Source organism: Poecilia mexicana, unplaced genomic scaffold, assembly GCF_051168715.1.
Source record: "Poecilia mexicana isolate PSO_F unplaced genomic scaffold, ASM5116871v1 scaffold_4, whole genome shotgun sequence".
NCBI lineage: Eukaryota > Metazoa > Chordata > Actinopteri > Cyprinodontiformes > Poeciliidae > Poecilia > Poecilia mexicana.
Window position 1 is genome coordinate 8262789 of NW_028263373.1, and position 288358 is coordinate 8551146.

The 288358-nt window shown below is 39.9% G+C and overlaps 9 protein-coding genes and 1 long non-coding RNA gene across 12 annotated transcripts; 7 read left to right on the forward strand and 3 right to left on the reverse strand.

Annotated features, from left to right (window-relative positions):
- Positions 1–45364: 45364 nt before the first annotated feature.
- Positions 45365–51413, reverse strand: LOC106903785 (mitochondrial coenzyme A transporter SLC25A42-like). The gene is made up of 8 exons (XM_014967773.2): positions 51052–51413; positions 50466–50626; positions 49121–49232; positions 48866–48891; positions 48064–48230; positions 47731–47847; positions 46744–46895; positions 45365–46642 (listed from the first exon to the last, which is right to left on the reverse strand). Exons 2-8 carry the CDS (start codon positions 50553–50555, stop codon positions 46317–46319), a joined length of 990 nt encoding a protein of 329 aa, XP_014823259.1. The 5' UTR covers positions 50556–50626; positions 51052–51413; the 3' UTR covers positions 45365–46316.
- A 1531-nt stretch (positions 51414–52944) lies between these two features.
- On the forward strand, positions 52945–64638 carry mau2 (MAU2 sister chromatid cohesion factor). Its single transcript, XM_014967772.2, has 18 exons — positions 52945–53207; positions 53505–53588; positions 53735–53830; positions 54910–55004; positions 55607–55634; positions 55794–55949; positions 56073–56219; positions 56411–56501; positions 56626–56729; positions 57941–58018; positions 59707–59772; positions 59881–59964; positions 60416–60465; positions 60564–60641; positions 60735–60846; positions 62848–62938; positions 63070–63197; positions 63350–64638. Exons 1-18 carry the CDS (start codon positions 52974–52976, stop codon positions 63422–63424), a joined length of 1797 nt encoding a protein of 598 aa, XP_014823258.1. The 5' UTR covers positions 52945–52973; the 3' UTR covers positions 63425–64638.
- Positions 64639–67403: 2765 nt separating this feature from the next.
- Positions 67404–94157, forward strand: gatad2ab (GATA zinc finger domain containing 2Ab). Of its 2 annotated transcripts, none has more exons than XM_014967770.2 (11): positions 67404–67588; positions 81497–81805; positions 86615–86738; positions 86955–87086; positions 88563–88634; positions 88742–88858; positions 89006–89188; positions 89282–89522; positions 89613–90001; positions 90107–90320; positions 91159–94157. In XM_014967770.2, exons 2-11 carry the CDS (start codon positions 81510–81512, stop codon positions 91290–91292), a joined length of 1902 nt encoding a protein of 633 aa, XP_014823256.1. In that variant the 5' UTR covers positions 67404–67588; positions 81497–81509; the 3' UTR covers positions 91293–94157. The 2 variants fall into 2 exon arrangements, with proteins under 2 accessions (XP_014823256.1, XP_014823257.1); XM_014967771.2 differs by having other exon boundaries at positions 67405–67588; positions 89009–89188.
- A 1401-nt stretch (positions 94158–95558) lies between these two features.
- Positions 95559–159189, forward strand: yjefn3 (YjeF N-terminal domain containing 3). The gene is made up of 6 exons (XM_088004884.1): positions 95559–96270; positions 135151–135259; positions 152708–152818; positions 156479–156592; positions 158029–158179; positions 158402–159189. Exons 1-6 carry the CDS (start codon positions 96203–96205, stop codon positions 158596–158598), a joined length of 750 nt encoding a protein of 249 aa, XP_087861010.1. The 5' UTR covers positions 95559–96202; the 3' UTR covers positions 158599–159189.
- On the forward strand, positions 139758–140679 carry LOC148159919 (uncharacterized). The gene is made up of 2 exons (XR_015762755.1): positions 139758–140340; positions 140447–140679. It is a non-coding gene; the product is annotated as an uncharacterized LOC148159919 (long non-coding RNA).
- A 3413-nt stretch (positions 159190–162602) lies between the features above and the next one.
- On the forward strand, positions 162603–189377 carry cilp2 (cartilage intermediate layer protein 2). Its single transcript, XM_088004885.1, has 9 exons — positions 162603–163415; positions 171047–171124; positions 172803–173072; positions 173218–173400; positions 173845–174000; positions 175541–175858; positions 176199–176307; positions 177434–177591; positions 181548–189377. The coding sequence occupies exons 1-9, from the start codon at positions 163352–163354 to the stop codon at positions 183962–183964; spliced, it is 3753 nt and encodes a 1250-aa protein (XP_087861011.1). The 5' UTR covers positions 162603–163351; the 3' UTR covers positions 183965–189377.
- Positions 189378–193279: 3902 nt separating this feature from the next.
- Positions 193280–195655, reverse strand: LOC106925476 (Rieske domain-containing protein). Its single transcript, XM_014999852.2, has 3 exons — positions 195267–195655; positions 194344–194459; positions 193280–193822 (listed from the first exon to the last, which is right to left on the reverse strand). The coding sequence occupies exons 1-3, from the start codon at positions 195454–195456 to the stop codon at positions 193724–193726; spliced, it is 405 nt and encodes a 134-aa protein (XP_014855338.1). The 5' UTR covers positions 195457–195655; the 3' UTR covers positions 193280–193723.
- A 22363-nt stretch (positions 195656–218018) lies between these two features.
- LOC106925480 (granzyme B) lies at positions 218019–222426 on the forward strand. 2 transcript variants are annotated; one of them, XM_088004886.1, is made up of 7 exons: positions 218019–218117; positions 219116–219270; positions 219378–220416; positions 220652–220811; positions 220952–221090; positions 221274–221498; positions 221614–222426. In XM_088004886.1, exons 3-7 carry the CDS (start codon positions 220359–220361, stop codon positions 221776–221778), a joined length of 747 nt encoding a protein of 248 aa, XP_087861012.1. In that variant the 5' UTR covers positions 218019–218117; positions 219116–219270; positions 219378–220358; the 3' UTR covers positions 221779–222426. The 2 variants fall into 2 exon arrangements, with proteins under 2 accessions (XP_087861012.1, XP_014855341.2); XM_014999855.2 differs by having other exon boundaries at positions 219116–220416.
- An 11796-nt stretch (positions 222427–234222) lies between these two features.
- On the forward strand, positions 234223–236032 carry LOC106925477 (granzyme E-like). Its single transcript, XM_014999853.2, has 5 exons — positions 234223–234347; positions 234749–234908; positions 235022–235151; positions 235368–235595; positions 235701–236032. Exons 1-5 carry the CDS (start codon positions 234290–234292, stop codon positions 235842–235844), a joined length of 720 nt encoding a protein of 239 aa, XP_014855339.2. The 5' UTR covers positions 234223–234289; the 3' UTR covers positions 235845–236032.
- A 6375-nt stretch (positions 236033–242407) lies between these two features.
- Positions 242408–244100, reverse strand: LOC106925481 (granzyme-like protein 1). Its single transcript, XM_014999856.2, has 5 exons — positions 244008–244100; positions 243659–243818; positions 243431–243566; positions 243033–243254; positions 242408–242920 (listed from the first exon to the last, which is right to left on the reverse strand). The coding sequence occupies exons 1-5, from the start codon at positions 244063–244065 to the stop codon at positions 242774–242776; spliced, it is 723 nt and encodes a 240-aa protein (XP_014855342.2). The 5' UTR covers positions 244066–244100; the 3' UTR covers positions 242408–242773.
- Positions 244101–288358: the final 44258 nt, after the last annotated feature.

Sequence of the window (288358 nt, forward strand, 5' to 3'; positions counted from 1 at the left end):
TATTACTACACCCAGAGTGCCTCATTTTTTGTCACTAAGGGCTATAATAAACATGACAGAATACACTGGGCTGCAGAGCAGGCCTTTTTGCACACTCAGAGATTTGCTTTGATCCCATCACAACATGACTTATATGTTTTTGCAAGAGAAGCCTCTGCAGAGACTGTCTTAATGTCGTCATTGGAAACTACTAACTAGTTCTTCTGCTTCTACTTCGTCCTTCTCCTCCACGGCTTTGACAGCCACAATTGACAGTGTTTGAGTCTCACAGTAATCTAAATCCATATTTTGTCATCAGCTTCCTGTTATCGTTTTTACCTTGGATTGCAGTGCCCTATATAAACCTTTTTCTCTGAACTTATGTATTCTGGGTTTGGTAGCCTAGCAACAGCCTCTGACCCATGCAAGAGAAAGAAGGGGGTGGGGGGGAATTGAAAGGGCTGACATGCAGGCTTTAAACCCACCGAGGACGTCAGATTTCAGTGGATGTAATCTTTGAGCATTTTGTGTAATCGCTTGTGAGGTGTGTTTCTCTGTGTGCGGATGTGTGCATGTCTTTGTGTGTATTATCTGGTTTTACCAGACGTAAGAGAAAATGGGGAGAAACTCCTTGCCGGTATCTGAAAAAAAAAAGGAAATTAGCAAATTTTTCAAAAGACCTATCAATGCATCATTTTTAATACTCTTTCTTAAGATTTACTAAAAAAAAAAGGCAATACTTCCAACTTTTTACTTTTATTCAATGAAGCTTTTGTGAACAATGCCATGCATTTTGCTTTAACGCAATTTATTAAATAGCGTTTTGTTGGAGTTCTTTGCTGACATTTCGACTTCAAGACTAAACATTTTGTGTAATATTTACTCACAAAAATCCAACATAAGGTGAAGAAGAAAATCTTCTTCTGTGAGATATAAAACATTTTTGTTTGGGGAATTATTAGAGCACTTTTGTAAGAATAGTGTTTTCATGTTTTGCAGGAGTAAGTGAAGTCCTACAGAAATACTCTCACCTCCATCCGCAGGCCTGCAAGCGACAGACAGCCTGACCTTCTGGCCTGAGGGGCGGAGGTCAGCGACGGGGTCAGGCCATCGCTGTGACGTCAGAGGTGAGACAAAGTCCTGCTCCGCTGCACCTGATCTGCTGTTGTCCTCTCACTTGAACTTGAACTTAGCGTCCACAAATCTCTCAAACAACATGACCAGAGGAAAAGTTTTTAAATTTGGCACACTTATTTCATGCCTCACACATAGGTCTGTATGGAATTACCAAATGATAAACCTTGAGTATAAATATCATGCTTAAAAAAAAAAAGCATACCTAACTGGTTTTACTTAAAATGCAAAGGCCATATTTAGACCTCCTGCTAAAATACAGAACATGTAAAAACATATAAATAGGCATTTAGCAGTAATCTTCAAATAAATGTGCCTATTACGAAGAGTATTATTTTGTTTTTCTGCTCTTTACACAGTCGACAACTGGAAAAAACTGGTTTATAATTTGGGCTCGCTGCTCAGATAGAGGATGATAAACAGATATTTATTTGTCTCGGTTGTAAGTGGGAGAAATTCTGAAAATCTTTTGTCAGCTTACTGACAGGCAGTGTGTCAAAAATTAGGAGAAAAAGCTGCTTTGCGATATTCTGGATTCTCATAAGAATAAAAAAATGTAAACATTTGTACGGAAAAAGTATTTATTTTTTTATCCTGTAACTTTTCAATAACTTGACACACTTTCATGTGGTTAACCGTCATGTTTAGGATGGATATTTACTAGGTTGCTCTCCTCACCTTCCTAGTCAGTCACTTCTGACCACATTCTTTCTTTATATTGTTTCAATTTGTCTGATTCTCCACTGTCGGCAGATAAATGGAGGGAAGCCATTTTTATACATTTGTCGAAGATTTTTATTTTTTTTAGCCTTAAAACGTATATAGTGGCAGTGTGGTTTAGTCTGATATGTGTGTGAGGTGTGCTCATGTGGAAAGACTCACAGGGCGGCTAAGTTACTTAATAATTCCCTCTATCCGTAACTTTTTATTCTTACTTTCCTGTATTGAGTCATATGGAGAAAATAACCTATTTTTTTACTCTTTTGTTTTGTCAAGACTTAATGGTTTAAAAAAAATCTTTGCACTTTGACAAAACCATCTTTCAACGCCCCTACATATATAAAGAAATATCTTTATTTCACAGACTTTATTCTTTTTTTCTTTTTCTTTTTTTTTTTTTTTTACATCTATTAACGCTCAACGTCTGTCATGAACTTGTACCAAAACTCGGTTTTCTACCCGGCAAAACGGTTCTCACTGTGTGTTTTCGTAAAGTACGTATTATGTTGAAGGTGATGGACGGCTGAAGTATGCGCCTCGCTCGCTTTCTTCTCAGTTTCCCTCTCGGCGTTGAGTGACAGGACTAAAGATTACCTTCACTTTCCTGACTGCTGCAGCAGGCAGCGAACGCTGCTCAGCTCGTGCATGCTCAGCCTCCTGTGGAGAACAAAGTGGAGGGAGAGAAGGAGGCCGAACGACTCGTCGAGATATAGCCGCCATAGAAGAGAAAAAAAAGAAGAGATTTTTTTTTTAGTTATTTATTTTATTTTATTTCCCTTTAGGGTTAGAAGATGAGCGTTCGTGACTTTAGCCTAGTTCTATATCAGCTTTTTTCCCCACCTCATGAGAGAAGAGGTTGCGTTTGAGAATCAGACAAGAGAAGATCAGAGGATATTTCACAGCCTGTGGCTATCCTGCTCCATCGCGTTCGACCACCTCTTAAAGCTCCTTTCGCTTTGCCTCGACTCAATGAGGGCTGCCGGTCTACTTAGTCAATATCATATCCACAAACTAGTCAAATCGATGCAAACAGGCTTTGGCTGGACACGAGCTTTAGAAGTGAAGGCATAGCTACCGGCTACGTTTGATACAGAGATATAATAATCCAGAAGTGACACTCGCTGCGTCTTCTTTGTATTCGTAAGAGCATATTAAGAACTTGCATGCAGACGTCTGCGTTCCTGCCGTGTTTTCCTCCTTACGGACCTTGCGGGCAGTTTATGGATTTGTTTCGTTAGGAAGCGCAGACAGCAGGATGTGCGATTTCACACGTCAACACTGCTGCTTCCACAGTTGAGCAGACGTCTCATGTATATGGAGAGAGTCAAAGATGAGGGAAGCTTTAATCCGCTCATTTACAGTACCTCAGATCCAGTTGACATCTCTCACTCAGGCACATACCGCTGTGTGTACCGTATCTCCCCCCCCACCTCACCTCCTTTGCCATTCCCTCTATTTGGGCTCATCTCGCCATCACCGCCACCCCAGAGAAACCAATTCGGACTGCTGCTCCACACCGTCATGGCATGTTGGCCCGGGGAGATGGAGTTCTTTCAGGTCCTTGGCTACGACCTCCCCACGCCGTCGCTGCCCCCTCATGCTGCCTCTCAACATTTCCTCAACACGGCTGGTGTCCCAGCCGGGCAGCCAGACAGAGCTCGGCACCATTTCTGAGGATCCGTCGGAGCTACTCTGCACATTCTGTGACAATTAATTCAATACCAATTTTATGAGATTTAGATTTCTCTTTAGTTACTACAAATAACATATGACGTCACGTGGTAATGATAACACAAGATCCATGTCGCTGCAAGAGATTCCTGCTGTTTTCTGACGTCTCCAGCCTTTTTTTAGGAGGCAGCTTAAAACAACGACTGAAAACGGCTTCCAGAAACTTTGTACATCTCTTTGCTTTCTCTGAGTTAACTATTCAACACCACTCTGATGATGACGATAACTAAGAGTGTTCTTCCCTCAGTCCCAACTTCCACCACGAAGAGTGTTGTTGTCAGTGCTCCCAGTTACTGCGCTAGACCTTGACGTACCCTTACACATCCATGCACATGAGCATTATTCACTCATATTTAAGCGATGTTTTGGCTGAATTGAATCAGAGGTTTTCACTCAGAGGTGACGGTTTTCATGACTGCCTCACAGAGGGTGATATTGCGTCGGTATGAAGATGATGAAGAAGAAGATAATAGAAAAGAAAGAATCAATTATACGGCTGGTGTTATGAAAAATTGACTTTTTGGAGCTTCATGTCATGTTCTAAGGCTATTCAATCATCAAACACATACCTGGAGTGATGCTTTGACTCATTAATAGGTGTTTGAAGAATCCTTGGATCTATTTTGGCAGCCGTTTGGGGGCGCTTAAACGCTTGCTCATACAATGTGTCACTTATTTCCATAAAGCTGCTCCTTAGGCAACCTCCTCCACGCTTTCCCCACAGCACCTCTAGACTAGCGGCAGCAGCGATTAGCAAACACCTGGTGGAACTGGAGTCACACTTGTCATAAATGCTTCTCAGTTCATAAGTTATATTGACCAGTCAGAATTATTATACTTTCATCAGAGGGCCTAACTTGCCCAGAAAAAAACATACCATCCCCAATCAATGGAATGGAAGTATGGCATTTTTATGTCCATATTTTATGAAAATATGTTACCAACAAAACTTAAATACAATAAACTGAAAGACAAAGTCAAGTTCATGGGAATAAAATACAAGTAGGATGGATGGCGTTGAATGGATAAGATGCTTCTCTTCCACTCGAAGTTTGTCGCATAATTATAAAACAACAATAAAAGAAAAAAGTCAGAAACAAATAAAGCCTACATAATGTTCAAACCCTCAAACCAAACACATAGCCAACAAGCTACTGTTCTGTAAAGTGACAAACCGATTTAAGCAGCTTGTTGTTTGGTGGTTTCTGTTTATTTTTTTTAATTTTGTTTGGGGGGGGTGCTCTTGATATCTTACTGTTTGCATGAACATCCCTGCTTGATTTGAAATGATAACCAGCTTGATAAGGGATTAATGCCTCTGACTGAAAACGTTGGGCGAAAAGAGGAGGCCTTAGATGGCTGTGTGTGGGAAGCCAATCAAGTGTAGAGCGGTGGTGTATGTTAACATAAATTAAACTTCAAATTCAGAAAAGAACAAAGGAAAGGGAAACGTCAAGAGGACAGAGGGGAAAAAAACGTTTGAAGAGTTTAACGAACACAAGATTTAAAACTGGAATATTGAGGAATTAGGAAGTTTGCTTTTATTCAAGTATGTAGAATAAAAGTTGCTTTTATGTACTCTTTTTTTTTTGCATTGTTATTTGTTTCTTTAGTTCGACCTTGAAGCACTGTGGCCTCTGGCATCTCAATGCTGAATGGTGGCTGTATTAAAGATTGGTGGTGGCTGTGATCGTGGGGTGCAGAAGGGTGACGGACAGAGGAGGGAGGGATGGGGGTGGGAGGGGGTCCTCTGAAAGGCAGCGGGGCTACGGAGTGAATGGGAAGCAAAGGGGTGGGGGGTGGACACAGGGTAGAGGGTGGTGTGTGGTGGGGTATAAGCGGCGGAGGCAGGTTGGGGGTGGTGGAGCTTCATTGGTTCAATGCAACGGCAGAGGCAGCTGTGAAAAGAGGTCTCCCCTTTTTCCCACGCCCGGTCCGATGCGGAGACCCCGCTTCAGCCGGCCGGGGTCAAGTCACATTTCTAATACATGCACCGGGCCTGCGGATTCTCACAATGCATACACGCCGCTCATTTACTTTATGTGTGCACACAGACAGAAGCACACACTCGTATATACACGGGACGAGGAGGCGGAGGGGGACAAACAGTCTCTGTGACAGACGAAGGCGAGTGGGGCGGGGGGTGGGGGGGGTCGTCTTCGTGGCAGGCAGAGATTTCTTGACCGTTGGTAGCGTTGCTTCGTCTTCATCCTGCAACCCTACGAATTAACAAGCTGTAGCTGCGCTCGCAAACACACACATGCAGATACAACTTCAGTTTGTATAACAGCTTGTTAAACGTTAAAGATTTCAGACTTGATGATGTCAAGTCTCTTTGGCATAAGAATATATTTATTGGCACTTTCTCTGGTTCGTAGTAGTAAATATCCTTCTTCTTCTTCTTCTTCTTCTTCTTCTTCTTCTTCTTCTTCTTCTTCTTCTTCTTCTTCTTTATTTTTACAAGTTCATGTCTTAGCTGCTGTTTACAAATTATAATCATATTCCAGGGAGGGGGGTGTAAATGCTTTGTTCTGAACTCCCCTAGCCCCCCAGCACTACCACTCCAGTGCCAGATGCCCTGCTGCATTGTGCTGGTGCCGGGGTGGGGTGAGGTGGAAGGGGGTAGACGGGGAAGCAAGCCCCCTTCCTCTGTCTGTCTCTCTGCACCAGGTTGTCACCCTAGTTGTCTGTCTGTCAGGAATAATGTGGGAAGGAAAAACATTCAGGATGGGAAGGGGGTGATGATGGTGGAAGTTCAAGGAGAGGTTCAGGGTTCTTTTTTTTCTTCCTTTTTTAGGGATGGGGGGGAGAAAATTTGGGGATTTATGCATGTCTAACCTCGGAAAGGTCACAGAGCAGCATTGAGTAGGAGGAAAGTGTGTGATAAGTGTGTGTGCGTGTGTGTTAGGTTGTTCTGGCCCTCTTTAGCAACTTTTCAACAAACTGAAATTTAGATGAGTTTGCTGGTCTTTGCCTTCTAGTAGCTCAGCTTGGACAACACAAAGGCTCTCAACAGCAATAATGTCAAGAAAATATGAGCACATTTGTTTGTTATAAGTTCTGTACAATAAGTGTCAAGTTGTGCATCAGTATAGAGCTACAAAATGCACCATTTCAGGTAGAGATGCACACATTTACCAAACTGTATATTCGAAAGAATCTCACAATCATATTGCAATTGAATTTTCCTAATATTGTGCAGAATTGCTTTTAGGTGCCAATATAATGCACTTAAAGGGTCGATTTTAGTGATTTTAATTGTGTCAGTGCTCCCAGTTGCTGCTTTAGACCTTGACGTACTTTAAGAGCTCACAGAAATGGCCTTTTTTCAGTGAAGTCATCCTGTGTGTGTGTTTTTTTTCTTTTTGAGGAATCTTACATGTATTTTTATCTTTATTTATAGAATTCAGGGTTTGACTTTGTAAGTAAGAATGTAGTTTCTGATATGAAAAACTGTACAGTTGGATTCCAGTTTGTGAGTGTTTGGATTTGCTTTAAGACTCTATAAGTCTATAAAATCCTGCTTTTACTTGAATTGAACTTAAGTTTAGAGAAACTTTCACAAACAAATTACAATGCCTTAATGAAGTGTCTAAATATGTATTTCTGCATTAAAATTCTAATAAGGTTCATAGGATAAAGTTAATGGATTTAATTTAATATACATAAGTGAAAAGTTTGCATTGTCACTGTAAAAATCCAAACTAATGTTCTGACACAACGTGCACACTGAACAGATTTGTAAAATAAATATGGTTACGGTGCTTTAAGACACAAGCCACTCTGCAGTAGACGTGAGTTTGTATGAGATTTTCATTGTACAAATTTAAGAAACAAAATCCTTGCAACTTCACAGGACTTATCCCCCAAAAAATGGAAATAGAAATGAAATACATAATAGAATAGCTATTATTCATACCAAAAATCAATAATTATTGCTACTGCTGGAACAGTTATCTAGCATATTGATTATTACATTTATTATAATAAAATAAAAAATATATATGTATATAAAATGTAGACCTTTGAAATGTAACAGGGAATTGATTTGTACATAATATTATTATATCTTTTTTCCAAAATTTCAAAGCAGCGCTTTGAGGCCCGGGTGGATCGTCTTTAATTTTCATTCACAAACCGACTGCAGTTTTTAGAAATGAAAAGATTTCCGTACACCAATGGGTGGGGGATAGGCAGTGTTGTGTTTTGTTTTGTTTGTTTTGGTTTTTTTGCTCCACACCACTGGTCTCCAGCTGTCCTGCAAATTCTATATGCAGCCCTGATCTTATTGCAACTGATTCAAATGGATGAATTACCTGCATGTCCTCTGTTTCTGCAGACATCTAGTAAGCTTCTCATTTGATTCAGGCGTGTTGCAGCAGGGATGCATCTAAAAGTTGCAGGACAGCAGCTTGAGTGAATTGGAGCTGGAGACTCTGAGTGCACACAGGCAGGGAAAGCCTGTGTCCAACATTTAGCTCTCATTGAACTGACTTTGAACCTAAGGAACTGTATTAAGGTTAATTTGAGCAGTTTCAAAATCATTCCTTTTTTTGCCCTTGTATACACTGACATTGTTAACAAGCACATGTTCTGCTCTACGTATGGAAACCCCATGCAAAATAACAGTTACCACATTTAAAGTGGTTAACGCTCCAGGTTTTTAGTGTTTAAAGGCATAATTTGTCAAATGTTGCGGGCTGTGTAAAATATAATCAATTTCTCAGCTCACAGATTGATTTAATGGAGTATAATTTCCATCTGACAGCTGCAAAGTTCAACCCACCAGCAGACACAGACAGTAGGCACCTTTTCCAACTGGTAAACATTTATTAGCATGCAGACACAAATCTCTGCCTTTCCTCCCTTCTTTGTTTCGTCTTCATTCTCACCGTGTCTTCTGACTACTGCCTACTTACTCCTCCTGTTTCTTTCTTTTATGAATCCTCTCTTTTCCCTCCCCGTACCCCGGCTGTGTGAAGAGGTGATAGCGGTGGGAGACAATGGGGAAGACTCACTTAATTAGCTGGACGAGAAGATGCATTGTGGCAATTACTGAGCACAAAGGGACAGGAAAGTATGGCTCTGTAATGCGCTACTGCGTGCATTTGCCTGCCTGTTGTGGCCCCCGAAGGCAGGTAGGCCTTTTATAGAGAGAGTGAAGGCAATAACAATGGAAGACATTGTTATTGTCTTCCATAACAATAACAACATTGCAATACAATTTATATTGTATTGCATGTAAATATTGTATAAAATCCTTAAAAATACAGTTTCGGTAACTACTTAAGTACTGAAGTCATCACAGCCAAAAGTGCAGAGGTCCATAAATAAAACTGGGAGGAAGGAGGGTTTCCCATCGTGACTCCCCCCTGAATGAGTGCCTGGTCAGGGCACTCATGTACCACTGGAAATGGTACATGTAGTACCATTTCCAGTGCTTTTACAAAAAGGGGCAATGGATGCGGGGGTCTCTTAAAGACTGGAGATTTTCAAACTCTATGATCTCCACAGATGGATTATGGGTGAGAAATGCACATGTCTGGGTGCATTTTATGTGCTTAAATTATAGAGCTGTAGGTGCAAACCTTCAAAATGTACCTCTTTGTAGTGTGTGCTATGCTGAATTACATTCTCTTCAGGTAAGAGCTTTGCAAAAAAAATCTATCTATCTATCTATCTATCTATCTATCTATCTATCTATCTATCTATCTATCTATCTATCTATCTATCTATCTATCTATCTATCTATCTATCTATCTATGCACAATCAGACTTACTTAATCTTAAAATGAAGGTAGAAAAGAAAAGCTATTTGGTGAATTGTGAAGTGCAGGTTGGTACGGTATGTACGTATAGGACAGATTGGAATCAGTAAGAGTTAGTCTCAGCCTTGGGAGGGACAGAACCCTCTCCATTTTCTGGTTTTGAAAAATAATTGCAGCGCCAAGGACTGCACTTGCTATCTTAGCACATCAGGGTAACAAACTCTCACTCCTCTAGACTGAGACTCAAGCATATGACGTGTTTCTCACTCTCTCTCTCTCTGTTCAGATGGAGCTCACTCCAATTTATGAAAGTGTCTGGAATGAAAGTAAAAACACATTTTTTTTCTCCTGCACATTGCTGTGTGCAATTGGTCATTTGTGTACAGCATAGTCCAAGGGCTGCAAAAACACTGTAGATCTTGGGTACAGCGCTCTTTCTGGTTTGGATCAATCTGCAGATTGTTGCAGCGTTTGGTGGCGTCGTACAGGATGCTCTTGACGGTGAAGAGGTGGAATTAATAAATAGTACTAAACAGTAATAAACACTAGTCGTCCTTTAAAGTATAACAATAAAACCGTGGAGTTGGTACGTCTGATTACATAACATGCTTATTTGACAAAAACTAATTTTTGGAAACGGCGTACCCCATAAGAGCAAACATAAAACGCACACAGTCTAACACATGGTGATGTGGCGAGAGGACCTACTGTACTCGGGGGAACCATGAAGTCAGCTCTCCAGCAAAAAAAAAAAGAAATATCCTAAAAACGAATGTCTGGCCATCAGCTTGTGACCGTAGGCTCAAAAGCGGCTGGTTTGTGCAGCAGGACATTGTGAAATAAAAGTTTTAGAGTAGCCTATTTGAAGTCCGGGCTTAAATCTGACTGAAATGCTGAACAGGCCATTAGAGATCGAAACCCACCCAGTGTCGCTTAAAACAAGAAGAAAACAAAGCTATTTTATTTTTCCCTTAAATGAAATTATCCTTTGAAACCTGATTTTTGTGTTTATGCAAGTAAATATTATTAATAAAAATTAGAAAAAACGTATGACCCTGTGTGACCTAATTGTAAACATTCAACAAGCCTGATCAGTAAAAATCAAGTCTCTTCACCTTCAACAGTTTTCAACTGTTTAAGAAGGGAACCCAAGCACTACTTTGACATATAGGATATGTATATAACTTTTTCGACATTCATAATCATTTTAAACTTGACGAAAATCTGTGTTTTGAAAACTTCTATGCTTACCTTTAAGGGATATGGTTAAGTTAAGATATTTCCTGTTTCTGGTCACCCTGTTGTTTTGTGCCAAACTGGAAATGCTGTTCACTGTTTTACTGTTTGGGTGTGAGTGGCCCCCGTTGCCTGGTGTGGCTTCATGTTTTCTGCATCTGTGCGTGTATTTGTGTAGAGTTGGGCCTGGCAGACAGCGTTCTCCTCTTGTGGAGTGGCCCGAGGGGATTTCTTTCATGAAGTCAGATAACATCCAGGCGACCCCCTCTTCCCTTTTTTATAAGAGTTCCTTAACCTTGATAAATGAAGTAGAGGCGGGAGGGGAGCGAGGGAGTCAGGCTAGGTGGGAGAGAAAAAGTTGTGGACTGTGTTGGGAGATGAAGCTCTGATGGAGGGAGGCAAGATAGGGAGAGAACGAGAGAGAGAGAGAGAGAGAGAGAGAGAGAGCGGGAGAGACACCAACTCCCTGTCCGACTTGCTCTCAGGATCAATAACGTTCGGAGAGCTGCTGAGCACTCCTGTCTGGCAGCTCTACCGTAGGGGATGGAAAAAACAGAGGGAGAAAGTGGGAAGGGGAGGGAGAGAAAGCAAGAAAAAGGGGTGCTGAAAAAGCCTCTCTATCTCCATCTTGTCATTCTTCTCTGATGGGGGAGGAAGGAGGACATGAAGCTGGAACGAAGGAAACATGGATGAAGGCTGGAAAGGAGCTGGGATTGTGGCGTCAGATTGTGCCATTTCCAAAACACACACACACACACACACACATACACACACACCCCATCACGCCGAGGTCTCCTTTTTTTTACGGAGCCACAAGGTTACAGAGTGTCGATACAAAAGCGCACAGCCCTCCGACAAATGGGATTTGGCATGTTCAATCAACGGTGCTGCCAAATCCCCGTTGTTAAGTGTTGCAGAGTCATATCTGTCTGCGGCGAGCCTGAGCTATGCTACCTGGGTCCGCTAACCGTCCCCTAAACATCCTCCAAAGTCCTCAGTAATAGAATTATCTGCCACATTTGTCATTGGATTTCAATAGGCGTGTCTTCTGTGGCGCGAATGGCAAACAGAGAGGGAGTTGTCACGCTGTGCACCTGTTGTAAGAAATTAAAAAAGAAAAAGCCTTTTAGTGACTCCTCCGCCAGAGCCTCGAGGTCACGGACACCTGAGCTCTCCTCCCGTTTCCTTTCACACTCTTCTACTTGATTTGCCTGCTTGGAGTTAAAGTCTTTCTGGTCTCTCTCCTCCGGCCATCTCCGCTGTCCTGTGTCAGGCCTGATCCTTTCATCTCCTCTTTCCTAATCCTGCGTCAAGAGAAACCTTCTCCACAGCCCTCCTCTGCTTCACGTTGCTCTTTTTTTTTTTTTTTTACTTTGTGCCTCTTCTCATTTCAGCGTGTCCTTCTTCTTGTCTTTTTCCGCCCTCTTTATCCCCCTTTATCACCCCTGCCTTTTTGTTTCCTCAGCTTTTTTCAACGTCTGCATCTTCCTTCCTCCCTGCTCTTACTTCTGCTGCTCCTGAATTAAGTTAGTGATCAGTTGACTGCCCCTATCATTGGTAGAGAGCAGGTTGGTCCTCCCCTCCCTAGAGGGGGGTGCATTGTCTGTACTAGTTGACTGGTGTAATCCTCCTACTAGGGACAAAGGGCACCACCTTCACTACTCCAGCCACCTTTGAAGTGGCATTAGCCCCCTGATGAGAACCATAAGCCATCCTGCTCCTGCCTCCCTGGAAACCCAGCATCACACCTTCAGCTCTTTGCTACTAACTTTGGGCTGCTGGGATTTTCTTTCTGTCCAGGAATAACACTCCTAATTTAACACACACACACACGGTTCTTTCCACAAGTATTAAAGTTAGGTCTGGGATATTGTAGCCACACCAGATGTTTAACTGTTTTTATCACTTTAAGCTTTGATGCTTTTGAAACGAAACAAATAGATTTCTCTAGTTGGATGCAAATGTTGTAACCAGTGCTGCTATCTTGCCAGGTCCCTCTTGAAAAAGAGACTGTATGTTAATTAAAGGTTATTATTATTATTATTATTATTATTATTATTATTATTATTATTAGACCACGGGTTTCGATGGACATTCAGCTGCATTTTTAGTGTGTGTGGTCGTCTTTCTGGAAAGTGAATCTCTACACAAAGTTTTTTGTAGCTTCTCACAGTTTTATTCCTGTATGGTACTCAGCTCTGTCCTTGCTAAAGAAAAGCATGACCTCATCGAGATGTTAAGATTTATTTACAAACTATTAATAGTGTGCCTTAAAGGTGACCCCAGTCAAGGCAACCAACAATTGAAATAAACTACAGAAACAGTAAAAGAAAAATGAGTAGAAAAACAATGACTCTCCTAAGAAAGCCATAAAAACTGTGCTTTTTATGTAATACACTTGACAATTTGTTTAAATCTTCAATGTGTTTTTATGTTATTAATTGAAATTAAGTAAGTCGTAAATTTGGAATCCTTAGTAAAGCTGCTATTTCAAACAACAAGGGAGTGAATTTAAAAGTTGACTTATTGTTTATACACTTTACTACGAAAAGAATATGTGTGAGAAATTAAAATATGTTTGGGCTCCCCCTGCAGGTCTGGAGGCCCTAAACAGCTGCTTTGTTCTCTTATGCCTCAGGCCAGCTCTGTCTTTCAGCACAGCAAAAACGCATGCTGTCATTTGTACTTGTTTTTCAAATAAAAAACTTTATGTTGGAGCCTTTTAATCCAGTCTTTGGTTTTATAGACACTTTTAAATAATATCATATAGTCTTAAATTAAGTACGGAGTTTAGAAACCTTTAAGTTGTGGCTGTGTTAGGATTCAGCAGCCTGTATACCACAATAATTATGACATATATAATCAGGCCATTCATTGCATGTTTGAGTGGTCTGTAATGCAAATAAATCATAATTATTTAAGTGTCTAAGTCAGGGGTCCCCAAACTTTTTCCTGCGAGGGCCACATAGCTGTTACTTTCTGTGGTCGGGGGCCGGTCTTAGTTTTTGGAGAAAGAAACCTTAGAAAATTCTTGTCGATTCTTTGTCATTTTTTTAAAATGACAAATAATCTTTAAAATAAAAGTAAAAAAATTTGATTGTGTGTTTTGGTTTCACATATAAAAAATATACTGCATATTACAACATAAACATCAATCATAGGTTGGAGGGTGCCATAAATAAATATAAGTAGTTATTTATCTACACTGAAATGTATTGAACAACATTTAAATACAATATTCTTGTAGGATTCACTGTAACCACCTTTATCACAATTAGATTGTGAGTTGTTGAAACTTGCACTGACTTTTCAGCTGTAGCAAAAATCTTGACATTTAAAAAAAATTATTTTCCTTCTATTATTTTGCAATAATAATTTAAAAAAAAAGATCTGAAGTGCATGACTGTGCCCTGGTCTCTCCTACATCCTGTGCATTAAGACCATCGAGTACGAAGCCTCCACTAACCTACATACTGTACCTCATTCACTCTCTCTGCCTCCCTCTTCTTCTTTTTTTTTTTTTTTTCTCAACCACACAAACACACATTCGCACTGGGAACGAGGAAGTAAGGTTGCTATAGGAACAGCTGGTCAGAGTTTACCAGAGGGGAAACAAACAAAGTACTGTTCATGAGAGCAGGTTGTTCTGGACAGAAGGAGCACTGACACTCTCGGTCCGAGTGTGTCAGCGTGGGTTGTGTGTCGTGTGTTGTGTGTAGTAATTGACTTGATTACTTTGTTAATCTGGGCTTTCTGGATCCATTCAGTTCTGTCTTTACTGCTCCTGTAGATCTGCTCATCTGTCGAGAACCTTTGTCGCATTTTTTTATAGGCGTTGTGGTGATAGTGCATTTATTCTTTAAAGGAATTCAGTAAAATGCTTGTGATCCCAAAATGTTCTGCAAGTTTGTTTTAATAAAAAAAAAGAAAATGGATTTGTTTGACAAGAGAAAAAGGCCAGCATTCTCACATACTTATGCAACTCAAGTATAACAAAAAAATTCTGCAGTTTATTCTTATTCTGTGTACAAGTCCCAACTAGATTCTCTTCCAGTATTTTCTCTGCTCACAGTGACTCTGCAGTTTGGATATAGATTTTATTCAATATAAATTCCTGTCAACCTGTGTGACTCTGAAGCTGCAGCTAACTTCCACGTCCTCGTAATGCACGTGAACAAAATGTATCGAAACTCTTGAGACGATTGCAGACCCATAAAAATGCCACCGTGCCTTCCTGCCCTCCATCTGTGTCCTCACACTGTTTAATGGCCGTTTACCGCCGCGTTCAGCCGTTTGAGCGAGTCTTTCAGACCGTTTTCTTTTACCTTCAGTTCCCCACTTTTATTTATTCCCCCTTGCAACAAACAAGTCCATTGGCAAGGGGCAAAAACACCCCCAATCCCACCTCCTCACCAAGTCTACCCCACTTTTACGCCCTTCCACCCCCCCACCCCCATCCTCCTTCTGCCCTCTCCCTCTGCCAAGACTGAAAGATAGACAGACATACTGTTCTCTCTTTCTTCGCCTTTCACCCTCTCAAACCTCCTTCCATCCATCCTGCCTGGACGGCCACAATGCAGGCGCTCTATCCTGCGGCAGGGAGAATGCAGCCCTGAACTAACAATATCACCAAGGCTGCCTGAATGCCGCCGAGTCCCATTGTACTCTGTCAGAGGGGAGTTAACACCCATGTCTGAGCCCAATGAATAGTATTATTGTGTCTGAGACATACGCCGCACCCCGGGTCCCCGTCTATGTCCCCCTAACTCAACCGGCCTCCGCCCCTCCCAAACTTGCTTCCCTTGTCCCAACAGTGTAACTCCCCCTCTACACCTCCCCCCCACCAGCCGCCACACCGTCAACCTACACCCCCGCCCCGTCCTTAACAGAAAGCTGCAACTTCCAAAGCCTCCCCGGCCCACCAAATCCAAGCGTCCGCACTTTACTTCTCTATTCCCCTGGCAGTTGGCCCACGGGGTTTAAGTCCGTTTTGTAAAGCGTACAGAAGGGTGGAGAGATGTGGATCGCAGCCCCGTCCCCTGTTCTCGGTTCTGCAGCGACATTGGCGAGGGCATATCGTCGATTGTGCAAGTTGGCGCGGCGTGGAGGGGATGGGGGCGGGGGGGGGTTGAATTTGGCTGTGGCCCTTTCTCTCTTGAGAAGCACAATGGGGCCATGAATCCTCAAAGAAATGTCTCCCCCTCCATCCCCCCCATCTCATCTGCTATTATCATAAGAAGAGAGTTGCTGGACCCATTTGAATAACTCTAGATGATACAAAAGATGAGATGTTTTCCTTTTTTTGCAAAGTTTCTATAGCGCACCCCTGGCCTGGCCAAAACATTTCCATTCCATCACACTCACTCTGCCACAAACAAGAAAGAAATTTCCGGTCAACTTTCAGTACTGCCTTTTATTCTTCCTTATGAATACAGGGCCTTTTAAAAACATTCATGCAAGGACAAGCGGGTATAGATAATAGATGGACGAAAGTGGCAAGCATTTGTATTTAGCAAGTACCTTCTTGGACTAACTTTTGCTGGAATTACAGCTGTAAGTCTTTTTGGGGGTTTGTCTCCCACACATCTAACAACTGAAAGTTTTGGCCATTCAGTTGTTGCAAAGTATCCCAAATTCAGTTAAACTGTAGAGAGCGACTATGAAAAAACAAAAAAAAAAAAAAAAAAAAAACTAAGGCTTACCATAGATTCTGAGCTTCGAGCTGATAGATTAAAAAACGTTTAGTTTTGGTCTCATCTGACCAGAGCACCTTCTTCCTCTTGCTTGTTGTGTCCTTTGCGTGACCCGAGGCAATCATGACTTTTCGCGTCTTTAGCAACAGCTTAGAAAGAGAGGACACATTTGTGGAGCTCGTGGTTTTTCCAACTGAGCTGTCAAACTCTGAAATTCCTCCACAGCTACCAGGGGCCTCGCAGATGCATCTTTAATGCTCTCCGTGTCTGGCCTGTCAGTTTACGCAAAAGGCCGCGTGCTGACCCTGCTTTAGACTTCTTCACAGCCTCGTCTGCTGTGTCCCTTGGTCTCCTTGATTCTGATGGTGCATCAATATTCGTAACTGTACTGAGATTAAATCACAGTAAGCTGAACTCTATTTTTTAAAGTGATCTCGGAATTATGTGGACAATTATGCAACAAAATCTCCCTAAAATATGCTGAAGTTTTTGTTTGCAATGTAAGCAAATTCCTCACTTTTGCAGGGCAGTATTTAACCTTTTAGCCTGTGGTCCAGCAAGAGAGCAAAAGACTGTGGCTGTTGAAGAAACGCTTTTCCTGTAAATACCACACTTTTAATGTGTTCGATTGATGCAGTAGTGATTTTTATAATGGGCCCACTCTCGCTGTATTCTGCTATCTGCAGCACATCGACTCTAATGGCTGAGAGTACGTTGGCAGGCAATATGTTACTGCCTGACACACTTAACTCTCTGCAGTTTCCACCCTCTAAGGTTAGCAGGTTCATATTACCAGCTGGGAGAAGATGCCAAAATCCTCACCCTTGACTTGTTGCTGATCAAAGACCAGAACTGACACTTAGAGCGGGGAAAAGAAATATCCTGAAAGTTGAGATTAACTTGTTTCCTTTTCCATCACTGTCTGTGCTTGTTTGTGTGCAGCTTGAGAAGAAGAAGAAGAAGAAGAAGAGGAGGAGGCGGTGGAGGAGGGAAAAGAGAAGCCAGAGTGGGTGGAATCATGGAAGAAGAGGAGGATGGAAGCAGTTTGAGGAGGTTGTTCGAAGCGGGTGAACCCAGAGCAGGTGAACGCAGCTGCGGATCGCCATGGGCTTTCTGTCTACTTCCTCTTGTGGGCCAAGTTGCTCTGTACTGGGGTTCCGAAGACCCAACAGGGGGCCAGCCAAAAGCTGCAGCGAAGTGGGCAGGCTAGGCCAGGAAAGAGGCAGGTGAGCCGGGTGAGCCGAGCTCTCGTTCCCGCCGGCTAGGAGTCTCCTCGGCAGAGCAGAGCAGCGCGGAGCAGCAGAAATCAATACCGAGGAGAGAGGCGAGCAGAGGTTGCCCAACACCGCCTGCAGGCCTCAGAGCCCAGGGACCAACCACCACCACCACCACCACCACTCCCAGCTCCTATCTACCAACTCTCCTTCTGTCTCTCTCCTGGAGTTCCAGCACCGGGCAGGGCCAAGGCCCTCACCTTGCAGCTGCCCTAATCACAGTGTGTTTGCCAGAACATGCACACTTGTGCGCAGGAAAGTAAAATGAAAAGAGACAGAAACTATCCTTGTGTGTGGTTCAGCTGGAGGTTTTCCAACTCCGCTTGATAAAACTTTGCCAAAGACACGCACACACAAGGAAGCGGCTGAAGAGCGAGCCGTGACGTCGGGGTCCCTTTCCTTCCGGCTCCCACGCTCCAATTAGTCATTCCACCTTTACCTTTTCTGAATGAGGATGCTACGGAGGATGTCGCGGCTCAGCGCTGTTTCCAAGCACGTATAGCGCGCGGTATTCCTAAGATCTCATGAGGCCGGATGAAAGGACAATTTGAACTTTTTCCTCTCATCTACTGTATCAGGCAGAAGCTGTCTTTTCGCCTTAGATTTTCTTACCCGCACAACAGCAGCTCCCTTCAGAGGATATGGCAGTGCAGTATTGATCCGTGAGGTGGAAGAGAGAAAGGCGGGTTCAGGCTTTCATACCTTACCTCTTTCTCTCACTGTGTGTGTGTGTGTGTGTGTGCGTGTGTGTGTGTCTTGGGGTGAACGGGGGGTGGATTGTACCTGAAGTCCACTTACTGCTGTGCAGAACGGATCCAGTGACAGCACAGGTGAATGACTGCTAATTGAATGAGGGCTCAAGTGAAAAGGACCCTAGTTTGACAGACTGGTTCCTCCTCCGCATATGCAAAGCCAAGTTCTTACTCAGCGTAGGAAAGCAAAAGCAGAGAAACGCCTTCACCTGGCACCTGGAAGACGCATCTTCACTAAACTTCCACTTCTAGAGTTTGTGCTGTACATGCTTGAGGATCGGATTGAGGTTTTTCCCCCAAAAAACCTGGAGATATTCTCTTCAGATTGACATTTGCGGTGAGTATAAGTTTGATGTACCCTTTTATGGCATAATTGTACACAGGGTTTCTACACTGTATCGAAACGTCTGGCAAAAATAATTTTCCTGGACTCTACAGTCAATAAAAAGTATATAAAATTGAGATTGGAGACATAATTCTTATTTATAAAAGAGGTAAAATGTACATTTTTCAAAATTATGAAGAGAGTTTTATTTTTGATTTACGCATTTGTTGTTGAAACGCAGCGACATGACGTCTGTCTCACCACTTTTTAGGCCTCTCAGATCCGGGTTTTGAAATGGTTCTCGACGATTTAAAACCTGACGCGTAAAATAATGTTTAGAAAACTCTAATTTCGACTGTAGATTTTATAAAAAAATTTCAGCAGTGCATGTATATAATTTAGTGATATTGCTACTTTCCCATGTTGCCAATTTGCAGTAGTCATAAACATAATCTTATTTATTCAAATTAAGCTCTAACTTTATTATTGGTGTTATCTTTGTAGTTGAAGAACAATTTAATCCTGGAAATTCACTAAACACGATACACTTACCACTGCAACTAAGATATAAGTCTTAAGGATTTAAAGATATCTGAGTTACTATTCAAGGTATGACTATTACTAGATAATTAAAAAATAACAATTATTTATATTTTTTATCCTATGTCCACTCCAGAAAAAGTCCAGTAAAAGTATTAAATGTTATTTAGGTTATTATTTTTTTTGCATGACTCTATTAAATATTTCTTTTCTTTAAAAAAAAATGTTTTTACCATTGTACTTCCTGTAACATATTCACAAAAAAAAGGCTTTGTACTGTAATAAAAGGTACATAGTAGCCATCTTGGATTTTTAGGCAAAGTTGGCAATCACCACAACGCGTACAACAAGCAAACAATCTAATACATGTTTTTAAGGAAAGGTCCAGAGGTGTCAGTAAAACGTATTTAATAAAACTGTAAGTAACGTTTTCTAGGGTTAAATTGGCTCCTTTTATATTTAAGACAAGCTTTACGCTGCTCTCTTTTTACATTACCACACAGAATAAAAGCATTACCTAAACTCAGAGTAGGATAATCAAGTCCAGCCAAGTTATAGCTTTTTAAAATCAGTTCACTTTCCCACTCTGCTGAACTGAGAGCCAACATGATTCCTTGTGTTTTTTTGTTTTTTTTTCACTACTTGTGGAAAATACAATTAACAAAACCCAACTAAGTCAACGTTTTGCACTTGAATGTCCAGCACACTGAAATGCAAGCCAGGAAAAGTATGGAACTGTGAACCGCGTAGGAACGCTGTGAACAGAAATGAATGTTTAGCTCCTTTCCGGGTGTGTTATTAGGGAATATTATTCCTGCCTAAAGGGGAATGTGTCTATTTAAAGTTAAAGCAGACACCTCGTGTTGTAGCTGATCTCCTCAGTGAGCCCTGGGCTATGATCGCGCTGTCACACAGCCTGTCGGAGGAGCTTGTTCTGGTTGCGTGTACCAGGGAGGATATGAAAGCTCGGTTTCCCCCTCTCCTGCCAATCTCCTGGCACACAGATAGAGCCTGGCGCCTCGCTACGCCTCAGCCTGGCAGCGGCCCATGCTTACAAAATGGCCGATTTCTTGTCTGCCAGCTGCTGTCTCCCCGAGCCAAGATGGCGCTCGCTCGCCTTTTCTAATGCCCGCTGTTTGCCATCTGCCCCGTGATTGTTAACGGCTATGCAAATATCTTGTAATTGCTTTTTGCATGTGCGAGATACTTAACCCCTCCTCCTCGGCTGTAAATAATGGCGGGAGCGCAGAAAGGAATGAAAGAAAACGCAACCCTGGCCGATTGCTGATTGAATACACAGCGGGAACAATTAGCAAATGAATGTTGTTACTCTGCTTTTGATTTTATTTTATTTTTTTCCCCTTTAAGCTCACCTTATTGTGCATGCAAATCACCGATGCTGCTCCAGCGCTTTGGATGCTAGCTTGAAAAACGCAGCAGCACCTCGTCTCCGTCTGAGACTACGCTCCTGTGTCTCCTCATTGTGCCATATGTGACATCTGTGGTTGGCTGCATCACAAGGGTGCCCTGCCTCCTGTGACAGGCAAAAAGCCCACACTGTAAAGGAGAAGCAGAAGCAGAGGGTGAGGCATAACATAATGACCTCATTAGCATGCTCGGCACTCCTTGCTATAGGCCCCGGTGCTATGCAGCGCCGTGGGACCCACCGGTGTACGCCCTTCTCACAGCACTCAGCATGCAACATTGTGTTCTCCCCACACAATGCGGCACTTCATACAGGCTTTATTACGCCTTGTCAAAGCACGGAGTGGGGTGGGGGGATCAGCGGTATCAGTGCAGGGGAAGCAGGATCCGGGCTGCGTACGTGGAGCAGGGGATGTCTTGGTGCTTAATGGGTTTTAACGTGGCGTTAGCCGCTCTCGTAGATCCTCCGCAGCAGCCGCTGCGCCTTGACATATGTGTGTTTATGTTTGTATGGGTGTCTCTGTGGCTTATGGTTGAGTGTGTTTATGCATTTGTCTGCTCCATTGTGGAATCTCTGGCTGCTTTCACCTGTCACTGCTAATTAGTGCAAAGGGCTGATTTGGGGAATTGTCTAGGTCCTGAATCCCGGCTACTCATCCACACTGAAGGCCTGCTGTTTGGCATCTGCTCTTAGCCTGAAGTAGGCTAGCTTCAAATTCACACAAAGAAGAAGCATACTTTTTCGATCACTTAAAACGTAATCCTTTTTTTTTCTTTCATTATTTCTTGAGCTTGCATTTCTTTGTATGCTATAGCTAGGCGTTAGCGATTACAATTAGCGCATGCGATTTTGAGAGAATCATTCAAACAGTCCTTACGAGATCTACGACTGTTGAAGAGCATGTATTTTCTTTCCAACTCCAATCCAAATATGCTTTGTGGTCATGCTTTTTTTTTAAGCATGACCACAATAAAAAACATTTTCTTGTAAACTAGGCTGTAGATTTCCCTTATCAATTGTCGGGTACCTGCGCTCAAGTAGACTGCTCGTTCCTCTTATCGCCTCCTCTATCAGAACCGGAGCCGCTTCAATCAAGCTTCTACGTCTAATCAGCCCACACTGACACAAATTAAGCTGAGCTTCATCCAAGCTGGTTGGAGAATAAGAGCCAACACTAAACTAATGTGTGTCAGCCTGGAGAGGCTTCAAGTCCTCTGTGTTGCTTTGTCGGGGTGAGGAAGAAGGGGATGTGTAGAATCAACACGTTATAATTAACCGTGGGTAAGGATGAAACAGAAGGAATAAGGAAGTTTGGCACATTAAAAGTTTACTAAATGTGATCGATCACTAATTGCCGGCGGGTTGGCAGAATTTCTGAGACGGCATGGACAAACGGTAAATATGTTGGTCTCGATGTTAAAGGGCTTCATTCAACCTTTTGTATGTGCTCAAAGCTGCACTTTCCACGTCAAACTGTTTGCTCAAATGCTTCTTCATGCCGTTTCTACGTTTAAAGCCCATTGATGAGACTCCAAAGAAAGTTACCAGAGTTCTGACTGGCTCCGTGGTCCGTTCCCCCACACCCCACACTGTTGCTGCACACTGTCTGTCAGATGGCTGGACAAACGCCACTACACTCACTTGAGCTTGCGTCTCTTAGGAAACATTTCTGGTTACGATAAACGCAGGCAGTGACGGTGTGAAAATGAGAAGAAGTGGCGCTCATCCCTCTTTTTCATTTCACACAGTTTGAACACTTCAGCTGATAAGCTGCACGTGGCTGTGGGTTAAGCAGCCAAACACAGGCGGGCGGCCCAAATAATTAATCAGCTAGTATCCTCTTGTTCTGCTTCTGTCGTCCTGGAAAGAGAAAAATAACAAAACATTGTCAGTATTCTGGGCACTTTAGATTTATTCAAAATTTGTCTTCTTCTTAAATGTGTTAAATAAAAGTAAGATTGTTTTTTCATACAAGTGTGGTGACTAAATAGTTATTTTGCTTGAGGACCAATAAAAACAATTGTTTTTTTAAAATTATTATTTTATTAAAAGCAGTTACATCACACATTTTTGATTGAAATCACGTAAACACCACAAAACATCACTATTTATAGTTTAGCCTAGCTTGTCATGAAAATCTCATACATGTCAGGAATCACCACATACATGCAAGCTGCATGAACACATGCTCTCACTCATCCACCTGCCTGTTCACACTTACACGCAGGGAGGAGGGCCTCCCAAACACCGAGCCCTGCTGAAAGCTTTTACGCTAATGACAGTGGCCATGTGTGTGTGTGTGTGTGTGTGTGTGTGTGTGTGTGTGACTGCGCTACTGCAGTTATTCATAATTCAATACACGGATCATGTGCAGGACAAACACACCTTGGATTACGTGGACAACGTCTCAGGACCTTGAATGTACGGTGGATATTTGGCGGTCGGAGTTTGGAACTTGCAGATTGAAATCCTTGCTAGAAGCGTCCCACCCTGTTAATTTTGGGTCTCGTCACCTTTTTTAAGTTGCTATCATTGCTAACGTTTATCTTCTGCTAAATCTCTTCACCGCGACATGATTTATGTGTTTCTGTTTTAAAACGTAAACCCTCACGCTCAAGAGGAAAGCGCCTGAATGCTACCGAGCCACAAACAGTCGGGAGGTTTTCTTGGGTTGTATAAAACCAAGAATATTGAAGCATATTTTTCACAGATCGACTTGAGTGTTGGGTGTTCATTTGTGCGCGTTATTGTCATCCAGTCCACTGCAGCTTTTCTCATTCTGTCTGCCCCTTTGCTTTTTATTTGCTTAGGTATTGATTGAGTGCGGTGCACCCTCTGAAGTAATAGTTGCTGAAAGCATTTACAGCCATCACTCAATTCATCCTGGGCTGTTTCGCACATCTCTCTTCCTACTGGTGAGACCAAAGGGATCTAGTTTTTTTTTTTTTTTTTTTTTTTTTCACTCAAATCCCACAGAGTCAGATTCGCGTGTTAAAAAAAGTACATTTTTGCATCAATTCTGCTCATATTACAGCACATCCCTGGGAGATTTAGATTAGCATTATTGTTTTATATTATAGTTTGTTTCTAATAGGAGATGGGATAGGCATCTCCCACAAGGTAATAAAAGAATAAAATAGAGTAGAAGCTTAGAAAAATAATTGATCTGTTTTAAGTTGACATTTTGTTGAAAGTGGCATGTCTGGAATGATTTATAATTGGTGGAAAATCTCTTTAAGGGCATTGAAGTCTTGTGTTTTAGCAGTTTATCTTTATTTATGAGTCTTTATGGTTGAAACACTTCTTTCTCGTCCTCCTAGTTTTTAGCCTCTCTCCTCAGACTCTCAATGAGATTAAAGTCGTGACTCTGCTAGGGCCTGTCCTTCTTTGCAATATCACTCACAGAAACAAGTTGGCATATTAAACAGACAAAATAATTACAAAAGAAAATAATTAGCATCTTATTTCAGCGGCCTCTTTGTGTAACATCTTTAAAATACAGACTCTCACCTTTAGACCTCCTGCCACTGTTGTGAGTTTTTAGAAAAGGATGATCGAATTGTTGAAATGGCAACCAATGATTCAGCTCCTCAGCCAATCAGTGACCAACAGTCTTCTGACATCACGTTTTCAGTCCGACATGGCATGCTTGGAATCCCTGCTAAATAGGCACTGGGAAAGGGATTGGTACCAGTACCTACTGGTACCACGTAGCTGTATAATCCGTTTCAAGCTGACCTGAGTGGGCACTAGTGAAAAAGGGCAATTAGTGAATTGATTTAATTAAATGCATTACCTTTTCTACAGTATTCAAATTTACTGATATGATTGTACATCCGTGCCACGTTTTATGCTCTCAGGTATTTCTTTATAAAGTAGACAGCAGCCCTGTTATTCTCTAACAACGTTTTTTATTGCCTTTAAGGGCTGTGACAATATTATTCCCCTCATCATTATGCACACATCTACTGCATATTGTGGTTTTGTGTAGGGGTGATGTGGATGAGGGCTGCTTTCTATGAATCTGTAAAACGCATTCCTTTAACCAACATGGCCGTCTATGACTGCTCTTTTAACTGTAGCAACTTTTACAGTGAAGAGGGTAAAAGTTAAAATTCAGATAAAATTCTTTTTTTTTTTTTTACTCAGTAAGAAATGATCCGATATCATTCAATATCATTTACATTTGTGTCTCTGTGCGATGATGTTAAGCTTTATTTTTGGATAATATCACTTTATAAATATATATATATATATATATATATATATATATATATATATATATATATATATATATATATATATATATAATAGGGGTTAGCACCACCAACATGATGCATAGTAGACCAAACCCATTTCATTTCACTGGTGCTTGAGCACATTCTTTAGGTGAAACTACCCATCTTAGGAAGTAATTCCCGAATCAAGTGTTGGCTGCCGCGCTTTCCTCGCAGCTCCAACGCCGAGCCCCCAAGTCTGATTATAGACTCAGGGAAAAACAGTCAGGCATTTATCCAAGTCACTGATTATGTCATTCCAACAGGCTGCAAACACTCAGATGGGCTAGACAGCTCCGAGGGGGGAGAATTATGAAGCTGGAGTGGAATGGAGGCTGTATGAAAAGGAAATGAAAATGGAGTAGTGCCGTATGTGTGATTAAACCGCCTGCTCGCCAAGCAAAAGGCCATGCTGCTGTGCGACACGGACCCGGGACTCGGTCGTAATGAAAATGTGAAGGTGGTGGCGGGGTTTGAACCCCCCGCCGGATGACGTGCATGAGCCTTCACGCTCACATTGTTGCGTGTACATTATACGGCGCGCTTGTGTGCTCAGGCTGAATAGATTATTGGGGGCCATGGAGAGAGACTGGCAGATGGAAGCTGAGGCATACACCAGAAAGGAACGTTGCAGTGTTAGAATAAGCAAAGAAAAAAAAAAAAAGCCTCCAAATTTTAATCGAAAAGAAAAATTATTTTTATTTTAAACCGCTCACTATGGTGTTTTTTTTTTTTTTTTCTCAGAGACAGGCGGCCACATAAATATTAAAGCCCGGCAATTCAAATGAAGAGACAGCGCTTCGGTCAGAGGAGGCGTGGGAACAAGCTCCACGGCGAGGGAGGGGGTTGTGATTAGTTCACAGCTAGACACCCAGCTGCACCAGCTTCCATTCAGAAATAGGTTAAGAAGGACCTCAAGGGTCAAGGTTAGAGGGGGAGGGGGCAAAGGGGGTCGTCGTCGCGGCGTAGAGCGGCGTGCGGTGTCAGTCTGCCGCTCACTGTTTGGCTTGTCTGAAAGCTGCCTCTGTGTTTGCTTATTTTATAAGCTGCTTCTTATTGCCTCGCTCCGGGGATGAGCAGAGTGGGGAGGTAAAGAGGGGAATCCGAGCCCCCTTCAGTCAGCCCTTTGGCCAGTCTCCAGTCGGCCAAAGGGCCAAATCGTCCCAGAAATCAGTCCCCTCAGCCTGAGCCCGGTCGAGCACACGGTCAAACACACCCCACCTCCCCCAAACCGAACCGAACACGGTCAAACCAAGTCAGACGCTTTGACAGCCCCTCCTGTCTGTCTCAGTCTGCTGCCTTCTGTAATTTAACATGTCGGCTCAGGGTCCATCGGCTGTGCACGCCTCCGTCAGACATGTAGCTCTTTCATTACATGCATCACTTTTCAATGCTTTGACTGGATCTTTGATTGGAAAAAAAAAATAAATGATTTTTTAAAATCGATTTATTGGCATTTCATCGCATGCTAATTTGCAGACAACAAAATAAGACAGGGATTCTCTGGGATTTAAAACATAGTAGCGGGAAAAAATAATTAAACAGTTAGAAAACAGAAACCAGAGATAAATAAAATGGGTCCAAGTTAAGATTGGAAATGTGAAGTTGAACATTTAGAGGGCGAGGCTGTTTTTTTTTTTTTTGCACTTTGATAATTCTGCTTCTCATTTTGGTGCGTTGCTGCTCGCCTGAAGGGCGGCACTTCAAAACTCCTTCTGCGCCTCTAAGACATGTCATGGAAAGAGGGCAGAGATACTCCAGTGACCTTCTCATCGCCCCACATTATCCTCTTGTCTGCCATGTCACACAAGGAACACCACATTTAAATGCGTTGCATCAACATACCGTCAACCACGGCCCTGCAGAAGGTCGTGAGGCTGGTTTCAAGTGATTGTTTCAGTTTCCTCAGGAGGTTCAGCTCCTCCAGGGTGAATTTCACAATCTGGTGACCACTGGAAACTACAAAAACTGTTTGTTTTTACCTAGTCTGTAAATCCACTATGCATAAGCGCGAGTTACCAAGTCACATTGGCAATAACTCTCTTCAGTGCGGAAGAGAGTTATTGTCACTAAGTGATTTTGTAACAATGAGGTGTTTCAAAATAAACCTAGAGGAAGCAGAGAAATGCAAGTCATTGAAAGGAAATTATTTTCTACCACACGTTGAGACGTATCTATGGTTTAGGCTGTGTGATACCAGGAAGGCTGCTTTGTCTTATCCTTTCAATCTCAGCTTTTCAAATGTCATCAATCTTTTGAAATTCTCCGATTTAACGTTATTTTATCAGATCGTTATCACTAATAAATATTAGTATCACTAACTATGCTAACCAGTAACTCAGGTAATCATTTTGTCTTTGGAAATAATCGCAAACCCTCTTCTAGAGTGACTTTTCTTCCTTACACACTTTGTGTGATATTGCAACCCTGCTCCTACTACAAATATTGACTTCCCCCCTATAGCATGGGGTAGTAAAAGGTGTTTCAAACTGTTTTTATATGCTCCTGTATTAGCGTTGTTGAAGAGAGTTCCAGGTAAAAGCCTTATAAAAACCCTCAGATTGGAAATCTGTCGCAAAATTCTGATCAGGGCGATTCAAATATCTATTTTCTCTGCTTCATAGTTGTTGGTGTTGAGGGTTTTTGTGCTCAGGTTGTTGTTTCTCACATAGTCTTAATAAAATCACTCGGTGGCTCCTTTTAGGTGAAATCTGGTTGGTTCTTCCATCAAATCGTTCAGCAGCTGAGTCTGAGAGTTGACGCTCACTACGCACGTTGCGTTTGAGAATCAACAGCCCTTTAAGAGGAGGGACGCCCCGCTCCGCTCGAGGGGAGGAGAGGAGAACGACGGGGTTGTGGAAAAGCGAGGAAGGGAAACAGAGGAGAGAAACGTAGAGGAGCTCAGGCACCAAGCTAACACGCGCAGCAGTTGCCCGCTTTCATTCGCCGCCATGGACTTATGCTTCATTAGAGCGTCTGAATGAAGGACCCTCTTTCCCTCATCACCTCAATAGACCAGTCCCCCTTCTCCTGGACAGCCTGGTGGGGTTTCCCCTCCACACAAACCCAACTACCTCGTCCCCGTTTGCCCGCATGTTTCTGCCCCCGTCTTCTAATCGTCTCAGCTCGCTCTGAAATCAAGCTTAGAAACAGCAGTTTTGTGAGCCCCTCTGGTCCAAATAAAAAAAATAAAAAAACGAAGAAAAAATCCCTAACACTCCTGCTTCCTCCACCGCCGCCCCCTCCTCCTATCATCCTCCGATCCCCACAGGCTCCCCTTCTCTGCTCATTCACTCACCTTGGTCAGATACACCACCCACCCACTGCTTAAATCCCTATCAGCATGTCAAGTAAATGTCTGCCCAGCTGGGGTTGACACACATGCACACCCACACACTCACACACACACGCATGCTAAAATATAAATGCACTACACACACAATCTTTTGCTTGCTTCTGGGGTTTAGCCTTCCTCCCTGCTGACCCTTTTCACCCCTGTTTTGCTCTCTTCCCCTTCTTGCCGTCTCTCCTTCCCCCTCCTGCTCTCCTCAGGCAATGATCTGACAGGATGGTTTCGTTAGCTGACTATATCTGCAAGAGGTTTATCGCGGCGCTCCTTCTGCTGCCTTCCTGTTTTGCTTTTCAAAATTAAAGTGACTTTCTCCACGAGAAAAAACCTCCTCCTCACCCAGGGCTGTGCTCAGGTTTACATTTGATTAAAATCTTTTTAAATGTTTTTTTTTTAAATGTGAGTACAGAATGTAAATTATTATTTTTTTTTTTAATGTGACATTCTTTTGTATTGAGACTGTTTTATCTGGCATTTATGGAAGGGTAGCAAAAGGACAAAAGTATTTCTTACTGCTGAAAGAAAAACATTAAAATGAGCATTTGTAGTTTTCCACAAATAATTCAGGAGACGGATAATGTGTGAAAGGAGCTGTTCTGGTGAGATTAGATTAAAATTGAACTTTTGAGCCTGCATCCAACATGTTATGTGCCGTGAAAAACTAAAACTACACATCGCCCTGAACATGGGCTTTTTTTTTTTTGGCAGCATCAGGTTGTGAGGATGTTTTTCTTCGGCGTTCAAGACGCAGCAGTTCTGCACCGGAAACAGTTAAATATGAGGCAGTCCTGTAAGAAAACCTTTGAAATGCTTTCCATCAGGACAGGAGGAACACCTTCCCTAAACTTGCAGCCGGAGCTACAATGAAATCAGAGACCGGAGCTTATTGATGAGTAAGCGACGCCCAGATTGAAATCTGAAGGCTTTACTGTTTCTGCACATATAAATATACATACTATAAGAATCTGTGCATGAAGACATTTCTTCATGCACATTCAGTTTTGCTGTTTTTGCTTTTACCATCATGCCACAACATTTTGCTTCAGGACTCATAGTTCTTTTTTTTTTTTTTTTACTATGAATGTGTTTGCAGTTCATACACTTTATTTCTATTTTTACCATAAGGAAGGCCCATTGTGACTGAGCCTCCTACGGAGCAGATAAGGCACGCCGTCTCTCCTGACTCTTCTGAAGTAAAAGTGACGGTTTCTGCACTCTTAGCAGCCGTCCCTCCAGCGCAGCCTCCTTACAGCCGTTCCTTTACTTTTTTGAGGACAGTGATGAGCTCAAAGCGTTCTCAGCAGCACTTCTGTCAACATGCCACCATCGCTATGCAAATGTATTCAGATGCATTCTCTGCCCTCTGCAAACCATCATGCCTGTGTGGATGTGGCAGCTGTAGGCACATCACCCCCCCCCCCTTTAGATCTCCTTCCTCCACCCCTTTTGGTTACAGATAGTGAAAGTAGCAGCACGTCCGGTGACGCATACAGCGAGGTGAACCCCTACTAATGTGTCTGAGAAACCCCTATTAAGTCCTTTGTTTAACAAATGTGCGTTTTCTCGCCTTTAGCCATGTGGACCCCTTTTGTCGCTTTTGCTTTTTCATCAGGCACTCAGCGGACAGCATTGGAACAGCGAGAGTGGGGTCCTTGCTGCGTACGCATGGCGAGAGGGGGAAAGGGAGGGCAGGCTAGGGGAGACGTGCATGCACATTTTCATCTCAGTGGGTGCTCCTCGCTGCAGCTCGACACGCCGCACATATTGCGATGTTCTCCGAGTTGCATCCTCATTACGCTCACACACACCTTCTGCACACAAGGAAGGTGTGCTGCCCTGCTCTGCCTCCTCTCTGACGTTGTGAACTTGTCTCAAGTTCATTGCCATTCGTTACGCTGTCATCTCAGAAAGCCCTGGGAGACTGACTAAGTCTCCAGCACAGGTTTCCCAAGCAGGGCCGTGTTTGTCGCACACACAAAAACACATGCTTATTCTCGCAACAAAGCTATTGTTTCACCTGCAGGATGACTGTGGTCCTGTGGGTAAACATGTGTGCTGACTGTGTCAGAGGACACAGGGACAAGGAGCAGTTTGTCAGTGACCGGGTTGTGCTGCACTCAGCAGCAGCCAAGTTCACTCTCCTCTGCCTGAGATCCGCATTTGGCGAGTTATTTGGGTCAAACAATAGCAATATTCACACTTGGCTTTACTACGACTTGCACGGCAAACTATTTATGCCCCTTGAAGATTCGTTAGGGCTTAATTTCATTCCCTAAAGTTTAATATGCTTTATTTTTATTTTATGTAAAATACCAAAACAGAGCGGAGCATGACAGTGAAGCAGAAGGAAAAGGTCAGATGAGGTCAAAATGGACTACCAGCAAAACATCACGGTGGTGCTGGCAATGCAACACTGCACATCACCCTATAAGTCATCTCCCCCACTGGTGTTGGCAGCATCATGCCGAGGGGATGCTTAACTTCAGGAGAGCCGTGGAAGCAAGTCGTCGTTGATGGGAAGACGGGTAGAGCGAAATCCTAGAAGAAAACTTCGAGGACATGCTGTAATCAACCGTTATATTTAAAAACTTAACCTTTATATGTCATGATGTGAGGTGGTGAGGGAGACGCCGACAGGCCCAGGATGTTAAAAAGATGTTTAATGAAGAACTCAAAATCCAAAAATCACTGGCAGCACAGGGGACAGAACAAACGACGTTAGATGAGGACCCGACAAGAGACACACCATGGGAAGCAATCAACAGGGAAGACGCAGAGACTCACAGGGGAACACAGGACACAAAACCTCAAAAAATAGCTACACAGAAAACACAGATCATCACATTATATCAAATTTCAAAGCTTTGCGATAAGAGAAAATGGAAAGCAAGGGGGTGAAAGTGCATACTTTGTTACCCAACAGTAATGAAAATGACCAAAAAACCCCAAACTAAGTATTCCTTGTATAATTAGTGACATTTTGTCCTCAAAGCTATATGCGAATATTACAAGACGACAACTAAAAGGAAATACAAGAATGACCTTTTGAAATAAGAATATTTTTATGTTTAGATGTGCTACTCAGTTCAATATTTTTTTTAATACTGAAAGCCCCTAAAGAGACACATGTGGCACCAAAATGTGGCTGATTCATTCAATATCCAGATCTAAATCCATCTAGATGAGACTAAATTAACAAAACATTGTGGGGAAAAGTAGTTCTACAAAGTATAATGACTTAGGGGAGCTTAGCATAAATGCCTGCTTCACTTTTCAGATTTTACTTGTAAAAAAAAAATCTTAAAATCAGCTTAAAGTGAAGTGTTATGACAAAATATGATAAATGATGAAGACTGTTCCAAGGCTCTGCATTTCATAATAAACCGTTTCTTCTCCCTGATTCGTTCTCCTGTTTGTTTGTTTTTTTCTTCCACATTCTCCTTCTGTCCCAAGAAAACCAGGCCCTGCAGTTTGCTTAGCCGAGTCCATAAAGAGGTGTTTTAAAAAGCCGTGTTAACACACCAACAAAGCTTTAAATGCAACCCCCCTCTGTGAAGGGGAGGTTCCCATAGGGATGTGGCGTGGTGCTCCACCGCCGGGCCTCTACCCGGCCTCTCATTCAACCCCTCTGCACAGTCACGGTCGCTTATGGTAGGTGGAAGAAAGGGGTGGGGGGAATTAAAAAAAATCTCACAATTGAGCCTAGGTCTGATCCAATGACATGTTTTTTTAATGAGGTGGCTCTATGTCTTTGTTTGGGCACCAAATTCAAGTCCAGACCTGAGCAAGTGCTCCTGAATAAGATGCAAGTCCACACAGCCAGGCACAACTCTGCACACACACAAAAAAAAAAAGCACAAAGGGCCCAGTGTCTGCCGGCCCAGTGAAAGGCTCTTTACTTCACGCCGCTCTTTAAAGAAACATGACCAACATCCGTGGTGCTTCTAACACTTGTTTTAATTAGCGCTAGCAAAGGACAGCTTTTAACGCAGCGTTTGTCGTCTTTCGTGTCAAAGGCAAAGCCTGAAACTCTTTTTTTTTTTTTGCTCAGGGTCGTAAGCAAAAAGATATTTTTCTCTTTCATTTTCACCAGCTCTGCTCGTCTTTTGCAGAAAACGCCACACCGTACACATCACACATATAGCTTCACGTGTCATATGGTGTGTGTGTGTGCGTGTGCCTGCGTGTGTGTGCGTGTGTGTGTGTGTGTGTGTGCGTGTGTGTGTGTGTGTACATCCGAGAGCGGGCCCAGGTGCTCACCGGTTTGTATGTTTCAGGGCGATGACTGTCATTAAACTGTCCGCCTGCATCACCGGACCCAAACATCACCCTGTTTGCTGTGCTTCTCGCTCGGCCCACACACACACACACACACACACACACACACACGCATACACACACACACACACACACACACACACACACGCATACAAGCACACGGTTTTACCTGGCAATTGGCCAGGATTCAAATGCACGAAGCATACAGTCTGTCTCCTCACATTCAAATCAAAACTGCTCCATGATTTTAAAGGTTGATGTCAGCCTCTGCTGATGTTCGTACATGTCAAGACCGCTGTCTGTGGCTAACCTTTTCATTGTGTTATCTGATAGAGTCCCGAAGTCACACTCTTGAAATTTTGTTTCCGTTCTGTCCGTCTGCTGATACATTTGTGTCGGAAATCTTTTACGTGAAAAGGGAATCTTAGGAAAAGATTTTTCAGTACAGTGCCGCTCAAAGGCATCCTTTCTCCTTGTACTTTGTCACAAATACAAACTTGAATTGAGTTTTATGGGGATTTTAGTTGATAGACCAACACAAAACGGTACATAGCTGGGAAGTGTAAAAGAAACGAGACATGGTTTTGCTAAACCAAATGACAGTCATTAGCCTTGCTGTTGCGTTCTCATCTCCCTTCATTTGCGCTTTCTCCCATTGAATTGGATTTCTCCCACTTCCCTCTTTGCAGTGGGAGACGGCTGTTTGTAGTGCAGACTTCGTAGCATCGAATTGGGACATAATATCATGGCTGAACTTTAGCGATTGGGTAAAATTTAAAATCCAACAGAGTCAAGTAATCGATTCTCAGTAGACAAGGGTCCAGACCGTTTGTATGAAGCAAAGCATAGAACAAGGGACTGGTCAGTGATGGTGGAGGGTGTCTGGAATCGAATCCACAGCTTTTTTCTTGCAAAATGACTGCTCCTATGGAGGAGTTTCAGGAAGAGAGTCAGTGATGGAAAACAAAAAGTCAAAAGAAGATTGTCGTAGGCCGTGTAGGATACATGTCCTGCTGTGAAGCTCAGTGTTGGCGGTATCGTTTTGTGGAAACGGGTCTGAGTTGATGGAAAAGCGGAAGTCTAAAGGGCAAAAGGTTCCCTTTCCAGCAAAACAGTGACCATAAATCTAGTGTGGAGTGCTGTAGGTCAGACCATGTTAAAGTTTGGCAATGGTCCAGTCAAAGTTCAAACTTAATCAAATTGAGGAAGAAATGCTAACAGATGCTTTTTTTATCCAGCCAGCGAAGAATGGTCAAACCTGTTCCAAACACTCTTCTGAAGATTTGCTGCTCTAATCAGAAGTTTTAATAAGTATTGACTCAGTTGGGGACTAGAAATGAAACCACACCCAACTTTTTCATTTTTATTTGTAAAACAATTTTGAAAAATAAAAATTTTTTTTTTTTTTTGCTTATTGCAGAATTATGAACTACTTTGTGTTGGCCTGTCATATGATATTTTTTTGGCTCTTTGATCAAAGAGGGCAAATCCTTCAACAATGTCAAGACATTTGCATAAAAAGTACATTTTAAGGTTTATACAGACAGAATTGGGCTCCCACAACATAAAACAGTAATGTGATGAGTTGATCTACCAGCCAGGCGGTTGAAGCGCTCTTATGACCTCTCGTTCAGCCGGACTTCAGCTGAGTAGCTTGTGTCTGTCCCCGGCCCTCTATGAGGCTCTTGTTTGTGATGAGAGGAAATTAGCATGCAGATTAGCAGACATACAGCTCTGTGGATCTAATACGTATAGCCAAAATGAAGAAGTAGACTGGAGTGGGTGGTAAGAGCCTCTCATTCACCTCTGTTCGTGTCCCCCCCCCCCCCCCCCACCTCCCAACACCACCACCACCGCCCCCGTTCCCGCTCCTCTTCAATGCCTAGTTCCACATGCCCTGTCCCAAACCTTAATGGGACGTCAGACGGACAGCTTCGGCTGAATCGAGCAGAAAGAGCAGCCTCTGAGCCCCCTCGTTTAAAAAAAGCACCTCCCCAACCCCCATCTCTTCCTTCCTTCACACTGCTAGCACCCACAAGCAGCCCCCCCCTCCCCCCTTTCGGTTCTCTGGACTATTCGCGGGGTGCCAGACTCTCTCTGCATAAATTATCCTCGTCTCCCTGGCGTCTCGTCAGCCTGGCCCGCAGGTGTGCCATCTTTCCGGGGTGCTGTCACCTCCAATTTTTTATTTTTTTTTTTCCCCGCCACCTTCAAGCTGTATCCCAACAACTCAAAAAGAAAAAAAAAAAAAAAAACCTGATCTCGCTACCTCTTCTGCATCAAGCTTTTGTCACTCGTTCACTTCCATCGCTTCTTTCCCACTCCCCCGTCTCTCCCGGTTTACCTGCTTTACATTCGCCGCGTCACTTCAGCCTTCTTTTCGCATACCGTCGACGGTTTTCGATACCTAAACAAACCCTCTTCGTTTTCAGGGAGGATATTGTTTACATCTGTCTCGGCGTACGCCGACAGAGCCTCTCTAGGCCTCACAGATGTTGCAATAATACGGGGGATTAGCGGGTTTAACACTCCGGCTTATTTAGCGAGTTTTCCCGATGGCTTGGCAGCCTCTGATTTTGACCTTTTGTTCCTTGTTTCATTTAGCTGAGATCTCTTTGATTTGGGATTTTTTTTCTCTCCTCTCTCTCTCTCTGCCTCTCTCTCTCTCTTACAAGCATTCTGATGTTGTTTTACACCGAAGTCGGGCTTCAGGCTATTTTACGCTGCAAAATCTAAATTTGGGTTACCACAAAGATATAAACCTATCATATGTTACTTTTTTCCCCTTCTTAATCATGTAGTGATCCCAATTTTTAAATAACCGCCTTACAGAATTTTATTTTTTTATTTTTTTGTCTCCATCCTGGCTAAAACGACCTCTTACGCCGTTGGCTTGCATGTTATTGGCTCCGTTGAACCTCCTTGGTCTCCTCCACTACTCCCTCTAACTCAGCTCTAAAAGATAATTAGATGTTCCTCTCAGACTCAGCACTTATGCTGTGTCTGTCTGCGTCATGCCGCACGGTCGAGTCCTGTTTTATGACCAGGCAAATCTGGCATCTGTGTGTGTGTGTGTGTGTGTGTGTGTGTGTGTGTGTGTGCGTGTGTGTGTGTGGGAAGAGAGGGGTTTGGGGTCAATTTATTTTTGTCTGGATCCTAATCCCAAAGGTGATATTAGTCTGGTAGACGGTTGAACGGGCCCTCCCTCCCCGAAAGCAACCGGTTTTCTGCATGTGAGTGAACGCCAGCGCTCGCAGCCATTGGGGTCAGCCAGGAAGCCCAGACAGGCTCCGCTTTGACCTTTAACCCCTGGCTGTCTGCTAGCTCCGGGGTCGCACACGGCATTGATGCAGACAGCTGACAGACGCACAAACAAACGTGCAAGCTCACCCCTCCTCCTGCCGTTGACGTTAACAGTGTCTGGGGCGATGACACGCTCCCGGCTGTCAGACGCATGTGCAGAGATGTTAATGATATGAACTCAGAAATTGTGCGGTCTCATGTTTAAAAAAAATAAAAAAATACATCAATCTGCTCATGCATTTGTGTAAGAAATCCTCTCAGTATCTGGAAAGAACGTCGAGATGCTCTGCGAAGTTTCTGGAATTATTCAACTGATCAATTTTTTTCTCTCTCTCCATATTTTATGCCTTTGCAGAAGCAGTCGGGTGAAAAGCCACCATGAGGATTAACAATGGACCCGTTCTCAACGTTGGGCCTTAAAAAAATAAGACAGGACACATGCCTCCTTTAGCTAGCTACACGGTTAGCCTGCTCCAGTTTCCCACCTACACGATCAGTTAGCTCCCCCGTTTGGGGGCAGATAATCTGCGACTTTTCCTTAAGACATCAGGTAAAAAGGAGCCGCTCCCAAAGGTGAGTTTAAACGTTGAATTTTTCCAATGTTGCGTTGTTGTTGGGGTTTTTTTTAATCAGCTTTTATTCTGCAGATTTGTCCTAAATTGCAGTCCGCCATGTTTAAAATTTTGCAGTAAGACTTTGCTAAAAATAAAACTTGCATTTCTATTTTTCTTTTCCCTAAAAAACAGCATTTATAGATACAGCAACCTGCACTTTTAAAGGCTGATAGAGATAAGTAAAAAGCCTGAAAACAATTTCTTTTTTTTCTTTTTTTTTTGCACACACACAAAAATATGCTGCTATTTTCATCAAGGTTTAGTTATTTTATTTCACCTCTTTTACCAGCTTCTTCACGGTTACAAGATCAACTTTGGTCCTCTTTCAGCCTTGTTTGTCACTGTTTCAGTTCTTTTTAACATTTTCCATTATTCCCCAGACTCCAGACGTGGCTTGTTAACCCAGCTGGTTATTTTAATGTAGTTAATTCCTGCCTTACCTGACACATTCTCTTCTCTGTCCCACTTTCAAGATTGGCATAAAAATACTGAGATATATATAAATAATCCAATGCTTAAGTTAAGTCTATTTAGCGAGAATTCTGTGAATGTCAGTGCTTTAGATTTTGTAAAAGAAAAACAATTTGTTCATTCCTTTTTCTTAGTAAAAATATTTCCTCTTAAATTGAAGTTTGACTTTTTCTTTCTTTTTTTTCGTGTGAGATTATGCTACTGCAAAAAAAGCAATATTTCTTCCACATCGTTACCAATAGTTATAAAAGGGTGCTGTATAACACTTGTGATTGTGAGATGAACAATTTTTTCTTGAACCACAGATTACTGTTATAATATTCTGAAATCTTAAATAAAACTGATACAAATGTGAAATAAAAAGCTGCTGCCTCCTTTGTTTTTTTTTTTTGTTTTTTTTCTTTATTTTTCTGATGTTTCTTTGTAATCCAAGAAATATATTTCCTGGAATGCACGTTCAAAATGTATCTTCATGTTCAGCTCCAATGTTCTTCTTTCTGTTTGACAGAAAGCGATGTGCTAAAGTTAAAATAACAAGTTTTCCCCCTTTTTAATATAAAGCCTCGTTCTTCTGCTTTGGTTTATTGTGCTTTGGAGAAATATGACCTGGAAAACAATTTGTTTCTGATGTCTTAACGTGATTAATTACCAGCATAATGTCTCATTTCAGAGAAAATCACCCAGTTTTAGTACATGAAGGTGTTGGAAATTATATTTCCTGATATTCCAGTAGAGTGGGACGTTTTGGGAAAACAGTCAAACCACAGAGGCCTTAATCTGTGGGTGTCAATTATGTGTCTTTGTGCGTGAGCAGCGGGGGCGTTAAAACGAGTTGCTGGAGCTGAAGGAAAGTTTGAACAAAGATGCACATTCATTACCACACGCACACACAGATTCTAGTTTTTTGTGGGAATCACACCCCCCTTTTGTTTTCCCCTCCCAACAGCCAGCGGAGGCGATGCCCCAGTGCGCCCAGTGTGCTCCACTGCTTTGGCTGAAATGGACTCGTCCAGCCCTCCCCTTCACTGTCCCCAACAACACTGTCCCCTCTCTCAGTCCAGGCTTCGCTCCCCCCACCACTGATCCTGACCTGAAATCACAGCACCGGGCAAGCTCTAGCCTCCATGGTCAAGCTGGCATAAAAAGCAGACCTGTGTGAGTGCACTGTGGCCCCCGAAAGAAAGCAAGATTATCCCATTCTGTGTGTCCAGTCACCAGTGCAGTATTGACCACGGCGGGCCACCCAGGGAGCGTCCAGCCAGCCGTGAGATGGCCTGATATACATGCTTACTGGCCGTGCCAGATTCCCCCACTCTCACTGGAGAGAAGCCCCGTTTGCAGGACGCTCCCTAACGTCGCAGAGTGACCAGCCACACACACACACACACACACTCACACACACACAGATCTCAGCTCCCCCTCTGTACAGTAAAAGACATTGCTATCAGGTCGTTTTCTGTGTCCTGTGAGGCGAGGCGGGGGTCACAGGGAAGGTGGAAAACCTCTTTAATGGTGGGAATGATACCATAACACCTATAGATAGAGTTACGGATCATGTCACATAAACTCCGTATACTGTGTACCAGTCTGACAGCAGGGTTCGCTCCGTCCAGATGAGACAAGCTGGAAAACGGTAGCCTTTGTTGAAACATTTGTCTTCACATCACTGGCACCACTTTAAAGTCCATGTTAAGATAATTAGAAGGAATAAAACTACTCTTCTTTTTTTTAACTAATCCGATTCCGATTGATTTAATCTAAAAGATTTTTCCACACAACCCCGGCATTATTTATTACCAGCCAGTCACGGTGTATTTATGGCGAATCCTGCGGTTGCAAGAGCGGCCCATTATTGACCTGAATAAACTCTCAGGGGCCTGTTAATTGTCTTGTAATTGCTCAACTGCTTGTTTGTAAATGGAGGGCCTCTAATTACATCCTGGTCCGTTAACAACATAAAGGCCTCCAACAGCAGGACGAACAAAGCCGGCTAGTTGTATAACAAACAGGGGCAGTTTAATGACACGTGTGTTTCTGTCCTGTACGTAAAAAAAAAAAAGTGCCAAAATCTGATAATGAAGCGAATCGCTACAAAATTACTGATTTAAATTTTCATGCCAAAATGTAACAAATTTATAATTAAAGGGAAATGAAATGAGAAACTTCTCATTTTATAAAGTCAGCTAATAATATGTGGAAGGAAATGATAATAAATCAGTCATATTTGGTGATGCAGTAGTGAGTCTAATATGTTATTGGTCAATCTGCACAACGTGTCTTGGAGTTGATCCGCCTGCAGTTCTGCTGAGGAATCAAAGGAAATCAGCTTGCTCCTCCTGGAAAAAAAAAACAACAAAAAAAAACACATTCATCTCTATAAAGGTTTTCCACAAAGCAAATGGAAGTGTTAAATGCCAACTTTTGACTTAATCACCGACTATGGAAACTTGGACCTCAAGCAACCTGAATTATATTCTGCTGAGTTCTTCCAGAAACTTGGTTTCCACACGATATGCAAAACTAATTTCTTCCTAAGAGCAGTTTTTGGGCCATGGAGCTGAAGTCCATCTCAGGTTCTCACAAAAAATTAGAGATGTGTCTCATGTTCTACATCTGTTTGCAGCTGGTATTTTTTCTTTAAGCTCTGATTCCAGCCAGAGTCCAAGTAAAATTTCTGAATAGTTCTGTTCACAGTCCTCCTAAGGCTGTGGTTTGTATTTTGTGCACCATATTTTTTCCTTCCACTTAACTTTCCAGCTAATGCTTGAATACTTCTTTAGCAGTGACCGTGTTTGGATTACACTCCTCGTGGACAGTGTCAGTGGAAGTCTGCTGTACAAACTGCCAAGACAGCAATATTTCCCATTATTTTATAATTCATAACATTGCCATACCACAACGCATCTATATTACAAAACAGCTTTATGTAATATTTATGTAAATATAAAAAATGAAAAAATAAAATAATCCGATAGCTATAAGCTACAATCATTAAAATTACCTGAAACAAACACTGAATATTTTACTATCTTATTTTTATTTTTAGAATATACAGTCACATCCAATGAATTAGAATATTATTGAATCGTTCATTTATTTTCAGTTCACTGAGTGAAACACATTGCATAAATTAATTACACACTTACTGGTGTTTTCAAGCTTTCAGTTCTGTAGACTGTGATAATTCTCCACCTACAGCTGATGAAATCGCAACATTTAAGATTAGAATAATACTTCGGACCAATAAAAAAAAACATTTTAATACAGAAATGTGGGCTTAATAAAAAGTAGGTATAATATCTGCTTAAAAGTTATTTTCAAAAGGTGCTTTTAATCTGACAAACGATCCTCATCAAGACGCATATTCTCACTTTTTGAAAATATCTGTGTGGATTTTACTGACTTGCTTTTTCATGACATTCAGACTTAATGTATGTTTTTGAACTAAAGCTGATGTAGTTTGTTATCAAACTAAAAAAAAAGAGTGCTACTTTTAATTAACCTGTTTTCACTAAAGAGACAGAAATGAAATATAAAGGATGCTGTAACTGTGAATGTTCTGTGTGCATGCTCAGGATTTGTTATGTGGGAGGGTGGGGGGAGGGGTTGGTCGGGTTCAGAGGGGTGGGATGTGTGGAGGGAGGGGGGGGGGAGCTGCATTAAAAAGTCCGAGAACTTGGAGTCTAGTTTGTCATGCTAACTGCAGTAATGCCATTGAATGTGGACACAGGGAGCAGAAGGTTCACAGGACCTCGGCTATTCTCATGCAAACTGCTCTTCTTCGGCTGTCCACCCACCGCACTCCCACCCACCGTCCATGGATGTGTTTACTTACAGAAACACGCTCAGTGAGACGGCAGAACAGGATGTCCCAGTACTGTAAAAATACATAGAAAAAAATATATATATATATAAATATATAATGCAGAACACTACTAAGTTGTCTTTTACAATGCAGTAAAAAAAATAGAGAAATACAAAGAAACATAAAAGAAAGCAGTCTGCATTAATTTTTTTTTCCCACACTCACAGGCAAAAAGAGCCAATGATTTGACCTTATCCACTGCCAGGTTGAGATGAATAATTTCGCCACTGCACGTTTCGACAAATAAAACAAACCGTCCAGCCACAGATTTCTATTCCGACACGTGTTCTCAAATCAGCACTTCGCCCTGCTTCTCCCTTTTTTTTTCTTTTTTTTTTTTGCTGCTGGCTGTGGCCCTGCACCTCTCATCTGATTCACCTGATCGAGAGACTGGAGGACGCCGCGGCTCATTGGGTGTTAAAATCTGTTTAAAATGCCAAGTGGTGAAAATGTCAGGTGCGGCACAAACACACAGGCAACCTATGCATGTACCCTCTTTAAATGCAAAAAGACCACATGCAAATGAAGACGTTAACCGCCTCCAAGGCTTGAAAAAGTGAGAAAACCTAGCAAGAGCACACATACGGTTTTATGCGTGTGTGTGTGTGTGTGTGTGTGTGTGTGTAGGTGCGAAGATTAATGTGCAGAGATTTATGCACACTATAGTTTCCAAAGCAAGAATAGAAGGAGTCTCCGTTTGTATGCGTGTGTGTGTGTGTGGGTGTGTGTGTGTGTGTGTGTGTGTGTGTGTGTGTGTGTGTGTGTGTGTGCGTGTGTGTGTGTGTGTGTGTGTGTGTGGTGTGTGTGCCCTCCCTTGTGCACTTGGAGCTAGCGTTTGATTGAGCGAAGGCCAGTGCAGTCTGAACACTCCCTCTAATGGAAGAGAGGAGCCCAGCAGCTCAGTAATGCACTGACCTCAGAGCTTTTACAACGCTGCCAACCGATAAGTGGCAATATGCTGGATCTTATAAAATTAACAAGACCGAGAAGGTGGAGGAGGAGAGAAGAGAGAGAGGGTCGCCGCACGAGAGGGGTGGGGGGGTCCTACGGCACTTGTAAATATCATCATGTATGCAGAGAAAGACTGTAGCTTATGGGTTTAGGGTCACAGAAGCACAATTAGGAATTTACTCATCTGTTTTGTGGGGATTTTTTTTTTTTAGAGGTATTTTATAGGGAAATGTTTACAGGCTCCCTCTTGTGTTTGATAAAACGCCCTCGGAGGCATTTTAATACCTCTGAATTTATGATAAGCTTCCTCTGAGGCTGCTGCTTGGGAGGCTGATGCAGAGCAGACCTTCAAAGTGCATGGCAACCAGCCAGCCCGGCTTCTGCAGGGCTCCACGAGAAGTCGGAGCATCTTCGCATCCGAGCAGGTTTTACCGCAGATCAAATAACAGATGTGTCTTATTTCCTGCAAAAAAATGATCTTGTAAATGTGGCTGTAACTTCCTTGAAAGCCGCGTGCCAGTAAGCTACCGGACATGGGGTTTACGGCACAGTTACAGTGGAAAAAATATGTACAGCAGCTGTGCTGTCAGTGGCAGCTCTTGCATGTAATGTGTCCCGGTGTGAGCACTTGTCTTTCCGAACCAGTGCACAGCTAAATACATTTCAAAGCAAAAAATCATTTTAGGGGGGAAAAAAAAAAAAATATATATATATATATATATATATATATATATATATATATATATATATATATATATATATTATTATGGAATTTATCAAAAACATTAGGAACTAACGGTCTGACATAAAGTTACCTTGAATCTAGATAAATATTAATAGATTCTCATAGACTGGAGTCACTATCTAAATTCCCCCGTTTTTACATCAATAGTAATGAAGCTCCGTTTTAAAGCTCCTCTAGTCACTGTCGAAAAATTAGGTCAGCATTTATACAGTCCATGTTGTGAATTTTGCACTGATAGAAAGCAGCAAATGAACCATCGATATAAATACTACATTAGTGACAGCTACGTCATAATTAATAACTATTTAATCAAACCACGGAGATTTTCCTCTGTACTGGCATATTTGCCAGGTATTCAGTCTTTTATAGAGTAAAATGTGACATTTTGTCGACCTACTGAGTTAATTACATTTCTCTTTTAAAAGTGACAACAAATTTGGAGCTTTGGAGAGTTATATGTTGCGTCAGAGGTCAAGTGCTCTTGAACCCCCAACCTCTGCCAGACTGGGGGCCCCGAGAAGCAGCTTAGTTCACTTACGCCTCAGCTTCTCTCTCTGGGTGGTCCCAATGCCAAGAGAGCAGGAAAAAATGTATTTCTACTATGTTTATAAATGGAATAATAACTTCCTTTTTTTTTTGAGTAGAATAATGCATTTCAGCTCTGAAAGCACAAGGCCTAAGTAACTAAGGATTTGAAGTAGTCAGTCGAATGTATCCCAGTTTTTTTTGTTTTTTCTTTCTTTCTTTTTTGCTCATTTACCATGGTTGTTCCCTCTCTCCAAATCATCCTGGGCAAAAAAAAAAACAAAAAAACATACCACCCATAATCAAAACCTGCCTCAGCGAAGTGTAGATAATAATATTAATAAATAAATAATTTATTAACGACAGCATTAGTGAGATTTTTTTGATTTACGCCATATTGTTATTTAAAGTGTCACTACAGTAAATGATTCACAGAGCTGCATTTTATGCTGTAACCTATATAAGGTCTGTTCACTTTACTAGTAGAATATTTTATTGTTTATTTAATATGTAATTTATTATGAATAGCAACCATTTATTGCAAAAATGATTATTAGAATTAGTGTTAGGTGGAGCGGAAATTACAGCAAGATACTAAGTCTCTACACACTCCAGTGTTTGGTGTGAGAAAGATCTCATCTTATGTGCTTTGAATTGCCAGTAATTACATGCAGGAAAACGTTGCTGCAACAGTTACTATCTCAACGTTTAAGGATCAAACACACCTCCAAGAGAGGCTTTATTCATCCGTACCTCCCACAATAACCTCCTCACCTTTCTCACACCCTTCAAGCCTGAGTCTGGGTGATGTGTGTGTGTGTGTTTATTTAAAAGATATTTCTTTTTCTGGTGAGTATTTTGTTCTGTGCATCTGTGTGTGTCAGCGCGAGCGGCTATTGTCTGCTCACACTCCAGCGGGGGCTTCAAAGTGAATTATTCATGCAAGATTTGACTACATGCAAATGGTCCGCTCGCCTCCGTTGGCACAGATCCAGGTTACCTATGGCAACCGCGCCTTCAAGAAACACCGTTTCAGGGCCCCCCCCATCCTTCTCCTGTGCCTCCTCCTCGCTCTCGCAGGCACCCGCCATTCGACCACATCATCCAGCCAGTCGCATTGTTTCGACTGTTGCAAAGCCAGGGTGGGTAGGTTGGCAGGGGTATCCCATGATTCTCAGTCAAGGTCAAGAAGGCGGGGAAGATGGCGAGACTGAGGGGTAAGACAGTATTTCCTCTCCATCCTGAGCTCTGGAGTTCAGGAGACATGATATTCAACCACCAGAGAAGGTGTTTCGGTTGATAAAAATCAACAAAGCAGCAGACTGGGCACGCACACACACAAACACACGCACACCCACACACAAACACACGCACCCACACACACACACACACACACAGAGTTCAATGCTCTTACAGCTCAAGCACATTGAGTGGTGAATAAGAAAGAACAAAAAGGAAGAAAAAACTGAAGGTTTATATCTGCTAATTGAGTGATGAAACCAGAATTTAACAGCTGAGTTAATGGATAACACCTGATAAAAAAAATTGGATGGCAGTGGATATATACATATATATATATATACACTTTATAACACATTTTTATAAATGCTTTATAAAAATAAAACAAATAGCTTTATCTGAACGAGTGAAAATAACATCGCATTTTGCTGATGAAATTATTTGTGGTGCAGATTTTGAATACCAAAATATATAGATTTGCAAAAAAAAAAAAAAAGAAAGAAAGAAACAACGTTGCTTTGTTTAAATATGTTAACAGGTGTGGTGCTACAACATGATTACGCTGAACATATTTCTTTATGATTCAAAGATAAGGTTAAAGCTGCTTTAGTAACACAGACATAGTTTAAGTAATGCAGGAAACGTTAAATAAAACGCGATCAATGATGGGAGGGAAATAACTGTAAAGCTGTTTTCAATGGGCAGACATAAGGTCAAGTTCAGGCCATGTAAATGAGCTCGTTAATGGTACCGGGTTGCACGAGCGGGTGGAGCTGCTCTCTGCCGCCATCTAGTGACAAAGGGGAACTCATGGAGATAGAAAACATTTCCAAGTGCGTTTTAAATCTGTACGGTTATCAAAAATATATATATTCTCTTAAACAAGCTGTAGCCATATATTAAGTGTCATAAAATTATAATAATTAGTAAAAGAGAACACTGGGACAAAAGTAAATAAGTACTCTCTCTAAAAAAAAAAAAGAAAAAAAGAGGGTTCTGTTTTTTGAAGAAAATTAAATCCTCCAACCGACTGAAAATTCTGATGTTTTAAAAATATTTAAAATGTAAATTTCTTCCCCTTTTGTTTGTCTCCTTGCTGTTTATGGCAACATTATCTTCTTTTATCAAGCATCTCCATCTAGTGGACAAAACACAACATTGCTCAAAGGTTGTGAATACACAGTTTATTGCGCGGTCATCATACTGTAAACGTCTTTGGGCTAATAAATCCCTCTGAAATGTGGCAAAAAGCATGATTTTCTTCTGCAGAAACATAAAAATTATAACTGAAAAAAAGACATGACATACAATCAAGTGACGGCTTCGAGAAAATCTATACAACAATGTGAGCAAAACAAAAGTAAAAAAATTTTTAAATGCATAAATCGCAATAATTTTGCATACCGACTGAAGCCTTTCATATTCATATGTTTTTGTTTGTAATAAGTTTGATTAGCAACACTTACGATCATCTAAGTCACAGATGGAGTTACACGGTGTTGGATGGATGGGCAAGTGAAAATTTAATAGTCACAATCAATTGTTTTCCTTTCAATGGGAAATAAAATCCACACTGGCACCATCATAAAATTTAAACCTGCTAAATTTGTCTTTAGTTGCACATAACCATGCATCATCACATGCTGTGCCATAGGGAAAAAAAATATTTAAAAAAATGTCTCTTGTACAAAAAAGATAAAAGGAAGCCCATGAAAAACAATCTGATTTGTTTTTGATTAAGTAGGATCAACAGAAGGGGAAATTCTGATAAAGTGCAATTTAGCTCCTTTGCCATCTATCATTCTAGTGGTACCATGTTTCTCCGACATGTTTTAACCATTTCATGATAGTAAAAACTAATTTTTTGTGCCTTTCTGCAAAGCTAGAGATCCCTTTGCATTAGGCCAAGCTTGTGATAATGCGTATCCTTGCAGAACAGATCTCCTGTCGGCTTCTTCGTGTCTCTGACATCCTCTGTAGGAAACAGGAGTGAGCTGTGGGGATGGTCCTGCACAGAGCAGAGACTCATCACAGCCACGAAACGGGCTCCGCTCCCTTTCCTCATGCAGGTCGCATCTGTACTTTCCCTCCGTTACCGTTCTTCAGTCCCACCCAGCTGGCTCAGTGGATGGAGTAGCCCATCTGGTGCAGCTTCAGCAGCAAGTTGTGCGTAACGTCAAACGTGGTGAAGCTAATTCCCACTGCGATGGGCCCTTTCACCCAGTTCATGCTCAGGCCTTTGTACAGTCCACGCCTGATGCCTTCCTGCTTCACAATCTCGCGCATGGTCCCCAGGATGGTAGTGTAGGAGGAGCCGATCACGCCGGCTGTCTGCATGCGCCGGCGCACAACATCCAGAGGGTACGAAGCCGACTGTCCAATCAGGCCCGCACAGGCTCCAAACGCCAAGCGCTCGTAAGGGTAAGGCTGAGATCGCTTCGTCTTATCTAAGGTAAAACAGATGGTAGGGTTGGAACTGACTGTTATCTACCAATCTTACTTTAATTAATTAAAACCAAACATGCAAAGACAGAGAAATGGCGAGTACCTGCGTGGAGCTTTTTGAGGGTCTCGTAGGTAAAAAACGTGATCCCTGCGTATGGGATAACACCCAAGATGGTGGGAGTGAAACCTTTATACAGTGTCTTTACACCTTCTTCTTGGGAGATGCGTACAAAGACATGCATGATGTTACTGTACCTGGAAAAGACAAACAGAAATAAATTTGAGAAATAAGTTTTCTATTAAATGCAAAGTCACAACAACTGCAAAGACTAGCATGTTTTTGTTCTTTATTTATGTAAGGGTGACATAAGCATTAATCAAAAGTAAGAAAAGTCTTTCCTGGTGCCAGTATAGGATTCTACGCTCAAAGTGATAGACAGTATGATGAGGACAGACCACCCACATCATATTTAACAGAGACAATCCCAACATATTCCAGTTAGCAAAGAGAGATTTAGAGGGAACTCCTCTTTTCACCAAACTGAAAGTCAAAGAGTGAAATTAAAACTCAAATTCTGAATTTGACTTTGTAGCAAAATTTAAACGGCGCTTTTAAACCGTAGTTTCACAAGATTTATGTGGATCTTTCAACATTTTCCTAAAGATATACAGCACTGAATGCATGAGTTACTTTATGTTTAATTAAACTATTAATTATCTGATCACGTCTTGAACTCTGGAAGTCTACAAATGGTGATCACTTCAAAGCTACAGGAAAAATCTAACTCCTTTAAAAGGAAGAGACGTAAATGAAATGAAGGGTGCCTAGATGGAAGAAATCTGCAGAACATACCATTTTATATCCAAAGTCAATAAATGTTGAGTGTGGATCTAAACCATATGATCCTAAACGTCCAGCATTCAGATCAATAATGTAATCATTTGGATCCCTAACATACCCAACCCTGTCAGAAATGGCCCATATACTGCACGGTGTCGACCGTTTTTCCAGGAATGACTAACTGATCATTATAAACATCGGACAAATTCGTCCTCTGCTAGAGACGAGCTTAACTCTGGAGGTCCTTACATTTCTTTAGCGGTGACAGCCATCCTGGCTCGGACCATGTCCAAGGGGTAAGTTAGCATGGCGGCGGTCGTACCGGCCAGAGAACCCGCCAGTAGCCGTGGGAAAGGAGGCAGCGCTCTGAAATAAAAAGCAGTTGACTTTAAGCACACTTAAAAGAACATAAAGTAAATCCCACACAGCTACAAGGATGCTAGTATAAGCTAAATGCTAACATCCCGGTCGCTACAGTCACGCTGACTCAGCTAAAGCTGTACGTTTTCACAAGGTTTGTGCCATAGTGTGACTTAAAACATGAAAACATCACAATAAAAAATATTTCAAGTCTTTACTCACTTGCCCTGGAAGCCATAGTAGCCCCCCAGGAGTTTCTTGTATTGCTCGTGTGAGCAAAACTGGATGGCAGCGTAGGGCATGACCCGCACCATGGTGGCAGAGTTCCCCCTCCACAGACTGAGGAATCCATCCTTCATGTACGTGCAGTAGATCACCCTGAAGGCCTCCTGCAGCACAACGTAACATTCGACGCGTTATCCGCTTAGCACGTCTGATATTTTGCCGTTACATAATAAGGTTTGTAAAGAACCTTTGTCAACATGTGGTCACAAACAATTCTGCCCCAAAACAACGTCAGGACAAAGTGATTAAGTTGAGCGTCTTGATGCGCAAAGTTGTTAAAAAAACTGGAAACCAAATTGCAGTGTTTTTATTTGTAAATACTTCTTAAATTTATGCATCCTTTTTTTTTTCTTACACTTCAGAATTATCCAACACCTTTGTGTTGGATAACACAAAAGTTGTGTTTGAATATGTTCAAACACAACTTTGTATGAAAGGTACAAATGTTAAAACTTTTGTAAGGCTAGATAAGTAAAGAAGTGGGGAAAAATAGAAGCATTCACTGTTTCATTATGAATCTATAAACTGTTACTTATTGCTTCAAACTGAACTTCCTTTAACATTTTAGCAAATATTCTTGAAAAATAAACTTCCGGTGTGCATAAAGTTCATAACTTTCACTATGTTTTGTACTTGAGCAGTCAATTGCCCTGCTTATCACTGCAGGTACACATAACGTGATGAAAATCTGTGTCTTATCAGTTTCTGTTCTGCAGATAAGAGAGATAAATAAACTCACCTTTGCTGAGAATCTCTTTGAAGACACTGAAAAACAACAAGAGGCACAGTGAACCACATGGTTGAGACACACCGTCTCATGTAGGCTAAACATCTACTAAGAGGATTAGTCCACAATAGTTGAGGTGTAAACTCTGGTACGGACACAAAACATTAGTTCAGTCTACAAAACGTCCAAGTGTGGCCTGCTTTGCAGGCAAGCACATTTCCTCATCTATATCGGGAAGGAAACCTTAGATCTGAGAGTTTGTCTTGCCTTGAAAAATGATCTTGGTGCGGTCCAGAGGTGCAATGACGGTTTTGGCCACAGCTCCAGCGAATGCGCCACACAGCAGAGAGTCCAGAGGGGTCAATCTGGGTCTCAGGTCCTGTTTGGAGACATTGTCACACATTTGTGAGCTAGTGAGACAATGTTTTACAACATAAACATAAAAAAACTACAATATAAATATGAAATAATAACACAAAAGCTATGGTATGTCTTATCTATCCTTGTGCTTTATGTGGATTGCTGATCAACGGAAACGCTCCCACATAAATTTGTCGGCTCAGGGTTGGGGCAAAGAAAAGAAAAAAAGCCACAACACGCACGTGGACGACAGGGGCACGGAAACTGAGAATCACATGAGATAAGACTGGCCCATGTATCTTAGAACATGAGCTCTGCCCTGTGTGATCATGGAAGCAGTCCTAAAGTAGGCCAGCTGAACTCAATAAACACTCCCACTGACTGATAGCGGAAGGATTTGGCTTGATAAACAAAGACTTTTCATCACCAGCAACAGAAAAACAAAGCACTTTTAAAAACTTGCATTTGTAATTCATATTGTTGGAACTATTCCATCATATCACTTATTTTTGACTCAAAGAACAAACAGTACCGTGAATTTAGAGCTGGTATTCCTCCTGCTTCATAATCTATTTTATAATTGTTCATTTTACTGCCTGGACCAGTTATGGTGTACGCATCTCTAATGAAATAAAAACACAAAGGTGACAAAGCAGGAAAAAAAAAAGAAGGGTGTGGAGAACCAGGAACATGTCAACAGAGACAAATGAAATGTAGAAATGCATTTGTTAAAGATTCACCTGTTAGGCTTTTCCTGTCCAAAAAAGGATTTACTGTTTTCTTTTAAGTGCAACTCGTGAATGTGTATTTTTATGGACAGAGGCCTGCTGCGGAGGATTCGTTGGCATCACCCTTCTATTTACAGCAGCAGGACTGTTCTGATGTTGGATGTTTACAGCCAGCGAGGAGACACTGAATGTCACAATAACACCACCATAAAGAAGAGTATGATACGAGAGGCAACACATAGTGGCTTTTTCCATTCTTAACCGCTTTTAATATACTTTTTTTTTTCTTAAACGAATCTTTTTTGGTCATGCTTACACTTTATTTGAATATATTGTTGTGACACAGTCAACCTTCCTGTTTAACACTTCAGAAGAGAATTAATTCACATTTGTGATTGTAAAAACAGAACATTTTAAATGCCTTTCCACACCCATCTGCAGCAACCTGTCTGGTCACGTTTTAATATTGTTTTCCCTTTCCTTATTCTCACTGGCTAAGAGAGAAACACACCCAGCACGCTCACCTTTGCTTGGCTGGACGGTGGGAGGGTCAGCACGGTGGTTTGGGCCACAGGCATGCGGCCCTGGCGGTGCTCGTGCACACGGTGGGCCATTGGTGCCCCCTTCTTAGATTACCAAGGCTTGTCAAACACCCGCGGTGCTCTTTCTGGACAAAACCCCACAGCTGCAGGGGAAAATGTCATACATTGGGTTAAAAATACTCCAAGCTGCTGTTTTGAGGCAACATCCTCCTCGCTGTTCGGAGTTCCTCCGTACCAGAACACGAGTACGTGCATTCTCTCACGCCCATGTCCCCACACGAATGGTCTGCCTTGTAAACAAACGGGGTGTCACGGTACAGAGAATACAAACCAATGTTGGTTTGTCTACGTAAAGCCAAATTCATAACGATCTTGCATGAGTGATTACATGTGCCCTGGTTGTCATTTAAATACAAGACCTTAGTAGGCGCGTGTAAAATAAATGAACTGCGATTCACAACTGTCCAATAATAATAATAATAATAATAATAATAATAATAATAAACAGACACTCTTCCTTTCTGCAGTGAAATCTGTTTTGGTTATTAAAACCCGCATGAACGCTTACCTTGACTGTCCCACAGCAGTCCGTGTTTACAAATAGTCGACGCGTGAAATCCTACAATGCTCTGCCGTGCTGCACATCTCCTGTTTGTCGACAGAAGGCTCGTCACTCGAGCTTTTAAGTTGCACAGCACACGCGCCGCGATGTGTCCCCACGTCTCCTTGCGTTGTTGACGTCTTTTATCAAGTTGAGTCGAAGAAAAGTGTCAATAAAGCTTGCAGTTTGTTTGTAAGGGTACGTGAGTCAGACAACGTTCAACTCGGAGGTGTTCCCTCTCCCCCTCCTCTCTCCTACTCTGTGCACAGAAAGATTATTCTGGACTCTCGAGCCCCGAGCGAACGGGAACACGGCGTATTCCACTGTTTTGGACTACAATACCCAAGAGCAAACAGCATCGCATAAGCAAAGTCTCGCGAGATTATGCTCAACATTGGGTTGCCAGGTATATATTACGCAATCATATCAATCTTTTAATTAACCGTTTGTTTTAGTTTTCCATATTATCTCAGTTTGTTCTGAAATTTTGAAAATATTCATAAAATATTTTTGCAATATTTTTCTCTTCCTTTTTTCTTTCTTAGTACTTCTTACTTGCAATCTTATCACCATTTTTTGCTCCCATCTAGTTACCCACCTGTGTGTGTCTGTAGGTGTGTGGGTGTGTGTGTGTTTCTCTTTCTGGGGTTAAAATTTAGAAAGAGCTAAATTAGAACCTCCATCCATTATCCAAACCCTATTATCCTTGCAGGGTCAAGGGCAGGCTGGTGCCTAACTATAACAATAATTGGGTGAGAGGCAGGGTACACCCTGGAGAGGTCACCAGTCAGCACAGGGCAACACAAAGATAAACTGGACAAACAGCTATGCACACACACAGCACACTTGAAAGACAATTTTCAGAGACCAATTAACCTAGCACTCATATTTTTTGGAACAGAGTAGCTTCAGTACTTGCAGAGTTAATCACCACAAAAAACAACTGTCTTTTACAAAGTAAACCTATGGATAATTTGGCAAACTCTTTGAATTTTTTGCAAGAATTTTTTACTTGCCTTTAGGATCTACAGAACACAATCGCATTAAGAACATCAAACAGAACTACAGTTTATGCTTAATCCCAATCACTATTGCATGTTCATGCATTCAATAATTAAATCATAAATGACTGCAGGACTGTATAATGTAATATTTTAGGTGCCATGCATTAATACTTTCTTTGTCAAAAATATATTAGAGCAATTGTATAGATTCTCACTTTCTGGCACTAAACCTTAATAATATAATGCTGAAAAAAAATTGCAAAGCATAGATTAATTGCATTTGATGTCATTAACATCAGAATAACCTTATGTGGCAAGTAAGGTAAGTAAGGACAACAGGAGTAAGAAAGGACAAGAGCAGTATTTACAAGATACAGCCATCTTGTGAGCCATTTTGTTTTTGTACACACATATAAAGAAATACAGTATTAATATTTACATGCATGCACAAGAGGAAGGGATTCTTGTTCAAATTTATCTTTGCAATACGGAAAAACATCTGAATATCACGTTTTATTAATTTAGTACAATCCCCAATTCAGAAAAGATAAATTAACACAATTTGTTTCTTACAACAACAAAAAAACTCCACTGGAAAACGGACTTAGAGCATCGTTTCTCTATTGGAACATAAACATGTGGAGAATATTGTTAAAATAGTAGTTGGGCGTATTAAATAAAATAAATATTTTCATAATAAAATTGGATTTGACCATTTCCTAAGCTATTTTTTAATTGAAATGACTGAAAAGGACACAACTAAAGTTTTTCTTCACAATTTGGAGCTGGAAAAAGCCACTTCGATCGTAATCTGCTCTGTTTAGCCCAACCTGGCAACCCGCGGCTCTGGCCGTAGCGCTGAAAAACTTGTTGTTGTCTGGGAAAATGGCGTCAAACGTAGAGGCCCCGGAGCGTTGGTACCTCGCCCTCCTCGGCTTTGCGGAACATTTCCGAACCTCCAGTCCACCGAAAATACGGCTGTGCGTACACTGTCTACAGGCCGTGTTTCAGTTCAAGCCTCCGCAGAGGATCGAAGCTCGGACGCATCTCCAGCTGGGCTCGGTTCTCTACCATCACACCAAGAACAGCGAGCTGGCCCGCAACCACCTAGAGAAAGCGGTGAGGGGCGTTTGATCTGGGAAAGAGCGGGGATGCTGCAGAGAAGCGGAGGGAGTGTAGGCCGCGGGCAGTGAAAACACCGAACGGCGGAAGTGTTTAAATAGCTATTCATTCAAGAAGGTTACATTAGAAAAGAGGTTCTGATACGTGTTCAAATAATTTTGGTACAAAGTGTGTCGTTGTTTAAACCCTGTTCAACCACTTTACGCTCACGCGCTGGTTTTTACCAAATAAACTGCTGGTCAAATATTTACGCCCAGAATGTTGGCTGACAATATTTTGTCTCCTTTTTTGCAGTGGTTTATATCTCAACAACTTCCTCAGTTCGAAGATGTCAAATTTGAAGCTGCGAGTATTCTGTCGGAACTATTTTGCCAACAGGTAAAACATATAAAGACTTACTATATGGTAAACAGAAATAAGAGTCGAGCCATACTTGTGCTTTTCAAAGACATTCACAAATGATTGTGATATTTGAGGGGGTGTTATTATGAACTGCTAACTGCCCGCATGTAATACATTTTCAGAATTTGGTGGACTCTGCAAAGCCCCTGCTGCGTAAAGCCATCCAGATTTCCCAGCAAACACCATACTGGCACTGCAGACTGCTGTTCCAGTTAGCGGTATGTATTACTTAAGTGGTATTAAAGTTTTCCTACTGAAAATGCACTGATCGCAGTTTTTGTGGCCGATTTCTTATCACCATTTTTTTTATTTCACATGCTAATGCAGCTGGTAGTCTGATTCTACTTTTGCTGGTTCATATAAATAGCAAATTGATCCGTCTTAACATGAAAATGTTTATATTACTTACATATGCTCTTAATAAAGCAAGCACTCAAAACAAATCACATTGTACCTTTCTCAGTTGCCGCATTTCTGGCACTGTTGGTACTCATGTACACCCTCCAACCCAGTAGGTGGCAGTAATGTACCTAACGCTTGCTAAGCTATAAAGAAGTTTCACAAGATGTTGATGTGTCGCATTTTGGTTAAAAAAAAATTACATAGACTAATTTTAATTTGATTTTTAAGTGTGCAAGAACACACAAGTTTACATAAGTTAGTTTACTAAAACAATGGTTTTCTCAAGAATGGTTTGAAAATACCAAACTCTCTGTACGTCACAAAAAATACAACATTAATTCATGGTAAATCAAAAAAAAAGCCATCAGTAATGTTTTTTTGGTGGGGGGTGGGTTTGGCATTAATTATTCCCATTATCAAATGAGACAGTGTCACACTGTGTGTGGGGTGGGTTACATACTTCTGAAGTTAAATAGGACTTTACAGAGATATAAAACTAACTTATATGAACTTAAATATAAACTATGATTTGCTGTGTGGATGTGTCTTACCAACATGTGATTCCGCTAGCATTAGCTTTAGGAACGTCAAAGACTCAAAAAATAGCTCACTCTTTTTCTCTCATCAACAACTGTGTTGTTGTCAATGTGACCTGTTAGCACCTGTGTTTTGGTGCATTCACTAACTGTGTCTGACCTGCCTGTCGCCGATCAGGGCCACGGAATATTAAAATGATCAGATTTATTCTTGCTTTGTCTCTTTTTTTATATTATTATTATTTCTTTTGTTTTAGTTGGAGAACAGAGTTAGACCTGCTGCATTTGGATTCTAGTTGCTTGAAAGTTAATAGTTGCCTGTATTGAGATGTTAAGGTTGTTTTCTTATCTCTTTTCAGCAACTTCATACTCTGGAGAAAGACCTGGTGTCAGCATGTGACCTTCTGGGAGTTGGTGCTGAGTATGCCCGAGTCGTGGGTTCAGAATATACCAGGTAAAAATCTCCGTCATTTGCAGTTTGCATGTTTAAAGCGTTACCTGGATGACATGGGGGGGGGGGGATGTGACCATCATAGGATACCTAAACCAAAATGATCATTTTGTCCCGTTGACGAAAAGTAACTCTTTGCTGTAACTCCGACTGCTCTACTTGTGTGATTCGCTTCACCTGAATGTGTTATGTATTGGCTATTGCACACAAAATAATTAAGGGGGAAACCTCTTCAAGCTGGTTTTAGGTTTTATTTTTAATGTATGTGAAGGTGATGCGAATAGACTTTTAAATGTGGCTATGTAAAACTTAAATAAATATAACATACTATATATAATTTTACAACATGGCGCAACCAAAATGTGTGGAAAATGAAGCTACTATATTGCCGAACAAGTTTCCACTTCAAACAAATCAGTAAATCGATTTTAATTTTAAATGTACTAAGATTACAGATATCCTGTTTTCTCATGAAATAAGCCTTTGATTTGTGCTTGGAACTCTTATTAATTGAGATTTGTATCTAATAATTAAGATTACATGGTATTTATCTGTAATAATTTGATGTGACCGTTGACTTAATTTTACTTTTTGCACTTTTTTAGGGCTTTGTTTCTTCTTAGTAAAGGCATGGTAAGTTTTCTCTTTCTATTTTTCTCTTCTCTGTAGCTAAGTTTTATCTTCATGTCTTCATATCTTTTTTTTTTTTTTTTCTGCATCTGCCACGAGGAAACCCGGCGTTAACTGTTTTAGTAATTCGTTTTGACCTGGGGATGTTTTCTAACCTTCCAGTTGCTGCTAATGGAGAGGAAGCTTGGCGAGGTGCATCCTCTTCTCACACTGTGTGGAACTATAGTAGAAAACTGGCAGGGAAACCCCATCCAGAAGGAATCACTGAGAGTCTTCTTCCTGGTACTACAAGTCACACACTACCTGGATGCTGGACAGGTAGGATGGGTGATGACAAAGTTATTATTTTTTTTTTTTAGATTTCTGAAGCGGGATGAGGATGGATGTGTAAAAGTTGACAGGAGTGACTACATTGTTTTGTTTTTTTCTTTTCTTTTTCAGGTAAAAAGCGTGAAGCCGTGTCTGAAGCAGCTGCAGCAGTGCATTCAGACCATCTCTACACTCCAAGATGATGAGATTTTACCCACCAACCCAGCTGACCTCTTCCACTGGCTGCCCAAGGAGCACATGTGTGTCCTCGTATATCTGGTAACGCAGATTTTCTTTCTTTCTTCCTTTCTTTTTTTCTGTTACTCAAAAGCTGTGTGCTTAGTTTCAGCAGAAGTCTCAAGCAATAGTCAAACCTGAACAAACATTCATTTAAAACTATTTAGTTGTGCAAAAACATTGAATCAGAAACACTCTATTTTTTTGTGGGTTTTTTTATTTTCATTTTCCAGGTGACAGTCATGCACTCCATGCAGGCGGGCTATTTGGAGAAAGCCCAGAAGTACACAGACAAGGCTCTTATGCAACTGGAGAAACTCAAAAGTGAGTTTTTGAGTATCACTCTGTGGCTAACTTAATCAGCTTTGCTCTGTAAACTGTCCAGAAATCACTAAACGGTGCTGTTTGTTTTTTTGTTTTTTTTTTACCACTAATCAATTGATGTCAGTGTTGGACTGCAGCCCCATCCTGTCTACCTTCCAAGTCATTCTGCTGGAGCACATCATCATGTGCCGACTCGTCACGGGCCACAAGGCCACGGCATTGCAGGAGGTACGTTGTTTCTATTCCTGTCACCATCCCTGCAGTTTATATTTAAATACGTGCCATCTTAAAAAAAAAAAAAGTCTTATATGGAACATTTGAAGCTCAGTTAGTTCTTTGTGACTTGAAGAAGTTTTAAGTTTTTCCAGCTTCTAACCAGAAAAACTCACCTTTATAAACAAACTGAAACATTTTAAAAGGAAATTAAAAACAGGGGGAAATAATAATGATGTGTTTGCACACCTTAATGAAGACTGTGCTGAGAATTAACCACTGCATCTGAACTCAAAATACATAGGAGCCATTTCAGCTGGCTATGATTACCTCCAAATGATTATTTTATATATAATAATTATTTTAATTTCCAAGGGATTGGCTGTAATGTGAAGACTGGGGGCGGGGGACACATTTGAGGGATAGTCAAATGAAACCAAGTTTGTTTTTTTCTTTTTCTTTTTTTTTGTTCATAATTCCAAAAAGGTATGTTTGGTGCAGAATTACTCTTTACAGGAGTAATAATGGATGCCGCTGTCTACGGATTGATTTTTAAGTTATTGAAAAATGGGAGCAAGATCACAACAAGACGGAGGAAGGAAAGCACATCTAATCCAGATTTGCTGCATCTGGCTTTTTCTGGTGCAAAACTATGATACAATATGGCCGTTCATAAAAACCATCTGATGCATATCCAATTTAGTTCCACATATTGAAACGGGACCATTTTCTAAAAAAAAAAAAAAAAATGTTATTTTGGTAAAAGGATCGGAACTGGGCTGTTCAGATCATGAAAACAATCAAGCACGGGTCGCGTATGGGCAAAGTAAATCGGATTTGGGTTGCATTTACCTGCTGTGTGAACGTCGTCGTGAATTTCCCCAGCCACTGATCTGCTGAGGACTGGAGAAGCACAGGAGATGCCCTCACTGTCCGACAGATGCGAAGTGCGAAGATGTTCCACTTTGATCGAGTCCTTCCCAAAAAAAACCCAACTAAATCCAACCACATCATTTCAGTTTATTTGTCCCTTTTGAAAGATTTCAGTTTGTTTTTCCAAGTACGTAGCAACGGTTAAAGTTGACTTTGGAGATAGAAAATGGTCTGAAATTATTTATCTTAGTCCCTTTTTTTTTTTTTTTTTTTTTGAAACATCACTAAAAGTTTGTGTTAACTCTGTCAAAACAGAATTTGCATACTTGATGAACATTTGTGTGTCTGTTTAGATTTCACAGGTTTGTCAACTGTGCCAACAGTCCCCCAGGTTATTCAACAACCATGCTGCTCAACTACACACACTATTAGTGAGTATTTTAAACCAAAACTTTCTTTAATATTGCTGGTTGTTCTTTTCTAAAAGTGAAGAGACTACAAATTCTCTTTCTAATATTCCAGTAATGATCCTAATTTGGTGACCAATTTGGCATTATGGACTCATAAGAGGGTTACCAGCAATTCAGTATGCAATTCAGGTGCAAGACTGGTCAGAAAGGGGTTAATGGTAGACGAGCCTGAGCCAATCAGAAAAGTTGTTTATCGCACAGAGGACAGAGAAAACCGGAGATGTCCTGCAGAGGGCTGGGCATTGTACCTGCTTTCTGAAGCTCTGAACAGTAGATTATTGTAGGAAAATAGTGCATCAGTATGCTTTAAGCGTAGCTAGTAAGTTCCTGAAGTAGATAAAAGATTGCAAAATCAGCCGAGCATTAAACAGGCGCAGCATCGGCCACTGCTGCAAAGTTGCTCCGAAAGTGCGAGAACTGCAGAGCAGATGGCAAATGTAAACTATCAAAATGGTCACGGCTTGATCGTTACTAACGTAGCAACAAACCAGATTCGCAAACTCCACTCTGACTCAGCAATACCTCATAGTTCTGCACTGTTTCCTAAAATACGAGTTGATAGGAATCAAATAGATGCACTGTCATTACCAAAGACGCGGCTCGTCAGAGACCGGCCTGCTGCCAGCGTTGGTAAATAATTTCTGTTTAGCTTGTCCGTCTTGGTGGCCACCGCACTTCATCTCTGTAAAGTTTGCAACCACCAACCCACAAGGTCAGACCCAGTAATGAACATGCATTTCTTTTTAACGCAGTTCAAGTCTCGGTAGTGGAGGAGCAGAGTGTCTCAACTTGTCAAATGATCTCCGTTCCAGAGAAATCACCTTACTTAACACAGCTGTACATACTTACCTGGACCGTTTTTTTTTTTTGTTTGTTTTGTTTTCTGTGTGGCACCAAATTACTTTCTGAGTCATCACTTGAGTTGTGTAGCGTTTTGAGACAGTCTGCAGCTTCTTTTGTTAAACTTTTGTTTAGGTCGGTACTGACTGTTCTTGCAGTGGTTGCCATTAAACTTTGCAAAAGAAACCCGTAGCTTATTATTAGCTGAAAATAGCTCTATGTTTATTTTAAGTTATGTTATATGTGAAAACAGTTGAAGGAATAGTTTTGGGACTCCAGATGAAATTAAAGTGGAAGACTTGTAGATATTACGGAACACACTCGCCTGCAAAAAAAAAGAAAAGGAGTTGTTGTTTTTCGTCTGGAGAATCTGAAATTGTAGAATTTAATTTTTTTTTAAGAATTAAAATTTTACATTTTCTAGAATTTCTACTAAGGGAGGAAAATGTCATAATACACAAAGTGTTGGGTTATTTACCAAGGTTATAGACAAAAGAAGGACTATTGGCACTAGAGGCTTTCATGTTTTTAATCCAGTGGCAAGGTTCCCAAACAGTCTTGAAAATAAGTAATTATGGTTAAAAAAAAAAAAGCTTGGTCTGCCTTTGAAGCAGAAACCCTGCCGAACAGGTGTTGTGTTGTTTCGTGAATCTGTAATTTACACCCAGCCAGGTGAACGTTTTATCCTCAAATTTCCAGAATATTAAAGAGATTTTGCAAGCCTGGAAAACTGCTCAAACTGGAATTTTGAAATGGTAAAATTATTCAAAATCCCGCCAAATAACTTTCCTCCGACTTCCACCTCCCAGGGTCTGTACTGCATCTCAGTGAACTGTATGGACAACGCAGAAGCACAGTTTACCACAGCGTTGCGGGTGAGTGCGCTGCGATTGCACATCGACGCCGCCATCGTTTTGGTCTCGCCCTTCTCTGCGCTGTAGTTGCTCTGTGTTCTTGTCACCAAGTCGCTGTTCGTGTTGCAGCTCACCACACACCAGGAGCTGTGGACGTACATTGTAACCAACCTGGCCAGTGTGTACATCAGGGAAGGAAACAGACACCAGGAGGTGAGAAAAGGATTTATTTTACGCTTTTTAAGTTGGAGTATTTCAATGTATTTATCATTATTAGCTGAATCTACTTTTTTATAGCAAACATTTATAAAAAAAAAAAAAAAGTAGATTGCATTTGTCTTATGGTCTACTTCAAATCAACTGATGCTCAATATTTTAATGCTTGTCTTTATCGGTCAAGGAGTTAAACCATGAATGTGTGAAGTTCAGTTGAAAAGCAGTTGCTTTTAATTTTTTTTTTTTTTTTTTGGCCACCAGGGGGCACCCCTGTTTTCCCACTCGGTAGAAAACAATGCTCACCAGACTGGCGAAGCGTGTTCAAACTAACAACGTTCTTCTTCTAAGGACAAAGTTTAAAATGCATGAAAACCAAAGGCGTTTTCAGAATCGAACACATTAATATTTGAAGCGTATTAACATGCTCGTGTTTTTATCTCTTTTCCAGCTGTACGGCCTCTTGGAGAGAATAAACCCGGATCATAATTTCCCAGTCAGGTAGAAGTTGGTTAATGTATTATTTTACGTTAAAGCGCCACTTTATAAAATAGTTTTGTTGTCGACACTTAAACTATTTCCTCTTTGTTTCGATTCAGCTCCCACTGCCTCCGCGCTGCAGCCTTTTACATAAGGGGACTCCTGTCCTTTTTTCAGGGACGCTACAACGAGGCAAAGTACGGGAACTTCAAAGTTCGCCGCTCCAAAAATTGAAACCCCCAAATGCAAAGTTCTGCCTTATGCTCACGCTGGTTCTTTATTCGTTCTAGGCGCTTCCTAAGAGAAACTCTGAAAATGTCTAACGCTGAGGATCTGAACAGACTCACAGCCTGCTCTCTGGTTCTGCTGGGCCACATTTTCTATGTACTGGGCAACCACAGAGTAAGACAAACGCCTAGCAAACATTGCTGACACTTGCACTAAAACGGCTCTCTTTTATATGAAACAACTGGACTGCGATTAAGGTTGAAGCACAAGGTCACCAGGACAGAACATTGTGGTTTCTTTGTTTTGTTTTTCTTCTTAAAGTCAGACTGTCCTTTTTATCCAATTATGTTTAACCTCTGGAACAGAAAACTGCAAGTTTTTTTTTCTGACCAGCCAAACCTAAAATAAATCAACTAGATCAGACTTGTAACAGCCTTTACTTTTGGACTATGATGATATTGGAGTGGGTAGTGAATAAAAAAAGTGCAGCTTATCGATTTGAGTGGTGTAAACGATTAAACCAAAGCAGCTCGGCCAAATTTATTGGTCAAGATTGTTTTAATCAATATTAGTAGTAGTTTTATGCTAGTTTTTGATTGACAAATTCAATTCAAGTATATATCTCCTCATGTTTATGCACTGCAGTAGTAGAGATACACCAATGAGAATTTTTTTCTAGATGTTTTTTGACCAGCCAATACCAAATTCAGCTGATTTTGATTTCTCTTCAAGAACTATAGCAGAGATGATTGAGAACAACATTCAGATTTTATTTTCTTATTCATATTCTTGCAGTAATTGCTTTTTTTTATTGGGGAAGAGCCTGTATGAGAGAGGAGTCACTGTAAAACTGAATTTTAATGTTGCGAACAAAGAAAGATGAAGTAAAGATGACATTTTAAAGTCTTTTCAACCTCTCATTACTAAAAGTCAGTTTGCTTCCAACTTTTCTTTCCACAATATTGTTAATATTTTATTACTTTATTACTTTAACACACCTCACTGATACTGAAAATGGCTTCCTTTGAGATCTGTTTGCTCGCTAGCAACGGCCACGCAGAAAAGGGCAGCTAACACAAACCTTAGGTATGTTGCGTTCACTGGTCGTAAAAAGAGTCGTATTTTCGAGTTCCCAAACTGCCGCGAAAGCTGAAAATGGTCCAATTCCTTTCTCTGTGCACGTCTGTCCATTAACCAATCAAATGCGAGGTTGCAAGAGTGTGTGCGTCTCTCTTCTGGCAGAAATGCCCTAAAGGCGTCGGTGCACGAGCCTGATAAACGTTTTCTTCATGTTTTCTTTCAGATCTCTGGTTAAGTCTGCTGTGAGCAAAACCTGATGCAGAAACCTGCTGTTTCGAACTACTGAATTGGCTTTTTTTTTTTTTTGTTTTCTGAGATTAAACTTTGACACAACAGACTCCAAAATGTAATCTTCAAGCTTGAAACGAAAATAAATGAAATGATTAACCAATCATTTGCCCAGAGTAGGAAAATATGCCTCTGAAATAACCAAAGCAGCTTCATTTATAGACACCTTATAAACACCCACAAGACCAAAGCGCTGTATGCAAGATGAGCAATCAGACAATACAAAAAAAAAAAAAAAATCTAAATAACCTGAAAAGAAAAAAAATCTCTATATTAAAATAAAACATTTATGTTTGTATAACTTATTTTTCCTCATTAACATTTGTAAAGCTGGATACTGTGATCTGAAGTTCAGTCTGTTTTGGTTGTAAAAAAAAAAAAAAAAAAAAAACTAATTTGGCCGTAGGGATGCAATCAATTGGGATTAAGTTCCAGCTGACCCAAATTACTAAAACTGATAGAAAAAAAAAAAAAACTGGTAGTTGCGGTCAGTTATCTAATGATCCTTAGAAAGAGGCCCCAGCCCCTTTTAAACATCCTGTATTCCAGGCAATGAAATTTTAATTGCTTGAAGCCTCGGACACAATATGAATATATTAATATATCTAATAAATGATTCAGTATTTGTGTGAGTCTTCTCACTAAACATGATTACAAGCTCTTCTCCCAATCGTGATTGTAGCAGCAGACATTTAAATCTGTGGAAACGATGTAAATTTGAGAGCATTGGTATTTTTGTTCAATACGTGATTATTATTACTATTGCAGCAATTAAAGTTTGTTTTATATCATTATTGCTCCCTTTAGGAAAGCAACAACATGGTTGTACCTGCCATGCAGCTAGCCAGCAAAATCCCTGATATGTCTGTGCAGCTCTGGTCTTCGGCGCTGTTGAAAGGTCCGTACTTCACTTTTCATTGTTTGCTTCCCGGAGAGACGAGCGCGAGCCTCGCACAGTCCCAGCAGGGTTGCGCCTCGTGGATTGGTGCTTCAAAATGAAAGGCTGAAACCCTACTGTCATTCTTGCAGACTTGAACAAGGCCCTTGGAAACAACATCGATGCCCACGAGGCTGCACAGATGCACCAGAATTTCTCCCAGCAGCTCCTGCAGGACCACATCGCGGCCTGCAGCCTTCCTGAGCATAACCTCATCAGCGTACGTAAAGCAGATTTGAGGAAGTCATAATCTTCAGTTGTCGCCTCACCGTGTTTTTTTTCCCTTTCGTGAAATCTGCACATTTACCTCGTTAGTGCATCTCTTTTGCTTTCGTTGTAATGCTGCAGTCGCACAATTTGTTTGTCTTCCAGTGGACGGACGGCCCCCCTCCCGTTCAGATCCAAGCCCAGAACGGTCCAACCACGAGCCTCGCAAGTCTGCTATGAGGAGCCTCCTGATGCATGATTGTAGCTGGTAAATTACCACAAGCAGCAATTTGATGCCTAAAAAAACCTGCTATCCACACCACTGTAGCTTAAAAAAAAAGGATTTTTAACAAGTGACAGGTTGGACGTTCACTTTATTTGCTTCTGAAGATTACTTCCTGATTGTCTGCTACTAATTTTTCCTAACGTTATCAAACAATAACACTCTGGCGGCATGGACTTGGGGCACAAGATCCGGGTATGACTGTTGGTTTTTGGGAGGAAGGACACATGGCAATGTATAAAAGGGCTTCATTGCCTCAGATGTAGGGATTTGAGTTTGCCAGGATTATCTTCTATTTCCATTTCTTGGAAAAGATCCAGTTAGATATGGGCAGTAAAAAATATGTAGAAGAAATTAATTTATTCATGTTGCTATTTTTGTAACTGTTGATAAATATTTTACATCTTGCCTTTTTTGTATGGAAGCTGTTTTTTCTCTCTCATGCGTGGAAGTTACTAATGTGGACTCCCTGCACTATAGTTTTTTTTTTTTTTTTTTTTTTTTTTTTTTTTTTTTTTCAGCTGGTGCACGAACCGTAATTTTTTTGTTTTGCACAAAATCCACAGTAGGTAATATAGACATGTAACTTATTTTCACAATATATTCATTTGAAAAGTCTGTGTAAAAGAAAGAGGGAAAAAAAATAAAAAGTATCAGCATATGTTGTTTTGAGGCACAATCCACTGTGTTTAGGGGATGCATTTTAAATACTAGTAGAATTTATCATATTATCACTAATATCCTTAAAAAATACACATTTCTCTCATGTATTTGTTTAAGTTCCTTTATAGAGTATTTCTCGTTCATGTTTTTTTTTTTCTTTCCACAAATCAGCATTTTTTTTCCCCAAACATTGGAAAAAAAGATTTATTTTATTGTTCTAATTTGTCTTGATAGTCCTACTAAATGAGCTTTTCACAGTATGTTTGTATAAATTTGCCACTTGTCGAACCTTTTATTGTACAGTGACATTTTATAAATTCAATTTAGTAAAGTGTGATACGTATTATTTTAGCTACCCTACGTAGGTATCTCAATGCTTGGTATTTAAAGCACTGTAAGAGGTGGACACACAGTTTAAGCTTCAGTACTAGCCATATTTTATCCAATGCCTCTGTTTTTAATTCTTACATTGTTTTCAATATTTTTTCCAATAAAAATATGATTGAAATCTGTCAGTTTATTGACTGATGTCTCCATTCTGATGTCTTTCTTTTTTTTTTTTTGTGACTTGTGCCCACTTCCTTATCAAAGAAGTGTGGAATCTGTGTGCTTGGATAAATGCTCAGTCAATCATATTGATTGAACATGCGCAGCATTTGAATGAGGCAGCAAATTTAGTCATTTGTATGATCACTCCAGTAATGTGTTATACTTTCAGTGTGCGCTGAAAGGGCAGGTTAGAACGTCGATTTGCTGAAATTGTTTTGATTTTGTAAAACTGCTCGACTAAGGATCAGACCAGACTGGTCAAGGACAGAACTGCTGAAGTAACAAGTAGGACTGAGCTAGAAAACAATGAGCTAAGTCTGAATATCTCACAGGACATTGTTCAGGTCTATCATCTGAAATGGAACAAGTAAGCCACAGCTGCAGTTTCACCGAGACGTAGCCGTCTACCCGAAGCGACAGTCGGGCATTTGTCACTGAGGCATTCTGGGGGAGATTTGTTTCACCGGCGAGAACTACAGAGATCTACAGCTTAGGTTTTGTCACCAAAACAAACACTACTTCCACGTCCACAAATAGGGCTTTTATGAGATCTTGGCAAGAAGAAATCCATAACAATTTCCATAGAAGATGGTGCTCTGGTCAAATAAGACCAAAACTGAACTCTCCATCTTACAAGGGAAAGGCTGTGATTGCTGCAAAGCTCCATGAAGACAAGAGTATTGTGGAAAAAATTCACTTTTTTTATTTTCCCTCATCAAAAACATACATGGAGTGTTTGGTTTGATTTGTTCATGCATGTTAATATCCCATGGAAGCTATTTGGAGTGTCTAAACTCTTGCTTTCATATCATAAGAGCTGCTTTTTCATAAAGAGCTGCTTATATCCACTTATCCTCCTTGGAGCTCCTCACAGATCACTCTCTCCCATGCGCCTTCACCACTCATCTCCTCTAGACTAGCAGCAGCAGCAATTAGCAAACACCTGGTGGAACTGCAAGTCTGCTGAGCTTCCCGTACGGACTACTTCTCAGTACAATTCTTCTAAGAATGGTTGTAAACGGCGTAATGAGAAGCATCGTTGTGACTATGTGCTAAAGGCAAAGTGTCGGAAATAGGAGCTTCTTAAAGAGACAGTTGCCAAATTTCAAGGCGTCAAATTACGAAGTCAAATTTCTTTTGTCATGTTTGATATTTACAGCATTTTTATAATAACTGAAAGTGACACCATTTATTCATTATTTTATAAAATAGCATTATCTGCCTGGAAAATGCCCAATTACTGTTGCAAGTTAACAAAAAAAAAACGGGTAATTTTTTTTTAATTGTATAATATTCTTGCATAGTGGTCAAGTGTGAAGGCCAATTGTCTTCAGCTCCTCAGTGACCAGTTTCCTGCCAGTTTGCCTGCGCCAACAAAACTGGCATAAATAGTCCAACTGCATCCTCATAATGTTACAAAGGGCTGCTTGTGATCCATCATTTATTCTGTGCGTGTTGAACAAGGAAATGAACTAAAACATTTACCAACCCTTGAAGACTGACTTTGGACACCACGGCTCAAGCCAGTCAATGACCATCAATTTTTTGAAGTCACATCTTCAGCTCACTTGGAGCCCTTACTGAGCAGAGAGGCTAAGAAAAGATCTACTACCAAGTACTCGTACCTGGAAAAAACAACTAGAGCCAGGTCTGGTATGTTATAGTGGAAAAGTAGCTTTATGGGTCAAGAAGACGGTTCTGGAGAACATGGGACATAAAACATACAGCCCGAGCTACAATGGAAAGCATATTCATGAGTTTGAATTGCCAAGTCAAAGAGGACAGCTAGATATTCCTGAGAACGTGTGGCAACTTGAAAATTGCGATTCGCAGGTATTCTTTAACCATAACTCTGACAATGAACAATTTCCCGTGAAGAAAAAAATCTGAAAACATTGGCCTTTACATGTGCATAGCTGGTAGACATGCCCCCAAAAGACTTACAGCTTTTATTGCAAAGTCCTGACTTGGAGTGGGGACGGGGGAGGCTGAAAACAAATGCATGACATACTTTTCAGTTCGTTATAAAAACAACTGGAAACAATGTGACATGTTTTGTCCACTCGATTATTCCCTGCACTACTGTGCATTAAAATCATTAAAATAGACATTTCTATGATTTCAACATGACAAAATGTGAAAAGGTTGTGTGCTTTTCCAAAGAACTATATCTTGTAAAGGTGCAGTTCAAATGCATGTCTTTAGATGCCTTCAAGCAGAAATGAACACAAGACGGAAACTGATTCCTTATTGCATTATCTGGTTTATGTCACAGCAGAACAGGGACAAACTTTTTAAACTGTATATGGTTTGTGCAGCTTTCTTTCACGCAGACATTTCTAAATAAATTAATATATTCATTAAAAAAACATGAACTTTATTGAATGAGCTCTTGCAAAGACAGTACATGATTCGAGTTAAAATATATATTCTTTTATCTTTTATACAATGAAGAGGCGTAACATTAAATAGGCTACCTGTTGACCGGGACGAATTATCCTGTGTCAAAACTGTAAATAGATTATGGGACTCAATTAATTACTAACAGCGGAAGCTATTTTATTTATGCATAGAAGATGCACATTAAAAATGAACATGCGTGTAATATATCAAACTCCAAAGTCAAAGCATTCGCAAAAATGTATTAGTCCTACTCCTCAGTCACTTCCGTGAAGTCGTTCCAGAACATATCTTTTTTCCTTCCATCGCAGCACTTATCATTTCCGAGGTGTGTATGAACGCAGCATGACGCCGCCTGTGGTGGCTCATTACATTATCTGGCAACCGGAGTGGCAGCGGACAGAAGAGAGGGGATCCCCGGGATTTTTTTACGCCAAAGCCAGCTAAATACTGACGCCAAACAAGTGAAAATCGCGGGGGAACTCGACCCGGCTCCTCCTATATACTCCGTAAGTTCGTGAAACTTTATTTCGTTGTCCTGTAATCTCATTCGAGATCATAATTTCCAATTAAAACGTGACGGTGACGGAAGTTTTTTTCTGTCGGTGTTAGCTCGGCTAACGCAAGTTAAGCTAGCTAGCATAGCTTGATCTCCGCTAACGTGCAAGGTAACAGTTTGTGTGTCGTTGGGCTCCACACACACACACACACACATTCACACACACACCTACCGAGGAAGGACTGCCAGGAGCAAAGCCTCAAAAGTGGAGCAAAATAAAACAAACTTTTCCTATCAAACTTGTTTCGTCCTGCACCGGCATTAGTACATAATGAAAGTTAATTAGTGTATTTGCTAATTTGAAGCCAAAAATGATTTAGCCAAAAATGACATTTCTCTGTGTAATTAACGCTCAATTATTCGTGAACACATCCAGGGACTGTTTGTGCAGACCAGAGAATTAGCGTTAGCAGGCTAACTTAGCTTGCATGTTAGCTCGTCTTGTACTACCCCGTTGCTCTCCGAAACGGGGTCGGTTTCATTGTCTCTTTCGTGTATCGCTATTTGGAGGTGTAGAAACACCCAGACTAAAGTGTATGATATGTATTATCACTTCTTAAAGGGGCACAAGCTCCTGGTTTACACCTGGTATCACTACTAACCGCCAAGGACCATTGTGGACTGGTAGCTGGATTTATGTAGCCTCTGGTTTTGTAGCCGGACAGATGGACAGGTTGTTGTTGGGAAGCCAAGTTAACGTTAGCATCCGATAGCTTGTTGTTGTTGATGGGTTAGTTCAACACAGGCATCCGCTCTTCCGAGGCTTAAGTAGCGTCACTTAAGTTTTTAAACAGTATTATTATTGTTGTCAGCAAGCATTTATAAGTCTGCGGTTTCTCCTAATTGTAGATTTATTCTCTTGCGCTTCCAGAAACCATTGATCTCATAACTTTGTCAGATTAGCTCAAGCGTGAAGAGACTTTATGGAGGCGTAATGGTGGACGATTGTGCCTTGGCCGGTGTGTGTCTGTCTGTCCACGACAGCTTAGTAGCAATCACCCACGCTTTGGTAGGTGTTTTAGTGAGACATCTAAATTCCTACTTTTGTTTTACTAGAGAAGCAAGGTTTGTGTAGCATGATACAAATTCGAGACCTGATACCAAGTCGACATGGTCTTTTAGTTACTACACTGTTCAGTGCCTGTTGAGGTCAAAAATTTCGGAAGTATATCAGTAGAGACATGCTTCTTAATTTACGCCATTATTGTTATTCTATTATAGTGACTTTCTTAGTTGTGTTTTTTTTAGGTTGCTTTAAGCAGTCATCTTATTTCTACTTGGCTCCCGATCAAAGGTCCCTGCCTTTTCTTCAAGAGGTCATGTCAGTTTTGCAATTCTGACTTTCAGTTATGTTTTTTGTGAGATGAACAGCAGTCTGCTTATCACTTTCTCTTCTGAGCAAGTGTCCTCTATTTAGATCAGGCAGACAGTTGGCACCCTTGGCTGGTGAAAGAGGACATGTGTCGCTTTGCATTTTATGATGCGCCTTGGAGTTGCCTGAGGAGGGGTGCCTCTTATAAAAAAAGAAAGAGGGGGGGAGTAACTCCCCTGAGAGTGATGTAACTAGACAGGCATGACTTCTGACACTCTGTTATTCATCTTGATTAAAACTTTAACTTACATATATGTTTTCTATAGTTGACTAATATATATTATTTTCCGCATTTATTTCCATGGTTATTCACTCACTGTTGCTATTATCTGGCTTATACGATACCTGGAAAAAATATTAGCACCCCTTTGGACGTCTTTAATGTTACAATTATAATATTCAATATATTTTATGTGACTGTGAAGTGAAAGTAAGCAGATGCTTTTATTTTTTTTAATGCTTTACAAAAAATGAAAAGTGTGTCAGGTATTTGTATCTCCCCTTTTATGCTGATTCCCCTAAATATAAAGGAATTGCCCTCACTCAATTGGGAAATAGTCAATCTGTGTTTAACCTTTGTATAAATACAAAATAAAAAGCAGAATGTTGAAACTCTTTGTGGCAAACATGTGGAAGAATGTTATCTGATCAGATGAGACCAGATTTAGACTCAATGGCGTACTTAAAAGAAGACTGTCTACAGAAGAAAATTGAATTACAAATCACAATAAATGCATTATCCCCACTTTAAAGCATTGGGGTGGCAGCGTAATGTTGTGGGATGCTTTTCTTTAGCCAAACAAGGCAGCTGATGAAAGTTGGTGACAAGACAGACAGCGACTCTAAATGTAGAATCAGAGCTACAAGTGAACAAGAATTGGGTGATTATTGCCCCTTGAGACCTAAAGATATAAATAAAATTTCTTATTATTTTGACTCAATGACATATCTGTCACTATGGTAGAAGGCCAAACTATTGCCTGGACCTTTTTTTGAAGTGTATATTTGATAATAAACTACTAATATCACTTTTATGTCCTTGCTACAGTAAAAACTGTAACTCATTGATGAGATGCGTCCCACCATTTTGACAGTCTGAATCGTTATCTTCATTTAACACGAATAACTATTGCAATTGTCATGCATTTGCATAGTGTCTCTTTATGTTTGCCATTAGATTCAGCAATTCCTGTCTTTCTAATTTCCACTTAAAAATCTTAAAACCAGGAATTGAAAAATCTAAAGGGTCGGATGGTGACCAGGAACCGTAAAGTGGGCAAGTCTGGTTTAGACCTGGGCACTTTACGGCCCTGTCAAAGTACAGACCTAAATCTGACTAAGGTTTTGTGGCAAGACTTGTAGATTGATGTTCCCACCCAGTCTGAGTAAGCTTGAGGGTTTTTTTTTTTTTTTTTAAAGCAAATTGGAATGGACAAAAAGTTCTGCGTTTCCATGTGCAAAGCTGGTAAAGACATCTGCCAGAAGAACTTGGCAGCTGTAATCACCATGATGGGTGGATCTATGAATCATTGACTCAGGTGGATCGAATAGAGATGCTGGCTACACCTTTTAGTTGTAAAATATATTGGAAACATTGTATCATTTTCCTTCCACTTCACGATTTTGTGGTACTTTGTTTTCATCTGTCACATTAAGAAAACGCCTCAGGTGTGTGATCGTATGTAGCAAAAGTGTGAAAAACATTCAAGGAGTATGAATACTGGAAATGTTCTTATCTGAAATGTAATATAGATTTTAATCCTACTGTTATGTAATCTTAATTATGGCACGTGTGCCTTACTCCTTATTCACTATAGCTCATATGAAAGCATATGTTCTTAAATGTAACTACTCTCCTCCTTCCTCTTCCTCCTCCCTCATCATGGTATTTTATACTTCTTTAGACTACATGTCACAGTTTAGCTTAGGCGGTTTCAGATTATTTTAAAATGTCACTGATTTAAAAAAACAAACAAAAAAAATAAACGAAGTTCTCTTTCTACAAGTGGAAAAAAAACTACCATATTGTTGTCTTGGTGTCTTACCAAGCATGAACATGGGTATTTTTTTTTGTTCATTTCTTTACTAATAATGAGTTATCGCTCCTGTTTTCTAGTGAGGGTGTTCACCTTTCATGATTCCAAATATAGAAAATATTTCACATGTCACAATAAGTGTACTTGTATTAAACTTTTAGACTTTCCTGGCATTTTTTAGAGCACCAGTTCTTTACTTTACCACCTCTGACATCTTGTTCTATTATATCACCCAAGCAGAACTTTGCTGATTTACAATGTTTTCATGCTATCTGAGAAACTCCCTTTCTGACAGTTCCTCCAGATACCAGACGACAGGAGTAGATGTATTGGACAGGAATAACCACCCAAAAGCCTGGGGCGGTTCTTTAAGCAGAAACCGGGAAGGTCTTTAAACCGTAACTGCCCTGACTATTACTTGTTTACCCTGTTGGGTTTTGTCAAGCATGTGTGTTGACAATGTGACCAGCCTGTCCTTTTTAGCCATCAGACACCTCATGTTGTTTTGTTTTTTAAAGGGACGGCAGCTTCTGGTCATGTGTCTTTATGTACTTATTTAGTAAATTATGATCTTAGGTAATGCATTTCTTGTACTGGCAGTGATGATTTACCTCACCGCCTTTACATTAGGTCTATGTGCAGTTCAAATTTTTTAATTGTCAAAGGTGTCAATTAAATAACATTAAATCCAACTAATTAAAAATGATTTTTTTTCTTTGTTTCTGGAAAGGATAACTATTGTTTTTAATGACACATAAGACGTGATTTTTTTTTTAATGTTTTTATGTTAGTCCAACAGAAAGCTAGTAGTGAAACACTGTCTCCTGTCCCACATTAAATATGCATCATCTTGTCCTTTGTCACTTAACCAAAGTGGCTTGAAAGGGAATAGAAATGTTTTTTTTTCCTATGATTTCAAAGATCCTTGTGCAGGCAAACAAGCTATTTATGTTAAACTTTTTTATATATATTTTTTTGGAGTTGTGTTTCATTTTTGGTGTAGCAGTTGCTTTGATTTGTGCATGTCAGCAGCTTCATTAAATGTGTTGTCTCAGCAATATGTTCATTTTTATATTGATGACAGTAGGGCGCCACAGAATCTTGAGGATATATTATCACAATATAAGTGTGTGCAAAATTCATACCAAAAAGGAGAATTTGGAGTAGCTTAATTGCAGGCACTTGCAAACTTGCTTTTTGCTAATTTAGTATTCATCCATGAGTAACACAGTCTTAAACAGCAGATCAGTGGGTTTTGTCATCACAATATTTACCACAAATAACCTCATCACAAGATTTTCTACCTTGCAGCCCTAAATAGAAGTCATGCGTTGGTTTAGTTTTTTTGAGCATTCAGCTTTTTTTTTTTTTTTAGCACAACTGGTATTTCCTGAATTGACTAGTATTCTTTGTATTAGAAATTATTTCTAAATTTTGTTTGCATTTTTGTCCTGCAGCTGATTTCAACCTCTTGACCCCCTCGATCCTTGCATCATTTCTGTCTGGAGCAGTAACCATCTACCACATTGATTTGTTTACAAATTATAGATCATTTATTAAAAAAAAAAAAAAAAAAAAAAAAAGCACAATGTGAAAGCAAACCAACAAACACGAAAAGAAGTTTGCCTTTGGTCCAGACTAGACAAGTGGACCAAAGGAATTTCCTACATCCACTGAATGCTAGATTTTAATACTGGCTTTCAATCTAATGTTTTTTTATTAAGCAGGATATTCTATCCTTTTATGTTTTGGTCATTACTGAGTAAGTATTTCGTTATTGAGTATAACAAACAAATATCTGTTTAATCCAGCTATCTGCTCTGGTAGAGCCTGCAGGCAGCTGCTTCACAGATATGTGAATTGTAGTTGGATAACTAGCTTTGTAAAATGTTGCCCTAATAGCAGCTTGGGTTGCAAGCTGCTATTTTTTGTTCTTTCTGCACCATCAATGTCTGTTCTTTTCCCATGACTGTCAGATTTTCCAAACAGAAAGTTTCTTCTTCTAGATAAACTGTAACTATTGGACATTTTATTTCTGCTAGATGACCAGAAGTGTGTAGCAGCAGACCGAGAAGGAGGAATATGTTGTCTTATGCTCTATAAAACCAATGAAAACTCTTGTTTCTCTGGTTCAGCATTTTCTTTGCCGGCTTATTATTAGGACTGTAAAAACCAGGCATCATTTGACAGAAAAGTGTGAGATTTTGAAACTGTAGCTTGTGAATACATTGGTACAGCTTCATATAGCAAACTTTAGTTTGGAGGTTTGTTGGGGACTTCCACCTGGGTTGTGACTATACGGATGCACAACATTAGAAAATCTCAACTGAGATAATAATGTTAAATATTGGAATCATATCAGATGTAATACATGCCTATTGTCGTCTTTCCTCTCTTTCTCGTGTGTGCTTCCTACACTCAGTGACCTTTTAGGCTTTTGGACAATGTCTCTGTGTCTGCAGTGAGCGTGTGTCCTGCAGACTAACTGATACATTAGCATCAAAAATGCAAGTTCACAACACTTGGAATGTATTAGCCTCAAGTTTTTGAACACCAAGCTGTTCTTTGCAATATGAATATTGCACACAGTGATATTGCGACATTGACGCATTTGTGATTTTTTTGTGCAACCCCAGTTATGACCCCAAGGAAGACTTAGAACTTGCTGGTCGGAATAGCCATCTCTTTTGGCCTTGTATCCCCCAGAAAGAGCTGGGGAATGTCAATGGGGAGATGGATGTCTGACCTTCCCTCCTGGACCCATCACCCCTTCAACTTGATCTCAGAGCAGTGGATGATGGCGGAGGTTGTGACGAAATGGTGTAATGTGGAATCAAGAAGTATCAGATGAAGGAAGAAACCCTTGGTTGCTCTTTTACATCCCACTCTAAACACTAGTTTAGTGGGTATACATTGTAGATTGGCTCTATTGGAGCCAATCTACAATGGGGTAGAGCCTGTTCTACATGCCAGGTGTTTGATGCTGGAGGGAAGCTTATTAGGCAGTCAAGAAAATCCAAAATAACTTGACGCAGCAACCAAAACAAAGCCTACATACACATATTTAGGGACATATTTAGAAGCTAAATTCTGTTTCGTCTCTAGTACCACTTTTGTTTCCTCTCATGGTCTGCTTCCACTTATCAAAGCTGTTTACTTTTTTGAAAATCTACAGTTGTCAGTGTCATTGCAGTATATTCTCCTTATAAGTTACAATGATTATTAGTAGAAAGAGTTCATATCTAGTAAATGCTCAGTTTTTGTGTCTGATCAGTTTTTCTCATGAATTTTCTCCGAATGGCCTAAATCTCATCATTACATCTTTACTCTTCTGGAAATTTTATTGTGATGGTCTAATCTTGACTGAGCCCATCTGATGGAGAGCCACTTGAAACTTATGACGCCTCGTCTAATCTCAGAAATATGCAGCAATTGCCACTAACATTGTGTGTAATTCTTTGTTCGTGTTTTCCATCTGGAGATGTCTTTTAATAAGGTTTTGTTCGACTCCCAGAGGTCCCCTTTTTTGCTCTGGTCACTTCCTGCTTAGATCCATTTCTAAGAAATGTAATCTGATAGCAGTCTGCGTGTGTCCTGGCCCTCCGGTTTCTATGAGGGTATGTGCTTCTGGTTTTACAGGATTACAGAGGGACCATTTGGAAGCAATTAGACTGAAATTTGAGATTAGACCTTTCTTAGATTTTTGACAATGTTTAGCTGTTCTTTTATATTGTGGATTGTAAATACTTGTGGCTGAAAGTGTATCTAGGGATTGTGCAATTATAGTGTAGAGCGATACAGAGAGACGAGATGAGTAGTTTTTTATGTGAGTTTTGTCACCTTTATACCGTTTAATTGGTGGTCAACAGACATGCAACGCTGCTGCAGTTCTACGTGCGTCCACTGTAATCCAGATTAGACGTTAAGCGAGGAGGTTACATGAGGTGCGAGTGTGTCTGTGTGATGCAAACAAGCGAGCTCTTGTGGTTAAATGCGGCCGTATGTCTACCAGCAGTTTTATGCGATCATGTACAGAAGTCAGGGGTTTTTCATACTTCCTGGTCTTGTTGGTGTTTCGTTGTCGTCATGTTGCTGGGGGAGAATCCAGGTGGAGACATGCGCACACAGATACACTCTGTGTAGCTCCGGCTCTCATTTACGCACACACACACACACACACACACGCGCACACACACACGCGCGCGCACACACACACACACACACACACACACACAAAGAGACAGTCTGGCAGATTCAGGGTTAAAGGCTTCCATTTTGTTAGGTAACACCCTAATGGTCTGATCTGTCAGTGGCGTTAAAATGGCAGGGGCTTAACCCTTGGCGTTCGGGACACAACCAGTAGGGGCACATGCACACACACGCCCACACACACACACACACACACACACACACACACACACACACACACACACACACACACACACACACATGCATGCACACACACACACACTCTCTCGGAGACTTCTGGGCTGGCCAAGCCTAGAAGAGAACAAGCGAGCAAGGAGTGTGTGTTTGTGTTTGTGTGTGTGTGTGTGTCAGAGAAAGAGAGAGAGAGAGAGGAAAAGAGAGAGACAGGGAGGGGTAAGATGGAGAGTGAGCTTGTCAGTGAGAAAGAGAAGACAAGGAAGAGTTTTTTTTTTCTTCACTTGGGTACAGTTAGATTATGGCTCAGCTAACCACATGCGCTCTGCGTTCTTCTCCCTCCCCCAACCATGGCACCTCCTCAGCTGGGTCCCTGCCCCCATTCCTACCCTGGTGATCAAACCAGCACAAGTAGTCTGATCTTTTTTTGTTGTTGTTGTTATTATTAAGACTATATCTATAAAAAAAAAAATCCTGTTTTCTGATCACCTTATTAAGAGGATTGGACATTTAAAATGTTGAGCAGGCAGTACAGAAAAAAAAATCATTAGTTGTGATGATTTGTTAGCTGTCGCCTTAAATTTAAAATCACCACACAGACGCATCGTCCTGTTGGATAGCTGGTCAGTTTGAGGGATTAAATCAATATAATAAAGGCCAGTGCTGCTTAGCTACCCAAAAATGAGTTAGTGCTCTGTTGTCTTTTTATTGGGCTATAATAATTCATACTTGTGGCATCTCTATCGGACGACATAATTGTTGTTTCTCCTTGTACTGAACCCTAAGGACGCAGCCGAGGAGCCTGTGTGTCTTTAAAATGGCTGTTAATGTGTTCACGGGCTGCGTCCAGTTCCCGTGGGGGGGTCGTTAAGGCGCTGGAGATGAGCGGCGAGCGGTCTACCTGAGGGGTTGAGCCGTTGCCATTGATCCATTCTCTGCGAAGCTGCTGGACACAAAAGGAGAGCGACTGAGGGTAAAACATGGAGTGTCAGCTCAGGTCACAGATTTCCATTTACTTTTAGGCAAGCATTTTTTTTTTTTATCCTGTTATACTGTACTCAAGGATGTTGGAGATTTCATTTGGGCTGCAGGCTCCTTTCAGAGAACAATAAATGTCCTGTGTTTAAGCTTATATATGAATTTCTGCTCAGCTTAGATTTACAGAGTTTTTGTTACTTTGTCTCACCCTCGATTTGGGGCATTTTTTTTTATACTGCAGCTGTGTCTGGGGCCCCATGATTTCTGCGATGCGGAAAACACGGACTGAATCGTTTGTATTTAATAAACAAACCGGAATCCACAGCAAAACATGGATGGTGGAGATTCCTATGACAGATGGAAGGAAAAATATGAACAAAGGTCTTGATTATTATGGAAACGTGCACAACACTTCTTACGTGTTTTTTTTTTTTTTTTTTGCATGTAATAAGTATATTGATATTGAGTTCAACTCTAGAGCATTTTTAAAAGGGAGATTTTCTTTTATGTTACAAAAAAGATATTCGTTTTTGCACATAATGTTTGAGTTCTTAAAAAAAATGAGGGGGAAACACTGAATATTATAAAACTAATGTTCTGTTGAACCATAGCAGTTTTTCATTTGATATGAGATACTGAACCCTAGCTCAGGATGTGTTTTTTTTCCCGTCCATTGCATAATTATGTACTTTTTGGGTTAATTAATATTAAAATTAAAATGGAATTTAGAAAAAGTGGAATTTGGCATAAAATAAAACAGAATTTTGAGAATAAGGCCCATTTATAAGGCCTTCGCTGTCTATGGTAGCATGATAAACACATGTCCTCTTCCAGCCTTGTTCGCCACAGTTCCACTTGTGTTTTAAACATTTAGCATTGCTTGCACTTCATAAATATTTTCCGTCAGTCAACACGCATATGCCTTACTTTAGATCTATATTGCTCATAGAAATGTCCCATATTTACACAAAGAATAAGGTGGTCATTGATTGTTGTCTTTTACTAAATTTAAACACTCCTAACTATTTCATGTAAGATGGGATGCCTGAAAAATTGCTTCAGGCAAGGTTTCTTTTTCTTTGTTTTCATCTAAGAAAGAAAACATCTGAATTATAAGTGGAGACCCTGGTTTAATAATGAATTGAGCTCACAAAGCTTTTTATGCTGTAAAATTCCCTGAAAATGTAATTGCTTGCAGACAGTTAAATGTGACCTTTAACCTGTGATTTCAACATCCTCTGACCGCTGATTAGTAGATTTTCTTTTTACTTTCAACATGCTGCTGGAACATTTGCTGTGGATTCACAAATACATAGGTCTCAATATATAGCTTGTTTCTTCTTATTTTTTTTTCATATAACATATGTTCTTTAAGTTTCTAGGCAGCTGAACAAATCTACTTACTCCTAAAAACATGATGACCCTCAACTATTTTGCAACTCTTATTGCCTTGTTGTTTTCCACCACCAGTTTCTTGGTGTTCTTCCTACTTTTAGGACTTTTGGTGGGGTCAGTCTTGTGAAAAATGATCACGTTTCATTCAAAAAGGAAAAAAAAAAAAAAAAAGGAAACTTAACTGTTTACACAAAGGGCGGGAGGGAGATGAGGGGCAAACTGGCGAGCATCTCATGAAAATAATGACATCCCTTCATTGGTAATATGCTCAATCTGTAATGTAAGCAGACATCCACACACCAATTCCCTTCGATTGCAAGTGTTTCAGACATAAACGGAAGACCATATGCCTGAAAAATCAGCCTCTCTTGGTTGCAGGTTTCAGCTTCCCCTCAACTCTTTTATAGACTTGACAGCCGACAAATCAAACCCCTTAGTGTGATTATAGGGTCAGTTGCTGTTTTTTTTTATGGCGCATAAGAAGAGCTTGAGGTTGCCAAGACTATTGCTGCTTGGTTGCTTTAGAAGTTTGTAGTTGTAGTTCTTTGCCAGTTTGATGTTTGAGTTTGACTTTTTTTTATTTTTTCAACCAGAACAGAGCGAGCCTGACTAATGCCGTTAAAATCCTGATTGATGCACCTCCATATATTTTGTGGTTAAGCTTTGACATGCAGATATTTAGTTTAGTCGATTCTGGTTTCTATTTAACAACAATAACACTGGGAGATATCAGAAAAACATTCAAAATATTTACCTTTTTCTTTTTTTGTGCGCAAGAATTGTTTATTGCAACAACACTGTAAAGACGTGTTTCACTAATTTTGTAAAAGAGAAAATTATGTAGTTAACATTTTAAATTGTCTATCATCTTAGCAATTGGCATAATTAGTTTGATTGACATTATTAATTGTCTGAAGTATATAACTTCTTCCCTTTAAACTCTTGGGGTTTTCCTGGAAGGCACCAACATTTCCAAATGCAGACAGAGATTCAAAGTTTAGAATAATATAATGTAGCAACTTTTCCCTCCTCCATTCAGTCCTCCTGTTATCGGCTCTGTCTCTCTCTGGCGCCCCATATAAACCACAGCCATTAAAACATTTCAGTGATTGTGAAAGTGGCTAACTGTGAGTCTTTTTCACTTGGTAGCGGTATCCACACAGAAGAGGATTTATGGATCAAGGAACTAGCGGCGCTTTTTGCAGTGATGAGAAAAGGCTTTGAGTTTCCATCTGCTGTATGAAGTCACTCGGTTCTAATAACAGGCTTCAGGTATTGTACGCCTAACGTCTGAATGAGCCGCTGGTGTTTCTTCTCTGGACAATTTATGTGAATAAGTAAACCAGCAACGGCACACAAAGGCCTCCTTGGTTTTCAAGTGCAATCATCTCACTTTGTAGCATACGCAAATGCTCCCTATCGGGACATCTAATACTTCAGGGCTTCACAGTCTGTCCGTTCCTTCCGGGACAAAGGTAGCCACGTGTCTCAACTTGAAACTAGTGGCTGCAGTTTTTCTGGTCACGTGGCGATTCGAATGTCTAGCTTTGAGACTTGACTCTCTGCTTCTTAAATCTGCCATAGTTCACCACAATGTTGTGCAAACCGACTGTGAAGCCATTACTTAATTGTATCTTGGTTTAAGTTTGATTTCTGCAGTGCTGTGTGCAACACACTCCCACACACAAGCTGTCATCTCCGGTAGATAGATGCTCTTTGTATTCAGGCATGGTACAGCAGGGCACATCTGTCCTAGCTGTGTAACAGAGTTGGGTCCTTTCTAAGTACTGCAAACTTTTCATGTCAACAGGCCTGAATGTTTTCCTGAGTTAAGTTGGTTTTGTTTTGAATGTTTTTGGCCATTAAACAGCAGTGTGAATCACCGCAACATTTAATATTAATGAGACGTAACTCAAAGGGCCCTATGATAACCTGTAGACTAGGTTTCTCTTTTCAGTAGACTGCCATGCTTTGCAGCCCAACACAAACATCCCAGACATTAGTTTACTGTTCTTATTATCAACACAATAATTGTTGATGAATTTTCAGATTTCCTTTTCCAACTCCCTGCTTCACATTAGTCTCTACAGATAAATATTCCTAAACGTAGATGAGACAATTTGGTACGAGGGCTCGGTTTCAAGTTGCAGCAGTGATTTGGAATTAGTTTTGTCCCGTGTTCTCCTTGTAATTCTTGCCACTTTGTTTCTGGGTTGGTTCGGCCTCTGTGCTCCCTCCATCTTAGACCAGTTAGAACTGGTTTTTCAAGGAAGTGATTTCCCTCTCATAAATTGCTCATAATGTGTTCAGGAGTTGTATCCACTTATCAGTGCGCAGAATGTTTCCAAATAACACACATTTTATGTGAAACATCATGAATTAATAAAGTGAAGTTGTGAGTTCCTGCTTCATCTCTAATGCGTGACTATTTGTTCGCTTCGTGTGAAGGTTTCACTAATGATGATCACTTTCTGCTTTGTATTCTGAAATCTTTGCGGCTCTCTTGCTGTTGCTGTACTCTGGAAGAATTGGACCAGCTTTTAATTTAAGTTGGTTTGTTTTCTGGCACTTTTCAGTTTTTAAATGGAGTTTTGGTCAGGGTCATTCCAGAAGCTCATTGTTGTGTGTGTTTGAGAACATTTTGTTGCAACACCTTTATGGTTTCAACTACTGATTTTATAGGGACTTGACCAATTTGGATTCAGTGTATTGGCAACAAAGGATACGCTAAGCATGATGCTTTTACCAAAATACTTAATAGTTAGTCTTCTTTGAATAGAAAAACTCACCAAGAATCTTCTAAACCTAATACTAATATCAACCATCTGACCCAGACTGTCACGACCAGACTACAGAATATGAGACTGTTCAATGTATGTAAACCTTTTCTGGCGTTGCACCTGTTTAGGATGGTAGTTGTTGGAAATTTTAAGTGAACTCTGTAGATCTAATAAATTTATAAGACTTGATTGTTTTTTAAGAGAAATGAAGTAAAACTGCAAATATTGCATCCTTGGCGTATTTTAATGAGTTTTTCTTTCCACAATAGAATTTAGTAAATCAAGACAGCTTCTGTTATAATAATCACTTATTTATTAAGTGAAGAAAATCTTGATTCAATCAAATCCTGTGTATGTCTCTCTCTTTTTTCCCCCCAATTGTACTGGATCTAAATTAATGTACTGTAATGTGTTTGACTTTTGCAAACTGTCATTGAAGTACTGAGTGCTACCAAGCCAGCCCTGTATGCGACGCTTTGTTTCAAACTGCAGATTAGCTGATTTGGTTTAGCATCTTTAATCACCTTCAGGACTCTTTGTTGTCTCTGTTTAAGACACTCAGGTCAGTGTCACTGCTAAGTAGAGGCCTGGCACTGCTGGCTTTATCTAATTGACTCACTTCCAGATACTTTTTCACTTCAGTGAAATGTACACTGAGCCAGATTTTACCTCACTTGGCTTATAAGACTGCTTCTGTTGTGCTGAAGCATTTTGTTATATTGATGATGTTTGCCAAATGAGAAATGCTCGCTCTCAGTCCTGATTTCAAGTCAACAAGCTCTTCACCGTTTCCTTTCTTTCTTTCTTTTTCTTTTTTTTTTTTTTTACTTAGCCTACCTCTTTTGTTTGGTTGTCTGTGTTTTATGAATACATAAACAGAGTGCTGCAACTGTTTGTTCCTTCTGTATCTCCAGGGTGAGAGCAGCCATGTCAGAAGAGGCGGTGCGTCAAACGCGCAGCCAGAAGCGAGCTCTGGAGAGGGACCATGCAGCTCTTGGCGGTTCCCCGGGGGACATGGACGGCAAGCGGGTAAAGCTGGAGAGAGGTGATGCAGCTGGGGCCCCGCTGGCCCTGGTGGGACCTGCAGCTGAGGGCATGAAGCTGAAGAGTGAGCAGGCTGCTAAGGTCGCAGCCAGCATCCTGAAGACTGGGGAGGTGAAGGCCACCATCAAGTTGGAGGTGCAGACTGGAGACGAACCCGTGGACATGAGCACATCCAAAAGGTGAGATGAGGAAAATAGTCTGTTGGGTTTTGGTTTCATCGTGGGTGTTCCACTGTCATGTAAACAGAACATACTGTACTTTACGTGATTGTATTACTGGTGGACATGAGCTGGCATTACATTTTTGCTGCACAGCCTTGAGTGCAAATTCAAAGGTTTCAATGTTTTGACACAAAACTACAAAACAGAAATAAACGACACAAATCAATTTTAGGAGAAAAACAACAATTACACCTGCTGCTGAAAAAAAAAATAAAAATAAAAAAATCCAACATATTGATAATTACAGGTAATGGGTTCCATAACGTTTTTTATTTATTTATTTATTTATATGGAAATTTATAAAATTTATAAATTTTCTCAATTTATATGGAAAAGGGAAAATGCATTAATTTAGTGTTTCTTTTCAAGGTCAGAATATTATAGCTTTTAGGTGTTTATAAAAGTAGAACTGAGATGGCTGAGAATAATTGGATAATTAGCAAGGTTATGGACACAATGGAGGATCTGTTTTTCTCGGCTGACCTGGGAACGCCTTGGGAATAACTTGGGATTCCCCTGGAGGAGCCGGGCCTTTCTGCTTAGGCTGCTGCCTATGCAGCCCGACTCTGGATAAGTGGAAGATGATGGATGGATGGATAGTGGAGCCATTTGCTTGGATAAATCCTGCGTTAGGCTAACAGACACTTTCCCCAAAGCTTGCTAGCTGGAGTTATCGAATGGGTTAAAAGAGTGATAGGTGGTGCATTCATTTTTTTTTCCCAAACCATTTAATCGGATGTCGGAGAAAATGACAGAATAATTGGGAATTTCTGGACTGTATAAAACGCATAGTATGGTGTATACATATAGTCCTGTCCTTCCTCCACTTACTGCAGCACACTGCCAATCAGCTGGCTGAAGGGAGACTACAAAACTTTTCTCATACAACAACTTCATGGTGAGGAGAGGAGTGCAATCTATCACTCTATTAAACAATAGCATTTTAAAACTAGTTAATCTGTTGAATAAAAGCAGTTTATATCATGTTATAAACAATTATATTTCAACCTAGGAGAACCTATACCAGGCCTAGTTGGAGGTAAGGGGTAAAATGTGGTACCCTTTATTTTTTCCAGCCAGCTGACCGGCAGTGCACATCAACATGAGAGGTTGGTGGGGGGCCTTGCAGCTTATTTGAGCTCTGCACATCCAGGCACAACACTGGTCGCTCTGATGCTTTCTCTGGTATCTTGTGAAGCGCAGTAGGAGCCAGTGAAAGTTTTTAAACTGCAAAAGTTTAGAACCTTGGCTTACAAGAAATGCAATAAATTAAAAATACATAACTTTGGCATACTCGTATATCGGAAACCAGTCCATGTTGAGACTCTTTTAGAGAGCGGTCAACACTTGAAGCCATCTAATTGAATATTGAACATTGACCAGTAGCAGTCTATTCCTAATCTCTGGGCCTTGATATTACATTGTAAGCCAACTATCTCCACAACCCTTTACCAGCATTTGCAAGAAACACTACAATCCTTCTTGCGTCATATTTGTCGCCAACTCTGAGCTTCAAGGGCTACCTTGCTGATGCAGTTGTAGATTGGTAGGCTGAATCAACGTTTTGAATTCTACGACACCTGAGGTAATATTGTATGTATTTTTATGTTTTTCCCTGTTATAAAGGGCAAGGCCCCACGTATGCTACTATAGGCCCTGGATTGTATGCAGGCACGCACAGCGGGGTGTTTTGCATAGAGCTGCGTCTTTTGGAGTTTCAGGTTTCTCACTGAAATTGCAGTAGAGCGAGTGGTCTGACAGGAGTCATACAGGAAGTCGGTGTGTGGTTGCCAGCAGCCTGCCCCCATTCTGAAAACTTTTGAGGCTCCTAAAGGCCCAGGCTCCATTTTCTCCCACAGCAGCACCTGAACTCTGCCTCGCACTTCTCACAAAATGAAGGCTATGTGTCACAAACTGGTTCCAACTGGCCGTTGCCATGGTTTCCACGTTGGAAGGAGCAGTTGGAGGAAGGAGGGGCCAGCAGGAGTGGTGGGTGTGTCACATGACCACACAGAGAAATGCCTGATGTCATGTGATGTGTATTTGGTAGAGAGATAAATACATACACACACACACACAAAGTGATATGATAACAGTTTAAGTGGAACAGAGGGGTGACTGAATAGTAAGTGTGTTTGGCTTTGCTGCGTTACCGCATAATTACAGACGAGTGTCACCTTTGACCCCAGCTTTTAGCCTCTTTCAGTGTTTACGTGCTTCCTTTCTGCAAAGTGATTATTTTGATGGTTTATATGGTGGCCTTTGTCATTTTCCAGCTTTGTGGAAAGTATGAACGGACAGAGTTCAATCCAGCTTCAAACTGTGTCAGACAGTCGTACGGTAACTGAACTGAGGCTTTCTATTACATACTAGACGTCTGCTTTACAGTGTTTTGTCAATATTTCAACCAACCTGCGCCGAGCTGTTTCATTCCCTTAAAGAGCTGAAATCGGCTCCCGGGCTGGTTTGCGTTGCACTCTGAATGTGAAGATCCAGCTACACCTCAAAACGACTGAATCAGCAAAATCCTACCATGGGAGGGGGGTCAGCGTACAGCTACAATCTGGGGAAGCCGAGGCATGCAGAGACACTGGACCTTACATAACCAAGCTGCCATGTGTTGTGACGCTTGTGTAAGCTGTTCTCAATACATGGTAGCAACCTTCATCAGCTAGGCCGCGTCATGTCGGTAATGAGGCCACATCGGTCAACGCAAAGGCTTCGCCTTGAAGGTTTTGTGGCACGTTAGGAAGCACTCAAATCCTCAGCAATGGTGCTTACTGTGTTCCTCTGACTGCTGTTTTTATTTTATGGGCAGAATGTAAACGAAGCTGCTCCTCTCGGGGTTTGTTTGTGCTCAAAGGTGTAATATGTCTTTGAAAAGCAGAACTTCATGATGATCAGTTTTTCTTTTCACATTTAAGTTAAACACAGAAGGAAAGTACTCCATTACACACACTAGAGAGACCTTACTGGCCTTAGATTGACGTCGCTTGAGGGAAGCCGTTGAGAGGGCAGCAGAGACGCGACTCCGGGGTAAGCAAAAGAAAGAGGGGAAAAAAACCCCAGAAGAACTGACTCAGTGAGTTGGAGTATAAAAGATGAACAAGTAAGGTTGGGGGAGGGGTGCGTGAAGTGGTGACTGAGTGAGAGTGAGTGTACACAATAGGTTGGCTCCTGGCCATGTATTCCCCTCCCCCCCCCACCGCTCGCTGTCACCCTCTCCAGCGTCTCGGGCCGACCTCTGCTCCGCTCCGCTTGTGACTCTGGCGTCGGCAGCTGGGAGGGAGGGGAGAGCCGAGGCCCAGGCTTCGCCGGCGCGGTTAGGCCACGGGCCTTGCCATAGAGGTAGAGCAGGAGCGGGGTGAGGCCCTGTGTGGGCGACAAAACGGGTCTTGCCTCAAACCCTGGAACCTCTTGCTTGGCAGGGACTGAACTTCCACCCAACTTGACGGAGAATAATTGCACACCATGATGCAGACGTCGGAGTCCGATGTCACAGACGCTAGCATACCCAAAGCTATTTTGCATAACTCGGCCTATCTACAGTGGTCAGCAGTTGTTCATGTTCTGTAACATTACTGTGACACCCCCTCCCTCCTCCTTTTCACCCACCTCTCCGCTACTGCCACTTGTCCCCCCCACCCCCTCCCTTCGATTGCGAACATAACATGCCGTAAGTCACCTTTGTTTTGCTTAGTCGCCAGGAAAAGCCATTATGCACTTAACAAAGGTCTCCAGCTTTCACTTCAGTTCCAGTTCTCCACTATAGTTCATTAGATTGCTGCTTTCTGAGTCCCTCTGTTCCCAGAAGGGAGAGCACAGCTGGTCTGCTGATGCTACCTTACGCTGGATATAATCGGTGGTTGTATTCTTCCTCTGCCGCCATTACCCCATTATTGATCTCTTGGTACATGTCTTCTTGTGTGTTCCTGCACACATTTGCACCGCAGCAAGGCTCGCAGGATAACAATTCAATAACGCCATCTAGTGGATTCAAGACAAAGCTACAAGTTCATAATGGACAAGTTTGTTCAAACGAGAGAAAATTAATCAAATGCCACTTGTTCATAGGTCTGTCACAGTAACAAATTTTGCTGGAACAGGAAGATATTTTAAATATCTAAAATAAAACACAACAACCAAAGACAATAAATAAAATGGACATCGAAACCACAAAACACAACAGAAACCATAAATAAAATGGATTATAAAGCCTCTGCAAACAAAACTGCCCTTCACAAAATATTAATCATCAGAATGGAAATTGAGCATTTTTAACTTTGTCATGCGATTAAATGACTTACTGCGTATTGCGACAGGCATTGTCCATCTTTTGTTGCATAACTGCGACTAAGTTATGTTTGATGAAGCGATGATGCTCCACGGATTGGGTGTGAACTTGCAAAGCAACTCTGAAACCAGTTTAAACGGTCTTTACACAAGCTTTGAAAGTACTAAGAATCCTCCAATTAATCATCCAAATCAGACGCCAAGGCAGCTGCGGTTGATTCTCTCGCCTCATCCAAGTATATCCTTAAACAAAGCAACACATCATACATAGGACACTAGAATTTCTATGCATGATGCAAGGCAAGGTATTATTGGAAAGCACAATTTCAACGCTTGGCAACAATGCTGCACTTTCAGGAAAACTAATTAAACTTAAACCCAGCTGCAATTGGTCTTTTGTTTATGAATGTGTAATAAAATGTAATGATTATTTGTTTAATAACAAGCATGTATTATCCTTGTTTCTTTCTTCAGTGACATTAAGAAGGAACAACAGCCGCCTTCTCCAGATGATGTGATTGTGTTATCAGACAACGAGCCGTCCAGTCCCGTCATGAACGGCCACTGCTTCACGAAGACGGACACAGATAAGCTCATGGTAGGAAAACAGAACTTTAAAATGTAATGGTAGTTTTGCCGTATTTACCGTCTTAAAAAGGCGTTTGCAGACACTAAAAAGACTGTTAGACAATCGTCAGGTATGTTATTTATTATCTTGAACTGATATAAAAGCTGGGCGTCACTACACCCAGAAAATAACTTGGTATCAACGTATTTCTTTTTTTTCTTTTTTTTTTTTTTGTCATATGTGCAGAAGAGCTCACCTGAGGAAAGGGAACGTATTATAAAACAGCTCAAGGAGGAACTGAGGCTCCAAGAAGCCAAACTGGTTCTCCTGAAGAAACTACGACAAAGCCAGATCCAGAAGGAAAGCACTGTACAGAAGGTAAGCAGCAAAGTTTGCAACATTAAGAGGCTTTCACCATGTTGTGCCATTCTGAATAAGGGTTTTAGCTCACCGCAGAACACGTAGTTCTTGTTCTAATCCTTTACCGACTCTTAATGGAATGAAAAATAGAGATTTCCTGATCAGGATTTTTTTTAATCCCCAGTACAGCTCCAAATAATTTGAGACAGGGCATTTTGTGATTTGACTTTGCAGCAACAGTCAAATCACAGTAGTATTGCAATTGTGTTCAGTTGATGAAACTCATTTTTGTTTGGCCATTTCGACACTTTAGACTCGACTTTATTGGTTTGGCAGCAGAGGATAATTTTGTTCTAATAGAAGTCTCTGATAAACAGGCTTTTGTTTCTCTATATGTATCTTAGTCAGCACAAATGTAGTCTTCAGTAAAATTCAGTTTTACTTCCTTTCAATTTTTCATGCAAAGCACTTCTGTGAAGTTGTTCATGCTAGCATGTTTCCTCTTTATTTATTTTTCATGTGCAGTCAAAACTTGCAGGAAGTTTTCGTCCGATTCTCAGATCTAGTGCTTTGTTTGTAACGTCACACAAGCAAAGCACTACATCTGGACGTGAGCCCTCTTTCTCTGTGAACGTTATGAATGGTGAAAAATAAAAGGTTTGTTAAAATGGAAATAAGCAATTTTCCCAAAGGGCCCCATAAACATCTGTAATCCACCCAGAGTCTCCCGGCCTAACACTGTATATATTTTATAATAAAAGATACATTTCTGTTTGTTTTACAATTTAAATTTAATTTGTAATTTCTAAGAGGAATTTTAAACGCCGTAGTGTTATAGTTCAAGGTCATTTACTCACTTCAGGCTGTGTCCTGTTTGAACTTCCTGTGTGAATCTTTCTTGGTTATTGTTATTATTCTTCAGCCTTGAGGCATATCTCTATTTATCAGTGCAGACGCTTCCTATAAACGTGCCCTGCCCGGAGCGCTGTGCTTATTTTCAAAATCAGGAAACTTAAGATGTTGTTTACAAAAGAAAATGCTTCCCTCACCCCCAACCCAACAGCAGCACATTTGATTCGCATGCAGATTTCACATTTCTGTGTTTGATGAGCCAGTGGGCCACCAAATGAACGTGTCTGGATTAGATTAATTAAATATCGTCTTTATTTTTAATTCAAATTAGCTGCACAAATGACAGTCACATGTCTTTATGGAAAGTGGCAGATCAGATCATTCACCACACCAGATATCTGGAGATGAGTTTATTCAGAAATACTGATCATTTAAATGAAAGCCCAGATTGGGATTCCTAACTATACTCAGGATATATTTTATGTGAATATTAGACATAATTGTAGCAATTTAAATTGATCAACACTTTCTAAGTCATGATATTTTTTATATTATAAAGTTGCTGCCTTACAGAAACCAAGTTATGGCGTTTATTTTGCCAGGGTTGTTTAACTTCTTAAACCACACTCTGTCTGTGTTCAGGCGAGCGGCTCAGTGGCCACTCCTCCTCCTCTAGTGCGAGGCAGCATGACGTCCAGTAAAGGACCCCTTCAGGTATCGCCTCACCTCGAGTACTCATTCTAAAACTTGTGTATTTTCTCCTTTTACCTGAGGGTTTTCATCACTATTATTTGTAAACATCATCATTATTGTGTTTGCAGGTGACGGGTCGTAGCTCAGGCACGGTGATCCCTCCACCCTTAGTGCGGGGCGGACAGCACGTCCCGTCCAAACACAACTCTCAGATTGTGATGCCACCCTTGGTCAGAGGAGCCCAGGTTGTTGTCCACTGACTGATTGTCCTCTTTAAACTTTATGCAGTGAATGTCTTTAATGTGTTTATTTTTCTTGTTTTATACTGTTGACGACTGCTCTCTATAATTGCTGCATCTGTGCACCCCCCTCACCACCCCCCTCACCCCCAGCAGCCTATTGCAGTGACCCCTCAGCAGATCGCTAGCCTGCGGCAGCACCAGCAGCACAGCGGTTCAGGTCCGCCCCCACTGTTACTGGCCCCCAGGGCTTCTGTCCCCAACGTCCAGATCCAGGGCCAGAGGATCATTCAGCAGGGACTCATTCGAGTGGCTAACGTGGCCAACAACGTCATGGTCAGCATCCCTCACGTTAAAACCGCACCTGTGGTGATTTCTGCACCTCCTCTCCGTTTGTGTGAAATTTAGATTTTGTCTTTGTGTTTTTAGGGCTCCTCCGGTCTTAAAGGCTCGTCTCCCAGCTCCAGTGTCAACGATTCTCCGGCTAGCAGGCAGGCAGCCGCTAAGCTAGCTCTAAGGAAGCAGTTGGAGAAGACTCTGCTGGAGATTCCTCCACCCAAACCTCCTGCTCCCGAGTTCAACTTCCTGCCATCCGCGGCTAATAATGAGTTCATCTACTTGTTGGGGTTAGAGGAGGTGGTTCAAAAGCTACTCGAGATGCACGGCCGGGGTGGGTAATGGTCTCTGTGGTTACGACGACGACAACTGATTGTAAAGCAATTAAATAATCAATACTGTCTGAATATTATTCCATATCTAGGTAATCTGGGTCCTGCTGCTTCCATGGCCAGCTCCAATCCCAAAGACCCGTACACCTGCGCCCAGTGCAAGACGGACTTCACCTCCCGCTGGAGGAAGGAGAAGGCCGGCACCATCCTCTGTGACCAATGCATGTCGTCCAATCAGAAGAAGGCCCTGAAGGCCGAGCACACAAACCGTCTGAAGGCAGCCTTTGTGAAGGCGCTCCAGCAGGAGCAGGAGATCGAGCAGCGTATCCTCCAGCAGACGGCCTCCTCATCTTCCTCCAAAACCACCTCGTCCTCCTCTCCCTCGCTGTCCAAGAGCGAGGTGCTGATATCCCCGCAGTACAAGCAGATCAGGTCTGACTTGCAGCACCGATCAGTGTCTGCACACCACTCCATTAAGCAGGTCGGCACTCCATTTACTTACACAGCAGTCTCTTATTTGCTCCTGCATTATGTTTGTTGACGTCCACCTTGCTCAGCATTTCACCCGCGTTGTGTCTCTGTGCAGAGTCATTTGGCGCACAGCATCCAGTCTCGTGGCCTGGCGCATTCCTTTACCTCCTCCCAGCTGCAGAACGCGGTGACGGCGGCCGCGCTGGGCAGCAGAGCAGGGAAACACGCTGCCGCTCTCTCACTGCAGCAGGGAGCAAAGGTCAGCGCCAGCAGCAGCGGTAACCAGGGCAACATGGGAGCCTGGAGGAAGCAGGGCAGTGGGAACGCAGGTATGCAAATGTGACAAAGCTATGCAGAAAATGCACGCCACATTTTCTTACTTTGGGATTCTGTGTAGCGTGATATACACAGTGCTTTTTACATTTTATTAGAATGTTTCTACAAACTTCAATGTGTTGAGATTTTGTGCAATATGCAATAGTTAATGACTGTGGAAAGGAAGGGAAATGATTTATGGTTTTCAAAATGTGCATATCAGAGTTTGGCGAGCCTCTTAATTCAGGTCTTTTTAGGTGTCTCCACACCAGATCTGCACATCTACAGGGTGAAGTCCTTTTGTTTGTTTGTTTTTCTTTCCTATTCTTAGTTTCAAAACAGCTCCAGCTCAGCTATGTTAGGCTGCATCTGGAAACAATATGTTGAAGTCTCACCAATTATTTTTTTATAGGAAGTGTGGGTTGTGACTAGGTCTTTAACATAAAATCCCAATAAAAAAAGATTAAAGTCGTGGTTGCATGCATGTGCAAGGCACAGAGTTCTAATGCTCCTTTTGCTCGTAGGCTTTAAAAGTTAAATGAAGTGTTTTTTTTTTCCCCCTTAGACTCTTTAATCTTTGATTCATGGCCATATTCAATGAATAAGAATATGCATTCTAATGAGACCTGTTTGCCAGATTAAATGAACTTTTTGAAATAAAACCTTTTCACAGTCCACATTTCTGTCTTTACAGTTTAGTTTTTTATTGGTAACAGAAAAAAAAAAAGGCTGTTTAATTAATCTATATAATGTTTCACTGAGCGAATTAACAACAAAAAGAAACCAACTAATTTTAATAATGTACCAACACGTATGACTATGCTTTGACATTTTTGTCGCGTGTCCTTCCAGGAGTGACGATGGCCTACGTCAATCCCAGCTTGTCTGCTCATAAGACCTCCTCTGCAGTGGAACGTCAGCGGGAATATCTGCTGGACATGATTCCTTCTCGCTCCATCTCCCAAGCAGCAAACACATGGAAATAATGCAACTTCCTCCTGACGCCACAGCTTTTAGCCCTCCTAATATCAATAACAGCCATGCTCATTATCATTCTGTTTTCTATAAACTCTGGCTCGGACGGCCAGGACAAGAACTCTTTTTTTTTTTTCTTTTTTTTTTCTCGTCGATCAGAGGGTGTATTCAAACCTTTTCTCGACACCTTCTTATGCTACCTTGTTCCTTTTCCGAATCATTTCCTTCATGGAGTTGTGCTGCAGCAGCTTCGGGGATGCAAGGAACATGTCAAACATTTTCGGGGTACCTTTCGCAATACTCGAGGACTCGGTGGGAGGCAGGGGGTGCTTCGGCTCTTCCAGCTGTTTACTGCTTGAACCGGGAAGAAAGTGGCAAAAGGAGAAAAAAAATCAAAATAAAAACAACGCTGAGCGTTATGGACCACGCAGGGATTAGCGATAATCACCAATATACACACGATTTGTCCTGCATCCTGCCCCCCTCCAGCCTGAGCCACTCAGGCCCGCGCGCCGGCCTAACCGAACTCTCCTACGGACCTCGTCAGAGATCGTTGAGCTTCGAGGACCATTCGTAAAATATTAACTGCTTTAGCTTTGCAACAATGAATAAGACAAACATAAAAAAACAAAACAAAACAAAAAAAAACCCCACCAGACTGACAAGGAAAGAAAAAAAGAAAAAAAAAAAGATCTATCTGCACACAGACTGCCTCTTCTCATCAACCTTCAGCGTGTAAATTAGAGAAGTTGCTGTGTCTGTTGGACTATTTTGTATGGCTGAATGTTAGGATTTTGTCTTCTCTTCTGTAAGTCCTATGCTGTGTTTGGAATATTGTGCTCCCTGACACTTTGGAAGTGGCCTCTTGTTGAGGTCTGAATATAAAAAAAAAAGGCTAATGTTACTGTTGAGGTGGTTTTACATCTGCTGGTTTCCATTATTGTGGCCTAGTTTTAAATACTTTTTTTTTTTTGCTAAGATGATGAGGAAGAATAAAGATTAAGGGTTTCATTGACTCATGTTAAAGAAAAAAAAAAAAGCTTAAAAAAAAAGAAAACGCGGAGCATATTTGGAGGACTATTCTTATTGAATATTGTAAAATAAACCTTCCAAAGAACTAGTGGAGCCCAAATGGAATCCCTTCTGCTAGAAGGTTTCTAGTTTATTTGAACCCTCTCTGGATATGAACATGAATTCATGCTAAACTGAGTGGGTGTAAGGAATGTCAAGGTTTTGACATTTTAATTTTGCTTTTTAGTCATAGGTTGTGGTGCATTACTTTTTTTTTTTTTTTTTTGTTTTGTTCCTTCTACAGACAAAACTGTCTGAATTTATTTATAGGGTTAGTAAAGACTTGCATATGCCCTACGTTTTGAAAGGATATTGGTTTAAAATGTGTTTTTTTTTTTTTTTTTCCCTCTGTGTCGAGCGGCTCTCGCACAACCTTTGACCGGTTTGAGCGAAGCTGGACAGCTTTCAGAATGTAGTCATGCAAAAACAAAAACTAAGCCCTTCTGCAACAGATGACGAACTTCTTAGTCTTTAAGGTGTGTATGATTTCTGTAAAGCCGATTCTTGCATTTTACATGCGCTACAGTGTGTTTTAATCAGATTGCAGCAGCACAGGCAGACGTAAAGTGTCATGGTAAAAAAAAAAAACAGGATGTTTCGGTCACAAGAGAAAATGGGCTGCTTTTCTTTTATCAGCCAGCAGGGCGGCCCCGTTTATGTGCCGCTTATCAGATGGTGTTCTCTTTGTCTTATTGGAAAATTTACAGTAATTAAAAAAAGGAGAGAGGCAGAGATGCACGATCGGGCTGTAACGGGTTGACACACATTTCTGATGTTTTTTTTTTCCCCAGTCTCACCTGCTGATTTAATTTTCTTTTTTCTAATTCAAAAGGACTATTACGCTTGAGAGAAATGTGTGTTGCGGGTCTGTGATGGAGGCAGTAGTTTTGAGTCTAAATAAATTCTCAGATGTTCTAAGAGTATCCCCCCTCCCATCTATGCATCAAGGCATGCCCTTGACTTTTAGAAAACCCCACATGCTGTCGATTTAATGAAAATGGAGAGCAATCAGAATTTTCATGCATTTAATGACTGAGGGGGAAGAAAAAACCCCAACAATTTCTCAGTAATTAAAAAAAAACAAAAACAAAAGCTCTGTTCTGATCTGCATCTCCCTAAAGAGTCAATTAGATTCGATTTAGTCGGATTGAATTAAAAGTTACTGCCTGACCCGATTGTCGCTTTCAGTCTCGCATTTTCTAACTCTTTGTTGCACTCAAAGATTATGTCCTTATAAGCTCCACGTCTTGAAGCCTAATGTCCTCATGTCAGATAACAGGTTGTTTTTTGTTTTTTTATTATGTAGTCTAACGGTTGCACAATTGCTTTCTATGTCAGCGCCTCAAGTGGATATGTATCCCTTGATTTTTTTGGGCTTACATTTAAAAAAAAAAAAAAAAAACCCGTCAACATCTGCAGATGCCTGGTGGTAATGCAAACACACAGAAATTAAGGCAGATTGCTTGTGAAGTTCATGTTTTCTACATTGGCGTACAAAGGGGAAATATTCCAGGTTGTGTGTACATTCCTGATGAGCGAAACAAAACAAAAAAAACTAGCAACCTGGAATGAGCCCATGCCTCTTTCGTTGCCCTACTGGTGCGACCCTGCGCTGTCCTGACGACTGCCTGCTGCTGCTGCTGTTTGGCAACATTATCACCATTCCGTTGTTTGTGTGTTTGGGGTCAGCTGCAGTGAAGTGCAAATGGACAACAATGTATAAGTTTTTTTTTTTTTTTTTTTTGTTGGTTTTGGATTTTTTTTTTTCCTGCTCTGTCAAATAATAAAACTAATTTTAACCCCTGTTTCTTGACTTGTTTGTTTTACTGGCAGCCAGGGTTACATGAAATTTGAACTCTTGCTTTGCTGGAGGGAAAAGATACAAAGTGTTGATAAAGGCTGAAGGAAAGTGTTTTTAACTTGACCCAGTGTATAAGTTGGTAATGTATAAGGGGTAAGTTAAGCCATATACCTAAACGCACACACACACACTCCATCCTTGTCCTTTCCTAAATAAGAGCCACTTTTCCCCATTACATTCAATTTCTTTTTTATAAACAATTCATCAAGATTCAACTTACTCCACATCGCATAAACTTCAGATGTTGCCTACTATTTTTTTTGTCTAGTTTGTAGTGAAAATGTCTTAGCACACTTAAAATAAGACAGAAGTAACTTACAAGAAACTTTTTAGCAAGAAATAGGAGCTTGTTTAAAGCAAATACTTCCTTAAAAAGCCCTTAATTGCTTTTAAAATTAAGGGCAATTTAAAACGTATATTCTGGTATAGAAACAAGACCAGAATTACTTTGTAAGATTTTGTGTTTTTGCAGAGCAGTCTTCCTCAGAGGTAATTACACAAGAGGCCTACAAAAACCAAGTTTCTTTTTAAAATGTTCCGAGTTAAGATGATCGGATTTGCATTTGCTTGTTGTGGACAATAGATGGCAGCAGAGTCCTCCTGTAAGAAAATCTTGTTTTTCTGAAGGGATGCCATGAAGACGTTTCAATGAGAGCCACTGTAATGTGGAATGAGCAAAACTACACCGATAATGGAAATAGATTGTCATTATAGTCACTCATATATGACATATTTGGAAATGAGATTTTAGGAACTCACAGGCACAGAACACAGCTTCCTTGAGGCTGTCTTTTATTTCATTTTTTTTTAAATATATGACCTGTGAATTAAAATAATGTGATCCCCAGTGTCCTGTTGCTAGTCCATTAGCATTTTGTCAATCTGGATCTGGAACATTCCCACTTTGACCTATAGGCCTAATTTGTTATTTTATTTCCTGTCCTATTTTATTTTAAAAGCTAACATGAAGGAACGAAAACTGGGCAGCACTGTTGCTTTGGGTCATGAAGGTGCTGGGGTCAATTGCCCTTAAGTCTACCCAGGTGCAGGGTTGTGCGTCTTTGTGTGATGGACTGGTGACCCGACCAGGCTGTACTCCGCCTCTCACCCAATGACCGCTGGAGATGGATAGGCGTGTGAACTTTGAATCCCCATTTGCTGATTTGTCGTATATTAGTGCAGCATATAGTGCAGTATTGCTCATACCATCTTTAGGGCATTTGTTTCTTTAGTTATAAGAAACAAATGCCCTTATGTCATGTCAAGAGAAAAAAACAAATTAATGTAAGTGAAGATAACCCTCTTCCTTTAACATTTATCATTCAGGGCCTCTTCAATTTTTCTACATTTTGCATCAAATGATCTTTTTTTTTTGCTTCAAAGGAGCAATCCTGAGGAGAATGTGTTTAATGTATGCACCTGTCTGGTCAAATTTTAAGTGATGCGATGACCAGTGGAGATGCTGATGACTAAACAGCCACGACCGGGAGCCAATCAGCCGTCAGAGCACCGGGGCTCCTGCTTCTTAATTGGCTGGATTTCCGTGTGAGAGCAACAGAAAGCGCAGACCTTTTTTTTTTTTTTTTCTCTCAGAGAATGAGCGGAGGGGACCCTGCAGCTGAAAAAACAAACAGAGAAGAGAGGAAAGGTTATTGAGACAAGAAGCAGAGCGCGCGTGTGTGTGTGTGTCGGTGTGAACAAGGGTGTACGTGTGTGTTTTGAAGCAGCCAGTAATTACCTTCCAGCATCTGAACCAATCAAGAGCTGTGGAGAGAGAGAGAGAGAGAGAGGGTGAGAGAGAGAGTCCATTTAGATTTCACAGTCTATTCCCAGGAAAAAGACACTCGCGCTCATACACGCACACACACACACGCAGACACACAGCCCGTCCATTCAACCAGAGTCAGGGAGAAGGAACGGAAGTGTTTTCTTTGGGGGAGCACAGCTTATCCTTTCTCCTGTTTACCGACTCGTGGTGGGTGAAGACAGATGGACAAGATGAACCACAGCTCAGCTGAGGCAGAGCCTGAAACCATAGAACCGCTGCGTTACCTCAGGTAGGCACCTTTCTATTCTATTCCATTCTATTCTATTCTATTCTATTCTATTCCCACTTTGATTTTTCACACCGTCTTGAACTGTTCCGGTTCCTTCCACGCTGAGCTACAGTTGCCCCCTTCTCACTGCTCAGATCAGTGTGGAGAATTGACGGATAGTGGCGGGAAGATGGAGACAGACAGAGACCTCAGCATCTCCTTACACACTGAGGGCTTATAGACAAGACAGAAGGTTTTATATTAACCTTCTGTCTTGGGGGATCAGCTACTGGGATCGGGTAAATAAATGATGATGGGAATGATATTTAGTCAATAACCACTGGTGAGCGATGTGACCAGTCAATTCTTATGAGGAACTTCTTCCGCCCTGCATCTTAACTTTTTTGTATTTTATTTTTTTTTTATTCCCGTCTCCTCTTCTCTCTCCCCTGAATCCACAAATTGAATTACCAATTTGATCCATGATTAAATTAGGATGTCCATGGGTTATCTGGCCTCATCTCTTCACACATCACCAACCAAGCCAAGCATCTTGTGATTCTCTGGTATTTGGGAATGAGATGGGAGGACTTACAGGAGCGAGGTCTCTTTCCTGGTTGCCTGTTGCTCTGCGCATCACGTGTCCTAAATTGTTTTTGCTGCTTCACATAGAACCAGCTGAACTTGAGAAAAAAGAAAAAATCTGTTGACAAAGATTTGTTTCTCCACGGGCTGCCGGGCTAAGAGGATGCACAAAGATGTGCATTAAGTGGCGAAGCTGCACTGATTGAGCTTTTAATGGTTGAAATTGTTTTTCTTCGAAGTCAGATTCTGGTTTTGCTGCCCTGAGGACCAGAACACAAGAAACACTGTGAGGTCTCAGACAGATTTTACAAAATTATGTTTATGTACAAAGACGTCCCTCGGCTTTACCGAATCTATTCAACTGAAAGTCTGTGAGAGAGAATACAGTTGGTGGATGTTTCAACAGACTGAAAATGGCTGGAGTTCTTAGTTTTTATGTATTTAATGAATACAGTGAATCTGATTTTTTTTTTTTTTTTTTTTTTTACTTCATCGTTTGACCCGTCCGTCACTTATCAGAGCTCCAACTCTGACCGATTTATGTTTTCACTCCTTAACCGCAGTCATTTTGGACGTGAAAGTGTGTTTTTGGGGGGACATGATGAAAAGAAAGTGAATCATGGCTCAGATTTGTAACGCAGTGGAGCTGTTCTGTTGGCGCCGTTACAGATATGCCCAAGTGTGACCAAGTATTACAGTAAGATGAAGTTGGCAGCTTGTACAGCGCAACAAGATGAACACTGAATAGCACAAAAGAATGGCTGCTAAAGAAAAATAAAAAAAAAATAAAAAGGAAAGATGACTTTAGCTGGAAAAAGACAGCAGATTTTGTGCGTAATGCAGCTCTTGAATGTTCGTCAGTGTTTCACTGTATAGCTTAAGCTGGTTTATTTTCATTATTTCTTTAGTATCTGAAATTGTTCAAGAAATTCTGGTGCGACAACATGACTATATGTGCTGTGCCTCAAATAGATGCTGGACATAAAGTCATTTCTAGTGAGTTATTAACAAGTTTGAATGCATAAATCAAATTGGACTCATGGGTTTGTCAGCTTGATTCCCACCTAAGATTTCATGATGTGTGAGGTGTCTGAAACAGACGTGCACAATCAGAGAGCATGTTAGTGAAAATTACTCCAGAGCCAATATGCCCACAGCCAAAGACTTAAAATTAAAAAAAAGAAAGAGCCCACTAGAAAATCAAAGGAAACGGTAACAAGCTAGAGAGCAGAGCGAGTCTGGCTCATTAGTTGGTTCGTTTCACTGATTAACATGAAGGTTTTCAACAGCTTTCTGTGGGCAGGTGGTTAAATTCAGAAAAGATTTTTTTTTTTCCCCACAAGCAATTTCACTTAAGTAGTTTGTTATAGATTAACTGGTTTATGATGCAGATGTTTCTGAAGAATATTTTCTCTTGCTCATTAAATCAAAAGTCCAATAACTGTGTGTGTGTGTGTGTGTGTGTGTGTGTGTGTCTTTAAAAGCTTGCAAAAAGTTCAGACAGATATTTAAAAAAGTTGTGCATGGCAGTGGCTCCTACTGCCTCAGCCTTGTTTGGTGTTACTGATTATTGCAAAAGTTTGCAAGAGGCAACAACATCACAAATAACGATAAATCAAGCTGTGTGCAAAACTACTTACTTGAACTATTTTATATTTTGTCAGTTTGGCCCACGAATTTCAGTGTTTTATTTTTATTGGCTTGGACTTGGTGAGACCAACACAGCAGGGCACGATTGTAAAGTAAAAGGAAAAGCCCTCATGGTTTTTGACATTTTCTGCGAATAAACATCTGCAAAGTCACAAGATGGGAACAAAATGTACATTTTTGACCGACATGCATGCAAACCGGACGTTCGTCAAACTACATCGACCCCTTGTTAGAACACGGTGGTGGCAGAATGACGTCTTTGGATGCTGTTCTTCAGCAGAATCTGGTCGGAGCTGACAGGAGGTGTTAATGTAGCTTAAGACTGGGCCAAACTATAACAAACGAAACAAACGAGTACATTTTGAAATTCATTAAATTTTTACTATTGTGTTGTGATCGTACGTTTGTCTTCTTAGTTACAGCCCCATTTGTTTTATCCTTGAATATTTGAAAAAAATAAAAATAAAAAAATGGCTGGATAAAAACGGATCACCCCGTGATGCTGTGGCAACATTTCACAAACGTCATTTAGAGACGGGATCAAATTTGCTCCCGTGAAGCTGACAAAACACTCTGAGTCACAGTGATTGATTCAACTTAGGAGGAAACTCCCCGTTTCTTTATTATTAGATTTATCATCAGAGCACTCTCGTGGAGCTTAATTTACGCTCCTCGTAAACATATGTAATTGCAGCCTTCACAGCGCTTGCATTATTCAAAATATGTCGGCATTAGAGAAAATGAGTCTTCGTGGAAACGAAGTCTCTGCTGGCACTCGGTTAATGGATATTATTGTGGAGGGAATACTCATTAGAAACTGCAACTGTCCTGCTCAGATTCCACGCATGTCTACGTGTGCGAAGTGCAAGTGAGGATTTAGGATGAGGCGATAACGAGACGCTGATGATTCCCCTCTGCCACCTCCGGCTGCGAGAATCCGGTGATGGCGAAAGCCGTTCCCCGGCCTGACGAGGTCACGTACAACTTGCATCTAGCGTATGTGGCCAGAGGCAAAGAGAAACCCCTTTTACGTCAACGCGTGCAATGCAGGGCGACGTCAAAATGAAGCAAAAATAAATCCACACACAAAAAAGGCCTGCCACGCATCTGTGTATTCAAATAATCAGATGGAAATGTGGAATAAAATGCTCCTCCTCCTCCTCTTCCTCCTTCCCCCGGAATCTTTCACGAGGAGCGGAGTCACTGCTGGTGATGCGATGCAGCGAGACCTGAAAATGTTGTTTCGCAGCTGGCCATGCCTCGGCCTCGTATCTGGATCCGGAGCTTGTTGCTGCAGGTAGCTTTGGAAAGTTCAAATGAGTAAATCTCAAAGGGCGCGTGCACACAGAAAGCTTCTGTGAGAGCGTTTTATTCAAGGAAAGAAAGCAGATGACTAAATATCTCAGCTCCAGAGCCTGCTCTGTTTCTCTACATTTCTTATTGAGTTTTTTCTTCTTCTTCTTCTTCTTCTTTCTGCTGCAACCGCAACATATTTTCATTGTGGAAATGGAAAAGTTTTTTTCTCTGTTTATTTGCTGCGTATTTTTAAATGACATGCTACAAAGCAAATTAATATTTAAAAAAAGAAGGGCTTTGAAATGGCTGCCTGTCTTTATTAGCCACTGCCCGGCTTTAACTTCATGCCCTTCCAACTTTTGCAAAGATTAATTTCGGCCTCATTGTCACTCCTTCTGCTCATCTGCCTCCTCTCAGCTTCCTGCCACCAATTCTCAGGTTGGCAGCTCCATTTGCTTGTGTGGCAGCCTCTGCATTTATTTATAGTCCAAATGTAATGACTGGGGCATGGAGGTGGAGAGCCGAGGACAGTTATGATTTGCAACCGGTACGATGTTTGCCCATCATTTTCCCCCTGTTTGATTAAAATCAGGTTAGCTGTAGAGAACTATATTTATCTCAATTTGTCCCGTTAAAAAAAAAAAAAAAAACTGGATGGGAATATGCAGAGGGCAAGGTGAGCTTCAGTGTTTTTTTATTTGTTTTTTTTGTTAATGAAAAATTCGATCTCGATAAGCAACAGTTATTTTTTGTACTTTAGACTACACACCTATATGTCTTAAACAACAGAAATATCCCTGAATGATGTTATGAATTAGTTAGAAACTAAAACGGTTGAAACAAGAAACGTATAAATATGCTACAATTAGTATCTGAGCCCAACTCGTCTCAGATGGCCTATTTTTTTTTTAAGTGTTTTTTGTTATAGTCCTGTCACACTATTGCACATCTGCCTTGTGTTTTTAATAATGTCTGAATATACGCGGCTTTAATTCATTGCTACTCCAGCATAGTCTTCATGTGCATCTGATACTGAGCTGTACATAATTTCATCTCAGAGATGTTAAATATGCTGTGCATATGATAAATGTACTTGAATAACATGCAGTAGTCGCAGCACTCACCCCGGAATAACATTAGTTTTCTCGGCATGGTGAACTCTTGAAGCTACTTCCCCTGATTGCGCCGTGACCCGTTTTGAGAAACTTTCAGCTTAATTTCACTCAGCATTGAACTTTAAACACACACAACCTCCCTCCTACAGCAGCAGAGACTGTGCATGTCACTCGCGTTCACGAGATTTGCACAATCTCATGAATAGATTGTACAAAATAGGCTTGCGTCATAAGTCAGAGACTCGGATGTTTCACAAAACGTGTTTTATTTCTTCGAGTTTAAAACAAGTTTTCAGATAGATGTTCTAGAGCGCGTCAGATCCTGAACTGTCTGTTAACCCAAATATTCAGTTTTTAATAGCAGCGATATATAAACCTCTCGTCATCGCAAAGCATTGCAGATTTCAAAATGAGGACAGAACCAGAGAACTAGGCCACACGATTGGTAAGGTCACCTTACTAACCCAGTAAACAAGAGCGGCAATAATAATAATAAAAAAAAAAAGTTGGTCATGAATTTAAATTAAAAATAAAACCCAGATATTGATTTTCAATAAATAAAACAAAGTCATTTGGATTCCTTTCCTTTCCATTCCAACCGAATTAAAGTATTCAAGAGGTTATGGTCTTTTTACACATTTCTAAGATACTATATTACTCTATAAAGACAAACACTGTTTGGGAAAAATATGTAACAACTAAAAGGATTTTGCCCCAGCCAATTTAATATAGATATATATGATTCTGTCACATTTTAATGCTCTATCTGAAAAACAAAAACAAATCCTATGGGATTTGTGATATAATTGTAACAGATGGGCTGGAAATATGAAAACTACAGAAGCTTTATGGCTGCTCCTGAGTGCCTAACGTCAATATTCTTATCTGCTTCTCTACAGCATGCATTAGTCAGACAGCTTAGACATGCAGTGTGGCAATACACACAGTGTTGTGTACGTATATACTTCACGAAAAGTGTGAAAGGTGTCCCCGTTACACAGACTAAAACTGATTTGAAAGCTCTGACCTAACTGAACATTCTGTTATTCATTTATTTTATTTTATTTTTTTCAAATTGCGTAACGTTTGTGGATAAAAGGTAATAGATGTAGGTCGATACCGTTCTCTGTAATGTATTTCGTCAACGCGTCATCTCACTATAGCGGCATATTTGGCTCGATTTGGAGCATTTCGTGCTCGTCCTCTGATATTCTCTTTACTCGTGTTGCTTCTTTTCGGAGCCGATACTCCAGCAAAGCTCCTTTCGCTCAAAGGATGTTGTTTTTGAAATCAGAAGGTAGAAAAGGTCACTGCTAGATACATGTTCCGTCCCTATAAAATCCAAATCTTTGAAACATGAGCATCATCTGAACAACAACAACAACAACAAAAAAAAACTACCAGTCGCATTTATTCAATATAAATCAACATGTAAATTTGATAAGTCATATTGGGTTATTGTGGCATTATTCAGGTCACGGTAAAAGTGATGCGCTTGTCTGGTGATCAAATTATATATGATGTGAGGTTAAATGCGTTGCAAGGCAATCGGTGACGCACGTCTTCCTCCTGCGACATTCAGACATAAGACAGACATATGATAGAGTGAGAAAAATGGTGATTGCTCAAAAGTTGCTTTTTAAGCAATCACCATAGAATGGAACAATGTGTCTGGAAGATACATGCCATGCCGCCCCACTCAGCGCCCTTAGATGCAATTAAAGAACAGTGTAATTGTTTTATATGAACAGGGAAACTCTTAGTCTAAAATTTGTGATAATTTTGACTTAATTCTTTTGCTTCTAGTGATGACGTGTTTAATTGTTATTATTTTGATGCTGAGAAATCGATTCGACGTATATTTCTAAAAATGTATGGAAAAAACAAAACAAAAAACAGTCCGGTCATTTGAAACGAGGCCTAAACACATCATTCAAAATTAGTCTCAATGTTAAGTAGAGAATGCTTCTCCAACATTTGATTTATTGTTACTATTGGACCTAAAACAGAGGTTTCCTCAATAATTCATAGTTAGCATTATAGTAGAAATTAAACATATGTAAGCACAGTATTTACAGTTAGCCAACATGCTAACATTCTAGTTTATTGCACTAATCGTTGCATATTGGTGATAACTGCATGCCGCCTAACTTAAGGTCAATGAATAATCTTTTTCTCTACTGGAAGGGAATGCAATTAACTTTAAAGAACACGATTAACAAAAAAAATGTTTGTGACAATTGACCCATGTCAAGTGGTAATTTGAACATTACAAGTTTTTTTTTTTTAATTCATGGTTGTCTTGCAACAACAACAACAAAAAACATTCTGGTTTTGAATCTTGGCTGGGTCAATTGTTCAGACAGTGTGCAGGTTCTCCCTGTGTATACATCGATTTTCTGCAGGCATCCCGGCTTCCTAATTGCTCTTAGGATAGTTGAATAGCTGTTTGCCCAGTACGTCTCCTTGACAGACTGGTGCCCTGTTCAGACTGCTCCCACCTCTCGTCCATTAACTGCTGTAAATATTAAAGCCACATGCTCCACTGCAATCCTGCAGGAGTCGAGCAGATATCATTTTCTTTAAAACCTGCACATCATGGTAGAAGTTGAATAGAGTGTTGAGGACTGTCTATATGCAAATGAAAAACTACAGGCAAAGAGATTTCGCTAGGTTGTTGTTTAGATCTGATACATTTATGGTTGTGTGTGACTTAACAAGAACCAACCAATTTTTAAAAAGTATTAATCTACTAGATAAAAGCTCCTACTTGCAAAAGTGGGCCCTTGGTCTTGCTCACTTGCAAACCACAGCCGTTTGACGGAGTCCTTTCAAAATCATGCAAAGAGCAACTTACTTAAGGACAGCAGGTGCCACAAAGAAGATTGTTTCTAAAAGTTGGACTTGGCAGCTAGTTGACTCAAACGCGTCCATTTGGCAAGAGAGAACAACCAACCAATTCCAAGCTGCCAGCAAAGAAGGACATAAAAGAAAATGCAAAGAGGCAGCAACAGCTTTTTCATGTTAATTAATTTACACAATGCACCTCTCCTGAGGTTGAGGTCTGTTTTAGTGGAGGTTTGATAGAATTTGTGTTCATTTGCCAGAACGTCACAAAGGCCCAAAACAGAACAAATCCAGGTTCAAATTGGTCTCCAGGCAGCAGCCTTTGTTAACGAGGCACCCAGGGGAACCGTTCGAAAGAGGCTGAGTGGGACGCTGTGGATCACTTAGGAGGATTTCAGTGGGTATTGGGTACAGAAAGCAATATATTCTCAAATGAAACATTTCTCCTATAAAACACACACACAGTGACAGATTTATAAAAAAAAACAGAGGAAAATAAAAGCCATCATCCCTCATCAGTTTCTGCTCGTAGGAGAAGAAAAAAAAAACAGAGGAAAGGTCAGACATAGCAGGCAGAAATGATGGAATGACTTGTTTACATTCAGGTCAGGTTTGCTCTGACAAACCAAATATAATAAATTGTCCTTTGGCTGCAGTCGACTATGGTTTGCGGAGACTGCTAATATTTCCATCTTTGCGACAGGAATAGTAAATTTATACAGCCTGGTTGTTTCCTGTTTCCACAGAGTGTTGTGCAGAAGTTCAGGTGCAAAGATGTGTATTATATACATGCTCATTTAATTAATTTGAACAAGAATAATTTAGTGCAGATGTTTGAATTTATTGTGATTTTTTTTTTTTAAATCTGCATGGTCAAAACTAAATATGCTTGCTCATATATACATATCCCTGTGCATTAAGGCTGGGTTAAAATCCCCTTAAAACGTTGCAGAGAAACCATGTGCTGTTTCAAGTCTTCGATAAGGTTAATGTATAACCTAGCTGGATAAAAGACCGCTGTTTGAGTTTACTTAAATTAATTGGTTCCCTGTCACAGACCTGAAGTTTTAAGCTTGAGGTCAATACTTTTTGCTTGCTGCTACCAGTTTTAATGTGAGTTTGGGGTCTTTGTCTTACTAAAAACCTCAGTTGTGTCCAAGTCTTAAAATCTGACTCAAACTGTCGCACTATGATTCAAGAAGAACCGCTTGGACACAAGCTGATGAGTCAGTGTTTACAACGAAGTAAGTTTCACATTACCACGGGCTGCGAGAGTGTTAGATAAATAATAAGCCACTGCTCCAAAACCTAAACTATTCTGGGTTACTGGCAAGAAAAATCATAGAAAGAATCAAGATAAGGGTTTAAAACTGCACCAGTTTTCAGTATAACTGTTCAGTACAGCGGTCGTGCAGTTGAAAGAAATTGGAGCATCCAACAGCAAAGTGATCCCATCGACACATCTGAGCTGGTTTTGGAAAAGATAAAAGCTTCAGCCTCGACTATATAAAAAGTATTATGGCCTACGCTTCAAAGCTGAGCCCACCAGCTTGAATTAACTCCATCAGTTCTGAAATAAAGATCAGACAAATATCCAAATATTCAGTATGAATAATATCAGAACATTAAATTTGAACACGTGAGCATTACTTTGACACTGTTAAAGAAACCCTTCAACAAAGTCAAACTTATGATCCAAATTCTTAAGTTAATCAAAAATATATGTTTTTTCATTGTTCCATCCAAAACCTCCGCAGATAAATACGCCATTCATCCTCATGATGAGCGTATGTAAACATTTCACTAGCAGTGCACAAAATTTAACCTCTTTAACTCAGTCGTTCTCGTTTCTACATCTGATTTAGTTTGTCGACCTGTCCGTCTGTTCCTGTGTCTGTCTAGAATGGCAGACACGGTGGACTCGCTAATGAGTTTCCTTCCTCCTACTAGTAATAGTTCTGACCCAGATAGTTAGACAGATTGGAGCTGTGAGCGAGTGTGGATGCTACAGGGAAATTTTAATGGTTAGCTTCGGCTCACTCTCCTTCCTAAACAAGAGACAGCTCTGCGCCTCTCTGCTCTCCCCATCTCTTGCTGTCAAACTCTGGGGCAAACTCAGAGACAAGTGGACGTGGCTTTGTTTTTTTTTATCATTATTTATTCCACCGATGCTGCCATAATTGAGCATTAAACCTTTATTGAGAAATGAAAGGTGGCACACTTGAGTCACGAGGAGTTGTGGATACTCATGAACATGTTTCTCGTAAGTCTGCGAGTAAGTGTTTTTGCTTGCAAGATTGATTTGACCGGATTTTAAAGTCTCTCTTGTGGCAGATAAGAGCAACTGTAGCATCTGAAAGGAAACTCTCAGCTCGGCTCCCCCACCTCCGTCACCTCACTGCTAAATTCTTGCCAAGTATTCGCACCTACAGTACACATAGAAGTGCTGGAAGAAAACGCCAGCGATGGATTTCTGGAAAGCAAATAAAAGTGAGGTAAATCTTAGTACATTTTCAGTTTGCTTTTGCGTTTGCCAAGAATATATTAAGACAAAATCACTGTGAAGATTATGTCAAAGTCTGCTAAGGAAGTGACAGACATGATAGAGTGAAAACGAATGCTTATGAAGGGTAGACTGCATTTTTTTTGGAAGAGAAATAGACATTTCTCTGCTGTGATACTGTTCCGTTTCAACAAGAGTTGTCACAAAACTCCCAGGCTCGCTCTTTGCTGTCTAAACACTTTGTAGGCAGTCTAATCAACACATCCTCTTTGGTACGTGTTCCTATACCGGGTAATGTGATAATCTTGGTAATCATCAGAGATTTGCGCTGTATAATTGAGTTTACCTGCTGCTGCCTGTGTGCATGCATTGGGATCAATACTAAAAAACTACAAGACCAGGAAAAGCACTGAAACGTACCATCCTTATATATATGTGTAAGCCATTGTGAATGTCAAAGTGGACCCCCACGGACTCACTGTAATTCTGCCACCGCTTCCAGAAATTTGCTTCAATTTCCTGTAAAGCCTTGGCAATATGACATCTTTAAACTGCTGGTAAGGCATCTATTAATAAGAGTCCAGAGATTGGACTTTAGGGTTCTGCGTGGGACCCCTTACTACAGGTTTGCCACGTCTGCATTAGGTGGTGTTCTTTTTCAGACGACAGGTTAACCATCGAACTGAAGCTGCTTGGCCAGGGGAGCTTCAGCATGTCCCTCCCTCTCCACCAGACTGCGTGGAAAGCAAGCATGCACATGGCTAACAGCTGTTCTTCAAGGTAACGCTGTCTGGGCGTCACCACACCCGCGTTTAGTGCCTTCTCATTTCTTCTTCACCCAATTTCCCCCGTCCTATTTGGTCCTCTTCAGTTCCATGACCACATGCATGTTTCCCTAGCAACACAATACCCTCCCCACGGTAACCGTGCATTGTACATTTTCCCTGGCAACGCTTTCTTGCTGCCTGTTTGTTTTTCTCACCTGAACAAGGCAGATCCTTCCAGTACTGATCAGATTGAAAAGCCACAATGCCCAACTCATCATTATTACTCCATGTTTGTTATGTAATGCGTATTTCCTGCTATTCTTCAATACAGGAGATTATATTATATTATCTGTCCATGACTGCAAGACAAGCTGTGGGAAGCTGCCATAGATAAGTTGTTAGAAAAGATGCTGGGGATGTAACCAGGGTTAATAGGGAAAACTCCGGGTCAGTTACCACAGTAACAGATGAACCCACAGTTCTCTCGTGGCGGGAGGTTAAAAAAAGATGTTCTCCTTATCTCCTGTCTCCTGAAGAGCCTGAGGGAGCTGACACACACGAGAGGCCCTTGTCTTAATTACACAGAAGGTGAAATTATCCTTTTTCCTTTTCTTAGTTTTAAGGAACCTTATAAAAGCACTCTCATTGAACGTTTTCACATTCTGCTGCATTTCAACCACAAACTGAAAGCATTTTTTTGTGTTTTACCTCATAGAAAAATGCACAAAGGTACAGTAAAAATAAAAGTTATGCATGTTTTTGATTTAAACAAATGGCACATCATTGGATTCTTGCAGGACGTGTTGACACGCTATGGAGAGAGTTCAAATATAATGTGAGGTCTGCTGAATCAGGGACAAAACCAGCTGGATACTGGATCCCAGAGGACCAGAACTGACCATCTTTGGTTTAAACCATCAATTCACAGCTGATGTATTCAAGGCAACCTACTTGCGCGGACATCAAGTGAGCCACTTAACTCCGTCCCTCCCCCTTCTCTGCAGCTTCTGCCTTTTGAAACTGGGAGTACTTAACCCCCTTGAAGCACATTATCACCTCGTGAGGGAGCACACAGTTCAATACTCTGTGAGCTTATACAACCCCACACAGTGGACCAAACTGTAATGCACAACGAGAAATACTAGACTTGCAATTGTATTAAATACGGAAGTCGAGATCATAACGGGTGTTACTTAAGCCTTATGATGCAAGTTACGATTCTAAATCCAGAGATAACACATCTAGAATACACCTCTACTTTTAATGATTGTTAGAAAACTGATGATTATATTGCCAGAAATAATCTATGCTGTTTTGAACACACAGTTCAGTTTGAGATTGCCAGTACAGAAAGTATACTTTTCCGACAATTTTGTGTGTTTACACACAAAATTAAAGAATTTGACAGTCTTTAACATCAACATATGCAATGCATACTCTTTCTCTATACTGATGAATATAAACTCAACTCTAAATGGTTGAACAGGCTCCAACGGGAGGACAAGCCAACCCATATTTTGAATACATTTAGCTACTGACTACTTGAACGTTTATAGGCATCGATTTGGGTTGATTAACTCTGTGCCTAACATGATCAGGTGGTTGTTAAAATATACATGGAGAAAAATAAATCAAGATGATAAAATCAAGATAATTGCAATATGTTCAAAGCTAATCTGGATGTACAAAATAGCCCACTGTGATTTTTACACCCTTCATCCCAATACACATGCAGTATATGGAAGAATACAACCACTTTGTATACTTTTATATACACAAAACAAACTTCTTTTCTTCATTATTACACCACTTAGTATCTTAAAGACACAACAATTTATGTGGCAATCACGAAAGAGTGTGGCAGCAGCTTTACTAAGTAACTTGATTATTATCGTTTTGAACCAGTTAAGTTGTTGCTTATGTCATAGTACAACTTGCTCTCAAATAGCAGGTTTTCCTAATTTAGTGTAATTTTTATGTAAGTCCACCCTTCATAATAATTTGTCCTCTGAACTCTTCTGAAAGTTTGCTCACAGCGGTCATAGCTGCTCGGGATAACGCAGAAAGAGAAATGTTCTCATGCTGACAGAATGGGAGCGATTCCTACTAGCAACTCATCATATGTTGCCTCTGTTGGGAGAAAAAAAAAACTGCAGAGACAGAGGGAAATATTTAAATAAAGAGGATATAAGAAGCAAGGAGTGGGTAAATCTCCATGCACGGGATAGAGGTAAAGAATGAACAAGACGCAGAAAGCTGGTAATAGACTTTGGAGGGAGGCAGTTTCACTCAGCCATAACCATGCATCACTCAAAGGTTTGTTTTTCCCCCTTTGTCTGTTGTGATCGAAGCCACAGCTACACCTCAAAAGCAAGACGCTTGCATTAATATGAGCTGCGATGATCTGTTTGTCGGAGATATTTGCTGACATGCAGCTTTTGGACAAATCTTTGGATTTTGTGCCCCAACACTTTTTTTTTTTTTTTTATCCCCCCTAATGAGCGAAACACATTTAGCAGAAAGGAGCAGAACAAATGGCTGACGTTAATTCTTTTTTGCAGATGGATTTCTTCTTCCACACATTTCTTTTTTGCCCTCACGAGTTTATTAAAAGATCATTATCATGTATTTTTTTTCTGTTGTGTGTGTGTTCAGGCTCATTTTGCTTTAATCCAAATGTTTGTGAGCATTTCAGGGCCCACGCCACCGCTCCCAGCTGAAGGCTTCCCCAGTTCTCAGTAATTAGATTCCACTGCTTCGCTCTGCTAAGTCCTGATTGTGACTGTTTTGTTTCTCATCCGAGGAATGCTGTGGCAGGATTCTGATTATGTAAATAACTTGTCTTATGGATTGCCCTCTGCTTTTGTTTGCTAAACGATCCTTGTGCATTCATGGAAATTAAAGTTATTTTAGTCAAGAGAACACAATGCTGGAATGCAACAATTAAACAAATTTAATTAGCATCGCCGTTGCCCGTGTGTCGATTAGGGTGCATAAATAGCTATGAAAAGCATTACATGCACATTCTTCCTGTTCATTCTCTTGAGAAATTATTAATATTTTTCTATTGTCAGAAGGCTTCTGTAATCATCCCTAGCGATGTGGAGGCTCTGCCTTCTTCGTCTTTGCCTAGCAACACGTGCGCATCCTCGCGAAAGCAATGAGGCCAGAGGTGCAGAGCCGTTCCCTCCACTTGCGTGTTTTGATGGACAGCCGAGAGCCAGTACGTTAACGGTGTAGTGTTGAGAAGAAGCAGAGAGCCAGGCAGAAGGACGAGCAAGCATTCAGGTAAATGCTCACACAGAAATGGGAGACTGAAACCCAAGAGAGGTGAGAGAAAATGAGAAAAACAAAAAGAAGGATATAACCGAGCAGCTGGCTCTGCTCCCTCGCTGCTTGTTTTATCATTTCCGCTGTCTGTTGGGGTTTTATGAGTTCCGACGCATCTGAATCCAATTTTTCTGCCATCAGATTTCTGCAATTGCACTATATGAGTTTTATGATAATTGCTGGGGGGGACAAAGAGCCGGACATAAGGGAAGGAACTCGAGCTTTTCTATCTTTTGCATCCGTCACTTCGGTGACCTCGCTTTAGCCGGCACATATAAAAACCCTGGAGTCGACCATGATTATGAGATGAGATGGGATTTCAGCATCACAGCAGTTTCACGTTGACCGTCCTTACATTTGAATGTAGCAACATCTCAAGACACCAGCCAAGAAACTAAAGCTTAAAAAAAAAAAAAAAATTCTTCCAAGATTGGTTAAAAGTTGGTTTAATGACAGTAAAGTGGCTATCAAAAATCCCTGATTTGAGCTGAAACTGTATGCATATATGCGAGCAAGGCAACATATGAACGTAAATGTCATGTTTTGTTTTACAGTAGGACCAAAATGCAGAGAAGGAATAGAGGTCAGCAAAAGTGAAGGTTTAGTGATAAAACAAGCTAAAAACGTATCGGTGAGCATGAGGAGAAACTGGACATGGAGCATGAGCAATGTAAAGGAAGGAACCAGCAATGAGTAACGAAACCCAGGGAGCTTATAGTATATATACTGGAGCAAGGGCAGAGAACTACATTAGATCCAGGGAGCATAATTAGACAAACGTGAAAGAGCTGAGAGTAGAGAGCTGAGCAGGGGAATTGAGGGAAAGGAAACTAATTGACATAGTGAACACAGAGAGATCTCACTTAAAACACAAGGGAATCACAAGACTAACACTAACGGTGAAAAAGGTAAATGCACAAACAGAACCTCATGAGCGAAACACAAAACGATGACTAATGACAGGACGTAAACAAAAATGACAAACACAGAAATGAACTGAAATGTAAAAAAAAAAAAAAAGTCAGTATCAAATCGTGACACTGACTCTTTCAAATATTTTTTATAACCGCTTATTAGCAGTCATGCTACATCCATAAAATCCTCTTAAATTCAGGTTGACAAAATATAAATTAGGTCATAATGGAGTTAGTTCACCTCAATAAATTGCAGTTTTTGTTTAAACCCAGTAGCCAACAAAATCTTCAGTCATGTAAATTTAAAAACATCGCTGTTACTTCTTAAAAATTTTGTAAAAACAATGAAAATGTATTGGCAGCAGAGAACCCTTCAGTGTCACCTCTTGAAAAATAACTTCACTCATTTCAAAGCTCTCAGTAATGTGAACTCTACTCATGAATGGGTTTTATGTCTAATATTCAACTCTTGTCAGAAAAACTAACATAAGGAGTATTGTTCCTACATAATATCTTACACATTTCTTTTCTGTTTTTGTTCATTTTGGTCAAACACATTAATCAGGCTTCTGGTTAATTCTTACCATTCATCATAACGCCAACAACAACGTATCTCCTCTCATATCTCTGTACTTCTGTTTTCATCTTCTTCTCCTCATCTTTCTTGCCAAGTCATCTTTGGATATTCAGAGAAATAAAAGTAGTTTGTTAGTTGCTGTTTTTTTTAAAAGTCAAAATGACAGCAATTATGTTGATGGGTCCACATGAAGCCTGCCAACATAGCATATCCCATTATACATATTGGGTGCCATTGTCACCCTGACAGCTCCTCCCTGATTAAAGGCAACACCTCTTCATATCAGGAAAAAAAAAAAAAGTTTGTCTCGCTTCAAGAAACAAAGTCTAAGCACTGTTTGTCATATGTCAGTGGACTAATGAGCAGTGGGGTGGACAGACTTGACATCCTGTCACCAGGGAAACGTTTTGTTGGTTGCGCAACACCAGAACAAGTCTGGGCCACAAAACTAAAGGACTAAACCTTAATTCTGCCTCCAAAAAAATAATAGTAATTCTAAAAAGTTATCAAGAACAATGCCATAATGAGCCCAACATGAGGGAATATACCCGAAACTTTGAGACCTACGACGCTAATATGTCTTTGTGTATATAGTAATTGTCTTAGTAGACACTTAGCAAAGCATATTTACTGTATTTGTTTTGATTATTAATCTTCTCAGTGGTCTGGTCAGGCGTCGTTGGCCTGAAATATCACTGAGTAACATTACTGTGTGAGAGATAATCATTAGCAGCTCTATGTTAGAAACAATTTTGAATTGTTTTCTTTTGTAAGAAATGTTATTCCAAAATATATGAAAAGACAAGGAATTAACAATTAAAGATAGGTCAGATTAGTAAATGTAAGACTGTAGGTACGGATGGCAATGAGAGGTGCTAGTGGATAGAAAAGGGGTCATTTAACAGCGCTAGCAGTAGAGTACTGTCAAGTGATTTCCCCCATTACTCAGTTTCAAGGTAATGAGATTAGTCAGCCTTGAGGAGATTGAATAATGTTCTTGTAATTGGTTACGCACATGACTGCAAGAAGTATTGCTTTTAAGGCCGAAGCTGAGACACTGGGTAATTGTCTTGACCGGCAGTAGCTACCGGAAGGGAGATAAGGACTCTGTTGACGCTGCGTATTGCTGCTCCTTTTAATTAAGACATGAAATGGAGGCGATGCATCTTCCCCGACTGACATTGCTGACAGTTTTATCGAACAATTCGATGTAAAAAAAGTCAGACTTGTGGGCTCGCGCAAACACGAATGTTGACCTTTGAGTAGAGACAGACGCCAACAGGCTGCACGGTTACAAATCAGAGGAAGAAAAACTGGGCTGACGATGCCGTTTGTGTAGGCAGCAGTGACAGACGCAGGCTTTGCTTGATGGCTCCTCCTTCACACCTCCACATCTTCGCAGCTTGCAACTCGAGTGTCGAGCTGCGTTTTATTTCCTCATAGCAGAGAATAGCAACGTGTAAGATGTCCAGAATAATGGGAGCCCAGGCTGCTTCTAGAAATGGGCCACCACCCTGCTGGGCTCCTCAGGCTGCACAGCTTGTGTGGCGTTCTATTGCTAATGTATGGGGGAAATGCAGCATACGTGCGCGTTCATTATGCAGACAGGAATGTCAGTGCAAAAGCCTTTAGTCGCCGGAGGTTACAGCTGCATGTGTTAACATACGACTAGTGCACCGACGTCGGAAACTGAATTTATTGGTGCTTAGTGTATTGTTTTGGTTAAAAGTTTACATACACTTATCTGAAATTATTAACTTGGAGCTCCTTAATGTTGCTGTTGAGGCATTTTTTTTTTTTTTACAGGCTGAACATATTATATCCAGGAAAGCCTTAAGAGATTCTGAAAATTGGGTGAACAAGATTGAATTTAAAAAGCAGAGGAGGAAACATACATATCTAGTAGTTGGATAAAAATCCATAAGGACGTTGTGCTTCATTTTGGATTTTGAAGGGAACGGCCAGCTTCTGGCATAATCCCGACTGAATATTTAATCACTTCTCATAGAAAAAAGGGTGGGAGTTTGTATAAACGTACCGATTCACTGGCACAGATCCTGTTTTTAAGCGCAGTACATACATTTCCAACATGTTGGGGGTCAGGGCTTTCGGTGGCCATTCCATTTTGTTCATCAGAAGAACTTTAATTCATATTTATCCAAATATTATTTAAGTGTGTGTGATTTCTGCCTGGGTGCATATTTTTGACCACGTGTGAATTGGAGAAAATTCACAATAAATTGAGAGTGGGTCCACGTTTTTGTTTTTAACACTCGGAGATTGTATTGTATGTTGCATTATCAGCCCCAGTTGATTAACAATTCAGTTAATCAATAAAAAAAATCTAACTAATATGACTTAATGCCACTAATGAGCGTGTGTAAACTTATTCACAGACATTAATGTAATGAAATAAGACAAAAAATCCTCGCAGACAGACGATGCTCGTGTGTTTCACACTTGCACAACCGACTCCCAACTTTTTTCCAGCCACTTTATCTGAGCTGAAGTTGACACATGCTCTCACTGGATACAACCCTCATCATCGCCATTCCTGTTCTTCATCAAAGCTCCACAGAAGAATCCTCTCATAATCGTCTCTGCCATCGGGCGCCTGTTCTTCGCGCACATTTCCCTCCACCACCTGCCGCCGAGGCATTGTAAACACACACACACACACCCACGCTCACACTCGAGTCTGCGCGCACGCTCGCAAAGGCACGGCCGGGTGAAGCTGTGAAAGGTCGGCCGAATGCCAGCTGAAATGCGATGGCTCTTTGGTCCCTCTCATGCTTCTCCCTGCTGCTGGGCTCATTAATTATGAACAGCCTTCACTTTGTGTGCGTGCGTGTGTGTGTGTGAGTGTGTAGTGCACTTGTGTGAAGAAGCAGCTCTGTCTGAAACAAAACATTGCTGCAAGTGCGCGTTTGAGGATTTCTTATCTTTCTCACGCTCTCCAATGCCCAGCAGCTGATTCACTGGTCTTTTCCCCGTGAAACGGTCTCCACAGTTTGCGCCATAATAGCGGACGACTCGAGGATTCATATACGCACGGCAGTCGAACGTTCGTTCTGGACAATCAGGTGGGAAGAAAAGCAAGAATTTATGTGAGGAGAGTTCAAAGGAAGCGCTGGAGAGTTTTCAGTGGGAGAAGCCTCCTTGCCTTTTATGTCCTCCCCGTGGTTCGCCTGGGGATTCTCTCTTCTCGGCTTTTGCTGGCAGGAGCCTCAACTGGAACTGTAAAACGCACAGGCAGGAGGGAGATTATTCTTTTGTGTTCCGACCAAAAGCCGAACTTAGCCGAGGCCCGGAATTTTTCTGCTGGGCTTTCAAAGTATGGAAATAGGGACAGTTGTCTAAAATAAAACAAAAAGTAGAGAGTTAGATATAGCTGCCAAGTTTATGTCATCTCTGTCGCCCTCAGAAACACCAAAGCCATTCACTCCTCCTCTGCACCTACATTTTCAGATGTTTTTGTGTTTCTGTGGATAAAGTGGACCTCTGCATATTCATAATTCTGCATTCGTGGACTCTTAACCCGCTGATTTTTCTGTGGAACTTGATTTCAAATTATTCATAGAAAAGAAAATTTTCTTAGAGCATGCTTAAAATATATATAAAAAAAGATGCAACTTTGGAAGCCGAAATACACAGAGCTACGGTTGGTGTTTGCAAAGCAGCCAATTAAGGAGCGGTATCAAGTTTCCTTGGTGCTGATTGGCTGATGAAAATGTTATTACAGTTAATGTAACCACCAGATAGGCCAGATCTCCAGGTTTCAGGGTTGTTGCATCAAAGCAACACGAGGCATATGGAAGAAGAAAGCTGACAAGATGGCGTTTTCCAACAAACTGCTTTCCAGTGCTAATCTGATGCTATAGTTTGATGTGTTTGCAAGGAGACTCTGGCAGGTATACTTGGTGCTATTTTAGCACAAACTCTTTGATCAGAGAAATGTTTTGATACGTAGCGTAAGGTGGAGACTGGTAACCAATGAAAATGTTAAAAGCACTATGTTTAAATCAGACGGCATCTAAAACGCTGCCTCACAAACGACATAAAATTGCCAAAGGTTTATTTTTGAGTTGTGTCAGTTATTAGTCAACTCTTTTAAAACAACTTGGTTAGCCAATATAACCAATTATTGTCTTATTTCATTGCCTCCAGGATATATACGGGAGCCTGCTCAGGACTTATAAAAATAGCAAATACTGACTTTGTCAGACTAAATCATGCTGACAGCAAATAAAACCAAGAATTTCATTATACAGAGATAAATAACTCCGGTTGTGCAGCTGAAAATGTCTTCCAGAACCGTGATCAGCCAGAAACTCAAGAGTAAAACAGATGACAGGAGGAGACATTTTAACGATGTAATAACACGGAGCCGTGCTGGTTATCTGCATGTGGCAAAATCCAAACACTTCTTGTATGAAAAAAAAAAAAAAGAAAACCCCGTAGAGGACGGGCTTGCCAATAACTGAAGTTCAGTAAATTAAATAAATAAATGAGTCCAACCCCAGCATATTTTCATGTGAGAAAATTCTAATAAAACGTTGGCTTGCCTCTGTTTACTGTCTGACACAGAGACAAGTGGCCTTTAATGTGTGTGTAATTTGATGGCATAATCTGCTCTTCTCCCCTGCCGAGGGAGAAACTCGCTGCGAGACAAGACACTAAAAGAGTGAGATGGAACGGTTACAGTAATCACAGCCTGTTTCCACCTCCCAGATTTCTAATTTTTGCACTAGATGTCAACTTAAATGGAGATTGTAGACTTCAACACAAATGACTACTGTATAAAAAAAATAAAAAAAGACTCAATAAATACTTGTCTGTTCAAAGTTAATGACTACCAGTCACACTGAGGTCTCCCCAGTCAACTGGATCATTTCCTCCTTGCTGCTGATTCCAATCTTCAGGTTATATGTGAAACACAGATAAAGACCGCTCTCATGTGGTTTACTTCAGATCTTTCCAAGTGAATTTTAAAATCTTAGTACAAAAGAAAGGAGTCGTGCTATTCAAAAGCTCTCAAAAGTCAGATTATTAGACTCTATGCTTCCTTTTTTTTTTTTTTTTTTTTTTTTGGTTGAGAACAAACATTTTTCATTGTGTTTGTCTAGAAAAAAAACGTATCAGTTTGCTTGTGGGTGCTTCTGATTTAGTAGATTGCAAATACTTGATGTTTGGTGTCATACAGCTTACTCAATAACATTAATTGTGCCAACTAATTTCAATCATACACGCACTGTATTTAGTATAAATTTGGACATGCTTTCCTGAACTTTGAACTTTCTGTTTATCATCCTTATTTCAATGTCCCTAAATGAAATCTATCAGTTGTCTTCAGCATTCACCAAATTCATGAACAATATTCACATTTTTGTCAATGTAATCTTCTCGCGAGTGCAGCCAAATGGTAAGCGGTAACAGCAGATGAGCTCAGCAGCTCAGGTGGGAAAATCTGTTGACTGGACAATTATTATTTCCACTGTACACAAATGAAGCCTTTACGGCTGAGTGACGAGGCGATCGCTGTTGTTAAAAGGAAGTTATAAGAGTCCCGCTGGAAGTTTGACACAATCGACTTGTGGAAGAAGATGTTCCAGTCAGATGAAACCAAAACCGAACCTTTTAAAGTGCATAAAAAAATTTTGCATCTGTAATTGGAACAAAATGTGATTTTACAGAATATTGTAAGGCTCTGCATACAATGTGTGCCATTTATTTATTTATTTCTGCATTTGTCTGTCGCGTAAACACCCCGATGCAGTTTTGTAGTGGTGCTTGTGACACAATGAGAAAAAAGCTCAAGGGGTCGGATTATATTTGCGAGGAACTGCATTTCCTGGAAGACCTGAGGCCGCAGGAGGTTTTAGTTAGTACATTAACAGAAAGCTTCGATCGAAAAAAATTAAACCGAAAGGAAAATTATCTTTGTAAACTGAGTCCCATTAAATCTCTGTGATGCAAGAACTGATGACAATTAGTAAAACGCATGTATGCGGTAATAATAAAGTGGGAGTGTTTCCATCTCTTGTAGATGAGAATGAAATCCTTAAAAAAAAATAACGGATCCAGAAGGCAAACGTTTTGCCTGATCATCAGAATATTGAATGTCAAAAGCAAATCACACGATTCTTTGCTTACAGCAATTCTATAAACACAGGATTATGTATTTTTGCTATCAGCAGATTGCTCAGAAAATCTTCTAAGCGTTGACAAACAGCAGTGTAATCTTCCTGTCGGTTGCATACACACATATTCAATTAAATATTCAAATGCACTCTCTAAAATCTCCTCCTTCTGCTTTCGTCTTCCTGTCCCTTCTGCCGAAAGAGTTCATCCGTTTGCTTTTAGCGTCGTCCTGTCGCTAACCAACCGTGACATCTGCAGCCAAATAAGTGTGCAGAGGCCCAACGGGGTAAAAGCCTGGCCTGAAACACAGCAAACAGTGGATGCTCCCTTTTTAGTTGGTGTCACTCGTTCCATCCTTTCCCACAGTCTTAATTTGCAGCCTTGGGAGAAAAGGGTTTATTTGGCCGTGTACAGCAGGGAGAGCTGTCGTTAGATTGTCCTCTGTGGCAGGGTTTTATTAGGTTGACTTGTTTCTTTGTGTCCCGCTGCTGCCAGCAGCAACTGCTCTAATTATGCTGTGGCTATTTCTCCTCCTGTTATTTCCTGCTTTTTCCAACTTGTTTGTTTATTTCATTTTCCTGATCTCTCCCTCTCTGTAGAAATCAAATTTTTATTCACTTTCAATCTCTCATACTTTATTGTGCCCTATAGTGTCTCTTGACTAATTGAATGGGTTTTTAGTTGCTTCATTGCATTTGTGGAATGGTGCTTTATTCTTTCCTTCAGTAACCTTTGTCCTGTTGGTTGGCCAAATGCAGATAAATTTAGTCAGCCCACAAACCACAAGGGGACAATTTTCAACTTCTACAATCTGTCAGGGGCTGAAATCTGCCTAGACTGCTGCTACTGCAAGTGGCATTATCAGAAGAAAAAAAAAAAAACTGGATACTATTGTGGTGTTCTTGTTGTAACACGATTGGCCCAACGACCAACCCTTTTCAAGGGGATGAAACATGAACATACATGATAAACACAGGGTTTTGTTTTTTTTTATTGGAAAGAAAAAAAGAACAGAAGTTACGTCACTAGGTTTTGGTGAAAGCAACAAGTCAATGGTTTGTTCCTAATGTCAGGAATGAGTCCAAGTAATTTTGCCCATTTTTGATTTTCTTTTTTGTTTTTACAGTTTTGGTCTTTCCATAACAAAGACCACCATATTCCTACAAAACGTAGTGGAAGGACTAGATAGTCTGTCTGGGCCTCCGAGTCCTTCAGCTTGTTGTGTGAATGAGCTCATTCACATGGTTTCGTCCTGCGTTTTGTTTCCCTTGTAACTCAACCTCAAATAAGAAGATAATGGATGGGCAAACGGGTGAAAACTGGTTCTGATTTATGCAAAAATAAAGGAATTTTAGTTCACTCGGATCCTGTCCAAAGCAGCACGTTTTGGCGACATCTTATGAGTAGGAAAATCTCTACTTCGTTTTTTTTTTAAAAAGATTTCTTAGAAAATGTTTTGTTCCTAAAACACCCAACAATATTTACTTTCTTACCCTATATGAGTTTATGTAAATGCATTTTAATATATTTATATGTCTTCGCATAAACCCTGGTCTGTTTTCCCTTAGGACATCCTTCCTCTGGTCATTGTTCAGGATTCTGATGCCTGTTTTTTTTTGTGCAGCTTTTAAGTCTAGTTAAGCACAAATATAACAAATGCAAATGTATTCCCACAGGTATGCCACAACCTTTTCCTTTCATTAGTGTGCTGTTTATATGTTGCATGTGATTCTGGTCGCTCTGTTGCTATGGTACCAGGACTTTAAGCAGAGAGAAAGTTTACTGCTTTTTAGGGGGCTAAATTGAAATATCCCCTTGCATGATGCAGACAAAACAGCATATGAACTCATTTATGGATACCATGAGAATATGTACAATAGTGTGGCTCAATCGCCACAAAAAAAAAAAAAAAAAAAGAGCATCACCACTAATATTTTATTGTCAGGTTACTTAGCAGCACAGGAAGGTCATCAGTCTGTCATATGTTAACTATAAACCTGATATAACATCTTAGTCACTGTTCTCTATTTGCACTACCTGGAGGATAAAAAAACAACTTTCCCCCCAAGATGAAGCAAATGGAATGTGACAACAGATAAAGCTTACGTTGTTGATGGCCCCCAGCCTCAAACCGAGGTAAGCTGGGTTTAGAGCTGAAGCAGCGGTTTTCAATGGATACATTATGCTTAAACAAAGGAGAGGATTAATGTCCGTTGAGGTAATACAGCATGATGTAACCTGCGGGCATGTGGTTGGGCCGTAGTTTGTGTACGTCCGTTGTGCTTAATGTCAAGCTGTGCTTCGCTTCATCTGCTCAAAAATGTGTGTGTCTGTGTATGAGAGAGGCTCTTTATGCATCGAGATAACAGCCCTTATTCTTCTGCAGTCACATAACATCTAAAAATGAGGAAAAAGTACCCCACTCTGACGGACGTTTTTAGCTTATGAGACCACTCCAGGCGACTCTAAGAGCTGAACACAGATATGAAGCCTGCTAACACCTGTTTGTTAAACACAATACTGTGCAAAAAAATAAAAATTAAAAAAAAAATTACATGATAGATCAACAAAACATATAACATGAATACATATAAATAAAAAAGATGTGATTTATGTTTGTTTTTATTAGAAAGAAAAACTCCAGAAAGTGTTTGCTGCTCTGTGAAAGTTACAGAGGTTTATTAGTCTATTAGCGAACGAACAGCAGCAGGACGACCACAGAAGACTTCGTCAGGAATAAAGTTGTGGTTAAGTTCAGTGCTGGCTTTTGTCGCTGACCTCATGATCAAACTTTAAATATACAAAATAAGCTTAAAAATAAAAATAAAAACACGATTGTTTTGAAACTCAGACTAAATTCACTTTTAAGAGTGAAAAATGTTTTTTTTTTTGTTTTATAAAATTCTTAACTTTATCAATGTGGTTCTTCCCTTTGCAGACTTCAAAAAATAATGGCTTCTTCCTAACTATTTGGTCACATTATGAATGTTTCTTTCCATTTCCTATCAAGAGGGGGTCACTCAACTCATGTGACTCAACTTTCCCCAAAAATTTGAGCAAAATTGAACAAAGAATTTAGAAAGAGATTCGGGGATTACTACTAGCATAAAATTTAACTTAAATACCATTTTTTGGTTGGTCTGTCACATAAAAGCCGATAAAAATGCATCTGCGGTTTTGGGGTGACGAGACCCAAGGGGTATGAATACTTTCGACAAGACAGTCAACTCAATGAGAGTGCGCATGACTCCTAACGGGAACTGCTGGACGATCGGATGAGTTGAGAGATTGAAATAGAGGAGCCACTGATAGGAACTATCAAAAGAATGTCTGTCTCCTTGTAGCGGATATGAGGAACCGTACGCAGGCGGATAAACTGATTAAGCCTGATTTAGAAGGATGACGGGGCTGGAGACAGTTGTATGGATTTCCCACACATACACACGCGACACGAAGCCGAGTCCTAAATGATTGCCCCTAGAAGACCGGGACCAAACTAAATCATGGCATCCTGATTTGATAAGAACTGAGCAGCATGACGGCGCTCATGCTGGGCGGTTGGAACGAGACCATATGGAGGCGCCAGGTCAGTTCCCTATCTGCCAGATGAGGCTGTTTATGAGCCATCCCCATGGCTTCGGCACCTGATCCTCTCAGCCGTCCAATTATGTGGAGGGGAAACATTTTATGTGTCTGTATGCTTCCAGCAAGGCGAGTTTGAGCATATTCAAAGTGCACATTATCGTCGTGCTTGGTTTTTTTGGCTTGCTCCGATGTGATTAACAGTCACAGAGTGTGACAACGTCGGATGGAAATACACAACAACCTATCAAAAAAAGAAAAAAAACAGACAAAACATACAACTCTCTGCAATGTGACGTCTTAATTTCAGATATGCCTCTGCAACAACTTGATTTTCCTGGTCGTAATAATGAATCGTTGTTTAATGATATTTCATTTCTTATTTTACAAGCAGCTTCACTTTAATTTGCTTCTCTGACTCTAGAGAACCATCTTGCTACACTTTTAATTTTTTATTTTATTTTATTGGTAATTTGATTCCGAGTCACGCTGCCTTTCTGTTGCTCTCCCTCCTTCACCTCGTTTACATCATCTCCTGGCTGGATCCTGCAGGTCTTCCTGGAGACACTCTCCAGGGGACGGGTGAGAAGATGAAAAGGTCTCCTGATCCGACAGATGCTACATTAGATGGAAACTTACTGACATGCTTCCTGGGAAAGCCCGGGTTTTTAATTAGACAATAATTACAGCAAAGAGACCACATGCGTTCCAGCACTGGATAAGCTTTTCTTAAACCGGACCCAAGAATTAGGACCCAAAACTTTCTGCTGATAAAATCGATATTCATCAGTAGAAATTATACAAATTTAAAACAAAGAGTCTAAACAAAACAGTTACATGCCCCAAGTTTAATCTGATATAAAGTCAAATCTTGATGCTCATTCTACTCTTTCCTGTTGCTCTGGTAACGTGCACATCTTTCTCATGGCGAGAGTGAGGGAGATAATCCAAGGAAAGAAAATGGAAAAGTGTAAACTGGGGAAGCTGATCTGGTGATAAGGCAGAATTGGAGATCAAAGGAAGGAGCTATGGGAAGGTGGGCAAAGATATGAAAAAGGAGGCAAGAATAATTATAAAAAAAAGGTCATTTGGTGCGAACACAGTGTTCACTTTCTTATTAATACATGTGCATAACTGAGATATATCTATAAAGGAAAGAAGAATCCCAAAAGTCCACCAAAGTCTAAAATTACCATGGATGCATACATAAGCAGTGATGAGCAGTGGCGTTTCTAGCCCTAAAACAGCATCTCAGCACCCCTTAATCTCAGCACCCCTGAATAGGGGAAACAAATCGTCAGATGACACCAACAAATGTAGCTAATGTGGTTTACTAGTAAAAAGGTGCATAAAACTCAAAGCAATTCAACCTCAGAGTTCTTCCTCAAGTTGAAAAATCTCTGCACTTTTACCTTGAAAACAATTAATCCAAAACACTGCTTAATTAATTCCCACCCTTTATGAATGAAAGTCCCTTCTAAGATACCAAAAATTTTAATAAAGTTTCAAAACTACCTCCCTTTATTTTAGAAACCACGATTTGTGTCGCAGTACCTACAGAGGTGCAGTTCACGATTTGCTACCAGTTTACTACGGCGTACAAAATATTATCAGAATGACTGTAGAGTTTCAGGAAATGAGTTGTACGACATTTCATTGATTGATCAGTATTAACATTTGCCTTCAAGGAAGTGTTTCAAGTAAGCCTGTCATAGATGGAGTATAATCTACAGTGTTTTATTTGACATTTGTTTAAAGTAAAAAAGAGGGGAGAAGATATGGGTCAAAGGTCAACTAGAAAAGCCAGTTAAACCAACCATAGACATGAATACGTAGACCCCTCATGGAGCGCGGAGTCGTATGTAAAAGCGTCCGGCATCTTCTATGTGGCAGCAGAGCGATCGGAGCTCAAGTCCTGTGCTGTGTGGACCTGTTTCAACCGTGTTACGAAACAAACTGGATTCATTGGCATTACGTTTCACAGGAAAGGGTGAAAGATCAGAATTACTTGACTTTGCAGCAAGAAATTCACTTCTAAACAACTGAAAAATATTTCCTATGTAGCTTAATTGGCCTGATATAACCGCTGATTGTTAGCGTAGCAGCTAACGTTTTCACACTGTTTTCTGAGAGAGCTGATGAGAAACCGCTGTTAGAGGAGAAGTTCATTAAAAACCAGGGGATTTTGTGAGGAAAGATCAGTCAGGATCAGAGCTGGAGCTGCTGATCTTCAGTCTGTTTCCAGCTCAGCTTCACCATGTCGGTATTTAGCTATAAAGATGCTACAAGTCAGAGCCCAACATGCTGAAAATGTCTTTTTCTGAATGTGAAGGAAATATATATGCATTTTCTATTACACTTTTGGATAATTTCTCTTTTATCCTTGGCTTTAGCCTGTGAACCAGGACGTCTCAGAAGTCACTGAGTTCTCCCAGTGTGACCAGCAGACTGAAGCCCTGCCTGTGGCCAGTGTTCCCAGTATAATAAATGTTTTATTCTTTCACTTCGTGTATTTTTAAAATATCTCAATCTGAAGTATTAGTGTATTAATACAGCTTATGTAATGAAATAAAAATAATTTACTCTGTTAGAATTATTTTGACTCTTTGCTGTCAATAGCAGAGTTGACAGACTATAAAAATATATTTTCTCTGGAAAAAAGTAATACATGTAGTTTAATGTTTGATATTGCCTGATTTATAAATCAAGTCATTTCTCAATAATGTATAAAAAATAAATACAAGAAAAGTATTTGTTGTCTTGAAATGTTAAATGTACATTAAATTATGGAATTATGTAAATATGTTCTTGAATAAAACACTGTAAAAGTGTGTCTGTTCATCAATGTCAATATAAAAATTATCAGAATAATTTCTATCAAACAAAAACATTGTGCTCTTTATTCAGGAATGCCCCAAAACAATTAAATAATCACATCAAAAGTTAGAAACTCTGTCTATAGTAATTTCTTTGATAACCAAATATGTGTGTGTGAGAAAATGTGTCAATGACAGGTATTAACTTAAAATACTTTGTAGAACAGCACTTTGTGAAGTTTGATCCATTTACTTGTATTGGCTTACTGCCAGAGAAGCCACATTCAATGTGGCGGACGGTGTGACGTATCGCAGCAACGGGCCGACCCGCTCCATGAGGCGTCTACGTATTCATATCTATGAATCCAACAGTCATCTTTTTGGACAATGGCAGAAAGCCAGAGCACCCGGAGAAAAACCTGCAAACAGGAAACTACCTTTTGATATTTATGAACATAAATTGACAACCTGCAAACCCCATGAAGAGAGAAGAACCCAGGCAGGGATTCAAACCCAGCCAACCATTTTACAAAAAATATATAAATGTTTTAATCACATCTAAGGAGAATGTGGAGACCAATTAACTAAACAGTCGTGAGTTTAGACTGGCAGGAAGCCGGAGCGCCCGGAGAGAAACCTGCAAACAGGAAACCTGCCAAATCTTTTTACCTTTTCATCCCATAAATTTAAGTAAGTTAAGTTGGCCTGAATCCTCACAGGTTCAGGACAGTAAAGAAGTTATTCTCAACTTCTTTAAGTTGAGACGTACAAATTGAAATTGTATGATGGGAGATTCATGTCCAGATCATGAATCTCCTGACCTGATTACATTTTGTGCGTCCGAGCCAAATCTCTGATCTGAATTATTACACTCGTCCAGGATACAGCTCAAAAGAGTGACCCTACCATACAGAGACGTTTCGGACGAATCAACGACTCCATCTTCCTGAGACATCTTCCCCGTTTGGGGAACGTGACAACTCAAAGTCACTGGTTATGGTCCCTTTCACAGGAAAACCAGAGAGTGAACCGATGAAGCCAAAACTTCCGCTGTAATTTCAGCAAATGTCTTGGCTACACGGTCAGCCGGAGATAAATCTTCCCCAGCCAGGGTAGATTTTTCTCCGACTGCACTCCCACTCTCAAGATGTTCCGTCGACTTTGAGCAAACCTCCCCAGCCGGGTCAGCTTGCCCCAAGACAGTGCTGTCGTCCTCAGTACTGTTCTGTGAGGTCTTAGTCAGGTCTATGTCTGGTTGTTTGGAACAAACCTCCCCAGCCGGGTCAGTTTGTTCCTTGCTACCAGTTGATAAACCTTCCCAAAACCAGTCGACCTCTTCATCCTGAGAGACTTCAGAGACATTGTTGTCGGAATACTCCCCAGGAAAGTAATGGTCACAAATCTTTTTTATACCTGTGGTGAAAAAGTATCCAACGCCGAGACCGACCGGCCACTTCAAAACATAGCTCCCTAATTTCAGTGCTCAGCAGCTCCAATTCTTTAAGTAAATTGTTAAGATCGCTCTCCTCTGGGGGAAGTGCCATCTTTTCACTATGTTAAGAAGAAAGGAGATCAGGCTTTTTCTGTAGCTGCTCCTGTTTTATGGAACAGTTTACCTTTCCACATTAGCTCTGCCCACAGCTTGGATAATTTTAAATCGCTTTTAAAAAACTAATTTTTATTCATTGACATTTAATTGAAGTAGTGCTTGATACCCTGTTTTTTTTTTTATCAATGTATGTTATTGTTCTTGTAAAGCACTTTGCTGCAGTTTTTTACACCTGTTTTTAAAGTGTTATATAAATAAACTTGACTACTGTCAGAGGAGGAGTGAGTAAAACTAATGTAAGAGCTGTGGGGGGAAGGGGATATTTATGGAAAAATACTAAAACGGGAGCAGGATGGGTAGTTTCCCTCATGAATCCACCATCCATCCTGTGATGGAACTGGACCCAGTTCATCATTATGATGGGACAGAGACAAACTCTCTTTCCTGAGTTCAGGTACAGAACCTACTTTCTGATCCGGATCCCGCTCACTATTCACCGGCTTCCTGAGCTAACACCTGAGCTAACAATGAGTACGTTAGCTTCCTGAGCTAACACTGAGCACGTTAGCTTCCTGAGCTAACACTGAGTACATTAGCTTCCTGGGTTAACACCTGAGCTAACACTGAGCACATTAATGTGGATACCTTTGAATCACCGGATTTATACAGCATGACTAAAAATAGCATACACGTGAAAGATAAGCGGTATCGCCAACGTAACCCAGAGTTGCTAACACGACGTTAGCTAGCCAGTTGTCTCATAGCAAAAGAAAAGTACCGCTTACCTCTGTGTGCAACTTCAAATGCCGAAGAGTTAGAAGTTGTATCTCCATCTGAGATCCTGGTTCAATCAGTTTTTAGTTGGATATTTCATGATTGATGTAGCCAAAAGAAATTACTCACGGGAGCATGTCTGCTTCGAGCGTTTTTCTGTCTCTCGTTTTTTCTCCCCTGTTGTTATTTTTAAATCCTGTTAATTTGATTGGTTGTGCTGCAGCTTACGCACACATACGTACTGAGTGTGGAAAAACAGAGGGACGGTCTTTGCTGGTTAATACGGAATGAGTGAAATGAATTAATGGGACAACTTTATAAATAATGCGTTTGAAATTTTAAGACTTTGGGTAAAATATCAAGTCTTTTCAAGAAAACAGCTTCAAGTCAAGTCCCAAGTCAATGGTGTGAAAGTCAAAGTCAAGTCCGAGTCTTTGAGCATTTTTTAAGTCTCAAGTCTTGATTTTAATGACTCAAGCCCAAGTCATGTGACTCGAGTCCCCACCTCTGCAGTTCAGTACTTTTTTTGAATGGAAATTGTGAACAGCCATTGGCTTTATTTATTTGTAGAGTATTTGTAGTTCAGTACAAAATTGTGTATATGTGCAAAATATTTGCTTGCCCCAAAACAGTGCTGTCGTCCTCAACACTGTCCGGTGAGGTCTTAGTCAGGTCTGCAGTAGCTGGTTGTTTGGAACAAACCTCCCCAGCCGGGTCAGTTTGTTCCTGGCTACCAGTTGGTAAACCATGAAGAAACCATGAAGACAAGAAAAACACTTAAAAGGTCAAGGAAGGATTATAGAAAAGCTTAAAGTTGAGTTAGTTCACAAAGCATAAAGCACAGCACACATTCTGATGACACCACCCTCACTGGAAACGTGGTGGTGGCAGCATCATGCTCTGAGGACGCTCAACGGGGAAGCTTTTTAGAGTTGATGTAAAGATGGACACTGGCCAGAGGAACAGAAGTCAGACGCAACCAAAAAGATTCGCGGCTGTTCTAAAATGTATCAGCAAGGCTTCGTACGATGCCATTCCAAACGGCAAGAATCATTAAATTTGAAATACAGTGTCTTCTTTTTCTCCCACTTGCGTCGGCCTGATACATAAAACATAATCTTTGACTACCTCAGTTTTCACCCTGCATAGTGCAGATGATGCATTTTAGCAACAGAAGCCCATTGATCCCAACTACATTAAAAAAAAAAACCTTAAAAAGTTAAATGAACTCCGTGTGCTGAATCGTGAGCGTGTTTTATGCGTCGGTAGAGAGAAACATAAAAAAGTATAGACTTGTAAAAGAGTAAAACGAGGACATAAATGAAGATAAAAGATGTGCTTTTTCACCAACATGCTCCTCCACTCCACGATGAGCTTCATTTATTTTTAAGGACTGCGGTATCATTAGGGTGTGTGGAGTAATAGGCGGGCCAGGAGGTGGACAGGATAATTAGTGAGAAAACATGTAGGAGCTTTTGGAACTGATGAACTGTGTCTTTTTATTCCTCCTGTCCTCTTTGACTAATTATTACCTGCCCTTTAATACACCGCAGTCGTTCCAGTCACACTCATGGCTTTACCCATATGGGCACACTTTAGTTAATTACAAGCAGTACATTTAGGAGCACCAAAAGCGCTGTGCTAACTTTTATGAAGCATGCCGAGGAGCTGAACTCCCCTTTCAACATTTGAAGCAAAACGTGAAATTAATAACCCGGACATCATTCTTTCTGTTGTTTCTTGATTTTGTAGCTACAGAACCAGATATTTACCTGCACTGTGTGTTAAAAAAAATGAAAATACCCCCCCCCCCTCCCCTGCAATGGCTGATTTTAAATTAAACGACTCTGCTTTTTAGCTCAGCAAGAATATTGAAAATATTTCTATTTTTCTAAGGGGTGAAAATGTTTCTTCTAATCCAGAAATTTACATCAGATAAGATCACTGTACCTTTAACGTGTTTTTCAAAATTCCTACACTTGAAGAAGTCTGTTTCAATCAATCAATCAATCAATCAATCAATCAATCAATCAATCAATCAATCAAATTTTATTTGCATAGCACATTTCAGCAGCAAGGCATTTCAAAGTGCTTTACATAATTAAAAATAAAAAACAGCATGTAATAAACAGTGAGAAAGAGATTTTGAACAAAAATAAATAAATGTCTGACCTGAGTTAAACGTTTTTAAAAGTTTACCAAATACTCAGGACAGGTATGTCAACTTATGAATTTGAAGAAAGTGAAAACATTCTGATTACTCTGCCATCAAGTAAAAAAAAAAAAAAAACACGTTGGTCATCATAACTGTAGTAAAACAGGAACAATTTAGTGTGATTTAACGTCAGTCAGAAAAAAACTGTTCTGTCCGTATCTTTCAGTAGAGTGCATGAAAATATCTGCTTTAATGGATTAAATGGACAATAATACTATGCAAATCACACCCACTGCTGTTTTACTCAACGTTTTTCACCCATTTCCAATTTGATGCCAGAAGCAAGTTTAGAATAAGTTGGGTCAGGTGTGTGCTTGCCGCTGTGTTGCATCATCTCTCCTTTCAGCAAAACCGTGCTGGAGAACAAGCAGAAGGGGGAGAGCGGGCTGTGTGTCTGCTTTCACTCATGTTTAGGATTTAGGGAGCTCAACAGCTGTGTGTTCACGGTTATTGCTCGGCTGGGCGGCGAACCCTCAAGTCTTTTGCAGCCTTCAACCACTCTCTCTTCCAGTGTTGTCCTCTGTGCTTAGCGCCATCCATCGTTCCTTCAACTCTGACTACTCTCCTTATTCCTGCTAAAGAAAATAATCCCAACAGCTTATTTCTGCCACCGCCGCGCTTCGAAAGGGAGATGACATTTTTAAGGGCGACGTGCAAGTTTCTGCCTCGGCTGTGGCGATGTCTGTGGACTGGTGAAAGCAGGAACTCGAGCTGAGCTGCTGCTTCGTCACACATGATCTTTCACATTTTTTCACATATGTATCAAACTTGCCACAGCAGTTTGGGTGGTCTGGTCTGTTCACGCGCTGCTTCCGGCCTGTTGCTGCTGCCGCTTTCTGCTTGTTTCCCAGGCCTCTCTTCGGGCGCTGAGGTCAGAGCTCCTCTTATCCTGACATGCAGAGGACTCATTCTCAGAGGGCAGATGAGCTTATTTCTTTATGGCCATGCCATTTCTTAAAACGGCCGCTGGAGCTGGCTGGAGTGAAATGGTGTCTTGCATGCAGACCCCAGGAAGCTAAATGTTTGTCTTGTCTCACCAGTGTATGTTTGTCACATGACCTGTGACCAGTTCCACAGGAACTGCTTGTTTCAACAGCATCTTCCGTTTTGCTACTCTTCAATAAATGCCGGGTTTATTGATTCTACCTTGCAAACAGTTTCTCCTGCCTGAGCTGTGAACCTCTGCAGCTCCTCCAAAGTGATCATGGGCATCTTGGCTGCTTTTTTGATTAATGCCCTACTTGCTTGGCCTTCAGATTAGGTCAAAGGTCATCTCAAAGCAGGTTTAGAGTGGTTGATTCATCTCTTTGTTCAGTGGGATGCTGGGCTTCATGTCCTTTACAGAACAGCTGTATTTAAATTACTGAATGTTTTAATTACAAATGCCAATAACAGGGAACTAATTTCCAATAATTAGTTTCAAGCCCACATAGCAGTAAATTGAGAAAAAAAAAGAGTTTTCAGATAAAAACAAACATTTTTATCTTTTATTTTTGTGGCTGTGTAAGTACAAATTGTTGCTGCCATGTTTCGGTTACGATGGGGTATAAGGGCCATGCTCAGAAAATAAAAAATATACAATTAAGAGAATAAAGTCATATGAGATTAAGATCAAAATAACGTGGGAATAAAGTCGTAGCATCACGACGAGTCATAACATTGCGACCATTCTCGTAATATTATGACTTTATTTTTTCTTAACGTGGCCCTAATATGCCGCCGTGTTCATTAGCGTGCATTGCCCGACAGCGTTAGCGTCTCGTAAAATGACAAAACATTTAGTAGCTGTTAAGATCTTGCAGCTGAAATCATCATAATGTATCAGCAGGAGCTTGCTGTTCTCATAGTCAAACGCAGTGTTCACTTTCTTAATACCAGTGATGTCAGCTTTTGTCATTTGGCTGAAAACAATCTGCCAGTGTGATAAATAACATAGCTCTGCCAGGAGAGAGAGAAATGTGTGCTTGTTGAAAATTTCTGTCTCTCTGGAAAAGTGGAAATCAGTCAGAGTGAGAGTGGGGGTGGATCGAGGCTATTTCGGTCCTCCAGTAATAAGGCCTAGAAAAACCGAAGCCCCATCTGACATTCAGAGGTAGATTCATGTCTCATCAGATGCAGATGCTTCACAGGTGGAGACCATGTACAGTGTTAAAAGCTGTTGCTGTTTTTTTGTTGTTGTTGTTTTTTGGTGTGAGCAGTGGTTGAATCTGACATAATGATTTATTATGTTGCGTTGTCTTCCGCAGTGGGATCGTTTCAAACGTGTGTTGCTGTCATTTGTGAGAGCTTCTTTTTTTTTTTTTTTTTTTTTTTTGAGGCGATCACATTTTTATTTATCTTTGCAGCATATGCAGCCGGTTGTTGCTACACTTGCCTAAATTCCCCAATGTGGTCATTAAAGTTTCATTTTACCTCATTTCACGTGTAAGGTAAACAGACTCATTAGGCAGGTGGGATCGTAGCTGAGTGGGTTGACCGAAGGTGACACATAACAGGAGCACTTCACGCGCAGCATGGGGAAATTAACTTTCCCTCCAGAGAGAGGCGACTGGCTGAGGCTGCAGGTGCAACAGAAGGAAATGCTCATGAGGGAATTATATATATTTATTTTTTTAGCTATGGTTTGCTTATTTACGCATGGTGACGCTGCGGCTCATTTTGAACAACTATTTGGAAGCAAAATCTTTTAAGAGATGTGTTCAGCTTTCTAATAAAGCTACTGCAAAATGAATTGTTTCCAGTTAGCATTAGCAGAATGCAAACTGCTAATTGAAAAGACGTGCAGCTCATGGCGCGAAGCAGTCATCTGTCCTGAACAACATGTGCTGCTTTCCCTGCTAAAACTGGCAGCTCCCAGTTTTAGCAGGGAGCTAAAACTGGGAGCTGTTGTTTTGTGGGTGCAGCAAACCCACAACAGTTTGTTCTGTCAATAATGTATGCGATCAATGGATCAATAGTTTGAGGGTCGACCAGCAGTACTTGTTCTACGGTCCAGCAGCACCAAACTGAGATGTTCGCCCATCCCACAGCAAGCCGAGCCGCTTATTAGACTCTTTCTGAATGTGCAGCCTGATAAGGACCAAAATAACTCAACGTGATGCAGAACTGCGCAGCCTAATAAAATCAGCAGGGCACGCTGGCGCCAGTGCGTACGGCAAAACGGAGCAAACCCTGTGGACTGAGGTGAACTTTCCAAAGATCAGCTTGTCACAGTGGCTCAGGAAACATCCCTGAAGTGAGCCGTGGGTGACAGCTGCTGCCGCTCCACTGGCACAGGTAAATGCCAGGAGCCCCACTTGGATACATGGCGTGCTGACACACAAAGCGCACAGACCTTTACACATACACACACACACACGCACACACACACACACACACAGATGCCTCAGACAAACCCAGAAGGAGCCAAAAGAGGGTTACGGTCTTCCCACTGTCAGCATACAGTATAGAGATAAAGAGAGATTCCTGAACTTACTTCACTGCAGAAAAGCATTGTTGTTATGTTACTTAAAGACAAGTTAACCCTTTAATGCATGAATTATGATCCTTTTTGTCAGGATTTTTTTTCCAAAATATTTTTGATTTTTTAAGGCATAAAAAAAAGGTAGGAAAAATACTTTTGTAAAAATTTTTTTTATTTTATTTTATATTTTTTAGTTGATTAATTGTAATTTTCTCCAAATACAAAGTTGTTATTTGAAAGATACATCAGTAGTATTGTTCTTTAGGGGTTATCTGATGTCACAATATTTTTTTTACCTGCTAGAGTCGCCTATAGTAAGAAGGAGGGACCAAGTTGGCGTACTTTTTTTGTTTGTCGGCCATATTGGATTTAACAAAAATAATTTCTTGCATTTGCAGCTGATGGCCAGTAAGTTGATAGTGTATTTTATGATGCAATAGTGTCCACTTCAGTGGTCTGTGTGCATTTATAACATAAAAATCCACAAGAAGCACAAGAAAATGGCTTTTAGATCCACTGTGACCACTATGCATGAAAGGGTTAAAAACTGTGGCATGCAAATGTAATTATTTCCTTTCATTATGATAACCAGGAATACAACTCAGCACAATAAATTACCTTAAGATCTCCAGTGGCTCTGTGAAGGTCTTACATAATTATTAGACTTTAGTGAACAAACATCATCATCAAGCCCAAAGTTAAGTACGCAGGTTAAGGATGAAGTTGTGGATATATTTAAAGTAAGTGGCTTTTACTTGTACAGCACTTTCTAAAGTGCAGAGGACCCCATTGCGTTTCACACTACAGTCAGTCATTCACATCCCAAGAAGCCCTTAGCAACTCTGGAAAAGAAGAATCTGTTGACATATTTTTCCTACAACTATTAATCGTGCAATCATTGAATCTGGCCTTTATGGAAGCCCTTCAAGATTAAGGTTATTGATGAATGTAAGGACAAGTAGCATTTAAAGTTCTGTTCTTTATTTTTTATTTTTAAATGTAACATCATCTCCATCGTGACCCATGGTGGTGGCATGATCATGTAGAAATCTATTGAATTTGAAGTTTGTAACTTCAAAAATGTTTCTAATGATATGGGCTAGTTTAGGACAAGGCAGTGTGAAATAAGAGCTAAGAGAAAATACATCAATTTAGTTTTTCACTTTAACTCTTCAGCACAAGCAAAACAATTGACCTGCTTCATCACTGTGTCCTAGGTTGTCTAGAAACTAGCGGAGCTGAATGACAATTCTGAGAGCATCAGCACCAATTTTAAGACAACAAAATGTTTCCTTAGAGCTACCGTTGAGCAATTTGAGTTTTATTAGGATGAGGAAGTCCCATTTAAATTCTGTGATTCCCTTTAGATAAATATTAATGTCTTTCATTTGCATTGCTGGGATATTCCCTTAATTTGACTTCATGTTCAAATGCCTGACAATTTGAACCCACTGCATCTACTGCATGCATTAACGTCACATAAACCTCTGATGTGCTGTTATTGCCCTTGTGTTCTTTGATGAAAACATGATGTAACAAAACTGAACATAACTGATGTAACACAAAGAAATATGACACGCTGACAGCACATCCAGAGGTACTCACACAAAGAGCTCTTGATCTCCTTTCAACTACCACTGAGAGGTAAAGGTTTGAAGCCTAGTGCGGCGACTTGCTGAGTAAGTGCTGATTAGATACGCCCTATTGATTTCCTGCATTGATTCTAATCTCGTCCGTTCATATTAGTTTGGAGCATCCATGGCAAAACGAACGGCTTCAGTAATGTCACTTTAATCCCCCATGCAGCCGCTCCTGTTAAATTTCCCCTGAGGAGGATCTGAAAAAAAAAGTGTAAAATATTAAGCCGCGATATCGCTGTCTTCTGAAAGTGACCGCTTCATTCGGAGTTTTTTTTTTAGAGTGCAGTACTGAGAATGGCCACCAGGTGTCCGTAGAGTAGAAGGGATATGCATTCTGTTCACAGACGCTCAAAATAGGCTCTTTGTCATTCAAGTTCTGCGCACTGAGGATTAGATGGCAGTGCTGTGCTGCTGCTGCGTTGTCTGATCTGCTTTATCTAGCAGGAAATCCTACATGTCAACAGGCTTTATCAAGAACAGGAAACGCTTAATACCAACTCAAGGATGTAAAACAAAAATGTAGTCAGAGAGATGTTCCCAGGGGATCCCAAATACATAAAGATTAAAGATGCTTTCATATGCGTGCATCAAGCACGAACCGTTTGTGAAAGATCTAGCAGAGGGCTCGGTCTTGAATTTCCTGACCACGTCGTACTGAAGATGTGGAGTTTTCTCACAGGAACGTTTTCACACTCAGAACTAATTGAGTAAATCTCGAGAAGCTTCTGGAAGCTCTCATCTCCCAGCGCGTGGAATATGCATGCACATGTGTCTGCGCAGCATATGCACATGCAACTCATGTTATTAGGTCTACTCTCACTACTCCATCATCTACTTCAGCTTGACATCATTCCAGGGAAGGAAATCGGAGTGTTCGGGTTCACCTGGGTCAGGCCTCTATACATACACTGACTTGACTCTCCAACACAGACAGTCAAGAGAGAGATAAAACCCCAAATAAGCTTCGGCGTCACCAGGTACCTAAATACGCTCCTAAATCAACAATCTGGAGAAAACCTCCACGGCCAAGGAAATAACATTACTATTGGCTGTGCAGACACAAATTACAGGTAATGTAGAAATGTATTTATAAGCGGGGTTATAAACTTCATGCCTTATCTTCTTTTTTTCTTTCAGCAAAGGGGATGCAGCAGCTATCGAGACAGAACTACTGAGAGACTACAAGTTTGGACAACAGCAGCTCATAGAGCTTTGGGGACAAGCATGTGCTCTCGCCATCACCAAGGTACGGATAGAAAAAGTTTTGTTATTAATTTATAAATCTGCTTTTCTTCTTTTGGTTACTTTCATTCCTTTACAGGAAGCATGTGAATGACAGTTTGAGAAAAACTGAACACCCATTAAAGCTGCAGTATGCAACTTTTATAAAAACAAATATTTGCTAAAATTATCATTAGTGGCAGAATAATATAAGACAGATAATCTGTGAAAAATACTGAGCTCCTCTGCCTTCTCCCACTGCTCCCAGTACTCAGTAAGAAACAGCCAATTACAGGCAGGAGGAGGGTCTTAGTGCTGTCAATCAGTCTCAAGCTCACCCCATCCTCCTCGTTCCCTGCTACAGCTGATTTACCACGAATGCTAAGGCTAGGTAGCACAGCCTTCAATGATGGCGGATAAATGGTTTTCCTGGGACGGTAAATTGTTTCTTTACCATTAGCATATCGAGTAGCGTTGATTGAGAGCGCTACAACCCGCCTCTTTGCCCTGATTGGTTATTTTTGACGGGGAGCAGTGCATTTCTTCAGACGGCAATAGTAGCTAAGGCAGTGGTTCCCAAACTTTTTCTCCTGGGCCCCCCCAGTGGTTTCCAAACATTTTCGTTTTGCTGGTTGCTGCCATGATTCTAACACACCTGCGTTGCTCTGCACAGCAGCAGCAGGTCTCCTTCACTGCCGCACAGGTGTAAACCCAGCGGGAGCGTTGTAGCGCTCATGTTGCATTTAATGGCGGCTCGGAAAAACAGGTTACAACATGTTAACAACGGATTAAACAGTTTTAACTGTTTAATTGTTTTAACCTCTGAGCTAAGGGAAGAGGTGGAGGAGTTGGACCTTTTCCCATGTTATCTGTCTCTTATACTGTCATTACAGGGTGTCAGTCTTAACAAATATGTAAAAAAAACCCACGTTTTTATAAAAAGGGAAGGGCAAATCGTCTGTACCCACCAACAGATGATCTTATTTGCATAATAGTGCTACATTAAAATATATTTGAAATACACATACATGTTTTGGTTTTGTGTTCCATCTCAACATTAAAATTTAGCATTGATGCTAAAAATTAGCATCAATGCTAAAGCAAGCTACAATGTAGTCAATAGCATGTGGAGAGTCACAAGCATGTTGAGTAAAATGGACTTACTCCATTCAATATCTTAAAATTAGTGTATAAGCTAAAATTAGCTAGAATGCTAATTGTTGTTCAAAAAACAAGATTTCTTCTGCTCTTTTGAAATACTACTTAACTTACAATAAGTACTACTCAACAAGAATTGTGCAGTTATGTTTTTCTAAAAAGTGAAAGTTTTTCTTTGTTGTTGTCATTGGTGGTAAATATGTTATAAAACAGACATTCAATACAAAAGCAAAAGTCTGATTTATACAACAGAGCAGTTCGTCACCAGAAAAAATCGCTCATCTCAACACCAAATTAATTATTGTTTATAAAAGAAAAACTCTTTTGAAATACTCTTCATCTGTTTAGACACAAGACATTTTGTTGGTAAATTTTGCAAAAGTAAAAGTCAGATGTTTACTTTGTGGTACTTTGCTACCAGAAAACGTGTTCATCTCTTAGCAACTGACTAACAACAAATATTGTTATTGTTCAAAAAACATAAGACTTCTGCTCTTTCGAAGTGCTACTTACCATAGTAATGCATAGGAAGCAAGGCAGTGCATTAGGATTAGCCTTAGCTAAGTGCTAATTAGCAGTTGTTAATTAGTGCTATCATTAGCCTTAGCATTAGCCTTAGCAGTGTATAAGAAGTAGCCTTTTCCCTAAAATAAGCTTTTAGCAATTTTTCTTATTAGACGTGTTTAGCACACTGAATGGAGGAAGTCAATGTAAGACAAGATGTTAGTGATACCTCACTGTGTGCATTTGCAAATTGCAATCTTACTTTTTAATGATTCTTTTGGAGGAATCATCACACACACAAAACTGATAGGACGTTATTTTTTCACCACTGTATTTTCCACGAAAGCACCAATAAATATCAGTAAAATTTAAAATATGATTAAATGCAGTTGCTGTGTTCAGTTTGGTGATATAATCACACTTTTTTTTGTTTAGTTAATGGCGTCCTGAAGAAGCCTATTTCAAATAGAAATGGAGGGCTGGTGGACATTGTATGAGCGTGTGCTCGGAAGAAACAGTTTTGTTCAGTTCAGATTTTTTGTATGTCCAACAGTTAGTGAGTGAGAGACAGAGGTAAAATTAAGAGACCCATTAGCCTAAACATTTATTTTCCTAAATAGTCAAAAAAAAAAAAAACGGAGAAATTTAGTTTAAAGAGTGTGTCTGTCATGAAATGCGGGTGATGGTGATGAGAGAGAACGCACCAGACCCAGACAGGAGATGAGTGAGAGAACTGAAGATGCCACAGGACAGGAACGACAGTTCCACTGTGACGACTCTAACGTCTAGGATCCCACAAAAGCACAGAGAAATCAGGTGGCATAAATACACGGGGTAATCACAGATCAAGACACACCTGGGAACAATCAAGGGGGAAGACAGGACAGCACAGAGACTCACAAGAAACAGAACCTAAAATAAACACACAAAGAAAAATCTAATCCCCACAGTGTCCATTTAAAGAGTGTCTCCAACAGTTAGTGATTGAGAGATAAAGGTAAATTTAAAAGACGCCAATTAGCCTAATCACTTTTTTTCCCGAATGGTAGGAAAAACCGGAGCACCCGGAGAAAACCTATGCATCCCATTTAAAGAGTGTATCGTAGAAAGGAACACGATGTTCAGTATAGGTCGGGATACAAATTATTAATTAATGAGTTAATCTAAAGTTGATTAGATTAAAACAGAAAATTATGGTTATGGCCAAACAAAACAAAGTTTATGCGGACATTATTTAATGATTGGAACTGTCCATCCATCCATCCATCCATCCATCCATCCATCCGTCTTCTTCTGCTTCTCCATCTGCTTCGGATCGCAGGGATAGCAGCCTAAGTAAGGAGGCCCAGATTTGTTTCTCCCCCGCCATTTGGTCCAGGAGTTCCCAGATCAGCTGAGGAACCTCTAGCGTGGCCTGAGTCTTCTCCTTGGCCGTCTCCTGGTGGGACGTGCCTGAAGCACCTCACCAGGAAGGTGTTCAGGAGGCATCCTAACCAGATTTTCCGGCTCAAGAAGATGGCCTTAGATTTGGAGGCACTGATCCTCATCCTGGCCACTTCGCACTCGGCTGCGAATCGCTCCAGTGAGAGCTGTAGATCATGACCTGATGAAGGCAGTAGGACCACATCTTCTGCAAAAAGCAGAGATGCGATCTTAAAACCACCAAATCAGATCCCCTCAACACCTTGGCTGTGCCTAAAAATTCTGTCAATAAAAATATTGAATAGAATTAGTGGCAAAGAGCAGCCTTGGCGGAGGCCAACTCTCACCAGAAACAAGCCCGAGTTACTGCCGGGAATAAGGACCAGACTCTGATACTGGTCATACAGGAAGCTTCTGTAGCTCAGGATCAGATCACCAAGGTCCTCACCTTCAGCTGCCATCCTTTTGATACTGTAACCCAAAGCTCCATGGGTTAAAGCCCAGCTCCATGCTCACAAACGCACCTCATGCCGAATTGCTGCGTTTAATCCCTAATGAGGGAAATTTACAGTTCTCTACTGAGGCCCTCCTGCCAGATTGCTCACTAATTTTTCTCTGCTGAGTTTCCGCGGAAAAAACCCTCATGCCTGTCGATGTAAAAGGCCGCATTTCAGGCTTACTTTTGTTAGGCGGTGTTGGCTTCAGCTGGTTTGTGTTGTGAGGTGTTGTGAGGTTGTCTTGAAACACTGGCTCCAACTTGTCTTCACTCTGAAGCAGAATTCTTTTGATTACATATCGACGGTGTTTTGGGTAGATGGAAGGTTTTTTCACGGATCGGTGGTAGAACTGTGATTGCTGGTTTGTGTTTCTTCCAAAGCAATATCATCTTCAACAGGAATATCATCTTCAACCTGAGTCTCTTTGCTTTTTATTAATTTCTTCAAATTCTCATGTTGTATCTTCTCATTCATATACAAATCTGTCACCTTAAGCACTTGATCATTGGCTTTCTTAATGTCTTTTAGATACCTCGGCCTGTATTCAAGTAGTAAATTTAACTAATTTTTTAAGTATGTATTTTCTCTCTCCAGGTTTGAAATATCATATTCTGTGTGGGGTAAACTTTTGTTCGCAGCCGCAGCCGCTCTCTGATGTCTCGTCCTGGAGGTCTCAACCTAATACTGCTTGAGTTTACTCACCTTGTGTTGTTTTTTCTTCAGACGTCTTAATGTCCTTCTTTTGGTGTTTTTGCACAGCTAATACACCTGTAGATGAATTGATCCTTGTTTTAAACGCTTGCTTAGTGGCTTCCTCCATTGGATTTTTTGGAAGTTTTTTCTCAAGACTTTTATTTTCCTTCTCTGCCTCTTTCAACCGCTTTTCCAGAGCTTTTACCTTGCCCTCAAGAAGTCTGTACTTGTCTTTTACAGAATGACATGAACGTTATATGACCCAACAGGTGATTATTATTAGAAAACTAGACATTTTAGATTCCTGAATTTAAGGTAGGCCCTTTAGTTTGGACCAAGCAACCACTTCTGGTAAGAGTCAGGAACACCCTTTGTATAAGCCTAACATGTAGAACTGAGGGTGACGTGATTAACCATTGCAGTGCAATGACAAAAACACAACCTGGGTGTGTTGAGTCGTATGCTTCGACTGACAATTATCAATTTTGCACATCTCCTTCTCACTAACTGTTCAAAATAAAGAAAAATAAAAAATAAAGACTGTGGAAAATTGTTTTTCCTAGCAAATTTTCAAACTTGATACTAATGGTTTTAATTCACATTCAGAAATAATGCATTTATGTAAGTGAAATAACAATAATCCCAGAAAATATGTGTGTGCTGTTAGTGTTGTTGTAAGTGTAACTTTAGCACCCCCAACAGGTGATTCTGTAAATAGCCAGAACAGTGACATCACAGGAAGTAGAAATCGATGGATGTTTACATGGTGCTTGATGACTGACTGTAATCCACGTGCATCTGCCTCCGTCCTTCGTCTTTTGTGGTATCGTCTGTATGTATACTGTTCATTATCTACTTATGTTTAGTTCTTTCACTATATTTTACTGTAACAAAAATGGTACATGTTGTAATTGTATTTTTGTTGTATTTTATTTCAGTTTCACACTTTCTACATTATTAAACCTGTGAACAAAGAGAACTGTCTTCAGTGTCGTGATGGAAGAAAGGTGTTGAACCTTGCTGCCGGTCCTCTTCTTCATAGTGCGAAGTCCGAAAGACAGTACAATGTTTTACCCAGAATGCATTGCAAGAGCTGAGCCAAAACATTTTAAAGTAACTGTGGCATTTAAAATGTGTTTGTTCTCTCAAATGAACCTACAAAACCTAAAAACTTGACTGATAATCTTCAAAATCAAACGGCAGATAATGAGGAATGTGTCTAAATTCTAAAACAACAAAAACAAAAAATATTGTGGGGAAAAATGCATTGTATCTCTCATATGTCTCTGTCAGCTCTCAGTCCCAATGAGACAGACCATAATAGAATGCAGCTGCGTGCCAGGAGCCGTTGCCATGGTAATTAATGACCGTCTTACAGAGTGGATAGAGAAACTTGATATCTTTATGAGATCCCAGCGTTGGTCTGAAGCACCTTGGCAGGAAACTATAACTCCTAGAAAAATTTCGAAAACATTATATGGGAGAAGGCATGTGTATCTATGTCATGACCTACTTTGAGACCAATAGAGCAATATTTGTATTTGTGAGGGCGAGTTAAAGTCAGAAATCCACTGTGCTGTGTGTGTGTCAGACAGATTCTTTGAAAAAAAAAAAAATCCTATCCTTATGAGACACCCCGTCTCATTATTTGCAATTTTGTCGCTATTTTAACTCCAAATCCCACTAAAAATAGTAGCTCCCTTCTCGGGATCAAGCTGAACGTTTTGATACCACTTTTGTGGGGGTGCACGGCATTAAGGGTGATGGAAGAACTAGAAAATTCCTGAAGAAATTTAACCGGGGCCTGCCAAAGTGTGCCCGTTGGTTGGAACCCAGCGTTCTGATGCTAAACATTAGCATTAATGTTAAGCTGAGTTAAGTTGTAGTCAATAGCCTGTGGAAAGTCACAAGCAATGTTGACTAACCTGTACTTATGCCATTCGGTATGTTGAAATGAATGTAAAAGCTAAAATTAGCCAAAATGATAATGTTAGCCTAAATGCTGCCAGTGACATGTGGGGCATCCCTAACATGTTGACTTACATTGACTTCCTCCATTCAGTATACTAAACCTGGTTAATAAATAAGAAAAATACATAAAAGCCTAAGGCAAGGCATTAACCTGGGAGGAATACTGAAGCTTTTATTTTTGAAATTTCGCCATGTCTGTAGTTCTGACCTTCCATCATTGTAGTTCTAAAGAGCAGCTGTCATGCAAGTCAGACACACAGGGGGAGACAAAATTCCATCTCTTTAAACCAGTCACTTTTTCTGAAAAAAGCAGTCCGAACAACTGCTTCCCGTTCAGGATCTGTAACAACGATCTGAAAACCGTTAGAAGCGTATGATATTAAATATGAATATACAATTAATAAATATGTAATATATAAAATTATATAATATGAATTAATATATTGTATTATTAATATATTAGTTCAATAATATTAAACAATATTTAATTTTTCTTTGAAGTCAATAAAATATTTTTAAATGTATACATTAGTGAATATGGTTCGTAGGTTGTGTTCCTCATTTCTAAGGTCCTCATCTCTTCTGTGTGGAAAATACAACTTCAGAAGCCGTATGTAAAACTTTTTGGGGTTTTTTACTCAGAGAAACGAGTAAATCTGATAATTGCAGGTTTTCCCATAGTTCTTTTCTGGATGTAGCCTGCATCATTAAGGAGGGGAATTGCGTTTGGCCCTTCAATTTGTTTACCATATAGAACCTTGTATTCTGACGCAAATTCTGCTAGGCACATGTGTTCAAATTCTAACGTGTGGTCTGTTGAGATATTTTTCCGGCAATCCTGTCATCCAAATATTCTCCTCATCTGGGACATGTTCACGAGTTTACTCATTGGAAGGCTCATTTTCACACCGTCTTCATCTATTTGAAGAAAAATAACACTGCGAGAAGTCTTTTTGAGAGGTAGGCTACAAGTGTGCGCAACCAATTCTTGAGCACCAACCTCTCTCTGTTTTGAATAAGCCTGCATGATCTTTTTCATCTCATTGTGTTGGTTAACATTGGCTGTCTATAAATCATCAACAGCAGACTTGAGGAACTGCGCCATTTCGTGCTATGGCTTTGCTATGTACGACATCATGTATTCAATGCAGGTATACTCGTCAAGCACATACCGAATGTCCATGTTGGCATTCCATGCACGCAGGAGATCAGGGTTGTACCCATTCACCCAACTATCTTTAGGATCACGTTTTATCATTACCATCATTCCAGAAGTGAGAGCATCAACATGGCCCTTGTACTCTGCTTTGGTCATGTTACAAGCCTGGAGTAACTCTGACAAATCCCTGAAAGATGTTTTGTCATCCTTCAGTAAATCCCTTATTTGTTTAAGTTTCCTCTTAGCCTCTCTTTGTAGGTTTGAGATGAATCTTAATCTAAATTTTTTGGACTTTCTCCTACCTTTTTGTTTACCTTGCTTTGCTTTTTCATCATCATTTTCCAGATCAAAGTCAATTACAGGGACAGTGATTCTGGTGCGGTCCATTGGTAGTTTGGGGAATCCAAATTGGCATTCAACATTCCCTTTTTTGCATGATTTCAAATGCTTTTAGCTGTGCATTTGAAAGTCTGTTACAATTTTGTGGAGCTCGGGATCTCTGGTTTCATCAGGCAGCTGACAGGATATATAACGAATGATAAACTTTATGACTTCATCGCAACATGAGGGGTCTTCCATTTCAGGTGCATCCTTAATCCATATTACAGCATGTATATGGGGTGAACCCCTTCCCTGATCCTCTACTGATCCAATGGGTTGTGCAGTGGAAAGAATGAGGTCTCTAAACAGTGCATCCACTCTCTTTTCAAACATGCGCATGACGGTTACAGGATTGCTCCTAAGAATTTCACACTTTGCATTCCAGTCAAGCTTAGAAAAACTTACCTGCTCTCCATGCTGACCTTTCATGGCTTCAATGACTTCTGGCCATCTCATTTCAGCAGCAGAGAAGGTGCAAAAGAAAGTGGGCTTTCCAAGTTGCCTCACCATGGTGTGCAAATCACCTAGTCCTTTCTCCCAATAAGCAGGAGTTCCTCTTAAGAGTTCCATGAAACTGGTGGCCTCTTTGTTCTGGATCAATTTTTCCAACTCCTCTTTGTCCTGTAGCATTTTGCTAGAAATGGTTTTTTCCATCTTTGGTGCTTGCTTTCCCTTTCCTTGTCTGAATGGACATACTATCATTGGCAATATGAGTTTCTGTAACAAACTGAGCAAAGAAAAGGTAACTCTGGTCTTTGGCAAACCGAGTATCTATTGAGAACAGCCGTACATTGAAATACATACTAGGTGAAAGCGCAACAAGGCGGGATTCATCTAATGTGTTTATTGAAGTGGCGAAATGTACAGGATACACTTTGGCTTCAAGCCAGCGCAATGCTAAAACTCCCTTCTCCATATGACAGTACTTCCTGTGCTATGTCAGGAGGCTGCATGCAAGTGTCCAAGATCAGACCAGGTCGAAGTGCCTGATGCTCTACCCCTATGTGGTCAGGTTGCTGGTCTGCTGCTGCATCCATTTCAGTCTCCTCTGCTTGTGTATCCGAGTCCTCAACTGGCTGGTCCTCTTGGAAACCCTCAAATGCAGCACTTTCATTTATGCTTACGTCTTTGTAATCTGGATGACTCTCTTTAAGCTTGCTCAGTCCAGCTAACACATTTTTCATGTTGTAAAAGTATTGGTAACCTTTGTACTTGGTTTTTCTCTTCAGCTTCACCTGTAAAAGCTGGGCTTCTGCATAGGGCCTGGGAAGACTGTTTACAACGATTTCCATGTCAGAAGGAACACAGACAACTGCTCCATGTATTGCCCTTTGCTGTCCCCTGGGCAAGGAAACAATTTTTGCAAAAGGTAGAATTTTTGCAATTAATTGCCTTTCAAGAACATTCAATTCTGCAAGCTCTGTGGGAACAGGAGCTAAGTGAAGGTTATTGGCAACAGCAATCGATGGCATCTTTCCCCTGCTTAGATGGCTGTCACACGTGTAGCAGATCCATTTCCCCATCCTCTCTTCGGGTACAAGACATGGGGTTGAGCAAGCAGATTCACACGTGAACATACGTACCTGTTAGACAATCAGCTATGCATATTCTTGGTATATTTATCTCTTTTACAGTACTTTACTTGATTGGGGAAAAGAGCTCTGTGACACATGGTGCAAACATATTTGGGTCCATTTTGAATGTTATAAAAGTTTTGTATCACAACTGTCATTTTGTCACTCATCAGGGGGCGTAAAGTTTCATGATGCAAGCCTACATTTCTTTTGTACTTCCTTCTAATTCGCAAAGCATGCTGCAGTTTATGATTTTTGGAAAGTACTTTTCTAGATACCCTGATTCTCCTGTTGGCAGCATATTTTTAATTATGTTGGACCAGATCATTTGGTTCTCTTTGATACTTTTCCCTCATATACTCACTCATTTCGCGAGGCAGTCACTGCTCTTCCCTGTGTAATGCTAATGGCAGGCCCCAATTAAAAATTATTTGTACCGATCACCTATAAACTATGAATGCTTCTGTTGCAATTATTTTACAATAACTGTCAATGTGTCCAATATTTCAGTTGAAACACTAGATTATTTCTTCTCCAATTATATAAATGTGTTTAAAAGTAACAGTTGGATTTTTATTAGTATTTTTCTAGCAAGAACTTCTGCTTCCCCAATGAAAGTCTTATAAATCGTACAGTTTCCCTTTTTCAATCTGTAATACTTCTTTAAGACTTTTTCAGTCATGTTCCTTCTCCTGTAATAGGAAACATAAATCCAGTCCTATTTTTGTCTGCAAAGAGAAAAACAGATTTGGAAAAAAATCAGTTTTTTCCAAATCAGTTTTGTTTTTTTGGAACAAAAAAAACAAAACAAAAAACCCCCTAAAGATTTATTAAAAGTTGAAACTATCCAGAGTGCAGTCTTGTTGAACGCAGTTTTATGCAAATCTATTGAAAAAAGCTCCACTCTGCATCTCTTGGCAGACCACTTGTAAAGATCATCAGTTTCTGATACACTCTCCTCAGTCTACCAGTTTAAGCCTCCATAATTAACACAAATCTCAGTGAGTCCCCTGTGTGTCCATTTGATTGTACAAGAGGGTAAGAAGTCACAGCTGCTGCTACTTACATTCCCCTGATTTCCATGCACTTCCACACAAGTGTCTGATTGTAATGTGGAGCGAGTGTTCTGAAATTTTGGTGACATTTACGTTCAAACATTTGTGCGGTTCACCTCAGGGCAGAACACCTGAGCTAACTCTTTGGCAGCGGCTCTACGACAAAACCACACGGCCAGTGAAACGACGCTCCTCTTCTGTGGTGCGGCGGCGATTTCATTGCGTTTTGCGATCTGGACTTTTTCAGGATGACGTGTGTGTATGTGTCAGGGAGAGCTGGTAGGAACACATGTGGTTGCCTTTGACTGGACCACAGAGTTGGTCGATTGCCACGCCGGATTCCACTGTGGGCTTTCTCAGTGGGCTGTGATGAATGAGAGTCCAGGCTACAAGATACATGAAACTCTGCTTCATTGGGAGTAGAGAGAAAAGACACACAGAAACACACATTTATGGTTTAAGGGCAAAGGGTCGGTAACAGCTTCCTCAGGCACCTTCCACTAAACTGGGTGGGTGGTGTAGATGGTGGTAGGAGTTTGTCCCACAATCAATGGGTTGCCGATTCAATTCCCGCTCTGTCAGCCTCTGTTGTTGCGTCTTTGGGCAAGACACTTCACCCACCTTGCCTGCTGGTAGGAGTCAGAGGGCCAGGTGGCGCCGGTGCATATCAGCCTGGCTTCTGTCAGACTGCCCCAGGGCAGCTGTGGCTACTGTCCAGTAGCCTGCCACCATGTGAGCATGAATGACTCAGTGTAGTGTAAGCATTTTGGGGTCCTATGGACTTGATAGAGCTCTATACAAGTACAAGTCATTTACCATTTAAGCAGGGCTGTGCGGCGGCGGCATCGGTCAGAAGCAGAGCCTTTATGTTATCCCCTCATAGTGTGTGATTTAACCAACCACATCCACTTCCCCTCTATTATCATCAGCCGCCGTTGGCCTCATGCCTGGCCCTCCACCAGCAGACCCTACAGCTTAGTGTTACTAGACAAACACGGCCTGGATGCGGCAGATCACGGCTGCCCACAGCCGCCAGCAGCGCTCGCTGCTGAACATGACATCACTGCTATTTAGGGAAAATTACAGTAGAAGGAGCAGCAGACAGTCTGATTTCACTGATTTCATTGCTGGCTTGCTGCTCCCGCTGCTGCTGCTGCTGCTGCTGCTGGACTCCACACAAACAAACGTTTGCACACTCTCACACACACACACACCCCTACACTCCTGGTTGCCAGATAGATTATAGGTTCTCTGAAAGTAATCCCTTTAGTGTTCTAACAGCAGTGGCCACAACCACCAGCTCCAGACTGAATGTTTCTGTATCAGTCTGAGGGTTTTCAACACCTGAATGGAGACAGGAGACGTTTGTGTTGCCATGCGGCAATAAATTATTCTTTAGCTCAGGACCACCGTTTGGTCTTGGTGCAAATCTAAAAAAAAAAAAAAAAGTTCTGTTTTCTTGTGATTTAATGTTTGCTTTTAGGCCTGCTGGTAGTTTTTTTTTTTTTTTAGATATGGTGTGTGTTTCATGACAGTTTGGAAGGATGACTTGAGAGGTTTTTTGGGGATTTTTTTTACTTCTTAAGTATTCCCTTTGAGACACTATTACAATCAAGAAAAACATGTTTTGAACAGTATTAATGTTGCTGCTCTTACTCAGGCTCTTTCTTGCCCTTTTAGACATCTGTAGACTCTTTCTGGAGTCCAGTAGACCACGACTATATTTCTGTTTTTATAATTAACCGTTTATTTTAATGAACTGTTTCCTGCTAAACAAGTGGGGCATAAAAATGTTGCTTTTTTCAGCTAAAGTAATTTGGGTCACACTTTATTTTAAGAGGTGTGCGCAAGACTGACACAACGCCTGTCATGAACATTTACGACTATGAAGTGTCATTCAGTAAATAATGACACTTTAAATGCACAGTTGACACTTTTGATGGACTTTTAGTGCAACTTTGCCCTTAAAAGGTCATTATTTACCAAATCACACTTCATGCCAGCAGTCATGAGGATGTATGAAGACTCCTTCATGTTCTTAAGAGGTGTTATGTCATGTTTATGATGGTGTTGTGTCAGAAACATGCACAGCCCTACAAATAAAGTGTTACCATAATTTGCATAGGTAACCACAGCTGCCGGTATTCTAAAATAAATTAGAGACACTTTTAATTTCTTCACAGTGTCCAGCAGGTCCTCTGTGACTTTCCCTCTGGGTTTAATAAAGTACATTCAAATCTATTCAAATACTGTATGTGGAAGAAGGTGCTCTGGTCAGAGGAGCCAAAAACTTTTTGGCCTAGATGTAAAACACTGTGTGGCAGAAACAAACTCTGCACATCGACCTAAACACACCATTCCCATGGTGGCGCATGTTGGGGCAGCATCACGTTGTGATGATGCTTTTCCTCAAGCACAGGCATGGAGGCTGGAGCTCAAAGATAATCTGAGCTAAAACTAGGACAATTCTGGAGAAAAAGTGAATGTTCAGCTTTCAGTAGGACACCAAGACTGTTCTTTCCCCTCCCCAACAGGGACAGGAAAGCTGGGGAGATTTATGGAGCTATATTCAGGACAATCTTAGAAGAAAAGCTGTTTGAGGCTGCAACAATCACGAGAATGGCCCTATTCGATGCGCAGACCTAAATGCAATTGAAAATAGATCTATAGCCACAGTTCCTCTACATCCACTAAGATCAAGTATAAGCTGCTTTGTAAGAAAGAACGGATGCAAATTTTAGTCTGTAGGTTTACAAAACGTGTAGTGAGACAACCACATTGGCTTGAGGTGGTGAATACAAAAACACAGGTTTCTTTCCAAAAGATCTTAGAAAAATACTCATGCATCCGTTTCCTTCAACTTCACAACTTTGCGTCATGTTGTTTTGGTTTATGACACAAAATATTAATAAAGTAAAATTAAGTTGGTGGTTGTTGCATTAAGTGTTAAGTTAAGCACTTCATCCTAAAATGTAAAAAAGTAAAATAAAAAATACTGTAGAGTAAGTACATTTTATTTATATAGCACCTTTCTGAGGCAGTATTCACAAAGTGCTTCATAGTAAAAATAAAAAAAATATTTAGAATCAATAAAAACACACACAAAAAAAAGACATTTAAGAAGTTCATCATCCCAACATAAATTGTCGCTCGTTTAAAAAAGAACGTCTTAAGTCGCTTCCTAAAAGCTTCAATAGAGTCCAACAATCGCACTGTGACATAATGAAAGGATAAGACCTTCTAAACACCCAGAAACTAAAGGCATGAAAGAAATATGCTGAAAATGTCTGTAGAAATTCTTGCTGAGGTGGTTTGAGTTGCTTGAAGGTATTTTGGAATAAAGCTGTCCAACATATTTCACCCAATACAGGAAGCAAGCTTTTATTACCGCTGGATATGAATCTATGCAAAATACATTAAAGAACAGAAAAACTGGGTCGGGCTTGCAAGCTGTATCTCACATGATGATCAAAAAAAAAAGAGCTGTCAAATTCAATATTTATGTGACGATCACTCTGGTAGTCCCTCTTTTCTCATTAAAAAGAAACATAAAAAACAAAAAAGCACATAAACAAAGCAGTTGGGCTCCAAGGCCATATTAAACATGCCATTTATCTCCCTTTCTGGTCATTACTCTCAGTTATTTGCTGATTTGAGAGCCCTAAATCAGAATTAATGACTAATTTCAACAGATTTATATCAGATTTATCAAGCTTCCCTTAGCAGATGAAATTACACAGACGCTTGATAATGCTTTACAGCGTTGCCTGAAGTGAGCTGCGGTTTCACACGGCGCTTTACCCTCGTGGGTTCAGCAGCAGCAGAAAGGACTCCAGCAGTGATCGTCGTGATCCCTCTCAACATTCACAAAAACAACTGTTAAACTTGCCTTTATTAACAGGAAATGTGGTGAGTCCATATGTAAACAACATTCTTGCTTAAATCATCCAGTTTGAAGAAGAGACAGGCTATTTTGTTCATCATAGATTAGTGGATTTATTATTATTACTGAAGTTCCTCCTCCCCACTGAACCAGCAGATATAGAGCGCCATTATGAACAAATATAAAACCGCATCTTCTGTGTTATTGCTGTATAACCTTTAATCATTATGTCTCCTTTTAGACCAGGGGTGTCAGACTCCAGGCCTGGAAGTGAAGCTTTAATGCAGGTGTGTTGGACCAGGGACCACGTCTGAAAGTTGCACAACTCCGGCCCTATACAGTTGATGTCAGACCCCTGTTTTTTTCCACCCCAAGCGATGATTTTCTTTCAAGGCAAAACAGTTTAAAAAAAAAACCAAAAAAAAAAAAACCATTGTTCTCAGAAAGAACATGCCCGAAAGGGTGCACTGCTTTATTTTTTGCACTGACTTATCACATATTACTCAGCCATCTTTGTAAATATATACTTACAAGAAAAAAAAGTTTTTCCTCACAATTTTGCTCATTTGCCAATTGTTGGACAGTTTGTCTCTGAGCAATTTAGAGGGTTTGTCGGAAGGAAAATAGCTGCCTGATGGCAGCGATAGTCAAAAACACGCTTTGCTGACAAGCGTATACACTGTTTTGCAAGAGAATGAATTCCTTTTAAATCTTCCCCTATTTTTACACCGAAAATACAAACTTGGGATTTTCTAAATCTACTTCTTCCTTCTACTTACTGTGAAGCAGAAGGAACATTTGAAAAAATGAAGAAGGTGCCCCTGAACCTAAAATACTGACCTGTTTGAAAAAAAAAAAAAAAACACTACGCATCACCTTGAACACATAATCCCAATTTCTAAACGCGGTGGTGGCAGCATCATGTTGTGGGTGATTCTTTCTTTTTTTTCAACAGAGATGGTGATATTGATAAGAATGATGAGACAGATCAAAAACACTGGGCAAAGAAACCCTCTTAGAAGCTTCAAAAGAAGTGACTTTTAAATAGCCAGAGGTCCAGTTGAGCTCAAAGCATATGCATGTGTGAAAATGGCCCAGTACAAGTTTCAACACAAGTCCTAATAAGAATATAAGGCAAGGCTTGAAAATTGATACCCACAGTCTCTTAAATCTGCCTCAGCTTGAACTTTTTCGCAAAGACTAATTGGCAAAAGTATCACACTCTAGATGAACACAGCTGGCAGAAGTATTTTCCCCCAAAGACTTGCAGCTCTAATTGTAGCAAAAGGTGATGCTGCAAAGTATTGAGAACTAAAAATAGGCCACACTATTCATTTAATTGACAACTTCATTTATCGATATCTTACTTTAGCAAAACCAAGTCTTTTGTCCAAGTTTAATTATCACCGACGCGGGCCCTCATAATTAACCTACTGACAAACAGAGAAGCAAACAATCACACTCCTTTGTTTCTACAAAGTACAAAGAATACTTTCTGGTTTTTATTGCGTGTGCTGATCTCCATCGTCACCCAGACGCCCAATTTAAACCCCGCGATCGATCCCACATGGCCCACGGCAGGCGAAACAATCTCCCTCAGATCTCATTGAGTTACCGTGGTTATTTCTCCGCTGAGCTGTTATGATGGAGATAACAGCCGCTTTCCCATATTCCGGATTCATCGCTCTAGTTAATGCGCTCGGAGTCTTGTTATCCATCCAATTATCCGACGTGGACGATGGCCTGTTTCCCCCGCATGAACTTGCTGCCGTGGTGAAAGACTGAGTTGAAAATGGAGGTAGATGAGTTTTATACACAGTGGAGGAATTTTCGGCTACGTTTTATTGCTTTTGATGGATGAGCGCTGCGAACTAGGCCATGGACACTTCCTTCTCACGATACACACGTTTCTATTGCTGGAAGAGTCTGTCGACTTTAAAACAAGTAACTCTTTTAAAATATACATGTAACAACTTTGAAGTATAGATTTAACAGTTCTAGCGAAGTGAACAAATTCATTATGGTGTCCTATTTTTGATCTGATATTGAGAACTGCTTTTCAATTTTTAGTACTTTGAAGAAGCTGTGGAAAGTCAGAGTGAAATGACTGAGGACCATTTTATTGAAAGTGAGCGTGTACATACGCTCAAAGACACTCTCGCTAACATGGCGATTTGGTTTATTTGAGAGAGACGGAAGATTGGTCTCTCAGGAAGACAGCCCCGCAGGCGAATACCTGTCTGCCTTAAGAAGGTGCGGGCTGATTTACAAGGGAGACTGAAGCCACTAAACAAGACAGACGCCAGCAGCCCACAGCAGTCGGGATGGAGACAGAAGGTGTGTTATATATACAGAGGCATCCCGTGAAGAGTGAACTGGAATTTTTTCCACTGTTGCCAGGGTTATTTTAATGATAATAGACTGTCTCTCATAGACACAGTGTAGCTGGTGCCATTTTCAGCCTCCTCTGGCAGCAGCAGCAGCAGCATTCTGTGGCCTAATATTTAAAGAATGATGAAGAGCCTGAGGTAAAGATCGGATAACCCGTGCTGAATGAGAACCACAGGTGAGAGTGCCAGAACCGAGCTGATGCTCTAGTTTTGAACTTCTTTAGCATTTCGCACCAATATTCTTGAGAAGATGACGGTTGCACGGCTAACTGCTGCTTTGGAAAAATGTAACATTCTTAATACATCTCAATAACGACTGTTGGCGGTCAATTAAAAGAGTCTGAAATAATATTCGGGTGTAAAGTGGCACAGGGAATTGAACTGTTCGTCTTACCTAAACCGTTCATACAAAAGACCACCAGATCTGAAATCACTGATTCCACGTGGCTGCTTCAAATTACAGGTCTTCTTCAAACTGATTTCTCCGTGGCGATCCTCATGGTTCTGTTTTGGGGCTTTTGTTATTTCTTGTTGACATGTTTCTTCTTTAGCTCAACTGCGCCAACGTGGAGCCCTCGATTCAACTCAGTTCAACTGATTCTATTAAAAAGTACTTTTTAGTTAAAACAATTGTTGTTATAACTCATGCTAACCAAGTTTCTTCAGAGTCGAGATTGTGATGACTGTGGGCAGGAAAGATATCCCGTAGAGCGAGAATTTGAGCTATGTAAGAAAAATAGCACTCCCTTGCTTTACTTATCTTTCACATTTATGTCTCCCCTTCAGGCCTATCCACTGAGTGCTTTATCAAAGAAGCAACCGACAGTGCTGGTGATCTGCGGTCCAGATCAAAATGGCTCCATCGGCCTAGTGTGTGCCCGACATCTCCGCATATTCGTAAGTAAATACAAACCAAACATATTAAAGTGACTAATGTGGGTCTGAGAAATGATTCGTTAAAACGGTCTTAAAAACAGCCTGGCGAGTCATTCAGACAAATGAAAAACAATCTCCAAACTTTAACGTGTGTCACGACTAACAGGGGATTCTGTATACAGGCCCTAAGTGCTTTACAGAATTTCATTTCGGCTCCTGTAAACGGCTTGAAGCAGTTATCCCATTACACTCTCTGCAAGGGCACTCAGACAGTCATGATGATATCATGCCATTGTTACTCCCATTAAAAGCGTCTTGAAGCTTTGCCTCACTCCCCCCCGCACCCACCCGGTGCGATGTTGGAGTTATTTCTGGAGCTCGCACACTGACTGACATGTCAAGACAATTTATTTTAAGAGCAGCGATCCATCACTTCCATATATCGCTGACAATTTTAGCGTCTCTCGTATTAAATGTGCGATGTTATCCCGTTTTAGTCCTTGACTTTATTAGTGGAGAAACGTCAGAGGTGAAGTCTGAAGATCTTTGGCTTAGGATGGAGTCCATTCATTCACTTTAACGCAACTCTCAGATATGGTAGATTTACTGTGCGTGGACAGTTTCGAGTTACAAACGTGTTTGGGGGATTTTGATTTAAGCAGGCAAATTCGTCTTTATGGAGTCTTCTCCTCCAAATCCTCTCATATGATTTCATCACAAGAATGAATAAACAAAGATTTTGATACGGTTGTTTTTGAAAACTCTCCATTTTGACTGAAGCAGTTAATTGGATTAATTGTGTTCAATGGAATATTAAAACTTTGAAATAATCATCAACTAATTTAGTAATTGAATAACTGTTATCTGGAGTATACAGACTTTAAAAATTACAATAAGCCTCAATTAAGCCAAAATTACACAACAAACGTACATTTTCCATTAAAGATATAAATCTTTGTAAATATGTTCATCCCAGAACTCCTGAAGCAGAATAGTTTTAGCTTCATCCGTGTGGAGTTAAAACGTAACAAAACGTAGATATTCAAGGGTATATATGTGATACATTGGTTTTATTTGACCCTGTGCTACATAAATACATGTTCATTTCTCTGGTTTTTAAAAGACAATTCAGCTTACACAGCTGAACGGGGATCATGCTTGTCTGAGTTGAGAAATGGCGCTAACTTTGAACAGCAGATCTACTGTCTGTGTGAAAGAGTACATGTGCTTAAAGTGTGAGGAGATCCCTGTCAACAGGACAATGCACACCAGAATGAGAGAAACATGCATGCACGAGAACACGCACACACACACGCACACACGTAACACACACACACACACGCACACACACACACACACACACACACACACCTGACGCAGAGCTGTAAATGTGATTAGACAAAGTATGGAAATGAACGTGAAATATCCAACATTTGCATGTCGCACAAACATGTCAACCTTTATTCAGACTCCTGTGTAAATCATGAGGTTCCTCATTGATATGAAAGAAAACACAATTCAGCACAACAAAGTACATATATGTTTTTATTAAAGCTAATACGCTTTGAAAGTAAAAAAAAAAAAAAAAAAAAGATTAATTCTGCAACATAAGCCAATGCAGTTCACTATTCAGTGAATTATATTTCTTTGTTGAAATTCCATAATATTAGTCCCTTATATTTTACACATGAATTACATTTTAATGCTGGGTTAAGTAAATGACAGAAGGTTGCACACACTATTTAAAGAAGACACGTTATTACATGTGGAAAATTGTATTGTTTTTACAGAAAAATGACTTACTGTTACTTTTAATGTCGTGTGTCGTTTTAATTGGTCATTTTTTACACGAAAATGACAAACTGTTACTGTTAATGTCGTGTGTTTGAAAACTAAACTCTACAAAGCACCATCATCCCTCAAGGGCTGGAAGCTTGGCGCTGGTGAATGTGAACATTTACGGGAAAATAGCTTTTCTGCACCATTTTTCCTGGCTATTGTCTTAATGACTCTACAAACAGTCATTAAGAGTTCTTCTTCAGTTTCTCTGGATTTGCAGCCTGCAACTTCTGTTCAGGTCAAACAAATGCCAGGTCCAGTGACTAACCCTGACAAAATCTATTTTTTTCTACGTTTTCTGCTCAACGGTAATTCCCAGTAAGGGGAAAGGGCAATTCAAACACGAACCTACGTAATTTAACTCACAAAATGAATTCATATGGAAAATTTCAATACATTGGGTAAAAAAAAAACAAAAAAAACAAAAGAGTTTTGGTGGAAATATGCCATAGAAGCTGTGAGTGTACATGAACCAAGCTATATTTGCCACGTCTCAAAATACCAAACCAACACTCACTGCCAGTTCTGGTATTAGCTCAAATAGGAACCACAGATACAGACTAAGTGTACTTGCTGTGAGCTTACTGGGAGATATATTGAATCTGTTATCCTCAGAACAAACACCAAGAGGGAATGGACCATTAACACAGAGCCATGTTAACAGGAAAAACCGTGTTGCGGTTATTCTGTGCTCTTTTGCCTTGTTCCCACTGAGTGGCACGGACCAGTGTGACTCGGCATGCTATTTTATGGTCTGGTGTACTGACAAGAGCATTTTCACCACCAGCTGGACTCTCAATGGGCAGATGAGGTTAAACCCAAACACCTAACACTGCATCATTCTAATGTGACAACAAATAAGATGCTGTTTCTGTTCCCACATCAAAGGACTGAGATATATCTCTGCAGAACCCACATATCCTGGACACAAACTGTACCCGTCGGTTGAACAAAGAGCTATTTGCAAAAACCAACCTCCACAGAAAGACTTTCTTGTCCTGAGCTTCCTCTCTGATGGACACGAAGAACACCTTATTGGGAGAGCAGTCTGATACTCTACCTGTAAACAAAAATATGCACAATTTGTGCTATTTAGCCAACCATTTAAAAAGAAGTGTGTTTTTATTTTTTTTGTCTACTGTAGAGTTTACATATTTCTATGTCTATATGTGTCCAATTCCTCTATAAAGCTGACTTTGATACTTAAAATGCTCTTGAAGTCTTATAGTGTTCTGTAGAATAATGGAATTAACATTTGACATAAATATAAGCTGCCACGTATTTAAATGAAAGAAAAGTGTCCTTAAGATCATAATCCACATATTCCTAGACCTAACTCGATGCACTTTAGGATTGCTTTTGTCATTCACCTGAAAGGCCTTGGTAGATGCACATCATAGGATCCTTGTGTTAAAAGTTTACGTGAAAGTAAGATGTCGACAAAGTCACCCTTAATGTAAAAACAGCAAGGGGAAAGGGAAATTTAAACACGAACCGACACAGTTTAACTCGCACTCATTCTGCTGACTCTTAAAGATTTATCTTTGTGACTGTGAAAAATTCATGGTCACAGGTGCTTCCTGCTGAGCATCACACACCTCTCAGACAGAAGGTGTCTGGATTTCTACTCTTCTCAGCTTCCAGCTATTACGGGAATTTTCATACAGAAAACAGACTGTTGAAACCACAACTTCTGATCAGGGTGCAATAGTATTTTCTCCCCGCAGTGAACTGCTGGTCAAGTGTGCACCGAGAAATTTTCCACACCGAGTCCCGAGAGCATTGGCAAAAACCTTTTTCTCTCTTGTTCTCCATCTTCATGTTTTTCTGTTTCTGGTGCAGGATTATGAGCCCACCGTCTATCACCCGAAACGTTCCTCTCACAGCCTGCACCAGGATTTCACAATTCAGTGTGAGAAGATGGACATCCCTTTCCTCTCCTATCTCCCTACGGAGGTCAGTAGCTGTTTAACAGAGTACATTTTGCAAGACCTTCAACCTTGTCCTACCAAACTGTTTTCCATTTGTGGTTACAGTTGGTTTAGTTTGAAACTTATTTCAAATCCTGTACATGTATGGGTGGTACTGAGGCTGCCATTGTCCAAAACTGCAACTATTATTACTACCGCTACTATTACTGTGACTACCACAAATACTACGAACACTACAACTGCTGCAGCTGCCACAGCTCATCATATCTCACTGCTCTTCCTTATTAAGTTTTTAAATTAAAACTTTAAGCAAGTTAAAGTATTTTTTTAATCTGTGCATTTAAATCAAGTTTAATTATATTTTCATTCTAAAAAAAAACACACACAAAAAACCAAATGTAAGTTTTTTTTTTTTTTTTTTTTTCATCTATGGACTGTGTTTGTGACAGGCTCCTGGTGGTTTTGGTGTCTCATTTTGCTTAAGCCTTGGGAAAGCTACAAAGTCAATATTAGCATTTTGAATGTGGTTTGCCTTTTTTTAATAACACAGACATTTAATTGGTTTTGAAAGAGCTGCCTGAGGCCTCAAGGCATAAGACTGTAAGTGTCTAGGATCCGATTCATAAAGACGATCTAAAAAAAACTTTTAAATCAGCCATTTTACTGTGTGAAAAATAATATAAAAGTTAATGGTCATTCAAAACAACTGGCAACATGCCCACATATGGCCATCATGAGAGCAGACCAGAAGATGATAAAAAAAACTCTTAAAATCCTAAAAATGTCATCATGAAACTAACTGGAGGTTCTTGCTGCTGTTGATATAAGTGCATAAAAAATTACAGCTGAAGAAGAAATGGGCCCTATTACATGACAATTATTAAAAAAAAAATAAAAAAATACAAGTAGGACCACTAGTACCTGGTTGAGAATTAAGAAATGGATTAAGTCCTGGAGTTTTATGTGAAACTCTTAAAACATCTCACGGCTGAAAGCGAGAACTGGAGTGAACATTCCTCGAACTCTTGTAAATGGCTGTAAGAACCGTATCACTGAAGTTTTATCAGCCAAAAGGGATTACAATAGCCAATGGATAACTGGACATTCTAAAAAAAAATAAATAAAAAAAATTAACATGCATTTTTTGTTGTATTTCTAGTTTAATTGTTGAAGCAGGACTAATGGTTTACCTGCGATTTAAATTATTCTCACACCAAAACACAGATAAAAAAGAAATATTAGACATCAAAACATAAATATATCTTAGGAATGGATGGAAAATATTTACTTTTATCCCACCGGAGTGTGTTTTGCGTGTGTGTTAGATTCCAATAAACAACCTTACCATTAGAGGATGGAGTTGGAGAAAAAAAAAGTTTGACTTTGGCTAAATGTTCTGTTTGAATTATTACTATATTGAACTAAAACTATATTATTCACTCCGACTTGTTCTTTGTTCAGGTGCAACTCATTAATGATGCCTACAACCTAGTGATCGATGCCATGCTAGGCCTGGAGGCAGACTCATCCAATATTAAGGAGCCATATTCTGGCATCCTGGTCACCCTAAAGCAAATCAAGATTCCCATTGTCAGTGTGGATGTGCCCTCAGGTAAGGTTTTAATAATGTGCTTCTGACTTAAGGCCAACAAACAAAGCAGGATAAATGAGCCGCAGGGCACCCAGCTGGGAACCCTGGCTTCCAAAACTGAGTTTTCCAGGTCTGCTTTCAGACGTGAAGAATAAATCTTGCGTTGCTGTTAGCTTAGTCTGTGTTCATCAAAGTTCGACTTCAGCAACTTTCATGCAAATACTAACATTTTGTCTTCCCCAGGTTGGGATGCAGAGGAACCAAGTCAGGATGGGATAAACCCAGAAGTTCTCATCTCACTCATGGCACCAAAGAAGTGCGCGCTAAACTTCTCTGGGAAGCATTTCTTGGCTGGACGCTTCCTGCCCTATGACATTCAGAAAAAATATGAGCTTAATCTCCCAGACTACGCTGGCACGGACTGTCTCCTGGAACTGTAACGCACGGAAACACGGGAGCTGGTGTAACCACTCTGCCCTCGGTCGCATTTTATAGGTTGTTACTGTAATTTAACGTCAACATCTCGGCTGTTTAGATCCAAAATGCACATTAGCCAAATGTGTTGTTGAGCTGCTGTAAAAGGATGAATCTTAGAGCAATGGCTTCGAGTCGTGTCTGTTTAGGAAATGGCATGAGGAGTTTGTTGTCAGTCGACGTGTCAGAGCTGTAGCATTCCACCGTTTTCTAGTTTCCAGAATTGGCAAAGAAAAAAAAAACTAAAGAAACAAGTTTTCTATCATTAAAGTCATTGGATTTTTTTTCTATTTTGTTTTCCCAAGATACCCCAAAGCTTTTATGTTCTCATGTACTCCTTCTGTGGTCCTTTCTCCCTCAGTGTGCTGCTAAAATAACGTGGTGTAGGTTGGCGTTTTGGGTATAAATATATAAAACTATATTTGTGTTCTTTTGATTGTTTGGTCATTTTTAAACTTGCCACTACGTTCTTTTAGTTAATGCATTTTGCTTTTACAAAACGTTCAGATATTTCTTGTTGATCAATAAAAAAAAGAGAAAAAATCTGACCAATTTCAGGAAGCGCAACGTGACTGGTGTTTTTAACCCTTTTCACTAATATAATGACAATAATTCAAACATGTACTTGGGTTTTTCTCAGAGCTGCCTCTAAAAACAGACGTAAATGATGGCAATATTAACTTTAAACAACACAATATTTGGAATGTTCATTCAGTACATTTGCTTATATACTACAAGATTTATTCATCTTTGGTTTTCACGAAAGACCAACACAGTCAACCACACAACTTTGAAGTGGAGGAACACAGTTGTATTTACTCAAATTAAAACATATATTAAGGGGTCAAAGAGCGAAAAGGACTTATATGTTTATACAACTTTGGAAACCACGAATATTTTTTTTCTATCACTAAGCATTCATAATAACTTTGTGTAGGTCTGTCACAAAAATATCAATAGCAGATGTCGAAGTTTGTGGTTCTGATGTAACAAAACGTAAAAACATTCAGGTGCAGGCCACAGTAAGTCTTCAATTAGGTTGCTCTCCCATCCCCATGTGGGGACCCGACTAGAGTAACACAAGCACTGAAGTAATCAGATATTGAAGTAATGTGCATTCGAGCGTTTGAATAATGGCCACTGATTCATTGAGTTTGAAACAGAAGCATATTGCAACAATTAAAGCCGGGCTTCTTGAAAAGAACTCATATGGTTGCGCCCCTTTTTCTGCTCCCAACTGGATTTGGTTTGTTAATATAAGCTGTAAACAGGTGAGATCGGCCTATAATCAGCCCAAGAAGAAGAAGATCTGTCCGTGTGGAGGCTAGCGCTGCAGCTTTCGGTGAGAATGACTTAAGACGGAGGTTCCTGTGCTGTTTACGGCTGAGGTAATGTGTATTTATACAACCTTAGGAGCTTCTTCAGCATACTAATGCACTAATGCCTGGTGAGTGTGCACATGTGTGAGTGGGTGTAGGCAGTCAGTGAAAAGGAATGTTTATATGTTGTTCACTCTGCACTGTCCAAAGCAATTGGGAAATGACTGTGGAAATATCTCTGAACTGTCAGTGGCCTAGTCTTTAATGTCCGTCCAAGACTCTCTCAGGCAACAATGGGTCTGTCGTTACAGTGTCAGTGGTGCTCATCACCAGAGCGGGTGAGTAATAAACACCGGAGTCCTTGATTGATATAAATTTATACAGTCAAATGTAACGGCAGCTGTTTTCCAATGTTTAGGAGCAGACTCTGCGTGGTGGGTTTGGATATAGGACATATGGGTAGATGCCCAGGGTGGCATCAGAAGGTCGCTTTGGGGGCAACACAAGCGCTTGTCATTTCACCTCCATACGCCTTGAAGAAGTTTTCTTCTGCTTCTGATGCAAGGTGCAGTAAACTGCAACCCCTGCTTGCTGCAGAGAATAGAGAAATAATTTCAAACACTGCAATGGAAAGTTAATCCTGTGCCAGGATTTAGATGATTTCCTGCATTTTCATTGGCTGTGGTTTGGCTGAAGGAGGAGCTAATTCAGAGTCTTATTTGTGTAAGAAATTTCACTGGTCAAAGACTTAGCTTTTTGCCTAAATCTTAAAAAATTGTGGCACTGTGACAAATTTTCAAAATGGAAACAGTCAAAAAGGCGATCAGCAAGGAGGGCTTGTTTGCTCTAATGATGAAAACGTTTTTTTTTTAGCAATTATTGAGAAGGATATAAATAATTTCATGGTATTTTTTTTATATAATCTTTTACATTTTTTTGTTGTCTTCTGTCCAATTAGAAACCACCATCTTGCTTAGTAAAAAATCTTTTTAACTTTTAACCAGCCAGGAGAATAAATAATTTGTAGCTTTTGCCTCTCAACTAGGAGATTTAAACTCCACATAATAATGTGCTAACAATACCATAATGAATCAAATAAGCCATAATAAGGTGCATGGCGAGGTAAACCTTACCCCATTTTCACCATTTTAATCCAGACATTTTGTATCTTGTGGCATTTGGTTCAGCATTAACTGATTTGGTCCAGTTGCAAACATTTATAAACATTTTTTCTATATATAAGGATTAATGTTGAGTAAATCTATGAAGAGGTCGTTTGGAAAGACTAAAAGGAAAACTCTGAAATGTCATGGAAACAGCTTTCAAAGGAATAACTTTGCCATACGGGGAACTCCGTCTGCTGCAACACTTAGGAGAGCTGCACGCGTCCAAGTGCCATTCACTGTCATGGAAAGATCCAAAGCTTCCCGGCAGGGCATTGTTTTGTCATTATTGATCAAGAGTATTCACTTCATCTAATAGTCTGTTAAATTTGGCTACCATACATAAACATTTATTTTGGTTGTTGTTCTTAATTGTTTGCAGAAGCCAATACAGTGTTTAATAAAAATAAAACATTCAAAGGTGCTAACCAGAATGTGTATTTGGTGGAATCAACACTCTAAAGACACTCCTATCATGATTACCCTTCTGTTTTTTTTTTTTTTTTGGAAAATAGCTGATTATATTACTTAAAGCATTATAACTGTGATCTTCAGCTTTGTACAGGACTAAATTTTTTTTTTTCATCAAAAATACAAACACGATGCAGAAAATCCAAGTGGGCGTGTCAGCTCGTTAACACAGAGTTCAAAATCTAACATGGCTGCCGCATATTTCAGATGTAGCGATAGCTTTTGCAGTAAACTGTTTATTTACACTTCTAATCATACTTTATATTTTTCTATAAATATCTTATACACATAGTTTGGTACATATTCATTAGGGATATTAAGTACACGTACACAATAGTATGCTCCCTATTTTCTCAAAGAAAGGAAATTACTCAATAAAGCCAACTTTATCATTGTTGAGTGAAAAATATTGAATTTATTGACGTGTATGTTTATCGCACATAATTATATGAAACAATGGTATTTATACACTATCTACACAATAGCCACAATCAAGTCAGCTGCCCATCTGGGACTCATTTAGCAATAAAGTCTTCAACGGTTAACATCATTTTGCATTTCTACATTCAACTATAGCGTTTTCTTTAACTTTTGTCAAGCTAAAAACAGGGGAAGCATTCCTTCAGCTGTTGCTGCTTAACCCGGTTTTAATGTCAAGCCAAGTGGGATTTATAAAAGAGCTGAGTTAAATTAGTATTTTTAATTTCCACCACTTTCTTGAGCAAATACACGTGTTTAAAACAAGCCCGCGTACATTGCACCTCATAAGCACGTCTCGCGTCTGTGCTCTCAGGACTTTTTCCTGAATGGCATGCCATATGACGCCACTTCCACTCTCTGGCAGTGCATCACCGCGCAATCAGCAACTGTTAAAAAGTTACAAAACTGAACCAGAAGTTGAACCAGAGGAGGGTGAGGGGGGACGGGAGTGGAGGGGGGGGGCAGCAGCATCTGGCTGTGGCGAGAGCGAGTGGAGGAGATGGGGGCAGTGAGAGCGAGCCACAGTGACAACTAAAGAAAATGTAGTCTTCATGTATACTTAAGTAGACCACAGCTATATTTAATGATGGGCATTGAAGCCATTTTGTACATTAAAAAAAAAAAAGCAAGATGAGATCATAATAAGCCAAGATTATTATTATTTTTTTTTTTTTGGGATGATCTAATTTTAGAGAATGCTTCACTGTTTAACAAGATGGAGACAGGAACCAGAATAGAAGTTTAAAGAAGGAAACAAACATGTGCACACACCTGTTCGCAGGACAAATATAACAACTCTGTTGCAAAGGAGGCTCGGCCCACGAGTAATAAAAGATCAAATTCCTAAATTAAGCTGCGGTTGAGTCAGAAAGATGAAATATGAGATATGGATTTGAACAAAGGGGAAAGCAAACCTCTTAGTTTGTTGGCCCCACTGACTGTGTGCATCTTTCTCCCCTCTACCCCGAGCAGGCCCTCGTCGTTTCTTTTTTCTTTTTTTTTTCTTTCTGGACAATGATATGGGGGACCCAGATGTTAAATTCCACTAACCAATGGTAAAGAGAGAGGGGCTGGATTGGTGTGCACTCCTGATGCCCCTTCTTTTAAAAAGCTCCTGTCTCCAACCCACACGAGGAGGAGACACGGCGAGACTCTGCAGGACCGGCAGCATCACCCACACCTGAGGATCCGAAGCCCACTTTCCCTGACCAAGTGCAGCAGAACCAGTTGTTTGCTTCTTCTTCATCTCGTATCCATGACGACTCCGTGATCACACCATCAGCACAATGTTGGAATTAACTAAGCTGCCACTACTGCTCTCTTTTCTGGCCTCAGTGGCTCTAGGTCAAGGTAAGAGAAGACTGATTTAACTTTTTTTTAAAAATGCATTTATTATCACTGAAAGTTAAAAGATGAAGAAATGTAAAAGAAGACAGTGCTGGGAAGCAGAAAAAACAACTTTGGGGTTAAACATTTTTCATCTCCTTGTCATGTCTCATAATAAACAACAACAGACGGTTTACGACACCGCTCACATGTGTGGACCAACCGAGAGAGACTGTAGAGGTTTTTCCGACTTAACGGCATTCCCTCGAGGATGTCAGGGCAGGACTGCTTCAGACAAAATGTCTGGAGGATGATGAGATAAACTTTGTGTGTGTGTGCGTGTGTGTGTCCCAGATTGAACTGTGAACCTGTAAGCTTATACATTAAGAATTAAAAGCATCAGACATGTTCATGTAAACAAATCAAGAGCAAACGATTGTCCAATTAAGACAGTTTAGATATTCAGATGGGTAATAATGGCTGTGGAGATCTGCAGGGAAATTAGTGAAAGTTATTTACATTCTTTCAGAGAGACAGTATTGGACTCTGTGGTCACATTCATTACTCTCCTCATTTGCCCTTAATTGCTCGTGTGAAAACAAAAAGCTGGTTTCAACCCCAGTGCGATTAGCGACATGTGGGGATGAATGAGGGGATCATTAAAACTTGCCTTGTGGTTTAACTCACAGTTAAAAAAAAAAAAAAAAAAGCGCAAACAAAAAAGTCAGGCTTTAGTGTATAACACATTTCAGCAACAAGGCAATTCAAAGGACTTTACACCATAAAAACATAATAGAGTAACCAATTATGAGACAAGCAGTAAACATTACATTACGTGACCCAACCAAACAGCTGCTGCGTCATGCTTTCTTTTCTTACCATCCCAAAATACAAAACACAATCTCTGTCCTGCTCACTCGTTCATAATAAAACGTACGATCGTGTGGGATATGGCAGGCAGTCGTTAATGTTGAAAAAAAAACAATTGTGTGGAAAAATAGACAAAACTTCACCAAACGTTATCATTTGACACCTACCTCTTTTGTAACTAGGGGCACAGTCAGCTCACCAAATGGGACAAAACTCGATATCTGGGTTCACAAAAACAGTAAGAGAGATTAATTTAACGAGATTTGAGGAAGTAATAATGCAATTACTTTAGAACGCTCCTGTGCGGATTAGGCAAAGCAACCTTTTGTGGTGTCGATGGCTGTCATATTTTAATGCCAAAAAGCATCGCAAATCGGATAGAAAAATGGTCACATAAATCCTAAACTGTATTTTGAAAAATCTCCGTTCAGTGTCAAATCATTCAGTTTAGCTTCGATTAGTCAAAAAATACTTTGGACTTAAACCAGGGTTGATCAGATCTGGTCCGAATTTATTTGAAAAAAACGTCTAAAACCTAGTGGCAATAGGAAGCTCTGAAGCAGAGACCAACTTCTTGTGTGTAAGATATCAAAAGTTGTTCTCAAGGTGATTGCAAACTATTTATGTCTTGTCTGTCTTTATGTATCTGTTTCTGCAGAATGTTGGGTCTTATTCATTGCCTTTGCTGTCAGTCAGCTCACCCAAGTATTTATTATCTGACTCCGTTAAGACAACAGGTCAGACTGAGAATAATTGCCTACCCTCTTACTCCAAATTAAAGTCTGTCAAACATAAGCATACAGTTACAAGTGTAAAGCTCTCACATCAATTTCCAGGTCTCATAAAAATAGCTTGAGCTTACTTTACCAGGACAAGTCACACGGTGCCAGCAACCAGACAAAGCTGCCACCATGGTGAGGCTTCGCACTCATGAGAAGAATTGTGGCGTTGCGATCTCGTGCCTAAACTCGTCGTTACGTCACTTCCTGCTGTTGTTCAGTTTTTCCTGGTCTTTGGTCCAGCTTGATTGCATCTGACAATTACAATTACCACTTAACACACGAACATCACAAGTGCTCTCCCGCAAATCTCACCTCCTGCTGCTTTGAAAACTCACTGCTCTTCCCGAGTGTCACTTTCTATCCTCCTTACATCTGTTTTCCATTATTATTATTATATATTTTTTTTTTGTGTGAAGGCGCTGGCAGTTCATAAAGGCAATCGAGTGTGAATAGACCATAATAGTCTCCACATCTTGTGGGACTTTGAGGCCTTCGAGTCGTAAATGTCTGGCAGAGGGGTTTGTGCCATATACTGATGAGTAAATCACAAGACCAGCCGACGGAGAAAGAAGATTTATAAACGGTTGTTCACATTGATCTTGACTGAGCAGAACACTCTGACCCTAAAATGGATAATAAACTTTTAGGTTTTATGCCACGCTTCTTTAGCGGTACATCCCCACATCTTGTGAGAAGGTGGTGTGTCTTGGCCTTATTTCACTCTTGAACGCGGCGCAGGCAGGCCGTCCCCAAAGACATAAACCCGGTCACCTTGGAAACAAGGTGCAACGATCACAAAGCAAGTGGCCCATTTTTTTTTTTTTTTTTTTATACACACCTGCTGGCTTTGTACTTTCCTAACTGAGAAAATGGAATAAAGGGGGAAGTGAAGGAGCACAGGTAAAATGGCCTTAGTGTCCTGTTTTCCAACTTTGCTGAAGCGGCCAGCTTGCCGACCGTTTCATGCGATCCGTTCTGCTGCTGCAGCAATGACTTTGCAGAACGTCTCCATCTGTCTGTTCGTCTTCATCTGCTCTCCCTTTGTTTCTGATCTGTCTCTGCTTCAGGTATTTCTCACAAATACTTTCCCCACCTTTTTTCTCTTCTTTTTCCTCACTCCATCAAATTCTGCCCTTCACCTTTCTCTACTTATTCCTCCATCAAACACTATCCTGGCTTTGTTCTCTGTCACTCTCTCCATCCACCCTAAACCTCGGAGATTTATGGCCTATTTTTTCTATTTAAAGGTGGCAGCTGTTGCTGAATGCCCACTGTTTTAGAGGAGTTGCTCTGGAACTACCACCCCTTCACATGAATCTTCCAGTCCTCTCTCCTCTCCACATAACTTTAGGCAGACACCAGGGCTACTTCTCCAGATGCTGACCACTGTCTGTTCCAAACACAAAGCCGTCTGGCCAGATGAATTAAATGACTGAGACGAGGACGTCAGTGGATCAAAGAAATATAAATAAATTCACATTAATTTATTTAGTTCTGGGTTGCATTTTTAAATTCAATATTTTCATTTTCCCATACACACACACACACACACACACACACACGTGTGTCCAGAACATATGTAAAGCTGCTTTAGTTGAGCTATTTCAATGTTTTGACCAGAGGTTAAAACTTGAACCTCTTAAACAGTGTGAGCAGCTGAACTTTTAAACACCTCCCAACTGTTTCAAATCAGCAAAAAACAATACAGTGTTCACTGAATACCTAATTTTAAGTAATTAAAAAAATGTATCCAGTCAAGCGGTAAGATTGACAGTTGCTGTCTAGTTTTATTTGCAGTTGAATGTGAATGGGAAACAGTGTTTTCAAGCAGTTGGGACATTTTTTAAAAGTAGATCTCACATCCAGAGAAGAATTAGCAGCAAGTTCAAACCTGGGTCTGGCCAAAGCACCAGTCTGATGGTGTTTTAAAAACAGCCTTCTACTTTTCCCATATGAAATATTAACAGAGTCTGACCTGATATGAAGTGATATGGGCAGCTGGGGAGTTAGGATGGGGTTGAATAACTATGCCTTCTGATATAACTTCTGTATTTTTATAATCTGTTTTTGTGATGACTTACAGTAAATTTAAAAACTCATCGCTTTGTCTGTAATCGGAAAAGCGTTTATGATTGCTCAAAAATGCACAGGTGCTGTTTCTTTGGTATGAATGTTTGATTTTCACCCAGTTTTATGTGTTTCCAAGACGTGAACAGGATGCTAGTTGGTTATGGTAGCTGTCTAGCTACGGCGATAAGACTCAGGAGATTAAAACTACTGCTTTTCTAACTTAATACAAATGCTAGCTGTGCTACAATGCTGGAAATTCAGTCGATTTCAGCTGTATTTCTATTTCTACCTTCCTCTTTTATTGTGCTATGCCAACTTCATTTATGCTATGCTAAGAACATTTTTATCTCTCTCCATATAAAATGCCTTATTTGTGTTTTTACTGTTAAGTAGCCTTGTCCTTGGTCCTTTCTCTGTCACATGAGAGAGTTGGAGCCCCTGGCATTCCTCTCTTCTCTGTACAAGTGCATAAACAACTCTCATATGAAAACATAAACAGAGCATTGCATGCACAGGCTCACACAGACAAATCACTCTCAAGTCGAACATAAAACACTTTTGTACAAACAGATTCACCAAGTAGGACTTTTTTCAGTTCAAGAGTAGTTATTGTTTTTAATCTTCTGCATCATGTAGGGATTTTTAGTATTATATACAGAATCCAGACCACCTATTTAGACCTTGTCTGTCTGCCAACTTACATCTGGCAAAGACATACCTCCCCAATATGAATGAAAACATTCTGGGTGCAATTAAAAAAAAAAAGTCTTTCATTTTCTCTTCTTGGGAGTTTTTTTTTGTTGTTTTTTTTTTCTTCTTTTTTTTTTCTTTCAACATAATACAAACACTGGAAACTCCCTCTCAAAAATGAATGAAAGCAAATCTTCACAAAGTCACAGACGATTACGAATGGAAGATGTGCCTGAGTCCAGCCAAGCTGTAAACCACTATGATGCATAGTTGGTTAAAAACAACAATAGGCTCTGTGGCTCAACATGAATCAACACTTAGAAGAAATCCGGTTGCTAAAAATGATGTTGTTTGGTGTTTTGCAGCCGTCCTTCTGTCACCAGTGGAACCTGAAGCAACTTTACATTGTTGGTGATGCTGATGTATCTTGTTACCTAATCAATCTTTGCTTAGGGTCATTTGACTATGGATGTTTAGGCCACCTGAGGTACTTTAAGTGAACATAGCAAATGTCATTGCAAAATAACCATCATCTTTCATTTCCATAACCAATATTTGTCCCTAATCCAAAAAAAAGTGAACCCAAATTGCCCTTAATATAAACGCAGCACGGATCTTTTAATAGTCCTACAAAAAGTGGTGTCCGAAGACATTTTGAATATGTTCCCAATGTTAAATAAATTAAAAGTATCCTAAAAGCACAAATGAAAAAGAGCAGACAAGATATACTTCAGTGGCGAGGCACCTCCATGAGTACGTGTCGGAGAGCGAACCGTAGCAAAAAGCTCGGCAGGAAACAATGTTTTCGTCGAACTATTGCGTGTGCTTCTCCGAGCTGATAAAGTTGAGAATCGGTGCCATCTTGTGGATGAAATGGAGTCCAATATTGAAGGGTGTCTTAAGAGATTAGAACAAAAATTTGCAAGATACACCAATCAGAGAACACAAGGACTTTCAGAGATGGAAAAATACTTGGGAGGAAATAACTCAGACACTGAGTAAGGAAGAGTTGAATCGTGGAAAATGAAGGAATTTGTCACGAAAAATATAGGAAACCAGTAACGCTTGACCGTGAAATCTCAACCGTCTGTGGACAGTGCACGCGGGTTTCATGTAGAATCTGCACGGCTCACAAAATATGCACAGGACACCCGAGTACGTGTGAGCCTGAAGCAGCAAATAGGAAATCGTAAATTGTAACATTTCTCCCTGGGGTTTGAAAAGCATGTGCTACTTGCTTCTTGATGAGGTTTATTCACTCACATACCAGCCACATGAAGCAGTAGCCCTGCGAAAAGCCTGTGGCCTTTAAAAAGTGTTAATATGTCAGTCAAAAGCGCAAAGATCCCGGCGCACTGGGCCAGATCATATACCTGCCATGAGTGAGGTCAGCACTCCAACAATTGCCTTTCTGCTGCACCTAATTGTGTTTCCCCTCTTAACTTTCCTAAAACTATCAGACACCTTGTAAAACCAGAAGACTTGTTTTGGTGTTTGGTTTTCAATGTGAAACATCTTGAAACAATAATCAGGGGGCCAAGAACTTGGCCGTAAATTAACTTGGAGTTGGTGTGAGGGGGAGTAGCGCTGTTATGTAACAGGCAGAAATGCTTCTTTAGGATTTCTTGGAAACAAGACTGCGTGCGGAGTTGAAAGGATCATTAAGGGCCGCGGGTCTGGGTCTCCGAGCTAATAAGCTAAGTGAAAAGTTGTTTATGTATTCTGAGCTACAGTATCGCAGAGGGAAGAAAATGTGTCATGCATCCTGCAAGCACTTGTTAAATCAGCAAAGACCAATACATACATAGTGTTGGTAATCAGCGAGCATGTGTGTAGGAATGCAATAACGACATACAAATCATTGCAGAAAAAGAACGATGGGGAAAGTATTTGATTCCACCCACTGAACTCAATCTGCAGGCAGCAGACACAGCTGCTGAACACATCAATCTGAAGGCATTTCACTGTGGTTCTCAAGTCAACCGAGTAGTTCAGAGACACAAAGCCATATGGAAAGCGTACAATGGCTTTTTAAAAGCTAAATTAAAAAAAAAAAAAAAAAGAAAGAAAAAAACAAGAGCACCAGCTGCCTACCCAGGCCAACCTAAAAGAGTACATTATGCAATTCCTAACATCCAGAAATGTTACTAAAAGGTTTTAATGGTTGAACCAAAAGAGCTGGCATGACAATAAAGAGCTGAAGCATGCTATAAAACCAGAAGGGACATCGATCAATACTAGTTAATGTGCTGGGATTCTCTGCTCATAAACTCAGCAGGGATTGTGCCTAATACACACACACACACACACACACACACACACACACACCCCCCCCCCACACACACACACACACATGCGCGCGCGCTCGTATACGTGGTGAGAGGCAGCATAAGTAACTTTTTGTTTCCGTCACGCACCATGACATTTATTTTTTTCTTTCTAGTGGCCCAAATGTAACCCAAACAATTGACGTCTTTTGCAACATTAAAAATTAGTGGTGGAGAATAAATGAATCATTACACATTATGGCATGGAAGAAAATGTCACCGAGTCCCATTTAATAAATCAAAGAGCCAGAAACATCATATTTCATGTGTTGTTCTTATTTATTACACTACTGGCACAGAAACAAGACGTTATGAAACAGCAAAGTCTGAGACGTGTAATAATTGCTGCATTTATGTGTATAAATGTGGTAAAAAAATGAAATGTGTTAATGTTGCTTAAGATAGCTAATTTGCATAGGTTTGTAATGAGCTAAGCTAATGAATGGCAAAATACATAACTTTTGGCATCAAAAAGTTTGTTAGACAACAGAAAAAATAAAATTAAAAAATTAAAAATAAGCAGAAAAGAAATAATGGTAACACTTTATTTGAAGGGGGGTGAATAAGACTGACATGACACTGTCATAAACATGACATAACACCTGTCATGAACATGAATAAGCCTTCATGAATATTTATGACTGTTGTCATAAAGCGTCATTCGGTAAATTATGACACTTTTAATACAAAGTTGACATTATTCAAAATGTCTTTGTTATGACAACTTGACATTAACCAATAAATCATTACTGTTTAAACTTTACCTTTAATAACATAAAGTTACCTAATTTTTAAAGTGCAATCAGTAATACTTTTATAACAAATTTGTATCAGTAATGATAGGGCTTCATGATATATTGGGGTATGTTGGGGTATTGATGTAATGTTTTTTTTTTTTTTTTTACTTTGTGTGCAGGATTATTATGGACCAGGAACCCATCAGACAGGAGCAAAAGAGTGGTTTTCAATACGTTCACGGACTCACAAACAACAGGTATCATGGCAGTTTTTTAAATTGTTTTTTCTTCTTTCTTTTTTTTTTTTTTTTACATAAAACATATCTCCAACATCTTCTTGTTTGAAATCTGTAAAGACATTTATGCACTTAATCTCAAAATCTTTTCGTGGGTTTGGTATTTTTATCAAGTGGTTCAGCACGCACCATCTGGGAGCAGACCTTCCCATTTTCACTAATGTGAAAATTTACATAAAACTCTAAAATTACCAGTACTTTTCACAGGGCTGCTGCAAACCCAAACGCTTTTTACTTGCTTCACTTGATGTTCACGACTCCATCACAAGCAGAAAAGGCTAAAAGTCAGCTCAGCACATTTTTAATGGCACTAATTTCCTGCAAAAGTAAGCAGCCAGTGGCTTAAAATCTACGCCCAGGGAACACTTCACCAAATATGTCTTATTAGCAACGACAAACCTGCAGTGAGCATGAGAAGAAAGGAACAATTGCTCTTTTATTAGGACTCCTCCCTGCGTGGGACTGATTGAAGACGACAATAATTGGAAGGAAATCCACTTGCGTCAAACATTAACTTCACGCCTGCATGAAATAACACAAGGCTCTAAAAGACATGAGATTTTCTCACTGTTCATTTCAAATTTAACTAATCCCCAGCGTACTGTCATCTTTAAGGACTGCACATTTTTAAACATCTACAAAGAGTTTTCCTTCTTTTCAACATTCCTGTTTTTTTTCCTTTTGAAAGATCATTTTTTATGGCATGGAATAATTTGTGTAAACTATGTTTATTAGGAAGTCCATGGCTTTTATTCCTTATGTTTTCTTTGAACAATTCTTTAGGGTTCACTCTATATGCCACAGAGTAGAAAAAAAACATTATTTACTAAGCCCAAGTAAATTTTTGCACAAAAGAAAGGAAAATTGTGTTATTTATTTATTTATTGTAATAGTGCTTCTTGAAAATAGATGTTATTGCACTAAATAGCCTGATTATTTTTCTTTAAATGTTGTCGCTCTTATGAAAAAAATATCTTTGTGGGTTGAGCTGATGAAAAACTTCCCAAATCTACAGTGAATGGAGTTGCCTGCATGCAGTCCTCATCTCAACCCTACAATCACCTTAGATATACGCTGTTTGTGCCAGACTGAACAACACGTACACACTGGGTGATTTGAAGCAAACACTGGTTAAAGGCCTGGATGCCTTCTCACAGCAGCGGGTGAGAAGAAAGTAGCCGGCTGTTGTGGTTGTTTATTGCTCTCTCATAACCAACTAAGGCCCTCCTTTGAGACATGAATAAATTGTTATGCTGCGAATGTATCTTTTGCCAAATTCCTACCATCCAATCCACTAGGCAACACAAAACAAGAGTCATTAGCTGAATAACGTGAACAGAATTGGCAGAAAGGATCTGGCAAGTTTTACACAACCCGTACCTCATACTCGATTTCGCTGCTCAGCCCTCATATTGATTTTTCTTATGTTTGAAGGGGAACATGCTCTCTGGTGGTGTATGATTTATTGCTAAAGAGGCACTGTTACAACAACAACAACAACAAAAAAACCCAGCAACTGATCAAAAACAAATGCACTTTTGTGAGTGAAGTATTCCTGCTTCTTTAGATTGGATGGTGCTTTCCTAAACATTTCTTTTCAAACAGTTGGTTTCCATCAGTTCTCTCTGCGCATCCCCAGGTGTGACTGAGTGGACGTCTTGGTTCAACATCGACCATCCTGGTGGGAATGGAGACTACGAGCGCCTGGAAGCAATTCGTTTCTACTACAGGGAGCGGGTTTGCGCTCGGCCCACGGCCATGGAGGCCCGTACCACAGACTGGGTGGCAGCTGCAGACACCGGCGAAGTGGTCCACTCCAGTTTGGAGAAGGGCTTCTGGTGCATCAACAAAGAACAGCCGTACGGTCGAGTCTGTTCCAACTACCATGTTCGCTTTCAGTGTCCTCCAGGTAGTCCCCCCATAAGAGCAGCTTGTTGCGGCGCAAGCTGTCACTTAAACGTGTGATGTTATATTATAACTTGTCACATAACTGGCTTTTTCTGGTACAGAAATTGGTGAGTGATTTGAAATCTTGAGATCTCTTGTGTGCGCAGTGCAGAGCTACTGGACCGACTGGAGTGAGTGGGGTCCCTGCTCCACCACGGTTTGCAATGATGTGGGAATCCAAGTTCGGCAGAGGAAATGTGTGAGCGCTCAGCCTATGCCGCTTTTGTTCGTACCAGCATGTATAGGACACCATGCGGAGAGGAGGGAGTGCTCCACTCCACCGTGCGCAGGTCAGTCAGCTGTGACGAGAATTATCCTTACACCTGGCCAAAATTACTGAGCCATTTTGAGAAGCCAAAATGGATTTGGGTTTGTGATTTAGTCTGAAATGAGACTGTGTGATTCATCGGCAGGTTAAACCGTAACACTGTCAATGCAGCATATTGTTGTTCCCTTTATCTTTAGCGTTCAAAAGTGCTTTTACACGCTCTGTTGACTATCTCTTTTGAGTGGTATGCTTCTAAAAAAAAAAGCTGACAGACTTTACTTCAAGTAATCGTCCGTGATATTAGTACTTCAACTGGAGTTATAATCAGCTTAATGCTCAAGATACAACAGATTGAAGCGAAGTGTTTTCAGCCAGCGAACACCAATGAATGACTGGCAAAAGTACTGAAAGGATTTACTGAAAATAAAGTACTACAAATCCCTGTAATCGCCCGTTTCTTATATAGCCAAGTGGAGTCCTTGGGGCTCCTGGGGGAGTTGTTCAGTGACTTGCGGTGGAGGTCGCAGGACAAGGAGACGAACTTGTGTGAGAACCTCAGAGACGGTGCATTGTCCAGGACGACCTGCTGAGGTCCAGAAATGTGGAAGAAGTCGATGTCCTGGTAAGCTCCGACTGTTTTCAATATTGTATAAAATGTCTTTACACGATTTTATGTTAAAAGATCACTTTTAAACAGGAAAAACCCCCAGCAAAATCTCTACAAATTTTTTTTTAAAAGTCAAACAACACAGTTCTACTCAGAAATTGAGATAAAAATTGACTTTTTAAAAAATATAAATCAATCAATCCTATTTATTTAGACACAATTATGGTCCATAAAAAAAGGAAGAAACAGACAGAACAAATAATAAAGTATTATTATGTCATCCCAAGTGGGAAAAACCTTCATGAGGCTAATTATGTAATATTCACATTTCAAATAAGTTCATTTCTTATAAAAATATTTTCGAAACCTTATGCAATTGACAGTCTGTTTGACTTAAAGAATATATATATTTCAGTAATAGGAGCTGGGCATGTTTCTAACAGGAATGAAAAAGGGAAACAAATGATCTTCTGGGATTGTTTAAGTTACCAAACTGTTGCTAAAACGCAGCAGCAAATAAAACATTGTTTTTAAGGGTTTGGTGCTGCCAGAAGTCAAGAAATTGGACGAAACCACAGCAGCAGACTGTCTGATAATAATATATATATATGTTTACAGTTGTTAATTGGGAGCACATTGACTCTGTTGTTATTAAAGCCGTGGGACCTTGTTGTAGTCACTGACATGCCAGCACTTCATTCAGGTCGAGCACAACAATCGACGCTGTGCACAAGTCCAGAAAATACTGCAGGCTTTCTCCAAGAAGTAGTCAGGAGTTTTTGCTAGTTAGGGGAAACGAAGCTCGTTTGTTGTGGCAACGTTTTGCACAAATAATGCTTTTTCATCCACTTGGCAGAATGGAACTTTTCCTCTGAAATCCTCCCTCTTAAAACCAAACCATTTCCAGGCCCACATCTTGCAACAAGCCCCAAACAATAAGCTGCTATGATGACTGCAAAGCTGCTCATTTTTAATAAAGTCGTCCAGCTGAGGTGCACCTGACCATGTGAAATACAAACCAAGTAAAAATAAGAATCTTGATATGACTGACAGTTTGTTACTATAAACCCATATTATTGTGGTACTGACAAATATGCATAACGTCATCACATTTTTGATTTTTACTCAAAAGAGGTTGACCATATACAATCATAATTAATTGATTTGACTATGTTATTGAGTAACCAAACCATTTCTAATTGTAGTTTTCAATTTGTATCGCCCTTATGAGAGTGATGGATCGTCCTCTATTAGCTTCCATGCCATGACTGTATGTGTTTTTTCGTAATTAAAAACATTTCCATTGAAGTAAACTTGTTTTTTCTTTTTTTTGTAAATAAGGGAAATGTCAAAGAACTTTCTTTCAGCCAGCTGACCAGCGCTATGCAGTAGCAGCTGCATTCCTCTCTCATTGGAATGACTTTAAGACATAGAAACAATGTTATTACTAACCGTAAACCATACATTTTTTTTTGACACTGTGATTCCAGATGTTTTACATTTCTATTCTTCAGCACATTTCTCACACTTTACGTACTGTATGACTTAACAACAGCCACGTGCAAGCTGACGTGCTCCGAAGGCCATCCCAGTGAGGACTGCAGCATTTGTGTGTGTGAAGGCCACATGCTGTTCGGAGACATCCAGACCGTGACCGGAGTCCCTGTGGCGGGGGCCAGCGTGGCTCTGACCAGCCACCCCAAAGTGATCCGGACTCTTACAGACGTGAAAGGGCAGTTCACGCTATCGGGAGTCTGCTCCTCCAGCTCCACCTCCATTGCCATCAACAAGGAGAAGTTTGTGCCAGCGGTCGTCTCTGCTTCCAGTAACGCCACAGGGATTTCCTGGCTGCGGGCCGTCCTCACGTCAGCTGGTGAGTGCCAGTAGATGGAGCAGATAGATTTGAGTAGGTGTCGTTGGATAAGAAAACATTTCCTGATGCTGATTGTTTTTACTGGGCAAATCCTACTTTCAGACAAATAAAATACCACAAAGTCAAGCCCAGACCACCTACATAGTTGTGAAGAAACCCAATAATATTAGAACTGCGCTGCTTTGAGACTGTAATTCCCTCAGCAACAAGTTTTTAAAAGCCCAGAGACCAATGTGAGAACAAAGTGCGTGTCGGGCTGAGTTTTAAGAGCTCTGTAGCTTCTGTCTCACCACGCACAGAAAACAGGCGTTTAAGATTTGTGCTTTTACACCTTCCGCAGAAAAGCCGTACATCGTGAAGCACCCAGAAGACAAAGTGCGTTACGAGGGAGGAAGGGCGCTGTTGTGCTGCTCGGCTACAGGATCACCAGCTCCTGACAAATACTACTGGTAAGAAGAACAGCAGGTTTGTGCAGTAAAACACACAATGGTACGTTAGGGGTGAGAGGAAGGGGTCTTTTTTCAAAGTAGAAATACACTGAAACGGGATTTTAAAAACAAATACAATAACATGCTTTGCGAAAGATCAAATGTAATAGTTAAGGGACACTAAAAATACAGAATTAAATGTTAAATGGTCTGAGTTTATACAACATTCATCATGCTTTTCTGGACGTACCAACCATTCAAAGTGTTTTTAATTCGACACGTTCATCCAACCTCTCACACATCAATGCGCAGATCAGGTTTAAGTACCAATGGGTGCGTCTACATGTGGCAGGGAGAAGCTGGAATTGAACCCGCAACTTCCAGATTGCAAAAAGCTCCACTCTTCCAACTGAGTCATAAATACCACAGTGTGAAATGTGCATACAAAGTAACTGTAGAGATTTTAAGAAACAATTCTGAGTTTAAATGATTTCAGTTTAACAGCTGATGTGCCGATAGATTTCTCTTCCTGGTCCAGCAGAAGCATTAACAAATAAAAATGCTAAAAATTTAACCACAGTTGAGCTTTACATTTGCAAATGAACGTGCTTGGTTAGCATTTTCATTTCATTGGATATGGTCACATACAACAGGAGGGACTGAATTTATTTGGATTGAATTAGAACAGTAAAGTTTTAGGCCAGTGGCGCAACTGCACATTATTCAGGTGGATGCGAAAACATAAATCGGCGCCCCCCCCGCCCCCCCCCCCCCCCCGAGGGAAGGAACTTCAGGGTGAAGGAATGACGCTCAACAACCCCCCCCAGGGCGAGGCAACGTGGAGTACCTCGTTATGTGCGAGAGGTGAAGGAGCGTGAGGCGCGCTGAACTGTTTTGACGGGGTTTCGCCCCCCCTCTGGTGCTGCGCCCCAGAGGCGCTGGGTATGCAGCGTTGCATACGCTGCATACCCACTTTTTGCGCCTCGTAAGAATCATTAATTAATAAAAACTTACAAAACATGAATCCTTCACCTCCACTAAGAATTGTATGTGCTGACTTAAGGAGCTTTATTAAGAAGGCAAAATCTAAACAACCTAAAGTAATCTGTGTCCTTTGTGTCTCTACATTTCTATAAAAATAAACCAGGTACCACAATGGGACACTGCTGGATAAGAACATGTATAAGTATGGAAACGACCTTGTGCTACGAGACCTAAAGCTGGAGCAGTCCGGGGAGTACTACTGCAAAACCAGCAACGCTGCAGGCAGCATCAAGTCGTCCCCGGCTCACCTTACTGTGATTGGTACGTACAGACTTAAGGAAAACATAAAACCTCGTTTCACAATGAAAATGTCTTTCTTCTAAATGCAAATATAAATTCATGCTAGTTTTTATTCTTTTCAAAATTTCTTTTTATCATCAGTGAAATCACAGATGTGAAAGCAACACACAACATTTTCCGCTACAAGAAACGATTCGTTGTTGCATGCAGGTGAAACAGGTTTATCATACATGCAACATCGTTTTCCCATTAAGAAGCCAATTTCCTCTTTATCAGCTCCAAAGGAAAACATTTTTGACACAATGATGGCGAGATGCTAGGTGGGATTATGACTCAGGATGGCTCTTATCCCGGTGCATTTGACAATGACGTACTGAATTTTCCACAGGCTCAAGTAAAACCACTGACAGAAACCAAACAACTACAAATAATTTGACTGTATAAAAAACAGCCGCTGCTAAAATTGAATACACCCTTTGAGAGGAATGCCAGACCTGGGCTACGTTCAAGTCATCCATGAGCCATGTCCATGCATTAAGAAGAATCACATAAAAACCCCAGTGCTCGAAAACCCCAGGAAAGACAGAAGTCGGTTCGCACAAAGTGGAAAAAAAGCAAAAGAAAGTAAAAATAGCAGGGAAATCTAACTGAGCTAAGGGATTAGGTTTTATTTTGTTTACATTTGTTTGAAATACAGTCGTCTCATGATGGATTTTTTTTATTTGAAGTGGCTCTGGGTACGGAAAACCCCAGATGGCAGGTTTTCTCCAACATGTGGTGCATAAACTAAGCTCTGAATGTTCCTCTCTCCATCAAGCAACACAATTTAGCCACATTAAGGAGGGAGAACTACAGTGCAGTGAAACAGTGTTTGCCCCCTTGCATTTTATATGCTGTTGTTTTAAATTTTTGTTTCACATTTTATACAGTCAAGCAATTTTTTATAGCAGATAATGACAACCTGATAAACAGAAAGAGAGTGATTTTAAAAAGATTATTTAATTTAAGAAAGCCAAAAAAATGATGTCTATGAAACAAATTACCCCTTAAACTAGTTTTATTTTCTTTGACCTACTAACTGTAGATGCTACCCTTAAAGACAATACCTGCTATCAAACATTTCTAACAATGGGCAGTAAGTGTTACGCTGGTGTGAAGGACTTTCAACTCACATTTGCCATATTGAAGGATTTTCAAGTAAGAGCAACCTGTTGCTCTTACTTGCTTCACTGTCCCTCCACATCTCAATAAGATACAAATCTGAACATTTTACCAAGTCGGTCCAGAACTGTAATTTGACTCTTTTTGAGCTATTCAAAGGTGGTCTGCGGTTCAATTCAGAATATTTATTCAAAAGGGAAATTATACGTTGTTTTATCATCCAAGTATCTTCAAATAGTGGTTGGATGGTGATGTCGTGGGCAGAAAAGATCTCCAGTAGCAGTCAGTCTTGCAACAAATATTATGAAGAGGCTTTTAACTGAACGGTAAATTGCCTGTACTTGTATAGCAATTGATCAAATCCAGACGACCCCAAAGCGCTTCACACACTGATGGTGGCAAGCTACTGGTTTGCAACCACAGCTGTCCTGGAGCAGTCTGACAGAAACAAGACCACCACACACCAGCTCCATCAGTGACCACCACCAGCAGGCGAGACAGGCGAAGTGTCTCGCCAAGAACACAACAAAGGAGACGGATGGAACAGCGACTCAAACCAGAAACCCACCGATTATGGGATGAACTCCTAACACCGACACCACCATTGCACCAGAAGGCTGTTGCTTTATGATAGATCAGTTTCCAGGCAGCAGATAATATTCCACAGTGAAATGTCCTGGATGATACCGTCAGTTGTTGGCAAGCACTACTAATCCACCTCATTTGGTTTTGCCACTCCTCTTTAAATATTTGTCTGGCCGAATGGTTAGGAAGCCGGGTAAAGAGACGTTGGAGTCGAGGATATGATCCTTTCCCGTTATGGTTGTTGGAAGAGACGCTTTTAGCTTCCCACTCAAAGCCTCCTTTCCAACCCGTCTGGGATTTGGGTTAGGAGTTCAAGGATTATTTGGGCTTTTGAGATGCTAATCAGCTGCTCTCGGTTGTAAAAACAATATGTTGTAGCCACAGTTATGCATCATAGCAACCGTCTGGAAGTTTAAGAAAATGCAAAAAATCTTTCCAGCTGCACAGTGTCCAGTTGCAAAGGGAATAATTGTCCAGACATTCAATGTCTGAACCAAATAAATTATGAACAATGGTCTCTAACAGCACATACCAGTAATGTAATGTAACAGAGCTACACCAACATGATGCCACCATTAGCATAACATATTCTTCATTTATTTATTGTGCATTTAAAAATCTCCACATTTTCAGGTTTCCGTTTAACTTTAATTTAATTTTATCTGTAGGTACTTTATTTATATGCAGTTGTTTATATTGCTGTTGGATGCATGTTATATTCAGTTGGGTTTATTTTGTTACTTTACTGCTGTAGCAAGGAGAATTTCCTCACTGTGGGATTAATAAAGGACTATTTTATTAACAAAGCAATTCAAGGTCTAGATTCTGATGTTTGCATTTCTATAACTAAATTCTAGAGCTTTCTAATTTGCTTTGTATCATTGTTATCGCAACTTCTGAGAAGGTTCACCACTGCTCCATGTTTTCCCCATTTGTCAACAATGGTTCTCACAGTGGTTCACTTCAGTCCCAAACAACTTTGTAGACTTGTGGATATCAGCCATTTTTTTTTCTAATTTGTTCTTGTGTTGCTTTATCATATATTTTACTTGACTTCTTTCTGTCAAACAAGTTCTGTTAAAGTGAATTCTTAAATCTTCACATTAGAGTAGTTATGCCATGGCGGGATTTGTGAAATTAAATCAAAGAATGTGGTAAATCATAATTAATTAGAGATTATACAAGAGAACTGACGGCTCTCTCATGCAGGGTTTAGTTTTCCCATGAAAAATGAAAATGGAATTTGAAAAACCGCTTTGTATTTACCTTCAAACCTTCAAAGTTAAAACAGTAGAAATCCAAAAGGGAGCAAATACATTTTTACAGCACTGCAGATAGAGCCTATTCTCCATGGTTCTTGTCAGGTAAGGCAGAAGACAAAGCAATTTCCCTCAGGCAACAAACAAATCCCTGCAGCCCAAAGTTCATTGTCACAGGAGACTCCAGCATGCGAGAAGAATAACATCTCCACCTCAGAGGAGAAGTACATGTACTAGTCTTGAGATAAACCATTTGTCCTTGTGTTTACATTTTTAATTTAAATACTAATAAAGTATGTTAATCATAGTCAGAGCTGGCTCAAGACATAAGTGAAATAAACAGCTAAAACCCCCAAAACCATTTGTGGCCCACATGAATCCTTGAATTTAGCACACAGAATCAGTTAGACAGTTCTCATATTAGGAAAAGTGGCAGAAATGCAGCATTTACATAATCATATGCCAAAGGAAGCTTATCTTGTCTTGCTGCATCCATCAATTATTTGGAAATTGAGGAGTACCTAAAAAGAGGATGCTTGACTGCTTGAATTTCAGGATATCAAGTGCAGTAATTATATTTCAAGTATCTAGATAAAAAATTACTGTTTCATTTTTTATTCAATTTAAATGATCTCTAAATACATGTAATTGGAATCTAATCCATGCTTCACTTTCCTGGTTAGACACATGTTGATGCCAAGAAGCAATTTTCTGTGTACGCGCTACTGAATAGGTTATATGACTTTCTTTGCAGTTCAAATAACCATTATGAATGAAAACACGTCCATTAATTTTATTTTACCATTTTAGGTCTAATATCTCATTCCAAACAGAACGTCTGTCAGATGCTAGCAAATGAAGAAACTGAAACCGTTGTAATTAAGGCGTTCATCTCTATAACATTTGAGTTGTGAGGACTGCCTCTCAATATTATGACACGCATTTTAACGGTGAATATAATCTAATTCACAGCTAACGGATCGCCGGCATGCAATGCCACTCCTGAAACGCACCTCATCAGATTGCCAATGGACTGCGTTCAACCTGGCACTCACTCCAAGTACTACAATGCCGGTCGATGCCCTCACAACAAATGCCCGGGATCCCTCGACTTTGACATGCGGTGCAGAGACGGAGCTGGATTCTGCTGCGGTGTCCAGGAAATGGAGAGTCGAAACATTGACTGTGGTACCTACAAACTCCCCATACGAGCGGTGAAACAGTGCAGTTGTCAGAAGTGTGTGCAGCCCACCGTGCTGGTTCGTGGCCGAGTTGTGGCAGCCGACAATGACGAGCCTCTGCGATTTGGGCATATTTATATTGGTAAAGATAGAGTAGGCACCACCGGATACCAGGGAGGGTTTACATTGCAAATTACTCCAGACACACAAAGATTGGTGGTGAATTTTGTTGATCCCACTCAAACGTACATTGACACTCCGAAGGTGTTCATTTTTGACAAGAAAAGTGGCTCCATCTATCATAACGTGAAAGTGATGAGAAAGCAGACACCAGTTGATATAAATCCAGGAGAGACCAATTTTATAGACCTTGGGGAAATTAAAGGGGAAGACCCGATAGGGCAACTGGTCATTCCACCCCACTCCTTCCATAAAGACAACGGAGAAATCTATGAGGGGACAGTGAAAGCCAGCGTCACATTTATTGATCCAAGAAACATTACGACAGCAGCAGCAGCCCCTGGTGACCTCAACTTTGTGGATGAAGAAGGTGACATGCTGCCATTGAGGACCTACGGCATGTTCTCAGTTGACTTTAGAGATGAGACCAGCAAGGAGGTTCTTGGGACGGGGGCAGTCCAAGTTCTCCTTGACACGCAGCATGTTAAAATGCAAGAGCACATTCCCACAATGAAGCTGTGGTCTTTAAACCCAGATACTGGTGTCTGGGAGGAGGAGAGTGATTTCTCCTACAGCGCGACAACTGCTGGCAGTCATGGACGAAGCAAGCGTGAGGAGCGCACCTTTCTAATAGGCAACATGGAGATTAGAGAACGCAGGCTCTTCAATTTAGATGTGCCCGAAAACAGGCGCTGTTATGTTAAAGTGCGTGCCTACATGAGTGAAAAGTTCCTCCCGACTGAACAATTGGAGGGAGTTGTTATCAGTTTGATAAACTTGGAGCCCAAACCTGGTTATTCATCTAATCCCAGGGCATGGGGTCGGTTTGACAGCGTCCTAACCGGACCCAACGGGGCTTGTTTGCCTGCTTTTTGTGATGCCATGAGACCGGATGCTTACACTGCTTATGTCACAGCCATACTGGGTGGAGAGGAGCTGGAAGCAGCTCCGTCTTCCCCTAAGATGAATCCAAACATCATTGGAGTTTCCCAACCTTATCTAGATAAGTTAGACTACCAGCGCTCTGATCATGAGGATCCAGCTCTAAAGAAAACTGCATTCAGAATCAATTTGGCAAAGCCTAACCAGAACAATTTTGATGAGACGAACGGACCAATATATCCTTATCAGAATTTATTAGCTTGTGAAAATGCTCCTGTGGACGCAAACCATTTCAGATTTTTCAGAGTGGAAAAGGACAAGTATGAGTACAATGTTGTTCCTTTTGAGGAGAACGACTTGACAACCTGGACGGGAGACTACCTCTCTTGGTGGCCTAACCCCCAGGAGTTTAGAGCATGCTTCATCAAAGTCAAGATTCAAGGCCAGAAGGAAGTGATGGTCCGGTCAAGGAACCTGGGAGGAACACATGCAGAGACGAGGGGCAAACTTTATGGCATTAGAGACATTCGCAGTACCCGTGACATGCGAGAGGCTAACACCTCAGCTGCATGTGTTGAGTTCAAGTGTAGTGGCATGTTGTTTGATCAAGCAGAGGTGGACAGATCACTCATATCGGTGATTCCACAAGGTAGCTGTCGAAGGATTAGTACCAATGGCCTCCTTCAGGAGTATCTGATTAAACATCCACCAGTTGCTCAAAACAACGAATCACATGCATTCACCATGTTGGCCCCCGTTGATCCATTGGGACACAACTATGGCATCTACACAGTCACAGACCAGAATCCCAGAGTTGCCAAAGAGATTGCCATTGGGCGTTGCTTTGATGGCACCTCCGATGGTTTCTCAAGAGAGATGAAGTCAGACTATGGTGTGGCGCTGACCTTTAGCTGTCCAGAGAAAAAAATTAACAGAGAAAGCCTCTTTCAGCGTCTGCAGACCAATCCGGGTCAAACATTGTCTCAGATGGCAAGGGACATGAGGGAAGTGGAGGGTCTGCAGGTGCAGAGATCATCAACCCAGGTCGTGGCTTTTCCTTCAGAGCAGCGGGGAAGGACCCAAAGTCGGCGAGCTAGTTCTGCAACCAGAAGGAGAGCATCCATGCGAGCACAACAGCGCCAATAGATGTGTCATGAAGTAGGTTATCTATGTTTACCGTGATGGTAATGTTGAAATGGTCAATGCCTTATTTTTTTTTAATTCCTTGGACACTAGTGAAGACTAATTTGAAGGCCCTACATCTAGACCAGGGGTGCCCAAGTCCAGTCCTCGAGAGCTACCATCCTGCAACTTTCAGATGCATCCCTGCTTCAACACACCTGAATCAAATGAATGGCTCGTTATCAGGCCTCTGTAGAGCTGATCCCAGTCTGTTGGAGTAAGGATACTTCTAAAACTTGCAGGATGGTAGCTCTCGAGGACTGGACTTGGGCACCCCTGATCTAGACAGTAACGGTAGCCTGTCTAATCAAAAGTATGACTTGCTTCCTGACAGACAAAAAATAAATAAATAAAAAATGAAAAGACTGAGACATATGGGCAAAATCTAGTGTAGATCATTTGTCTTATAGTAACTTGAATGTTTTGGTTTATTCATTTTGTTTAATTTCTCTTATAAAAGGTAAATGTCACTTGACTCTTCATAACTTAGTGCCTTGTATTTATTTTTTGCCTGTGTTCTAATTTTATGAATGAATATGCAATATTAACAGTGGACCTAAGAACCTTTTAATGGGGTGTATATGTGGGAGTTTATTTCACAGACATCTTTCAATGCTTGATCTAAAACCAAACTTTCAAATATAAATACTTTGATAAACCAAAATACTTCATGACTTTAAGCTGCCAATGAACTCATACTTTCAAGATCCCAACATAAGGTCTTGGCTGACAGATAATGAGCCTATTTTCCACAAATTTGTAAACTCTTTCCACCGACAGGCGGTCAGTTCAAACCAGTGTGGTATGGCATGCCAAGATGGGTAAGAAGGATCATTTTAGACATACTCAATAACGTTTCACCAATAGTAATTCAGCCAAATGTCTGTCCCCACCTACTTCAAATCTGCCAGACCACAGCCGTCACTTAGACAAACATGGATGTCATTAGAGGCAATTCATGCCAGGAAAATGAATTATTGTTGAAGTCTGAAATAATTTCCTATGCACATTCCAGATAAACATACAAACAAACTAAATGCGTATATATTTCTTTCCTCTTACAGTAAAAGACTTAAACAAGTTTTGCATGGTCTTTGATTTGTTGCTGGGGTTTTTGAGCTATCCTGATGTTTGAAGTGCGATAGTGATAATGAAAGATCAAAACTGGAAAAATTCACCATGTTTTAAATTACAGCACACTGTTAAGTATAGTAGGTAAATGAAACCACTCCAAGAGTATGATTAAAAGTTAATGAATCCTTAAGAAAACTCATCTAATAACTGGATATAAAGAAGTATAGAATAATTAAATAAGGCACAATATTTTGTGCCTTCAGCTTTGAACCCGAGTCTTTTTCTTACAGCTTTCTTCCATCAACAAAACAGTCCGAGAACAGCAAAAACTCAATATTAAGGGTTTTTCATTGCAATTAATTGTCTTTTTTCTTAATAGGAATAACTAAATTACATTGAAGAATATTGTGACCCAACTAATCAACAAGCCAAATCAAATTAAAATGTGCTAACAGTAGCATAGCTTTAAAATAATCTTAGTACTAGGAGCAACACTTGACTTTTCTGGAGATCAGCGCTGTCAAAAATTTAACTACGATTTGTCCAGAGGTTAATAGAAAGGGTTCAAATAAATATTAACATACTTTTATTTAATAAATAGATGCACAACTTTTTTCTAAACTTGTCCTCCTTTTAGTTGTGTTTTATCCTTTGAGATATTCCATTATTGAACCTTTAAATCTAAACCTGCCAGGGATATTAATAATTTTGGGCTTAACTTTTCATTGTATGGCTGTTAATATATTTAAAGATGTAATCAGACTGGAACTTGGTATCAACAAATGCATTTTCCTATGTGACTGTGATCAGTATCAGGGACAAAAAAAAGAACAAATATTCATATAAACAAGTGACAAAATAGTTTTATAGTTACAGAGCAATTGTTCGTGGTTCACAAAAATAGCTCTGAACTGCAGCTCAGTTCAGTTCAGTGAGATTTCTTTAATTGAGCTTCTTGACGGACACATTAGCTTTAAAACAGCAAGCTTAATAGCACAGCTCAGTACAGCTTGGCAAATCTTGCATTATACTTTTTTCACATAAATTATGATGTTTTTATCTTAGTCCTTTATACTCAGCCCATGTTGTTTTGTCCGCTTGAATCTCTTGGATGTTTTGCATCAGAGTTTCATTTCATTGGTAAGGCTCACAATTCTCAGTAGACCGTTTCTTTGTTTAAGAAGCGCATTGCATTGCTGAAACAAAACAAAATTAAAAAATTCACCTTGGCCATGCTGTAAGTGGATATTGTGCAAAACAAACACTTTTGGAGGCTTTGGGCATGGACGCTTTTTGACAAATATCTTTTTAACTTGAAGTCATTATTAGTCTTAAAATTACAAGCCCAGAACTTGTTTATCATTCGCTTAGCCTTTTGTAAGCCCATGGGATAATCTATTCAAGCTGAACTAATTTGCATCCAAATCCAATGGGAGCACCATTGCCCTTGGGGAAACAGGAAGAAGTCGACAAGTAAATACAGGCTTAATGTTAATTAGCAACTAGGACTGGCCTGAGGTCTAGTGAAAAGGTTGTACTTTTGCAAACTTCAAAACACGGTAATTTTCTGCAAACTAACTCAAACTCAACTTTATCACCAACAAAACGCTGGACCCCGAGTATTATTATAAATGAGTACACCATGCAAGTGCTAACCAGCACACTAAGCATTTGTTTGTTGCAACAGATGAAGAGTCTATCCAAATTACAACCATATAAACCTACAGATACATTTGGCAGCACTTTACAGATAGCCCTCGTTTCCAGAAAGGCACTCACAGTGACAGTCTGGGTCATCTTCGCCATTATCGCCACTCTTCACTAACCACAAACCTGTTTGCAGAAAGATGTTTAGAACTCCAGATTAAGACAAAAATCTCCCAGCTCCAGATGCTCGGTTCGCCCAGTAACAAAGATGATAATTGAATCCGTGTGTCAAAAGAGATAAGTCTTCTAATGCAGCGGTGTGTCAGGTCAGTTGAGGCCACTCAACAGATGTAGTGCAAATAAAGGAAATGTCAAACTTTAGACTTCAAAAAAAGAAAATAGAAGCGAGATTATCTCCTGATGGATTCAATCATTTCATTCTCTTATTGGAAAGGGGAATGTGGTCTTTGGTCTCACTGTCTGTCACTTAAAGGATCCTGATTTTGAAAAAGTGGTTGCAGCTGAAGAATGCAGCTGTTTTTTGTTTATTTTTTTCCTGAAAATGCTTTGAAAGGAGAATTTGCTTTGTCAAAAGATATTATCCTGGAAAAAGCCGACTGTGTTCTCCAGCCGGTTCCTATGTCTCGAGAGAATCTAAACAAGTTTAAGGGACCTCTGCAATGTTTGTCTTTACTGGCGTGAGAACGTTTCAAATGGATAAAGTGAGCCTGTTCACACTAACGTGGATATTTTGCAAAACAAACTCACATGTGTGTCGCTCTTACATATCTCATCCACAGCTAGCAGAATTTTGGCTAAAAAAATTAGATTTTTTCTTTAAAGCAATCTACTAGTTTTTGGGATGAACTTGACACCCACTGTTTTACCATTCTACTGCAAAAAAATAGAAATACATTATTTCCGCAGCAGTTGACTTTTTTACATTTATGTTCTCCAATTACTGGTCAACCAAAAATATTTCATAAATTTCTATTCAACTCATATTTTGAACATCTGAAAGAAACCAACTCAAGGTCCTTTCTGACAGACAATGAGCCTGTTTCCCACAAATTTCTTTCCACTGAAGATAAACTAAAGAAAAGTATGGTACGGCATCCCAACACGTGCTAATTTTAGACACACCTTATAGTGGATTTTCCAACAGTGTTTTAACCAAATGTCCATCTCCACTTACTTTAACATTTCAAGACCACAGTAGTAACATAGTCAAGCACAGGTCTCATTTGCAGCATAATGTGTTTGAAGCATTCAGTCTGGTAGAGAACGTGGAGAGGGAGCCAAAGATCAAAGATGTCAACAAACCAGTGGAAAATTATTTTCCTATTGTTTATTGAGAAGGGAATATATATTTTTACGTTTTCTTTTTAAATGAAATGCATATAAAAATGGACATTTTGCTGTTGTTCATGAATCACATTGCTTTCACGTTGTCTTTCTACCTTGAGAAACGGCCATCTAATCTAATTTTCAAATCAAAGATGTGATGACTTGGGCCTAACTTAAAAACACATTTTAAAGATCCTAATTATGAAAAATTGGTCCCAACAAAAAAGAAAACAGAAGAGAGATCAATTTCCAAACTTCCAACATATCGTTAACAACAACAACTGCAAGTGTTTTCTCTGCCACTAGTGTATGAAAAGGCTATGAAAGTGAAATGGGAGCATTGCAATGGTGGAGATATGAGGCATCATCTTATATCTCAGTTATTACCTGAAGATTTACGTTAGCTACGGCGTTTAGACATGTTTGGAATATCATTCAATGCTTTTAGCGTGTCCAGGTGCTAATGTTGCGTTTCCTCTGCTAAGCCAAACTGCCATGTTTAGGCAACATATAACTTTTTTTTTGTTGTTGTTGTTGTTTTCTGTGAAAGTAAACTTCTCGCTTTAGTTTATGTAGCAAAAATGTCTTGATTTAGTTTACCCAGCAGAGCCACTTGGCCAGTGGGACATATTGTACTGTATTTGCTTCATTAAGTTCACAACTTATGCAGAACAGAAAACTGGGCTGCACTTGACAGGGGACTAAGTGTGTTTTTAGGAACACACAAAGAATCTATTTTTTAAAGAAAAGGCTTTCTTGATTTGGGTCTGGTTTCATGAGACCCTCTGGTTCAACCCAGACATAACAAAATAGGGTTTCCAATAAAAAAAATAAATAAAAAATACACAGTCTCATGATAATTATCAGTGAAAAGGAAAACGACTTAGTTTCAGAATACTTAGACCAGGTTTCTTCTCTGTTGGTTATGAATTCCTTTAAGTTGTAAAGCAGAAATCCTAAAAGTTTGAATCAAGAGTTTATCATCAGCAAGTATGAGCAGATTCAGATAATTTCCTCCTTGCAAAGCACAAGTGATCTCAGTGAGATCATAATTTATTTAGAAGGTAAACCAGGAGCCCTTTCTTCAGTAAATGAGGCAAAATGTGTGTTGGTCACAGGGCCCTGGAAGAAAAAATAAAATAAAATAAACCACTGAAATCTTGACAGCACTCTGTATTGTATAATTGATGCATGATCATGCTGACTGCTTTGTTTATTTCTGATCTACATTTAATGTGTAAATTGTGTCTTGTATTGAATCTATAATTAAACTATGATCACGAAACTGTAAATAAAGGTGTAAAAGGACTGATGTTTGTCTGAAGGAAGCATTCATTACGAGATGTAAATTACACCCTGGTCGGGTCACCAGTCCGACACAGAATCGACACCAAGTACACCTTCACACCAGCTGACTTCACATGCTGGATTTGGGAAAGTGGGAGGGAGCAGGAGGAACTGGATAAAACAATGACAACATCCGAAGTCTAAAACGGGAACCAGAAACTCTGTCACTTTATGCAATAAATAACAGTGTTTATTAACAGAAGTAATCATACTTTCTTAACTTTTTCATATGTCTAGTTACAACAATAATTATTTTATATGACAGATCAGCCTCAAAATGGTGAAGGAAAAATAATTTGTGGTTCTCCTTTCTTTCGCAAATAAAGATCGAAGTATTTTATGTATTTATATTCATGTCAAGAACGCAATACTTTTCAGAAGCACCTTTCGCTGCAGTTTCAACCGCAGAACCTTTGCTTTATGCATCAGTCAGCTTAATGCAGAGAGGACTATAAGTTTTCTCATTCTTATTAGTTAAATCTTCTGTCTTATTTTAAGCTTATTGAGTTTAGATGTGGAGCATCTGTGAATATCAGGAGTCAGAATTTATTGTACTTATCATTTAATAGAGAGACCAGATGTTTTAGAGCACACAACTAACAGCTGAAATATGGGCAAATTATTCCACCTTAGCTGTGTAACTCTGCAGCTCCTCCAGAGGTACAATGGGCCTTTTAGTTATTTATCTGATTAAAGCTCTTCTCTGTGGAGTTGTGTCAACCTTGCTATTGCACATATTTATCCATGACCCTCCCACTGTGCTCCTTAATCTTCATAATATCTTTTTCTTCATATCTGTTCTCCAGCAAACCTCCAGGGTCTTTACAGAACAGCCGTATTTTCAGTTTTGGTTGAGTTACAAACAGGTTGACTCCGTCAATGGGGTGACCCCTGAAGGCAACTGGTTGCTACCAGTTTATTTAGGGGTATCAGGGCGCCACCTTTCTGATTTTTATTTGTAAAACATTAAAATATACAACATGTACCTCTGATTTTAAAATGATGTACTGCTTTGTGCTGTCCACTTACACGACATTCTCAGTAAACATATTGAAGTTTTTGGCAAAACGTGAAAAACTGAGAGGGGTGTGAATACTTTTGGAAGACATTGCAAATAAAAGGGATAGTTACTGGAACATTATGCGTCTGCATGATGTCTGTGAAGTGACAAATTCTGCCCCATAAAACAGTAGTAGTTGTAGTATTAGAAGTAGATTATTTCTTTTGTGATGAATACAGTAAAATGTGCAAAGCCCTCATGAATTGGTCAGACACAAATATATTCAAAGATGCAGACAGAGATCAACATGAGCATCCTTCAAACACAAAGTGTCCTGTTTTCAAAGGTGCCGAGCGTTTGAAACGTACTGAGCTGATATCTGGAAAAATACAAACTGCAGTTTATCTTCAGCACACCCATAAAACAAATCTGGACAAACATCAAGTACTTTAGCAAGCATTTCATTCCTGAGAACTGCATGCAAAGCACAATGAAACAAACAGTGCATTTCTCTTTCAGTTTCATGTTTTAGTCACACAGAGAACATCTTCGGTCCTCCTCAGGGACTCAGTGAAATCATGCAGTTTCTTTATTAAAATTTAGGTTTGTAATTTTGGTTTGCGTAAAGTGTCACTAACCCATTTATACTTGCAAGTTTCAAAATAAAATAATTCAATTCGTTTGACGTTACACCTCTCAGTGCAGCGCCAGTTTGGGGTTGTTTCTATGCACACCTAGGAAATGGAGCAAAGCTCCACACACAATATTTATTGTATGTTTATATATAATAACATAAAGAATTCACTAAATGGGACACATGATAAAACACGTTGCACTTTTCCAATCCTTTTACCAACGGAATGTAAGTTCAACATGTGGAGCTGCGGAAACCATTCCTGCATCACTGTGAGCCAAGTTCACTTTGACTTCCATACCCATGCTGAACGGCTACATCCCTGGAGCTCATTTCCCTCCAGGTGATGACTTACAGCACGGAAGGCTGACACCTCTGGTGCACAGAACAGATATTTTTAGCTAGGAGAATAATTATTGTCATAAAGTTGCACAACAGGGAGCACAGTGGGGAGGAAAAGCAGAGTGTTGAGACATGCTGTCACTGACACCTTTATGACTGGGCTCTGCATTTGCCAGAAAATTGAGCTGAAAGAAAATATACTGACCGATGGCGCTCACAGCTAATGAATAAAGAACACACATTGGCATTGGTGTGCACAGACATAAAAAAAAAAGGTTTCTATGAGCCCACGGTGCATTTCAGGCCACGAACCTCCAAACTGGTCTTCTTAAATCATACTGGGTCAATAGAATAAAAGCCGGCCTGTAACAAAGCCAGGAATGGAGGGATATACATATATACTGTATAATATGCATACATGCTAATAGCCCACAAATTAAACAGCCACTCGCTGCACCATTTTCATTGCTTCTTTTGTTGGGCCACAAATTGTCAAGAAACAACACTGTTTGCATTGTGAGATGAGCAGAATAAGTGTTTATACGTGCTCCAGTCCACATAACTCAACAGTGAGTCTAACAGTTTCAGACCACATGTAAAGTTTGTTGATGAAAGGAAGACAATTTTGGGTTTAATGAGACCATTGTGGGGATGTTAGACACTTTAGATAATGTTACATAAGTGTTGAGGGAGAAGATTATGCTTAATTCATTACTACTTGATCACACATAAAGCCAGTTTCTTTTTTTTTTTCTTTTTATAAAGAACATCGCAATGTCTTATAAGGATGACATAGTTTTAGATCTCAACAAAAGGAAATAGCAAACCGTGATGTAACTCCTTGACTTTTGTTTGTGGTTTGAATAAGCGAAAAAGTTCTTCATAAGAAGTTATTACCAGCTTGACCTAACCAAGCAGCATCAGAGGTCACACAAACATGTGGGGAAGTTTTCATGAGATAATTGATCAAATACGAAATAAAAACTATTTAAACCACATAATTCTAGAAAAATAAAATAAAATAAAATTAAAAAAGTCAGCTGGAGGTGTCGCCCCCTGGTGTGCATGAGAAGAATTCAGATTAATACTTTATTAATAGTTTAAATTTAAATATATTAAAAATCAATGACTTACAGTCTAAATGAGAAAATATTGCAAAAACCTTTAATAAATCTGACATAAATGGAAATGCTTCACTGGAGTCTGTATTGACGGCAATGTTGAACTGATAGACACGATCAATTGTCAACTCAAAGACATTAAAACAAAACATTTTCATATTTTTTTTGCTGCTTTTGAAAACTTGTACAATTAATGTGTGTTTATTTATTATGAGAAACACTTTTGTCTCACAGAAAATCTAAATTTTGAATATTTTTCACATTTTGCCACATTACAAGCTGCACGTTTTTCTGGGAAAAAACAAACAATGTCAGACAAGGCAGTATGACACTTTGCAATTGAAAGAAGAGGGTAGAAGATTTTAATTTATAAAAAAAATAAAAATCTGAGCAGTACGAAAAGCGTTTGCACTAAATACGTCTTGGTCAATATGGTGAGTAGAACCACCTTTTATGAATCTACAAGTCTTTTTCTATGTCTCTCTAACAGGTTTACACATCTACAAACATTTTTAACCACTCTTTGCAAAACAGCTTGAGCCTTACTCAGACTGAATGCAGTGACGGTGAGCAGCATTTTGTCCAATCTTGCCACAGACTCTCAATTTGAATTTGAAAAGTATCCCCTCCCCACCACATCAAGACGCTTCCACCACTATTTTCACAGTGTGAAGGTGAACAGTGTGTTCAAAGTCCTGTGCAGTGTAGTTTTCAGTTGGTGGCACAATTTTACCACACTTCAGGGTCACCAATACAAACACACGGGAGACGTTTCAGAGTTTTATTGACAAGAACCAATATTGAAAACAAATCCTCTTTTTTTTTCTGACACCTCACAGTTTGTTCTGTCAGATAAAGTCTTAATTAAATACATGAAGTTTGTGGGGACAGACAAACAGGATATGAATACTTTTGCAAAGAAATGTATTTCTTGTATTTGGCCTTTTCTCCATTGAGAAAAACATAAAGTTCACAACTCTTCATCTTAACAGCTTGTGTTGAACTCTGAACTTTGCCTGTTATACAGTGCCAACAAGAAAAACAACTTCACGATGTCATGTCCTCTTCAGACGGTCTCCTTAGTCCTGAGCTCTCAGCAAAGTAAAAACAACTCTTAGAACAACAGAGATAAGGCTCCGGAATGTTTTCGGATGACTTGTGCTTGTGGAAAAAGTCTTAAAAATAGGATGAACCAGCTGCGCTGAGATAACTCAGTTTTTCGGATTTGCTGGAAAAGGCCTGAGGGAGAGATGACTTGCGTGCTTCACGTACACGTCGCCGTCCACCAGCTTTACTTCATAAACTTGTTGCTGTGAAAATGAAACCACAAGACGAAAAGCCATAAGTGCTCGAAAAATGACAAACAGCAGTGGAAAACAATTATATCTTAATGTGTGCAACTGATGTCATCTGTGAAAAACCAGACAATACTGACAAAAAAAAAACACAACGTGCCATCATATCTAAAGTTTGCTTTACCCAAATTGGATACAATTTATTGAAAACCATTACTTTGCACTGGTGTTGCTGCCATTTTAATTAAATTTAGTTAGTTGCAAATGGAGGGATTAAATCTTATGCATTGACGGCAAAATTATTTCTTTTGTCTGCTGCTGCAACGAAGACATTTCCCAAGCTGGGATTAATAAAAATAACAAAACATTTATTGTACCCAGTGATATTTTATTATTACACAATGTGTGTCAAATTCATACTTTTTGCTTGCACATAAGACATTGTTTTCTCATATAATCATTTTATAAGGAGATTTAAGCACATGGAACGAATAAGGACACAACTAATAAGGCTTTTTTTTTACTGCATCACTGACCTCTAATAATGTCCCAGACTTCCCAGTTCTGAGATCATAGCCGTAGTCATGCCAGGGGCAGAAGACCTGCAGGACTCCATCAGCCTCCTCAATGTCCCCCTCACACAGAGGACCCCCTGAGGTTAGCGCAGCAAGCAGATAAAGTTACTATGGTGGAGAATTTATGATAAAAACACAGGTGGATAGCGAAGTGTGGGTTTCCACGAGAAGCGCTCTCAGAAAAAAAAATAAATAAAAATAAGAAATATCAACGCCTCCACCCCTTTCCCCTCTGCTACTTCTGTTTGGTGAGTTTAAGTTGATGACGTCACAAGAGGCACAAGAATCAAGGTGGATAACATTAGAGGAGATTATAGCTTTGGACAAACTTTGAGTCATTTGAGCTACATTCCCCCTCATCCTGGTTTCTAATCCCAGAACCACCTTCATGCATTTCATGATTGTCAAATGTTCCTGAATAATTGCTGTGCTCTGAAACACTGCTCAGGAGTGTTGTAAGACTAAGACCTTCTTTTTGCCTCCAAATGGTTGTTTCTGACATATTCCCATTCCTCACATAACATGAGACAGATTCTCTGTCTCTTACTGTCAGGACATCGTGACAGTTTTAACAAAATTGTAAAAACAAAACAAGAAATATTTTTTATAAAAGCTACCTTCATACTTTTAATCTAGTGTGTCTTATCTAAATTATTCTTCTTTCAAGAAAAAGTGAACGTGACAATTGGTAATTTCTGAGAACCAGACGGCAGGGGGCAGAATGTTTTTTTTTTTTTTTTCCCATCTATCCTTCTAGTCTTGCATATTCATATGAACTTGCAAAAGAAACAATCGCCACACATGTCAACATGGGCTGCATTCCTCATACATTCAGCGAACCGCCGCTTTCCTTCAAACCAGGCAGAGATTAAATGTGTTTTTACCGGAGTGAGCACAGCGGGCGTCCATGGCAAAAAACTGTCCCCTGACATAAAAGAGGCAGACATCACTGTCGCGGCCGAGAGGGGAGTACATTACACGGCAGGGCTTCTTGGAAAGCTCCGAGGCTGGGCCTATAAGTCTCCATGAAGCGCCCGTCGTGTTCCCTTCATCATCCTCCGAGCCAGAAGCCATAAATAACCGCGGGGTTAGATGGTTTTGTAATTTGCGCAGCTACAGCCTCGTTTTTTTCTCACGGGTGCGCACGGTGTTCTTGCTGTTCGCTCCATGTAAATATTCCATATTTAACCACCAGACTGTCACAGCGCTCATCCAGCAAGTAGCTACTGCAATCTGTGTCCGCCGAGCTGCTGCTGGCTGCCTGCGGACAACCACAACCTACCGACATAGAGCGGGACTACATAGACATAGACATGTGTGTGTGTGTGTGTATATATATATATATATATATATATATATATATATATATATATATATATATATATATATATATATATATATATATATATGGTACTTAGTTGGTGGGCGCTGTTGAGTTAATTAAAGACAGATTCTGCTTTTCATGTTCTCTATAACTACTTGAAAATAAATCCTCAATTATTAGACACAGAGTTCAAAACTGTTCTTTCATGGAGGCTAGGCAGCAGTAGTTGGTTGCTTTCAATTTCTTTAATGGGAGTTATTGATAATTATTTCAATCATTTATTTAGTTTTTTTTTTGTTTTTTTTTTTACAAATTCCACCTGAACTATTTGATGTATTTTGTGGTATTTTAGTGGGACACCATCAAATTAGAGATTATACAATAGGCAAAATGTTTGTCAACTGTTTAATTTATGCTCCTGCAATAATCTTCAGGAATATATGGTGCAATTAACTTTAGCACCAAAATAATCCTGACTCTTTCTGTTCCATATAAACAGAGACAGAGCTGAATTTGTGCAGAAGGAAATCTATTAAAAAAAAAAAAAAGAAAATAAACCGCATTAATAGTGATATACTGTGATTAGGCAATAGATTATGATCACTGACAAGTACAGTGAATTACACTGATTATTTCTTCATCACGAAACATCACAACACATTCATCAGAAGGGCTTTGTGGAAGGAACATGGCCGACCAATGCTCATGGATATGAGTAGCATAGCCTGGCCATAAGTATTGGCATGTGAGGGAGAAGTGTCAGAACATGTTGTGTATGGGACAGCCAGGGCACTCATGCTTGTCCACTGCAGAAAGTGCATACTGCAATAATTTATTGTTCCATATAATCCAGTTGAATCAGGTCATTAATTTTTGGTCACTAGATTGAAGTTTGGGAAGAAGCATAGACAGTGTTATGGTTTGAGGAATGTTTCACTGTGAAAACTGGTGTCCTAAAGTCCATGTGAATGATGCAGACCATGCATGCTCTTTCACGAAAACAGCATTACTGGCTGTGGTTTTCTTCAACCGCGATAATCCGACAAACCAAAACTGGGACAGTAACAGCTCTTGGAGCGCTGTAGCACATTTGGGAGTTTGAATTAGCTTCCAAGTTTTCCCAGATCTCAATCGCCGTTGGTATGTGCCGGGCAAACGAGTCTGATCCACCGAGCCCACACCTCACAACTTGCGGGATTTAAAGGATCTGTTGCTAACATCTCGGCGCCAGATACCACAGCACACCTTGAAAGGTCAAGTAAAGTTCTTGCCTCAGTGGATCAGCTCTGTTTAGAAATCAAATTGGGTCCAATAAACGTTTAGGCAGGTGGTTATAATGTTATGTCTCATATGTGTATGTTGTTTTTTTTTGTCTCATCCGTTGTTTCTACGGCTTTATTAAATGTGAAATAATGAAACAGGACATTCCGCCTCTGAGTAATGAAAGGTAGTGTCTAGACTGGGGTGATCTACAACAGAGGCAGCTTGTTCTGCTCTGTGACTTTGAAAAACTGAGTCATGTAAGAGTGCAGTCTGAGCACAGAGAACTACAACACTTTGAGAATCCCCTGCAGGCAGGGGGAGAAAAAAAAAAGAATGTTTCTGTAACTTGTCAGAAGCTGGATCTCTACAAAAGTAAACGAGATGAAAACAGAAGGCCAAAGTAAAGAAATCTAAGCTAGTTGACCAGGTTCTTAATCATGTTTTGTCCCACACAGACAAAGTTCCACTTGTGAACTTTATGGCGTCGCAGTTAAAGTAGCTTAACTCTGACATTCTGAGTAATGATGTTTTGATATTTCTTTTTGCCCCTCGTCACCATCGCGAGCTATGAGAAATTACTGCCATTGAACACAAGAAACTGCAATGTATGAAGGTGTAAGTCACTGATGTTCTGAACATTGTTCTACAACAAATCCTGGTAAAACGTCTGTGGAAATAAAGTAAAACACAGAAGAAAAAAAAAAATCTAGTAGTGGAAATCAGCTGGGTTTTTTTTCCCCACCTTTTTTTTTATGACATGTAGGCTTTGCTGATGTCATCTCCTGCTGTTCAGTGGCGTTAGACTGGAGAATAACCAGAGGTGTTTGTTACCAGCTACGCTCCAAGCAGTAAGTGTGTCTTAGACTTTTAGAGTAAAAGACTCATGAAATATCCGATGAAGTGGGATTTGTGCTAGTGGCACTCACATCTTTGCTTTTCTTTGCGTTACGTGTTCGAGTTCACATGAAGGTTTTCAGTTGTAATGCTCTCCTAAAGATTTGGGATTTTCTGGAGTGAAAGAAAAAAAAAAAAACAACAACCCACAGAAATAAAAATAATGCATTGTGGAAAATCTGAATCGGCTGTCTGGAGGGAATTGATAAACAAAGCTGCAGACTGTGAAAAGTAACTGGAATGATTATAGGAGTGCTGCAGTGTCCATAAATTTCTTTGACTTCTCATTCTCGCACTCTGGCCACTGGACAGTGCAACTCTTTGCGTGGGACAAAATATGGTGTGAAGAAAACGTGGCACAGAAAAGACATTAGGCTGAAAATAGAGCCAAAACTCATCCATCATTTGCTTCATCTTGTCCACAACCAAGGTGCTCTCAAATGGCTCCTAATACATCTGGAAGAACAGTTCTCTGGTCAGTATGGTTTTTATTACCGAGGCGAATAGTTGGGCCGAGCTCAAAAAACAGTTCCTACTTGCATTTCCACTTGTTCTATTACAGCTTGTCATTCACAGACAGGATCACAATATGATTTACAGGAATTTTAACTAGTTTATACTGCAGGTTCATCCTGATGAATTGGAAAATCATTTAAAATGTAATTTATTTCAATAGTTCAAATAAAAACAAGACTTTCTCCTAAAATGTTTTATATGGAATCAGTACTGTCTGAGTTAAGTTTATTTCTGTGTAGTGTGTGCATTTATTCGTAATACCTTGTAGGGACCATTTTCCTGACACATACTATGTTGTGGGAACCCACTGCTCTGTTTTTGGGTCAGGGTTTAGATTTAGGACTAAAGTGTGAATTGAGTTTTGGTTAGTCTTAGGGTTAGATATGTTATGGACAGGGTTAGGATAAGGGTAAGGTTTAGGCTGTAGAAATAAATGGAAGTTAATGGAAAGTCCCCACAAAGATAGTCATGCAAACATGTGTGTGTTTGTGTGTGTGTGTGTGTGGTGGATATGTGTGCTAATTTGTCATCTGGAATTAAAAGGAAGTTATAATGTTGAGATGGGCATAAGCCTTGCAGCGCTCAGCACCCAAGAACACCAGGGATACGTAGCCGCGTTTAACGGAGTGAACGGAAAATGTGCGTAAGGATAAAGGTGCACAAGCAACGTAGCCACAACCTACAAGGGATTGTGAAGCAAAGCCAATTCAAGGAGATGCACAAGATTTACAAACTTACACTGAATGCAGGTTTTCCTGCATCAGTGGAAAGCTTTTGGAGACTTTATGCTGAAAAAAGTCACGTTTTTATTGATGAGAATTGTCGCCTTGTTATTTGCAGAGTGGAGGAACGATGGCGCTTAATGTATTTGTCACTTCCAAACTCATCTCTCGGGCCATGGTCTTTCATATAAAGAGGATTCTGAACCATATGAGCCATAGTTTTCCTCAGAGACGCTTCTGGGAACTCAAGAGAGACAAACATGTTTCTAAGAGTGGTTTTATATTTTATTTAAAATTAAACTAAATTTAATCAAGCAAAGACAATTGATGGACAAAAAGAGACATGACCTCATTACACATATGAATTTTGTTTCGTTGAAAAAAAAAAGATAAATGAACAAAAAAAATGTAATGTTGGGTTTGTGAATTTAGGGTTAATAGACCTCATAACCTTTCCGCAGAATTCAGTTGCTTAAAAAAACGCTTACTATGGCTTTCTTTGCTGCTTTGAGCTTATTTTTCCATACTATTCAAAATGAACAGCCGCAGTGTCATTATATCAGTACTAATACAAATACAGACTCAGCATTAATGGTTGTTGAACTGGACACTGAAACCACAACAGACTCTTCTGCCAAGTTCCAGCGTCTGCCCTCAGAGTCTCACAAAAAAGCCTTTCATTAAATGTCAATCCATCCCTCATAAAATATTTTAAGTCATGGCGTCGGTTTTGCTTGGCTTTCTTGGTGCAAAGCTAGCGGAGAGGTCAGAGCAAATCTTGATATTAATATCTATGATCTTTCTATTTCTCTCTCCAAAACTAAATTCAAAGCTTTAACGCCGATTATTGTCATTATGTTTCAGGAGGCCAACATTTAACGAGACTCCTGACTTCTCCACGTCTTACGATCCAATTGATCTCAAATAAAAAAACCCCCCCAAAAAACATAAATATAACTTGGGAAGTTCAGAATAATAATAAAATTATTGTGTAAATATTGGCAAAGTAGTGTAAAATCTTTTTGAAGAGAGGCAATTTCTTGGCTAAGATGAGTTCAGTACGAATATTATAAAAAAAAAACTGCTTCACAAGGGATGGTGTGAAAGTGCACTCTCTGCCGAATAACTCATAAAGACTTGATGATGTTTAAGTCTGGTCACTGCGGAGGCCACCACTTGCTCTTAACAGTATTCCCTGAAACAAGTCTGTGATTTGTTTAGCAGCGTTTATGGGCACATCACGATCCTGGAAATCAAGATCATGGTTAAGGAACGGAGCTCGACTCCACCTGTAAAACAGCCTCCTGTCCTGGCTGGTGTTTGCGTGCTCCCTGCAATAATCATATCCAAGGATATGAGAGGGCTGCTCGCACCAACAGAGATTATTAAACAGTCGGCGGGAGCTGGAGTGGACCGAAGCCATTCTTTAGCGTTTTCCAAACATAAAGTGGCCTCGGTGCTGGAAAAAAAAAAGAGTGAAAGTCAAAATCGGCCATCAAACTGACGCTCTGGTTCCAATTGATGGAAAGTTTAATAAACCAGAATGAAGCACATATCTTTTGTCATTCTGTGGATCGATATTATTCAGATTCAAAAGAATCTGAGATGCAAAAGTTAATAAATGACGTGCTTCATGAGGTTAGATATTGGACTTGATGTGTGAAGAGGCCCTTCTTTCAACTGGTCTTTTTCTGCACATGAAAATGCCATTTTCATGCGAGCCCAAAAGAGAGAGAGAGAGGGAGAGAGAGAGAGAGAGAGAGAGAGAGAGAGAGGCCTCTTTAATTTGCTCTGACATCTCACATTGACCAAGGTCTACATTTGAATCTAAAAGGAAAACCTTTTCTTTCTACACCTAATACCAAGAAACAGCATGAAAGCGTGACACCAGTCAGCAAGCTGAATCTCATTTGACAGCTAAGCCTCTGTGTTTGGTACACCCTGAAATTTTGGGATGTTTCCCTTCATTCAGCTTGAAACGGAACAGCGTTGTTTAATTGCACCCATGAGCCACTGAGTCACTCCTGCTGCAAAACTCGACACCCGAGTTCACTTTCGCTTCCATGGCACACATGTCTGCCGGAGAGATCAGACTCTGCTGCATTCCTTCCATTGTGTCCTCATTTCTGATTATAACCAGACACAATACATCTTGTTCTTCAAGGTGCACAGCTCAGCAGACGGAGAGCTCAGGGAGGTAATGTCTGAAACGTAAGAAGTTCATCATCTGAAATGTATACATGGAATTCTCATAGCTTGCTCTATGGTGATGGTTTTAAAGTGTGTTGCATAGTCTGAGTTGGGATATGTTGACATTTATGCTGACTCCTAAAAAAAAAAAAAATAGGGATATAGTTTCAGCAGAAACCCTGTGTGTGTGTGTGTGTGTGTGTGTGGATACTTTGTTCTGAAATGGGCACATGACACATTTATTATACTATATCTGACTAAGTTGGTTGTAATAAGTGTTCTGGAGAAGTCCCAACAATTTATGGGGGGATTTGATAGATCTATGAACTGCAATAATCCAGAGGGAGTTATCGAGTGTCTCGCTAAAAGTAAGTGAGTCACTTCCTTTTAGTGTCTCTCACATCAAACAAAAGACGTCACGTGTTTCTTTATTCTTTTCTTTTTCGATATCTATAAAGTCATTCCCAGAGATTTGTCATTCTCATAGAAAGTAGTAAATTATGTAATATGGCCGGTTAAAGTAGTAAAGGTAGCAAAACTATTACTAAAGATCTTTTTATTGTTCCAGAGGTAGTAATTTTTGCTATATTGCATCTTTTCTTTCAGTCTGATTTTCTCTCTTCTTTATGCCTCTCTCAGTCAAATAAAAAAATCGTACAAATACTCATTTTTGCAATTATTTTGTGATTGTTTTTATATGTAAAATACATTAATTTGATGTGTCACTGTTGAGAAAAGTTTAATTATATCTCAGCAAGAAGTGCATATGAAAGTTCTTGTTTGACTCTGTTTTCCTTAATATTCAAATTTTGGCACACATTTGTCTAAATACAGCCCAGACCAAGATGACATGTTTTACCACAGTTCTAACATTACACGACCAATCAATCTAAACCACAATGTATGTAAACTTCTGACTATACTTGGCAAAACATGCTCCAACAATGACTCTGACAGACCTCACCAGCGTCTGGAGGACCACAGGATTAGTTATGGAGGGCCAGATTTGGCCCACAGGCCTCGGGTTTGACACACGTGTTTGCTTTATTGATGTTTGTGTTCGTGCCTTTGTCTAGTTGGTAACGTTTCATGGTATTTTGTTCACTCAGAGTTAAAGTAAACTTGTTTCTCGAACCGAACAGAAAATGAGGAAAAACAATGACATGCATAAGGTCATAAAGGAAAGAAAGTAAAAGGAAATTTATGCAGCTTTCATGCTTTCACTAATACATGAAAGTGCGCGTAGATCATCCCTCGGTTCTACCGAGACAGAAAAGTAGACAAAGCTCACTTCAGTCTGTGAGACGGTTAAAAAAAACACACATGCATGACATCGACAAAATAAAAACACCTCACCGCCTCAAGCAGACACTGTTCTCCTTACAGCCATGTAAGTCTCCTGACCCTTTTGATCATTTTATAGCTGGCTACGCTCCCGGTCACTTTCACATCGATATATTATTCATGACCAGTTTGAGGAAAACAAAAGTCAGGGAATTTAGTTTGAGATTTACAATCCGAGCATCATGTGGTCCGCGAGTCATTTGGCTGTTTTCCAGATTTACCAGAGGTCTTACTGCCCTTTTGAATGCAGAAAGCCGATGGAAATCTTTTTCGCTCATGGCTGTCTGGCATGCCAAAAGCACATTTGAAACAGAAGCAAAGAACACGAGACAGGCCTCTTTAAAAGGGAGAGAAAAAGAAAAAAAGTATTATTGTTGAAATTTCTGTTTGAAATGGGCCCTCGGAGATGTGTTAGGTATGCTTCACTTCGTTGCCATGGGCAGCTTTTGCTGTGCCTTCTGCTGCAGGATTCAGGAGTCGCCGTTTCTCTAAAGATTACTTAAAGCATCAATGAGTTCCTAGTGTCCCCATAATAGTAAACTTACGGGGCCGTTATGCATTATCTGGACCTCCGAGGGAGAGGAAACCATTCGTGAAAGGCCATTACCATCAGACAAATAGATCTCAGACTTGATAACAGAGACGGTGGCTTCTGTACAAAATAAACACAATGATTCTATCACAGACAGATTAAAACTGGTCCAGAGTAGTAATAAATATGTCTGAGGCTGTGCACTGTTTTCTTGTTGCTTTGGAGATCTTGGGTATTGTTTCACATAAATTCTGAGTGTTATTTACGTTGTAGCTTCAATAGATCTAACAGGCTCCCCAGCTTCCTCCGGAGAGGTTAGCTTAGTGGCTTGCGGACGTATGAAAGTTTAGTAAAACAACATTAATCCCAGCTTGTCTGTCAGACTTAGTGAGTGTACGCGATCCCCTTTTGGAAGGGACGTTAAGCTCTGTAAGAGGCAAACTGATAGACACCGAAAGTGAAAGACGAAATGCGTTTTACCCCGCAGCTACCAACCACAACACAACATTCAGTCAGCTTTGCCCCCGACTAGGTTTCTTTCGCTTCGCAAAGGAGTCCACATGACTCACATGGCAAAGGGATTAATTTGTAGTGGGGTACCCATCTGTCTGGAGCAGCGAGCGTTTGGACTCAAAAGAGAAAATATTCAGCATGGTATCTGTTTTCACAACATCATCAGGGAGACTTACGCAATGTTTTTGCAACTGGAGTTGGAAAACATTGTTTTCGTGTTGAATACGATTCCATCCGCTCCAGACTCCTAAAGTCTTCTGAATATCTTTTTTTTTTTTTTGCAGTTGCTACAACAGTATATAAACTGAATGTTGTGAAATGACCTCTGGATGAATTGCTCTTTTTGTATCTTCGCGATGCCCCGCAGAGTTTGACTTTTACGGTTTGATGTCATGTTTTGACAGAAGTGTTCAATGTTGGGCCTCGGGGGGGATAGTGTCCTGAGGCTTTTAGGTGTTTCCCTTGTTCAACACACCCAAGAAGGTCTGCAGGAAAGCAAATTAAATTAGATTCTCCCTAAATGCCACCCAGCCGATTTAAGCAGAAAACTGATTTGAGTTGCTTCTACTGTACATGACAACTTGCTCCATGAATCCATCCTAAAAGCCACATCACTGCTTTTATGGTTTTAGAATAGTCTCAAAGTGACTATTCTAAAACCAAAATCCTCCCTTTCCACATTTAAATCATTCAGTTGTGGTAAAGAGGGTTTTGTTGTCAAATAGCTAAAAGAGAGCACACAGCCCTAACATGAGGCACAGTGTTACTGCCATCAAAACAATCGAGACAATGGGCAGGACATCATATCAACACACAATAAATCCATGTCTAAAATAAAGCACATTGTTGTCATTTTAGCGATATTTGCAGCTATGCTGTGTCTTTCATTTCCATAGACAGAGACCTCACTTCTTAATCAGATGAAGTATTTTGAGAAATCCTTCTGGATACTGGTGGAGAACCGATTTGAAGTGCCTGGTTAAGTGTTATTTTTCTTGGAAATGTACCCACACCAGTGGGAAAAGTCCTTTTTGTTTGCACGAAGCACTTCAAGGACAAGTGTTTCAGCAATCTGGTGCAGGGGCTCAGTAGAGTGTAATACATTTTGCGGGATAATACACCCAATAACCAAACATTTTGACTTGTCCACTCGTAGCTTTGGCATCCTTGAACTTGGACTCCAAAAATCACTGAGAAATGAAAATGTTTGATTTGCAAAAGTGGCTAGCTGGAAGTCTGTGACCTTAGCAATTCTACAGCAAATACTGTGACCAAAAAAAAAAAAAACATTATAGGGAGTAGACAAAAAAGAAGAGCACGAGAAGAGAAAACTGTGTCCCCAAGCAGAATATAAAGATATTTATGCAGCATCAGGCAACACTCAACTAAACTTTTCTGCAATCCAGGCGCCTTCAAGTACCAAACAAAAATGTATTTTTAAAAGGCGGACTTTGCATGACATACCTTCTTTAATAAATCCAAAGGAACCCTTTGTTCAAAGGTACCAAACAATATAACAAAGTTGACTATTAAAGTTTACCCTTTATAGGCTAAAACCTTTGTTAGGTTTAAACTTTCTTCTTTGATAAAACTCACATAGTGATGCCCTCCTTAGATTGTGCTGAAGAACCTTTCAAAAGCAAATATATTTGATTGAATCATTTTCATGCTCTAATGGGAAATGAGTAAGAGGCGATGAGGCTGTGATTGCATCATGATGCCAAAACAATCACAATAATTGTTTTTATGTCTAAACTAAAGCCTGGGAACTTGAAGACAAAAATAGCTCTTTTAACGTAGGTTAAGCTTACGGCTTGAAGTGGAATTTCTTCCTGGACAAAACTGAGCAGTGATGTAGGATCATCAGCAGAAGACATGCAGGATACCAAAAGCATCCTTTAAATAGTGATGACTTTAATGTAACCAAATGTACCACGAGTTAGCCAAAAGGAAAAGGCGTTTGTTCGTTGCCTGCTTGTTGAAGCTACTACAGTGATCGATCCTACATGGCTATCGGCTTGACCTTTGACATTGTGCTGAACCCTGAAGCACCATCTTCTACTGAAATACAGCGAAACGTGATGCTGCGTGAATGTGAGCATGCGATGGAGAAACACTGTACTTGCATTTTATCTTCTGACGCAAACGTGCAACCAGCCCTGTTATCTTGCTTAGAGGTTGTTTGGTTGGTTTGCAGCTTTGCAGAGGTGCCCACGGCCTAGTCAAAGTCCAGATCAAAATCCAGATACATAAAAAAAAAACTGCTGCTTGGAAACACTCTTCATTCATTTGGCAGCATACAGAGAAAAATGGGCAAATGCCGCCAAAGACTTGTTGCTGCAAGTTTGCTGAAAGGTGGGTCTAAGTATCAATTCAGCTGAGAACAAATAAAAACCATATTTCATATTTGCTTTGTAAATCCCAGTTATGCATGTTGTACTGATTTATCATGTAAAATCCCAATACAACATATCATAGTAAGCGATTGTAATGTGCCACAATGTAAAAAAAAGATCTGGGGTTGTTAATACTTTCACAAAACCTGAAAGCTTTTTTCCAATTTTTTTGTTAAATATTTAACAGTTTCTATTCAAATTAAAATGTGTGAACTGATTCAGTGCAGCCTTCTCTTTTGGCTTTTTTTTTTTTAAACTACATTGTTGGTTTATTCCGACACGTGCCATTGTGTATTGTGTATATATTCTTTTCTTTTTTATTGTAGGAAATGCTTGCCACTTTTCAAGTTGACATCTGTCTTACAAAGTGTGTTGTGTTTGCAATAGGCACAGATCAGTACCCACTTCCTGCGGTGTTAATCTCCACATCGTAGTGGAGATGGTGGTACAACTGTGAAGACATGCATCTCTGGTAAGACAGAAACCTATTTAAAGGGAGAATTGAATAAGAAACTTCACTGCGGATGTTTTTATCATGTTTATCTCACTCTGACTCATCAGATTTCAAACAAGAAGCCAGCAGAAGTAAAAATGCAATGACTAGTATACTAGAAATATGAATATGCTGCAAGTCCCCATTTCTTCCTGTTTTCTTTAGATTTTGCTTCAAGAAGTGTCATTAAATTGACCAGAGTAAAAAATACCTTGCACAGCATGTAATACAGTTCATATATTGTGTTTAGATACACTGTATAAAACAGAGATAACATGTTTTGTCTGAATCAAACTAGACATTATATGTTTAAGCTCAGTTAGGATTGGCATATGTTTGTGTTTGCTAGGAGATTTTTTTTTGTAACGTTCTCCAAATTTTGTTTACCACGCAAATATTTTGATACACAAAGCTAACCTAGAGCTAGTTTAGCATCAGGATATGACGTAGTGTTGGACTGTGAGGAAAACACTTTTCATATAGTCAAGTAAATGTAAATTCTAGGCTAAAAAGTTGTGTGTGAGTAAGTTTAAACTTTTGGATTGAACTGAAATTTAGAAATAACGTAATTTTACATATGAATAATTCACTCTCGGTGCGGTTTTACAAATCAGTCATGATCAACAAAACGTGACTCTTTTGGAGCCTTTAAAAAAAACCTTCAAAAAATAGCAAAGACTTTAACAACAGCAAAATTCAATCAAAGTTCCTTTAAAAAAACATAAAACAAAAAACATATTTCCAGGAACAGGCTGGGAAATGAGGTCACTTGTTGAACAAAGCCTTGGTGTCCTCATTAGTTTGTTTTGTTTGAAATTTAGAAAGTTACTTCACAGCACTGATTCTTGGATTAAAGGTTCAGAAGTTCTTTGTTGGCTCTATTTAACGCTCAAATTTAAAAGCCGGCTTGATGGGAAGAGATCTGGACCCTGTTTAGTAGAAAATGCGCCGTCACAGAGAGTAAGAGTACAGAGAAATGGTCAAACGCCCACTGTTTCACAAGTTGCAAGGTGCTTTTGAAAGTCATCTGAACTTCTTGAGAGCTACGTAATATGTGCAAGAAAGTTTCTGCTGTTTGAGGATCTTTGATCAGATGACAGATTATTTCCATGCCAAGGCTTTGATGATTTTGCTACGTATGTCAAAGAAGAACTCATTTTCACGACAAGCTGCATTTTGAAACTATCATGTCATCCAACAAGTTGCTAGTGTCCTCATTACTTTTCACTCACCGGATTTTCATAGCCTATAAGCAAAGCTTATATTCTAACACGGTGAATCCCCCTGGATACAACAGTCCTCTGCTAAAACATAGTGGTGGCAACACAATGCTGTCGGCCATGTCTGTTTTGTCAGATGAAACGAATCAAATGCCAATACAGCCAGAGCTACGTTCAAATCGTTCACACCAATCCACATTTGTAAAAATGTTGGCAATACCTGGTGCTGTTCATGGAAAGTCCCCTTCTTATCTGGCTGAGTTTGAGCTATTTCAAGAAATGAAAGGGGTTTTTGCCACTTCAGCCCACACTTACTCTAGAAAGGATAAAATCTGTGACCGACGACTTGGTAACGGCCATTTGCTGCAGGATGACATAATACCAAGAGCTCAAAGAAAGCATGCACTGACACATGCCAACGTATTGATTAAATCAAAGAAGAATAAGCTGAGATGTGCAAACCTGGTGGAAACAACCCCCACATACTTGCAGCTTTGGTTGCAGTGTGAAGCAATTCTACAAACTATTGACTCATGCTGGCTGAAGACAGGTGCACAGACTTTTATCAGTTTTTCTCAATGAAAATATATGGAAAATATGTATTGTTTTCCTTTCACTTGACAATTATGTTCTACCCTGTGAAGGTCTCTCACATAAAATCCACAAAAATATACACTAAAGCTTGTGGTTGTACAGTAAAGTCTGGTTCATGCAAAAGCTGTGCAGCTGTTTGTTAATCTCTTCCTTAAAGGAAAAACTGGTATTTGACTTCAGAATGATAAACTAGTGATTGGCTCGTACACAATTGGAATTGCATTTATCTTCAAAATGATTGTGCATCATTTCACCATGTGTTTGGCCACGTCACAAGCCAGAGATTACCTCCAAGACCTCGAAAAGAAAACCGTACAACTGCTGCCGAAAGTAGAACTTTCTTAGACATGAATCACTGAGGTAAGCAAATGAATGTTAATGTTTACTGGATTAAAAATAATATATATATATATATATATATATATATATATATATATATATATATATATATATATATATATATATATATATATATATATATATATATATATATATATATATATATATAGTTATAGATTTATTATTTCCACATTGTCTGCAAGTCATACTTCCCTCTATTCTTATCTTCCTACTTGTTCAGCTCCTCAACAAAAATGAAAAAGCTTACTTTCCCGGAACAATGATGTTTTCTCTAACGTTTTCAGTTTTGTCTTTCTAAATGGTCCTAGTTTGCATTGCAGTTGCTTTAGAGCTGCAAGTCAATGGTGCGGCATTGCTTTGTGGTAACTATAAAGCCAGACATTGGGATGTTGAACTGACAATAAAAGCCCATTTGTTGATGATCAAAAACTAAATAAGAACTATTCTGGGAGGTTTATCACTCACTTCTGTGCTTAAGCCATGAAATATCCAGTAATAATCACAGCCTTAAAGGAGTATCAAGAGGGCTTATTTATTTCCAGCTGAAGAAAAATCACCAGAGAGAGAACCATGGTGGCAGGAAGAAAATGTTAATCATAAAAATGCATAAAACCACACACAAATCATGTCCCCACACAGTCCCGTACAGCCTGAGCACATATATGCACTGATCTGACCTGTCGGGAATCATTAGATAAGAAGAGCTCATCTGTTTTCTACATTTAAAATTCTTCTTCAATGGCAAAAACAGGCCATGTGTAAAGTGGGCCAGAACAGTCTAAAGATACACTGTGTATTGTTCTCACCCTCTTCCTCTTTATCCACATTCTGTTGATCTACTCTCACGATTAAAATACCTCCAAATACCTGCTTCTTCTTTCCCCTAGTCGCTGCCAAATACTCGGAATACCAATGTCATTTCCCATCTGCTGGGACCAATCTAGAAAAGGCTTCCTGCATAAAGGGAATGGGGCAATGCGAAACCTGGCGCCAGTACAAACCATTCATGGTGCAGGTATTCCTATTTTGCACAAACAGATGAGAGAAGATCTTTTTCACGTGTCATCAATGTCTTTTATAAGAAGCTTTCATTGAATATCAAAACAGAGGTGATCTCTGAATAAGTGTACATGTGTGGTCTGAATCAAATTGTGCGTATATATGAATTAGACACTGACAAAACGCATTGGATGGGTAAGGTGCCTCTATAATGAACAAGACTAATTCATAAACACAGTATCAAAGTCACACTCAAGCAGTCTCTTTGGCAGTCAAAACCACATAGCCTCACGCTAACCATAACCTTTACCTAAACCCAATGTCAACCCAAATTTACATCATGTCTCTCCGATTTTTTTGTTGTTGCTTCGCTTACATTCAAACTGAAAAGGTGTAAAGCAGCTCAATCCGCTACAACTGCATGAAAAAGCTACACTAATGCGCCATAACAATCAACTTTTCATCAGTCTCTAGGCTTCACAAAGCGCTGTACAGGTACAGCCCATTCACCGTCTATCCGACTCCTAATTTGCCCCACCACAAGAAGGCCTAGTGTATTTGTTGCATGCTGCTTTCTCACCAACCCCGTTTGCACTTCAGTGAAAACCTACACAGCACCTTTTTCATCTGCCTGGTTTTCTTTCCGCACTGGTTGACCAGTCCACTCGTATTTCAGAGGCGCTCCCTGTGGGCAGAACACTAGATCTTTGCGCAAAGACGGACCGATGAGGAGACATTGAGCGCTGAAGTTCTGTATTCAGAAATGCACATGCGAGGTTCGTCTGGTTTCCTTTGACCCCGTCAATCTTAATGTTCACTATGTCAACAAAAAAGATCTTTATGATTGAGTATTGCTCAATAGAGAGAGGGTTGTGTACGTTCCCACGCTCTGACAACTTTGACAGTAAAGCTTTACATGTCTTCCAATCTTAGTAGATCCATAGGCCTGTCAAAAAGCTGATAAAAACAAAGAAAATACATGAGATACTTTCAGTCGCGTTTTATACCCTTGTAAATTATTATTCCAGAATAGGTCGATTTGAAATCTCTAAAAGAGTTTAGCTTACACTTTACTTTAAAGGTTCACTCAAAGAGGAACGTCATGGGTACCTATTTCATGCACATTGTACTTACAGACTTCCTGTGAGATTTGTGGCAGCACATGACCTTATAAAGAAATCCAGGACACGATGACAACAGCTTATCTCATAAATCTTAAGCAGCTGCTGGTAATACACTTTTCTGAAAAGTCTGCCGTGCTCTTAATTCACTCGCATAAGTTATACTCTTACTTATGTTAACTTTGTTATTTGAAACCTTCTCCGGTCTTTGTGCTATGAGTACAAAGACCGGAGTAGGAGTAGGGTGAATTGTGTCTTGAAATAATATTTGTGTCCTTAAAAAATTCTCTGTTATGACATCAGTCATTTGAATATAACGAAACAGAAATAATCTGTAAGAAAACAGCTGATTTTCACACTTCCTTCATTTGCTACACAGTGTTCTCACTACTGCCATCGCCTCCGGATGAGCTTATGTCACTGGTGGCAGCGCATTATTTTGTTAAAACTCCACATGGCTTGATTTTAATTTTCCCCCAACAAATTCCTCCCATATGGATCAAGTTTTTTCTTTCTGTTGTGAGCCTGCGAGGGCCTCTTTCAATCAGTCAGAAAGTCCAACACACGTTTTGATTTACCTAAGCCATTCTTTGGTGTTTCTTGGGATCAAAACCAGCGTCAGTCATCAGAGCAAATTTTGAGCTGCTTGCCCCACATCGCTCCTGAGGGATTTCGATTTGGATCAAACTAAAAGGAGAGCATACGAGTGAGTTAGGAAACTAAGGTAACAGGAAATTGAACCGCGATAGTCTTTTGTTAAATTTCTGGTAAGTCAAGATGCTCTTCTTCTTTTTAAGGAGACAGTTCACTGCAAAGAAACAAGTAACTGTGATGAAACATAAGGTCATTCACCAATCACGGCTTGATTTGTTGCATTTCCTCGGTTTTAATAGGCTGTCTTTTAGCTTGAGACACAGAATCTTTGTGGCCGAATCACTTTCCGACAAAAATGTGGCCCGTTTTGATGGGATTCCTGTCTTCTTATTATACGGCTTTAAATGTGATACATCTAAATATGAATTCCATCTCCACAGTGGAGACGCAGCATATGTTTTTTGAATTGAAAAGATTCAAGCAGAACAAAAAAATATCCACAGCGCTGACATAACTTATGCCATTCAAAGCTCAGTCAAAAGCTTTCATTTTGTTTTTTCTTTTCCTTTCTTTAATGCCCTTGTTAAGAACCATGTTATGAATGAAAGACTTCCACATCCATAATGGTCAGCTATGGTATATTTAACATGACTCTCATATATGTGATGTACGGTGCTCTCAAAGCACCGTACATCACATCTTTACTGATACTGATGTCAAAGAAAAGTGAACAGAGTGGATCAAATTTAATCAAAAACCTCATACCACCAGTCAGTCACAGATTCTATGGTGGTAATGAGAAGTTTCTTAGAAACTTTCTTTATTTCTAATGTTTTAATCATGGCTACACAAATATGTTAAATTCCTAAATTTACCCCTGGAAAAGGTACGATAGTACAAACAGTAAATAATTGTATTACCATGCATGCATTCCTGATGTGTGAATATTTACGATTTATTTTATTAAGTGTTGGTTTCAGTGAATCAAATGTATGCAATAGCTGCCTTAGCTGGAGCTTTGAATTTTGACTTCCTTTCTGATTTTGTAATTTTTTTTTTTCATTTTTTTAAAAATGTAAAACAAAAGGAAATTAAATATCCTAAAGATGATATAAATGAAAACCAAAATAATCTCGTTAACCCTTATAAAAGGAGTTATTTATGACTGATGACGAATTATGCGACTTGCAGCTTAACAATTAAAATATTTAACAAAATTCGGCCTCAGTAAAGCGCTGCAAGGTCTTACACAACCATAAAAACCTGGCACCTCTTTCAGGTGATCACTGGTTTGATCACTCACTGCTGATAGGTGACATCCGATTCTTAACCAGTATTTGTTGCCAGAGAGTGTGTGTTGGTGACACTGGCACAAACAGCAGGACCTTAGATAGCCTCTGAGCTATGAAACTCACGGTTAGCTAGTTCAGAGAACTGATATCTCAGTTAATCAAACAGCATAACATCGTTCATGCGCCTCAGATCTCCTCAGTTTCAACACTGTTATGAAGGATTTAGACTTATTTTATAAACTTCATAAAAGGCTCTATCTGAGACTTGTTTCTGCACAGTGCTTCAAATGTGTGTGGGCCACCCAAGGGAAATTATGAAGATGGCACTGCATACTGTACTCTCATCTCTGATCTTAGTATTTTTAGACAGACTCATGTTTAAATTATTTTTTTTTTTCTCTGACCACTTAGTTGTTTTTTCTTACACTGAGCAGTGACTCATTGGTCCTCACCTTCCTCCACACTTGTTACTAAATATGTTGTCAGCACTTCTCTTTGATGGTTTATAGGTATACTTTGCATTCGCATTCGGACAGCATCCTGGAAAAAGAAAAAAAAAATATTTTGGTCTTCCAGCCGATGCACAAATTGGAGTGTGAATGTGTGGATTTCTTCAGCTCAGAGCCTTATTCCACCTAGAGCACGTTACACATCAAGCTCTCTTTGCAATAGACGTGATCATTTTACTGCTTTTATTAATATAGATATTGTGGTATGTTTGTTTCAGCCTCTTCATAAGAATTTCCACTTATCTTTTGTTTGCAACGTTACCAGGCGCCAGATTTCGTCATACGATTCATCTTATTTAGTTAAAGAGCAAATATGCAACAATCCACATTAAGGATTCCTAGATTTTCAAATCTTGAAAAACTGCTGCTATATCTGTTCATCTTTATGCTGATAAGTTGCTGCACTACGTTCTGTTTAACCACATGCATACGTGCTCAAGTTGTTTGAGCCGCTTCCTTTGCAGCTGAACTCTGATGAGTGTCGAGATCAAGCCTGAAATGAGGGCAGCAAATTCGCTCATTCTGTCAAACGTTGTAAATTATAGAAACATTATAGAGTTCTGGGTAGAATTATCACATTCGCAGTTACTTGGCCGTCCGCAGAGGTAGTTGTTGAAGCCGAGTGTTTTCCCGGTTTCGTGGAATATTATTTGGAAGAAAACTATGAAACGTTTGTGTAGTAAAGTATTTGCATTTTATTAATTTAAGAACCAAGTCACATGAGCATTTACTCACTGCGTAAAATCTCATTGAATAAAATTCTCAAAGGGTCATGGGAAGGTTATTACGCAATGAAGCGCAATGTAACTTTTTAGATTTTATGATTCTCAGAACGGCAGGTTTGCTATCTTTTGCAGGTGGTTGTAAGTTAACCGTAATCATTTCGTCAATATGAGATAAGTGTTTGTTTTGCCTCTGCTTTTTATGCCTTCTAGGTTAGTTCAGCGGCGATAACTCCACAGATGCTGTAATTTGTTTTTTTTATAGTAAACTTTTGAAGCTGGGGTCATTTTTGAGAAGAGATAAAGCTCAGATGATATCAGGACGATTGCAAAATAATCCAGTCGGTATCACGTCAGCACAGGTCGTCCAACATGTGCGTTTTCAGTCACAGACACGGCTTGATCTATTGAAACTGTTCTGGGAAGTTCTGTTTCTCTGTCCATTGGTTTTATTGTTATCATTCTTCTTTCTTCTTAATAAATATGTAATTTTGCTTTGATTAATAGCCACTATCACATTTCCTTTTACCTTGTTGGTATGTCCAATGGATAAACCAGCCACTCTCGACAGCCCCGTGTTCCTAATAAAAGAGATGGGCCAGCGGTAAAGACCCCTGTTCTACCAAACAAGCTTCTCTTTGGAAGTCCTTCTGTGATTCCCATTACAGCCCTGGACTCCAGGCGCTCACGTCCTAAAACCTGCTTACACAACTCCTTTTGCCCCCTCCCTTCTTCTTTTTTAAACACATTAAAACCTTTTTTTTTCTGCTTCACTAAAACAATTACATAAAGGTTTATGAGAAAGATATAAAAGGAAAATACTTGTGTCTAGACATAGGAAGCGATGTAAAAAACATATCCATACACTGTGGTTAGTAAGATGCATTCCTTCATGTTTGATCATACTGCCAAAAAGATGAAAAGGAAGTTACAGCCAACAGTGGCCTCAATACTTCAGATCTTCTGGTTACCTAGATCTGAAGTATATCACACGTTCATCGTGCAGCCAGTGCTAAGGTATCCATACTCCTCGGATTGTTTTTCCCATGATACGGTCAGAGTCTTTGACGTGGTAGAACTCAACAAGCAACTTTGTGGAAAGAAAAGATGCATGGTTTCAGATTCCTCCTTATGACCTAATTGTTGCTTGATTTGGGTGTGTTGAAGCAGAGACGCGTGGAAAAGTTGCAGGACGGTTTCCCCACAAGAAAAGGAAATTGAGACCCCTGGAAGTGAAAGGACTTTCCGTGAGCCACGGATCCTTCTGCGTCTACATGTTTGTCTTCAAATCAGGAGATGGTGGTGATCGCTTTGCTCCCTGGAGAAACTGAACTGCAGGCCGAGGCTGCATGTCGAGATGGAATGAGCGCCCCAGAGTCCTGAAGGCCTGTGCAGAGGAGCTCTGTGGGATTTTACATCACCTTAAGTTGACCCAGAAAAAGGTTCCAATGTTGTGAACGACATCCTGGCTGGATCCAGTACCAAATACATCAGAGCTGTTGCCCTTATGTCCCACAATATGAAGACCATGTAGAGCCTAATTGTAACTGGGTAAGCAAAGAATTATGTGGAGGCAGAGTTGAAGATGCCATCATATAACCGTTTCAACAAACCCACTGTCATCTGGACACAGCAAGCAGCACCGTGAGGATCAAGTTATTTGATTTATCCAGTGCATTTAATGCAATTCAGCCTGATCTTCTTTGTCTAAATCTCCAAGAGACAGAGGTGGAGGCCTTGACATCCAACTGGATCAATCACTACCTGACAAACAGTTTGAGGCTGAACTGTGTCAAGCTGTGTGTCAAGCTGTGTGTCAAACTAGGTGGTCCGCAGTACAGGAGCAGCAGCAGGGTCTGTACTCTCACCATTTCTTTTCACTCTGCACCCCTCAGTCTTCCAGTGCAAGTCAGACTCCTGACATCTGCAGAAATACTCAAATGACTCCGTAATGGTTGGGTGTATGAGAGACGGTCAAGCTCTTGAGAACTGAGAGCTGGTGAACCGTGCTCTGGCGTGGTGTGAAGCAATCACCTCGTCCTCAGTGTGAACAAAAATGAGATAATTGTCGACCAAACACCAGGTACGTCAAGGGAGAAGAAGCAGAGGTGGTGGAGGAGTTTAAATACCTTGGTGTTCACCTGGACAACAGACTGGACTGGAGACAAAACAGTGAAGCCATTTTTAAGAAGAAGACTTCTTGGAGAAATGTAGGTTCTTTGTTTTTTCACAAGATACTTCTGACATTCACAATGTGGGAAGTGGTTGTTGGACAGTGTGATCTCTTAGTCAATCATCTATTTAAGTAGCAGCATCAAAGCCTACTTAACCATGGTTAAACTTAAATAGTTTATCCATGGTGATGGTTTCACTGTGAAATCTCTGGAAATGATTGTGCCACGGAGGATTCATCATAAAACAAACAAAAAAAAAACATTCTGGCTGACCCTGAGGATTCACTTCATCAGTCTTTTGTACAACATCGATGTCTTCAGTTAGAGGCTTCTTCAGCATCGTAGTAACACAGACTGCTGCAGGAGATCCTTCCTGCTCACAGTCATCAACATCTACTCCCTGAAGAGTCTTGGATAACTAGCGACAACGTTTAACTTCCTTTGAAATCACAAATCATTTTTGAATTGTGAGCTATCAATACGCTCGACTACATAATACTTTTTCTAATAAAAAGTGATTGAGGTTTGGTTCCCGACCTGAGAGAACAACACTTTCTCTGTCCTTGTAATTTATAAAATCTGCCCCGTTCGGCCTGAACTCCTTTTCTTTTGCAACTCGATTCTAAGCATTTCTTCATTCCTGTAGTTCCATGGGTCAGATTTCACCTCAAGTTCCACAAACCACACTTTGAAATAAATTATATTTTTATTTGCTGTCTTATGACATGATAACATCAGAATAATGTTACCTTGGAGGGTGAATGACAGACACAGAGTCTCCCCTTAGAAACCCGTAGCTTTGATCACGAAATGTCAACAGAGCTTGTTGAATCTGGTGAGTGATACCACAGAAGCGCTGGTGAATAAATTATGACCAGCCATATTACAGCTCACTGAGTCGGTCTGATTCATCCTGAGGCATACGCTATTTGAGTCAATTACAAGGTAACTTGCACTGACATTTTTAAAAAGTGGTTTTTCATGCATTGCAAATTTATGGAAATGGCAGTCCAGGGCAAAGTATTTAGGATACAATACCTGTACAAAATAGTGCATTGGTTATTTGACTCTTGTTGTTTGTTTTTTTACTTCTAAAATATGCAAGACAGGATGATAAAACATTCTGTGTAAAATCTTTATCTTCAAAAATATGCAACTTAGTTTTGTACTTAGAAAAATCAAACATTTCAGCAGTCAGATGGTGACCGCGCTTTTAAAACTCAAAACATGTTTGTTGTCATCATGCAACTAATTCTAAGGATTCAATCTACCTAAATCTCCCAGGCGACTTCTCACTCTCTCATCTCACCTCTGTTATCTGTTTAATTTCTGTTTAGTTTTCTTCACATGAAACCACTCAGAAGTAATTTTGAGAGTAACTTTTCTTTTTCTTTTTCTTTAATAGTGCTGGATCTTGAAGTGACTGATGTGGGTTTCTTTTCTCTCCAATTTCACAGCCTAACAATTAAGTACACTCACTCAAAATTCAAAGGAAGAAAAGCAAATTGATCTGCATAAATAAAACAGCTTTTTTCCCCAATTTCTCTTTTTATCAGGTCAGTAAATAATAGTAATAATAAAACCAGCCCCATTCAGAAGACATTTGAATGAATGTGCTTTCGTAGACGTCCACATTTTCAGCTCTAAGCGCCCCAAAGCCCCAAAAAACAGAAGTTACTAAACAGTATACCAATAATGATTACCATAGTGACTAAAAGTGTACATTCACAATCAGGTCATGCTTTTAAGACTGTTGTCTTTCTTTCCTACGCAAGAAGGTCGCTGGAAGCCACATCATTATGCAAAATCGATGTGTTGCCTACATGAGCAACGCAAGAACTTCTTTCTCTCCCTAAAGCAGGAAAGAGATCTGACTCTACCGCTCAGCTGGACAGCGGCCGCATCATGTGTAGGCACAGCATGGTGGTGGTACTGTTGGTTGTGCTCACGTTGTTTGGTCCAGGTAAGATAATTCTTGTCATTTGATTTAAAAAAAAGGTTTTATATATATATATATATATATATATATATATATATATATATATATATATATATATATATATATATATATATATATATATATATATATATTTTTTTTTTTTTTTGTAAGTAGATAGTGTGTCAATTATACTGGGAAATGTCAAAGAGCTTGTGTTTACCTGACTCTAAAAGTATGTCATGATTTGTTATGAACCCAGTTGCATACAGCCAACAGATGACTTTGAGGAGTATTTATATATATATAAAATTACAGTAAGGGAGAGCAAAAATACATCGTTGGAGGCAAGAAACAGCTGCAAGGGAAACCACGAGGGAGACAGCAGCAGCAGAATCCAGCGCTTAGCGATTGAACAATGAGGAGCTTAAACAGGGAGTTTGTTTACTGGACAGAGAACCGGTGGCTGAGCGGTAATGGGTTGAGGCCGGACAGGTAGACTGAAGAAGGAGAGAGAAAGTCAGGAGAGGAGCAGGGAGTAAACATAAATCAGGAGACTGAAAAAAAAAAGATAAATAAATTAATAACAGGAACAAAAATGAACAAAATACAAAGAATAACAACCTCAAAGTGAGATCCTATCACAAGTAAATAAACTGCTTAAAAATAATAATATTCTAAATAGGCAGAAAAAGAAAGATCAACTAAACAAATGATCAAAATGCAAGGACAAAAATGATCTTAAATAACCCAAGATCCTGACACACATTAGGTTTAGAAATTCTGCAAATAAAATGTCCCAACATGTTCAGTAAACAAATATTGAACCAAGATGAAAGTAAATGTCAAACTGCTTTATGGAGATAAATATGTAAAGGCCATGCGATCAAAGGGCATGTACTGTATTTTGAAGTCGCCATGATTTTTCATCCAGAAATGCATCGTGTTGTGCAGGAGGAAGTGAACTCCTGTGGGTGGAAAAGCATGATTTTGAAGACTTATGTTTAGAATTTTTTTTTCCCCAGTTCATTCAGGAAGAATAATTGGAGGTCGGGAAGCTGTGTCACACAGCCGGCCATCCGTGGTGCTTATGGAGAGACGCATCGAATGACACGAGATACTGTGATGGATTCATTGTCAGTGAGGACTTTGTGATTACCGCTGCCCACTGTCAGGCCAAGTGAGTTAAAAAAACATGTTTTTTTTTTTCTTACCGACATGAATTGTGCTTTAACTGGCATATGATACGAAAGCAGGTTTTTCTCTCTTTTTTTTTTTCCATTACAGGGATTACTCAGTTGATCTTGGACTTCACAGTACGTATCATTTGACAAAATGAAGTGAAGCTCATAAAAGTGGAACAAGCATTTTCACATGTACAAATCATTACAACAATAAGACCTTTTTAGAATGACATCATCCTCCTCAAGGCAGCAATAGTTGTAAATCTTATGTACTGGCTGTCATCTACTTCTTTTTCATGGTTTCACTTGCAAAGGCCTTGATACTACGAATGATGCATGGTACCATGATACCAATAAACTAAAATTTAATTTCACACTTTATCTGACAACTAGCTGACACAATAACTGAGAGGATTGCAAGTGAATAAATCCATCATACTGTCAGACCAACACGTGCAATGACACGTTGGTGCTGAATCATGAGCAAACAAATAAAATCAAACATGTACTCTATCGTGTGTGATTTTATTTTCCGTGTGTACTGAAAACACAATGCTGCCTCCTTTTGAAGATCATGTGTAATTAATAAAGAAAGCCAGCTTTACTGCCAACATGTTGTCACATTTTTGAGCCTTCAATCTAATTCATGCTCGTTCTTTAGACGTGTTACAGAGACCGAGGAGGAGCGCCAAACAACTGATTGTGTCATGGGAAGTGGCATCATGTGTCACAAACAAACTTGCTTCCAAATTCATTATCATTTAAATAAATTGATTATTTTTCCCTTTTTTTTGTTTTTTGTTATTGCAACAAGAGATTCTTCAGTTTGCTCACTGGAAATACTAGTATGAATGTTTTCCGTGCAGCAAAATCACAATTGCAGGATTCATGGACACTTCTACACATTGCCCCAAAGTTCTGTTTTATAAGCTGCATTTCCTCTGTGAGGCTCCGTCTGAGTGTGTCCCTGAGCCACATCATTTGCATATGCAAGTAAGACACATCCCCTTTTGGTTAAAAGCCAGGAGATATGAGGGTTTGAACTTGTCAACTATTCGTGCCTCCGCTGCTCAGCACCGCCGTCATGTTCTTCAATAACAGACTGCCAGTACTGATGGTCCTGCTGACTCTTTACGATCAAGGTAAGAAAACGCTTCCATAGCATGAGAACCATCAATTTGAAGAACAACTTATTTGTCTTTTTTTCCAGTTCCACACAGCATTGTAATTCAACTTTAGGCTGGTATAGAAGGTGAAGCACATATTAGTCATATTTTAGAGCTTTCTTTATACACCTGACTTCTACTGTATAAGGAAAGGATTTTTGTGCTTGTGTTTATATTAAATGCAGTCTATTGCGTCTAATGCTCCCTGTAGGCCAAACTGGAAAAATAATTGGAGGCCATGTGGCTGAGCCTCACAGCCGGCCGTACATGGCGTTCATAAGAAAGAACCTGGCCAACAACGAACCATCATTCTGTGATGGATTTCTTCTGAACGAGGATTTTGTGATGACTGCTGCCCACTGCCAAGCCAAGTCTGTCTAAAACTATCATTTTTATTTACTGACAAGATTCTTGCACATTCTTCTGCATGTGTTTGTAATTATTCCCTATACAGAAAGAACCTGAATGTTTGCACTTTTTTTTTTTTTGTTGGTGTGGTATTTCGTTACAGCAACTACACCGTTTACCTCGGAGTTGATAATACAAAATTTTTGAAAAATGAAAAAATACAGCATCGAACTGTGGAAAAAGCGTTTCCTCATGAAAATTACAAGAAAAACGAATACAACGATGACATAATGCTCCTTAAGGTAAAAACGAACAAATGCTTCCTATTGTGTTTTTTGCCATTTGCTTTAGTTTTCCTTCAACACACGTCAAAAACTTAATGAGTTCAGTTCATGCCAGAAAGCAATGCATTTGCAGGACATGTGCATAGTACAATATGAGCTTGGATTTGTATTAATATTTCATTTAACTTGTCACTGTTCCAGCTAAGCTCTAGAGCGGTGGTGAACAACTTTGTGAAACCCGTCGCTCTGGCAAACAATGATGATTTGACTCTGCCCACATCTTGCATCGTGTCCGGCTGGGGTCAAACTCAGGCGAATGGAGGGATCTCTGACAAACTCATGGAAATGAACGTCACATTGAATGAAAATAGCATTTGTACTAAACATAAGTTATACTGTTCAAATGGAACAGCTAGACCTGGCAGGGTATGTGATTTTTTTTTTTTTTTTACAGATTTAAAGCAAACTATTAGATCTTACAGATAATATAACATCTCATTGTAACTCAAGTGACCTCTACATTATGTGTTTGTTCTTGCAGGGGGATTCTGGAGGTCCACTGGTATGTAGACAAGGCACCGCTTATGGAGTTGTGTCCTTCATGTCCCAATACTCAGCTGATCTTTCAATGGTTGCTTACACAAAGATACCTTGCTACTCTGACTGGATCACCTCAACGATGAAGAAGGCTCTGAGCAAGAACTAGAAGTCCTGGCTGATTCAATCATGTTTAACTTTTCGTAACGTCATTGGTGAGGGAGCAATCTCATATATTCCACACTGATAGTGCTGTCAGGAACGTGCAAACACTTGATATTTTATACAACAAACAGAAAACAACAACATATTATGAACACAGTCCATCCATCCATCCATCCATCCATCCATCCATCCATCCATCCATCCATCCATCCATATCCATCCATCCATCCATCCATCCATCCATCCATCCATCCATCCATCCATCCATCCATCCATATCCATCCATCCATCCATCCATCCATCCATCCATCCATCCATCCATCCATCCATCCATTTTCTTACACCTTTGTCCCTTGAGGGGTCAGGAGGGGTGCTGCAGCCAGTCCATGAACAGAGTCTGAGAGTGAAATTTGTTAATATTCTTCTATGTTGAGTTTGAGACCCTATTTTTGACACTGATGTGAAATTTCAGTTTGTTCAAGCTCAACTTTAACAAATGTTTGATAACACCTACAGTAGATAGTTGTAAAAATGATTGGAGATTCAATGTGTGTGAAAAGATTATCTTGCTATAAATAGAGTCCATAATTCCATGTTTGTACTATTGTATATGTATATATAAAAAAAATCTATAAACTTTTGTATTCTGAAACTTGTGTAGGCCTTTTGTTCAGCAACAGATACACTAAAAAGAGGACAACACTGACCCCTTGTGAAGAATGTGTGTCATTGCATAAGGAGGAGGGTTGCCATACTTCTTGAAGTTATAAACCTTTCATGAATTAGCCTTAAGCTCTGAAAGGGTGTGTTGTCTTTCAGTTCAAGAATTGCTGTTTACTGATTTCAACCCTTCATAACTGGATCATCTCAATAACATAAAGCGCTCTCAGCAAGAAACAATGAACAAGAGATGAGACTCATATGTGAGCAAATTTAATTTGATTTAGAGTCACTGTCTGTTAACCATGTTCCTATTTATTTTAAACTTTGTCCCTTTCTCTCCTTTTAATCTACAAATGAGACACAATCTCCTTTTTGTGAAGAACGTGTATTGTTGCTCATGAACCAGACTTCCTAGATTTTTCAAAGTTATGGTCACAGTGTCTTCTCATTTTAAACTTTAGATATATTAAGGCTACTTTTTTTTTTTTCTTCAAATGCATTTTAGTTTATCGACTTTAATGGGATATCAGGCCACAAAAGAAATTATAAAATACAAATAAACAGTCTCATGTTTTAAAATTCAACTTAGAATGTTTTAAGGAACCAAACTGTTTAAGATTGAAACTAAATCAATTTTCTTCTGTTTGTTCTTTCATAACTTCAGTTGCCACTGTGTCATTTGCAAAGGCTCTCATTAAAATGAGATCCTACACACTGGTGGTTGTTTAAAAAAAGAAAAAAAAAACAGGAAATACAAAAGTAATGAAAATAAACAGTGTTTCATTTGGAGGGAAACTGACTGGGGAAAATAAATGTGACTGACAAACTCATGGAAATCAATGTAACACTGACTAACAATGAGGAGTGTGTAAAAGAAACCTCTTCCTGCTCATCAGATGAACAGACTGGATCGGGTCCAGCAGATATTCCATAATAACTGCATTGATAATCTGTGAATTTTTGCTGTGTATGTGCAAAACTTCACAAAACCTGCTGTATTTATGCTGCATATTCTCTCAGCTGGACACTGGAGGTCTGTGAAGGTGGTAGAGCTAAGTGGTGTCTTCATAACTCAAGATGAACCTTAATGCACTGTTTAAGTATGCCAAAGTTTCAGACAGTTTGAACATTATTATATTATTTCAGAGTTGATTTCATCTAAGTTTGTCCTCTGTTATGTTTAAAATCAAGAAAACCATTTTGATCCTAACATATTAACTACCTCAGCAAATTGTGCAACACTGCCACCTTGTGAACAGTGCCGCTTAATGCAGGAAAGATATTTACTGTTTTTCTTGAGGACAGAAGCACTGTGTCCTCTCACATACTGGCTAAACCTGTTTGCTTTGAGGAGTAATATTTGCTATATTTTGTGTTTTTCATTGAAAGAACATAAGATACTGTTTAGCAAAAAACATTTGAAAATACAAGAGGATTGTCATATGGATAACATCAGTATAACTTTAAGTCATGCTTATCTGGATAATATTTTGTCATTTATATGACATTAAATGACATTTAGACCTTTGATCATTACAATGCAGGGGTGATAAAAACATTGATTTTTAAATTTTTTTTTTTTTTTTTACCGCAATGAACACTGGATAAGATATTGTTTTGCCTTACAGAAGTTCATCAAAGATATTCCCTGCAGGTATTTGCAGTTTCTGAGTTAGATGTGTATGGGACTTCAGTATGCAGTTTCTTGACTTCAGCAGCTATGACTGAAAATTGAGCTGTTTATTACTACCAGAACAAAGCAGACAGACTTTATAAAAAACAAAAAACAGAAAAACATTCAATGTTAAAACCTGATGCGATTCTCCCAAACCAACACAACCCAAACAATTTCTGTCGGATCTAGATTTGCTGATTGTGGAAGTTGCTGGGAAACAAAGAACTCATTCTCATATTTAAAATAAACAGTTTGATATAGTTTGAGCTTTCTGACATGGTGCATTATGGTGACAGCAGCCACCGGAAGATTAGCTCACTGTGGTGAAAGATATGATCAGCAACGACTCCGGTATACAATGGCATTGAAATAATGGTGAATTGGTAGTAGAAATCCCAAAGTGTGGTAAAAAAATATCCTCACACAATTTCACCAACATCTGAACTTGTTGATCCAGGATGGATCTATGTTTTCATGTCTGATACAAAAGGACATGTAAGGTTTTCTATTGTGTTATTGTGCATTATTTTTATTATAACCTCAGTTTCCTGGAGTGGCATCCAGTGTAAACCTCTACTGAAAAGTTCAGAGTGTTGTGTACTTAGAGATTATATTTTAGGCTAATGTTGACTTTCCATTACCTCAAAGTAGTCCACCTGCTCTTATCTGATCTCTGACATCAACACATAGCTGCCTCTAACTGGATATTTTCATATTTTTGGCCAAACAACGAAAATTGTTGAGTTTTTAAATCCCTGCGTGTTTGCTACAGATAACAGATCACACAACTACTTCAATCCCTTGAGGACAGGGTTAAGAGTATTGCACAATGTTTCTTGTTATTTCCTGCACTGTGTGCCGTGTGCATGTCACTAAAGTTCACACAGCTTCCCAAAAAGGAGATTCAATCACGCAGTGCATAAGTGGATGACATGAAACAAAATTACGACGATTGGTTGAAAAAATTTGTAATCTAACACGTCTCTGTTTCTGCCTCATACTGTTTAGCTGTTATAATTCAACCATTGACGTATGATAAATTAATATGATTATTAAGATAGTTGTTGACATATGAGGTTACACTATTCTAAGAAGTGCATCGCGGCGATGAATCAACATGCTGACGTGTGTACGTGTGTGTCCCAGATGAGCAATTTGTGATTTTGCAGAGGACTTTCAGAAAAGCTCTCAGTGTACGACCTCATGGCTGCTGCAGTGCACAAATGCAGTTGACATTTGTGGCACTTCCAGTTGGCACTGCAAGTGTACAAATCCTTCTCTGTACTTATTTTTTTCACTCTATCAATATTACAAATCATTTTAATCATATACATTTATTCTTTGCGCTCTGAACCAAACTATTTCTCTTACAAATGGGTCAATTATTATTTTTTTTTTTTTTATTTTGCTTCATTTGCAAAACAGAGATTTTCTTTCTTTTTAAAAGCAGGAAGACGGGGAGCGTTCCACACAGCGATGCGTTCAAATGAACGACCACCAGTCACTGCTAACCAAATTGGTTTGGAAATGTTTTCATTTCCAGATATCTAACACAACTTTTAGGACGATTTAGTTGAATTTTAAAGTTAATGCATATACATTTTTACTGTTTTAATATCATGAGGGTGAATAAGTGCAGAACTGAGGCACTTATATCTTTCGAAACCTTTCTATTCTATTAATGTTTTAAACACAAATCATGTTGCAGACGATTAGAGGAAGCATCTTGGTGAGTAAGGTATGGTTTTTGCGGTATATGTTCCTCTTACGGTGGCATATCTTTTAGGAAGTACATCGGTATTTGCAAATGTAAGAAGGGAAGTAGTGAAATATAACACAATATACGTCCAGCATTGGTTTTTAAGTTACTCTTCTATCCAGAAGTAGGGATACTAAACACATACATGTTAGGAGGATTATTCTAAAGTTTTAAAGAGAAACTACAATGCATTTAGAAAAAAAAATATGCTTAGATCTAAATATTCAATTTTGTAACATAATGTAGTGAAACATAGTGAAATCTATGTTACGAAGGACGCTATTACATTATATATTTGATGGTGCTTAAATTATGTTTTATATTTCGTGAACATCTGGCTGTTTGTATGTTTTTTTTTCTTTTAAACAATTTTACCAGCTGGGTCTGGTATCACAGGTGGACAGTGCCTCTCTCAATCATGTTAATGTCATGAGGCTGCTGGAGCCCAAGCAAGAAGTCACCATCAATTCTGCAAAAAGGGTTTTTGCACACAAAATGCAAAACTTTAAAGCAACGGTACATGTTTTTATAGCTCTCTCTCTCTGTGTGTGTGTGTGTGTGGGGGTGTGCGTGTGTGTGTGTGTGTGTGTGTGTGTGTGTGTGTGTGTGTGTGTGTGTGTATCGATGGTGGTGGTGTTTATCGGAAAACCTTCTCAGCATATGAGAGGAGGCACAGAGGGATTGGGGTGAGGTGACTTCCACAGGCTGTGCAAATTTACCAGGCTCACATAAAAGCACAACGAAAATAAAATATGCATCCACTAAACATTTAAAACATGTGGGGAGTGCAGCTAATCTTTTCACGGCCTACCACCTTATAGCACTTAGCTTGTCTAGTAATTTGCAACATGGCTGTTGTGCTAAAACTGTGTGGTGGTTTATGAACACATTTTCTGGTTCTAACTATCTTTGTTAGTTCATGCTAACAAAGATAAAAAAAACCCCCAAAAGGCTTGTGAAAGATGCTATCATCTTCTGGCAAAAAAAGAAAAGATCCGCTTTCTTAAAACCATTTGCACTTGGTGACCTGAATCAGTTTATGCAAAGTTTCTAAAAAAAAACATACATATATTATTTTTGTAGTTCCCTCAGTGAACTGCTGTTTGGCAGGACTTTTCAGCATGTAGATTGTCTTAAAATAAATGCAGTACAGTGACGTGCACAACACATTTACGTACTATTTTGCTAAATAGCAATGCAAACACAATTATTAACCATAGTTATTAATTATTAGAGAAATGTTAGACCTTGTCACAACATCAACCTCTAGCAACAAAATTATGCTTTGTGCAGTCTGGTCCAAAGGAGTAGATGGAAACCCGCCCAATGTGCTTTCTCCTTACTTCTCTATTTTGCACCATTTCAAAATTCTGGGGCAAATTGATCAAACTATTTTGACAGAGCTCTGTGTGACATATTGTTTGATTGATCAGATGTTGGTTGATATTTTTCTAGTTCACTGCTTTTTCCGTCTGCAGGAGACGTGAATGCTTATCATCCCAGGTGGTCTGCACCACTGTATGAAAGGTGTGCGAACACAAACTTGTCAAAACCACATGACCGTGCGTCGACTGTTCGGCTTTGGATCGAGTATGTTGGAGCCTTAAGACTGTCATGTGTTGTTTTCTTTTACAAAGTAAGTCCACAAAAGCAACATTTGGGCAACAAGGCGATGAATTTAGTTAGTTCCTGCTTCCTCCACTGAGCTGAGTGACAAACGAACACTGCGACACAGGCGGGACGTAATATAAAAAAAAGACAATCATTAGTTGAAAGCAATCAAAGGAGGTCCTGACCTGCTGGTGAGGAGGGTCGGAGGGAGAGGAGGCAGCCACAGCACAGAAACAGAGGAGCCAGATAATCTTTATGACTACTGTTGACGTTAGAGATTTGATTGGGCCTAAAAAGCCCAACCCAACCAGAGCCCATAGACATTGTGTCCAAGCCCAGCCTGACCCAACTAATCACCTTTAATTTTAAGCCAGAAGTAAACTCTACGTATTATTTTAATCAATTTTGAACTGCTTTCATTTTTAGACCATCATTTGGCTAAGCAGTGTAACTTCCCCCATCTTACAGCTCCATTTAGTCGCCTGTTGTAACTGCAGGGTGAGTCAGGTTCAAATTTTCGGGGATGTGACTGATAGGAGCGGAGCAGGACGGAGCTGCATGCACTTTTTTTGTGCAGTGAGCTGTGCTTGTCACAGTCTAGGTAATTTCTGCCCCCTTTTTTTCCCCCTTAACACAACTTTATATCCCGAATTACTGAATGGTTTTCTCTGTGGTGAATGCAATGTAAGCTCATTAAGCACGCCACAGAAGCCCAAGCCCAACAATCAGTTCAATAATTTTGGAAATTCAGGTCAGCTGTTAGTGTAACAATGTTAGAAAGGTGTGGAAAAACACTTCCATCCCACACAACAGCCATGCATGCCGGATGTCATCACAGAAGTTTTGAGCATGCTGAAAACAGCTGGGGATGGACCATTTTTAATGCTGGAGCGCAGTTTTACACTTGTCTGGTGAAAGATGCCTACAAGCACCGTCATGAGAATGAATTATTTCCTGGCAGACCACAATGTTCTTGCCGGAGCATAATATTTGTCTACTCAATTTTTATTTAGTTTTTCTAAAGCAAGGCTTGGTTTTCCCCAAGATTGTAGAAACAAAAAAGTGTTTGCATTTTTAACCATAGCATTTTTGAGATGGCCGATGGTTTAGAAAGGTACAAGTTCTCTTTCTGTGCCTTCTCACGCTTTCACAACAGAACTCCATTTAAAACAATCAGAACTTTGAGGGTCTCGCTTTGGATTATGTTCACATGTGTCCAAGTCACAAATGCATTCTAAACTCTACATCAGCTTTCAATAATGACAGAAAACTGGAGACATCTCTGAAGCACGTGGTTTTCATTACTGTGACCTGCAGGTCACATAGCATTTCTACCTTGTCTAAATTAAAAAGATAAAACAAAAAAGGATAAATGTTATCCATAACATATTATATGAGCACTTTACATGTAAAACAGCAGATATTTTAAAGGGTTAAAACATGTCCAACATCCTCTTGTGGGTTCTTTAGCTTATCTTAGTGTCAACTGCGCATTAAGTGTGAAGAACATTAGAGGAAGTAAATTGCAGATGCATGAGATATGAAATGATGCATTATGTGTTACCATGCTCGGAAAAATGATATGTGCTCTTTAACTTAGCTGCTGTGTGAGTGTAATAAGGGTTACCTGTTCTGGAAATGTTTAATTTATGCAGATGTGGAAGATAATCGCCTTTACGTGTAGCTGCAAGAACCACAGAGGTTTTGTTTCTGTGAAGCATCGATACTGTGTGCACAATTATCAGGCAAGTTTTAGTTTTGACCGTATCGTCATTTCTGCACATATTTTCCAACTCAAAGCTGTATGTAGTTGGATGCTTATTAAATATAACATATCAGCTGATGTGTATTTGTTTAATGAGGGATTGAGGGGCCTCAGAACATCAACTTCTCATGGCAAAGTGTGCATAATCATTAGGCAGCTTTTCCTCAGGAAAAATGGGCCAAAAAAGAGATTTAAGTGACTCTGAAAAGTCAAAAATTGTAAAAAGTCTGTCAGAAGGATGCAGCACTCTTGAAATTGCTAAGACAATGGGGGCGTGACAGCAGAACTACAAAGTTTTGCTGCTAATAATCAAAAGGATCGCAGGAAACGTGTTGAGAATAAAAGACATAAATTAACTGCCAAAGATTGGAGAAGAATCAAATGTGAAGCTACCAGGAATCCGTTATCTTCCAGTGCTGTCGTATTCCAGAACTGCAACCTTCCTGGACAGCCCAGAAATACAAGATGTCCAGAGCTCAGAGACAAGGCCACCACTGAACAAGACACATAAGATGAAACATCAGGACTGGACCAAGACAGATATGAAGACAGATTTTTCAAAGGTTTTATGGACTGATGAGATGAGACTGACTCTTCGTGGACCAGATGGACGGGCCTGTGGCTGGATCAGTAACGGGCACAGAGCTCCACTTTGCTCCGGACGCCAGCAAGGTGGAGGTGGGGTAATGGTATGGGCTGGTATTATTAAAGATGAGCTAGTTGGACCTTTTAGGTTGAAGATGGACTCAAAAATCAACTCCCAAACCTACAGCCATGTTTTAGAAGACACTTCTTTTCAAGCAGTGGTTCAGGAAAATGTCGGCATCTTTAATCAGTTGCTTAATAATTCTGCACACTAATATTTGCCCAGTAATCATGTGCACATAGATATTGTCCCAAGAAAGCCAAAATCTGACTTTTACTTTCTTAAATATTCCGGTTTGAGAGGTTATTAGCATCTCTGAATTGGCCGAGACCGTTGTAGTTGTTAAACAATAAAATAAATCCCCTAAAATTCAACTTGGGTAATAATTGTGCACATCGTGTAGGCATGTTTTTATGAACTTGTTGTTTATTGCCACAAATCATTTCATGGCAATTCCTTATATTCAAAATACATTTGATAATACTTTTTGAAAATGTCTCACCCTACTTACAGAGGGTTCCTTTAATCTCTTGTTTGCAACCCATTTCAATTGTATGGTTAAAGTATAAATATCTGTCTGAGAAAAAAGGGAAAACGATTCATTAATGAATTTCTCCCTTGCAGGCATTAAACTGCATGAAGTGTTGAATAGATGCAATTTTTGTTCTAAGCCCGTTGAACTTGTCTTACACTCAGCAATAATCACGTTATTATCTTAAGGGTCAAAGTCTATCTTTGGTAGCAGCAGCTTGTGTAGCTCCTTAAATGCAACACATCAAAACCACAGGATGTTCATAAAAAACTGCTTACAGACTGACCTCTTTGTGACTGTTTGGGAAACTCAATGCTTTGTAGGATGTTGTTGTAAATCTTTCCATTTCAGCAGTGAAGACATTAGATGCAACTTCCCGATATGACTTTTTAGAAAAAAGATAACGAGGAGTGGAACAAGAAGTACAAAAGGCGCCAATGGCTGATTAACGCTGCAGGATGAATCAAGCAGGGGTGTTGGTGCCACCCACCACCAGATTAGATGAACTAAAACAGGCTAGGAAATGGAAAGAAATGCAGTAATCAAAATGCAAATCGCTTTCAGAATAAGCTCAGCATTTATTTCTTGTGAACATACTGTATATTTTAAGGGGTTAACATAAAAGAAGCCTTGTAAAATACAGTCGATTCTGCCGTTAGGGCCACGAGTTCGAAATTTATTTTTGATTAGACTTAAATATCGTTAGTGATCAGGCATGATCTGCGCTTACAGAGTTCACAGCCATAAATTCACAACTACTATAAATGATTTCTCCCGATTTCCAATGAATGTTTGAGCCTTTTGAAAGCATCCGATCTGCAGACCCGACTGAGCGAAATGAAGCTTTAGTACGATAGACTGGTACTGAGTTATTTGGAGAACAGGAAAAAATAACACTATTATAGCACAAATGAAAAAACTTTGAAATGTGAAACAAAGTTTAAAATGTCTAGGACAACATGGGGCCAACTGTTGCTGCCGGTTGCACTGGGCCACAGTCGTATGCAACTCTTTTTTTGTATTAATTTCCATTGTATTCTCCAAACTTTAATGTTCTGGGGGTTTTCTATGTTAGAAGAAGGACCTCAACAAGTCATTTAGATCGCCAATACACAGACGCCAAAGGTTAAACCGGTGATGACTTGTGAACCCATTTGAATGCATGTGGGTTTTATTAAATGCATTTTTAAGAAGCCGTTCCATTAGGCATGATGGAATAGGTGTGTGGTAAATATAGGAGCCCTAGCTGCTCATCACCCCTATAGAGTTTGAAAAGAACTGAAAGACTTAAAAAGTAGAGGGGAAGATTAGTCTTCAACATTTAGGAACCTAACCAGAGGAAGTGGTTGATGATGGCAATCAGAAGTTCCTGTTGAGCAAGGTAAAGTAAAGAAATAGCACAACATAACCCAGACACACATAAAAAAAGAGTCAGGCTTAAAACAGAATCCAAATATCATCAATGATCAAGAAAGACTTTAACAAACTCAAATGGCATTCTTAACCACTCTTCGGTGGTTAAGCATAAAAATGATAAATATCTGTGGGAGATGAGTCGGAGATGATGACTTTTTAAAACCTTCAAAGTGTTACCTGGAAGGTTTTTAAACAAATGCAGTTTCACAACTCTCACACAGTCCAAATTAAGAACTGCAAAATTCTGAAGCAGCTGCTGCAACAGGCGATGAAAAAAATGCCCATTCGCTTTTTAAACCAACCAGTTTATTTATTTATTTACCTGCAGGCTCGGACTTAATGTCAGATCTGGGTGAGCACAATGATCACACAAGTATAAAATCCAATTTCCTTAAGATCTGTCTGGGATAGAACATGTAGTTAAATGAGATGATTTAGTCGTCTCTCTTCTAAATACGTCTTTAACGCTGTGGTATTTTCTTGATGCTGATCTAAAGCAGAGTTTGAAAAATGTACTAAAACCAAGCTGGATGTTCACATCTTCACCTTCTCTATCTTTTTCCTCAGAATGAAAAAAAAAATAATTCCCTACCTTGTTTCATTTAGGCATGCTATAACTGCGCTCAATTCAATTCACAATTGTTAAAAGACATTGTGGAGTGATCTTTGAGATATTGTGTGCCATTGTGTGGGGCAATGTGAGTTTTCACCATGTCATCCAGATCAGACGGCGGTTCAACATCAACCAAAAATTTCTTAGATACAGTATTTTCTTTCCAGTTTCCTTTACCGAAAAGAAAAGTTCCTCTCTTCGTCAATTTGGAAAGTTTATGACCGGATCCCTACATTAAAGAAAATCTCATACAGGCCATAGAACTGGCTAGTAAAGACTTAAAAGTGTGGATGCATGCTTAGCATGGATTTGGCAAACCAGGAGTTTATAATATGGCAGTGATTCTTGAGAATAGGGACAAAACAGGTCCTATGGATAAAGCATGAAATTTGAATAAAATATACACAAAATATATTTTTTTCAAATATCTAACTAAACTAACCTGGGTCATGTGAGCACAACAATGTATATTTTTCTTTTTTTTGCTGAATATTTTTTTATTTTAAACATTGTAGTCGGTGGATGATGCCTGTAAAAGCCCTTGTCCAGGAGCAGAAATCAACACATTCTTATAGTTTAAAACAATTAAAGAAATACTAAAATTATATATTATGACAATTAAGTATAAGTAGTCATATAAATAATTATAAAAGTATCGATAAATTGAATTAAAAATAATTTTTAGATATTTTCCAACTCCGTTGAAATTTGTCCTTAGTTTTTGTCAACACCGTCAGAAATGAAAAGAATGTAAAAAAATCAGGCATTATTGGGGGGCACCAGAACTTCTGAGGACCCCATGACGTTGTCTTTTCTCTTCCTTTGCTAGGAGGGCTAGTTAGCTCCGGTTAGCTTAAGTTATTCTTTAGTTTTTTCTTCTGTTTTATTCCTAAGTTGCTTGTCACAACCATGATGTGTCAACTCCATAACTGACAATTTACAAAACTTTGATGAAATTTTGCGAAATAAAAGCTTAATTTTGGTATAATGTAAAGATTTCATGGACCTGACGAGCTACAATATGGCCTCCTTCAGAATAACATCATATAAATTGAGGTAGTTTGGCATTTCGTCAACTCCGTCAGATGTCAACTCCGTCAGTTTTTCTGACTCTTTCAGTGAAATTGTTGTCAAATCTCACTTAATTGTGCAACTAATTCATTTTAATGTATTTTACATGAATTGCATTACTTCACATGTACCAAGTTTTTCATTTTACTCACTAGTTTGTCACCACCTTCAGTTCTGTGTCAACTCCGTCATGCACTGTCAACTCCATCAGATGGACTTTTTCTTGTTTTTTGTTTTAAATAATATTTATTTTATTTCTTGAGAAGCATTTGTCTGTAAATTGAGTAAAAATATCACTAATGGGGTATTTTAAAAATCATTTTAGATTTATTTTTGTCAGATGGTGATGACAAAGTTTTGGGTCAGGTCGATTAAAAATGTAATTTTTTTAAAAAATTCGCAACTGGGAGCCTGTACCTTAGCATCTTCATATTTTCTAAACATTATTTGTCATATTTGCATACATAAGGTTGAGAAATAATAAAAAAAAAAAAGGGAAAATTAAAACCCATTTTGTCCCTATTCTCAAGAATCACATCACTTGGTGTTTAGAACTGAGATAAATGAATGGATGGTCTCGAGAAATGTGTTTTAATAACTGAGAACAACTGTAATCTTAGCATCAGCAAACATTTTTTAAAAAAAGTAGTGTGGTCTGGAGCCACATGATTTGCATGTGCAGACAGATAAAAGGAAGCCTGTCGAGTAAAAACGGTCAGAGATGTTTGTTGCTCCACCTCAACGTCTCAGATTGTGATCTCACCATGTTCATCTACTCTGACTTCGCAGCCCTGGTGCTTGTGCTTACTTTTCATAGTCAAGGTGAGTCTCTTTTGCAGTATCTTATCGTACAGTATATAAAAACTATGCACTTATGTGCTTTATAAATTTGCCATTATTCACCTGAATATCAGGGGGGCAGCTATCTTGTCTTTTAACCAAACAAGGGCAGCATATTAAAGTGAACTGAAAATGGGGGGGGGAATGCTTTTCTTGACATTGTCCTTCTATAACAAAAAGCTTTTTGAACAACCGACGTTGAGGACACACTACAATATGAATAACTTACCCCTGTATATTTGATGTTGGATGTTCTCTCATGCAAGTTTTGGGATTGGTCATATGTGGTTTCACGTTTGCATTTACTGTAATCGTGACTCATTTTAATGATGGTAATAATCGTTGCTACTAATTTAACATTTAACAAAAAGTATGTCGAACAGCCCATGCAGGTAGAATCATTGGTGGCCATGAAGCTGCAGCTCACAGCAAGCCGTACATGGCGCTTTTGACTTGCCACAGTGCCAATGGTAACACATCATACTGTGGTGGGTTCCTGGTGAGTGAATATTTTGTGATGACTGCTGCACACTGCAAAGCCAAGTAAGTTTGCTTTAAGTTACTTTATACTGCAATAAACTCTATGGATAATTTAGAATTCATTCATTCGTCCTTTCTTGGTTCCTTTCTTTTTTCTTTCCTCTCTATCTTTCTAGGACTTATGAAGTTTGTCTTGGGGTGCACGATTTCGCCAGCCAAAATAAGTTATGTTTGTCTGTGGAGCAAGATTTTCCACATGAGAAATACGAGAACACAAATTACACAAATGACATCATGCTTTTGAAGGTAACATAGATCTGGAAATGAAAGAATATATATATATATATATATATATATATATATATATATATATATATATATATATATATATATATATATATTTTTTTTTTTATTACTTCCAATAATAAAAGTAATATTTTTTTGACATGCACAAGGATTAAAACAAAACACATTATGAGTTAAGTTAAACAGCCTTCTAAATATTTTCTGTTGTTCCTTTAGTTGTCTACCAAAGTTGTTTTCGACAAGAATGTGCAGCCTATTGTCCTGGCAGACGTGTGTGACAACAAATCGCCCAAAAAGTGTCTAGTATCTGGTTGGGGTACGATGAACGAGCACAATAAAGACATGTCTTATATACTCAGAGAAGTCAACGTGACGCTCACTCATGATGATCTCTGTCCTGACAAAAATGTGTACTGCTCTAAAGGGGAGAAGGGACCGGGTGAGGTAGGTTTTTTTCTGCTTCCTCATCTTTCCTATCTTTGTCTTACTACAAACTGAACTGATTTCTTCCCTGTGAACAGTCATCACATGCTGTGTCTGTGCTTGCAGGGAGACTCTGGTGGTCCGTTAGTCTGTGAAGATGGAAAAGCCTTTGGAGTGATCTCAGCAAAACAGCCTGATCTGAAACTAACCAAGTACACCAAGATACCCAACTACAGAGATTGGATTGATGAGATTATGAAACATAAGTGATTAAATACTGTTCAGCTTTTTTTTCCCCAACAACATAATACTGAATTCAAATGAATGACAGTTTTGTGTAGCTTCTTGCTAATTTGAATAAGAAGATTTTTTTTTTAATTTTGCTTGTGTTCCTTAATAAAATCAAGCTTTTTGTTTTTTTTCTCTACAGCATACTATTAAATAGCCAAGCAATATGACGCCTTTTGACCTGTTGTATCATTTAGTTTCATAAAAATGATTCAGTGCTCTGATGGGTTTCCTTGCATAGAAACTTTTAATCTACTTTCAAAATTAAATCTGAAGAGTTTTTCTTTACCTGTAATGACCTGGACAAACTCTCCCAGCTGACGACAAATGGAGTTATGCACCGGCTTCCTTGCAGACCTGCAGTGATAAACAGGAATGCATGAATGTCTTCCTTTATGTTTTAGTACAATATGATATGTTTCAAATTATTTCCAACCATCACTAGAAACAACCTCATTAGCATTACAGCAATCAAACCCTTCCTATTACTGCAATTAGGTTGGATATTTTGGTGATTGGAATCCATCGTTCCCACAACTCCAGAAGTATCTGTTACTGCAGAAACTTATATTTGATGAACTATAAAAACATTTCATGTAAAAAGTCTGTTTTAGAGCAAAATACAATTAAAAAGTTCAGCCATTAAACTAGGAGCATTTTTTTCGACACTTTCTAGCATTTTTGTCTGTCCCCCAGCAGGAGGATATACGGGTTGTTGCATTTTGTAGATACGCCACCAGGTTTGTCCCAACCTGATGGAGAAAGAAGAAACAAACATCAGGCCTTTAGTGAACTTAAAGCTAAAGCTCTACATTCCCAGAAACTAATTTTTGACTGATTCTAGTTTAACACAAAACCTCATTGAATGTGATGCACTTATTTAAACAATTTGAACATTATTCAGTGATGAAAGTTGACTTAGAGGCTGGATATCAATGAAATCTTCTGAACTTCCAGGTTGATGGGAGAAGATTGACTCTCCTTGCTCTTCTTGATCATACAAAGGATCTTCTTCTTAATTTGCCATCAGTTTCAAGTCAGGATACTAGCTGTGCTATTGCAAATAAATTAAATCACTTCCTGTCAGAATAAATGTGTTGATAAATAAATAAAAAGTTACTTTAAAATAAATAATGGGTATGACTAACATGGGCATAATTATACAGGATTATATATCTGGAGGGAAAAGAAATCTCAGTTGAGTAACGTCATCAACTTGTCTTTGGCGCCACCATGTGGTGGTTTTGCGTTTTGGCTGACCAAGCTAATGACAATTCAAGTTGATGTCTTAAAGTTGTAAACAACATAATCTAAATCAAGACTATTCATCTAAATTAAAAACTTGTTAAAAAACATGAAGGTCAAGATATTGTTTTTAAAAATCTACGCACCCTTGACTTCACACTCTCAATCATAATCAATATTCAACTACATCTTTTTCTTTTGACCCTTTTTCATGACTTAAGTTTAATCTTACATAATTCGCTGCCCCTGAGAGATAATATTAGAATAACAGAACTTTATCAAACAAAATATTAGCAACTTAAAAAAATCTGTTCTTTATATCACAGAGCACAGCAGCGGGGCAGCAACCGGATTTCTGCCCCCTCAGAAAATGTCTCGTTAATAATGCTAAAGGTACAAATATGTGAGGTACTTTGAAATATAGCCCCCTCCAAAAGGAAGATGGTTATAATGGGAGGTAGCAGACGACCAGGAGAGGATTCAAGGGATCGGTGGAGCTGGCTGGATCCAGGAAGGTGACAGCAAGGAGAAGGTGGATTGCAGGCAGGGGGACGGTCACAGAAACAAGCTCCCTGCTCTCAGGTGATCTCCATTCCGCTCACTGTGAGACTCAAGCTCCAACTGGCTCCATCTCCACTGGATTAGGTTAGAGAAAAAGGAAGAAAGTGTCATGATTCATAGCAAAACATGTGAAAGTCTGTCAGTTCGTAGAAACTGAAAGAAAAAAAAATCAAAACCTGAACATAAAACTACATAAGTATCAGATTTAAAGGATAAAAGCCAGAATTTGATTAGAGTTTGTGCTGTGTATGAAGCGGGCAAAGTAAAATGATAGTTTAATAAAACACAAGTTAGTCGTTACCTCTTTTTGAAAAAGATTCAGTCATTTAGACAAACTACACAAACTCCTCCCTCTGAGTGTATAAGTGAAACCAGCAGAGATGCTTGCTGCTCTTCTGCACAAGGTTAGATTGTGATCTCACCATGCTGACTTACTGTATCCTGATGCTGTGACTTTCATTTTAATACTGACAGTGTTTTACATATAACACTGATTTTTTATTTAAATAATGCTTATGATGCTATCCCACATATTTTCTTGAAATTACTAGTCGACTCCTGTAAAATCTTAATATTTCCTAATTATTATTAACGTTGTATATAAGAATGCCACAGAGTTGATGAAGGGAAAGTCATTGGAGGTCACCCTGTAGGGCCTGCAAAGGAAGATGTTGACTGCAGCTGACTGCAAAGCCAAGTGAGTTTAATGTAGCCTATGTTCATGTGTCAGTATTTAAAATGTGTTGGAAGACAAGAAATAATAATTAAAAAACTATTTTCAAGGTCTTACCAGGTTTTTTTTTTAGGGCTACACAATTACCAAAACAAAAATAAAACATTTCAGTCTGTGAAAGAAGAATATCAGCGTTGGTGCTTTGATGGACATAGAAATAACTCAATGCTACTAAAGGTAAAATACCAATTTCTAAAGAAAATCATCATATCTACATTAGATGATTGTTTTTTTTTTTGTTTACTTTGTGCAACTCTTCCAGATTGAGATTCAGAAATGTCTCTGCGCTATCAAAAGAACTAAATATCTTCCTATGTGCTCTCAGTTGTCCTCCAAAGCTACGCTGAACAACAACGTGAAAACTATCGCTCTGGCATGCAGGAGTGATGATTCATCATGTGGCTGGGGACAAACAAACCTGGAGAACAAACATGTCACTGACATTCATGGAAGCCAATATAACACTTCATAAAAAAAAAAAAAAAAAAGGTGTATAGCCAGGAAAAGGTGTACTGCTCTGAGGGACACATAGAGCCAGGTCAAGTAAGTCTCTGTCTCCTGTTATTTTTTTTCCAGTAGAACAAAAAGATACAGAATTAATTATAGTGAAAAACTGTGACCATATCTTGTGTTTGTGCTTTCAGGGAGACTCTGGTGGCCCGTTGGCAGGGAACTGCCCTCTGGCTCTACGCTGTACAAACACATCTGATCAGATTAGGCGCTTAAGTTTTAATTGCAGGTGTTTTCATTTGACGTTAATATGACTCTGGGGTATGAAGCTGCGTGTGTCACACAACAGTCAAATAAATGTAAAATGTAAAATGGGTGAAAATATGTCAGATAGCAGATATTTTAGATCTATCTATCTATCTATCTATCTATCTATCTATCTATCTATCTATCTATCTATCTATCTATCTATCTATCTATCTATCTATCTGTCTATCTGTCTATCTATCTATCTATCTATCGTCATGATCCATGTTTTTCTGTTTAGTTGTTTTGTGATTTTCTGTGTTTAGTCCTGTTTCCCCGAGTCTCTGTGTTGTCCTGTCAGCCATTGATTGTTCCCAGGTGTGTCTCGTTCCCTTGGTTACCCCGTGTGTATTTAAGTCCACCTGTTGTCTCTGTTTCTTGTTGGGTCCTTGTCAAACGTATGTATGCCATTTGTCTGCCTGCCATCACAGTAGAACTGAAAGTCCTGTGTTGGTTTAGCTCTCATTTTCAGTCCTTAGTTTTTCAGTTGCTACCGGTAATTAGCGGTGTGCTAACTCTCTGCCATGCCGCCTGTTCTGGACGGTTGAGCTTCTTCATTAAATCCATCATCATCTTTATCACAATCTGGGTCTCTGCGTCTCTCCTCACCACACCTGACTTCTATCTATCATAAATAATGATGATATAATCAGACATCCTGGACACAACAAAATTTTGTTTCTACTTAGGTACTCAAAAGGTAAGTGAAGCAGAAAAGAAGTGATACTTAAAATAGATAGACCATAAATTTTGCATCAAACATGTGCTATCACTACAATGAAACAAGTATATAGGGATACAATTAACCTTAAATTGATTACATGACTACAAGATTTGGCACCACAATCAACTAGTAAACGCAGAAAATATGAATAGTTTAATTTAATTTTTTTCTAATTCATCCAAAAAGTTTTTTGCTTAAATTTATTTAGTGATTTTGATATTAATCTCATGTCAGATTGTTGATGCTGTTGCATCATGAAAACACAATCTAAAGTTATGAAAATGTCAAATATTCATGAGAAACCAGCAACAAACATGACATTTTGTGCAGTGCTGTCGTCATATAAGTATCACATACATTGGTGAATGTTCCAGTGATAAGAAACTCAAATGTGTTTTTCAGCTTTGATTTAAAGGAACTCAGTGTTTCGGCTGTTTTGCAGTTTTCTGGAAGTCTGTTCCAGATCTGTGGTGCATAGAAGCTGAATGCTGCTCCTCCATGTTTGGAGGCTGAGCAGAACAGAACCAGAAGATCTGAGACGTCTGGAAGGCTGATAAAACAACAGCAGAATCTTAAATGTATTTTTGTACTAAACTGTTCAGTAGTTTAAAAACTAACAGACATATTTTAAAATCTATTCACTAAGCTAATAATGTAAGTAACATACTAAAATGCATAACAATCCATATTTGCTAGAGAGCCTCCAGACAAATGTACAGAGAAACAAAAATGAAAACTTGTAAACATTCACATCTTGCATGCAGAAAAAGTACAAAAAAGAATAAAATCACCCCACTGTGAACTAAACGGTGGGAAATATGTTTCTGTAACATTGTGCAAGTCAAGAGGAAGCAGATCCTGATAGCCATCAGCGATATTTGCTGAATGTGTTATTTGCAGAGATGCAAAGTCTTCAAGCAACCAGAGAAACAAAAAACAAACAAAAAAAAAAAACCCAACTGAACTGTAAACGGAGTTGCAAACACAGGCCTACTGTGAAGACGGTGCTTTAGAAGCAAAATATTTGGTTTCCTAATTCAAATTCATGTTTCTAATCAGATGTCAGCAAATACCCACATAATTCGCACATACATATAAAACTTTAGAGAATTAAACTCTTTGTAAAAAAAATAAAAAACATAGTATGAAAGTACTGAACAAACTTTTTAAAAGCATCTTTTGCTTAAGACAAATTCAAAACATTTTCTATGTGGATTTTGATTTTGGTTCTTCCTCACAAACTGTTTTCACATCTAAAAAGTTCCAGGGGATATTTTCTCTGTCAGGACCTTCAGTTATATTCTTGTATTTTTAATCAAATACGAGTCAAGTAAATAACTTGGACATTTTAAGAGTTTTCTTATTTATTTTAAAAGCACTAAGTGTGCATTACTCGTTGTTTTTATAGTAAATTCTGTACCTGGGTACGTCTATGTTACCTTTATCAAAAACTTCAACAATAAACACAACGGAATGACAAAAACTGTTATTCTGTGCATGTTTATGTGCAAAAAAACGTTTTGCAATAATATACTTCTCCAGTTGTTGTCATACTGAGCTAATTTTCAGTAAATTCTTATTTATTATTACCTTTGTCATTTTGAATAACTTTGTCAAGTTATTTCAGTGATCAATATTAGTGTGTTCTTCATTAACAGGAGGGTAGCAACAATTTTCTTCACGTGTGTAAAGAGAGGCAGCATTGGGCCTGTGCCAATCGTCTGGATCACTCAGTGTTTGACTCGCAACCACCAGAGATGAGGCGGTGCAGTTCAGCCCACACTGCTTTCATCTATTTAAACAGGCAATGTGCAAATTGAGCAATTTTGAACATAAAAATGTTAAAATCATACAGAAAACGAACTATACAAGAGTTAAGAGAATGAACTGATTTTCTTGTTCGTACCCTTTACTTATGATGATGCTCATCACTGGATGAACATGATGAAAGTTCATTGTTTTCTGAACTGAAGCACTTCTGAGGTGCAAAAACATCCATGGTTTCATTTTTATTGACTGGTTTGTTAATTGTACGCCGGTGTAAACACCGTCTGTGCTTTTGAAGTGTTGAGCGCTGGTATCAGAAAGTACTTAGGCAGTTAACCTAAGTGATTTAGAAAAGAAATATATTTCTTAAAACAATTGTTGATCGTTACAAAGTTTTGAGAATCCAAAATATTTGGGAAAGTTTGTTTTTTTATTGTCTTCAGAGGAAAAAGATCACTTTCTTACCAAATGAATTGGTTATCTGAAAGTTACTTTACTTCATGTACTTCTCCGTCTTTCTGTCTTTGTTCGCTTTGGGTTTATTCTCACACAGACCACATGTAGCAGCTCGTGGTTTGGTGCTACGGCTGCGCTTTTTCTTGTCCTGCTGTTAACCCCAACTTATTCGAGTGATTTTTTTTTAATGAAGTAAAAAAAAAATCCCTATTTACCCAAAACATTGTTAATCCTTATCTGTTTTACTTAAATGTATATAAATGTGTGTATATCCTTGTTAAAAGACGACAAACACATGGCAGATAGAGAGAGACCAGCATTTTGCTTTACTTTTGAAATCAAGCACATCAATCTATGAAAGCTCAAGCTTCTATCTAAATACCACGAACAAAGCAATATTTTGCTTAAGGCTTGTATTGGTAGCAAAAATCTAAATTACTTAATGTTACGCCAACATTTCTCTCAAACGTACACTATTAACTATTCATTCAGCATTTACTATAATGATCAGAGCATGCACTTAAAAAGCAGCCAATCTCAGTATAAAATACAGAACTATAACACCAACAAACTTAACCAAATAAAACAAATCATCAGGTCTTTACTTATGCAGTAAAAATGTGTTTAATTGTCAAATGGTTTGATGAAGGTGATATTTTAGGTGCCGTTTCAGTTTTCCTTCAGGATATTATTGATCCAGCCAATGGTGTCCGGTATGTTTGTGTACTTGTACAGAGTGGAACCATTGTCTGGTCTGCTTGCTGACACCACTCCATACGCCAGTCCGTTGCAGACCAATGGACCTCCGGAGTCTCCCTGTAAGCACAAACACAGAATGTTGGGAGTGAATAAGACAAACACTGAAATTAATATTTTACTTTGAACAACAATTTTTTTCTCTACTTAAAAAAAGGGGGGGAAAAATTACCCCGCATGTTCCTGTTCTTCCTCTAGAGCAGTAAGCATGTTGTTTGACACAATCCTCATTTTCAACAAGTGTGACACTGACTCCCATCAGCTTTGAAGGCATGTTTGCATTTGATTCCAGTTCCCAACCGCAGACTGAGCACGGACTTGGCAGTGAGCTACTTTCCTCCTGTGGCAGTTCCATGTGTTTGATATGGTGGGCCGAGGTTACGTTATGGGACAACTGAAGGAAAAATTGGAGATAGTATTAAACATTAAAAAAGACAGCAATATGTGCAGTCTGTAATTTTATTTATTTTATTTTTTTTACAATTGTGTACATGTGAAAACATTAAAGTAGATATAAAGAACATGTTTTTCCTATTTGTTAAAATAGTTTCAGATGAATATAAATGATACCTTCAGCAGCATTATGTCATGTGTGAATACAGTGTTATTGTAGAGATGATGTGGAAACTCTTTCTTCACAGACACTTTTTTATGGTTTTTACTGTGTTCGTCAAACCCATAAAAAACTTCGTAGGACTCATGATTCCTAGTAAACAGAAATGAGGGAAAGTTAGTTGTTTTTTCCCATCTGCCTCCAAGCATTCATTTGAATAAAATGTATAGTCATGTCACACTGACTCGGTCTTGCAGTGAGCTGCAGTCATCACGAAGTCTTCTCTAATAAGGAATCCACCGCAGCGTCCCAATTTATTATCAGCAGTCATCATCCGCAAAAACACCATATACGACCGTTTGAGTGGATCGACCTCGTGGCCTCCAATGATTTTCCCTGCATGAACTTGTTTTTGGTAAAAATACAAAGTTAATGGTGATGATAATGACAAAACTGTTAACACCATCAAAATTAAGTCACTGAAAAGACAAAAATAAATCAAGATATATATATATATAAACATGTAACGAAGCTTAAACTTGCACAATAAAGCGTTAATGTAATTAACATTTACAGACTGCAGCAGAGACTCACCTGGACTTTTGAAAGTCAGTAGAAGCATCAGTACAGCCAGGTTGCAGAAGATGAACATGATGGGGTCACAGACTGGGTGAACTGCTGAAGAGAAGTGCCAAAAGCTCTGAAAACACCCCTTTTTATATGCTTGTTTCAGGGGGAGAAGATCAGGCTGTCTATGCAAATGATGTGGTTTTGTACCTCAGTCATAACGTGGAAACGTGCCACTCGGTAACTTTGAGTTTTTTCTAATTCTGAACACACAGCAGAACCTGAACCTGCATTGTTTCTGTTTGAATCATGAAAAGACTTTAAGTTAAACAACAGACAAATTCCAGGGACATGGTGGGACAGTTGTATTTCACAACTTTTGTCCCCTAAAGTAACTATATAAGATCAGATACTAATAACTGTAACCATATTAGAAATAGTTTTACCCATTTCATTTAGTAGGTGGGTCTTTTTAGGATGTTCTTTATCTAAAACACATTAAGTGGGTCTACTTAAAGGACTTTCTGATGGTAAATAGTGTCATTGTGTGTAAAACAATGTGAGCCTAAATTTGAAGTGATTGCCAATGGAATAACAATCCTGAAAGACTACAACAATCAGAGTTGGGTTAAATGGAGAATGTGTATATATATTTAAAACCCAGTGAGTCTGACAATACAAAAAACTCAAAATAAACTTTTGCCACAAGGTGCAATGTAATGTTTCATTGATTTGTTGATGAGGGGGAATAAGATCACAAAGGTCAGAATTATGAGTCCTACAGTAAAGGAACAGGAAGTAGCAAGACTTAGTGCTAATATCATTACAGTCCAACTTTGAAAACACAGAGAAGGGGGAAAAGAAAAAACCTTTAGAAACTCTCCTGGGTGGGCAAAACAGCGCAATTATCTCTCAGCAATTTGCCGCAGCAGCGACAAATTTTTGGGGAATTTCCCTCCCCCAAAAAATGTCTATGCAAATTCAAACTTTGAAGCAGACGTTTTCTTTCATGTCAGACGATTTTGCCTGAATGCAAAATCATCTGTCGTTCAGGTGCAGTCAAGGAACAAGACCAAAATGTTCTCTGCCATGAAAAAAGCCGAAAGCCTTTCGACTAGAACGCATAATGCCGTTTGCAACAAGAGAGACGTTGCTACAGTAGCAGTTGACATGCCTGAAACCTCTGATCTTGGTTTGTGCTAAAAGATAAGAGACCATCTGTTTTAAAGTAGTTGAATTTTGAGCTTTTAATCAGCGATCATCACTCAGTGATCAGCTTGTCTTTTTGAGAGAAGACAAGCTGATCACCCACCTGTTTCAGCCTCAATAGGAGCAGCGTATCGGTTTTGTTGAAGGAAACTCTGCAGGCCTCTTTATGAAAGTCTCTCAGCACGAATCACTTTGATAAGGATATACAGATGACATGGAGGTTTTGTGGCATACAGATCCTTCAACGCATCTGATAAAAACGAGAAAAAAAAACAGGAAGGCATGTTTCTGAGAACTATCAGAATGGATTTTTATCTTTAGGCCTCTTCCAACATGCAACCATTTTATGCAACCTTGCAGATAAATTAGAGGATAATTAGTACGCAGGGCTTATTAGAACATAGAAATAAAAGCTGCTGAGATCTGACTGTTTTATTAAGAAGCTACATTGAAGCATTTCTTAATGCCCAATTTTGCGGTACATAAAAGCTTCCAACATTGTCAAGTAAATACGCTGCAAAGGTGTCAAATTTGACTTGGCTTGTTTGGTAAAATCTACAAAAAACATACATGTTATTCTATCAGGCAGATTCCAAAGAGAGCTGGTTAGATTTCAATGTTTTCAATTTCTTCCTATATCTTGCAGTTTTGTGAGAATTTCAAAAGATTGCTCTGACTGCTGCATTTCCGGAAGAGAGGAAAGTAACGTGCATCTCTGCTACTTTCGCAGTGATGCACATACCTGGTCTGCATTAGTCAGATTCTTTTCCCCATTTTTACTTTCATAAGGACTTCTCAAATAGTAATTCTTAAATTACTATTTGAACTATCACCTCTAGATTCTCTCCACAAACTAAATACACTGTAAGTGTGGTCAATTTCAGGAAAAAAAAAATTATATTTATATATATATATATATATATATATATATATATATATATATATATATATATATATATATATATATATATATACATACATAAATAAAATAAAAGTTCATGAAGATCTTTTAACAAATAACATCTGATGAGGTACAAAGTGTGCCAGTAATGTTAAGAAAGTCTTCAAAATAAAAGCTGTCTCAGTGTGTTTTGTGCACCAACAACAAAATCATGGATCAGAGCCATATGCAGATACATGTCTGTTCTTTACTTAATGTTTTTATGTCACCACTGCCTGTGAGACTAGAAATGGAAATCAGTCACCTGGCTATAATTGCTTGTGTAAAAAAAGGCAACTGCTCAACGAAAACCCCCCCCCAAACAAACAGCATCTAGTAGATGTAGAGCAGAAACACCTATGATCAGATAACCCATAAGTTTTAAGTATTTCTCTCTAAGATACTAGCACCTTAATGTGCCTAATGTTCAGCATGGTAACTTTAAAACACTAAGACACTGAGATGATCTCTGGAATGATCTTTTTAGTTGGATGATGATGATGATAACAGATGTGGCAGTGGGGGGCAGAAAAAAAAAACTAAACTAAATGAAGAGGGGACCACTGGCTCGACCTCGAGTATAGAAAGTATCCAGAAGGACCACTCAGTCCTCACAGAAGGCCTGTTGATACTGAGAAATATGTTTTAACTCTCAACACTTCTTAAAACAAGGCCCCATATTCGATTACTTATCTGGAGTAGTTTTACCCTTCATGTCAATATGGGTCAGAATCTCTTAGAAAAAGTGTCTCTGACACTTTGCAGAATCTATGCCATAAAGAACAAAGGAATATTTATTCCAGTACCTGCAAACTGTGCCTAATAATCTCCCTGTGGGAAAATAACAGTACGTTTTTGCTAGTAAACCGCATTTGCTCTCCTTATTTATATTTTAGTCACGGCCTTGTAAGAGTTGAAAGTAAGAACAAGCTCAGGGCGATTTAAACCATGACTTGAATATTTTATATAATAAATATATGTATTTTATACATATAGTATGTATAATGTACACTTGTCAGTTCTCAGAATTGATATGTGTACGTTTTTAATTTATCAGATGTTGGGTAGATCTGTTGCCACAAAATTCCTACACCATCTCTCCCTCTTTATCATAGTGGAACATACAAAAAATATCTTTTAAAACCACATGCAGAGTTTCTCACGGTTTCTAAAAAGGTATCTTGTCCTGCGTATGATGAGAAGCAACTTCATCATGCTGCCCGATACACTAGTAATGTGTAGTCACATTTTATATGTTTGTTCAACAACATTTTGCACTTTGCAAGCTGCTTCTGAGCTGGCTTTAGGATTCAATGCTTATCCACGAAAATAAGCAGCCCCGAAACACATTTCTCCACACTTATAGATCTTATTTTTTTTTGTCTTTTATAGATGATCTGTTATGCAAATTTCACTTTTTCTTGTATGTGCAAGAAAAAAAAAGCATTCATCCTTTTTCATTGAATTAACATTGAGTTGGGGACGCAGACAGTAACAGCTTATTTGGATAAAGATGAAAGTGCAATAAAACAGCTAATACTGAAAGATTAAAATGGGCAATCTCATTCAGGAATCTCATTCTCTTAACAAGGATTTTGTGCAGAGAATGTAATGAATATGTTTTGTATTGCACATAGACCCATTGTAACTTGCTTAAAAGGAAGCATAATAGATCCCCTTTAGCAGAATAATGAATCTAGACAATATGTTATCTTTAAACAAGTGACATAGCTTTGAGAAACTAACCAGCTCCTATGTTAAAGGACTGTTTCAAGTTTATAAAGGTATGTTTCATGTCTATTCTTTGGCCTGTTCAGGTCATACCTTGGACAAAAGAAAACAGCAACCCTCAACATCAGAGGCTAAAATTCTTGAAATATTTTACCCTGTCAATGACTTTTTTTTATTTTTTTAAACGGAGTAAATATATAACATCTATTCTTCTATCTTTGTAAGGTTAATACAGCTCAGTCTGGACTTTCTCTCATTGTACTTGGTTTTCTCTGGTATAATTTTAACCAGCGAACAGAAGGAGAAGTTGTTGTTGATGTCAATTTTCTGTGCTGGCTTAGAATTGTAGTCTGCCTGTAGTTTTAGCGATGGCAGTGGAGGAAGTGAACAAAGTATTTCAGTCTGTGTTTGCCACGCTTCCAAATATTGAATTAACATTAACAGCTGCCTTGTTCAGCTGGGCACGTCTCGCTTCGCGGTGGAGGATTGTTGCTTACAGTTCGGGCAATTTCTGGTAAGCTTCATTTCTTTTCTTTTTTTTTTTTTGTTTTGTTTGGTGTGAGCAACATTCTGGTATAACGTGATAATATCGACGTGAGTTGCAAATAATGCATTACTCTTTTTTTTTACATAATACAAAACTAAAATGAGGTCGGTGGAGGCTCTGAGGTTACACCCTCATGTCGGTGGTGGTGTGCTCCTCTGAAGTTGTTTGAAATCCATTAGTAATTAGAGTAAGAAGTTTAATAAAAATATTTATGATTATATGTCAAATGGTTTTGTGCAAGTTTTCTAAATTTTTAATAAAAAAATTGATACTAATAATAATGATAAAAAGGACGCAGCCTACCCTCCAAAAAGTCCAAGAATAAGAAGCTAATACTGCGACAGTTGCACCCCGTGAGCACAAAAATTAATCATTCAGAAACTATGCTGGAAGCTAGCTAAAAGTAGCCTCTTAGCCCTTGTGTTTAGAAATGGGGTCCAACCGACCCCACACACGTAAAACTTTTATCATTTGCGACAGTTCTCTACGTTTGCCTCAGTTCTCACACGCACAAGGGTTAACGCCAATCAGGTTCAACTGTAGCTGTACTTAATATATTTAATTTACCATGGTAGAGTCGCATAAGTGTTTTTATTCATGCTTGTTGTAAAGTCTTAGGGTTGCTATAAGTATCAGGGTTCCTAGACTGGGTTCATGATTCTTGAAGTCCACCCAGTGTTTGTTTATTAGTCCAGTCTGGACAACTAGCTAGCTAGATTTTAGCTAGCTACCTGATTCACAGTTTTCAATCTGAATAACTGGATGTACTTGTATGACTGAGATTTTATTGTATAGTTTGTATGTATTGTTCAAGGTTTACAGGAAAGTCAAGACTTGCGTCAGCACAGCCAAAGTCCTCTCCACCTGTCTACGTCGTCTGTTACTGTGGCAAGACAGCTGAAGAGAGACAATGAGCTTCTGAAATCTGAACACTTCTTTTTTTTCTCTCAAAAGGTTCTTCTTCATTGATTAGATCATTGCACAAATTTATTTCTGCTTCTCTATAAGTTCCACCCTTTTCCAGAATTGCTTTTTGTTTAGCCAGTTGAGGTGGTTTGAGCATCTGGTAAGGATGCCTCCTGGACGCCTCCCTGGTGAGGTGTTCCGGGCACGTCTCACCGGGAGGAGGCCCCGGTGAAGACCCAGGACACGCTGGAGGGACTATGTCTCTCGGCTGGCCTGGGAACGCCTTGGGGTTCCCCCTGGAGGAGCTGGAAGAAGTGGCGGGGGAGAGGGAAGTCTGGGCCAACCTTCTGAAGCTGCTGCCCCCGCGACCCGAGCCCGGATAAGCGGAAGAAAATGGATGGATGGATGGATGGCTTTTTGTTTAACTATGACACAGCCCAATTGCACAAATTGCCAAACTTCCCATGAGGCAAACAGAAGAACGTCGGATAGTGGCGAAGAGTACATACCAGATTCATAGGAGGAAAGCAATATTGGCAGCATGGAATTAAGTGTTCAGCCCAGTGATTCCATCAAGATTCGTTAAGAAAGTTAACGAATCTTGAGTGAACCCGGCTCACCACGTCCGGGGCCCAGCAGCTGCGGCAGCGAGGACGGATGAAGCCCCGCAGCCTTCGCTCCCTGTCCGTTCGCCGGCGCCACCTTCAATGCTGCCCCCGTTGCGGAGAGGCGCCAGCAGCAGCCTCTCCGCGGCGAAAGCCAGTCCCTCCCCCTTCACGCAGCCCACCGAGGCGCTCGCCAGCGAGCAGCCCCGGTCCTCGTCCTTCACCCCTAGTGTGGCGGGCACGCAGCCCGATACCGCTACCGTGGCGGTGGGCACCTGCTCTTGCCCCATCGCCGGCCGCGTCTCCGCACCGCAGCCTTCATAAACTGTTGTGGATTGTGACAGCACATCTGTTACCCACACATTTTTCGCAGACAATGGTTTTGACAATTAATCAAGACGTAGTTGTTAGTGCATGCCAAAAAGGGAGGAAAGAGAGTCGATGACAAGAAACATTACTGTTTGTACTGCTGCAAACCATTTCTCTAAAATGGCAAGACATCTGCAACAAGTACATGAAAACTATGTATCTGTTATTTAAAATTCTAAATGAAATAGTTTTATGGATCCAGATTGTAAATAAAATTAAATTTATAACAGTTGTTTATTAGAAGACAAACACAAATTCATAATCTGGAACAATGCAGATTATTCATTGTAATAATGAATAATGTAATAATTCAATGTAATAATTATTCATTGTAATAATTCATTATTCATAATTATTATTCATTATTCAACTCTTTATTTTTAAAGAAATTATTTGTCTATTTTTTTTTGCAAAACAGAGCATAATTTATCAATCTCTCCTTCCTGTCCAGAGCCCTTCTCTCTTCTTCTGGAGTCTCATGTCATCTTTTATTAGCTCAAGATCCTCACAGCTTTTGCTGTGTCTTTTCTGGCCTCTTTTGATAAGTCCACCTTTTAGTGCCTGTGTTGTCTGTCTGCCCCTTGATTGTTCCCAGCTGCCCCTCGTTTCCCCTGATTACCCCGTGTGTTTTTAATCCCGCCTGTGTTCCCTGCTCCTTCTCGGTTCCTTGTCTTGTCCCAAGTTGTCTACCTTGCCTTTGTTAGAGTCTAGTTATCTAACCAGTTGCTACCAGTCTCTGACGCTTTTTGCCTTTTACTCACCTGTGCTGCCTGGATTTTGTACTCTTGGTTTGGACTTCAACATTAAAATAATCATTATTGCACCAACCTACTGCCGTCATTCCTCACCACAAACCATCCATGTCATGACAAAAACAATGCCTCAGTTTTTTGGATGGAGATTAATAAAACTGGAGAATTATTTTACCTCCAGGTTACTGTAGCAGTGAACATGTGGTTATTTTGGCCCCTGAGGGTGATGAATTTTCTCGTCTGCTTCTTGGTCCCTAAAATAAATGGGCAATAAGTGTAAAGTGCTTAATATTAAAACTGAGCTTAGTCAAGTACTTTTCCTGGCAACCAGGTAGATAAGTTTAGTTATTCCTGTAAAAACACCGAAATATCACAAGTGCTTTATTTTGTACTGACATTTACTTACATTTTAAAGAAAACTCTTCATCAAGTTGTTCCAAAATGACTATAATAATAAAAAATATTTATTTACAATGAAATGTACAGGACATTTCTACAACAAAGAATAAAAGAAGTGATTTATTCATTTTCAAATACAATCTTCAGCTCTTAGGAAATGTATGTTGTATCTCCCAATACAACATACATTAACTGCACTTAATTATATCGGTGTTTATCTTGCACTCGTTCGTGAAAAGCCATTTGGGTTTTCAAAACGATGTGTCACGAGTCATGTTTCCTCAACCTCCCTGCCAGCTGATAACTGTCAAGCGAAGCTTGCTAGTAACGTAACGGGAACATAAATCTCTGCAAATGTCGGAGTATTATTATATTTAAGAAAACTTTTGATAAACCGAGCAGATATTCAAATTTTAAACTGGTACATTCTCGCCTAAAAAATTTTTTAGAGTAAATTTTGTGTCAATTAAAAAGTAATACATACAAATACAGCTTTCATCACTTTCTGACGCTATTATTGCTAACTCTGACCCGCAATGGATCGTGGGATAATTTGGGCCGTGAAGGAATTTGGACAGGCCTTCGCCACGCTATGACGTAATCAGCCTACAAATCCAGCCTTTGAAGGATGAAACCTTTGAATTCAGACACGGCTAATGTTTCATAAAACATGACGAAAAAACAAGCAGAGAGTAATGAAAGAGCGCGAGGAGACAAGTTTGAGTACAAACATTACAAGTTTTTTATAAATTATGGCAGAAAGACTCCCTCATACAGGTTCATCTGTTCAACACATTTAAGAAAATGTTCCTTTTACAGCCGCTGAGCATCTTTGCCTTTAGACAGGGAGATTGGCAGAGAGAAAAGGGACAAGAATCGTATTGGGGTCAGTTGCTTTAAAGACTTAAGCCTCCCTATACGTTGTGGCTTTTCTGCTGCTGTCCTACGTGACACTCAAGGAAATCAAGCTTTAATACTTTAAGCAATTTCTGACCTTTCCTGATAACTCTTTTGGCCTGTGGTGAATCAGTACTGGCCTTTATAATTTATATATAATTGATTTTACACTAAATGTTCACCATTAATCTAAAGAGAATCTGGAAGTTATTTGGATCCCTTGCAAAATAGCCAGCTACACACTCTGTTTTCTCCATAACACTACACATTAAATATGCTCATGAGTCAAATATAATGCTGGTTTTCTCTCCTTATCATCTGTAATAAATGCAGTAGGTATGTCAAAAACTATTTGAGAATATCCAATATTTTCTTATCCAAGGCTTTCTGCTTTCAATTTCTTCAGTAGGACAGACTTTTCTGTAATGCCAATATTTATGCAAAGATTTGCTCATCTCAGTAGAGTTAGGTTTGATATTTATATGAAATCAGTGTTAACTTTAGTACCACATTTTCTCTTTGCTGTAGTTTGAACTGCTTAACTCGTCAATTTAGAATGTTTTACATTTTCTATAACTAAATGACGCTGCATGTTGTAACTTTCTGAAAGCTTCTAGATTTTGATAATGGACCTTACCAAGCCCCACCCAGAAACGCCCCTCGACAGTCCCACGTGGCTGCATGTCTCACAAACAAAGCCTTGTGGAGCTTAGTTTCTGTGTAAACATGGCGTCTTTCGTTTCAACTGACTCTACAAAGTATTTCTGAGTTGATTAGTGTAGCATTTCTGCCGGATTTTCAAAAAATATGAGCCACGACAATGGACAGGGGAACCAACAAGTTCATGTCATCTTTTTTGGACGACATCAAGATGTTTGAGCCACGGGATGCCTCCAACATTGTGGGCGTCGCAGCTAAATGCTACCGATCAATGAGTAAAACAGCAGATCCTCACACCCTCAGCATAAATATATCTGTGGACAAGATCACTGATGCCTATTGTTCTTGCAAGGCTGGGTAAGTCAGGCATTCATGGTTTTGAGGGTTACTTTTGAAATCAGTGATTTCTGTTGTTGGCAAATGTTTGAGTGTGCCTAGGCCTGTTACTCAGTGCTAGCATGGCTAACACGATTACAGTTTCGTAAAAAGCCTTTTCAGGTAAAATAAAATATTTAATGCATGTCAGATACGGTACACATTGCATATTGATTTGTTCAGCTAACGTAAGACTGTGTAACAGACAGGCTTCAAGGTGTAGAAGTTGTATCGGTACTGGTATTATGCTGTACTTAGCTAAAAGGTTTTCATAATGAATGTGTTTATTATTGACTTTTTTTCATACTTGGGGGTCATTGTTCACACATTATAGGCCTCCTTAAGACCTTACAATATTTCAAGCTTCAAAATTCAAAAGGGATCGGGAGGTGCTGGTGCCCATCTCTAGCTAATGTTCCGGGCAAGAGGCGGGGTCACTCAAAATATCCCCATTCACTAAACACAAAGAAAGCAAAGTAATAATACTTACACCAGCACACACTCCTTTGTTTTTATTGATCTTACGACAGTTGAGCTGCAAATCCGGTCGTGCACAAGCTTTGATCCAAGCTAGGTATTCCGTATCAGATTTGGGAAATCTGTGAATTTTATTTCCACAAATACGGTCAGGATACCTGACATCGCCTGTACAGATTCCCCACTGACAGTGGAGAACCATTCTTATTTGAGTTCTGTCGCAAAAACTTTGTGTAGATTGTGGTCTGCTAGTCCACAATCTACATTAGCACGTGTTTACTACTGTAGCTTTTGTTTGTGTAACACGGGGGAAAGAACCCGGATTGTGACTGAGGACGTGGCCCTAAAGCCAACTGGTAGACTACTGAAATATCAAGTGGTCTAGAGTTTCCCAATTAATTATACCCAGGTAGGTCTGGCAGAGAATGAGGAAACAGAAGTAGTATACAAAATATATTTTATTTATACATTCTTTTACAATATTAAAAATAGACTTTATTATTCTAATTTAAAACTCAATAAAGCTCAAAAACCCAGGACAAGACTAGAAGCAATTTGAACCAAAACAAATGCAAACCAAATTAGTAGAAACACAAAATACCACAAAATAATGTTAGACAAAAGAAAAACAAATCCCGCATTGCCCCAACCCAGTCCTAAGGCTGTGCCCAATACGCTAATAAAAATAAGGAGCTATGCACTGTTTGTGGTTCGGTATGCTTGTGGGAGCATAATAGGCAACAGCAGCAGTCAGTATTAAATGTCCACGATCCGAACACTCACAGCAACCCAATGAGCACGGCGCCAGCGCTCATCTGACCTGAGAGCCAACTCAAACAACGGACCCAACAACACACTCAGATTGGAGTGCACACCCGGTGCCTATATACGCTAATGAGCCCAGGCTATGAACGGAAGTGACGGTGGGGAACGGGGCCTAGATGCGTTCAAGGGCCCAAACCCGGTGGGAATTTACAACCACTGGATGTAAACTATGTCTTCCAATAAAACCACCCGGTTACATTTGTGAGACGGTCAAGCACGTGGTAGCTGCGCAGCGACGTCAAATGGGCATTGGACCCTGTGGTAAGGTCCATTCACCAGTAATTCAGGAGGTTCTGAGGTTAAAATATTACAGGAAAATGCTCTGAATAATTTTAGCTACATCACTGCAATTCTTTGTGTTCACACATTTATAATGAATGGCCAGTAGAAAATGGATACTAACTTCAACTAAGCTATTGCTTGGGGCGCTGTGGAGCCGTGAGCCAACATGGCAGCTTAAAGTGGATGCTCCGTGTGACCTGCACTAAAACTTCGGAAAAACCCAGGATTAGAAACGTAATTTGGATCCACGGCCTTTTCTGGAGTTTATACGGGAGATGCTGCCGCGCTGGCTGGAGACCGATAGATCCTTCATCATTGAGAGGGCCCACCGCACCCTGCCACCTCCGAAACCGAACCAGCATAGGGCTGTCCTCATCCGTTTCCTGAATTTCCATGATCAGGAATTTGTTTTCCGCTCTACAAAACAACGCAACATTGAATAGGATGGGAATAAACTTTTTTTTCATTCAGGATCTTTCAGCAGAAACCATCCGACAGCGAGCTGAGTTCGATAACATCAGGAAAAGGTGAAAAAGGAATGTTCTGCGGGTTACAATATAATCCATGCAAAATGAGGATCCTCCACAAGGGGAAGATGCAGCTGTTTTCATCTCCTAAGGAAGCCGAGGATTTCCTCCGCACATAGGCTGGATAGAACTGACTACTGGTGAGTGGTTCAGTTCCTTAACCACAGAATCAGCTGCTTATAACTGATAGCTGTTTTTCTCTACCTCAGCTGACAATATCCAGTTACTTTGTTTTCTCTGATGCAGGATAGTTCATATGTTCGTATAACACTTTTAACAAATATTTTTGTACTTGCTGGCAATGCATGTCACATTAATACAAAATATCTTTGGTTAAACGCCTCTCAGAAGAGGGAAGTTATGGCTATTTATGGGTTTGTTGTATTAATGTTTTTACTATGGTGTATGGTTGACAGGCAGCGCTGTTGCTTTTGAAGTGGGTTTCATAGTTCAGCTATGAAAAAAAAAACCTAGATTAAAAAACCTAGATTAAGACTTCGCCTGTTGTACCTGCCATATGAGAGAGAGGGGTTACAACTCCCTAATCTTAAATTGTATTATTGGTCCGCCCAGCTACGTTCAGCCATGTTCTACTTTTCAACCAAATCACCCCCAGCATGGATAAAAATTGAACGATTTGTAACGAACCTTAGATTAAATCTGTATTTGTATTCCGCAAGGCCAAACCAATTGATAAAAATGACAAAAAAAAATCCCTTTTTAAAAAACACAATTGATGTTTGGTATAGGACCCATCAATATATTGGAGATACCCCTTCCATTTCTTCTTTCTCACCCATCTGGGGGAACAGATATTTTAAGGCAGGAAGAGCTGATGGAGGTTTCAAAATATGGGCAAATAAAAGTGTACAGAAACTGGAAGATCTTCATAAGGATTCTTAAGATTTAGGCTGAGGAGTTGCAGGCTGCGGCCTTCGTCCCTTTAAATGCAGACATACAAGCGGTCGTGAGTTTCCGGAAGGAAACTCACGACCGCAAAACCCATCGGTCGCGGGGCATGTGTTGCAGTGACGACAACCTCCCCATTGGTGAAGGGACAGCTGCTGGGTGATTGTCTGGGTTCCACCCGCTGGAACGGCGGAGCTGGGGACTCTGCATGCCGGGCCTCGGCTGTGGTATGTGGAGAAACTCTGTGGAGCCGTGAAGGTGAGGGTTGCACACATCCCTCATGGCTGCAGTGCCATGGAATTGTGTGGCTTCGGAGGTGGGGCAATTCGAGTCAAGCACGTTCCCATGGCCTGCGCTGGATGCGTTGGATAGTCGGCCCTCGTGATGATTATAACAGCATGGAGCAGACTTCTGATGCCGTGACGGACACGATTCAATCTGGAAAGTGGTATGCGCCGCCCAACTGAGCAGTTATGCCAAATATATAGCATTTCAAAGAAACACTTTTATAAGTATTTACAAATTAAACATTTTATTATGTCAAAACACAAACGGATTGAATCCAAACCACTACTGTCATATAATATTGTACTAGAAAATTTAGAGAGGTCATATTTCTTTATTTTATGCAGCTTTACTAAGGCATGATGATGAATCCACTGCAGATAAATTGGATGCATGGAGATCTGACATTCGAGAAGTGATACAAGTAGTGGACTGGAATACTGCGTGCGTAAAGGCCCAAAAGCAGTCAATGAATACAAACTCCTTCAATACAAGTGGTTGATGAGAACTTGCATAACTCCAGTCAAACTGAACCGCTGGGCACCTAACATCCCAGATATCGACTGTAAATGTTTGGTTGGAAAGGGTACTCTTTTTCACTGTGTATGGGAGTGTCCAAAATTACAGCAATATGGGAACTTGGTTACGCAAACTTTGTCAAAGATCGTTGGAGTGAATGTACCTGCTGAGGCCAAAATGTGTGTTTTAGGTATTTATCCAGAGAACTGTGTTTTTAATTCCAGACAGTTAAAATTGATTGACTTTGGACTCCTGCAGGCCAGGAGATTAATGGACATACCATCAAACCACATATGGGTGAAGGAGATGACATCATGTATGGCTCTGGAGCGACTACAAGCCTTTGTAACAACAAAGAAATCTCAATAACATTACACCATCCTATTTTCTTTTCTTCTTTAGGTTTTTGTCTTATTGCAGAGCTCCTGTACTCCACTAGATGGCAGTCTAATTCTTTACACAATATTTGTGTTTGGAAGTCTGCACAGAGCTGGCAGAGTTGCTGAAGTGCAACTGAAATGCTGTCTAAGGCTCATCCGTACAACTTTCATGGTGAGAAGGAAATGCTTAAATTAACAAGTTCTGATTCGTACATGTTAAGGTTTACTTTGAAAGCATCCCACACCTCTGTTCTGATCTAGAAAAAAAAAACAGAGATAAAGATTACATTTTTTTCCTAAACCCTTAAGAACACCATTAAATCCATAATTTCAAATACCTAATCGATAATGCACTACTGATTAGGTAGTAGTGCAAAACTACCTGGTTGCAAAACTGAGCAGGTTATTTAATCTCCCAGACAAGAATGAACACTGACAGATAGCTCTGCAGTTAAGATCACAGAGGCTGAATGCACTAAAATGCAGAGTTTGAACTAAAAAAAAACCAATATAATTTTAAAATAAGTTAAAATTACAAAAAATGTGTTTGCAAAAAATGTGCATACCGTAACACATACTTCTCTGAACCACCGCACAAACAGGATTGTCATCTCGATTGGCTTTCATTTAATTCATGTTCTAATAATCGGGCATTCCAGGAAAGCAATCCAAAATAAAACACACCTTCACACTTGTTTGAGACACTGCAAATGCTAAACAGATTACAAGTATGCAGAAGTTTCCATATGGCCGATCTGTAAACAAAGCATGTTTGTTTGCAGGCAATTAACATTAGAAAGCTAAAGACCACACTGGGGTTAAAAATAGCAGCAGATAGTGCTGCAGTAAGCACTCTAACTTCTGAGCTACCTCCTTTTTTTTACCTCAGCACCTCCTACACAAGCTCACCTCACGGCTTCCTGTGCAACACCACAGTTTTCCATTGTGGCAGGCTTCGGCCTGTCAAGCTTCACTGACAGCTTTAGTCAGGTGAGTGCCTGCAAAATATCCTTGCAGAGCTTATTCGAAGAGAATGCATTAAACTAATTGGTCTGTGCCGATTTAGGGTTTTTTAACTGCCTCATTTGTTCACATGCATTCGTTCCTTTGCCTGGTGAGATACAGCTAACCTGAAACAACCAGTGGGTAAAATGATCAAGTATTTAGTGCAACATTTAGTCAACATGTTGAATATTCTTAGTTTGTTTTGGGTTTTTTTCCTTTATTTTCATTGATGTGACTGAAGGGGGCACTATAAGCAAGACTAGTGCTGGGCTTCCTCATGTAAATTTGAGTATGGGCCAATACCCTCCCTGAGAGCTTCATTGACTGCATCCTATAAGTGCTGTGTCCTGCACTTGACTCCCTGTTTGATGCTGATTGGTATTCCAAGGCTGCCGCTTTGCAGAGGCTTTAATGCGATGATGAAGCTTGCACTGTTTGCCTCAAATGACTATTTTGCGCAACATATATAAATCCTTGTACGTTTTAATATCGCAGCTAATTTTCAAAAACTGCTCTCCATTTGTAAGAGACACTTCTTTTACTCAGTATGAGTACTGTGAGGATGTTTTTTTTTCTTTTCTTTTACTTTATGCCGCAAATCCCAAACAACAAGATTATGCTAAAGCTGTCTGTGTACCTTTAAGAAGGAAGATCACATTGTTATTCCGGGTTTGTCCACAAGCTGACTGTGGAGGTGGACAGATAGCGGTTCTGGGGGTGGTGTGTTTGTGTGTGTGTGTGTGTGGAGGAGGGAGAAGGTGTGGGAGGGGTGAGCGTAGGAGTCTCCTAATATGAGTCTCCGGGGGCCAGTATGGATTAGAAAGAGACGGGGAGACACTGCGATGTGGATAAGATGTCCTTTAGATGCATCCCTGTGTTTTACAGCATGTCCAAGGAGGCAGGGATTGATCTTGAGTTCTCTCCTCTACAATGGCAATGCAGGGCTGAACACTCAAGGCTAAGCTGCCCATTAACAAGCCAATAATTTGTGTCATTATGCGAGGACTGCAGCTGGTGCTACTGATGCGCCGCTTCTCACATGTCAACCCTGAAGACTGAAAGGAGTCTTAGCGCTACTCATTATAAAGCCCCAGCCCCTTCATCCTAGCTTTCCATCCTTTTGTCCAGGAAGCATGCACGGTAGTGTGAAAGAAAAAAAAAAAAAAAAAAAAGAGAGAAAAGCATAAAGAAAAGGCCTGGTCTGGATGGCATTATTTATTTCCTCCCCCCCTGCTCCCCTTTTTTGAAACGCAGCATGCTCAATATAAAATCAATGTATTAAGTGTTCTCAAGTATGTAGAGTGACGCGCTGCCATTCCCACTCTCTGCCTTTGGCTGTGATTAAAGCTAATTTGAATGATTGAAATGCTTCCATAGAGGAGCCGGAGTGAGTGAAGTGAAGGGCTCACACAGATGAAGGGGGAGGAGGCGAGAGAGAGACTTGGCTCTACTCCAGGTGGAGGAGGTGAGTCATTCCCCGGCAACAGATACACAGTCTACCGGCGTGCACATGTGTGATTGTGCACGGCCCAAATTGTTGTCGAGAGAATAAAATAGTGCTCCGAGCAATAGAGTAATAAAGAATGAACGCGGCGGCTGTGTACACTATGAGTTTTTCTGATTTTTTTTTGTTTTTTTTTTGCGTCTGTCACAGTGGACTTCTAAGGGTGTGTGCAGGGCAGATAAATAGCCGGCGTAGGCTGTTTTGGTTGACTGAGTCCACTTTGCAAAAGGATGAAAGATGCAGCTTTAATAGTATCTGGGTAAGATAAGTAGTAGTATCTATTTCCCACATTATTTTTCACTTGGTGCATGTTATTTTATTGCTGAAATTAATATAATTAATAACCACTTGTTACGGCGTACTATTGATGCAATAACAAGATGCAAAGTTAATGCAAGGAAACAGCATTTTATGTCATCACTAATACAAATATGTAGATTTTGTTGAAATCCGAAGAGATGTTATGCTTTCGGTAAAAAGACACTTAGCTTGAATGTTGTAGCAACAACACAAAGGATCCAATCCCCATTGTAAGGACCTGTCATCCTGTGGACATAATCTAAAAGAGAGATTACACAAAAATGTTTTTGCATGCTAACCTTGTGAACGGTTAAAAGGAGTGGTAAAAAAGCAAGATTGAACATAAACAGTGAGTGCAGCAATAATTGTGCCACAGTTGAATTGCAAAAATAAAAAACATTTTCTAATTTTCTTTTACCTAATAAATGTCCTCAAATTCACGGTTGAATTTTCCTAAAATAAATAACAAATTTGTTCAAAATTAATTTTTTTTGTTTTTTTATCTTACCTCTTTCGAATGGGGTGAGGTGTCAATAAATTTGTCCGCATAAATGTAAAATTATGTTAAATGCTGGAATTTTCTGCTTCATCTTTGTCATTTTAATGTTTGTCTTACAAATAATGCATTTTTGCTGCTCTGCATGATTCGTGGCAACAGTGGTATTTTTTCCGATGCATTATTTCTTCAATATATAAATAGTTCTGCATGCTAAGTCTGAAAAATACCGAAGCAGGAACTCTTAAAAGCACTGCAAAGCAATTTCAAACACTCAAAATGGAGGTGGTTTTTTTTTTTTTTTGATTACAGTACAGGTGCAGACCACTTAGCGGAAATAAAACCATACGCTAGCTGTTTTGAAATTGTAACCCTGGGCTATTTGAAGCTGCTAAGTTATTGAGGGCACATTCTACATCTTACGTTCTTGAAACAAACACCCTCTTTCTTGCTACGTTTCTGCAATTATGCACACTCATGAGCGTGAAAGTCAATGCATTCTGCTTCATTTGCGTGTATGTGTGTGCGTGTGTGTATATAAGCGTGTGCGTGTGTGTGCATGCTGCAGATGCAAACCAACTGTGTTTTGGAGCCACCCGACTACTGCTCAAGGTGGGCGTCAGATTCGTGTGGCTTCAGCATCAAAACTAAACAAGGTCAACAAGAAGTTTCACTCACACGTCTTTGAGTTATTTTCCGCTCGAGGCCTTGCATTTCATATTTTTAGCGCTATTTCATCTCTCAAAAAAAAAACTGTACTTGATTTTTTTTTCCCCCTCCTTTTGTCAATGTGTGGCAAATTATTTAGATAAGAACCCGTCAAAAGTACACAGTCACATGGACAAACACAGTCACGATTTAGACGTGAAAGATTCCCATTGTTTCGCATGCTCTTGAGAAGCCAGCTGGAAGACAAATATTTCACAAGGATCCCACAGTATTTCTGGATGACTACCTGCAAGGTTCTGATTACTTGTCCTCCTGCACACACAGAGACATTGGGTTCAAAACACAGCAAACCAGAAGCAATGCAACTCAGCTGCCTCTCTGTCTCTGCCCGTTGAACTGTCGCTTCCTAATCTATCCATCTATCTACCTATCTATCTATCCCTCACCAACGCCATTGACGAGAGCAAATAAAAAGTTGTTGTCATGGAAACCTGTCGTGCCTCTGCCACCCCCCTCGGCAGGCTCAAACTTGTGCAAACACACGCGCACACACGCACACACACCGGTCTTTATCATTCTCCAAACACTAGAGAGACGTAGACTTGTTCAGGAAGCAGAGCGGAAAGAAAATTTGTCCCACTCTTCAGGAGACAGGCAGATTGCAGAGATCCACCTAGAAGGTGCAAATCACTACAAAATGGCTTGTAGTAATTTTTCAAAAGGCTTCATTACCTCATGCATTTGCTTCTTTTGTAAAGGGTTTTGCAGGTATATGTGTAGTCTGTTGCAATATTCTCAATAAGCCATCCAAGCTATTTGTAACAAAACAAGCAAACTCACACTTATGCAATTAGTACATGTAATACAGATTCACAACATGAAACTACAAGGAGGATTAAAAGTTGCTGTTTACTCCTGCTCAAATATCCATTAATTGAACAACTGATGCTGATGCTAACATAGAATACAAAACACACATGCCTAGACTGTTCAGAAGGTAGATAAAGGCATTTGTAATTATAGTTTATCATTAAACAATATCTTCTTGTCATCAGGAACTTTATGAGAAACAGCCGTTCAATTGTTTCCATCGCTCCAGCATAATCAGGCAATGGTTTGCAACCCACAGTAGGACGGTGATGTGGGTCACCATCCTGTCATCCTGCTCCTCGTTCCTTAGCCCCATTCTTCTCAGCATGGAAATGGAAATTATTGGAAGACTGCACTGTAATTCCTACAGCCCTGCATACATTGTTTTCCCTAAGGAGATTTTCTTATGTTTCCATTTCTACTTTAGTTTTTTTTTTTTACCCTATTGAACTCTGCACTGCTGTCTTTTCACAATTACAATTTTGAATATTTGTCATCAAAACTTTACCGATGGCTTACAACAGAACATCCCTCCAGAGTACACCACTATACTGACAAGATGACAAAGCAATTTGATTGTCTTCCGCATACACAATGAAAGAAGGGCTTGTCATGCTGTAGGAACTGACATGTTCTTTGACACAGATATCTACTTTTGAGAGACAAACTAAGAATTTTGGGAAGAAACTGGCTTTTGTAGCTCGTGTTTTGCTGTTTGTATGAATTGTTTTGAGAAATGTTTTGCAGATCCTGATGATGATTTGAGAAATGCACGAAAGAAAAACGAAAAGAAAAGCATGTTATAACAGATTAAGCATCGCCTTAAACACTACACACCGTCTGAGTATTGTTGCTGACCATGCCAGTGCTGTCTTGACCTCAGTGCACCCATCTTCTCATTATTACTTCCAACAGGAGAATGCACCATGTCACAAAGCTCAGATGATTTCAATCTGAACATTACAATGAGGTCAGTGTACTCCCATGTCCTCCGCAGTCTCCAGTTCTCAATCTTGGAAAGCACCCTTGGGATGTGGTCAAACGTCACACATCATGAATGTGCAGCTGAGAAATTCAATTCATAATCTAAAATCTTGGAAAATCTATGGCAGGATGGATTGAGAATGTTTCAGTGATTTTATATTTCTGTTACCTGAAGGAATAATTGAAGTTGGCAGCACATTTATACATATTCAGATAATAACTTTGAGGCCAAGGCCAATGCTGAAAAACCCCAGAAATAACTTTCTGAAAAGGTAAGAAAAAATAAAATCTTGATGGCATAACTGCTTGATGATTTAGTCCCCTTGGTCATTATGCAGACACCAGCGACTCTACTAAATCTGGTCCATTCCCTCCACTTGCAAACACAAGCACAAAGCCCCCAGCTGCTCGTAAGACCGACGCACTGCACTTTGTGAATCCCCCTTCCCGATTTCCGTGAACAGCACACGTCCCGCAGCTCTCCATTCACTCAAGGTGAGACGCATGTGACATGACAAGTTGCTGCTATGACAACGGCGTATATAGGGTACAGCACAAAACGACGAGCCTATGTGTCGACTGACAATAGACACTCTACTAACACCATCTTTCCCTTTTGGTTTAAACAAATAAGACCTTCAACACATGTTTTGCAGTTCCACTTTGAGTTATTGTAATTATTTGTACTGTGGGTGTTGAGGACCTGCAGATTCTGGTCAGGCGTCTGGCTCCCCTCAATCAATATCTAATCAGTTCACTTGATGTAATTGCTCAGCTGCTGATTGCTTCTTGAAGCCGTTTCACCTGAAATGTGTTTTTTTTTTCCCCCACCCTGCGATTTGGCAATTTTGGGGTTTGGGTTCAGATCATTATTGCTTTCACAATCTGACGCGGTGTAAATTCAGTGCTGGCTTGCAGAAGACGGGACGTTCTGAGCATGATTGGCACTTGGTGAAGGAAAGGAAGCCTGAAGACAGAAGAATAACAAAGTGCTTGTCAAATTAGTCTATCATCTTTCCCCAACAGCTAATGAATTTGATACGATAATCATGTTTGTTTTGTTTTCTTAAAGCTACTTGTTACACTAATCAGACTTTATCAGGCCTCATTGAGAAGAAATCTGAACTAAATTTAACAACGAATAATTTGTTGTTATTTTTACGCGTCAGAGAGCTGATTCCAACTGGATTTCAAATAATTAGGGAATATTTCTAACCCTCATCCAAAGTATGTTGGATGAGTTTTCCTAACTGCTGCTATTTATTTGAATTTTGACTGTATTTTTATAGTAGCTAGCTCTTACATTCATAGATGTGCAAGAGAGATGGTGACTCTTATGGATGGCTTTAGACATAGTTGCTCTATCTAGTTATTCAGATAATCTTATGAATCAGAGAAAAAGAGGCATGATTTAAAAGTTTCACTGGTAAAATATATATATAGTTCCTTGTCACAGTTATGCTGTCATTTGTGTGGGTCTACCTCATAAAATTGCAGATTTACATTCAAGTTTGTAATCCCACCAAGAGCAGATGTCAAAGGCTCATGGCAAGCCACTGTGCGTTTGATTTTAAATCACATTGACTGACCTGACCCTAAGCAGGTGAAAATTCAATGTCCATCCTTTTAGAACTGACTGGATTAGAAAAAAAAGAAATCTATATTTGAATGTGGCATATGTGACCTTTCACCTAGACATCATTGTGTTGCTTAAAAGACCTTTTTTCTCCCCATCAATTCCAGTTCGCTCACCCTGCTCTAAGTATTGTATTCAGACAGCCAGCCACCTCAAGAGGTTGCAGATGAGAAGATACATTGCGAGTGACATTTAAAAGAACTCGCTGCCTCACTAACCCCTCATCTGCTTGTCTATTGTCAGCATCCTTTGGCCTATAATGAGTACATGCACGCCCAGGCCATTATAAATAGTCTGTGTCCTGGTTAATGCAACACCTCTCTTTGGGTGCTATTTGGGCTGCATGATTCACTGTGATTCATGCCAACATGTGTTCTCTCTGTTCCCGCACATGAGCTGGATGACCGGCGGGGGGTGGGGGAGGGTGGTAGGCAGGAGGAGATAACAACCACAAGGAAAACATGGGTCATGAGTTTGTGTGTGCCTGTGCGCAAACGGCAAACTGGAAACAACTGAAGGAATGCTTCGGATTGAAAAGGCTGAAAAGTGGCAATTTCTCCAAACCACTTTCAGACACGCCAGCTCTTTAAAAAAGGAAGGAGGGAATAAATGCTAAACATATACTTTAATGCACAACTGAAGTTTTGCAGTCGCCTGCGAGGACAAGCCAAATGTCCGTTTGGGAAATGTCTTACAGTCAGGAAGGACGCATGTTGAGCTGGCGGCCATAATATTAATACGTTTAATATTGATATAAGTAAGGCTGTCCTTCCAAACTGTCGCACACGGTAGTGGCTGCATCATGCTGTGCTTTGGTGTTATTGCATTTTGCCAGTATCACTGACATCGCAGGCTAACATGTTGTTTCTGAAAAGGTCTTACCTCATTTCCAAAAGAAAATGTGTGCACTAATTTTGAAAGACAGTTCCAAGCAAATTAATTTGCATCCATCAATTCTGGTCAGAGTAGAGGTCAAATACATTTTAAGTACTTTATCTAATTCTTCCTTGAAAACATTCAAGTTTTTTTTTTTTTTTACCGTTGCCCTTTTAATGATTATTAATGAGGATGACAGTATGAAAACACCAGACAGTACGTAAAGAATGAAACACTTCATGTTTTATCCCCCTGTGGATGCATACTGCACATTCTGTGATCTTTGACTGTAATTAACATGTGATTAAGTGAAGGACATCTATTTAGCTATGACCTGCTGTTGCTGTTGGCACCCACAAGCTATGAGGGCGATGCAGGAATTAATGCACTTTTAGAAGAGTCTACACAGGGGGGGAGTGGGGGGGCACATACTGTTCTGGACACTTTGCAACCTAATATACTCGCCTGCTTGTTTAGCTTCTAATTTATTTACCATGATATCAGTTGGCATCCATCGCTTGGTTTATGTTTTTTTTATGCCTGTGTATTTGTGCGTCTGAGATTTCTAGAGCAAAACAGCTCCCATTGGCCACGTGGGTGTGTAGTGGGTAGCTTAGAGTTACATTAATAGCCAAAGGGCAGTCAGGCAGGGAGCGAGGACATAGACAGGAAGGGGAAATACAGTTTGCTGTTCGCCCACCACTTCCTGCACGTCTCCTACACTCACAGCCCACGGACCAGAGCTGCTTTTAAAACCAGCTTATTTGCTTGCAGTGCAACAATGATGAGACGCAACAAACTGGGGGTAAACAGCATCGCGAAACACTTTGGAACTGCAGCGTTGCAACAGTGACTAGATTACAACTGCATGAGGTTTATGCAAGTGGAACTCTTAAAGTTTAACTTTGCATCTTAAGAGTACATAAAAGCAAGGCAATCTTGAGAAAGCGCGAGTCAAATTTCACCGTTCATAATAATAGCTTTGTGTCATTCAGCAAAGCCTTAAAATTATGCTGTCAAACTCGGTGCAGACACAAACAAGAAACTCACTCCAGCTTGGAGATGAAACGCGGATTGTAGCACCGAGGCATCACCAGCAGAGGTCCTTCTCTCATTAACTGTCGTCAGTGTCTGTCTTTGTCTTAAGCCAGGGAACAAAAGGTGACTGGGGTTAGCCATCGTAGTTCAAGTATAATGCAACAGATGCTTCCATGTCCACGTACCAGAGCAGGTTCATCTATCATGAGCTCAAGGAAGCTGTAGGTGTTAAATATGACACATATTCAGGCACATCAGACCTTTCACCTCTCTGCCCTCACCACACCAACAAGCTTTCACCACCACTGCAAACACAGCGTAGAGGCAGTGGGCTGCTGCTGACCCATGGCAAAACCGGAGAGGAGGATTGGCCTGTCGGATAAGAAGCCCCTGGTGTTGCACGCATACCGCGCTCTTGTGAGAGGCAACCCCCACCCCTGCCCTTCTGGGATCCCACATCCCCATTGAACTTTCCACCCACTCACCAAGGAATGTGGAGAGAGGGAAGGGAGGGTGCTAGGGGGACCAGGAGGGGCAGAGGTGGTGGTGGTTTGAGTGGGGGACAGAGAGGGATATAAAGAAAAGGATACAAGAAAAGAATAGAAAAAGATGGCAAAAGTCTAGGTAAAACAAATATTAAAATACAGTAATAACAAATAGTCCCCTGCAATAACGCCCCAGACTCCTATTAGATTACATGCGTCTCTTGATTACATTAGAACAGAAGAAGCAGCCATTACATTGTGTTGGTCCACTATGCATGGAGGGGTAAACTGTACAGTGAAGGACATCATAGAAACAAAGTAACTACTGGCAGATATTTATATTTAAAACAGTCTGGGTACATAAAGAAATAATTCAACATTTTTAAATGAGTAGTTAATTTCCCATCTGCAGTAGATAACCATTTTCAAATCTTTTTTTTATATACGTTTTGATAACAGGTTCTCGAAGCTAAGTGCTAAGTGACACTCTTAAGAGCGATGACACTAAGTGACACTTTTGGTCCGTTTTAACCGAACCAGAGATTATTTTCCCCCAGTTGGTCCGGATATTTCGTCCAGGTGTGAATACACTCGTGTGAACCCTGGTTCAGACCAAACACCAAACAACTAAGGCTAGCTTCTGTTTTGGTTCGATATGAACCAAACACAGGAATCTGTTTGGAGTTCACGAGCCACGATTCTGGCCCTTATGGTAAAATGAGCCCTTCAGTGTTGTACTGAAATCGTACCTAATCAAACATGTGGACCTGGTGTTGTGCCATAACGACCCAAATCTTACAAAGTTCCAGACTGACAGAGTTTTGAATGGATGTTTTTTTTTTTTTTTTTTTTTTTTTTTTTACAAAATTAGTATCTACAGTCAAAAAGGATGTAGGCGGTCATACACCACCAATTTTATTCTTCTGTTGAACACAAAGACATAAACATTAGTGTTTCTGGACAGAGCAGCAGCCTAATAGAACAGTTTGGTACTTTAAAAAAACTAATTTTTTTTTTTTTTTTTTTTACCCCACGTAACTATAAATTGTTCCGATCAGTGGCACACCAGCTGCAACCTTAATTTCCTGCTTCTGTTTTACAAACTTCCCGATCTAAACTTGACAGGTTAATAGTTAAAAGTGGACCGACAGCTGTGACGTTTGAGACTGTAGTTTTTAGAGATGGCAGAGTTCCTCTTCGATCATTAGCTTTAGCCTCAAAGACCAGTTAATCCGGTTTTATCCTAAATGAAAATACAAAGAGAGTTTCCTGCTGCAAGTAAGGCATTAACTACTCCCCCTTTTACAGAAACTCATCTGAAAAAAACTTGAACTATAAAGTAAAGGTGAAACGAAAGCAAAATTATGCAATGTCTTTGACCTTCCTAAAGATTTAAAACCACAGCTGTGTTTTGTCCTTGCCATGATGCCACCGGGAACGCCTAATGCTGTGTTTTGACATCCAGATCTTGTCAACAAGTTGCTCATGCCGGTTGTCTTTCCTTTCCTCTCCTTCCGCAGACTTTCTCAGCAGACACATGCGCTGATGAAAGCAGGTGCCTTGGATCTCCTCTCGCTGAATTAGGAATTCCACAGCGTAAAGTGGCGGCATTGTTGAAGAAAGGTTAGAGCTGTTTCAAATTCTCCCCCGAAATGAAAAGGCTCTCTCTCCGGCGGTTGTACAAAAAAGAGGGATGACATTTTGGTTGCATCAGCTGTATATCTAAAGTGTCTGCAGCAAAATGCCAGAATGATCAAAGCCAAATAGGGAGGATAATGCACACAGAGAGCACCTAGCCTCTCTTTGTTAGGTTATCTACCCACAAACCTTAGTCAGACCTCATAAAAAGTCATTATGCCCCTCACTGACAATTCTGTGAATACCACCCATTTTAATGATAAACATTTACATGGTGACAGTGAAAGAAATTTATCAGGTCTTTACATTCGGGATTCGATTCGGCGTCTGTTCAAGGGCAGGATGGAGGACTGGAAACTCAGTGGGTGGAACATGAAAAGATTTCATAAGAGGAGGCAGGTGGTGCTGACACAAGACATTAAAGCTCTCTCTTTTCCTCAGGATCAGTCTCCGCATCTCACACTTCCTGTCTTTTCTTCTGGCACCTACCTCCAAACGCACAACAGTGGCATGTCAAAGATGTGTGCGGACGCATCCTCTTTGAGTTGTGGGCTGGACGACTTGAGGCTGTTGTGATTTCAGAGATCAGAGAGGAAGGCGCTTGATCTGTGACCGTCTCTGTTGGTGCCTATCATTTTGTTCACCCATGTATTAGTCAACATCCCTTTGTATGGTTCATTGTTTAAAGAGGATTCAGGGTATCTGCCCCTGATGTCACGATGGGAGCTCAAATAATGAGTCAGTGGAGATGTCACTGGCCCCTTCTCGGCCAGCGACATCCCACAGAAGGGAGTCATCAGACTTGAGATTCAGTCGTATACAAGGATTATCAAAGGAGCATGATGTTGAAAGGTAAACTTAAACTCTGCACTGCGCCCGACAAGCAGTCAGAGCTGGGAGCCAGGGCAAACAGAATGGATGTATTTGCTTTTCATGTGAAAATCAATAAGCACATACAGATGGCAGTTTGTTTTCCTCACTATTTACTCCAAAGCTTCATGACAAATGTCCTCACTGCCCCTCTTAGGTGGCGCACGGGTAAGTAATAGTAGTTTTATTGTAACCATGCATCATTTTCCTTCAACTTCACAATGCTGTTGCACCAGGCAAAGTAGATTGAACCTTGTTGTTGTGACGAGACACAATTTTGAAAAAAAAAAGTTCAGACATGATTATTTTTGCAAGTCATTGTGTTATGTTTCGTGAGCCACTCAGTCAGATTATCTTTATCACTATCAAAGACCAATCTGCATCAAGCATCAAGGTGAAAAGGTTCTGCTTTATAGACACTAAAGACAGAAAACGTCACTCAGCTGCTTACTCATTTTGTGTAAAAGAAGACATGACACATACAGCGATACAAACAATGAAGAGGGTGTCGTGCCACCCATGAATATCTGGAATACAAATAGTCAAAACAGGTGAACAAAACTAAACCCAGCATCAACCACTAGTTCCAAGTTCTTCTTGTGCATTTTATTGTTCAGCAATTTATACCAAATTGGCAACACGCCTGCACTTCATTAGACAATACCATAACAGAACAGGTCAAACCAAACAGCAAAACCTAGACAGAGAAACAGGAATAAGATCATTGATCTCATTTACAACCTCATCTACATAACTAAATGCTCTGCAAAATAAAACATGTAATACAGAGCCACTCAGAAAGTAAAGAAAAACAAATACAAGAAAAGAAAACGCTCTATTTGGTACAACCCAGTGATGCGATCAGGGACATGCACTTGCTCAGGCTGCAGCATCTGAAATGGACAAACAATTGTGAGTTAAAAAAAAACAGAAAAAAAATAAGCAATTTACCATAAATGTACCTTGAAAATAAAGAAACACCCATATTCATCCAATGGTCCAGAAGTGTTAGCTTGAACTAAAACGGATGTAAAGTGCAACATAATGGCACCACAAACAAACCCGGGGTAGTGAGTGAAGGAAAGCTGCAACAGTTTAAATTAAAGCATTATGACCAACTATAAAAGGATGAAATAAATCAGAATTAATGAATAAGGGACAAGTGGTAAACACAAATAGACCCACTTTGTCACACATTGTCTTGACATGACTCTGGACGTAAGAGTGCAGATAACCAACAGATGTACTGCCTTTTCCTTACTGTACCAAATAAGGGGATGTATGACTCCGAATCAGTACACAAAAATTGGCCCCATGTCAGTGCCATAACATTTCAAGTATGCTACAATCCTTCTGGAAAGAACCGCAGCACTCTCCAAGCATTGTCTCATAAATCCTGACAAATCACTCTTTCTGGAATCTGCCCCAAAAGAGACGACATCATGTTTGTTCACTTGTCTCAAACGCTACAAACTCTAGCACACAGGAATCACAGGAATCTAGATCCACACAGGAATCAAACTCAGGTCTGCGCTGCTAAATCTGCGGTTTTTAATAGGGCCTCATGTGGAATCAGGTTTTCCTTCTGCTGCTCCAAAAAGATATTTTTAGTCAGACAGTGGTTCATCTGCTTAAAGTACACTGCAGACTGCAAATTTTTCTGACTTGGTGTTTTATTTTTGGTCCGTCTCTGGTTTTTGATAAAAACCGTGATTCACATCCACGGGCAGATGGCTGGCCACAAAAATCTGTAGCTTCCCACTTCTCTTTCACTGTTTTGCATAGTAAGGTATACAGCTAAAAAAAATGTAAAGGGGGCTGGCAGGGTGGGAGCTGAAAGTCGGCATTCCAGCCTGAGTTAAGTGGAGTAGAGGTTGCACGGATAAAGAGCGTGGGTAGAAGTGTGGGTGTTGCATTGCAGGGGTGTAGCAGCGCAAAGAGCAAAGATCAGTTCCTGATTCCACAGCCCTGAGCTCACCTCCTTTACGCCTGCTGCTAGCCACTCCTTTTCTCCTTCACACCCTCCTTTTCCTTCTCCTCCCACTCCCTGTCTCCACTATGTCTCTCCATCTGAGGTGTTAACTCCTTGTCGAGCAGTTCCTGCGCTGTTGGCATCGATGTCAGCTTTTAACGAAGCTCGGGCTGGGGTGAGAGGCAGGCGTGCGGTTCCTTACTGGAATTGAAGTCGTGCATGCCAGTAAGGTTCAAAATGAGTCACTCCAAAAATGTTGTTATCCATTTGCAACAACTTCATAATCTTCACGGCTATTCATTTTGACCTGGCATGACGGACACACACACACACACCCGCTTGCGCGCGCTCGCAGCAGCGGAGACACACATGACTGACTGAGGAGGGGTGGTGGATGGATCGTGTTTGTGTTTAGCCTAAAAACGCCGGGTTTAGTCAAGCTCCTCTAAATCACGTTGGCTCTATGAGCATTATAAACAGCAGATTAGCGATAATCTGCAACAGAGTCGTCTCACTGAATATCCCAGGCTACTCCACAAATAAAACCATTAAAGCAAATTACGGCATCACGCATTAAGCCAGACTGACAGGTGAATACGAGAATAGAACAAGTACAGGGAACGGTGATATGAATGGTTTGCCATCAGGGGGTTTCTGGAGGGAGACTTAGCAACCTCATATGGACGGTTTTAGGTGAGGAGGTGGATGGGCTGGGAGCATCTTGCACAATAGAGTCCCTGGGATGGACTGGGTAGGGCTTGGCAGACACATGAGATCACGCTGTCCTTCAGCGCCGTTTCTTCACCGCTCACAAGTGCGGTGTGTATGCAGTCGAGCGAGCGTGACATTACACAACACACAATAGACTGTGACATTTGAATGTGCTGACTGTCATTTGGTAAGTAACGCTTGGGTGATGTTAATGCTGCGGAAAGAGATGACCTTATGATAGATAAGGTGCTAAGCCCTCTTCCAGTCTTATACTTGTTTAGCCTCGCCTCTTGCATTCATCGCCCTTGCTACCTTTTCCTACCCTGAACTTTTTTTTTCTTTTAATGAAATAATCACAGCTCACATGGCTGCACATTGTCCTCTGGCTGGTGGAGCTATAAAAAGACCCAGTTGGCCGCATTTATTTATCAATGAATGCTGGACTGAGCCTCCCCTGCTTTCACGCTGAAGGATCAGACAGTACGTGATTAAGGGCGCTATTACAGTTTGGCAGCTCTTGACTTTCGTCTGTAACCTCCTCTGGCATAATGTACTCTAATGTGTTTGAATTTCATTTGAACTTTCAGCTTCCCCACTGTCCCCAGCGCATCAATGAAAAATGTTAGAGTGCACGTGCAAGTGTAATTAGTGGAGAAAGAATCAAAGGGGGTGATAGATTATTCAGACATAAAGCGTGGTGCTCATGTTGCCTGCCATTTGCTTTCATTCGTTTATTTATTTTTTATTACGTTTTCTTTTGCATTTATCTCCTTTGTGTGCGGGATGAAGCCCCGGTTTGTCGATCGCTATGTGCTTCTGTGCCTTTGGGTTTTCGACAATGTGGTCCACGCAGCGAATAGAGGATGTCAATGTAAACACAACTAGTCAGTGCAAAGGAATGCATGAGGTATGTCACAAAAAAACCCTGGAGACAAAGTCCAAAGTTAAGAGGGAGGGGTGAGACGAGGGGAAGACGGAACAAAATGTAACAAAGGTGGTACTGAGAAAATTAGGTGCAGGGGGAGAAGAAGAAAATATGACACAAGGTGAGAAGTTAGTGGAAAAAAAAAAACAAGCCTGAGGGCTTGAAGAGAGAACATATGAGAAACAGAATACATAATTAGGGAAAGAAAAAAGATGACAAGGTGAAGACAGAGGAGGCAACCTTTAGGTCTGACTAACAGAGATGCTAGGAGGACTCGGTGTTGGATCAGCAACAACAGTGTTTAACCAAACTCTCCGTGAAGTCGTGGAGTTCATTCAGTCTGCCAGATAGCATGAGAGAGCAAAACATTCAGGAAGTAACAGGAAGGTTGGGCGGGTTACTTTCAACCTCTGTCTCTTATGGAATAAGATAGATTAAGAAATGTCGGCAGCCTTTTAAACTAGGGGTTAGGAAAATAATCCACATTCTTACGGCAAACGACAATAAAGTCAGTTTAAAATGTAAAGACATTTTGTCTTTTAATAAGTCAAATTAAAGCCCTGTTTTTAAACCAATTAGCTCTCAAAGTGGGGTGACGTCACTTACATTTTACACAATATTTAATAACTATTCAAAGTAAGATACTTGAAAACAAAATAAAGTAAAATATTTTCTTATGTTCTGTTATCTGTTCGTAGTCATCAAAGGGAAATCAGACAAGCTTAGGTCAAAACTTTACAACAACCTCAAATAAGCCGCAACATTCTGATTGATGCGACTGGTCTGGTCTGGCTGCAGAGGGCTGAGGATGCTGGAGGTGTAAACTAAGGGTATCCTTTCATTCCAAAGGAATGGATTAAGAAAAAAGGAGGATGAGAGGATAAGGGAGGTTCTGTCAAGGGCAGAGGTTGGGGGTAGATTATTCATCTGTAGTAGCCGTGAGAAACTTCAAAGGCCTTTGGGAGGCCTTGACAGAGAGACGGGTCAGAGTTCTGTAATCCAAAAAGAGGTTACAGAGGCCTGCGACTCTGGTTCGCGGTGCTGCTGAAACTAATTTAGCCAACGGGCCCTGGAGGCTCCCCAGAGGGGCCAGGCTGTAACCAGAGGAGCTGTGAGTGACGAAGTGCAGGAAACTGCAGCCAAAGACAGGCTCAAAACACACATCACGTAGAATATTTTACCAGCCGGCGCATACGTGTACTTGCAGATGTGTCATAAACACTGCTCCTGTTAAGATGGGAATGTGTAAGATCATACATATTAAAATAAGCAGATGTTTTATTTCTTAAGGGAAACAGTGGTGAATATTACAGGAAGGTCAAAATATATGAGTTGTTTCTCTTGCCAGGTTTTACATTTTATGCTCTGAAGCAGATAACGTCATATTTTCAGCAAGAAAAAAAAACAAAACAAAACGGAAGGAACATCTCCAGTTACCCAACACTTTACTGTTCACAGTCAGGGAAAGTGGAGAGTTTTTTTTTTTTTTGTTTTTTTTTTTTTGTTTAAGCAATTACTTTTTTACAGTCACCCACACTGAATTCCTTCGTTGCTGACACATATGGAATTACTGTAGCAACTCAGAACCACCCAAAATGACAGAAGACTGTAAAATACAAGTAGGCTCTGTGAAAGGAGACACTGTGGTGATGAGGCTTCAGCTTCTGGTGTGTGTCTTTGAAAGGACTGAATGTCAGCTCTACAGACTAGTTGTAGTCAGAAAGAAGATTCACCATTACAGCTTTACACTTAAACCGAAGAGTTTAACAGCTGGCAAGAATTGTCAGGATGGTGTACCGGTATGCTTCTACTTGTATAAAGTGGATTTTTCTTCACATAGACTCCCATTAAAAATATTTCACTGTCTGGTGCTATTGTGTCAAAAAGGGGGGAAAAAAAGTTTTAAGAAACATACATACTTTTGCTATGCAGATCTCTGTTGCCAGAGAAACCATGGAAAGCCGAGCGTATGCCACGTGATTGTCACGTGAGAGTCTTGGGTTTGGAAAAGTGATAGAAGAGATCACACAGGGAAAAAAAAAAGCCACTGAATGGCATTTTAAAAAAGGAAAATTGATTATCCTGGTGGGCAGAAAAGACACAGTGGGCGTCAGAAGTTTTGTGGAGAAAGAACACAAGAAGTGCAATTAGAAGCTGCAGGTGGGTGCTTCACAATGCATGATTGCAGGCGTGCTTGTCTCAACAAGATGGTGTTCGGCTGACTTTCAGCTGCGTGTGAACGCGCATGTTTGAGTCTTCTCACATAGTCCTCTCATTTTCACTTCTGCTAGCATGAGCTAAAGCACAAACAGAGAGGTTTAAATGCATGCCTAATATAACCATGGACTCATTTTCTAACACACTCCCTACTTGCATACACTTCTGCTTTCTTCAGACACAGAGATTCAGTCAATACACAGCATTCTTGTGTGATTCTAGGCAGGCTTTGATATGTTTTGCTTTAAATTAAGAAATTGCATCTATGATTATATATTAAACCATGCTAAAAATAATATAACGACAGAAATCAGCTTTCGGGTCTTATAATCAATATAATACAATAAAAATCTGAATCTGTCCCTTTATGGTTAATAAATGTTTGATGATATAGATAAAGATTGAAATGTAAATTTTAAAATGCTCATTTTTGGTATCTGTAAATAGACTAAGCTTGCTGGTGAGGTCATTGTTAGGGGCGGTGCTGCATTAAGTTATTCTATTTTAATTGGTTATGCACAATAACTTGCTGATAAAGAGACAAATATTATAAAGATGAATCATTACAAATGTCCTCAATCCTTATATATAATTCCTTTAATTTTGTATTATCTGAAAATTTTGTATTAAACTGAAATATGATGACTATGATGACTCCCATTCGAGTCAGATAAATCTTAAAAAAAATACAATGTGAAAAGGTGTAAGATAGCAATTCTCCCTTACACAATCAAAATAACACCGAGTAAACTCCTGCTAATATTATTCATTACATAGATGACCACTTTGTTTACAGCAGACAATGAGTAGATCATAGGAAATTCCTTTACATTAATCATTAAATAGTGTACAACATGTCCCACTTGTAGGAGTGAATTGACACGCAGTCAGACTGCAATGTCACATGTAAGATGGCTCCATTTCTGTGCCTGAAGACTGTCAACTATCAGTTGGTCCAAATTGGCAAATTTTCTCAATCAATTTCACTGAAGATAATGGCTAAAAAATGTAATTGTTTAAATCAAACCATGAGACAAGTCTTCAAATATTAAGGTCTTTATCCTTGAGTCCCTTTTCAACCTGTAAATTTATGTTTCTTTTAGAGTAATGACGTATTAATTCCTGAATGGATTTTCAGCTCAAGTTGGTACATGACCCATTCTACTGTGGATAATAATCTCTTACCAGCTTTAGCCAGTCTTTGTCATGTTTTATTTTTGTTTTGTTCTATATGGTTTATGCACACTTTTTGCACTAAAACATGTCCATATGAAACAGTACTTGTCTTCTTCCTGAACAGTTGGATGCTGTTCCTGCATATAATTGTTCGAACAGATGGATGTGGCGCCCTTAAGGCATTTGAAAAGTGGATCCTGGGACAAAACAGACCTGTAGAGCTCTACATGTTTTGCTTCCTGATTTCTGCCTGGTTCACTTTGAATTTTCCATGATGTCACACAAGGAAGTACTATGTTTGAGATGTTGCCGTAAAACACCTTTAACAGGCGTCCCTCCATATAACCTAACAATTTTTAGCATTTAGAAAGCTGAAATAATTTAAATAATCCCAATTGACCTGAAACAGGAAACGCTGAATCAGCTTTAATAAGGTCAGAATATTAAACAGGGTATTTAAATAAGTGTAAATGCAAGTGCTACTGAAACCTTTTGTCTTAAGTATTTTTTTCATTTGCGTTATTTTGTTACATTGTCAACCTTGTCTTGTTTTCTTTAGTTTTTCAAAAACCTTTGACTAGGCCTTAGCCTTATTTCCAGTCCTTTTTGTCATCCATCTGGCTCTGCAGCATTGTGGGCCACACTTTGTCCCTCCTCCAAAGCGCTCTCTTCTGAACAGTACTTTGTAAGTTTAACATTGAAATACTTTTCACTTAATATAATCAATAGGGATACATTGGCCTATTTTTTTTTTTTTTTTTTAAATAATCCAGACAGTAAAATCTGAGGTGAAACTACACATTTACCTTTGTGAAATGGACACGGTAAAAGAAACATAAATATGGTTGTAAATCTAGGTTGTAAATAATGATCGGTCTACTGGAGAATATAAAAAGTGGACATGATAAAATGAAATTCCTAGCATGAGGCTGACCTATCTTTGAAAAGTGCAGAACTTAACCAGACCCAAAGGTCCTCCGGCGTCCCAGTTTGCGAGTCCCTGTGGTGGGTTTTAGTAGTTCATCTGACAGGCTGACAGGCTTGTCTCACATGTGAGCAGCTACTCCACCTCCTATCTGGCTCTCGCGCTGCTTTGGTGCTTGGCTTCATCTGTCCAGCTCCACCAAGCAGAAAGAAGGGCTCACCTTACAGCTGCCCGCCTCTGTATGTGAGGAATGCACGACGTGCAAAAGATGTGTGGGCTCCACATGCATAATGACATTCTGCTTAAAGGAAGCCCTTTTTCTATGAATTGTTTATTCAGGAAGCGCACTGAGGTCACAAATGGGCAGGTGAGTGTATGTGTGTGTGTGTGTGTGCGCCTGAGTCTATGTGTGAGCTTCACCGGTGAGATCATCAGATGACGACTGTGGGGGCCTGAATGTCACCGCGGGGAGAGCTGTCACGAAGAAGAAACACCATCTCTCGCAATAAAACGTGACAAGTTTGCTGCGTCCCTCCTCTGCAGCGCTCTGTCTCTTGTTGTTGCATGATACAGAGGAGCCACTCTGCTCCCTCAGAGGACAAGAAAAAAACCCAAAAAAAAAACATCCTGCCCAACTTAAAACCATTGTTAACGACTGTAAGATACTCTCTCGTGGCAGCATGGCTCAATCGCAATCTAATTTTCTCACACAAACGTCACTTTTTCCTGAGTAAAGCTGAGAAACCGTTCACGTCGCTGCAGAAACAGAATGTGCGACAAGTTATTTCACATGCTCTAAGACAACCGGGCGTATGTTGGCATATCATGCAACACATTGTCTTCCATGAGAATCGCAGAGGTGAAAGCGCGAGTGGGTGGAGGCAGCTGTCAATTGTGGGATGTGATGAACGACAGACAGCTACGGGTGCCATGGGATGGTGGCTTTGGGGGGAGGGGGGGGATGATGGTGCATCCTGGAGCCTCGTCGTGACTCCTGTCCTGACCCGAATGCTGACCAGCAGAGTGGGAGGACGAGAGAGAGAGAGAGACTGATAAAAAGAAAGACATGACCTGATGTGGAGGAAGAAGAAACGAGGGACAAGAGAAAAGCAGGGAAAGATAACGTGGGCTGACCTGTTTTAATTTTTCTCTGAAGCGAAATGAAGGACACGGCAGCAGGGGTAGGTGGGTGTCAAAGTGGGAAAGAAGCATCATCTATTTGTCATCTGTATTTCTCACTCTCATCCCGCTATCTTGTTTTTTTGTTCCCCCCCACCACCATTTTTCTCTTTCCACGCCTCTGTCCTGCTGTTTCTGGCTTCTCGTGGGAGTGCAGCAAAGGCAAATAAACAGAGGAGACTGTTTATTTCTGCTGCTGGGGGAATAGCTGTGCATTATTGCCCTTGAATTACCTTGCCTCGGGTTACCTCAGCCCACTAATTTCTTACGGAAAACATACCATAATGACTTATTTGTCTACCCTGGATGAATCTTTGGCACAATCTCCGTCGTCTCGCCCAATGTACACTTGAAACAAAAATACTCGCAAGAACCTTTTAAGGCTGTGCGTAAGGATAATGAGGGACGCATCAGAGAGACCCAGGTAGGCAAAACGAAACAAAACAAAACAAAAAAAAAATACAAATTCAATCACTCAGATTCGCAGAAGGCATCTCTTCCTACATCACACAGAAACGGGCAAGAAACGCACACAAACACACATGCAAACACATGCACATAGATTATTAGCCTCCAGTGCCAGATGTGCCACCCACATACAACAACAACAACACACGGCTCCATCGTTTGTCCTCAACAATCACAGGAAGTTAGTCAGCATTGCTTCTAATCCCCCCACAGAGGCAGCGTTTTATCAAACAAACACCCCATAGAGCATATAAATAGAAAAGTATCTTCTGCAGTTTGCAGTATCAAAACGTTCTCCCCCCCGACCTCCATCAACTAGTTTATAATTAAAGAAAAGCTTCAGCCATAATTGTTTTTGAAACGTACAAGTTAAATTGTAGAAAGGGATGGCTTCTTTTTGAAAATCACTACACAGCAGGTGGTCCCTTAATTCTTTAAAGGGACACTCAAGCGAGGGTCTGATGAAAGGTTTAAAGTAGCGAATATCTTATTTATGCTGAAACTTTAAATCCAGATTAGGTCTCAAAACCTGAAGCTGTGGCTCGTCTCAGTCTACAGTCACCCACACCAAATTCAGACTTTTACCATATTAACAGTGTCACAGAGATCTATGCAACAGAAATATTGATGGCCCAGATTTTCATGTTAGTGCATCACTAGAGACGCTTCTTGAATATGGGGTAAATTCTGCATTGGATTAATGTCTTTATTAAACATTTTACCTTGAACTACATAAAAAAAACCCAGCTGCACTGAAGTCTGTTTGTGTATTCATTTGACCTGACAGGCTACCTACTAATATGTCAATCAGTCTCTTATTGTGGTTTTGGAAATTCATACTTTCCTAATTGTGTTTACAGAGTAACACAGAGAAAACCCCAGGCCATATACATGTACAAGCAACACTTTACAAATCCCTATTGAAAATATATTATGAGAAAGGATTAAGAAACGTTTGTAATTACACAAAACAAAAGAATTTTAAAGGATCATTGCAGATTTAAAGAAGAATCTTTCACAGGCCTCATTAAGACAGTCAAATTTCACATTGGCTCATTCTACTGCAGACCACACAGCCATATTTCAAAATTATAGTGAGGCCAGATAGCTGACATCTAAGTCTATGCAGCTACTTGAGTGCATTCTAAATCCTTATTAAGGAATAGTTTGTAACAATCTAATCGACTCTTTTATACTTTATAATTTAAAAATCGCATGAATCTTCCAATGGCCACATCCCCCAAAATACTTTATTTGTCACGTCCAATAAACCAGCCATGTTAGGTTTTAGTTTGTCACTCGGTTATTCATGCTGGACGTAGCTACCAGAAGATGGGGACACGTGTGCTTTTAAATAGGTTTAAGTGCATTTTTGAGCTGTGTCTATTTTCATCTCCGTCTCAATTTAAAGTAGTATTTTACAAGCCAGTTTTGTTTTTAACCTAGTTATTAATGCAATTGTGTGTCTCTGTTTGGCCAGAGCAGTGTCTGATTACAGTTTATTTTGACTCTGTATGCCAACAAGTATCATGTTTTTACATATAGAAGATGGTTATTTATATGCATTTTAAACATTGAAACAGCATCTTGCATGACAAGGAAAACCACAAAATATTTCTTGCAGGTAGGCTGAAGGCACGGCATAGGTGATGGCACTAAAACACAACATCTGCCTCAGACATGTACCATTATATTCACTGTCATCTCCAATTTTACTGTCATTCAGTGAAAACATATTTTTTTTATTTGTTTAGGAAACGACTAAACAAACCATCCTCCCCCAGTTTGTGTTACTGATTTACAGGTGCTGGTCATAAAATTAGAATATTGTGATAAAGTTCATTATTTTCCATAATGTCATGATAAAAAATAAATTGTCATATATTTTAGATTCATTGCACACCAACTGAAATATTTCAGGTCTTTTATTGTTTTAATTTTGATGATTTTGGCAAACAGCTCATGAAAACCCAAAATCCCTGTCTCAAAAAATTAGAATATTATGAAAAGGTTCTCTGAACGAGCAATAAAAATAATCATCTGAATCAACAAAGTAACTCTAAACACCTGAAAAAGATTCCTGAGGCCTTGAAAAACTCCCAGCCTGGTTCATTACTCAAATCCACAATCATGGGTCAGACTGCTGACCTGACTGCTGTCCAGAAGGCCATCACTGACATCCTCAAGCAAGAGGGTGAGAAACAGAAAGAAATTTCTGAACGAATCGGCTGTTTGCAGAGTGTTATATCAAGGCACCTCAGTGGGAAGTCAGTAGGAAGTCAGTAGGAAGGAAAAAGTGTGGCAGAAAACGCTGCACAACGAGAAGAGGTGACCGGACCCTGAGGAAGATTGTGGAGAAGGGCCGATTCCAGACCAAATTAAATTTTCATCTCCATAAAACTTTTCAGCAGATGGAAGCATGAAGTGCTCCAAAATCTCCTGATAGCTGCTGCATTGATCCTGCCCTTGATAAAACACAGTGGACCAACACCAGCAGCTGACATGGCACCCAGACCATCACTGACTGTGGGTACTTGACACTGGACTTCTGGCATTTTGGCATTTCCTTCTCCCCAGTCTTCCTCCAGAGTCTGGCACTTTGATTTCTGAATGACATGCAAAGTTTGCTTTCATCCGAAAAAAGTACTTTGGACCACTGAACAACAGTGGTCCAAAGTGCTGCTTCTCTGTAGCCCAGGTCAGGCGCTTCTGCCGCTGTTTCTGGTTCAAAAGTGGCTTGACCTTTGACCTGGGGAATGCGGCACCTGTAGCCCATTTTCTGCACACGCCTGTGCACAGTGGCTCTGGATGTTTCTACTCCAGACTCAGTCCACTGCTTCCCCCAAGGTCTGGAATCGGCCCTTCTCCACAATCTTCCTCAGGGTCTGGTCACCTCTTCTCGTTGTGCAGCGTTTTCTGCCACACTTTTTCCTTCCTACTGACTTCCCACTGAGGTGCCTTGATATAACACTCTGCAAACAGCCGATTCGTTCAGAAATTTCTTTCTGTTTCTCACCCTCTTGCTTGAGGATGTCAGTGATGGCCTTCTGGACAGCAGTCAGGTCAGCAATCTGACCCATGATTGCGGTTTTGAGTAATGAACCAGGCTGGGAGTTTTTAAAGGCCTCAGGAATCTTTTTCAGGTGTTTAGAGTTACTTTGTTGATTCAGATGATTATTTTTATTGCTCGTTCAGAGAACCTTTTCATAATATTCTAATTTTTTGAGACAGGGATTTTGGGTTTTCATGAGCTGTTTGCCAAAATCATCAAAATTAAAACAATAAAAGACCTGAAATATTTCAGTTGGTGTGCAATGAATCTAAAATATATGACAATTTAATTTTTATCATGACATTATGGAAAATAATGAACTTTATCACAATATTCTAATTTTATGACCAGCACCTGTACATTCCCACCTCCTCAGCGTGTCAGCGCCAAAAATGTCCGGACCAACTAACCTTGCGAGTCAAGTGTTTCCAAAAACATTAGTAAACCAACCCTGCCCACACAGGCTTGCTGCAAGCTCCCGGTATTTAAATTGACTGTGCTAAACAATCTGACAAGCCATCCGTGCACGGAATGAGCAGAGATATGAGAAGACGGATGACAGATTTCAGCATTGTCTTTAAACTAAACTTGGGTCTCTTGTGGCTTAAGAGGGAGAGACAGTGCGGCAAGACAGGTTGTAGACGTAGAAAGAGGGAACACCACGCCGAGTCACAGCGGTGTGCCTGACATTCTGACATGAGCATGTTGACACAAACACACACGCGCGCGTCTATGTGCAGGGTGTGCACCTTTCGTTGTCTTCAGGCAGCCTCATACGGAGGTGATAATTATCTTCTGATGTATGCCTGTTGACTCAACACGTCAACCTCACAATGGACACGCGACCACGTCGATGCACTGCCTTTGTTCGAACCTATGAGCAGCCTGTTTGTCTCACAGTCAGGGCTTTCATTGAGAGCGTGCACGCAGATGGGTGTACGCTTACATGCAATTGTGCTTTCTCTCGAGCTCTGCTGAGATTTGCACCTCCCTCCACGTGGCGTCTCTTCTGACCCAGTCTGGAGGTGGCGAGGCTAAAGCAGCGCTGCTGCCTCCAGGGGATTTTTGAGTGAAACGGTGCAGGAGTCGAGGTCTTCCACCTTGGAAGACCATAGGCAGAATCTCCTACACACGTGGCACAAACAAAGAAGCGTGAAGTTTTGCTGGGCCTGTCCTCTTCATCCCCCCTCTCCCCTTCTTTCTTTTCCCTCCATAAGCATTACGATATGGGGAGCGAGAAAGAGACGGAGAAAGAAGAAAGCATTGATTTTTGCTTCATCGTTTCAGAAAATCTGTTTTTTGGGTGAAATGTGAATTATTAATCATCATCATTAAATTTTGATGCTTTTCTGTTGCTGTAAAACTTGAAGTTCCTGAGTACGGAGGCCCTGTGTAGCCTCCTGAGTGCACAATAGTGCTGCTACAACTCCACCACCTCCACCCACATCGACACACACGTCTGCCTGTCTTTCACCTCCTGGCACTCCTTCCATCCTCTCTGGCCCTGTGTGGGAGTGTGTGTATGCGTGTGCGTGCGTGTGTGTGCTGGAGAAAGATGGGGGTCGGGGGATGAGGAGGAATTAGATCATGAAATGAGAGCTGCTGGCAGTGTGTCTAAATTGGCTAACTATAGCTAACAACATTACACACTGTCCATCTGGGGCCGAGCTTGTCCTCCCTCTGCTGGTAAAATCAGCCATGTAGAGGACTCCCACTGCCAGGACCTTCTTTGTGGAACATAAAATGTGGGCTAAGCAAAGGTAAAAGAAATACAAGATTGTAACAAAGATTTGTTTGCTAGATGGAAATCTGGCAAACTCAAATTGCAAACAGATACTTTGGAGATTTGAAAAAAAGCTGGACTGCTCCCTACTGGTTGGAGTTCATTCTTTGCCTTAAGCAGAAGAGTTCAAGTGTCATAGTGTCTTAACACAAGCGGTACGATTGGGAAGATGGATTGATGGATTGAGGCCTGGTCTGCAGCAATGTGGGAATTAACTTTAAGTCTCTGAGAGGAAAGAGCTGATCCAAAAAGTAAAGCCGTCAATGTATCTATGTCCATGGAGCAGCTGTCTCTGCATGTGTCCTGAGAAACGCATAATGTCTGAAAGAACAAGGTCCCAGATACACTCAGCAAACTCTGAGTCTGATCCTCTCAGATGGATTTATGAGCTTTATCAACTAGGGGTGACCTCGGGGTGGAGCCACCAAGGTCTCACGTTGAACTCTTACCTCTATTTCCTGTTCAATCTCTTAATATTTATCGTTTTGTATCTTAATGACATACGACGCCAAGCAGACACTGGACAGCGATGCTCGGAAGAAATGCAATCCAGCGACTGTAACTCATGCAACATGTTGACGTCAGTAAGTGATATACGCACACATATCGTTCTGGCACATGAACGCAGACGGCACATTCGGTTCAGTTCAAGATGTTTTCTTCCAGGACATATGACAGAACATTGAATCTGCGGCTTATGTCAAAGTGACTTCATGTCTTACAAACCAAAACACTGCTGACATATTCAGCATTTTGTTACTATAGTGGCCCAATTATTTTTGGAGTTATTTCAGCCACTATAATTCCAGAGAGCAAAAAAAATAAATAAAAAATTTAATTACATGCACTGCATTACCAGTTGAAAACAAAGATGAACTTTAATATCTGGAAGATAATACCTTGCATGGTGTGAACTTATCAAGAAAAGTGTCGATGTGGTGATCCGGGAGATGGAGTCTGAGCTGACCTATGGCTGCTTTATTGCTAATGTTTGTCTCTTTGCAACCTTAAGTACAAAAGCAGGATGTACTATCAGAAGCAAGATATTTGCTTTTGACAGACTCCATCACAATATCTCAATCAAACTGGATGAAACCTTTAAAATCTTCCCAGTCAGTCAACAAAGCTGTGGGTCTGCTCTGAAACCTATATCACGACGCTGTAGTGACTGTTTGAGTTAAACCAAGGGAGCAATGCGGTCGAGACGTCAAATAGTGAATATAAAACCTCTGCTTGCCAGCGAGTAGACAGACAGTGACTACTTATCCAAGTTTCCCAGCAGTTTAGTCATCAAGATATTTAGTAGGTGCTCTTCTGGTCTCATCTGCTGTTTGATCTCCTTCATGGAAAGATGTCCGTCATTAATAAATTTGTAACACACTTCTAACAGACGTGAAAGTAAGCACAAGTAATTTATTCATTGTAGTGTATATTTTACCTATACTGTAATACCTACGACTAATCTTTTCTTACTTTTGATCAGTAGAAAGGGTTACCAAAACACTGGGCAAAGTAAAACCAGTCCAATCCTCCACCCATTCTCAGCACCTACTGGGTGTCTTTCACTGCCCATAACTGGCAGTTTGCCTGAGTAGGTGGCCAGCGCCAGGCAATCTGTGCTCAGGCACCTATACTGACCTGGCATCTGCTGACACCATGTGGGCCCAAGAATGTGGGCACAAGGCAGATGCTATGAAGGAGGGGAGGATGAAGGGATGTTACAGGAAGGGAAGAGTTGGAGGAAGCAGAAGTTGCTCTTCTTGGCTGCGTTCCCCCCAAAAGTTACTTAAAACTCCCTTGACTTAGATTCGGAAGTCTTTAGTGCTTAATGTTAGCATAGCATGGCTGGCCCAGTAAGTCTTCACTGCTACTTTGGAGGAAAAGCTGGTGGAAGACGGGTGTCAACAGAGGAAAGAGCGGATAACACAGGTGGAAAACAAAGACTCGGGGAAAGTGAAAGAGAAGAAAGAACGAAACAGGGGATAATGGCCAAGGAGTTATAGCACAAGCCTCAGAGGCAAAGATGAAATATTTGCAATTCCACTGGGTTCCTGAGCTGCAGGCTTTCACTCCATTTGTATGGAAATGAGTTTGTCTTTCTTTTTTCCCCCCCGAGTGCAGAAGGGACCGAAAGGGAAGGAGAGAAGGATGGAGACGGAGAGAAGGTGAACATTGTCAAATATTTTGTGATTCCTGCCAATGCTGCTCGGAAGGCTGGGACCTGGTTTGTTTCTCTGCAGGAAGTTATTAAAAGAAATCTATGAGTTTATGGCAAGCGGATCCATGCACCTAAAGCACAGTGAGCCGGTTTTTCTTGTTGAAAAGCTCTTTGCCCTGTTATTGACAGTGTATCTCGTGCAGCTCCGTCTCTCTCCTCACTCTCTATTTCTATAAGTACCATCCTCCTGCCTATGCCCACAGCTGGGACTACTCTGATCCGAGGCCCGGGACTGCTTTCTGCCAGATAATTAACAGATGTTGTGGAAGGCCTCTGTTTGGCTATTTTCAGCTGCTCCAGAGTGTCTGCATGTATCAGCGTGCACTCTGGGTGTGCTGAGTGATGCTGCCACTCATCTATTCATGGCCAGCTGCTCAAATCTGCAGCCCAGGCTGAAGGGGAGAAGACATTTCATCTCCGACACTCTCCACTTTGCTCTGTTCCTACACACCCTCTCTTCCCCTGGCCCCAGTGCACTCTCTTCCCCTCGTCTCTTCTCCACCCTCCTTTTCCCTTCCTTTCTGAGTCACAGCCGCCAGCCACAAGTCTGCATAGGTCTGAGTCATGCCTGGGCTCTCGTGAGATGGGCCCTGCTGTCTGTGAAACCACAGACATGAGATATGAAAAGTGGGAAACGAGAGAACAAACAAACACCAACAGCCACATGAACAAACGCTCATTTACCAAAAAAAAAAACAAAAAACAGCACAGAGTACAAACAGAGATATAATTAAGATGTTAGGAATCCTCTGGTGATTAAAAAGCTTGCTTGGGGCCAAGCTGTGGCACCTGTCTCTCACAATGAACAATGACGTCTGAGCTGCAGTGACTCAGGTTTAGTTGGGCAAGAACTTGATGGCTCATTCATGATTTAAGTTTACAGAGGATGATTAATAATCACTTGTTCTGTTAAAGAAAAAAAAAAAGTCTTAAATGTTGAATGCAGTGCCCCCCACACCCCACACTTACTGGTACACCTGGCAGAGATGCCTGAGACAATTTAAAACAAAATAATCTTTTACTGCAATTGCATAACCTCAGTTTTCCTCTTCTGAATCAGCACTGTAAGAACGTCAAAAAAAAAAAAATGCATCTGCAGCATTTCTGCTATTCATTATATACTGTTTTTTGTTCATCGGTATCTAAGTGATAATACATGATTTCCTTTTCCCAGGGGTATAAATATGACATGACACAAAGGCACAAATTTTGCTCACCATTTGTCATGTAGCTAGAAGAAACAAGTCAGTATTATTATTCTCCTGACATTTTTTCTGGGTGTTACATAGCCAAACGTTTGAACCAAAAAAAACAAGTACTTCCCCGCTTAATAATTACTTATGTTCTTGCTTTTTGTCACAACTACATGTTTCAGATCATCAAACAAATTTCAACATTAGACAAAGATAAAGTTAGTAAACGCAGGATGTGAGAAATACATTTCCCCCTGAACCTTAGCAGTGGTGCCACATTTGGCCACAAGCACTGCCACCAAGCTTTTACCGTATTTGGCAGCATATCTTTTACATCTTTTGTTCTAAGTCAGCTACATTGAAGGGTTTTTGAGAACGCGTCATGTTGGTTGAAACTGAGACTCTTTGTGCAGGCAACAATAACAGATGCAGATTCCAAAGAATAGTCTAAAAGATTAATTTGAGAGGATGTACAAGACGGGGGACCTCAAGGAGAAAGGTTGCAGTCCAGATCTGCTGCGTTTGTTGGCTGATTTGGTCAGCAAACATATTTAGGAAGCGATACTTTAAACTTTGCTTGCCAGTAATCCTTTC

What these genes read in the sequence shown, in the direction of transcription:
- LOC106903785 (XM_014967773.2), bottom strand. Translation starts at nt 50,555, where the DNA reads ATGGCCCACCGTGTGCACGAGCACCGCCAGGGCCGCATGCCTGTGGCC. An exon ending in CAAAGAGATTCTCAGCAAAG is followed by an intron (nt 48,231 to 48,865) that starts GTGAGTTTATTT and finishes GTTGTGCTGCAG; the next exon opens with GAGGCCTTCAGGGTGATCTA. An exon ending in TACTATGGCTTCCAGGGCAA is followed by an intron (nt 47,848 to 48,063) that starts GTGAGTAAAGAC and finishes TTTTTATTTCAG; the next exon opens with AGCGCTGCCTCCTTTCCCAC.
- mau2 (XM_014967772.2), top strand. Translation starts at nt 52,974, where the DNA reads ATGGCGTCAAACGTAGAGGCCCCGGAGCGTTGGTACCTCGCCCTCCTC. An exon ending in GTGGGTTCAGAATATACCAG is followed by an intron (nt 55,005 to 55,606) that starts GTAAAAATCTCC and finishes GCACTTTTTTAG; the next exon opens with GGCTTTGTTTCTTCTTAGTA. An exon ending in CTGAGCATAACCTCATCAGC is followed by an intron (nt 63,198 to 63,349) that starts GTACGTAAAGCA and finishes TTTGTCTTCCAG; the next exon opens with TGGACGGACGGCCCCCCTCC.
- gatad2ab (XM_014967770.2), top strand. Translation starts at nt 81,510, where the DNA reads ATGTCAGAAGAGGCGGTGCGTCAAACGCGCAGCCAGAAGCGAGCTCTG. An exon ending in CGGACACAGATAAGCTCATG is followed by an intron (nt 86,739 to 86,954) that starts GTAGGAAAACAG and finishes TCATATGTGCAG; the next exon opens with AAGAGCTCACCTGAGGAAAG. An exon ending in ACGTGGCCAACAACGTCATG is followed by an intron (nt 89,189 to 89,281) that starts GTCAGCATCCCT and finishes TTGTGTTTTTAG; the next exon opens with GGCTCCTCCGGTCTTAAAGG.
- yjefn3 (XM_088004884.1), top strand. Translation starts at nt 96,203, where the DNA reads ATGGACAAGATGAACCACAGCTCAGCTGAGGCAGAGCCTGAAACCATA. An exon ending in GTGCTCTCGCCATCACCAAG is followed by an intron (nt 135,260 to 152,707) that starts GTACGGATAGAA and finishes TCTCCCCTTCAG; the next exon opens with GCCTATCCACTGAGTGCTTT. An exon ending in CAGTGTGGATGTGCCCTCAG is followed by an intron (nt 158,180 to 158,401) that starts GTAAGGTTTTAA and finishes TGTCTTCCCCAG; the next exon opens with GTTGGGATGCAGAGGAACCA.
- cilp2 (XM_088004885.1), top strand. Translation starts at nt 163,352, where the DNA reads ATGTTGGAATTAACTAAGCTGCCACTACTGCTCTCTTTTCTGGCCTCA. An exon ending in CACGGACTCACAAACAACAG is followed by an intron (nt 171,125 to 172,802) that starts GTATCATGGCAG and finishes GCGCATCCCCAG; the next exon opens with GTGTGACTGAGTGGACGTCT. An exon ending in GGCCGTCCTCACGTCAGCTG is followed by an intron (nt 175,859 to 176,198) that starts GTGAGTGCCAGT and finishes CACCTTCCGCAG; the next exon opens with AAAAGCCGTACATCGTGAAG.
- LOC106925476 (XM_014999852.2), bottom strand. Translation starts at nt 195,456, where the DNA reads ATGGCTTCTGGCTCGGAGGATGATGAAGGGAACACGACGGGCGCTTCA. An exon ending in CGCCCGCTGTGCTCACTCCG is followed by an intron (nt 194,460 to 195,266) that starts GTAAAAACACAT and finishes CGCTAACCTCAG; the next exon opens with GGGGTCCTCTGTGTGAGGGG. An exon ending in AGTCTGGGACATTATTAGAG is followed by an intron (nt 193,823 to 194,343) that starts GTCAGTGATGCA and finishes TCATTTTCACAG; the next exon opens with CAACAAGTTTATGAAGTAAA.
- LOC106925480 (XM_014999855.2), top strand. Translation starts at nt 220,359, where the DNA reads ATGTTCTTCAATAACAGACTGCCAGTACTGATGGTCCTGCTGACTCTT. An exon ending in GCTGACTCTTTACGATCAAG is followed by an intron (nt 220,417 to 220,651) that starts GTAAGAAAACGC and finishes TGCTCCCTGTAG; the next exon opens with GCCAAACTGGAAAAATAATT. An exon ending in ATGACATAATGCTCCTTAAG is followed by an intron (nt 221,091 to 221,273) that starts GTAAAAACGAAC and finishes TCACTGTTCCAG; the next exon opens with CTAAGCTCTAGAGCGGTGGT.
- LOC106925477 (XM_014999853.2), top strand. Translation starts at nt 234,290, where the DNA reads ATGTTCATCTACTCTGACTTCGCAGCCCTGGTGCTTGTGCTTACTTTT. An exon ending in ATGACATCATGCTTTTGAAG is followed by an intron (nt 235,152 to 235,367) that starts GTAACATAGATC and finishes TTGTTCCTTTAG; the next exon opens with TTGTCTACCAAAGTTGTTTT. An exon ending in GGGAGAAGGGACCGGGTGAG is followed by an intron (nt 235,596 to 235,700) that starts GTAGGTTTTTTT and finishes CTGTGCTTGCAG; the next exon opens with GGAGACTCTGGTGGTCCGTT.
- LOC106925481 (XM_014999856.2), bottom strand. Translation starts at nt 244,065, where the DNA reads ATGTTCATCTTCTGCAACCTGGCTGTACTGATGCTTCTACTGACTTTC. An exon ending in ACTGACTTTCAAAAGTCCAG is followed by an intron (nt 243,819 to 244,007) that starts GTGAGTCTCTGC and finishes ACCAAAAACAAG; the next exon opens with TTCATGCAGGGAAAATCATT. An exon ending in ATGACATAATGCTGCTGAAG is followed by an intron (nt 243,255 to 243,430) that starts GTATCATTTATA and finishes TTTTTCCTTCAG; the next exon opens with TTGTCCCATAACGTAACCTC.